Consider the following 288358-nt stretch of genomic DNA (forward strand, 5'->3'; position numbering starts at 1 on the left):
GTTGTTACTTTAAAGTAGGACAGAGTTGTGGGACAGAGTTGTCACCAGTCGTTTCAGAACACAAACACAGGCATGCGGCATCGCCACTACTTCCTGTGTCGGTCAGCTTTCTATTGTAAAAATAACCGATGACAAGAAGCTACAGTCTCAGTGATACCAAAAGCAAATCATCTCTCTGTGATAATGTTAGACAACTGTAACATAGGTATGTGAGAATGAGAAATATATGAAAAAAAGCCTAAAATAATGGACACCTCTTTGTTTCTATCCTCAAGATCAGACAGCATTGAGACATGATACGGTCTACAGCCATCTGCCTTGCAATTTAACCATGAATGAAAGCAGAAGAGTTAAATATATACTTAGTGAGCACAGTGGAGCTCATGGCTGAACTATCCAGGTCTTGTACTGCATCAGTTATGAGGGAGAACTGTACAGGGATGTTAGTTCACCTCAGCCATTATGACACAGATACAGAGATGTTATGTCTATCCAAGTCTATGGTCATGAGCCATCACCTTATACAATATCATTGCACCCTAGTGTCAAAACAATATATAGGCCTACAACACATACATGGCGCCTAGCTTCCTACGCATAAGGCTACTTTCTGTCCCTAACACCAAAAGTGAAAATGAAATAAATAAATATAAAAACAAAATATAAATGTTTTTATCAAACTGACACTAAATAAAAACTAGAAAAAAAGAGAAAAAAAACCTGAATAGAATTAAACACTCCTGATTTCTGTGTTGTGATGCACTAAATCAGACATTGTGTTTCTACAGTTTCCTGATTTCTGTGTTGTGTAGGGATGGGGAAAATAGATCAGACTACATGTAGCACTCTGAATGCTTACAAACATTCCATGTTCCACTATAGCAATTCTCATCTTCTCCCTCGTCATGAATGTTTTAGACACTGCACACTCTAGGCAAAATGTTCTCTTAAATGTGACTGAACAGAAGGATACACAAACACGAAACAAACACGCAACACTAGATTTCCTACCCGTGTAACAGATGTATAATGTACTCTCCATGCGTTGTGTTTTCACAAAAGAAATAACTTCGGCCAGTAGTCCCAGTTGAGGATCATTTATTTCTGCTGTTGTTAAATGGGAAACAGCACGTTAGTTGTGCAGGGCTTAACAGTGTTGATGGCTGTCGATGGCAAAATCCCTTGCATCACATTTTCATACTGGGCCAACAAAATACAAAAATACAATACAAAATATAACATGTGTAAATACCTGTTGTTAAATGGGAAACAGCACGTTAGTTGTGCAGGGCTTAACAGTGTTGATGGCTGTCGATGGCAAAATCTGTAGCATGAAGACAACTGTGTTAGCCGTGGCTTATGTGACCATGACATCGGTGTATGCTAGCTAACACAATTATTTACAGCAATCATATGCCAAAGTACATCCCAGAAAGCCGTTCAATCCCTAACAGGTACCATATACCCACACATGTATAAAATCAGTAACGTACAGCAAACTTGTACACATTGTAAAATAGAAAATAGAAAACAGTATTCAGAACGTGACCTACCCCTTGCATCACATTTTCATACTGGGAAGACCTGACGTTCGCGATCTCCCACTATCTGCAAGCGGGGCCAATCACAACACCCCTTATTGTCATCAGAGTTGAACTAACCAATAAGAATGCTTGAACATCAAATACACATTTACAATTAACTCAGTTTTTCACAATTCAATTTTTGTTTCATCAGACCAGAGAACATTTCTCCAAAAAGTATGATCTTTGTCCCCATGTGCAGTTGCAAACCATAGTCTGGCTTTTTTATGGCGGTTTTGGAGCAGTGGCTTCTTCCTTGCTGAGCGGCCTTTCAGGGTATGTCGATATAGGACTCGTTTTACTGTGGATATAGATACTTTTGTACCTGTTTCCTCCAGCATCTTCACAAGGTCCTTTGCTGTTGTTCTGGGATTGATTTGCACTTTTCGTGCCAAAGTACGTTCATCTCAAGGAAAGAGAACACGTCTCCTTCCTGAGCGGTATGACGGCTGCGTGGTCCCATGGTGTTTATACTTGAGTACTATTGTTTGGACAGATGAACGTGGTACCTTCAGGCGTTTGTAAATTGCTCCCAAGGATGAACCAGACTTGTGGAGGTCTACAATTTTTTTTCTGAGGTCTTGGCTGATTTCTTTTGATTTTCCCATGATGCCAAGCAGAGGCACTGCGTTTGAAGGTAGGCCTTGAAACACATCCACAGGTACACCTCCAATTGACTCAAATGATGTCAATTAGCCTATCAGAAGCTTCTAAAGCCATGACATCATTTTCTGGAATTTTCCAAGCTGTTTAAAGGCACAGTCAACTTAGTGTATGTAAACTTCTCCCTGAACTACCCACTGAAATTGTGATACAGTGAATTCTAAGTGAAATAATCTGTCTGTAAACAATTGTTGGAAAAATCACAAAGTAGATGTCCTAACCGACTTGCCAAAACTATAGTTCGTTAACAAGAAATTTGTGGAGTGGTTGAAAAATGAGTTTTAATGACTCCAACCTAAGTGTATGTAAACTTCTGACTTCAACTGTATCTGTTTTTCTTCTCCCAAGGCAAGGGAATAACAGTCTGCACATACCTTGTAGTGTATGAATGTCTGCTATCTCCCGATTTTCAAGTCTCTCAGGAGACTTTTTAGCTCTCCTCTCCTCCCCTTTCCTCTCCTCCCCGCCCCACAAAACTATAATAACCTTGTTGCACACATGTTGTTACACATCATTAAATATATTGATGCACAAATTACAGGCTACAATTAGCAACATAGAACTACATTTATTGAACATGAAATGTGTATCACATAATTGAAATATATAGGTCTATGTAAGCTTGATTATGAGTTGATTATTTGAACCAGCTGTGTAGTTGTGCTAGGGCAAAACACCAAAATGTCCACTCCTTGGGGTCCACAGGACCGTGTTTGGGAAACGATGCTATTGGTCCTTGGCAGAGTCAGCTGTTCAATCAAACAACTCAGGAAGAACCTGAAAGAAACGGTAGCTGGACAAGTGGGGAGTTCAATTCAAAATCAAATCAAATCAAATTTATTAGTCACATACACATGGTTAGCAGATGTTAATGCGAGTGTAGCGAAATGCTTGTGCTTCTAGTTCCGACAATGCAGTAATAACAACAAGTAATCTAACCTAACAATTCCGCAACTACTACCTTATACACGCAAGTGTAAAGGGATAAAGAATATGTACATAAAGATATATGAATGAGTGATGGTACAGACGGCATAGGCAAGGTGCAGTAGATGGTATAGAGTACGGTATATACCTATGAGATGAGTACTGTAGGGTATGTAAACATAAAGTGGCATAGTTTAAAGTGGCTAGTGGTCCATGTATTACATAAGATGGCAAGATGCAGTAGATGATATAGAGTACAGTATATACATATACATAAGAGATGTGTAATGTAGGGTATGTAAACATTATATTAGGTGGCATTGTTTAAAGTGGCTGGTGGTACATTTTTACATAATTTCCATCAATTCCCATTTTTAAGGTGGCTGGAGCTGAGTCAGTTTGTTGGCAGCGGCCGCTAAATGTTAGTGGTGGCTGTTTAACAGTCTGATGGCCTTGAGATAGAAGCTGTTTTTCAGTCTCTCGGTCCCTGCTTGGATGCACCTGTACTGACCTCGCCTTCTGGATGATAGCGGGGTGAACAGGTAGTGGCTTGGGTGGTTGTTGTCCTTGATGATCTTTATGGCCTTCCTGTGACATCGGGTGGTGTAGGTGTCCTGGAGGGCAGGTAGTTTGCCCCGGGTGATGCGTTCTGCCGACCTCACTACCCTCTGGAGAGCCTTACGGTTGTGTGCGGAGCAGTTGCCGTACCAGGCGGTGATACAGCCCGACAGGATGCTCTCGATTGTGCATCTGTAGAAGTTTGTGAGTGCTTTTGGTGACAAGCCGAATTTCTTCAGCCTCCTGAGGTTGAAGAGGCGCTGCTGCGCCTTCTTCACAACGCTGTCTGTGTGGGTGGACCAATTCAGTTTGTCCGTGATGTGTACACCGAGGAACTTAAAACTTTCCACCTTCTCCACTACTGACCCGTCGATGTGGATAGGGGGGAGCTCCCTCTGCTGTTTCCTGAAGTCCACAATCATCTCCTTTGTTTTGTTGACGTTGAGTGTGAGGTTATTTTCCTGACACCACACTCCGAGGGCCCTCACCTCCTCCCTGTAGGCCGTCTCGTCGTTGTTGGTAATCAAGCCTACCACTGTAGTGTCGTCCGCAAACTTGATGATTGAGTTGGAGGCGTGCATGGCCACGCAGTCGTGGGTGAACAGGGAGTACAGGAGAGGGCTCAGAACGCACCCTTGTGGGGCCCCAGTGTTGAGGATCAGCGGGGTGGAGATGTTGTTACCTACCCTCACCACCTGGGGGCGGCCCGTCAGGAAGTCCAGGACCCAGTTGCACAGGGCGGGGTCGAGGCCCAGGGTCTCGAGCTTGATGACGAGTTTGGAGGGTACTATGGTGTTGAATGCTGAGCTGTAGTCGATGAACAGCATTCTCACATAGGTATTCCTCTTGTCCAGATGGGTTAGGGCAGTGTGCAGTGTGGTTGCGATTGCGTCGTCTGTGGACCTATTGGGTCGGTAAGCAAATTGGAGTGGGTCTAGGGTGTCCGGTAGGGTGGAGGTGATATGGTCCTTGACTAGTCTCTCAAAGCACTTCATGATGACGGAAGTGAGTGCTACGGGGCGGTAGTCGTTTAGCTCAGTTACCTTAGCTTTCTTGGGAACAGGAACAATGGTGGCCCTCTTGAAGCATGTGGGAACAGCAGACTGGGCTAAGGATTGATTGAATATGTCCGTAAACACACCAGCCAGCTGGTCTGCGCATGCTCTGAGGACGCGGCTGGGAATGCCGTCTGGGCCTGCAGCCTTGCGAGGGTTAACACGTTTAAATGTTTTACTCACCTCGGCTGCAGTGAAGGAGAGCCCGCAGGTTTTGGTAGTGGGCCGTGTCAGTGGCACTGTATTATCCTCAAAGCGGGCAAAAAAGGTATTTAGCCTGTCTGGGAGCAAGACATCCTGATCCGCGACGGGGCTGCTTTTCTTTTTGTAATCCGTGATAGACTGTAGACCCTGCCACATACCCCTTGTGTCTGAGCTGTTGAATTGCGATTCAATTTTGTCTCTGTACTGGGACTTAGCCTGTTTGATAGCCTTGCGGAGAGAATAGCTACACTGTGTGTATTCGGTCATGTTTCCGGTCACCTTGCCCTGGTTAAAAGCAGTGGTTCGCGCTTTCAGTTTCACGCGAATGCTGCCGTTAATCCACGGTTTCTGGTTTGGGAATGTTTTAATCGTTGCTCTGGGTACGACATCGTCAATGCACTTCCTAATGAACTCGCTCACCGAATCTGCATATTCATCATTGTTGTTGTTGGACGCCGTGCGGAACATATTCCAATCCGCGTGATCAAAGCAGTCTTGAAGCGTGGATTCAGATTGGTCGGACCAGCGTTGAACAGACCTGAGCGCGGGAGCTTGTAGTTTTAATTTCTGTTTGTAGGCTGGAATCAACAAAATGGAGTCGTGGTCAGCTTTTCCGAAAGGAGGGCGGGGGAGGGCCTTATATGCGTCGCAGAAGTTAGTATAACAATGGTCCAGAGTTCTGCCAGCCCTGGTCGGACAATCGATGTGCTGATAGAATTTAGGGAGTTTTGTTTTTAGATTAGCCTTGTTAAAATCCCCAGCTACGATGAATGCAGCCTCAGGGTGTGTGGTTTCCAGTTTACAGAGAGTCAGATAGAGTTCGTTCAGGGCCATCGATGTGTCTGCTTGGGGGGGAATATATACGGCTGTGATTATGACCGAAGTGAATTCCCTTGGTAGATAATGCGGTCTACATTTGATTGTGAGGAGTTCTAGATCAGGTGAACAGAATGACTTTAGTTCCTGAGTGTTGTTATGATGGTCACACCACGTCTCGTTAATCATGAGGCATACCCCCCCGCCCCTCTTCTTACCAGAAAGATGTATGTTTCTGTCTGCGCGATGCGTGAAGAAACCAGCTGGCTGCACCGACTCCGTTAGCGTCTTTTCAGTTAGCCATGTTTCCGTGAAGCAGAGCACGTTGCAATCCCTGATGTCTCTCTCGAATGTTACCCGTGCTCGGATTTCATCGACCTTATTCTCAAGAGACTGGACATTGGCGAGTAGTATGCTAGGGAGTGGAGCGCGATGTGCTCGTCTCCGAAGCCTGACCAGGAGACCGCTACGTTTGCCCCTTTTTCGGCGTCGTGTAGCTTCGCCGGCTGGGATCAGGTCCATTGTATTGGGTGGAAGGCAAGACACTGGATCCGTTTCGGGAAAGTCATATTCCTGGTAGGAAGGGTGGTTAGTTGACGTTAATCGTATATTCAGTAGTTCCTCCCGGCTGTATGTAATGAAACTTAAGATCACCCGGGGTACCAATGTAAGAAATAACACATAGAAAAACAAAATACTGCATATTTTCCAAGGAACGCGAAGCGAGGCAGCCATCCTGTTCGGCGCCGGAAGTTGCAGTAGGGTCTAAAAGCAGTTGGTCAGTGGTAGAACAGAACAAGTGGGTTCATGGTTCTAGGTTGACTCAGAATGGACAGCTCTGTGGGAACAGTAGGAATATAATAAAAATATGGAGTTATATGTCAACTGGGCAGCACACACCATTTGTTACACAGAAAGCCAAGCCAATAGCACACGGTTGCTGTTCCTGATGACTCGCTAACTTCTTCCCTGTGTGTGAATAGATTGACAGGGTGTGTCAATGTGTGTGAATCAGTGAATGTATTGTTTGGGCACTTCAATATGCCATCATTATGTTGTTTTACATATTCATAAGCATGATCAAGTTGTCTCAGATTAACTTTTAATTAGTAATTTCATACTTCCTATTTTCTTTTCATAACAATTATAAGATTATCTTGACCATCATCATAACAACTGTGCATTTTTACACAATTAAAAAATGGCAGACGTTTTATGTGCCCCCAGCTAAATGTGTTTTATTGTTCACTTATTTGCGTTGTTTGTAACTTATTTTTTTACTTATTTTTGTACATTACTTATTTTTGTACATAATGCCGCTACCGTCTCTTATGACCGAAAATAACTTATAGACATCAGGACTGCAATTACTCACCATGGACTAGCAGAATCCTCTTTTTCCTTTCACGACTGACAATCCCGACGCGAAGGATACGCTGATTCCTCGGGAACAGGCCCCAATCCCCGTGATATGAGTGAAGAGGAGGCGGAGAAAGAGGGGCCGAAGGTCCGGCTGCCTTCTGAGAATTCGCAGGCGATCGAATAAACCCCCACTTTTCTCCATTCTGCTAGCAAACATGCAATCTTTGGATAATAAAATCGATGAGTTACACGGAAGATTAAACTACCAACGGGACATTAAAAACTGCCACATCTTATGCTTCACAGAGTCGACAACATCAACATACAGCTGGCTGGTTATACGATGTACCGGCAGGATAGAACTGCGGCGTCTGGTAAGACAAGGGGCGGTGGTCTATGTATTTTTGTAAACAACAGCTGGTGCACGATATCTAAGGAAGTTTCGAGCTATTGCTCGCCTGAGGTAGAGTTTCTCATGATAAACTGTAGACCACACTACCTACCGGGAGAGTTTTCATTTGTATTCTTTATAGCTGTTTACATACCACCACAGTCAGAGGCTAGCACTAAGACAGCATTTAATGAGCTGTATTCCGCCATAAGCAAACAAGAAAACGCTCACCCAGAGGCGGCGCTTCTAGTAGCCGGGGACTTAAATGCAGGGAAACTTAAATCCGTTTTTACCAAACCTCTATCAGCATGTTAAATGTGCAACCAGAGTAAAAAGAACTCTGGACCACCTATACTCCACACACAGAGACACATACAAAGCTCTCCCTTGCCCTCCATTTGACAGACCTGACCATAATTATATCTTCCTGATTCCTGCTTACAAGAAAAATTAAAGCTGGAAGCACCAGTGACTAGATCAATAAAAAAGTGGTCAGATGAAACAGATGTTAAGCTACAGGACTGTTTTGTTAGCACAGACTGGAATATGTTCCGGGTTTCCTCCGATGGCATTGAGGAGTACACCACATCAGTCATTGGCTTCATCAATAAGTCCATCGATGATGTCGACCCCACAGTGACCGTATGTACATACCCCAACCAGAAGCCATGGATTATAGGCAGCATCCGCACTGAGCTAAAGGCTAGAGCTGCCGCTTTCAAGGAGCGGGACTATAACCCGGGAAGCTTATAAGAAATCCCGCTATGCCCTCTGACGAACCATCAAACAGGCAAAGCGTACTACACCGGCTCTGACGCTCATCGGATGCGGCAGGGCTTGCAAACCATTACAGACTACAAGGGGAAGCACAGCCAAGAGCTGCCCAGTGACACGAGCCTACCAGACAAGCTAAACTACTTCTATGCTCGCTTCAAGGCAAATAACACTGAAACATGCATGAGAGCACCAGCTGTTCCGGAAGACTGTGTGATCACGCTCTCTGCAGCCGATGTAAGACCTTTAAACTAGTCAACATTCTCAAGGCCGCAGGGCCAGATGGATTACCAGGACGTGTACTGCGAGCATGCGCATATCAACTGGCAAGTGTCTCCACTGACATTGTCAACCTCTCCCTGTCCGAGTCTGTAATACCAACATGTTTTAAGCAGACCACCATAGTCCCTGTGCCCAAGAACACTAAGGTAACCTGCCTAAACTACTACCGACCCATAGCACTCACGTCTGTAGCCATGAAGTGCCTTGAAAGGCTGGTCATGGCTCACATCAACGTCATCATTCCAGAAACCAGAGACCCCCTCCAATTTGCATACCGCCCCAACAGATCCACAGATGATGCAATCTCCATTGCACTCCACACTGCCCTTTCCCACCTGGACAAAAGGAACACCTATGTGAGAATGCTATTCATTGACTACAGCTCAGCGTTCAACACCATAGTGCCCTCAAAGCTCATCAATAAGCTAAGAACCCTGGGACTAAACACCTCCCTCTGCAACTGGATCCTGGTCTTCCTGACGGGCCGCCCTCAGGTGGTACGGGTAGGTAACAACACATCCGCCACGCTGATCCTCAACACAGGGGCCCCTCAGGGGTGCGTGCTCAGGTCCCTCCTGTACTCCCTGTTCACTCATGACTGCACGGTCAGGCACGACTCCAACACCATCATTAAATTTGCTGATGACACAACAGTGGTAGGACTGATCACCAACAACGACGAAACAGCCTATAGGGAGGAGGTCAGAGACCTGGCCATGTGGTGCCAGGACAACAACCTCTCCCTCAACTCAAGACAAAGGAGATGATTGTGTACTACAGGAAAAAGAGGACCGAGTGCGCCCCCATTCTCATCAACAGGGCTGCAGTGGAGCAGGTTGAGAGCTTCAAGTTCCTTGGTGTCCACATCACCAACAAACTAACATGGTCCAAGCACACCAAAACAGTTGTGAAGAGGGCACGACAAAACCTATTCCCCCTCAGGAGACTGAAAAGATTTGGCATGGGTCCTGAGTTCCTCAATAGGTTCTACAGCTGCACCATCGAGAGCATCCTGACTGGTTGCATCGCTGCCTGGTATGGCAACTGCTTGGCCTCCAACCACAAGGCACTACAGCGGGTAGTGCGAACGGCCCAGTACATCACTGGGGCCAAGCTTCCTGCCATCCAGGCCCTATACCAGGCGGTGTCAGAGGAAGGCCCTAAAAATTGTCAAAGACTCCAGACACCCTAGACATAGACTGTTCTTCTCTCTCCAGACCAAATTCACGTAGACTTGTTAGATATATAACACATTTCTAAGAAGTGGAAGATATGTTCTATGTGTACCGTTTCTATGCTTCCCTTTCTTAAGTTTTGGTTTTGTACACCAGCTTCAAACAGATGAAAATACAATATTTTTGGTTATTGAAAATATATTTAGATGGTACAATTCTCTACACTATACGTGCTTGTTTTGTCACATAAACTGAAATTAGGCAAACTATTTGAATTTTATCAACCAGGAAATGGAGGAGCGATTTCAGCATAGTGCATCTTTAGCTGGTAACATAGCCCTTAAATCCAATGGTGCAACACAATACAGAGAGGTTGTTGAATTGATAGTAATCAGACACGGAATGCATGTATTGACTAGGAAAAAACATGTTAAGGATGTACCACAAATGACTTGGCTAGCTAGCAAGCAAGCCTTCATGGAGCAGAAAACAGCTATCTGAACCTATAATGTTTTTAAATCAGATATTTGCTACGTTTCCATCCAATTTGCGACAGATTTTCATGCAAATATTCTAACATCTGCATAAAATAATATGCGCATTTTCCCACCAGAAATGTGTTTCCATCGAACTGACTTATAGCAAACAAAAGTCTGTGCATGATGATGTTGTGTACATAAAAACAACGGTGAAATTCCCATGTATCAAATAAAAAATGGGTTTCATCGCATTTTCAACTCTACTGAGGGTTTAACGGAAGCCTCTCCTACATAATCCAGGTAGAATAAGGAATTCTCCAGGGCAGCTGTCTAAGCCCCTTGATTTTTTTTGTTTTTACTAACGACATGCCACTGGCTTTTGAGTAAAGCCAGTGTGTTTATGTATGCAGATGACTCAACACTACATGTCAGCTAGTACAGAAGCTGAAATGACTACAACACTTAACAAAGAGCTGCAGTTAGTTTCAGAGTTGGTGGCAAGGAATAAGTTAGCCCTATATATTTATGAAACTAGAAGCATTGTATTTGGGACAAATCATTCACTACAGAAGGATCCCCGCTCTTTTACATGATGGTTTTTCATGGGGGCGGGAGAAATAACGAGGAGGCAACTTGATTTAACTCTGATCGCTTTTATTAAAATGTTTACAGTGCGAACAGTGAAACAATGAAATAAATCATGCTGCAAGAGGTACTGGTTCCGGGCAAATAGGTGCCGGAACAAAATAAGTCAAATCTGAGAGGTGCCGGATCCTGTTCCAGCAGGAAATTAAACACTGACTGAAAGCATAAGCTACAGCTACAGTAGCCAGTACTGCAGTGCATGAAATGTGGTGAGTTGTTGACTCAAAGATAGAGAGAGATATTTCGTAGTATGTTTTTTTTCACTTTCACTTACTTAGCTAGCATTGAATGCACCTGGCTCAAACGGAAAGGGATGCTAATGCTAACTAGCTGGCTATGGCTATCCAACACTGGAACTCTTCCAAGTCAAGGTAAGCTTTTGGTTTTATCAATGTATTGCCACTGGGGCCTGCCGGTGTAACTGCTAAACTGCTTTCTGCTGACTGTACACTATACTGCATGATTGTAGCGGTTTTACTAACGCGTTACATGCTGACCACTCCACTCGCGTCGTGTGCATGAGCTTTGCAAAATAAATGTACACATACATGTTATTCAACCATTGCACCCAGATTGCTCATGCGTGTCAACAAGCAAGTCCCGCCTCTCCCATTTCCTCATTGGTTTTTAGGAGCATATACCCATGTGAGTGATTGAAAGATTAACTAAGGTCCACACTCCAGTCCAGTTGGTGGTGGTAATGCACCTTAAAGTTGGTTTCCAACCGCCATTTTAAGTCCAAAGAAGAAGAAGAAGCCTGAAGGAGGAGAGATTAATTCAGGGCTCGAAATGAAGATAGTTGATTCAACCTGCTTGTCCTGATCGCGCCTGGTGTGGGTGGACAAAATCAACATGCGTGACTTGGCGTATGCAGACGCACGCATGCGAGCGGTCTGGTCAGCATGTTAGTTCAAGTAGCTATGTTGACTATGAAGTTAGCTAATATGGTGACAACAATATAGGCTGTGTGTAGCAGTTAACGGTCAGGATATGAAGGTTTGGTTTGTAAAGTTTTTTTTGCCTGGTCACAGACAGCTGATGTGTTGTGCACTGAAGTAGATAGATGCAAGAAGAAATTGTATATACAACAAGCTGTTTGTGGCTGCTATGAAAGGGAAGTGTGCTTGCGTGTGATCAGGGGTGTATTCTTATTGTTCAGAAATGTGGTGGGTACTCTCTTCGTTCACTGGACTTTATCCTGCTAACTGTTCCAAATGTCCGAACTGAATTTGGTAAAAGGGCTTTTATGTACTCTGCGCCATCGTCTTGGAACGCCTAACAAAATACTTTTAAATTGGAAGAACTTGTCCCGATTGGTATTTTTAAATCACTGATGAATGATCTTGAGACTGATTCCCTGACCTGTCAATGTTTTTAATTGGCTGTTTTTGATTTTGTTATACTCTTGTGAATTCTATGGTTTTTACTAGATTACTTGTAGCTTTTCATGTTGTTTGTCTGTAATTTTTGTAATGACTTGGTGCTGCCTATCTTGGCCAGGACGCTCTTGAAAAACTGAGATTTTTAATCTCAATGAGCCCTTCCTAGTTAAATAAAGGTTTAATAATAATAATAAAAATTAATTGCGCTGATTCTGTTGAAAAACATTTCTTTAACAGAAGCAAACGGAACAAAACTCTTGTTTGCAACTACACACTAGATCAGCTAGATTCAGGCAAGAGTGTGCAAGGCGGTATTGAATGTGTCACTATCTGTCACATTGATTACTCAAAATTCTCTCGACCTGTTTACCTTCATTGTAAACTTTCATTCATAGGTTAGATTAACGCAACCTTATGATGGATAAAGGGACAATTTGAGTATTATGTAGTAGCCTAAACCTATTGATGTTACATTGAGCTGGGTGAATGGAATATGAATGACAGTCATCCAATATGATGTAATAGAACAAGGTGACCGCCACTGACACACAATGACTATTGCAGCTGGAAACGGCTGTTTTTAATGGAACCTGATTTTAGTTGGAACTCAACTCGTCTAAAGAAGGCCAGTTTTATTGCTTCTTTAATCAGGACAACAGTTTTCACCTGTGCTAACATAATTGCAAAAGGGTTTTCTAATGATCAATTAACCTTTTAAAATGATAAACTTGGATTAGCTAACACAACGTGCCATTGGAACACAGGAGTGATGGTTGCTGATAATGGGTCTCTGTACGCCAATGTAGATATTTCATTAACAACACCCGTTTCCAGCTACAATAGTCATTCACAACATTAACAATGTCTAAACTGTATTTCTGATTAATATAATGTTATTTTAATGAACGAAAAATTTGTTTTTCTTTCAAAAACAAGGACATTTCTAAGTGACCCCAAACTTTTGAACGGTAGTGTATGTTTAGATTTAATTTTGATTACTGTTACAAATGCAATTTGGGTTGTTAATTGGAATCGTTCTGACATTTCTTGATTACTTGTGTTGTTTTGTGTGATTATTTGTGTACTTGTTTGACATTTTACTGCATGCATTGTTAGGAGGTAGTAACATAAGCATTTCACTTCACCCACTATAACATCTTCTAAACTGTGTACGCGACCAGTAAACATTGATTTGATACACCACAATCAAAACATACGTCACACACGTATGCGTACACTCATACACGCACACGGAGAAAAACAACACGAAAATAAGTCATGGCAAGTGGTGTATTTATGAGCATGCATAAACAACCTAGGAAATACTGAACAAGACATTCCACTTTTTCAGAGTCCACATCTTACAAAGGCTATCAATCCATCTTCTTCATTTTGTAAATTAGACTGGATAAATTGACACACTGCATGAAAATATGACTTTTTTTATCATCCTTGTGCAAAACAAATCATGCTGACTTGCACAAATGCAATATTGTATCTATACATACAGGTCCAAACCAATTAAATATATTTTTTTGTGGCAGCAAAAAGGCTACGGCTTAAATAGTTTGGTTCCCAAGTCCACAACAAAAACAAACAACCAAAAGAGATTATCAGCAGAAGACCAATAAATGAAATATGTGAATGAAGGCATACAGTAGGTAAACTCTGCAAAAAAAGAAACATCCCTTTTTCAGGATCCTGTCTTTCAAAGATAATTCGTAAAAATCCAAATAACTTCACAGATCTTCATTGTAAAGGGTTTAAACACTGTTTCCCATGCTTGTTCAATGAACCATAAACAATTAATGAACATACACCTGTGGAACGGTCGTTAAGACACTAACAGCTTACAGACGGTAGCCAATTAAGGTCACAGTTATGAAAACTTAGGACACTAAAGAGGCCTTTCTACTGACTCTGAAAAACACCAAAAGAAAGATGCCCAGGGTCCCTCATCTGCGTGAATGTGCCTTGGGCATGCTGCAAGAAGGCATGAGGACTGCAGATGTGGCCAGGGCAATAAATTGCAATGTCCGTACTGTGAGACGCCTAAGACAGCGCTACAGGGAGACAGGACAGACAGCTGATCGTCCTCACAGTGGCAAACCACGTGACAACACCTGCACAGGATCGGTACATCCGAACATCACACATGCGGGACAGGTACAGGATGGCAACAACAACTGCCCGAGTTACACCAGGAACGCACAATCCCTCCATCAGTGCTCAGACTGTCCGCAATAGGCTGAAAGAGGCTGGACTGAGAGCTTGTAGGCTTGTTGTAAGGCAGGTCCTCACAAGACATCACCGGCAACAAAGTCGCCTATGGGCACAAACCCACCGTCGCTGGACCAAACAGGACTGGCAAAAAGTGTTCTTCACTGACGAGTCATGGTTTTGTCTCACCAGGGGTGATGGTCGGATTTGCGTTTATCGTCGAAGGAATGAGTGTTACACTGAGGCCTGTACTCTGGAGCGGGATCGATTTGGAGGTGGAGGGTTCATCATGGTCTGGGGCGGTGTGTTACAGTATCATCGGACTGAGCTTGTTGTGATTGGAGGAAATTTCAACGCAGTGCGTTGCGGGGAAAACATCCTCCTCCCTCATGTGGTACCCTTCCTGCAGGCTCATCCTGACATGACCCTCCAGCATGACAATGCCACCAGCCATACTGCTCGTTCTGTGCGTGATTTCCTGCAAGACAGGAATGTCAGTGTTCTGCCATGGCCAGCAAAGAGCCCGGATCTCAATCCCATTGAGCATGTCTGGGACCTGTCGGATTGGAGGGTGAGGGCTAGGGCCATTCCCCCCAGAAATGTCCGGAAACTTCCAGGTGCCTTGGTGGAAGAGTGGGGTAACATCTCATAGCAAGAACGGGCAAATCTGGTGCAGTCCATGAGGAGATGCACTGCAGTACTTAATGCATCTGGTGACCACACCAGATATTGACTGTTACTTTTGACCCCCCCCCTTTGTTCAGGGACACATTATTCCATTTCTGTTAGTCACATGTCTGTGGAACTTGTTCAGTTTATGTCTCAGTCGTTGAATCTTGTTATGTTCATACAAATATTTACACATGTTAAGTTTGCTGAAAATAAACGCAGTTGACAGTGAGAGGACGTTTCTTTTTTTGCTGAGTTTATAAAGATATCAGGTATAATACATATTTTGTACACTTCAGTGAACATTCATGACTTTACTCAGACTGCATAGGTTTACTCAGTGACTTTAACCCTCCAAAATACATTACATTTGGCTCACAAAGGCACAAACATAAGAGATATTGCATGCATGCATGCAATGCACACACACATGCATAAACACACACAGACACACAGAGACACAGAGACACACACACAATCACCCGCACATACCCACGTCACACACACACCCATACACACACAAACACAGTGTCAATGGTAAGCCCAGGCCTGATGGAGATGACTTCTCACAGATGTTGTTCAGTCAGTGAGGCATGAAATCAGCATCATTACCAAACCGACAGTGTCTGTTTGGTTAATGCTTATTGCTGCAGGGAAGGCAAACAATATGGAATACAAATACACATCTATGATGAAACTGCTAGCCTCAAACTAATCAAAACCTACTTTTGAAACTTATTTGGATAAGATAAATATTTAACCCAGTAGAAAAATCCCTGATCTAGACAACAATGATGCTATTTATTTTTTTACATAATAGCCCAATTCAATGACAGCAAAAATATATTCATTTGGAGTCCAGTCCTTCTCAACAATTGGTAGTTTTAACAATTGGTAGTTTCCAGCAGGAACATACAAACAACATAATTGAAAGGAAATCAAAGAGCTTTCTAACATCTCTTTTCTTAATCTGCAAATGGACCAATCATGTGTGGACACATTTCAAAACCTTTAGAAAACCATTTCATCACTTCAAAGTACTGGGCAATATTTTGATCAAGTACAATTAAAAACATTTCAAAAGACAAAAGGGGTAAAGGTTGACAGACAGGAGGAAAGAGGAACGGGGGAAAAGAGGAAAAGGATGCAGAAGAGAAAGAGGAAGGTGAGGAGTGGTGGAATAGGCAGAAAGAAAAGAAAGAAACTGACAGCAGTGAGAACCAATAACATTAGATATACGCCAGTGTGGGCTCTCAAGCATTATGATTAGTTCAGCGGAAGAGAAGAGGTGGTAGAGACATTATAGAAGTCTTTGTAAATATTAATAAATATCAACACTATCACATTTTCTTTCTTTGAGTCATCAATGATCAAAATGACTCCAAACGAGCACATTTACCTCCCTCAAATAACATTTACTGCAAATACTGTAAATGAGGTCAACCAGATAGGACCTAATTGTGTGTATAGAAGTTATTGTCATCACAGATAAAGCTTATATGTAGGTCTAACGCAGCCTTAGACAGTAGGCCCTGATCAGGAAAAACTCTCGTCAGGAAAAACTCCTGGCCTTACTTATATGGCTTCATAAAGCCAGGCTTTACAGCTTCAAACAGGCGTTGAGGGCCTTGATAGATAGCCCTCAATAGAAAGGGCTCCAGCTGAGGGTCCCTATAGAGATGAGGGTCTGACAGGCGCTGGACGACAGCCACACAGTCTCCACCAGGCTGAAGTGCAGCAGGCCAAGGGCGAAGCCACACGCCATGTCGGTCAGGTGGTGCCTACCCAGCAACACCCGGGACATGCCCACCAGGAAGGCCCAGAGCACCAGCAGGATGCGGAGTGGAACAGCCAGGACCAGGTGGGAAAGCAGGAACTTGGACACCATGGCGGCGCGACTGGCGTGGGCCGCCGGGAAGGAGTACACGTCCATGGCACAGTAGTCCAGGAAGCCCGGAGTCATCTCCCAGGGTCCTTTGCGTTTGATCAGCTTCTGGACACCGGCCACAGTCATGATGTCAAGTAGGAGGGCTGAGGAGGGAGGATTAAAAAAACCAATGTTGCATGAAAAAGCCCAATCAGATCAATTAACCATAGGGCAGTAAACCACAACACACAATATCAGTAGTCAAAAACCCATGGAGATCAATTACATTCTCAATCATGTAATATCTGTTACAGGGCTAAGCATCAGTGGTTAAGCAACTAGGCAGGCCAGGCAGTACCTCAGCAATGCCGCAGTGGATTTAACGAAGAGCCGAGAGTTTGTGGAACAGTAGCGCATCGCCTCACCCCCCCCTCTCTTCCCTGTATGTGATCAGAATGTATGAGCCTCTATGCTACAGCATCCCAATGGCAACATTATCAGGCTAGCAGCCCAGTTACTCTATAAATAGGTCTGGAAGCTAGCACAGGACTGGGAGAGTTCTTAGCTTATAGTTAGTTCAGCTTTGGCTTAATTTATGTGCACTGTCTGTGTAGTAATTTGATCTGAGGTGACTGTCGCTGAGAGTATTTGCAAGTGAAATACTGAGATAGAAACATTTTCCTCCTCAAACCCTTGTAATAAGACTGTAGTAAACTGGTAATAGATGTATAATAGACTTACTTAACCATGCTTGGGTGTGATATAGATACCTATGAATTATTTAAATATGTCTGACTTAATGCAGGTCTAAAGTTGATATTTTCAGTCATGTCTTCTGCAGACCTCTTTTTAGAAGCATCCAACCCTCTTCGTGCAGCCCAAAATATCCCCACAATCACCACCTTTCATTTTTGATTACCCAGCTACCACCCCACCCTGTGGAATCTGTCAGGACTCAGGATTACAACATTGATTATGCTGTCTTCTTCCTGTACACCCACACACACATAACCCCCTAGTTCTGGAGTAAAGTAAACTTTTAGCAATTAAAGAATTTACTGTGGTCACCGACATTAACATTACATAACATGGAATGGAAAGAAAGAACTGGGTTAAGGATGAAAAAGGAATGTGGGGGAAATTGAAAGAAGGCAAAGAGAAGAAAATGGACAGCATGGAAGTGAGTAGGTGGTACATTGGGGTCATTCTGGGACAGTGGGGACACAGCGCTGAGTCGCTTGGAAAGAAAGCAATTGGTACCAACTATAGGACCCAGCTCTGCTCCCTGACACAGCCCACCTCAGCACTACTGAAGGTAAGGAAGGAGAGCCATGGATTTCACCAGTCTAGAACGTTATGTACTGTATGATGCCCTTCAAAGCAAAAAGATGTGTATCTTTTCTAAAATCGAGCACACAGCCATGTAATCTCCATAGACAAATATTGGCAGTAGAATGGCCCGTACTGAAGAGCTCAGTGACTTTCAACGATGCCACCTTTCCAACAAGTCAATTCATAAAATTTCTGCCCTGCTAGAGCTGCCCTGGTCAACTATAAGTGCTGTTATTGTGAAGTGGAAATGTCTAGGATCAACAACGGCTCAGCCGTGAAGTGGTAGGTCTCACACACAAGCTCACAGAACAGAACCGCTGAGTGCTGAAGCGCATAATGTGTAAAAATCATCTGTCCATGGTTTCAACACTCACTACCGAGTTCCAAACTGCCTCTGGAAGCAACGTCAGCACAATAACTGTTCGTTGGCAGCTTCATGAAATGGGTTTCCATGGCCAATCAGCCGCACACAAGCCTAAGAGCACCATGTGCAATGCCAAGCATCGGCTGGAGTGGTCTAAAGCTCGCCGCCATTGGACTCTGGAGCAGTGGAAACGAGTTCTCTGGAGTGATGGATCATGCTTCACCATCTGGCAGTCCGACGGACAAATCTGGGTTTGGCGAGTGCCAGGAGAACGCTACCTGCCCCAATGCATAGTGCCAACTGTAGAGTTCGGGCGGAGGAGGAATAATGGTCCTGGGCTGTTTTTCATGGTTCGGGCTAGGCTCTTAGTTCCAATGAAGGGAAATCTTAACGCTACAGCCAGTTTTGGGAAGGCTCTTTGCTGTTTCAGTATGACAATGCCCCCTTACACAAAGCGAGGTCCATACAGAAATGGTTTGTCAAGGTTGGTGTGGAAGAACTTGACTGGTCTGCACAGAGCCCTGACCTCAACCCAATCGGACCTTTGGGATGAATAGGCCTAATCGGCCAATATCAGTGCCCTACCTCACTAATGCTCTTGTGGCTGAATGGAAGCAAGTCCCCACAGCAACGTTCCAACATTTAGTTTCAAGCCTTGCCAGAAGAGTGGAGGTTGTTATAGCAGCAAACTGGGGTCCAACTCCATATTAATGCCCATGATTTTGGAATGAGATGTTCAACGAGCAGGTGTCCACATAGTGTATCTGTCTATTTGACTGTGCCTGTCTATTCCTGGCAAAATTAAGTCAAAGAGAAGTGTTATTGAGAATTATACTGCCTTCACAGCTCGCCTTAATCAGGATGTTTGTTTAAACACAGTGGTTCCCTATCCCATCCTGGTTCACTATTAATGACCTGAACAATGCCCCAAACACAATATTCCAAAATGTCCCAAATTAAACAGATTATAGACTGAACACAATACAGCTTCAGTCCACAGATTTGCAATGTTTTTCTGAGTAATCCCGCCTAAACCAGGCATCAGGCACAGGAGTAAAAATAAAATCCCTCAGGGGGGACATGGTGAATTCACAGGTATGAACCAGCCAACATGGTGGGCCTACGATAGCAAAGGGGTGTGTAGTAGTACACATAGCTGAATGAGAATAATACACACACCTGTGGCAATCTGTTGGATGTGTGTGGGCCTATAGTACTTTTGAAGTATCACACGCACACACGCATGTACACACACACACACACACACACACACATGCACACACACACACACAATCACAATTTGTCACAGTGGCCCCAATTTGTTCTGAGAAATGCATAATTCACTCAAATCAATCTTGGGGATAGTCTGCTGCTCTCCTTCACAGAAGTGTGTAAAAATAACCACCTAAAATGAGTTCACCATCTAGGAGGATTCCATTAACGCTAGTTAGAGAAATCAGGGTCGTACTTTAGGTTGGCTATGTCACATTCGTTTGACTAAAGCAACTGTAGGGAAATAACCTATTGATCCTAAATCAAGGAAGTAAGTATCATAAAGTATTTATTACTTTCATAAGGTACTTTGGAAAATTATTCTACTGTAGCTTCTGTAGCAGCTGCCATAGTGGGGATAAGAAGTGCAAAGCAGTGTGTAGGCCTGTATCTTCATATAGGCCTATGCTTGACACTAATGATACTGACTTCACTGAGTCTTTCGATGTAGGCCTCTGGCTTGTTAAAATGTCTACTTATAGTTCTTCAGTCCAAAGTCAAATCATGATGTGTGGAGCCTTAAGCCTTGCACCTGTTCCCCAGGCCTGGTTCTGTGCTGGGTGATGGAGAGAGTAGAGACCATGGAGGGCTAGGATTTCATAATGACCTGCTTCTGATACTCTACCATGGAATGCTCTAAAATCACATTCTGGTGAACAATGACATCCTTTGGTGAGATGTTGTTAACAATGATGCTTTAAATATATTCTATATTGACATGGATTATATAAGCCTAATACAGGGCCTGGGTCCAGGGATAAGGAAGTAGAGGGAGATGTGATCATATCAGTAGGCTACACCAGGGCTTCCCAACTTTTTCCCCAGGCCCCCCTTTTTCACATTTGAAAAATGTCACACCCCCTTAGGAAAATGTGGTTGTTTTGAAGCTCAATTCCTGCAATTCTACATAGTTTAAAAAGACGCATTACATATTTTAGGTAGGCTATATAATTATAATTATAATCATAATAATATTAATAATTATCATTATTATAATTTTCCAAATGGTATTGCGCTACCAAATATAGTTTATTATGATCATTTATATGAAAACCCAATTGAATTATACATATTGTCTTTTACAGAAAGTAATTCATTCAATTGATAGTGACAGAGTCACATATTGTATAAGATTACTTTCTAAGCAAATGAGGGGGGGCGAGCCCCTTAGGTTGGGGACCCCAGGGCTACACCTATTAAAAATGCACTGATAGACACACTATAATAACCAAGCCATTAAAGAAGAGCTGAGTCATACATATAGCTTACAATTCAATAACATAATTATTACACAATGTGTTTTGGGTACAGAGTGAGGAGTGCATTTACCAAGTAATAGATTGACCAAGACCTCTTGTCCGGCCAGCGTATTACTCCTTGTCAGACACACGATAGTGCCAAAGATCCACGTGATGCCGTGCCCTGTAAGCGCGAGCAGGGTGATCATGGAACGAACGCTGCCCCAAGACGACGACGTGTAGGCGCAGACCCCCAGGCGCTTGGACAGACAAATGTCAATGGCGAGGAGGGAGCTCATCGCTATCCCTTTGAAGGAAGGGTTCAGTTGGATACAGTCCTCATCGGGCAGTTTCGCGGGCTCTTTCCGATCCTTGTTGGCACTGTCGGTAGGTTCCTGCGGGTCGCACGGTTGGCTTGCTTGGTGTTTGGGTTGGGCCGGTCGCCTTGCGGTGCCACGGGTCTCAGAGTTAACGCACCGGAGAGGCTGATTCAGGGACATGAACTCGGGTCTGCTCAGGACGTTGTTCCGATCCCGCGTCCTGGACCTAGAACTCGGAATTGCAGGCATTTTGGATTGGTCTCACTTTACAACGTTTCAGAAGGACAATTTCTCGTTTTACGCACGAAGGCTAAATGTCCAAAGCTAAGCCCTGTCGCCCTGTCCTTCCCCTCCTGTGGCCTTATCAGATATATTTAGCCGGTTGGAATGCGCGCTGCCCATGCTGCTGTGTTTAGCCTGCAACGGGATCCATGCAGGCTTGAAGAAGCTTGACTGGCATCTGCCTGGGCCAATCGAACGAGACACAATCTACAGCGAAAACAGAATGTCATCATCAGCTTTTAACATGTCATGAACTAAAATATACAATAATGAGCAACTAACATGGAATGGCATGGAGGTTTTGTCTTGATCCTGAACGGCAGGTGTGGTGGTGCAGTAGGCCTATCACAAACAGAAACTGAAGACACTGGTTTTATGCATAAATAGATGGGCCATACTGTACGTCTGTTATGCTCAAGGAGAAAGACAAATGGTATCATCTTACCAGGCCGAAGTATAGGAATGAGCTATCGTTCAGATCCCTTTCGCGCGCTGCACAACACTGGCACTTGGATTGGAATTTAGAGAATACGGAAAGAATTCTAACTAGACAGTGTCGAGTTAATTAAAGGCAATCAACAAATCCATAGTCATCTCGGCGAGCCAGGTAAAATAAATTCAATATTTAGAAAACAATGAGAGCTCTTAGGGCCGTGTCAGTCGTGGACATGACGTAGCCTACGCAACCGTGCTCATCACGGACACCCTCTTCGGGATGGGAGTTCTCCAAGGTTCTTAAATTGACAGCAACAGAGACACTCAGCACGAACCCATGGCACGTCTTCGTCAATTTGGCAAGGTCCAAAAATAGAAGAAAATAAACCGCAAATCAAGAAGCAATAACAAACATTAAATTATGAAAATTGACTTGATCAATTTCTTAAAAGGTTTCTTCTCAGGAGGACTGAGGAGCATACATAAGTGGGACTATTATCAGGCGAAAAGCAAGGCAACCAATTTAATTCAAAGTAGGCCTAAATGTATATTATTTTATTTTTATTAAATATTCACCACTGTATCTTTTATAATTAGACATGCAGCCAAATTGATGTGAGCTATAGCCTATAACATCGTCCAAAACGTCAATTAAATTAGGGCTATTCGCTTAACTTTGACATATAGAATTGGCCTATTATAGCCTATAATTATGTTCTATTTAATAAACGTAGCAATAAGCCATCACTACATTTCCCAGAATGCTTGCAGTGGCGAGGGGAAGTGTCGTCTCAAAGGTACTTAAATAAAGGAGCTGAAGCTCAAGCCGCTAGAATAGACCAATGCGGGAGGGCGAACCTGCTGTGGCCGCGATGGGACCAGCGCACAGAAATGACAGTCTGTCTTGGAATTGGGACTAAATTATACTCAAAGGACAGGGATCGAGGAAGGAGCCTGGTTGGGTTATCGGAGACATTCCATGTATTAAAATAGTTTTTTATTAGTTGATCTACAAGAAGATATGGATCCAAACGGAGAGGGGAAAGTTAACCTGGTTGCCTTTGAATATTTCCGGTGTTCATTGTAACCCACGATTAAATACATGTAAGTTGAAATGATACCACTACCGGACCTTGAAATTGAATGCAACGATAAAAGAGAAGGGAACCAACTGGGAAGATAACGGAATTACCACTCGAACCATGCGCGCACGCATCTAGGGCAGTCCTAAAAACTGTCTTGAGGGGACAATTCACAAAGACGGGCTTGCATTGGACAAAAGTGTGGTAAACCTCTATTTATAAAAATAAAATATATTTGGTTTATGCTACAACAGGCTTTTTGCAACGAGACTACATTTATATTTACATTTGAGTTATTTAGCAGACGCTCTTATCCAGAGCGACATGCAATGAGTGCATTCATCTTAAGATGGCTAGGTGGGACAACCACATATCACAGTCATAGTCAGTACATTTCTCCTCAATAAAGTAGCTATCAGCAAAGTCAGAGTTAGTAAGGGGGAGGGGAAAGCCCAGTGCGAGTGTTAGTTCAGGAAAGTCATATTTTCTAATTGTTTTATTTTAGGCTAAACGTCACTACCAATTTCATTTTGCATACCATGTCTACAATTTGCGGCGTTGTAAGGACCGCAATATTTATGATAGATTTATTCTTATCCCTCATATAGTCCCCGTGCATAGAGTTATTGTGGGATTGCACGCGGGCTGTGTATCTATTGTAGCGTGAACCTTAAGCAACATATTCTAGAGGGGTTATTTAATATTGTAAAGGAATACTTTTGATACATATGATTAAATTAATGTGCACGTGCTCCTCATGTAGTCCATTTTTATGTGGCATTGTGGCAAAGGGGGCCTATTATAGCCTACTGTGGTATTAAATGTCAACAGTTTATTGTTACATAATTAAGACGTTGTTCAACACAAGCCATTGCTGGCTGCAGTCCTCCTATCCACACCAAAACTACTTTTTTGGAATGAAAACCTTTCACCAGTGACAGAATGCTTAATTGAGGCAAAAGTTGATTTTACGCATGTTCAGAATGAAAATTGACATGAATAGGCAAAAAAAATAGTGGCGCTGAGCTCAGCCAATATGACGTCGAAATGCTATGTTAGCAGTTTTTGTAAATTATGCTTAGGTCACAATTATCAATAAAGTCTGCTTAATTAGACCACAAGGCACATGTGAGCAGTGGCTGTTGCACATATCCAACGGTCGCAAATTGCCAGTAATCGTGGTCGATCTCGCGCTGCTTGTGGAGGTGAGAGAGAGCACACAGCACACATCTGGAGGCATTTCTATTGATGGAGGAAGCTTCAAGACACGGAAAAGAAAGTTGCATCGGCTCTGTTTTGGTGATGTGATCTGATGGCCAATGAAAAGCAGAAAGCATGCTGATGTGAATTTAATCACAACTCCTCCATTATTGAGTAAATTATTACATTTTCCATCATAGTGTTGGAATACAGAACTGGTTGCAAAATGCATGGCTTTTATGAACATGTCAGCAAAGAGGTAGCCTAGTCATTCTCAACGGAGAACACTGGCCATTTGACAGTGCCACCCTTTTTCTTTTTTTTTTGTCTTTTTTGACTATTGAAAATGTGGATGCAATTGTGAATTTCTTGCTGTTTCCATGCGTCTTTCTCCTCCAGACCTCGGGACGTTGTTGTGGATTGTATTGCTATTTAATGCAATGGGCTGTATCCAGAGTATCAGGTGTAAGCCCAAGAGTTTCCGTGAAAGTATCATCGTTCTCGAGGTGAACTCCTCCATTGACTCCACGCCAACCAGCATCGACGAGTCATCCAGTGTGGTTCTGCGCTATCGGACACCGCACTTCCGAGCCTCTGCTCGGGTACTAGTGCCGCCCGTGGCCGGTAAAGAGACGTGGACCGTTGGCTGGATTCAAGCATGCAACCACATGGAGTTCTACAACAAATATGGAACCAAAGGGATGTGAGTATCAACCTAAACCCAACCCACATAACAAATTAAATTATTATCACATTTGATTAGACAAAGGCCGAATAAAAATAACTCAGAATTAAAATGGCAGACAATACCTGTCACCCGCAATCTACTTCATTATTCATGTTCACCTCTCAATGTCGCTGGGGCATTCGAAAAGTATTCAGACCCCTTTACTTTCCCCACATGTTTTTACATTACAGCCTTATTCTAAAATGGATTGAATAAAATGTTCCCTCATCTATCTTCACACAATATAAAATAAAGACAGAAATACCTTATTTACATAAGTATTCAGACCATTTGTTATGATACTCGAAATTCAGCTCAGGTGCATCCTGTTTACATTGATCATCTTTCAGATGTTTCTACAACTTGATTGGAGTCCACCTGTGGTAAATTCAATTTATTGGAAATTATTTGGAAAGGCACACACCTGTCTATATAAGGTCCCACAGTTGACAGTGCATGTCACAGCAAAAACCAAGCCATGAGGTCGAAGGAATTGTCCGTAGAGCTCCTAGACAGGATTGTGTCAAGGCACAGATCTGGGCAAGGGTACCAAAAATGTCTGCAGCATTGAAGGTCCCCAGGAACACAGTGGCCTCCATCATTCTTAAATGGAAGAAGTTTGGAACCACCCAAGACTCTTCCTAGAGCTGGCCGCCCGGCCAAACTGAGCAATCAGAGGAGAAGGGCCTTGGTCAGGGAGGTGACCAAGAACCTGATGGTCACTCTGACAGAGCTACAGAGTTCCTCTGTGGCAATGGGAGAACCTTCCAGAAGGACAACCATCTCTGCAGCACTCCACCAATCAGGCCTTTATGGTAGAGTGGCCAGACGGTAGCCACTCCTCAGTAAAAGGCACATGACAGCCCGCTTGGAGTTTGCCAAAAGGCACTTAAAGACTCTCAGACCATGAGAAACAAGATTCTCTGGTCTGATGAAACCAAGATTGAACTCTTTGGCCTGAATACCAAGCGTCACATCTGGAGGAAACCTGGCACTATCCCGGGTGAAGCATGGTGGGGGCAGCATCATGCTGTGGGGATGTTTTTCAGCGCCAGGGACTGGGAGACTAGTCAGGATTGAGGGAAAGATGAACGGAGCAGAGTACAGAGAAATCCTTGATGAAAAACTTCTCCAGAGCACATAGGACCTCGGACTGGGCCCAAGGTTCACCTTCCAACGGGACAACGACCTGAAGCACAAAGCCAAGACAACACAGGAGTGGCTTCGGGACAAGTCTCTGAATGTCCTTGAGTGGCCCAGCCAGAGCCCGGACTTGAACCCCATTGAACATCTCTGGAGAGACCTGAAAATAGCTGTGCAGCGACACTCCCCATCCAACCTGACAGAGTTTGAGAGGATCTGCAGGGAAGAATGGGAGAAACTCCCCAAATCCAGGTGTGCCAAGATTTTAGCGTCATACCTAAGAATACTTGAGGCTGTAAACACTGTCAAAGGTGCTTCAACAAAGTACTGAGTAAATGGTCTGAATACTTATGTAAATGTGATATTTATTTCATTTGCTTTGTCATTATGGGGTATTGTGTGTAGATTGATGAGGGAAAAAAACGATTTAATCCATTTTAGATTAAGGCTGTAATGTAACAACATGTTACAGGAAAAAATAAAGGGGTCTGAATACTTTCCGAACGCACTGTATTTTCAGATAGATTGGAGGTGTTAATTCTAGAACGTCAACAGTCTACTTTAGGCTTCCTCGTAGCTGGATCACTAAACCATGCGTCATGATGAGTTAGTGATAATTAGAACGAAGATGTACATTTTTATTCATACTGAAAATCCATCCTCTATTGCAGAATCAAATCAATTATTATACTGAACAAAAATATAAATGCATGTAAAGTGTTGGTCCCATGTTTCATGAGCTGAAATAAAAGATCTCAGAAAAGTTCCACATGCACAAAAAGCTTATTTCTCAGAAGTTTTGTTTACAAATTTCTTTACATTCCTGTTAGTGAGCATTTCTCCTTTGCCAAGATAATCCATCCACCTGACAGGTGTGGCATATTAAGAAGCTGATTAAACAGCATGATAACAGAGGTGTACCTTGTGCTGGTGACAATAAAAGGCCACTCTAAAATCTGCAGTTTCCCCTTATGTTTCAGCATAGTAATGCACGGCCCCATGTCACAAAGATCTGTACACAATTCCTGGAAGCTGAACATGTCCCAGTTCTTCCAGGGCCTGCATACTCACCAGCATGTCACCCATTGAGCATGTTTGGGATGCTCTGGAGCAACGTGTACGACAGCGTGTTCCAGTTCCCGCCAATATCCATCTACTTCACACAGCCATCGAAGAGGAGTGGGACAACATTCCACAGGCCACAATCACCAGCCTGATCAATTATATGCAAAGGAGATGTGACGCACTGCATGAGGCAAATGGTGGTCACACCGGATACTGACTGGTTTTCTGATCCACGCCCCTACTTTTTTTTTAAAGGTATCTGTGACCAACAGATGCATATCTGTAATCCCAGTCATGTAAAATCCTTAGATTAGGGCCTAATGAATTGATTTCAATTGACCGATTTCTTTATATGAACAGTAACTCAGTAAAACCTTTGAAATTGTTGCATGTTGGGTTTATATTTTTGTTCAGTATAATTTTGATTTACATTTGGTTGAGTTGTCAACTAATGTGAATTCAAAGTGAAATCAACAAAAAAGGTCACCATATCATTGGATTTAGGTTCAAAGTTGGTTAAAAAGAATACATAATTCTTATGTTGAATACTTTTTGCAAATGTGATTAGTTAACCACATTGATTCCAAGTTATTACATACATTTTTGGGGTTGAAATTACGTTGAAACACCGTTGACTCAACCAGTTTTTTCCCAGTGAGAAGGCTTTCACAAACACCGTTTGTAAAATGTATCAACTCAAGCTGGGTTTCATTGTGAGGTAGGCTACTGGAGTCAACAAAAACTGTATGGTATGAGAAATCAAATTATTCTCAAAATATTAGGAAATTAATTAAAGGCCAGACAATTCATTAAAATACCCCTTTCGTTCGGCTCGGTAACTGTTTACAGATGTCTGTGACTTATACAATGTTACACAAATTCAGTTTGTCCCACATCCTGTGGAGGCGACCACAAGTTGACGTATACCCAGAATGCTGAGGGTTTATCTTCACCCGTTACAGCATGGGATGTTTGGGTCTGCATGTCACAGATTACACACACCGTCCCAATACTGCGATCTCCTCCCCTACATTGCCTTCTCCCCTTGCCCTAGTCTGGCTATGTGTGTTTGTCTGTGCATGTTTGTCTCTGTGTGTGTGTGTGTTAATCTCTCGCTCTGGGCCTAAAGAGACACTGAATGGGAAAAACAATATTAATGCTGTGTGAGATTAGAGAGACATGTCCCTCTGCTCTGCAAACAAAACCTAATTTGAAGAGAGACTAGAGAGAGAAAAAGAGAAAGAGAGAGCGAGAGAGAGAGATGAAACAGGCATTAACAACCTCTCTCTTTCTCAGAGCAGCTATGACCTCAAAGCGACATATTTCTACTGATTTGAGGTATAAAGAATGCCCCGGTAGTCAGATTTGTAAATACAGTAGCATTTCCCCCTTATGCTTTTCTGTGTAGTATAGAGCCTATTCTCTGAACAAGAGAACCATGATTTCCCTGTAATACTTGTCGTTAGTCTTGACAAATGCCTTCATACATTTAAGCTCATTTCCATTATCATTCAGTGTGGCCCTTTTGACTGCAATCTCAGAGAAAGACAAAATGTACTTAGTAGCTTCTTAATAACCCAGAGTGTCATCCATGTTTGAGGAGATAGTTAAGATGCAGGACGTAAGCTCTCCCTCTATTGAGACTCCTGTTCTGAGTTCTGTCAATTACTGCGGTAAACTTCCAGGATGCTCTGGTCTAATTGGACAGAGTGACTCAGGATAATACTGTGGATGATTTCTCTGTCAGTTCAGGTGCGTGCCCTGGTTTCTGAATTTGCCAGACACCCAGTCTTACAGCTGCTGAATAGAGCAGCAGTAGTCTATTATTCACTTTTAGTGGTATAGGAGTGTTAGGTGTATAAACACAGTGATGTAATGCAACACGCACGCACGCACACAAACACACGCACGCACGCACACACGCACACACACACACAAGCATACAAGCACATACAGTGCCTTCAGAATGTATTCACACCACTTGACTTTTTCCACATTTTGTTGTGGTACAGCCTGAATTTAACTAGGCAAGTCAGTTAAGAACAAATTCCTATTTTCAATGACAGCCTAGGAACAGTGGGTTAACTGCCTTGTTCAGGGCAGAATGACAGATTTTTACCTTGTCAGCTCGGGGATTCAATCTTGCAACCTTCCGGTTACTAGATCCAACACTCTAACCACTAGGCTACCTGCTGCCCCCGGAAGCCTGTACAGAATAAAACATATTCCAAAACATGCATCCTGTTTGCAATAAGGCACTGAAGTAAAAATTAAAAAAATGTGGCAATTTTGTTTACTTCATGTCCTGAATACAAAGTTTTAAGTTTGGGTCAAATCCAACACAACACATCACTGAGTACCACTCTTCATATTTTCAAGCATGGTGGTGGCTGCATCATGTTATGTGTATGCTTGTCATTGGCAAGGACTAAGGAGTTTTTTAGGATAAAAATAAATGGAATAGAGATAAGCACAGGCAAAATCCTAGAGGAAAACCTAGTTCAGTCTGCTTTCCAAACAGACACTGGGAGACAAATTCACCTTTCAGCAGGACAATAACCTAAAACACAAGTCCAAATATACACTGGAGTTGCTCACCAAGACGACATTGAATGTTCCTGAGTGGCCTACTTACAGTTTTGACTTAAATCAGCTTGATAATCTATGGCAAGACTTGAAAATGGCTGTCTAGCAATGATGAACAACCAACTTGACAGAGTTTGAATAAAAATGTAATAATAATGTGCAAATATTGTACAATCCAGGTGCAAAGCTCTTAGAGACTTACCCAGAAAGACTCACAGCTGTAATCGCTGGCAAAGGTGATTCTAACATGTATTGATTGACTCAGGGATCTGAATACTTATGTAAATGAGATATTTCTGTATTTCATTTTCAATACATTTGCAAACATGTCTAAAAACATGTTTTTACTTTGTCATTATGGGGTATTGTGTGTAGATGGTTGAGAAAACAATTACGTTTAATCCATTTTGAATTGAGGCTGTAACACAACAAAATGTGGAGTAAGTTACGGGTTATGAATACTTTCTGAAGGCACTGTAGGTGGGCACCAGAGGAGGCTTGATAATGGCTGGAATGAAATTAATGGAACAGAGTCAAACATGTTGTTTCCATATGTTTGATGTGTTTGATACCGTTCCATTTATTCTATTCCAACCATTACAATGAGCCCGTCCTCCTATAGCTCCTTCCACCAGCCTCCACTGGTGGGCATGCATGCTGTATACATGCACACACACAGACCCCACACACTCTGGTAAGACTCAAGGGGGCTGTCCCAAGCAGTTTTTCCAGACTGTGCACACTGCACACTCGCATCGGCACAGAGACACAGGCTCAGACACATCACATCCACACGCCCACAACATCCAACAGACATACTCACACACCCACATTGTTTGAAGCCAAGTCAAGAAGCCAAGACCCTATCACACCCATTTATGTGTACACACACACGCAGACACGCATACAAAGGCTCAAAGATGCTATGATTGATTACCCTGAATTAGTCAGCTCGCCACCCATGTGTCTGAGTATCCCGTCTAAATAATCTCTCCCTTCCCTGTTTGGTAAAAGGAGATTGCAATAAAACCTCCTTTATACTAGCACAATTTAGATATACCGTTGAAGTCGGAAGTTTACATACACTTTAGCCAAATACATTTCAACTCAGTTTATCACAATTCCTGACATTTAATCCTAGTAAAAATTCTCTCAGGTCAGTTAGGATCACCACTTAATTTTAAGAATGTGAAATGTCAGAATAATAGTAGAGAGAATGATTTATTTCAACTTTTATTTCTTTCATCACATTCCCATTGGGTCAGAAGTTTACATACACTCAATTAGTATTTGGTAGCATTGCCTTTAAATTGTTTAACTTGGGTCAAACGTTTCGGGTAGCCTTCCACAAGCTTCCCACAATAAGTTGGGTGAATTTTGGCCCATTCCTCCTGACAGAGCTGGTGTAACTGAGTCAGGTTTGTAGGCCTCCTTGCTTGCACACGCTTTTTCAGTTCTGCCCACACATTTTCTATAGGATTGAGGTCAGGGCTTTGTGATGGTCACTCCAATACCTTGACTTTGTTGTCCTTAAGCCATTTTGAAAGTATGCTTGGGGTCATTGTCCACTTGGAAGACACATTTGCGACCAAGCTTTAACTTCCTGACTGATGTCTTGAGATGCTGCTTCAATATATCCACATAATTTTCCTCCTCATGATGCCATCTATTTTGTGAAGTGCACCAGACCCTCCTGCAGCAAAGCACCCCCACAACATGATGCTGCCACCCATTTGGTATGGTTGGGATGGTGTTCTTCAGCTTGCAAGCCTCCCCATTTTTCCTCCAAACATAATGATGGTCATTATGGCCAAACAGTTTTATATTTGTTTCATCAGACCAGAGGACATTTCTCCAAAAAGTATGATCTTCTTCCCCATGTGCATTTGCAAACCGTAGTCTGGCTTTTTTATGGTGGTTTTGGAGCAGTGGCTTCTTCCTTGCTAAGCGGCCTTTCAGGTTATGTTGATATAGGACTCGTTTTACTGTGGATATAGATACATTTGTACCTGTTTCCTCCAGCATCTTCACAAGGTCCTTTGCTGTTGTTCTGGGATTGATTTGCACTTTGCTCACCAAAGTACATTCATCTCTAGGAGACAGAACGTGTCTCCTTCTTGAGCAGTATGACGGCTGCGTGGTTCCATGGTGTTTATACTTGCGTACTATTGTTTGTACAGATGAACGTGGTACCTTCAGGCGTTTGGAAATTGCTCCCAAGGATGAACCAGACTTGTGGAGTTCTACAATTCTTTTTCTGAGGTCTTGGCTGATTTCTTTTGATTTTCCCATGATGTCAAGCAAAGAGGCACTGAGTTTGAAGGTAGGCCTTGAAATACATCCACAGGTACACCTCCAATTGACTCAAATTATGTCAATTAGCCTATCAGAATCTTCTAAAGCCATGACATAATTTTCAGGAATTTTCAAGCTGTTTAAAGGCACAGTCATCTTAGTGTATGTAAACTTCTGACCCACTGGAATTGTGATACAGTGAATTATAAGTGAAATAATCTGTCTGTAAACAATTGTTGGAAAAATGACTTGTGTCATTTACAAAGTAGATGTTCTAACCGACTTGCCAAAGCTATAGTTTGTTAACAAGAAATGTGTGGAGTGGTTGAAAAACAAGTTTTAATAACTCCAACCTAAGTGTATGTAAACTTCTGTGTCACTTTATAAGAGGGTAGAGCAAATTGTTGGTGTCTCTGCTTGTCATGTATCTAGTCCGTCACTCAACATCAAATGAAGCCACGCTCGCCACTACAGTTGATTGGCCGTTTAGTACGTTGGGTCCTTTCTACAGATGTAAGATCTTAATTTTTCTTCTGTAGCCAGTTTGCTACAGCAGGAAAATAATCCTGCAGCAACAGGAAATATTAATTATGTGGATTATAATTAATGGACATTTTGTAGTGCAAAATAATTAATGTACCATTTTTTTCACAAGGGCAAATCAGGTCTGACATTTCTACGTGGAAATTACAAACTTTAAAAGCCTTTTTAAAAGTCAAATACACTACAAGTTTGCATTTCCTGGAAAATTCTCAGCAACAATAGAGTGATCAAATTAAGATCCTACATCTGAAGGATCTATTTCAATAGAGCACCTCCCATGGTTTTGAACGAGAGTACTATACTGAAAATAGTATAGTATTGTAATGAAAATGCCATCAATAAAGAGTAGGTAGATCCTGTAGTATCATTAGACCTCCAATAGGGGGAGAGAGAAAAAGAGCATGATGAACACAAGGCAAATGTTCTTGCTCTTGGGCATGTTCTGTTCTCAAGAAACCATGTGTTATCAAGATAAAAATATGAGGAGAGTGCTTTGTTGCCATTGTCCGCAGTCGTTGGCCCTTCACAGTGGAATTGATGTAACAGTTTGGCTCCTGTCTGAGATATACAGTATTTATAGATGGAAAGATTGTTCAACTTGTTTTGGAGACAGATTGATAGAGGATATAGTGATTTGTAGCGACAAGAATGGACATGGATGAAACATAATCCTTGTTCTGTACAGACACACACACACACACAAAGAAAAACAATATTGGCCACTCACACCCACTCCCATAGACACACACACACACTAAAATGTATATTCTATTCTACTGAGCAATTAACTTTATGTTCGTATTCTTATCTTTTATTAGTTCTTATTGATGTTGCATTGTCGAGAAGGAACCTGCAAGTAAGCATTTAGTTCATCTGTCGGCCCCAACTCAGGCCCTGTGTGTAGTTAACCGACCATCTCTGCCCATTCATCGACATTTTACCTGTTGTTGTTGTCTTAGTTGATTAGCTGCTGTTGTCTTACCCGTTGTTGCCTTAGCTAGCTCTCCCAATCAACACCTGTGATTTTTTTATGCCTCGCTTTATGCCTCTTTCAAATGTCAATATGCCTTGTACACTGTTGTTTAGGATAGTTATTATTGTCTTAGTTTACTGCGGAGCCCCTAGTCCCACTCAACATGCCTCAGATACCTCCTTTGTCCCACCTCCCACACATGTGGTGACCTCACCCAGCATAACTAGTCCGTCCAGAGATGCAACTTCTCTTATCATCACTCGGTGCCTGGGTTTACCTCCACTGTACCCGCACCCCACCACACCTCTGTCTGTACATTATGCCCTGAATCTATTCTACCACGAGCATAAATCTGCTCCTTTTATTCTCTGTCCCCAACGCACTAGACGACCAGTTTTGATAGCCTTTAGCCGTACCCTCATCCTACTCCTCCTCTGTTCCTCGGGTGATGTGGAGGTTAACCCAGGCCCTGCGTGTCCCCAGGCACTCTCATTTTTTGACTTCTGTAACAGAAAAAGCCTTGGTTTCATGCATGTTAACATCAGAAGCCTCCTCCCTAAGTTTGTTTTTCTCACTGTTTTAGCACACTCCGCCAACCCTGATGTCCTTGCCGTGTCCGAATCCTGGCTTAGGAAGACCACCAAAAATTCAGAGATTTCCATACCCAACTACAACATTTTCCGTCAAGATAGAACTGCCAAAGGGGGATGAGTTGCAATCTACTCCAGAGATAGCCTGCAAAGTTCTGTCATACTTTCCAGGTCTATGCCCAAACAGTTCGAGTTTCTAATTTTAAAAATGAATCTCTCCAGAAATAAGTCTCTCACTGTTGCCGCCTGTTATTATAGACCCACTCAGCTCCCAGCTGTGCCCTGGACACCATATGTGAATTGATTGCCCCCATCTATCTTCAGAGTTCGTTCTGTTAGGTGACCTAAACTGGGATATGCTTAACACCCCGGCAGTCCTACAATCTAAGCTAGATGCCCTCAATGGCACACAAATTATCAAGGAACCCACCAGGTACAACCCTAAATCCGTTAACATGGGCAGCCTCATAGATATTATCCTGACCAACTTGCCATCTAAACACACCTCTGCTGTTTTCAATCAGGATTTCAGCGATCACTGCCTCATTGCCTGCATCCGCTATGGGTCCACGGTCAAACGACCACCCCTCATCAATGTCAAACGCTCCCTAAAACACTTCTGCGAGCAGGCCTTTCTAATCAACCTGGCCCAGGTATCCTGGAAGGATATTGACCTCATCCCGTCAGTCGAGGATGCCTGGTCGTTCTTTAAAAGTAATTTCCTCACCATCTTAAAACGCATGCCTCTTTCAAAAAATGTAGAACGAAGAACAGATATAGCCCTTGGTTCACTCCAGACCTGACTGCCCTCGACCAGCACAAAAACATCCTGTGGCGGACTGCACTAGCATCGAATAGTCCCCGCGATATGCAACTTTTCAGGGAAGTCAGGAACCAATACATGCAGTCAGTCAGGAAAGCAAAGGCTAGCTTTTTTAAACAGAAATGTGCATCCTGTAGCTCTAACTCCAAAAAGTTTTGGGACACTGTAAAGTCCATGGAGAATAAAAGCACCTCCTCCCAGCTGCCCACTGCACTGAGGCTAGGTAACACTGTCACCACCGATAAATCCACGATAATCGAGAATTTCAATAAGCATTTCTCTACGGCTGGCCATGCTTTCCTCCTGGCTACCCCAACCCCGGCCAACAGCTCCGCACCCCCCGCAGCTACTTGCCCAAGCCTCCCCAGCTTCTCCTTCACCCAAATCCAGATAACAGATGTTCTGAAAGAGCTGCAAAACCTGGACCCGTACAAATCAGCTGGGCTAGACAATCTGGACCCTCTCTTTCTAAAATTATCCGCCGCCATTGTTGCAACCCCTATTACCAGTCTGTTCAACCTCTCTTTCGTATTGTCCGAGATCCCTAAAGATTGGAAAGCTGCCTCGGTCATCCCCCTCTTCAAAGGGCCCGAACTGGTATAGACCTATATCCGTCCTGCCCTGCCTTTCTAAAGTCTTCGAAAGCCAAGTTAATAAACAGATCACTGACCATTTCGAATCCCACCGTACCTTCTCCGCTGTGCAATCCGGTTTCCGAGCTGGTCACGGGTGCACCTCAGCCACGCTCGAGGTACTAAACGATATCATAACCACCATCGATAAAAGACAGTACTGTGAAGCCGTATTCATTGACCTGGCCAAGGCTTTCGACTGTCAATCACTGTATTCTTATCGGCAGACTCAACAGCCTTGGTTTCTCAAATGACTGCCTCACCTGGTTCACCAACTACTTCTCAGACAGAGTTCAGTGTGTCAAATCGGAGGGCCTGTTGTCCAGACCTCTGGCAGTCTCTATGGGGGTACCACAGGGTTCAATTCTCGGGCCGACTCTTTTCTCTGTATATATCAACGATGTCGCTCTTGCTGGGGGTGATTCCCTGATCCACCTCTATGCAGACGACACCATTCTGTATACATCTGGCCCTTCTTTGGACACTGTGTTAAATAACCTCCAAACGAGCTTCAATGCCATACAACTCTCCTTCCGTGGCCTCCAACTGCTCTTTAAACGCTAGTAAAACCATTCGCTGCCCACACCCGCCCGCCCGACTATCACTACTCTGGACGATTCTGACTTAGAATATGTGGACAACTACAAATACCTAGGTGTCTAGCTAGACTGTAAACTCTCCTTCCAGACTCATATTAAACATCTCCAATCCAAAATTAAATCTAGAATCGGCTTCCTATTTCGCAACAAAGCCTCCTTCACTCACGCCGCCAAACATACCCTCGTAAAACTGACTATCCTACCGATCCTCGACTTCGGCGATGTCATTTACAAAATAGCTTCCAATACTCTACTCAGCAAACTGGATGCAGTCTATCACAGTGCCATCCGTTTTGCCACCAAAGCCCCTTATACCACCCACCACTGTGACCTGTATGCTCTAGTCAGCTGGCCCTCGCTACATATTCGTCGCCAGACCCACTGGCTCCAGGACATCTATAAGTCTATGCTAGGTAAAGCTCCGCCTTATCTCAGCTCACTGGTCACGATAACAACACCCACCCGTAGCACGCGCTCCAACAGGTATATCTCACTGGTCATCCCCAAAGCCAACACCTCCTTTGGCCGCCTTTCCTTCCAGTTCTCTGCTTCCAATGACTGGAATGAATTGCAAAAACGCTGAAGCTGGAGACTTATATTTCCCTCACTAACTTTAAACATCAGCTATCTGAGCAGCTAACCGATCGCTGCAGCTGTACATAGCCCATCTGTAAATAGCCCACCCAATCTACCTACCTCATCCCCATATTGTTTTTATTTACTTTTCTGCCCTTTTGCACACCAGTATTTCTACTTGCACATCATCATCTGCTCATCTATCACTCCAGTGTTAATTTGCAAAACTGTAATTACTTCGATTCTATGGCCTATTTATTGCCTTACCTCCTCACGCCATTTGCACACACTGTATATAGACTTTCTTTTTTTCCTATTGTGTTATTGACTGTATGCTTGTTTACTCCATGTGTAACTCTGTGTTGTTGTTTGTGTCGCACTGCTTTGCTTTATCTTGGCCAGGTCGCAGTTATAAATGAGAACATGTTCTCAACTAGCCTACCTGGTTAAATAAAGGGTAAATAAATAAAAAATAATTTAAAAAACAGTGTATACCATGTGTATACTGTACACAACTAATAAAACTTTCAACTGAAACACACACACTTTAACCTCCCCCTCCAACACACAGACTGGGGCTTACCTTTTACTATTATTATTATTCTAGAGATCATCATCTAGCTCCTTTGTGAATAAATGGCCATGCAGGCCTGTCATGTGTCTGGTGATCACTGTTATCTGTAGCAGTTCTGCTGATTCCTAAACTTCTTCCTGCCGAGGGGGAATCGATAGGCGGACGGTCCGGAGTGTTTTTCTGTCACCCACATTGTCACCCACTACGTCTCAATACTCCAAAGTGGCCTCCTTTCATAGTTTCCTTCGCTTAATTCACTCAGATCTGAAATAATAGTGGATGAGGTAAAGCAATCCTGATAGGCTTTGGATATATTGCTTTCACCTATCCTGTGTTGACAGATCAGTGGTCAGTGCAGAGGTGGTAAAGGAAATGAGAAAAGAAAGCCACGTAAGACTATTGAGATGCACCTATAGTGACTTACTACACAGGTTAGACAGACGGGAGGCTCTTAACAATGGGAACCTGTGGTGTGCTGTGATTGTGCTGCCCTGACCTGAATCGCAATAGCTACTGAGCTGATGTTTGTAGAGCAAACCCACACAGTGAGTCTGTTTGAGCCTCTCATGGACATAGATAGTCTCCTCCACTCTTCTTATGCTCCAGCCTTTATTTAACAGTGGGTAGGAGCCTATTACGATTGATATCTCTCTCAAACGATTCTAGGCAGGAAAGCACTAGCAACATGCAGAGAGATTCTCACTTGTAAAACAAGTCTCACCCTTTTGTTTCCACTTCCACGTTAAAGGATTTGTTCACCCAAATCAACAATTTCTTCCTGTTTTCACACCATAAAAGTGGTCTAAAATTGTGTTGGGTTGACAGTTCACATCACCTGTTGTGTAGATTTAGCTATATATTAGGATACTTATTCCCATATGAATGGGAGTGATTGGCATCATCTTTGATTTTGGCGTGAACTATCCCTTTAAGCTTCACTCTGTTTTCCCTTCCGGGTTAAATCTCACTGCCTGCTTTTCCACGTCCAGGTCGAGCTGGGAACTCCCTGACCTACGGGATGGCAAGATCCAGGCCATCAGCGACTCGGACGGCGTCAACTACCCGTGGTATGGCAACACCACGGAGACGTGCACCATCGTGGGTCCCACCAAGAAGGCCACCAAGTTCACGGTCAGCATGAATGACAACTTCTACCCCAGCGTTACATGGGGTGTGCCTGTGAGCGATAGCAACCTGCCGCAGCTCAGCAGCATCCGCCGCGACCAGAGCTTCACCACCTGGCTGGTGGCCATCAATCAGTCCGAGACCCTGGTGCTGCAGACCATCCGCTGGAGGATGCAGCTCCACGTGGAGGTGGACCCGGACAAGCCTCTGGGCCAGAGGGCCACGCTGCGTGAGCCTGTGGCCCAGGAGCAGCCCCACGTCCTGGGCAAGAACGAGCCCATCCCCCCCAATGCCATGGTCAAGCCCAACGCCAATGACGCTCAAGTGCTCATGTGGCGGCCAAAGACCGGGGACCCCATCGTGGTCATCCCGCCCAAATATTGAATGAACTTGGGGGGTTAAACACTCCTCCTCTTCTCCCACTCCTCTACCTACTCTCACTTTTCATTTTCTCTCTCTTTACCTACTTTTATTTTTTCTCCTTTTCTCCTTGCCTCAAGCTCCTTGCCTCTATTTGCCTCTCTGTTTCTCTCCTCTCCTCTTTTTTTTGTAAGAACTGAGCAAAAGAGGGAGAGAGGGAGAGAGAGAGAGTGAAACAAGGACAAGAGCAGTTTGGAGAAAGAGGACGTCCCCTATAAGTGGGAGCTGGAGCTGACTTTAAAAACTGGAGTGAACAAACTGCAACCATTCTACCTTCAAACGGGGTCGGGTTTCACTGTGCTAGATAAAGTCATTGCAAAAAAAATCTAAAATAAGAAACTTTGCTTTTTGGGATTGGGGTTTGGGGTTGGGAGGGATGGGGAGTGTGTGTGGGTTGAAAAAAATATAGTATTTATGTTCATATTTATGTACATGGTACATACATGTATACATGCACAAAGTTTGCGTATACCAGTTGAGTTTTTATTTATGGGCTGGGAGAGAGCATTTTTTGTGAATAAGCGCTATTTTGTGCTCCACATGAGTGATATGTGAATACGAACCGTATCGGGGTGACATATGTAGTTTTAGTACTTTTTTAAACATGAGAGTCATTCAATCCATGCTGCCTTAAGTTTAAATCGCTTTCCACTGCAAATGTTTAGCCTTAAACCAAGTGCAATGCAGTATTCCTTCACCTGTCCTCTCTCTTCTTCCATCCAGACTGTTGGTGCTGGTGTGTGTGGGTTTAGGAATGGAACAGTGGGTTGTGGACAATGGGTTATCAGGAACCAAATTGGGTCCTAAAACTGCTGGAACCCTTTTTCTACCACAGAACGAAAGAGAAAAGACATTCAAACAAACCCTTTCAAATAGTCAGTTAGGTCGTCATCTTATCATGCATGGCTGTGGAAAAGGTTTTCTGACAACATTCAATTCCATTGAGACTGATATTCAGCTGACTTTTAGAGTTGTCAACAACATCCCTTTACAGAAAGAAAACAGTATTTCATCATGTTATCTTTCATTTGCTTTATTACCACTCCCTCCATCTCAGAGCCCTGTTGCTGTACTCCTCCCTCCCTCTGCCTTTCTTCTCTCCTCTCTACAGATGTCGGAGGGGACAACCCTGCTAGCACCTAATCAATACTGTTATTACAGCAAGCAGCAGCCAGGGGAAATGACTTTCATAACAGGGGCAATAAAAAATCGGTCCTCCATGCGATGCTATGGGAGATAAATCATCTCGGCTTTAGGGTGCCTGTGTGTGAATCCACATGGTGCAGAGGTGGTTGCAGCGCACCGCCCTCCATCTCTGCTCTCTCTTTCTGTAGTCCCCCTTGCTCTCCTCGCACTCTCTCTCTCTTCTGATGTTCATCCCCATTCATCCTCTCTCACCCTGTCCCTACTTTCTCCTCTCTGATCCATCTTTCCCTCTCTGCTTCCCTTGATTGGTCTCTATTTCCTCCATCCATCCATCCCTCCACCCACCCTCCACCCTGTCCTCTGTCCTCTTTGCAGCAGTAGGCATGTGAGGCTCAGCCTGGCATATAGATTACCCACTTCTGGGGTTGCCACTACCAGTTGTTGCCCGCTGCAGAAATGTGGTGCTTTTTTTTCTCCTCTCACAGAGCCCCGGCTAGCTAAATACCTCCATAAACGTGACGATGCCCAGTCACTCGTTAATCTATGGGCAGGGCAGCTTTACCCAGAGCTGAAATCTCTCATGGAGGAGGGAGGGAGGGGGTGGGGGTTTAGAGGGATAGCTGGGGGATAGAATTTGGCATCAGGCTTTTTATCTCCTTATAATATCAACGACAACAAGAACAACAGCATCAGCAGTGTGAGCTAAAAAAAGGAACAGGGACTGATGTTTGAAGTGGTTAAGAAAACTGCATTTCTGCTTCTGTCACTGAAGGTATTGTTTTTTCATTAAGTTTATGCTAGTTATGATGTTGTGGTATTTTATTGATGCAAAGCTTCCTTGGTAGAGGAATAACATTTCCATCAAATGCCACCAACAACTGGGCAACATTGTTTGCTCGTTATTTCAACCTACCTTATCAACGTTATCACACTGCATCAACCTGGCTACCTGATTGAATTTGCCAAAAGTCATTGACATACACAGATTCTGTCTTGATATAACCAAATAGTGTCGACAGGTTTTTGTGGTTTGGTTTATTTCAAATTAAACTCAAATCTATTGACATCTCAACCAAATATCAACCGTAATTTGAAGTTTATCTGACATCTTTACCTGGTGAGAAAAGACAGAGCAGCCGGTCAGTAGCAGCTGAATAGAATGAAGAAAAACCAGGGCTCAGAAACCAGAGAGACTGATAGCCTGCTCTGGACTCAATCATCTGGGCCAGGAAGGAGGAGGGGTCTGGTGGGGAGAAGTGCTGTCATTAATAGATTGTCTGTGAAATACTGAGCACCCTTCAGATGCATTGTGCTGTGCCAAGGCTGGCTATAGTAATATATGAGGGCCTCTTGGGGCTAGAGGACAAAGGTCAGTGTTAGAAGGGGTGGGGGGTTGGGATTGAGGTGGAAGGGGTAATGGTGGTAGTCAGGGGTATGGGTGATAGAGTGACAAGGAGGTGGGGTGATGTCACAATCTGCACACTGCTGAGTGGTTTATTGGAAAGCCCAGCAGGGTTTGCTTGTCACCATGTATAAAACACCTTGACACATCAGTAGCTGGCTAGCTGTCCTTAGTCACGGCATGACCTAAATACTCTCATTGATCTGGCGCAGCTGTAGCTGTTGTTGAACTATGGCTCCGTCTGTTCACTCACACAGGGCACATCCTTGTCATAAGACAGCAGGGGCGGTCTCTCTTTGCATGCTATCTGATCATCACAGCATCACACTGGGACCGAGTGTTAACAGCATTTATCAGCAGAGCACGTGGCCCCCAGCAACACAAACACACACTAGAGAGAGGGAGGTAACGGGAAGGCGATTGCCTTTGTGTCTTCACTCTGACAGTGTTGTTATGTGCTACTGATGAGTCTATCATGTACAACTACTTCCTCAAAACACATTTCTAACTGAGTTCTGTTTTTAGAAATGGACAAATTGACATTTACGTAAACATTCATGAGATTACGATTCCATCATTGAACAAGTGAAATTCATGGACTTCATGTCTCCTTCTGGGGTTGTGCCACTGAGTAGCCTTCCATTCCTAAACCCACAGCTCTTAGTTCTGAGGGCGCCCACCTTTTCTATAGATCTTTATGTAAAAGAGTAATGTAAACTACAGGCCACCAACGCGTCATAGACCAGCAGAATAGGTTTCTCTTTTAGTTACAAATAACAAGCCCAAGCTCACTCTCAGGATCACCCATCGTTGTTTCCTATCCTTTACTAGTTTACCCCATATAAACAAAAGAGTTGTCCGTCTATCTTGCCATTCGCTCCCTGCAACTCTGACTAGGTTTTCAGTAGAGTAGCCTTATGGCTAACTGTAGCAGACTATACACAACTGGCTACAATGTATTTCAAATGTTGGGTGTTTTTGATATGTCTTCTGAAAAATCATCTAATATATTTTGCAGCACAAACAAAAATACAGTATTTTTTTTTTGTATTTGTCATTGACACTGATACTTGATACTTGAACATAGAACAGTACTGGCAAATATTTTAAACTGTGAAAATGCACAATGTTAAAAAAAAAAGAAAATGGAAAAAGTATTTTTCATGAATAAATAAGAATGTGCGAATGTTATCTGTTCCCTGTCACTTTTCTTCTAACGTGTGGATAGACCTGGCTTTCACCTCAGCAGTGTGATGGGTAAGTCGCTCTGGATAAGAGCGTCTGCTAAATGACTTAAATGTAATGTAAATGAAATATGCATCCTGTAACATATGGGGATTCTTTCTACAGAAGCACCTTGTCAAGATGCTTCACAAACACCACCAACACCTTAGCTTTTTTCAACTGTGATACCATGTCTGAATAATCACACTTTTAACACTGAGACTTTCTCCCTTCTTTATGAGGAAAAAGAGTTGGTGACACTTTATTTGAAGGTCTGCTTACAAACTGCTTATTAACCATAATCAATAGTTAATAATAACCATTAGTAAACTTTGGAATACATCATCTATGAACAAAAGTAAATACAGTAAATAAACCATTTATTGCAATCATATACAAATCACGAACAACAATCAATATACATGTATTTATGTGGTTAACAAATCATATTTACAGGCAGTTTATAAGCAGTTTATCGTCAAATAAAGTCATACTGAAAAAAAGGATGTGGTGCATTTCCTATCACCTTTTTTTACACTAAGGCTGACTTGTTTTGGAGCTTACGTGCATTAATTGAAATCCCTATTGAAGACCATAGGCGTTCATCCTTTCCCTCTGCTCTGGCCCTGCTAAGATGGACTTCCAAGGTGTTTGATCAGAAAGCCAGAGTCATAATGGGAAATTCTACCACTGTAAGTATTTGACTAATTCAACCTCAATCTAGTGTTACTGTATACGTTAGCTTTACTCACAACACTGGAGTACAATGTTTCAAATGTTGCAGATAGAAATGCAATGTATAGAGCTGACACAATTCCCTATTCTACAAGGTGGAGTCATTTCTGTTCTACGCAATACATTTCTATCTGTGTAACGTTGCGCCACCCTGAATAAGTGGGTGAATCAGTCTATTCAAAGTCACAAGGACCATGTCACGTGTCTGCTGGTTTCTGCCTCCTCTTACTGCTGAACTGCTGATGCAGAGCAAAACCAGGTGAGTAGACACCTCCATGACTTCAGTCAATCCATGGCTTTCATTCATTTACCTATAGTGTCAAGGGAAAGAACCCTGCATGCACCCCCTAGGGACAGGAGTTGGACACCTTGCTGTGCACAGCACACACATTGCTGAACATTACTTATATTGATCGTATCAGTTTTGATTATGTAAGTCGTGTACAAACCAGAGAGGGGTGGAAAGAGAGTGAAAGTATAGGGGAGGATTAGAGAGAGAGATGGTCGAAGAGAAAGAGAGATGGTCAAAGAGAGAGAGATGGTCAAAGAGAGAAAGAAAGAAAGAAAGAAAGAAAGAAAGTAAATCCGAGGCACTACATTTGCTATGATATTCTATGTTATGTTTCGTATGGTACGTATTAATTTGTGGATCTCCATAATCCATTTTGTATAATATGTTATGAATTACAATTCATATTATATTATTATATTAATTTGCTAAATGTACTATATGTAACAAATTTGCTAAATATATGACATGTTACGAATTCTAGCTAGGTGACTAGGTGGCTAATATTAGCTAGCTGTCTAACGTTAGCTAGACCAGGGGTTAGGGTTAGGGTTAAGTTTAGGAGTTACAGTACCAGTCAAAAGTTTGGACACACCTACTCATTCAAGGTTTTTTCTATATTTTTTCAATGTTCCTACATTGTAGAATAATAGTGAAGATATCAACACTATGAAATAACACATATGGAATCATGTCAAAACCAAAAAAGTTACAAATCAAAATATATTTTATATTTGAGATTCTTCAAAGTAGCCATCCTTTGCCTTGATGACAGCTTTGCACACTCTGAGCATTCTCTCAACCTGCTTCATGAGGTAGTCACCTGGAATGCATTTCAATTAACAAGTGTGCCTTGTTAAAAGTTAATTTCTTTCCTTCTAAATGAGTTTGAGCCAATCAGTTGTGTTGTGACAAGGTAGTGGTGGTATACAGAAGATAGGGCTATTTGGTAAAAGACCAAGTCCATATTGTGGCAAGAACAGCTCAAATAAGCAAAGAGACATAAATGTCAGTCAATCCGGAATATTTCAAGAACTTTTAAAGTTTCTTCAAGTGCAGTCGCAAATACCATCAAGCTCTTTGATGAAACTGGCTCTCATGAGGATCGCCACAGGAAAGGAAGGCCCAGAGTTACCTCTGCTGCAGAGGATAAATTCATTAGAGTAAACTGCACCTCAGATTGCAGCCCCAAAAATGATTCACAGAGTTCCAATCAAATCTCTTACTATTGGAATTCTCTGTATGAGTAGCTACAATTTTCCCATATACAGTTGAAGTCGGAAGTTTACATACACCTTAGCCAAATACATTTAAACTCAGTTTTTCACAATTCCTAACATTTAATCCTAGTAAAAATTCCATGTTTTAGGTCAGTTAGGATCACCACTTTATTTTAAGAATGTGAAATGTCAGAATAATAGTAGAGAGAATTACTTATTTCAGCTTTTATTTCTTTCATCACATTCCCAGTGGGTCAGAAGTTTACATACACTCAATTAGCATTTGGTAGCATTGCCTTTAAATTGTTTAACTTCGGTCAAACGTATCGGGTAGCTTTCCACAAGCTTCCCACAATAAGTTGGGTGAATTGGCCCATTCCTCCTGACAGAGCTGGTGTAACTGAGTCAGGTTTGTAGGCCTCCTTGCTTGAACATGCTTTTTCAGTTCTGCCCACACATTTTCTATAGGATTGAGGTCAGGGCTTTGTGATGGCCACTCCAATACCTTGACTTTGTTGTCCTTAAGCCATTTTGGCACAACTTTGGAAGTATGCTTGGGGTCATTGTCCATTTGGAAGACCCATTTGCGACCAAGCTTTAACTTCCTGACTGATGTCTTGAGATGCTGCTTCAATATATCCACATAATTTTCCTCCTCATGATGCCATCTATTTTGTGAAGTGCACCAGTCCCTCCTGCAGCAAAGCACCCCCACAATATGATGCTGCCACCCCCGTGCTTCATGGTTGGGATGGTGTTCTTCAGCTTGCAAGCGTCCCCCTTTTTCCACCAAACATAATGATGGTCATTATGGCCAAACAGTTCTATTTTGTTTCATCAGACCAGAGGACATTTCTCCAAAAAGTACGATCTTTGTCCCTATGTGCAGTTTTGGAGCAATGGCTTCTTCCTTGCTGAGCGGCCTTTCAGGCTATGTCGATATAGGACTCGTTTTACTGTGGATATAGATACTTTTGTACCTGTTTCCTCCAGCATCTTCACAAGGTCCTTTGCTGTTGTTCTGGGATTGATTTGTACTTTTTGCACCAAAGTACGTTCATCTCTAGGAGACAGAACGCGTCTCCTTCCTGAGCAGTATGACGGCTGCGTGGTCCCATGGTGTTTATACTTGCGTACTATTGTTTGTACAGATGAACGTGGTACCTTCAGGCGTTTGGAAATTACTCCCAAGGATGAACCAGACTTGTGGAGGTCTACAAATTTCTTCTGAGGTCTTGGCTGATTTCTTTTGATTTTCCCATGATGTCAAGCAAAGAGGCACTGAGTTTGAAGGTAGGCCTTGAAATACATCCACAGGTACACCGCCAATTGACTCAAATTATGTCAATTAGCCTATCAGAAGCTTCTAAAGCCATGACATAATTCTCTGGAATTCTCCAAGCTGTTTTAAGGCACAGTCAACTTAGTGTTTTTTGTGATACAGTGAATTCTAAGTGAAATAATACTTTTTGGGGAAAAATTACTTGTGTCATTGCCAAAACTATAGTTTGTTAACAAGAAATTTGTGGAGTGTTTGAAAAACACGTTTTAATGACTCCAACCTAAGTGTATGTAAACTTCCGACTTCAACTGTAGGAAGGTAATTGACCTCTCCTACAACACATAAAAGAGAGTCTCTAAAGTGGTCAAAAGAGATAATAATTTGGTGGGTGCTAATATTTGTCCTGTTTTTGGATATATATATATTTTTTTGCATATCCCAACTCCCCCTGAGACACCCTCAGAGAGTGGGGTCACGGCCAGGGTCCGCCATTATCAATTGCGACCCTGGAGCAATTCGAGTTAAGTGCCTTACTCAACTGACAATTTTGAACCTTGTCAGCTCTGGGATTCGAACTAATAACCTTTCAGTTACTGGTCCAACGGTCTAACCCCTAGGCTACATGCCACATGTAGGAGGTCGTGGGGCAGACTGTTTTAGACTGGGGAAAAAATCAAGCTTCTCAATTGTAAATATTTGAAGGAATGTCTCTATGGTAAGTCAAATATGACTTTTGAAATGTAAGTTCTTCAAATGAGCCCCTTTTCATTGTATAATTCCATTACTCAAAATAATTGTCCTGGGTAATTTGGGAACTCAGTCTGAGGAAGAGAAATCTCAAAGACACCCATATTGTTATTGACAGTGCTGATTTTGTGAAGAGACTTCAAGACCAATTCTTCAGTTAGAATTACCTAGAATGAGATCAGCAAGCAACATAAAACAGCTTACTTGATTGATTTCGACTTTCCTCGTGTGTGTGTGCATGTGTGAGAGAGTATCTCTGGCAGGCCTCCTTCAAGGAGCAATCAGCAGTCCAGAATGATTGAAATATGACATCAAGCAGACCAGCCTTGGGGCTTATGGTATTAGAGGGAGAGGTGACATTTAGATTGGATCCCAGGGCTGTTCCTCTGCGACATCTCGACGAATTATATGAAAGGGCAGGCAAATAGAATCACAGCCACTGCACTGTCAGCAAGTTTTCCCAAAAGTATGACTTCTGAATATTCAATGTTATATCGTTTTGCTGAAGCCATGTGTTCATGAATTATGAATTACATTTGTATGGAATAGCTCCTTTCACCAGCTTCATAACTTACTTATATGTTGTACATGTTTTATTGACATGTGCATATTTTCTACCCTCCTTCAATATAACTATACAGCATGAGTGATATAAAGGCATGTATGGTATAGTGTGTGAACATCAATGGGTTCAATCTGGGAGGGATGATCAGTCATTTCATCCAATGGCAGCTCTTTTCTCTCTTCATCAACTACCTTCTTTGAGCCATCAGTAGTAATTGATTGACAGCCCAGGTTGTGAGAATTCAATCCTTTCATCTCTGGGTGATGAAATAAATAACTGAAGTAGTAATGATGGATGTTCTTTGACTGATGCCGAGTCTATGTGACTGACTGACTGGCTGGTGCTTTTGATGCAGGGTTGGGACCAGGGGTGGGACCAGGGGTGGGAACAGGGGTGTGTGTGGTATTGTCCGCTGCTGTGAGCAGAATATCAACTCCTCCACTAAGGGAATAGACAATCTTTGTCTAATAATGAACATAAAGCAACACAAAATAAATGTACAAACAACTTGTTCCCACCATTTAACAAAACAAAAACAAGTATATAAATGGGTAGACAATATTGATTCTCAAAGGTTACAGTATCACAGTAAAGTGGAAGGCAGACAGACACAAGGCAAGATAAATAGCTGTTCCCCCCCACCTCTGTGTGTTGTCTGAAAGTCTAACTCCCCTTGGACTTGTAACACTGGGCCCTCAGCTTTCTGTCTGTCACAGTGCTGCCAGCGTGGTGTGGGGAATGAGAAGTGTCACGGAACATGGACTTCTATGTGTGTCAATCAAAGCCCACCGTGTGTCACCCATGGAGACAGAGGAGCGTTGGGATGGAACGGTCCGCTCCGTGGGTCACCAATCAGACGGCTGATACTGGCTTAGGCCATTCCACTGGGAGTGGGGTGAGGATGCACGTCACATGACAGACGAGTAGAGACTGACAGAGAGGAATAGATAGCCAGATAGACAAACAGGGGAGATACAACAGGGAGATATGACAGGGACTCTTCAACCTCGGCCTGTCCTCGAGAGCGCACAGTGTTCTACAGGAGCACCATCGAGAGCATACTGTCGTGCTGCATCACAGCCTGGTACAGCAACTTCACTGCCGCGGACCGCAAGGCTCTACAGGGGGTGGTACATTGGGTGCACACTGCCTGTCTTACAGGACACCTACAACACCAGTTGTCGCAGGAAGGCTAAGAAGATCATCAGGGACCTCAGCCACCCAAGCCACTGCCTGTTCTCGCTGCTTCCATCACTCAGGCGCAGTATAGCAGTATCATGGCTAAAACTAACAGACTGGCCAATAGCGTCTACCCCAGACCATCAGTCTGCTGAATAACCACCACTAGTCAGCTACCTGTCCTCCTCCTGCCCCTCCAGAAAAGTATGTGGACACCTTCTTGTCGAACATCTCATTCCAAAACCATGGGCATTAATATTGAGTTGGTCCCCCCCTTTGCTGTTACAAAAGCCTCCACTCTTCTGGGAAGGCTTTCCACTAGATGTTGGAACATTGCTGCGGGGACTTGCTTCCATTCAGCCACAAGAACATTAGTGAGGTCGGACACTGATGTTGGGCGATTAGGCCTGACTCGCAGTTGGTGTTCCAATTCATCCCAAAGGTGTTCGATGGGGTGAGGTCAGGCCTCTGTGCAGGCCAGTCAAATTCTTCCACGCCGATCTCGGAAGAAAAACATTTGTGCAGACCTCGCTTTGTGCACAGGGGCATTGTCATGCTGAAACAGGAAAGGGCCTTCCCCAAACTGTTACCATAAAATTGGAAGCACAGAATAGTCAAGAATGTCTTTGTATGGTGTAGTGTTAATATTTCCCTTCACTGGAACTAAGGGGCCTAGCCCGAACCATGAAAACAGCCCCAGACCATTATTCCTCCTCCAACAAACTTTACAGTTGGCACTATGCAGTCGGGCACGTAGCGTTCTCCTGGCATCCGTCAAACCCAGATTTGTCTGTCGGACTGCCAGATGGTGAAGCGTGATTCATCACTCCAGAAAATGCATTTCCACTGCTCCAGAGTCCAATGGCGGTGAGCTTTACACCACTCCAGCCGACGCTTGGCATTGCGCATGGTGATCTTAGGCTTGTGTGCGGCTGCTTGGCCATGGAAACCCATTTCATGAAGCTCCCAACGAACAGTTATTGTGCTGACGATGCTTCCAGAGTCAGTTTGGAACTCGGTAGTGAGGACAGATGATTTTTACGCGCTATACTCTTCAGCGGTCCCGTTCTGTGAGATTGTGTGGCCAACCACTTCGCGGCTGAGCCGTTGTTGCTCCTAGACGTTTCCCCTTCACAATAACAGCACTTACAGTTGACCGGGGTAGCTGTGGCCTAATTTTTTTTTTTACCTTTATTTAACTAGGCAAGTCAGTTAAGAACAAAATCTTATTGACAATGACGGCCTACCCTGGCCAAGCCTAACCCGGACGACGCTGGGCCAATTGTGCGCCACCCTATGGGACTCCCAATCACGGCCGGTTGTGACACAGCCTGGAATCTGTGACACAGCCTGGAAGGGTCTGTAATGACGCCTCTAGCACTGAGATGCAGTACCTTAGACCACTGCGTCACTTGAGAGCCCAATGACGGTGCCACGTTCAAAGTCACTGAGCCCTTCTACTACCAATGTTTGTCTATGGAGATTGCAAGGCTGTGCGTTAGATTTTGGCCACTCTACCATAAAGGCCTGATTGGTGGAGTGCTGCCGAGATGGTTGTCCTTCTGGAAGGTTCTCCAATCTCCATAGAGAAACTCTGCAGCTCTGTCAGAGTGACCATCAGGTTCTTGGTCATCTCCCTGACCAAGGCTCTCCCCCCGATTGCTCAGTTTGGCTGGGCGGCCACTCTAGGAAGAGTCACCCACCTATTTAAGAATGATGTAGGCCACTGTGTTCTTGGGGACCTTCAATGCCCCAGATCTGTACCTCGACACAATCCTGTCTCGGAGCTCTAAGGACAATTTCTTCGACCTCATGGCTTGGTTTTTGCTCTGACATGCACTGTCAACTGTGGGACCTTATATAGACAGGTATGTGCCTTTCCTAATCATGTCCATTCAATTTAATTTACCACAGGTGGACTCCAATCAAGTTGAAGAAACATCTCAAGAATGATCAATGGAAACAGGATGCATCTGAGCTCAATTTCGAGTCTCATAGCAAAGGGCCTGAATACTTATGTAAATAAGGTATTTGTTTTTACTTTTAGTTTCTATTATGCGGTATTGTGTGGAGATTAATGTAGAAAAACATTTATTCAATCAACTTTAGAATAAGGCTGTAAAGTAACAAAATGTGGAAAAAGTCAAGGGGTCTGAATACTTTCCAAATGCACTATATATGTTAAGATTTTACTATATTTACATATAAATTCATCCCCTTAAGAATGTCATAGCATATATTTTGTTTGAATTTGTAGTGCATCTTAGTACTGAATGTGTCTTTTCTTTGAGGGGATCTAGATTTGTCCCCAACTGCAGATTGCCCTGTCTGGATAGTTCAGTAAAATGCCCTCCTCAACCCCGTATACCAGAGGTACTCAACTACTATTTGAGAAGGTCCAGTCACACATATTTCCTAGATCGCAGAGGTCCGGATGATTATTATAATTTACCTGCGTAGTAACAAACCCCCAACTCGCACCCCATGCAACCCCAAACTGTTGAAACGGTTCCCAACCCGCTTGTTGGCAGAGAGAAAATACTGCCATTTTAAAGCTCAATCCCTGCAATTCTAACCATTTTGCCATGGAGCGGGAGAGAACAGTTTGATGTTTTAAAGCAAATTTCCTGCAATTCTATACATTTTTCCATGTCTTGTGTGTATTATGATACCTGAGTAACTCAACAAAATCAAATGGGGGCCCCCTCGGGGTCGAGGGCTCTGGGCATGTAATCTGGCCTTGAAAACTACAAACAATATTTAGAAAGCTGGTACGTCTAATTAACCCTTTAGCTAATATGGCCAGTAGTTGATCAACTGGCCATTTCTAAAAATAGCTCTCTAAGGTCTGTCAGTGAATGACATATCATGCGGAAAACTGCCGATGCACTACCAAATTTAGAAATTGAACCTTGTGCATTTTACTATTACGTCTCTCAAAAGCGGTAAGTTAAAAGTCTGTACTGACCTTGTTCTGGGGCCAGATCCGGACCGCGGTCCGCCAGTTGAGTATGGCTGCCGTATAACTCTATCTGGCCCTGCCAGCATTCCTCGCTTTCACATTCACAGCTATATTTATAAGGGTCAGCGCTTTATATACTGTAAACTGTGTGTAGCATGTGTGTGTCCTTGATGTCACAGCCTCATACACACACGCACATACAAACACACACACTCACCATATACTCTCTATTACACCAGGCTGCACACCTGTCCTTCTCTGTAATACTAAGTAATCACATTGCGACTTCCCTGTACTGTAGCTTTGGCACCAGCCACAAACTATTAATACCAGCCTGTGCTAATATTACGCTAGCAATAGCAGTGTGCTAGTACCCTGATCCCTGGAACAATGCTGTGTGTAGCAAGACACTGAGCCATGGATCTCTATGGTTCAGCCTCTCTGGCCCTATGGGGCTTATAGCTCCATCTCACTGCATCTCTACTGACTGGTTTGTAGAAATAAAAAAACAGAAATAACTTAGTTACATAAGTGTTCAGACCCTTTGCTCTGAGACTCGAAATTGAGCTCAGGTACATCCTGTTTCCATTGATCATCCTTGAGATGTTTCTACAATTTGATTGGAGTCCACCTGTGGTAAATTCAATTGATGGGACATGATTTGGAAAGGCACACACTAGTCTATATAAGGTCCCACAGTTGATAGTGTATGTTAGAGCATAAACCAAGGTTGAAGGAATTGTCCTCAGAGCTCCGAGACAGGATTGTGTCGAGGCACAGATTTGGGGAAGGATACCAAAAAATGTCTGCAGCATTGAAGGTCCCATGAACACATTGGCCTCCATCATTCTTAAATGGAAAAAGTTTGGAACCACCAAGACTCTTTCTAGAGCTAAGGGCCTTGATCAGGTAGGTGACCAAGAACCCGATGGTCACTCTGACAGAGCTCCAGAGTTCCTCTGTGGAGATTCCTCTGCAGCACTCCACCAATCAGGTCTTTATGGTAGAGTGGCCAGATAGAAGCCACTCCTTTGTAAAAGGCACGACAGCCCGCTTGGAGTTTGCCAAATGGCACCTAATTGACTCTCAGACCATAATAAACAAGATTCTCTGGTCTGATAAATCTAAGATTGAACTTTTCGGCCTGAATAAGCGTCACTTCTGGTGGAAACCTGGCACCATCCCTACGGTGAAGCACGGTGGTGGCAGCATCATGCTGTAGGGATGTTTTTCAGCGGCAGGGGCTGGGAGAATAGTCAGGATTGAGGGAAAGATGAACAGAGCAAAGTACAGAGAGATCCTTGACGAAAACCTGCTCAAGAGCGCTCAGGGCAAGATTGGCAAAAATAAATATCCAAATGTGGACCCCAAGTGTTTGAGATGCCACCAGAGTCCAGCGACTGAGGGACACGTTTGGTCATGCCAATCTTTGAGTGGCTTCTGGGACCCCATTTTTGAGGCACTCTCACATATGTGTAATACAACTGTTAGCCCCAACCCATTCACTGCCATTTTTGGGGTACTTCCCCCTAGACCCGAATGCTACAATGCATCAGGCGAATGCGACAGCATTTTGCGCCGCCTTGTCCTCATTCACTGGAAGTCTGCAAAGCCACCCTCCTTCATGCAGTGGGTTAAGGCGGTGATGTCATCTCTGCCTCTGGAGAAGGTTAGGTACACTGTGCTTGGGTGCCGACAAAAGTTAAACTTAACCTGGTCCCCATTAATACAATACGTGGAGAGCCTGTCTTTTACTTAGTGTAACTTGCATATTTTGGTAAGCAGTCATGTCTGTTCTAGTGGCCATTTGTGCTGATAATTATTTTTATTTTTATTGTTTCTGTCCTCATATTTGAGTGTGAATGAAATATAATCACAACTCTGCTATTGATGGATAAACTCCTACTCTGGTGTCATGGAAAGGTCAATAATGTGCTACCTTATCTGGAATTGGCAAGGGTCCAATGTATTTCAGCATCATCCCTTGCAATATGATGAAGGTACAGTAAAACATGATGGCTACAAAGATCAAATTAGAGTTTTATTAAGCTCTTTTACTGTGATTAAACAACACATTTTTAAAACAGACACTGTGGACAAAACTTTCATATCAAACATTTTTGTAGGCAAATAAAAAACATATTCTTTATTGTTGTCCAGGCCATCTTGGTCTGTGAAAGCACAGAAACATCAGTGTTAGACATGGCATGGCCGCACTGGCATCCATTATCAACTGTAGCAGGTTTGTTCTCAACTTGAAAACACACCATTTTGTTTCCTCCTGGATTAGGGGACCCCACTGGATCATCTGAAAGAAACAACTTTTTAGGGTATTCATGTTTAAACACAATGTCCTACTTGATAGGTTAATGTCCAAACAATGAATGTGGGGGACACCATTAACTGTAACACCAAACGAAAAGGGGGAGTTAAATCATTGGCTGAAATAAGAGGAAATTCACTCATCACTAAGCTAATACTTTATGATCACATGGGATTCAATCACAGGCTGAATTCACAGTAAGCCGTCTAAAACCAGGGCATATATAAACATACACACACAGTACTGTATTATCAGAGGGGAGAAAGAAGATGTTTTCATAGTAGCGAGAGTTTCCACTCTGTGCATAAATAACTAGTCCCCGCTAACAGAGCTAAGGCTGAAAGCCTCTAAAACAAGATTACTGTAGCCTTCAGTGGACACTAATGTTGAATCATTTCATTTACGATGTCCGCCACACTCCTCTCTCGACTGGGGTAAAATCGATACATCCATAGAGAAACAAACAGTACAGACTGAGATATGGAAAATTATTTCTCTGTCCTCAGGGAGTGGATTATGTATCTGTCAGATAACTGGCTGGCTGCTGTGATGTTCGTGTCGGACAGCATTGGCTGATTTCACTGGCACACTCTCGCACAGACGCCGATCAAATATGAAATGTTCGCATGTAATTACTGTAAAAACCCTAGAGGGCACAGAGACACTTACCGTCCAATCAGACAAGGCCATACAGACGAAGTAGGGACAACTATCTATCTATCACACACACTAAACAATATACGCACACAGATGCATACACACACACACACACACACACACAGAGTAGTACTTCAAAACCTCTGACCACGTGAAGGGAACTTTGACCAGGAACATTGGCTACATGCACTTGAGATGTTGTTGGGATAGATAGCACTGGGCAGCTGGGAGATTGGAGGTTAACCAGGTCAAACAGCCTCCATGGTCAGAATTACTCTACTGTATGGTAAACACACCCATCATCTAACTACACCTCTAATGCCAATGTATATTAGGCAATAGGAAAACAATGACAGAAGTTTATAGTGCAAATTTGCAAACCTCTCAATGATCTTACATATGAAGCCTCTGATGTGCTCCTGTTTGCTTGCATCTCATTGCACAATAAATAAGCTGCCAGCCACAGCGAGACTATGGTGATTACACTCTCCAAATCAGCCTCTAAAATGTCTGTTTACCTCTCTCCCGGTCTAATCTGGGTGGTGGGTCGTTTTTATCCCTGTCACCCCACCACTCTACCTCCACCTGGCACCCATACCTCTGTCACCCCCCCAAAAATAGTTTTTTGTTTGTTTTGAAGACAATCAAATCCAATTCTCCAGGGATGAACGGGTTGTAAAGCAAGTAAGTCCTTTCAGGGCTTATAGCTCTAAATACTATATAGAAGGTCTTTGGGTAAATTAACATAGGTTGACCACCCACACATCACTTCAGCATCTAACACTCAGCAGGTTGACTGCATTACAGTCTCAGACGGCTTGTAGACGAGCCAGTGAGTTGAAAAGGCCGGACCGATAAAGCAGCGAGAACAATGCCAATCATCCCTCCGTAAAAAGAGAGGTAGAGAGAAACAGAATGGTTCTTTTTATCTGGATTCCTCAAACAGCTGCCATCCCCACGAGTGTCTGTGTGACTGGCCTGCTCCCTCTGTCAGAGCGATGCACTGACGGCGAGAAAAGAGAGAGAAGACAGTGCTGCACTCTGGGAGTTGTCATTGTTGAGCACAACATGACACGGGAGTATGAATCAGTGCTGCACAGCTACAACACCAAGTAGACGGTCCTTGACGTGTTCAAATAAGTAAATTGCGGGAAGGAGAGAGGGTACTGTGCTGAAAACCTCTTCAGCTTAACCTCTTCAGCTACAAATCACAACAGTGCAGAGTTTTAGCTCCATGACAGCCTGCGTCGCAAAATCTATAATGCATTGCCAAGTGAGTCATCAAAACGTATCAGATATTCCACATATGTATACCTATGATTTACATTTCACACACGCACTGTGCCTCCCTGGACCGGGAAAACATACATCAGTATGAAGGACAAGCGGTAGAAAAACATCCAGAAGCCCAATACAAATGTAACTCCCTCTCTCTAGTCTTGCCCACCTCTAATACCACTGTTATCCATCTCTAATATTAGCTGCCCTGAACACAGTGTGTGTGACCAATCATATCATAGCGGGCTGGCGAGGAGAATTCCACTGTTACAGTGGGAAGCTAGGACTCTTGGTCACATGTTGTGAACCCAACATTCCCCAACCACTTCAGTGTCTGATTGGCAGGGCCAGCGGGCCTGCAACATTTCCATCCATCGCCAGGCACACCAGAAGGGACAGGGCGACAGTGACATTCTCCATGGCGGTGACCATTGATGGCAATCTGATGACAGCTACATGCCAAAGACCAGATGCCACTACACAAGACCAGCACCCCTCTATTCAATATACCCTCATTTCTGCAAATACCCTCATTCCTGTCTATTAATTAATAAGGGCCAGTGAATTCCTTGATGAAGGAGAGGGCTACAAAACCATACGCAGGCTGCTCCACGTCAAGGATGGTATGCTAATTAGCAGCTAGCAAAGCCCCCATCACTGTCTAAACATAGCCCAGAGCTTCCTTACCGTTCTCCATGCTGCGTTAAAATGATTACATTTATTACATTAACCGGCCTGCTAATGCCATAGACAAAACCCTTCAGCACCTCTTTTCTCTGGACTAATGACTCAAATACTCTTAATCAAAGGTTGACTCATTAAATACATCAACATTTAGTCCAGAGGTCTAATTGTTGGGCCTTTTAAACAGTAGGCTAATGGTAAATGAAATCTGTTTAATAAGCACACAGCCAGACACAAAGGCAAGAGGAAAATAGCCAGAGGCTGTCATCATTAAAACAACACAGGCGATCAATTAGTGCTCATCATCAGTAGGATGCCAAAAAAAGAAAGAGACTACATTAGATACAGATTTTAGAATTGCCAAGTTTATTTCCCATTTTCCATGTATAAAATATACACATTTATAGGAATAGGGGGTTCCAGCAGTATGGATTATAAAAAGCAGCATACATGTTTTCCTAATATTTCAGTTCATTGTATGCAATCAAGAGAGGATACTTTTATCAACGACCTGTCCAAGTCTTGCCTAGAGTCAGTTCCTGATTACAGTATTTTTTTTAAACTTTCTTTACCTAGAAAATACTTGAGTTTTGAGAAACAGAGGACATGATTCTTATCATAATTGCTAAAGGTTGGAAAATGTGATATCTTAAAACTTCAAATGAAAGCTTAGAACTTTTCCCTGTTTCAAAGTAAGTGCAAACAACAAGGCTACATTACTATTTTATAGAGCAAAACAAAGTTCAGATGGATGAACATAAATCTACACTAGAGTTACAGTCCACAGTGGATAACAGATATATACAAACAGTATTCTATGTCATATGAATACAGGTGTTATTCCAAGAAAGTTCATGACACGTTTATTATTGAATTATGCCCTTAGAGATGTTGCCTAGTGGTTGATAAAACTTAAATAATTACTGTCCTGATTTTAAAAAGTTGATACACAAAATGCCAATTAATTAATCCAACTACACATTACACATTTTAGTTGGCCACTGATGTACTTCACGTAAGCTTATAGCGATGGTCTGTAAGGTCAGTTCCATACAACTAGTTTTGGACTGTCATCTCAACCACCCCGCTTCCACCCCACCCTCTCCCTCCACCCTTCTCCATTTAAGAGACATCTACTCAGAGAGCTTGATTGCAGAGAGCAGTGTTGACTGGCCACACACAGCATGTGTGCACTTGCCAATGGGGGGGGGGGGGGGGGGGGGGTCTACAAAAACTAGCTTCTCCAACCCGAACTGGCTCCAAACATTTGAGAAGATCTGGAGGAGGAAAATGAAGACAAACCCCCCCAAAAAACATATACGGTATATAAAAAGAGGTTGCTGAAAATGGGAGTCTGGTTTGGAAGCTAGCTACCTTTGATGGTTTGGACTTTCCCCTTAGCCCCTGCCTGATCAATATGAGGGGTACTAGTGCTTTCTGACAGTACTGTGAGGGATGTATGTAAGTATTCTATACCAAGGTTATTATAGTTTTGAGATTTTCTATTTAAGTGATAATGCCCTCAAAGCCGGTGTTTGGTGGATTTATTAGCACGAGTGTTGTTAGGCTCTAAACACCAGGTTCGAGGGCATTATCACTTTTATACAACGGTTACCAACATATTCAAATAATGATTGACATATTTTCATTAAAAACGTTAGTCCCGACACAAATTGTTCAGAGGAGCTAGCCAACAACACAGCTAACACAATCACTTCAAATCTTGAAGCTGTAAAGACTGCAAAAATAAATGCCAGCTGATTCATGATTTCGAGTGACAGAAACGCTGCCTGCCTGTCTTGTCCCGACCTCCGACCCCTACACGTTCATTACTATGGGACAGCTGGAGATCGTATTTGAATATTGAAACAATGTTGCAAATGCCGGAGACACAAACAGCAAGGTTTACACAAATCTCCGCTGTTGAAACCGAAATGTTAGTCTAAAAGAAATGTGAGATAATGTCTAGATGCTTTTTATAGTGGAGATCAAGTTTATAACGTGCCTGGCTGGGCTGATGAGACAGTGGATTGCGCAGTCAGATGGAACAGAGTAAATAGGCATTTTAACGCCATAGATTTAGCCGGTGGTAAATTGTAGAATAGACACCGACTGGAATGCACTTTTAACCAACCAGCATTAGACCCACCCGATATATAATATTTTTTGTTCCTATTAGTTTTTAGATGTGTATTTGAAATTCAGTTAGTTTCAGGTAGATATCAGACTTGATTTACTAGTTTTTATTTAATTTGAGTTTTATACAATTATTTCTATTTCGTTTTTATATTATTTTAATTTTAGGGACAGAAACTAGCCTATGCGTGGCAGGCTAGGAGCCATTTATGTTCTTCTGACACCGAAACACAACCCAGCCGCACTGCTTCTTGACACAATGACCGCTTAACCCGGAAGCCAGCGGCACCAATGTGTCAGAGGAAACACTGTACACCTGGCGACCGTGTCAGCGTGCTTTGCACCCGGCCCACCACAAGAGTCGCTAGTGCACGACCGGACAAGAACATCCCTACCGGTCAAACCCTCCCCTAACCCGGACCACGCTGGGCCAATTGTGCGCCACCCATAAACAAAGCAGTCAGTCCTTTCTTGCTCCATTCGTAAACACACAGGGTTATTTTTCATGCCTCTTTCAGAATCTTCTTAACTTTCTGTGTTGCTGTATCCATTTGCAAAGCAATCAACCAGTTTACTCTAGCAGCGCCTTGAGTTTTACATTTGGGATCAAGTGTTTGGTTGAATTTTCTGAAAGGTGGCTCATCGCAGTCTCGTGGACTTGCCAGACTGGATTAATAAATTAACCAGTGCTTCTTCTCTTTTTATTTTTAACTCATTTGAATGAGGTTGCCATGTTTCTGCTCTTTTCACGCAAACTGCTCAAGTTGGTTGAGTTGGTTGTCCTGACGTGCAGCTACTAACAGCTGTTGGCTTTCTAACCTAGTCTTTAGCCTGAAATTCTATGTTGGTGCTGTTCAGATGAACTTTGAGGTTCGTTGGGGTTTTCCCTTTGATCTCTGTTCCACACAGGCTGCCATCTCACAACAATACAGTTGCTTTTGTCCTTTCCAGCAATATACTCCAAACAATCCTATACAGGGCCTTTACCTTTTGCTGCCGCCAATGTACAAGCCTATGGTTTATGTTCACGCTCACGCTCCGCACTCACCCTCGGATTTCTTCCGTTAGCTACCGATACACAAGCTAGGCCTATTTGAAACATTGCCATCTACTGGCAGCATTTAACTGCCAGATTGAACAACAACAAAAAACATTGGATTACAATTTAAAAAAACGTTGCAGTCAAAGATAAGTCTCAGGATAGTTCATCACTAAATTGTTTTTACAACTTTTGCTTTTATTTTTGTTTCAGTTTTAATTTATTATAATAACCTTGCTGTATACACACAAAATATAAGGAGGGAGTCCTGGACGGAACACATGTCCACACATACTACAGTAGAGGGAAGATGTAGCCGTAAATATATGGATGGAACAGAAAAGAATAGAGGGGGTTTAGAGAGGGGTGTAGAACTGAGAAGAGAGGGAGTTTAGAACTGAGGGAAGTGGAGAGAAGAAAAATATGGTATGGGACTAGGAGAAGAGAGAAAGAGAGGGAAGAGAGGAAAGAAGAAAGCAGGAATGATGAGATGGACTTCAGACATGAGATCTGTCCAGATAAAGTCAACACTGTTAAGCAGATACATGAAGAGTGGTATCAGTTTCTATGGGACGGAGGAGAGAATGAAATGTACTTAATTTAAGAAGTACATATAGCTGTAGTTGTTATGTACTATATGTTCTGTCTACATGAAAATGCTTTGCCGCTCATAAAAATCTATTCAGAATGATATTTAAGAACTTACTAAATAATATGCACCAAAGTCAAGTGACTCGAAAGGTCATGTTTACTTGTGTTGAAGTGTATTAATATAAACCTTGTTTCTTTAAACATACATTCTATTTTGAACAAATTAAACTATACTGAACGAAATATAAACGCAACATATAAAGTGTTGGTCCCATGAGCTGAACTAAAAGATCCCAGACATTTTCCATATGCACAAAAAGCTTATTTTGTGCACAAATTTGTTTACATCCCTTATAGTGAGCATTTCTCTTTTTCCAAGATAACCCATCCACCTGACAGGTGTGGCATATCAAGAAGCTGATTAAACATCATGATCATTACAGGGGTGTACCTTGTGCTGGGGACAATAAAAGGCCACTAAAATGTGCAGTTGTCACCATAGATGTCTCAAGGGAGCGTGCAATTAGCATGGAGATTACAGGAATGTCCACCAGAGCTGTTGCCAGATAATGAAATGTTAATTTCTCTACCATAAGCCGCCTCCAACATCATTTTAGAGAATTAGGCAGTACGTCCAACTGGTCTCACAACCGCAAACCATGTATAACCACACCAGCCCAGAACCTCCACATCCGGCTTCTTCAACTGCGGGATCATCTGAGACCAGCCACCCGGACAGCTGATGAAACTAAGGAGTATTTCTGTCTGTAATAAAGCTCTTTTGTGAGGGTAAAACTCATTCTGATTGGCTGCGCCCCTGCCCAGTCATGTGAAATCCATAGATTAGGGCCTAATGAATTCATTTTAATTGACTGATTTCCTTATATGTACTGTAATCATTGAAATTGTTGCATGTTGCGTTTATTTTTTTGTTCAGTATAAAACATACACAGATATCCCTTCTCAGAGCATGTTGGCACAGCATTTTGCTTTCATCAATAATAATAAATGGGGGGCGCTAGAGAGCGTGCTATGGAGTAGACGTGCATTGCTAGAGCTCCGCTCAATTTTGAAACAAATTAATATTTATCTTAACCTCTCACAACCTATAACTTCAAACAAATATGAAAAAAGGAAAAGGCAACAAAAAAGGGGGCGCTAAACAAGATAATTGGAATGAGATAGACAACGAACCAATTTCAACGTCGCCGACCCACGAGGAGCTAGCTGAAGAGGCTAGCTTCCAAGAGTTCCCCACAGAACCTACTCAAAGTGACATACTGGCTGCCATAAACGCACTAAGCAAGAAGGTGGACACAAGGTTGGCTGATATCTCAAAGAGTATTGGGACTTTGGCCGAAACTGTGAAGGCAACTAAGGGAAGGGTGCACGAGGTTGAGCAGACGACAATCGATCACGAGGCCAGGCTACAGGACATAGAGAAACAGTGCGCAACGTTCAAAAATGACAACAAAACCCTGAAGGCCCGACTGGAAATGCTCGAGTCGCATTCAAGACGCCAGAACATCCGAATATGTGGGATCCAGGAGGACACTGAGAAAGGGAAACCCACTGAATTTGTCTCGGAGCTGATACCGGCATTGCTGGGGAGTGAACACTTCAAAACGGCCATCCTGATCGACCGCGCACACAGAGCACAGGCAACGAAGCCGGCAAAGGGCGGGCCACCAAGGCCATTCATTGTAAGGCTGCACTATCCCCACACCAGGGATCTCATCCTCAAGCTGGCTAGTCAAAAGTTCCCCCTTAACTACAACGGAGCCAGGGTGTCTTTCTACCCAGATCTTACCTTGGAGGTGAGGAACCAACGGAAAGAGTATGATGAGGTACGCAACAAATGCAGGGCGGCCAACATCCGATATGGATTCCTCTTCCCAGCCCGGTTTAAGGTGACAGTCGAGGGATCAACACGTACGTTTGACAACGCAAAAGAGGCCGATCTGTTCTTGACAAGCAAGCTCCCCGGCTGAGGATACAGAACGGCTGTGCCAGCAGGCTAAATGGCCAAATACAGGCCAGGAATGTGTGTGAATTGAATTTCCGGCCTATGTCTTTTCGATCAGAAGATCAGAAATTGGGACTTATATGATAGGTGAGATGTTGTGGCTAATATAGCATTGTTTGGCATGTCATGTTTTAACGCCACTCACCCCCTAACGTGAGAGTTAAGTTAAGTGTTATTTAATATTAGTTTATATGCGGAGCATCTATAGACGACGAGTTAGTTCAAGCTTTATGTCTAGACACCCTAAGGTTTGTGTGTTAGTCAAGGAGCGCTTCGTTTGGGGAAGTCACTCAGTAAAGGGACGGGTGGAGGGACGGGAGGGGGGATGGGGTCTGTGTTTTATGTTCACGTTTATTAGTACAGGTGGCATGACAAGCTCCCGCACGGCGGGACGTTTTTCTTCAGGGTTTTGTTTGACAGCAGCAATTTGCTTTAAAATAAGAAATGCCACATAGTGACCGAGCACAGAGTAGACCAGGTGGAATAAAGATAGTCAGCTGGAACTGTAATGGATTAGGGCATGTCGTGAAACGAGCTAAGGTTTTTTCTCATCTTAAATCACTGGGTGCTGACATAGTGCTTCTTCAAGAAACTCATATTAAACGCTCCGCGCAGGCCAAGCTACGAGTCGGCTGGATCGGTCAGATATACCAGTCTAACTTTGATGCAAAAGCGAGAGGGGTAGCAATCCTGATAAGGAAAAACATTCCTTTTGTTTACTCAACCTCGATTTCAGATCCTAATGGTCGGTATATTATTGTGGCTGGTACACTGAATTCAAAACCAATAACCTTGGTCAATTTATATGGACCCAACTTCGATGATCCATTATTTTTTCAAAGGGTATTTAAGGCCATACCAAATATCTCGGATACAAGTGTTATTGTTGGAGGTGACTTTAACTGTACGTTAGATCCTCTTTTAGATAAACAGCTATCAAGGTCACTTCAACAATCAAATGCCAGTGTCTGTCTAAATACATTGATGACAAACCTTAACATTGTCGATATTTGGAGACTGACGCACCCAACAGACAGGGATTATTCTTTCTTTTCATCAGTTCATAAATCATATTCCAGAATTGACTATTTTTTGTTGGACTCCAAACTAATTTCAGCAGCTGAGTCGGTTACCTATCACCCCATTCTAATTACGGACCACTCTCCTCTGTCCATGGTGCTGAAACTCGACAATATGTCGACAGGTCGGCGATCGTGGCGCTTAGACGCATACCTGTTGAAAGATGAGGCTTTTTGTCAGTATTTGAAGGAGCAGATTGCCTTTTTCCTCAGTACTAACGACACGGGGGATGTTGACGACTCCACCCTTTGGGAATCTCTAAAGGCGGTGATTAGAGGTTACATTATTTCTTATACATCAGAGAGGAAGAAACGTGCCAATACTAGGCTGAGAGAAATTGAAAGAGAGTTAGGGGAACAGGAGAACGTTTTTAGGACAAATTCCTCGTATACAGTCCTTGAGAAGATCACAAAGTTAAAGTATGAATACAATACCATCCTTTCGAAACGGGTGGGCTCTTTACTTGCTAGAACGCAACAAAGTTATTTTGAACTGGGGGACAAACCACATAAATTATTAGCAAGACAGCTAAGGCAGGTACAAGCATCTAGAGCTATTCACAAAATAAAAGACAAGAAGGGTAAAATAGTAACAGATCCGCAGGACATTAATAAATGCTTTGCGCAGTTTTACTCAGAGCTATACCAATCAAAATGCGATGCTACTGATCCACAAACTATGGAACGCTTTCTCGCTGAATGTGAACTTCCTAAACTAGACAGGGGGGCAGCTGCCGCACTCGATGCAGGGATAACCTTAGATGAAATTAACACAGCGATAGCACAATTTCCAAACAGCAAGGCCCCTGGGCCCGATGGATATGTAATAGAATTCTATAAGAAGTACTGCGCTAGTCTATCTCCACTTATGCTGCGAATGTTTCAACAATCCAAAGAAAATACCAAACTCCCGCAAACACTGTATGAGGCTACAATAGCCCTGATCTTGAAAAAAGATAGAGATTCCATGGAGATGTCGTCGTATCGCCCCGTGTCGTTACTCCCCATAGAAAACAAGGTGTTGACAAAGATATTGGCAAACCGATTGAAAAAATATATTTCCGACATCATACACCCTGACCAGACAGGTTTTATCCCGGGCCGACATATATACTACAATTTGAGACGCCTTTTCAACGTAATGTATCATGATCATAAAGTTGAGGCAGTGGTAATAGCTCTTGATGCAGAGAAGGCGTTTGATCAGATTGAGTGGAAGTATATGATGTCGGTTCTGGAGCATTTCGGATTTGGAAAGGAATTTATTAATTGGATAAGAATTATTTATGCACACCCAATGGCGTCCGTTGTGACCAATCAGGAAATGTCGCAGTCATTCCGCCTGTTCAAGGGGTGCCGACAGGGGTGCCCTATTTCGCCTGCTCTCTTCGCTATAGCCATGGAACCCCTTGCTACTCGCATTCGGGCATGTGCCGATATAGCTTCTGTTAAAATAAAAGACACACAGCACAAAATTTCCCTATATGCAGACGATGTTCTTTTGTTTTTGTCTAAGCCTAAAACTTCTATTCCACCATTACTTAACTTGATAAACACATTCGGCTCCTTCTCTGGCTACAAGATAAACTGGCAAAAAAGTGAGTTGATGCCAATATCACGGCCTGTGGATATGCAATTTCTGCAATCTACCCCGTTTAGAACAGTGAGGGACAAGTTCACAAGCCTTGGCATTGTAGTGACAAGAGACCTTGACCAGCTATTGAAAGTGAATTGGGACATGAAAATATATCAGCTTAAACAAAATATAGATTTCTGGAAAACTCTGCCTATTTCCTTGGTTGGTCGTATAAACGCTATTAAAATGGTTGTCCTACCCAGGTTTCTTTACCTCTTCCAATGTCTACCCAATTTCATACCACAAAGCTATTTTAAGAAACTGGATTCAATAGTAACTCCATTTTTATGGGATAACAAGGCAGCCAGAATTTCAAAGAAGCATTTATGCAAGTACAAGATAGAGGGGGGCTTTGGCCTTCCTCACTTCAAACTGTATTATTGGGCTGCTAATCTGAACATTGTGTCTTTCTGGAGGGAAAGTTTACCTGCGATGAGACAGAAGGATATGCCTTCATGGCTTTTGATCGAGCAGGCCTCCTGTCAACGTTCCTCACTCCCTGCACTTGTTAATAGCCCATCATATGTGAAAAAACCCACTTATGACTCCAATCCAGTCATTTGTCATACGCTTAGGATCTGGAAACAGATTAGGGATTTTCTTAACATACCCACTGTTTACATAGACAGCCCGATTAGCCTGAATCATGCTTTCCACCCTGCATTGGATGATGTGGTGTTTTCACAGTGGAGGGAGAAGGGGCTCACAACAATTGGTAATTTATACATAGATGGTCAGTTAGCTTCATTTCAACAATTACAGGCAAAGTTCAACATGCCAACAACACATTTTTTCAGATACCTCCAAATCAGGAATTTCTTAAGGACACATATCCCACAGTATGGCATTAAGCCCAATAGTCCTACATTAGATAGCTTGATACTTGTCAAACCCCATTCAAAAGGGTCGGTCTCTAGACTGTATGATGTGCTACAGGCCCACATAGAGGTATCCACAGACACCATTAAAAGGGCTTGGGAACAAGAACTTGGTTCAGAAATCTCAAATGAGGACTGGATAGAAGCTCTCAGGAATATAAACCACAGTTCAGTGAATGCCAGACACAACCTTGTACAGTTTAAGGTGATACACAGGTTACACTACTCAAAAAGTAAAACTGCATAAAATATTCCCGGACACCTCACCACTGTGTGAGAGGTGCAAGCAGGATGAGGGGACGTTGACCCACTTATTCTGGACATGCCCTAAATTACATGCTTACTGGGCTCTCATTTTTGATTACTTATCTAAGGCCTTTGATAGAGTTCTAGCCCCAGACCCATTGATCGCTCTGTTTGGTACAGTTGATGGGAATAACCAGGAAGGGAAAGCTGTCTCTCTGTGTACTCTATTAGCCAAAAGGCTCATATTGCAATTTTGGAAATTGGAGACTGTACCTACCTTTGAAATGTGGTTACGGGATTTAGGGAATGTAATACATATGGAAAAGATTCGATACAACACCTCCAATAGAAGTCCATTGTTTTACAAAATATGGCAGCCGATACTGGATAAATGGTCTAGCCCCGCTTCATAACTGGGCTGACGATCTGCTGCTACTCTGTGCTGTACTCCACTCAATATTTATTTTTGGCTGAACTACACTGCTTGTAATGACTATATGCTGTCTTCTTATACATGTACCACCTAATAGGATTTTGTTTTATTTTGTGTATGTGTGAGTTAACTTTTGTTTTGTCCTCTAAACTGGCCATCCCATTCAACAGTACAATGAATGTCATTGTTTGTATTGCTGTCTTTTTTACTTTATTTTTATTGGAAAATAATAAACATATTATAAAAAAAAATAAATAATAATAAATGGGTATGATGAGAGGAAGAGGATGAAAGGGACAAAGAGGAGAGTGAGTGAGGAGAGTGGAGAAGGAAGAAGAGGAAGATGGGGGGGAGATGGAGGGAGCAAAATGGTGAGGAATAAGGAGGGGAGAGAAAGGAATAGAAGAAGACGAGAACAGGAAGAAGAGCAGGAGGGGGAGAAGGTGAAGCAGAACAGAGGGAGAAAGAGGGGCTTATCTAACAAAGCCCGGGCTGCGTCGTCACACTCTCCTGAGCACTTCAGATCGCATTCCACTAAAATGCACCTTGGGGGATACACAGCGGCTATGTGACACAGCAGCACAGGGAGAGGAGGAAGGGGAGGAAGAGGAGGAAAAGGAGAAAAATAAAAGAGGGTAGCGGGAGAGAGGGAGGAGGTAGAGTGTAGAGAGAGTGGTAGATGAGGTAGGGGAAAAGGAGAGCAATTAGGGGGTAGTGGGGGTGAGTGTCTGGGGTAAGGGTACAGAGATCAGTGGTTTGAGAGAGGAGAAGGGCAAAGGTTGAATAAGGTACAGGAGGGAGAAGAGAAAGGAGTGAGGGAGACTAGAGGGGGAGAAAAGAGTGGAGGGGGGATGGTGGGGAAGGAGGGATGATATAGTAGGAAAGCCAGCTGTGACTTCACGCTGCCCTTCACATTCTCAGAAGTGTGCTGTGGTCACACACTTTTCCTCCACATACTACTGCCAGAGACACACATGCGAGTGTGTGTGTAGGGAGGGTTCAAACACTTAGACAAATGTATACACTCAAGCAAAGATAGACACAGACACACTCTTATGTGAACACAACAAATGAGCGCACACTACCGAAACACGTACCCCCAACGATGAGTGATACTTACTGATTGGACCCAAAGCCACCAGCAGACCCAAAGCCTGCAAGAAAACCAACAAACACAATTAACCATGTACATGAAGATGTATCAGTGGAAACAATTTAAAACACCTCTGTAAAATGTAGACAATCAGAGAGAAAACTACTACTATTACCACTGTATTACCTCTGGTACAGAGCCAGTCAACCACATAAGACACAACACAAACCACAATAATATGACTTGTTCATGACCTAACGATCGAGTAAGATGGTAAAAGTGGTCTTCCCACCCTCCTCTTCCCGTGTTGAGAAAACTGGGCCATATACAAACATTATTCTGACAGAAAGTAGCTTGCGTGGCAGCATGCGGCCATAGCAGGTATTTGGGTTAATAGGAAGCCACTGGTGGGATTCCACCATCCCCACGGCTATCCTAGCATTAGCCTAGCACTGCATCTTGTGGCCCTGTTGTACTGCATAGCAGTACATAGCTGTGCAGATAGCATTAGCCACTAGGCTAACTGACTGCTATTTATCCAGCCACTAATGAGTTGAGCTAACCAGTGGCTCTGCTTCAGGGGAATATGGGAAGAGACTCATTGGCAGGACTTCAAACGAAGACTTGAGCTCTTGTTTATTTGTTCCTTGTTAGCGTGGCTGGGAGAGTGGGGAGGAGACTGCAGGGGCAGATAAGACTAAGCCGGGTGTTGGAGTAATTTCATATGCTTTGTACAGTTTTAGTCACTAGAAGAGGGAGGGAAGTGAACATGTCAATGAAGACTTGGGGTGCATCCTCTAGGGTGGCATCCTCTGCACTGATCTGAAAGAACTGAATGGGTGAGATAGTAGTACAAACCTCCTCCTCCCTGCTGTCCGAACGCAGAGAAGCCGCTGGGCTGAGGAGCTCCGAACCCTGACCCCTGCTGCTGCTGGGCCAGGTTACCAAAGGATGGCGCACTCTGGTTGGCCAGGGCACCAAACGACGGTGTGCTTTGTTGAGTGGAGGCAAAGCTGTGAGGGGAGAGAGAAACAAACGACTAAAAATAGATTCAGATTTAATACATCAAACAATAACCTAATAAAAATTCAGGAAGATGTGTTGCTTAGAATAACCATTGGTACAATTGATTTATTACATTATTGACAGACAAACTGGGAAATATGCTGGTCAGTTTACATCCACCCTATATACTACATCAGTCCTGAACCCCCTGACGCCATACAGAGGGAGGTCGAATTACTATGACCTGCGCTCCTCTCCTCCAGGTTACACACTGTCTAGTATAGTCACTGTAGCACACTGCCCCAGTCCCTCTACTCTGCTCACATTACCATTCTAACCCAGAGGACAGGTTTCTAAAATATGCAGAGAAACATCCTTGCCTGGAAAAATATCAGAGCCCATTACATCAAAGCATATTGCAATAATACTTTATTTGAATTACAATGGAATAAGTCGCTGCCGCTCCCACGGCGCTTCCCTTACTGATCTGGGATCTGTATGTGGAGGCTGGGACACTGTCAGGGAGCGGAGTGTGTTTTAATATTTTATTCAGTTTAAATGTGTAGTAGAACAGTCTAAATGAAAGCTAGATGTCTTCTGTGGCTCAGTTGGTAGAGCATGGCTCTTGCAACGGCAGGATAGCTGGTTTGATTCCCGGGACCACCCATATGCAGAATGTATGCACGCATGACTAAGTCGCTTTGGATAAAAGCATCTGATAAATGGCATATCTTATATTATTATATATTTCGTTCTGACATGGAGGCTTCAGTTGCCCTGAGTGAGATACAAGAGCAGCACCAGTCACACAGCTGTACCTTCAGGATTAGTTTTCGAGAGTCATCAAACATCACCAGAGACGAGGGACGGAGGAAGGGGAATGGACGTAGAATATAGCATGTGTGTGTGGCCGTTCAGAGAGGAGACAGAAAGAAAGAGGGGAAGATAACAGAAACAAGGGCAAAAAGATTGTGACATTAAAGAAGAGAGTGAGACAGAGTAATGACGAGAGAGGGGTAGAGAATAGTCCAGGCCACCACCAGCTCAGCTGCTCTGCTGGTTCTAATCTGAGAAGCAGACCCCTGGACCGAAATATAGGCTGACCTCTGACCTTAATACAGGAGCCAATCACTTGCCGGCCGGCCTGTCGGCCTTCTTTACCCGCTCTTGGGTCAATCCAGGACCAGACCCATCTTTAAGTACTAGGCTTGGGAGATATACTGTTTATACCGTATACAGGGTTATTTACAAACACCCCCGGTATGATTTCCAATACATCGCGGGGGCTTTGTGCAACGCCACTGCTTATTACTATAGATTGATTATAAATCTAAGAGGTGTCAGTCAAATAAATGATATCCAGCTCAGGGTTCCAGCTAAGCATTAGGTTTGCTAACTTGCCTACTGCCTAGATGTCAAAATCAAGCTTCTTGGTTACAGCAGGGACTTTTAATACCCTCCTGGATCAAGATCCCTTTCGCCTAAATTGTTTTGTGCGTCCCCACAAAAAATATATTTTTGTAAATAGCACCCCTTGTGTGTACTTCCGGTAATACCGTACACCCCGTTAGGGTACAGAAACGGTATGAAAATCTGGATATCGCCCAAGCCCACTCTGTATGGCTCCACTGCTAAATTGAGGAACCACTTCTAAAGATAGGGAGGGTGACATTTACTGGCTGTAGGGAGTCCTGAGGCGTTTTATCTTTGAACTATCTTTTAATAAATCTCTGCAGAGGTTTGGAAAACAACTAAACTAGGACCAGCATTCGTAAACAACTTCAATATTTATCTTTGTGAACAGGACGACGGGTGATGACAGGCGAAATAAAGAGCGGTAAAAATATTACCTCACGAGTCCTGACATTATGAAAAGAACAAGACTGAAAAAAACTGACTGAACTGAGGAAAGGAATGACTGAAAACACTAAGCCTGCTGCCATTTGACAGTCCCATGGGATTAAACCCTGACAAGACAGAACAGGAGAAAAATAAGAAAAACTGAGAAATGACTTCAGGGCAAGGCTAACTCGTCTTCCTGAAACCAACAGGACCTAAGTTCTCAACTTGCCTACCTGTTTAAATAAAGGTGAAATAAATAAAAAATAAAGTAGAGGGTGTAAAGTGTGTGTGTGTGCGTGTGAGTGAGAGTAGGGGGTGGTAGAGGATTGAGTGGTGGGGATTTAGGCAGTAATCACCTCCTGACAACTTGTGCCCAATACACGACCCCCAGGGGGGAAAGAGGGAGAGGATAGATAGAAGAGAGAAGGAAGGAACCAGCCCATTTTAAAATCATCTGTCAGTATGACCCCAGAGTGGGATTATCTGGGTGGAATAATCTATCTCTGCATGGCTCCGTGGTTTGGGTCTTGGCAGAGGTGCACAGCGCCCCAGCAGGCCTGCACGTGGGGTGGGGGGGGGAATAGGGAGCTGAGCGGTAGGGGATGGAGGAATAATCCCATTTTCTCCCATAATCTTACAATGAGGGTTGCAGTTAAACTCGGAATAGAGGTTGACTCAGCAGGGGGTCTGGGTGGTTAGAGCTGACTGAATCCCATCCCCTGATGAATTGTGTTTAAAACATACCAGCAATGCTTGCCCTAAACTATTGTGGACTTTTCTAAATTAAATTTCAAACTCATTGAAGGCAGACGAAGCACACAATGTGTGCCAGTAACCATATTCTCAAGTCATACCGTATAGAAAAACAGGACATTTCAGTACAATTTTATAAATGCTGACAGATAATTTGTTAATTCGACATGGTGGGAACTTTTTGTGTCGGAAAAATGTATTATGCGAGAAATGGTAGTGGAAATGCCTTAATGCGAAAATATTGATATAATAACCATCATATTGAAGTAAACTTGGAGTCACCCGATGACATGGTGTGTGGTCCTCCCACTACAAATCTGGAAACCATGCAGTTTATTACACTACAGACAAAATAAGTTGATGAACGTTACAGAGTGGTGAAAGTGCAAATTGATGAGCTTCATGCTCCTCTCCAATAGGCAGACTCAGGGTCTTATTCTGGTGACATGATGATCGATGCTTGAATGCAATTAAATTATCCATAATAATGTCACCATGTAGACTACCCGCACTGCATCTGCGAGCTGTTGGGTAAAGCGCACATACCAAGACCAGAGGAGGCACATTTGCTATTTAACGCAACAGCTGTGACAAAACTATCGGTTGAAAATGAAATGTAAACACATTGAACTTTAGATTTTTACTCAGTACAGTGCCTTCAGAAAGTATTCATACCCTTTGACTTTTTCCAAATGCTATTGTGTTACAGCCTGAATTTAAAAAATTGCTAAATTGAGATTGTGTCAATGGCCTACAAACAATACCCCATGTCAAAATGTAATTATATTGAGACATTTTTACTAATTAATTATAAATAAAAATCTGAAATGTCTTGAGTCAATAAGTATTCAACCCCATTGTTATGGTAAGACTTTGCTTAACAAGTCACATAATACATTGCATGGACTCACTGTGTGCAAGACAATGTTTCTAAAACTGGTTGTTTGGATCCTGGATGCTGATTGGATGAGCAGCATTCCAAGCTGTGCTGCTGCCTGCTAACAGTACCATCTAAAACATTATCACTGCGCCGCCATGAGAATATCATGTTAATGTTGCCGTCTAAATCATCTCAACTCGCACATAATTTCCCCTCGCTTCAAGCCTAGCATTTAGTTTGGTACAGCGGGGGTTAATATAAGCCTTGCTGTCTGTCTGTCCGACCTGGAAACAATGTTTCACTTTCTAATTTTGATCTCTGTAGTACCGTACATACATGTAGTACCGTATAAAACATTCGGAACACCTGCTCTTTCCATGGCATAGACTGACCAAGTGAATCCAGGTGAAAGCTATGATCCCTTATTGATGTCACTTGTTAAATTCACTTCAATCAGTGTAGATGAAGGGGAGGAGACAAGTTAAAGAAGGATTTTTAAGCCATGACACAATTGGGATATGGATTGTGTAAATGTGCCTTTCAGAGGGTGAATGGGCAAGACAAAAGATTTGTGCATTTGAATGGAGTACGGTAATAGGTGCCAGGAGTACCCGTATGAGTGTCAAGAACTACAACACTGCTGGGAACTTCACGCTCAACAGTTTCCCGTGTGTATCATGAATGATCCACCACCCAAAGGACATGCAGACAACTGTGGGAAGGAAGCATTGGAGTCAACACGGGCCAGCATCCCTGTGGAACGCTTTCGGCACCTTGTAGAGTCCATGCCCTGACAAATTGAGGATGTTCTGAGAGCAAAAGGGGGTGCAACTCAATATTAGGAAGGTGTTCCTAATGTTTTGTACACCCCGTGTAGCGTGAACAGTGCCCAGATGAGAACTTTTTCTGAGCCAAGTCGAAATCACGCATCAACATCATTATCATGGACATATCCAAGTAAATGTCAATGTAAAAAAAGCTAAATGAAACCAAAATGCAGCTAGTGTACTGTCATTCCAAGTTTAATGTTTGATGTGACTGAGTTAGCTGAAGTTGGCTAGCTAGCTAGCTAGCTAGCAAGCAAGCAAGCGAAAAGAACGTTATCCAGACTGCATAGCAATCATTTTGCTTAGAACGGATGACAAGGCCTTTTTGCATAGCAACTATGCAAAAGTAATTAACTGGGTGTCACGCCCTGACCGTAGAGCCTTTTTATTCTCTATTTTGGTTAGGTCGGGGTGTGACTAGGGTGGGTAATCTAGGTTGTTTATTTCTATGTTGGCCTGGTATGGTTCCCAATCAGAGGCAGCTGTTAATCGTTGTCTCTGATTGGGGATCATATTTAGGCAGCCATTTCCCCACTATGTTTTGTGGGATCTTGTTTATGTGTAGTTGCCTGTGAGAACTTCAGTTTCTTCACGTTTTGGTCGTTCTTTATTGTTTTTGTGCGTTTCATTCATTAAACACGTGGAACCCATATTACGCTGCACTTTGGTCCGTATGTTATTACGATGATCGTGACACTGGGTCGTGTCCGTAGCAACATGACCAAAAGAACTAACAACCAGATTTCGTCCAAAACTACTATACAGCTTCTGGTCAAAGAATGAAATTGTATGAATTTACTTATCAAAATAATATTTTAATACGTTGGTAACAGTTTTATAAAAGCAATAAGTAAATGGGTTTCTTATCGCGTCGAACAACGCCATATACCTGTGACTATATTCATGCTACATCACTGCCTTTTGTGCCTTATTTCTTAACATGACTTTAGAATGACAACCTCATCTCTGTATCTCACACATTGCAATTATCTGTAAGGTCCCTCAGTCAAGCAGTGAATTCCCAAGACAGATTCAACCACAAAGACCAGGGAGGTTTTCCAATGCCTCGCAAAGGGCACCTATTGGTAGATAAAAAAAAAAAAAAAAGAAGCAAACATGGAATACCCCTTTGAGCATAGTGAAGTTATTACACTTTGGATGGTGTATCAATGGATCAACATTGTAGAAACTCCACAATACTAACATAAATGACAGTGAAAAGGAAGCCTGTACAGAGTAAAAAAAAAAAAAAAAAAAGAAGCAAACATGGAATACCCCTTTGAGCATAGTGAAGTTATTACACTTTGGATGGTGTATCAATGGATCAACATTGTAGAAACTCCACAATACTAACATAAATGACAGTGAAAAGGAAGCCTGTACAGAGTAAAAAATATTCGAAAACATGCATCCTGTTTGCAATAAGTCACTAAAGTAAAACTGAAAAAAACAAAAAAAATGTTTACTTCATATTCTGAATACAATGCGTTATGTTTGGGTAAATCCAACACATCACGGAGTACCACTCTTCATATTTTCAATCATGGTGGTGGCTGCATCATGTTATGGGTATGCTTGTCATCGGCAAGGATTAGGATGTTTTTTGGGATAAAAAGAAATGAAATAGAGCTAAGCACAAGCAAAACCCTATAGGAAAACCAACAGACACTGGGAGATTAATTAATCTTTCAGCAGGACAATAACCTAAAACACAAGGCCAAATATAGACTGGAGTTGCTTACCAAGACGACATTGAATGTTAATGAGTGGCCTAGTTACAGTTTTGACTTAAATCTGCTTGAATATCTATGGCAAGACTTGAAAATGTCTATCTAGCAATGATCAAGAACTCATTTAACAGAGATTAAAGAATTTTTTAAAGAATAATGTGCAAATATTGTACAATCCAGTTGTGCAAAGACCTTAGAGACATACCCAGAAAGACTCACAGCTGTAATCGCTGCCAAAGGTGATTCTAACATGTATTTTCGACTCTGGGGGTTGAATACTTACATACTCAAGAAAGTGTTTTATTCCCCCCCCCCCCACTTTGAGATTAATATTTTGTGTAGATTGTTGACAAAAAAGACAATTCAAACCATTTTAATACCACCTTGTAAAACAATTTTGAAAAAGTCAAGTGGGGTATATACTTTCTGAAGGCACTGTACATAACTTAAGCAAAAAAGTACCTTGTGTGCACTACATCATCACGCACTGACTTTTATCCACAATAAGTCCGTTTGGTGGAAACACCACTGGTAGGAAAATACACATATATTCTTTATGCTAATGTTTTAATATTCACATGAAAATCTGTCACCAACTGGATGGAAACCTGGCTAGTGTAGCTGAGCAGGGCTTAGGGTGTTATGCGCAAGTTGAGAAATGAGGTCGGGGGTTAGCATGTTATTGCTTATTTACCATGGAATGTTGGTGACAAGCTCCATGTGTGAATATGAAAACACTGTCTGGGATGTGTCATCGTGCTGTCAGCTGGAACGTGAGGTGTTGCATAACTAGCCCCTCAGGTGGCTGAAACCCTTGCCCATAATGCTTTTCTTTTATTAGTCAACCTTTTTAATATACATGACAACCAACCCAGACAATATCACATACACAGCAATAAATGCATAAAAACATTTAAAGACATTCTGAAGCCTCTATGGTCAGTATTATCAAGAATATTCAGCTATTCTACACTGTAATTTCAGAACAAGTAGAAAAAGTCTTCACTCTTCATATCCAATACATGTCTAACAGGGGTGTCTCTCTTACCCGAATCCTCCCACGTTGGCGGCTGCCGTTCCCTCTCCAAACACCTTGCTGGCTGAGGAGCCCATGGGACTGCTAAAAGAGGGTGCCGAGCCAAACGCTGCTGCCCCCCCAAAAGCCGGGGAGCCCCCAAAAGCAGGGGGGCTACCGAACACAGGGGCACTCCCAAAACCACCTGTAGGGGTACAGAGAGAGGGGTGTGTGAGGAAGGGTCAGGTGGTAGACTTTGCATTTGAAAAAATACGTGTGAGAGGGATGGTTACATGAATACACTTGACATGTGTATGAGCAATATTGTTGTATTGGTTGAGACGGGGGACGGAAGAATGTCTCAGGGGACACTAACCATACATAATAGCAAAGGCTTCAAAAATAGAGGCACCGTTTATTACCTTATTCCTACATTTTGAGCCATGTGTAAGTCACACCTGGTGATGCCTTAAAACTAAAATCACCCCAACATGATTAATAATGTTGTGTTGTATTATCATCTGCTCTACAACACTCCATATCTGTTCAGGGACAATTGCTCTCACACACACATAGCATAAGGGCTAGGAGGGCTTGACGGGAATTGATTGCCAACCACACTCTCTCTGGGGCTGAGAGAGGAGGAGGAGTTAAAGAGAGGGGAGCACTGAAATTACAGCCTGGCTACGAGACGAGCACGGCCCAGTGAATAATTGATTGAGCTAATGTAATAGGATTACATTCCTTGGAGCGGCACCGAAAACCCCCAGGTCCGTATTCACAAAGCCTCTCAGAGTAGGAGTGCTGATCTAGGATCAGTTATGAATTAGAGGGGGGACCTGATCCTAGAACAGCACTCCTACTCTGAGAGGCTTTGTGAATATGGGCCCAAGAGTTTAGGGGTAGATGCCTATGATAAAGCTAGGAGAGGTGATGTCCTTTGGCAGTGCCAGATAGCTAGCTGAGTAAAATGCCAAGACAAAACTGCAGTCGTAATAACTTTTGGGGAACGCTATGACTTTCTATTTGCTAAGACATGCTATAATTTTAGCTAGCTTGAGGAAATATTAGAACTGTGTTGACAAAATGTATGCTATAACTGCTCTGGCCAAATAGACACCAAGACTAGCTATGAAAGACGCAGCATTGCGGAATGTAGCCTGACCGTGTTCCACTAGTGCTGTACTGGCAGAAAGAGATAAGGTGACTCTCACTGTAGCTCAGATGATAAAGGAGGACAGAGTGAGTCTCTCCTTGGGGAGCTAGAGCTGGGGGCAGCTGAGGTTGCAGGGAGTGGAGCCACCCCCACCGCATTGCTGGGGAGGAAGTGATGCGTGTGTGGAGTGTTCATCCATCAGCACCTGCCCCACTCTCTGACCCTCACATGACACTGAGCCACCCACCGCACCAACAGACAGAGGAAGACAGGACGACATCAGAGAAGGAGCCAAGAATGTAAAGGGCCGTTACTATCACAGTCAAAAAGACCAGAGGGGCTAGTGATGGGGAATGTGTTCAAAGAGGGTAGGTATTGCAGAATAAAGTACAACTACCCTATTGTACCACCTTGTATTGTGTACGTTAGGCCGGCAGGTGTGATATTACCCTGTAATAACACCTTGCAATAATTTCGCAATCGAAAGATGCTTGCTTGAAAAAGTTATAATCGACATACAAAATATATCACTTTGAAGAGTAAGACAGGCTATTGAGACCCAAAGTTTAACAACAGATGGGTTATTTGTGACATCATTGGACAACACTTTTGAAAATAACCATGGACAAAAAGTCTGTAGTTGACAGAGCTGTGTGACTATTGTTACTTATTTTGGGTTGAGGGTGTAGCCTACCTGTCTGTTTGGCAGGGGTGGAGAAGGAGCCGAACCCCTGAGCGGCCACGCTCCCGCCTCCCGTGCTAAAGGTCCCACTGGCCGTCTGCTCCCCCCCTCCGAATGTTGATGCTGGAGAGCCAAAGCCAAAGGTTTTGGCCCCGCTGTTCCCAAACAGGGTGGGTCCTCCTGTAGGACAGACAGAGGTTAAAAGTGGAGTTACAGCAGTGGATTTATAGCAGTATAGGATGTAGACTGAAATTGGTGCCGTGCAAATGTTTTGTGCCGGTCCTGTTCATATTTACAGTGCATTCGGAAAGTATTCAGACCCCTTGACTTTGTCTACATTTTGTTACGTTACAGCCATATTCGAAAATGTATTAAATATTTGTTTTCCTCAGTAATCCAGACACAAAACCCCATAATGACAAAGCGAAAACAGTTTAAAAAATTTAGAAAATATATTACAAATAAAATACAGAAATACCTTATGTAAGTATTCAGACCCTTTGCTATGAGACTCGAAATTGAGCTCAGGTGCATCATGTTTCCGTTGATCATCCTTGAGATGTTTCTACAACTTCATTGGAGTCCACCTGTGGTAAATTCAATTGATTGGACATGATTTGGAAATATCTCACAGTTGACCGTGCATGTCAGAGCAAAAACCAAGCCATGAGGTCAAAGGAATTGTCCGTAGAGCTCCAAGACAGGATTGTGTCGAGGCACAGATCTGGGAAAGGGTACCAAAAGATTTCTGCAGAACACAGTGGCCCGACCAAACTGAGCAATCGGGGGAGAAGGGCCTTGGTCAGGGAAGGGACCAAGAGCCCGATGGTCACTCTGACAGAGCTCCAGAGTTCCTCTGTGGAGATGGGAGAAACTTCCAGAAGGACAACCATCTCTGCATTACTCCACCAATCAGGCCTTTATGGTAGAGTGGCCAGACAGAAGCCATTCCTCAGTAAAAAGGTACATGACAGCCCTCTTGGAGTTTGCCAAAAGGGACCTAAAGGACTCAAACCATGAGAAACAATATTCTCTGATCTGATGAAACCAAGTTTGAACTCTGGCCTGAATGCAAAGCATCACGTCAAAAAAACCTGGCACCATCCCTACAGTGAAGCATGGTGGTGGCAGCATCATGCTGTGAGGATTTTATTCAGTGGCAGGGACTGGGAGACTAGTGAAGAAGGGAAAAAAGATGGAGGGAAAGATGAACGGAGCAAAGTACAGAGATACACTTGAGTAAGACATACTCCAGAACACTCAGTACCTCAGACTGGGGCGAAGGTTCACCTTCCAACAGGATAACAACCCTAAGTACACAGCCAAGACAACACATGAATGGCTTCGGGACAAGTCTTTGAATGTCCTTGAGGGGTCCAGCCAGAGCCCGGACTTGAACCTCTGAAAATAGCTGTGCTCATCCAACCTGACAGAGCTTGAGAGGATCTGCAGAGAAGAATGGGAGAAACTCCACAAATACAAGTGTGCCAAGCTTGTAGTGTCATACCCAAGAAGACTCTAGGCTGTAACCGCTGCCAAAAGTGCTACAGCAAAGTACTGAGTAAAGGGTCTGAATATTTATGTAAATGTGATATTTCATTAATAAAAATAAAAAAATGTACTTGCAGAAATGTCTAAAAAACAGTTTTTGCTTCGTCATGGGGTAGTGTGTGTAGATTGATGAGGGAAAAAACTATTGAATCAATTTTAGAATAAGGCTGAAACATTAAAAAGTGTGTGAAAAGTCTGAATACTTCCTAAATGAACTTCAGGTATAGGAACTCTGCAATTGTTGATCTAATATTCTATAACAAATGCAGGAACTCAGAGAGGTCTGGAACTCTTTGTTAATGGTCTAACTAATTTACCGCATGGCGATGTTACCATGGAAAGTCGAAACTACCGCACATGCAAACCTGCTGATTAGAAGGTCCTGTGTAGATTGTATTTTCAAATTATCAAATGTTTTCACACTGTAACAGTTCGCTTCATCCTCTGTTGTACAATATGATATATAACAAAGAACAAACTGAATTTTGACGCAACTGGGCCTTTAAAATCGTCGTAAAAGGATCCCAAAAGATTTCCAGACAGGGCGCCACTGAGCTAAGCTTCTCACCTAAGTAATGGTATGGGAAACCCGAAACAAGTTCTCGAATTGGCTATTGGTCCCCTCCAAGAGGATGAGAGCGAGGACAAGAGAGATGTAGCAAACCTGAACAATCCTCTATTGCATGGGTAGGGCACCTAAATACAGCAATTTTTATCGGAACGAATGGTCGGGGGCCCCTAATTTTATTGTATGCTGCAAATTGACCACAACTAATCAAATCAAATTATTTGTCGCAATACACCAAATACAACAGGTAGACATTACAGTGAAATGCTTACTTTACAAGCCCTTAACCAACAATGCAGTTTAATATTATTTTTTAAATAAGAAAGTAACAAATAATTAAAAACCAGCAGTAAAATAACAACAGCAAGGCTATATACAGGGGGCACCGGTAAAGAATCAATGTGCGGGGGCACAGGTTAGTCGAGGTAATATGTACATGTAGGTAGAGTTATTAAAGTGACTATGCATAGATAATAACAAAGAGTAGCAGCAGCGTAAAAAGGGGGGGGGGGGGGGGGTAATGCAAATAGTCTGGGAAGCCATTTGATTAGATGTTCAGGAGTCTTATGGCTTGGGGGTAGAAGCCTCTTGGATCTAGATTTGGTGCTCCGGTACCGCTTGCCATGCGGTATTAGAGAGCACAGTCTATGACTAGTGTGGCTGGAGCCTGACAATTTTTCTTCCTCTGACACCGCCTAGTATAAAGGACATGGATGGCAGGAAGCTTGGCCCCAGTGATGTACTAGGCCGTAGGCACTACCCTCCGTAGCGCCTTGCGGTCAGATGCCGAGCAGTTGCCATACTAGGCAATGATGCAACCAGTCAGGACACTCTCGATGGTGCAGCTGTAGAACCTTTTGAGGACCTGAGGACCCATGCCAAAGCTTTTCAGTCTCCTGAGGGAGAATAGGTTTTGTCGTGCCCTCTTCACGACTGTCTTGGCCAGGTCACTGGGCCTATAGGCTGTCTTGTTGTTGTCGGTGATCAGGCCTACCACTGTCATGTCATCGGCAAACTTAATGGTGGTGTTGGAGTCATGCAGTCAGGGGACTGAGCACACACCTCTGAGGGGCCCTCGTGTTGAGGATCAGCGTGGCAGATGTGTTGTTACCTACCCTTACTACCTGGGGGCAGCCCGACAGGAAGTCCAGGATCCTGTTGCAGAGGGAGGTGTTATGTCCAAGGGTCCTTAGCTTAGTGATGAGCTTTGAAGGCTCTATGGTGTTGAACGCTGAGCTGTAGTCAATGAATAGCATTCTCACATAAGTGTTCCTTTTGTCCAGGTGGGAAAGGGTAGTGTGGAGTGCAATAGTCAGGGATGCAAACTGCCGAGGGCCCAAAAAGGTGACACTTGTTTTGAGGGGCACTGAAACGTGCAAAAACCCCTGCTAGGGGGAAATGCAGGTTTTAACTAATTCAAATCAAAGTTTGTCACGTGCGCTGAATACAACAGGTGTAGACCTTACAGTGAAATGCTTACTTACAGGTCCTAACCAACAGCGCAATTTGTAAGTAAAAAAATAGGTATTAGGTGAACAATAGATAATAGATAAAAAACAGTAAAAAGACAGTGACAAATAACAGTAGCGAGGCTATATACAGTAACGAGGCTATATACAGGCACCGGTTAGTCGGGCTAATTGAGGTAGTATGTACATGTAGGTATGGTAAATGTGACTATGCATATATGATAGAGAGAGAGTAGCAGTAGCGTAAAAGAGGGGTTGGCGGGTGGTGCGACAATGCAGATAGTCCGGGTAGCCAATGTGTGAATTAAACAACAAAGAATATGATCTACATGATCAGTCTCTGTGTGTAAAATAAAAAGTGCTTCATGTGAACCAAACTCACGGCTAAAAAATTTAAAGAAAGCAATCTAATGTTATTTGTTGCCTAGACTTTACTGCAAATGACACTCAAGTCTTGAGAAAAAAAACAATACACTAATATTGCAGTTAGACATGACAACCTTTATAATAGAATGCTTGTGACCACACACATAAATATTGCACTTGGGAAAAAAACATCTTAAAGTAGAAATAGAATGAAACAAATCAGGCATTCTGTTTTTCCTATATTATAGTGGCCACTCTAGTAGACATCGATCAAGTGCACAAGGCTACATGTGTGCAAAAATAACATTCACAGAGTAAAAATAAGTATAATCCTGTCAAATTCAACACAACAAAAACAATATATTTGGGCTACACAGCACATTATTACATAGTACACTTTCTGCCTGTGGACATGTGTTCTACAATGTGCCAGCAACAGTTAGAAAGAGGGAAAGTGTGTGGTGTTCCTTTCACCTCTATAGTGGCATCCAGCTTAAGCCAGGCCCAGCTCCAGCTACACTTGATCCCTGAACCCACTTTGTTAACAAGCAACGACTTATTTTCACCTAATTCTCTCATTCTAAAAATTAACCACATACTGTAGAGGGAAACATTAGTTAACATATAGTGGTTAGTTCGTTAGCTAGTTATTTCACACAGATTGCCAGGGTCCAGTAAGCAACTAACGGGTTATAACTTGAAGAACAGCAAGGATTCGTATACCAGTTAATACTATAGCGAATTGGTTAGGTTACTAATGTTAGCTCATCTGATGTTGTAAAGTTAGCTAGCGTTTGCTGTCTGACTTTATTAGCAAGCTAATTTTCACACCATAAACTCAATTATTTGATCAGATAAGTTGGCTAATGATGCTCAACATTTCTCTGGCTAGCTTACGGAGAATTCGATCCAGCTAGCAAGATACTGAACAATGCTAATACTTGTTCCACCACACTTTCTCCCTCACCTCAAACTTTCCAAATGCCAGTAGTTTTTCGGTTACAGCTCATGAAGTACACTTCATCCCCTTCTCACCCTCGTCTCCGTGGTCAGGCTTCTCACCTAACGTTACCTCTTCATTATCGTTCAGGGAACGCGCTACTGTAAATGGCAAGTTGACTTTCTAGAGCGCACACTGATGCTGTAACTAGTAAATTGGTTGTCTCTTCTTTCTTCAGTCGCGTGCTGCGCTGCATTATATTGATATGTAAACGACTGGCTGAGCCTTGGATACAGCCAGTATTGCTCCAAACGCGCATCACTCGTTCGCTTAGAGCCAGTAGTGTGATCCAAACCGGATCATCGGATCTACACGAATCACGTAGGTCACCTATTTTGGATTCAAAACTGCAAATTTCGCTAAAGGTGACAAGTTTGCAACCCTGAATAACAGCTTATCATGAGATACTCTACTTCAGGCGAGCAAAACCTTGAGACTTCCTTAGATATCGTGCACCAGCTGTTGTTTACAAATATACATAGACCCGCACCCCTTGTCTTAGCAGAGACTGCTGTTCTATCCTGCCGATACAATGTAAAAACCGCCAGCTGTATGTTATTTATGTCGTCGTTCAGCTACGACTCGGTGAAACAAACATAAGATAGTTTTTAATGTCCCGTTGGTAGTTTAATCTTGCTCGTAGGTCATCGATTTTATTTTCCAATGATTTCACGTTGGCCAATAGAACGGATGGTAGGGAGGGTTTACTCGCTCGACCTCCACCCCATTTTTCTCAGTCTTCTCTTCACGCAAATGACGGAGATTTGGGCCTGTTCCCTCACGTCGGACTCGTAAAAGGAAAAAGCTTCTAGCAGTTCTTGGTGAGTAATTGCTGTTCTGATGTCCAGAAGTGATTTTTGGTAGCAGCAACATTATGTACAAAATAAGTAAACAAATAAGTTATAAAGTGGCTCAGTGACTCGTGTTTGCATCTCAATGTGAAAAAAACGGTTTGCATGTTCTTCACAAAGAGGGCAACAGATGCTACTGAGCCAGATGTCTATGTGTCAGGGGAGAAGCTCCAGGTGGTATCTGATTTTAAGTACCTTGGCATCATACTTGATTCCAATCTCTCTTTTAAAAAGCATGTGAAAAAGGTAATTCAAATAACCAAATTCAACCTAGCTAATTTCTGATTTATACGAAATTGTTTGACTACAGAGGTAGCAAAACTGTACTTCAAATCTATAATACTCCCCCACTTAACATACTGCTTGACTAGTTGGGCCCAAGCTTGCTGTACAACATTAAAACCTATTCAGTCTGTCTACAAACAGGCTCTCAAAGTGCTTGATAGGAAGCCCAATAGCCATCATCACTGTTACATCCTCAGAAAGCATGAGCTCCTGAGTTGGGAAAATCTTGTGCAATACACCGACGCATGTCTTCTATTCAAGATCCTAAATGGTCTGGCTCCCCCTCCACTCAGTATTTTTGTTAAACAGAAAACCCAAACATATGGCAGCAGATCCACAAGGTCTGCCATGAGAGGTGACTGTATAGTTCCCTTAAGGTAAAGCACCTTTAGTAAATCCGCTTTCTCTGTGAGAGCTTCCCATGTCTGGAATACACTGCCATCAGGCACACATAACTGCACCACATATCACACATTCACAAAATGCATGAAGACATGGCTAAAGGTCAATCAGATTTGTGAACATAATCCCTAGCTGTGTATTGCCGCGTTCCATGTTGTCTGTTGTCTGTAGCTTGTGAGGTGTGGAAACACTTTGTTGCTTTTATGAATTTTGTCTTGCAGCTTTTTGTTCTATGTTGCTCTGTCTGTATGCTATGTCTTGCTTGTCCTATGTTGCTCGGCGTGTGCTCACTGCTCAATGATTGTCTATATTGTAATAGTTTTTAATAACCTGCCCAGGGACTGCGGTTGAAAATTAGCCGGCTGGCTAAAACCGGCACTTTTACTGAAACGTTGATTAATGTGCACTGTCCCTGTAAAACATAAATAAATAAACAATGCAAAAAACAAAACAAAATAACAGCTGGTTAGGAGCACGTAAAATGTCAGCCACCCTCTCTGGCGCCATTCTACTAAGCCCCAAAATAGATTGTATTTGAAAATAATCATTTCATACCTTGATTACATTCAGACATGATCAAGTGTCTTTTTGTGTGTGAATACTTGGGAACAGACTTCCTAAATTAAACACATTTTAGCTGAATTTTACTTTAAAAAACAAAAACTAAAATAACAATCAAATAAAAAAAACTGTGGGGCCAAAAAAAATGAACATTCGTGAGCCGGTTTAGGCCCGCAGGCCTCCTATTGCAAATCCTTGCTCTATAGTCTACTGAGCTTGAAGAGGACGGCATTTTACAGAATTTCCAGCCACGAGTCCTCACTCACTGATCACAATTTCAAAATTCAATCATGCAAGGAAAATCTAAACTTCTCTCCCTCCACGTTCATTAGATATTCATCTCCAGAACGATGTGGTGGAATATCGTTTCCGGGGGTGTCATGACAGCAACACACTTTACAGTTAACCCAGGTCTCCCTCAGTCTTTTTATCTTTACAGCGTGTTTCACTTTTAATTGGCTGGGAACGTCAGTCTCTTCATCTGACCTGGCTTTTATACATCTCTCCAGTGGTATAAAAAAAGAGAGGAAAGATTAAATGGGTCTTGAAACATTAATTTCCTGCAATTCTAAAGACTTTGCCATTGGGCAGAGAATAATTAGCAGCTTTATAACAAACTTCATGCAATTCTACACATTTTTCCATAGGGTGTAAAGAAATGTTTGCAGTTCTTAATTTGATATCTGAGTGAGAGTAACTAACAAAATCAATGGGTCGGTAATTAGACCGATTTTGCCTTGATGACAGCTTTGCACACTTGGCATTCTCACAACAAGCGTCATGAGGTAGTCACCTGGAATGGATTTCAATTAACAGGTGTGCCTTGTTAAAAGTTCATTTGTTGAATTTCTTTCCTTCTTAATGCGTTTGAGCCAATCAGTTGTGTTCTGACAAGGTAGGGGTAGTATACAGAAGATATCCCTATTTGGTTAAAGACCAAGTCCATATTATGGCAAGAACAGCTCAAATAAGCAAAGAGAAACGACATTCCAGTCTCTCTTTTTTATACCACTGGAGAGACGTATAAGGATTCTATCGTTAAATGCTCTCTGGGCTTTTAGCAAGGTGGTAGTGAGAGTCCGCTGGTGACAGACTGGAAATGGCCTTTCGCGTTCATAGAGGAGGCTATTTTCTAAGGGCCATTTTCATACTTTTCCAAGGCTGAGTGTTTTTGCACAATGCATTGACCATATGGTAATACTGCTCATGGCAAGTACTTCACTACATTTAAGGTGTAAATGACACAGAACACTGCAATCTCATTGGAGATTCTGCACCAGGTGGAACATTTCCAAACATCTCATCCACTTTCAGCAATTTAGCACTTTCACGCTCCAACAATTTACAAGATAGTAACTTGAAGGCAACCAATGTGAGAGAAAATAAAAGAAACACCTTTCAAATCAAAATGGATTCTCAAAGAGTTGGGTGATTACATGGACAAGTTACATGACTGACTGACTATGATGCCAATCAATAACTGGGTGCAGGAGAAGACATCTTTGTGCATTAAGGAGCTTGATCAGCAATATCAGATAAAGGGTTTCACTTTTCATCACTAACAGGCAGAAGGAAGAAATGGATATGTGACTGCCACAGTAGCTGAATGGTACTAGGTGTGTGTGGAAGACATTGGGACGGACACTTGATGTATTACGCAGCATGGCACAATGCCTACTGTACGTTAAGAGCTACTCAAGGAAAATACTAATTTGCAGTGCTCTTCCCAAAGGTGAGTGTCGAAGAACTAATGGAATTTAGGAATTTGACTAAAAGCTAAAATGGTCTAAATGCATGTCATGCAGCGCACTGAGAAAATAAACATGGGTGAAGACATGGTTGAAACAATGTGGGTTGGGATATATGTTCAGGGAAAATGTCCAAGAAGGCAACACATGAGAAATGTCATTCTCTGGCTCTCACAAGAATCAAAGCTTTGGGCATGCAAGGGATATACTATCCTATCAAATAGTCCCCTTGAAATGGGTCATACATATTCAGATAGCCATAATCAGAATTCTGCCCCATTTCAATTTGGAACAAAAGAGGGCATAGTAGAATAGTATGGGGGCGGCTCAAATGCATATCAAGGTGGATATTTCTACTCATCTAGCCTACATGTATAGTACCACTGTGATATATAGGTTGAAGGAAAAATAGACTCATGTTTTCATTGACACTGTTTAACGGAAATTAATCACGTACCACCACAAGGTCGGGAAAATATGAACATATTTGCATTAATCTACAGAACAAACATGGATGATTAGATGCTGTTTGTGTACATTAGAATAAGAAAACATGCAGATAGTTTTACATAGCAAATAGGCTTCTATGCCAGTCAGTCTGTTGAGCAGTAACATGACCAGGAGCTATAGAGGATGGTGCAGACTCGTGTTGTGTCACAGATAGGACAACACATACGCTGTCAGTGCCTCCGGCATCAACAGGTTAAATCACTGCTCTATGCGAGACTGTGTTCATAAACAAAATTGATTATATTGGCTACTTCCCTACATTTCACATGAAAATATTTACCTTGATAATATTTGTGCTCTTATCAAAACTCTGGTGATTCTCATTGTATTGCTTGCTGGTATGAAACGAAGCGGCAATAAAAGTGAGTATATCAGTCGACTTTATCATCCGGTCAATCAAAGGGTCTCTTGCTAATGATAACTGTCCTAAAATTGCACAGGAAGTTTAATTATAAGATGAGTCATCCTTTCTGCTACAACTTCTCCACTCCTATGGGTCTTCTCACCTGTCTGGTTGGGCTGACTGAAGCCCCCGGTGGCGGCGGTCGTGCCGAAGGGGTTCTTGTTGGCGGCGTCCTCACTGGGTTTTCCCCCCAGGCCACTGAAGAAGCCTCCCCCTGCCTGCTGGGAGCCTGCTACCGTGGCAGAGCTAGACCCAAACAGACCCCCACCACTGGATGGTTGCTGCAGGGGAGAAGGGAGGGCGGCACAGTCACAACAAGGTCATAATGATCATAATTGGTTATGCAGTAGTTAGTGCATGGGCCTCTCGGCTGAGTTCTTACCCAAATGCAATAATACATATACCGTGTATGTGAGTGGTGTGGTCGCATTTGAAGAGGGATATTTGGGGGTCTTCTAATGAAGTGTTACATATCGAATGGTAGGAAGGTTTTATATTTTGCACACATAGTAAAATGTGAATGTTACCTGTCCAAAGACACTCCCACCACTGGGCTGTTGACCAAACACTGAGGTAGTGGAGGAGCTTCCGAAAGCTGGGAGCGAAGACAGAAAATAATAATTAGATATACACTGAGTGAACAAAACATTAGGAACACCTTCCTAATATTGTGTTTCATCCTCTTTTGCCCTCAGAACAGCCTCAATTAGTCGGGGAATGGAATCTCCAAGGTGTTGAAATAGTTCCACAGAGATACTGGCCCATGTTGACGCAAATGCTTCCCACAGTTGTGTCAAGTTGTGTCCTTTGGGTGTTGGACTATTCTTGATAAACACGGGAAACTGTTGATTGTGAAAAACCCAGAAGCTTTGCAGTTCTTGACACACTCAAACTGGTGTGCCTGGCACCTAGTGCCATACGCCGGTCAAAGATTTAAATATTTTGTCTTGCCCATTCACCCTCAATGGCACACATACACAATCCATGTCTCAAGGTTTAAAAATCCTTCTTTAACCGGTCTCCTTCTCCTCATCTACACTGATTTGAAGTGGATTTAACATGTGACATCAATGAGGGATCATAGCTTTCGCCTGATCAGTCCGTCATGGAAAGTGTTCCTAATGTCTTGTACTCTGTGTATTTTGCAGGCTATGCACTTCTCCAATAAATCCATGCACAACATCACAAATTACGCTTGGGATGTGCAGTCTTAAGGTTAGCGATGATGACAGTGGTAGGAAGTAAGAAATGTGGGTGTGTGTACACTGCTAGTGCAGTCATTTTATGGCTGGTCTCGTTCCAATAGCATTAGACTAAGGCGACAGAGAACCCTTTTCCTCACAGGTTATTGATGACTGAGGGGGGTAGACAATGGAGCAGAAAGAGACAAATTCCCACCCTCTCCACTAGGGTTGCACATTTTGGGGAATATTCAGAGGTGGAAACTTTCCGTAGGAATTAACGGAAATATATGCAAATTAATATTAATACCATTTAAATTTACCATTTGCATTGGATATATCTACCATGTCATATGGAGACAGAAATATAAACCTTTTACCTTATCATAAGCAGACAATTGCAAATGATTAAATCCTTCCAATAGAAATAAAAACAACTATTTAGTTACGAATTGAACTTTAATTAAATGAGTCGACTCTCCACATTGGATGATTTCACTGAACAACAAAAGGGAATATTGAATAATCCCCAATGATCCATCACATCTCCCAAAAACATTTTCAACATACATCTGTAAAATTATAGTCTAGAAACTAAAGCTTTGGTTGTCTTCCTCTCAGGCTTTCATGTGTTCTCCCTGGACCTCATCAATGTCCACCTTTTGAACATCAGACTCTGAAGCCTCATCTTCACTGTCACTTTCCAACCTTGTTGAGGATGGCTCGTTGTTAGGCTCAAAACGCCTCAAATTTGCCCGGATGGCCAGGTCAGCCTATTGCGTGCTTTGTTGTGTGTGTTCCCAAACAAGGACCAGTTGCGCTCTGAGGCGGCTGATGTTGGTGGGATTTGGAGGATGGAGGCAACAGGGGAAAGAGCCTCCGATGCAAAGTCCCTTCCACCAGGTGGCTGATGAGATATGTTGGCACAACTGCCATATTGCATCTCCATCCCAAAGCCTTTGCTTGGAAATGTACTTCGCCAGACTGCCAAGAACCTTGCCCTCATCCAGGCCACGGAAGCGAGACATGGTAGTGATGACACTATAGGCCTTGTTGATCTCTGCACCAGACAGGATGCTCTTGCCAGCATACTTGGGGTCCAACATGCACGTTGGGCCTCAAGCAGAAGTCTTCAAGACTTTTGATGTATTTCAGAACTGTAATTTCCTCTTCTTGGAGCAACAGTGAAGTGGGCAGGGCAGTACGGATTTATTCTCTTACATCTGCAAGCAGAATCTGAACATCAGACAGGATGGCAGTGTCTCCCTCAATCCGTGCAATGGCTACTGCTATAGGTTTCAGGCTGCTTACCACTCTCTCCCAAAATACATCATCCAGGAGGATCCTCTTGATGGGGCTGTCCATATCGGCAGACTGTGATATGGCCATTTCTTGGAGAGACTCCTTCCCCTCCAGGAGACTGTCATACATGACAACACAACCCCAACGGGTATTGCTGGGCAGCTTCAATGTGGTGCTCTTATTCTTCTCACTATACCAGATTGCTGGTATAACTTGATGAACCTTCACATACCTAACCATTTCCTTGGCTCTCTTGTAGAGTGTATCCATTGTTCTCAGTTCCATGATGTCCTTGAGGAGCAGATTCAATGCATGAGCAGCACAGCCAATGGGTGTGATGTGAGGGTAGGAATCCTCCACTTAAGACCAAGCAGCCTTCATGTTCGCAGCATTGTCTTAACAGTGCAAATACTTTCTGTGGTCCAAGGTCATTGATGACTGCCTTCACCTCATCTGCAATATAGAGACCGGTGTGTCTGTTGTCCTTTGTGCCTGTGCTCTTGTAGAATATTGGTTGAGGGGTGGCGATTATGTTGTTAATTATTCCTTGCCCACGAACATTCAACCACCCATCACAGATGATTGCAATACAGTCTGCTTTCTCTATGGTTTTCTTGACCTTCACTTTAACTCTGTTGAGCTCTGCATCCAGCAAATGAGTAGATAAAGCATGTCTGGTTGGAGGGGTGTATGCTGGGCGAAGAACATTCAGAAATCTCTTCCAATACACATTGCCTGTGAGCATCAGAGGTGAACCAGTTGCATACACAGCTCGAGCAAGACATTCATCAGCATTTCTCTGACTACGTTCATCCATTGAGTCAAAAAAACTTCTGATTCCAGGAGGACCATGATCTGTTGCTATCGATAAGGTGTCTGATTAATCATTTTCACCTTGAATAGAAGTAGAGGGACTTTTGTCAGAGGTTGCTTGTTGTGAGCGCTGAGGGAACTTTATGCACTTGGCCAGATGATTCTGCATCTTTGTTGCATTCTTCACATATGATTTGGCACAGTATTTGCAAATGTACACAGCATTTCCTTCTATATTAGCTGCAGTGAAATGTCTCCACACATCAGATAGTGCTTGTGGCATTTTCCTGTAAAGACTAGAAAAAAAATAGTTTAAAAAATCAAATACAATTTCATGTACAGATAAATAGTTAAGCAGTTAAATTAAACAACTCCTTAGTAAGATAAATATTTTAAAATGAAACATGTATGGAAACAGGTGAATTAACACTCCTCAGTTAGCAGGCTCAAGCAAGCTAAAACCCACATGGTAGCAAAAACTAACTAGCAGAAATTGTTAACAAGTTAGAAATTATTTAAACACACTTTGTTGCAGGCGACTATTTACTAGTTAACAAAAAATCATGTATGCCATTAAAATATATTCACCCCACCCGGTATTGTAATCAAACCTTACCAGAAAGCATGTAGTCCTTGGCTCAGACAGTGTAGTAGCGTGGGCTCAAAAGCATCTCATTAGTGTGCAAGATCTTGAGAATCTGTATATGTGATGGAAGAGTGCACTGCACATGTGATGGAAGAATGCACTGTGCATGCAGAGGGTTACAATTCCATTGAATTCGGGATAGTTTAACCAAAATATGCCACAAGACCTAGAATTGCCTGATGTGTATCCCACAAAAAAGGTTCACTGTTATAAGCTAACTTTTTGATGAATTTAAGTAAAAATTCCAGAAACTTACCAGAAAGTTTCTAACCCTTTGCAACCCTACTCTCTACTTATATTTCTGACAATGCCCCTGGGTACACTGGAAATGTATGAAGTGTGATCAGCCTTCTGACAAACTCTAGATGGATGGAACTTTTGTGTGTGCGGCAAAGCGTGTGCTGTGTGTGAGAAAGCCAGCCACACTACCCAGCGGATCCCAGGATATCTCCCAACATCCCTGGGCCTCTATTCATTCCCTGTTTAAAATTGGCATCTTTTAGAAAGCTGGCTGTACGACTGTCCATAAAATCCCTCACGCCCAGAGTCAATTCCCCCATAATAATCCATCGGAAAATGTTGTCTTTTCAGCGTATGGGGACAGCCCTACAAATGAATGCTGTGACTGCCTTTAGCCTGGGCCCGGGAACTTGACAATGGAACTCACCCATCTCTGAAATTACAAAACTAATTCAAGACACCCACCCACAACATTGCGTGTGGCTTGAATTAGTCCATCTGTGGTGTTTTTTTTTTTTTTTTTAAACAGGCAGATGCGTAAAATAAATGCGACTCTGTATACACATTTTCTAAAAAGTAACACTCATTGTCAATGGGGCATTAATAGTTTATGAATGAGCGTTCATAGGCACAGTTTGAAAACGTGCTCCAAAATAAAAACTTAACAGTCCGTTGGCAAGTTCACATACTGTATCTACACTGACAATATGCTGACTGAAATAACTCACCAGCCATGAAGGGGACAGACATAATACATGGGAATGAAGAACGCACATCCAGACTCAATAGGAATTCTAGGGCCATTTACAGTGTGACATGTTGCTTTACTGGCGTGGCTAGTTGGCTATTGTAGATCGAACACAGCCTGCTGTCACCTCAGGCCCACACAAAGACATTTAGAAACAGACAGACTATGACCCTGGCTATTAACACTCCCTTAGATATCACTCAGCGTCTCTCTACATAATGAATTCATAAAAATCACCCCTTGGGAAACACTGCAAAGTATCTCTGATTTCCTCAAAAATGGAGCATTCTTATTGGACAAGTTCAGGTGGGTAAGCCTACTCCTCTGTAGTAGATTCCACAGTCTGGTCTTTGGCTATGTCTTACTCAATCAAGCTCTGTTAAGTGTGACAAGGACCAGGCCTGCTCTGATGCAGGGTAATGTAATTCATGTTGAACATTCAATAGGCTCTGCAGTGCAGACAAATGACCGTCTGACCCAGGGCTGCTCTCCTCACTGCATCGATTGCCTTGCTTAAACAGTAAAAACTGACAAAGGCACTGACAGCACACACATGTGCACCAGTGAGCACACACACCTTAGTTCAATTAACCCCCAACACAACCTCCTCCTTTACAGATAAATAGGAACATATTTTCTCTTCACCTCATGACTTCCAGACCGTGTGACCCTGATTCCTCCAAACAATATCAACACAATGCATGCGTCAGGCACAACTTCCTCTAGGTAGATCTGATTATGTCCAGTTAGCCGGAACAATTATGGGGGATTAAATGTTAAGAGCTTTGTATAGATAAAAGGAAAAAGTAATCACATTATGGAATGTAAGCCTCTCTCTACTATTTGCGATGTAGGCCTATGGCCAGACAGATACAATGAGGTAAAACAGAATTAACCTATCTGGTTGGGAACACTTAGCCCTTGGACAGACACAGTGAACTTGGTCCTGTAACTGCGGAGTTGTACCACATAGAGATCAGCTGTCTCTCCTCGCAGCCAACCCAGCCTGTTGCCACGGGGGAGAATTCAGAGAATCCCTGGGAATGGGGAAACTCTCTCAGCCCAACACCCCAATTTACTCACCCACTGCCACTCCTTAGCCTACACCGCCGACAACATTCACAGTTCACACCCTCTCCTTTTACCCACCCAACAGTCTCCAACCCAAAGCCACCCCACATATCCCATCACTCCCCCCCCCCCCCATCTGACTGACTCCAGTAACCCAGAGAGGCCAGCCAGCTGCTGGTCTGTCTGGGACACACTAACCTCTGACCTGGGTTACTTTCCCTAGCAGTCAAACCCACACTTTGACAGCCCACTTCTGCTTAATTAAAAAGGTTCAGTATATAATCTCTTCAAAACACATTACAAGGGCTTGGTTCATTTCATCATCATTATGGCACTTGGTTGGTGATAGAGTATTTTTTTATTTTAAGGGGTGGATCAGCTTAATAATGCGGAAAGATTGTTGCTTCCATCAATGTAATTGTCTGCATCATTTCCAATCCACCATATATATTTTTGGGGTAAATATATATATATATATATACAGTGGGGAGAACAAGTATTTGATACACTGCCGATTTTGCAGGTTTTCCTACTTACAAAGCATGTAGAGGTCTGTAATTTTTATCATAGGTACACTTCAACTGTGAGAGACGGAATTTAAAACAAAAATCCAGAAAATCACATTGTATGATTTTTAAGTAATTAATTCGCATTTTATTGCATGACATAAGTATTTGATCACCTACCAACCAGTAAGAATTCCGGCTCTCACAGACCTGTTAGTTTTTCTTTAAGAAGCCCTCCTGTTCTCCACTCATTACCTGTATTAACTGCACCTGTTTGAACTCGTTACCTGTATAAAAGACACCTGTCCACACACTCAATCAAACAGACTCCAACCTCTCCGCAATGGCCAAGACCAGAGAGCTGTGTAAGGACATCAGGGCTAAAATTGTAGACCTGCACAAGGCTGGGATGGGCTACAGGACAATAGGCAAGCAGCTTGGTGAGAAGGCAACAACTGTCGGCGCAATTATTAGAAAATGGAAGAAGTTCAAGATGACGGTCAATCACCCTCGGTCTGGGGCTCCATGCAAGATCTCACCTCGTGGGGCATCAATGATCACGAGGAAGGTGAGGGATCAGCCCAGAACTACACGGCAGGACCTGGTCAATGACCTGAAGAGAGCTGGGACCACAGTCTCAAAGAAAACCATTAGTAACACACTACGCCGTCATGGATTAAAATCCTGCAGCGCACGCAAGGTCCCCCTGCTCAAGCCAGTGCATGTCCAGGCCCGTCTGAAGTTTGCCAATGACCATCTGGATGATCCAGAGGAGGAATTGGAGAAGGTCATGTGTTCTGATGAGACAAAAATAGAGCTTTTTGGTCTAAACTCCACTCGCCGTGTTTGGAGGAAGAAGAAGGATTAGTACAACCCCAAGAACACCATTCTAACCGTGAAGCTTGGAGGTGGAAACATCATTCTTTGGGGATGCTTTTCTGCAAAGGGGACAGGATGACTGCACCGTATTGAGGGGAGGATGGATGGGGCCATGCATCGCGAGATCTTGGCCAACAACCTCCTTCCCTCAGTAAGAGCATTGAAGATAGGTCGTGGCTTGGTCTTCCAGCATGACAACGACCCGAAACACACAGCCAGGGCAACTAAGGAGTGGCTCCGTAAGAAGCATCTCAAGGTCCTGGAGTGGCCTAGCCAGTCTCCAGATCTGAACCCAATAGAAAATCTTTGGAGGGAGCTGAAAGTCCGTATTGCCCAGCGACAGCCCCGAAACCTGAAGGATCTGGAGAAGGTCTGTATGGAGGAGTGGGCCAAAATCCCTGCTGCAGTGTGTGCAAACCTGGTCAAGAACTACAGGAAACGTATGATCTCTGTAATTGCAAACAAAGGTTTCTGTACCAAATATTAAGTTCTGCTTTTCTGATGTATCAAATACTTATGTCATGCAATAAAATGCGAATTAATTACTTAAAAATCATACAATGTGATTTTCTGGATTTTTGTTTTAAATTCCGTCTCTCACAGTTGAAGTGTACCTATGATAAAAATTACAGACCTCTACATGCTTTGTAAGTAGGAAAACCTGCAAAATCGGCAGTGTATCAAATACTTGTTCTCCCCACTGTATATATATATATATCCATGTACATACACCTATATAGATATACATACTTTTTTTTTGAATATACCTTTATTATTCCCCGCAAACCCTACCACCCTTCACCCAATTGGAGTAAACTAATAAACACTAACACTTAGGCTTCTACCTTCAGTTTATACATCTTATTACACATTTTACAGACACAATCTATTTTACAATAGATATATTTTGTTTGTTTTTAGTCCTTCCTCTATTTCTGATGTCCATCCAGTTTGATTTCTATTTGTAACTGTGCTATTTCACAACATTTCTGAACCTATATACATTTTACAGACCCCGTATGTTTTACATTGGTTATCTTGTTATTACCGTAGTCCCACCCTTTAGCTCAAGTCAACCCCTCCCATCTATTTCTCAACACCATCCATTTTGGATTTCTATTTGCCATATATTTTTCAACTGTGCTGTGATGCTTCACAAAAGTACTGAACTTTCTATTCTCATAGCTTCTACAGATTGTAAATTAAAAATATATATTTTTGCTAAAATAATGATTTTATTATTGATTGACTATGGCTTTTCAGATCACCCAGTATTGCCATCTGCAGCGTTAGTTCTAGGCAAATGTTGCAATTCTTCAGCCATTCCTGGACATGTGACCAAAAACGAGCTACGTATGGACAGTACCAAAATAAATGATCTAATGACTCTGCCTCCTCACAGCAAAATCTGCAGAGCTGGGAAGATTGTATCCCCCATATATATAACATTATATTGGTTGCAAGAATATTGTATAGTAATATAAATTAAAAAATTAGAAGTTATGAATCTGGCGTTGTTTTGCGCATCAATTCATAAACCATGTGCCATGGAATGTGTACATCGAAAATTACTGGTGGTAGTGTAATTTGCATGTAGCCTAATCAACCTTATCATACTGGGGGTTACAGTGTCAAGGTAGAACCAACTTGCCCCTATATGTACAGATTGGGAATCAGCTAACCACCATCCCAACCCTAACCACATCTGTACCAGGTGAAACACAAAACTGAACCTAGACCTGTGTTTAGTGCCAACTTCCTCCAACATAGTAGTTTACAGAGTCCCTATTTTTATTTATATTGGATCCCCTCTTCCTGGGGTCCAGCAAAATTGAGGCAGTTATATACAATAAACCACCATTACATTTGTCAACACATTAAGTGTGTGCCACTACTCTACTACCACATATCCACAACACAAAATCCATGTGTACGTGTGTGTACAGTAAATATGTTATCATGTGTGTGTCTGTACCTATGACCCATGGACATACGGAGCAGGATGGCCTGCCAGTACAAGCAGATCCTAACAGGCCCAGATGGATGGACTGGATGAGGCTGCATCAGAGAGTAGAGGGCTCCTCTCCTAGCTGCATTATCCTAATGGCCGTGATAAACGCCTTTCCTAATGATGCTGTTCAGTCCCAGAAGGAAAACATTAATTTAAACACTTTGGCAGCAGCTCTGACTGTCAAGGATGCCCCATTGTTTATTTCCCTACCTATGCTATGCTTGTATAGGTGAACAAACCATTGCTAAAATTATAGTAGTCTAGTAGTCCTAAATATGGAATTGAGAGTATTTGTCAAAATCAACTAGAATCTGGTAATCCAATCCTGAAGCATTCAAGGTATTGTCTGATCTCTAAACAAATTGTAAATCCAGTCTAGAAGAGATAGAATGGCAGCTTGAGATGCCATCTGTGTAAATACTAGACTGGCTTAAAACAACCTCATACAGTGTCATGGTGATGTCCAAGGGACGGGCCATGTTCCAATAAGACTCTGTCTGCCACTTAGAAAATCCACTACATTGGTGATGAATTCTAGGATGGAACCAGTATAAGTGCCTTTTCACACACACTCACCTGCAGTCTGTCCAAAGCTGAAACCAGTGGAAGATGTAGTGGTGGTGTTGCTTCCAAACACAGAGCCTTGTCCAAACCCAGCACTCTGCTGCCCGAAGGCTGGGGTGGCGCTCGGCTGCCCAAACAGGCCTGTGCCCGTACTGCTGGCCGTACTGGCGCTGGGGGTGCCAAAGGAAAAGCCGCTTGCATTGCTGACACTGAGGGCTCCAAACAAACCACCTCCACTAGCAGCGGTACTGGCAACTGCAGCAGGGGAGGCCGCTGCAGGCTGTCCAAATCCGGGGTTGGCCCCAAATGCAGACTGGCCAAAACCGAAGCCACCGGCTACATTAGCAGCAGGCTGGCCAAACCCGCCTACTGTCTGTCCGAATACGGGTTTCCCGAAGCCAGCTGCTGCGCCTGTAGCAGGGGGAGCCCCGAAGCCGGTGGAACCAAAGCCGCCGGCAGCCGCTGAGGCTGGAGCGGGCTGCCCAAATACAGAGTTGGAGTTGGTAGGGGTAGTGGAGGCGGGGGCTGCAGTGTTGATGACCGGGATGAGACTAGTGACCGCTATAGTTGTGCTAACTGCGGTGATGGCCGGTGGCTGGGTGAAGATGGAGCCAGGTTTGTCCGAGCTGGGGGCCGGGTAGGCTAGTGGTGGGGCCTCCGGGGTGGGTATGATTGCGGGTGGTGAGGCCTCAGGGGCAGGCATGGACTCATGGACAGGATCTGGGGTGGTGCTTGGGGCTGCCTGGGCTGGTGGGGTGATGGAGGCAGGGGGGAAAGAGGTGGTAGAGGTGGCGGGGGGAGCTGGGGGCGTTGGGGCTTTTTCAGGGATGGTAGGGGTGACTGAGGACTCTGGGGAGGTAGTAACCTCAGGCTCAGCGATAGGGGGGCTGATGGAGGGGCTGGGCTGTGAGGAAGCAGGCTCTAGGGGCGGAGTGGGGTCTGCCGGGGGGGTGGGGGTTTTGGAGTGCTCCTTCTCCAGGGTGGTTGAGGGGGAAGAGAGGGGTGCTGCTAGGAGGCTGTTGAAGGAGGTGGCTGCTGACGTGGAGAACACAGGCTTAGTGACAGATAGGGCGGCAGGTTCGGGAGGCTTAAATGCAGCCTTGGATAAGTCTGTCAGGGTAGAATCCGCTTCACCAAATGCAGCCTCGGCTAGCTTCCCTTGCTGGAGGGCCGACCCAAAACTAAACTGGGCTGCCCCCGCGCCTAACCCTAGCGCCCCTCCGTTGTCCGGCTGCCCAAAGCTAAACGCGGCCGCTGAGGGCTTCTCTTCGTCCCCCTGGCCCACACGTAGACCTGAGAAACTCCCCAGGGTCTCTCCTCCTACCACCTTGGGGGCCTGGGGCTCGACTCTGAGGGTGGGGGTGATGGAGGTGGGCCTCACAGGCTCGCCTGACATGCTGGGAAGAGGGGTGGGGGAGCCGTTGGCCACCAGTGCGGGGGAGGTGGATTTGGGGGTGAAGGAGAAGGGTTCCTCCCCGGCAGAAGAGCCAAACATCATCTTGCCTGTGCCGCCGCCAGCGCTGCTGAAGGAGAATTTACTCACGTCCTTTACTGGGAAGAGAGAAATGAACAGCAGATTTACAAACTATGCCAGACAACTCTTTCGACTAATGGATTTAATAGATTACTTCATTGATATGGCATTCAACAAACTATAACACTGACTTTACTGTCTACTAAAACTGATGTGGCATATATGGCTGTGCATGAGCGAGAGAGGTACCTGGTGGAGCTCCTTGGGACGCAGAGGAGAAACTGAAGCCCCCGGCAGACCTGCACAAAAGCATCATATAGTATGAGAAAACACAGTCAGCCATTGGTCTATTTCTTTTATTCAACTTCCCTGTTTTCTAATCAAGGTCTGATATGAAGTGTCCCTCTTTGACCCCTGACCCCAGAGACTCACGCTGCGATGAAGGAGAAGGCTTTGCTGCTCTGCTCCCCCAGTGACGGGGCTGAGCTGGAGGGGGGCAGGGAGACTAGGGCGTCAGCTTTAGGGGGTCCGCCTGGGAGAGAAGGAGGCATTAAATTAAGCATGATAATTAGGTTCAGTACACCTTTTTATACTAAGAGCTAATCAAATATGTAACGTACGGAATGTAATCAAATGGATGTAATGTATGAATGGTTCACTCAGATATTTTGTAGATTTCTAGTATATAAAAACCCTGGGAAAAATACATCAACTCTAGGTGGAAGGTGTTTCCCAGCATGTTTTGATGTGATGAGCATCTAAAACATCTCATCTTTACAGTGTGTACTTACCAAACACAAAACCCTGGGGGGAAGCTGAGCAGACACTCTCAGCGGACACCTTCAGTATGCCTTGAGTAGAATTCTGACAAGAAGAACAACAGAAGGACAGTTTAAACGTCTCTCTTTGCCAAGGCTTCAAAAATAACTACTAACAAAGAGGGTGAAAATAAGGTAAAAAATAGCCCCCAAAAATGAAAAATCCATGTTATTTTAGAGAACCCCAAAATCTACTTTCATGTTTAACATAAATAAAAGCAAAATGTAATTTAGTTAATCTCACTACTCAGACTTCGGATACTGTTTATCACAAAACAGTGTTTTAGTGTTAACATATTCTGTGTTTTTTCTGTGAGTGTATCGGTGTGTAGGCAATGCGTCATGAGTGCTTGGGTCATCCCATAAACTTGAACCTTGTTCGGAATGGGGTGTGATATGTGTGAGAGTTCCCCTGTATGATTCAGTTCCCACCCAGTTGCCACTTGTATCAATCCACCGCTGGGACATGGGAGGAACCTGGGGCATTTCACAGCCCTGTGCACTCTAACCCATAACAACGCAGCCCAGCCAACTACACTGGAACTCCAGTAACTACACAGAGTTGCTGAGTTCTTAGAAATGGGGTGTAGGAGAGATATTCTGCCACTGATAGCACACAGATGAAACTCCTTGGTATTTATGAATAAACAATAACTTTCTATTGAACTTCCATTTGCCTCCGGTTGTAGCTGAATATCTCTTGCACATGTATTCAGTTGGTTCCGACTGCAAGTTGGTGACGTTTTACCTTGACTTGACTTTCTTAGAGCAGGGAGAAATGAGGCCTCTGGCTAGTAATACCCAGACAGCTGGCTTAAAGGTATGGAGTGTGATGTAGTTCACAGGATTTGACAGCTGGGAGGATGCCATGCGGGCTGCTGATACTCACTCGTTTGGCCTGGTTGGTGTTGGCCACCGTCGCCAAAACCTGCTGAACAACCTGACCGACCGGGGCTGGGACTGAGGAGCTGAGGGAGGGAGAAAGAGGAAATAAAAATAACTGTGCGCAACGACTTGGATTCAAAGCATACATCACATTTTAAATACAGCCTAATTTCTCATCTCCTCCACTTCATCAGGAATTGCTTTCCGAAAGTTAACGAATGCAAGTCAGTGATGAGGAGACATGCACATACTTACAACTGAGGTGTGATTGCCATTCACGCAACAAGTGATTAATTGGGGTGTGTGAGTGTGTGCGTCAGCGCTTTACATCAGCCTATAATTTACTGCCCCATCTGCAAACACGCTGCATAACCCAAGGATAGTCTCATCCCAGACAAAAGCCAAGGCCATGTACGATATCTACAGTAGTGAATAGAATACAGAAGACATAGAACAATAGACCTGCACTGCTTTACTAATTATTCTTCAACATCAACCACTGCCACGGACAGACTATAGACAACTGAACCAAAACCATACTGGCGTGGATGGACACAATACAGGCCCAGTGTTGTGTCTGAGGGACTGACTGGCTGGGGAACGCATCTCTAAAATAAGCCACCTATCAGACTGTCTGGCTGTGGTGGACTCGTTATTGTGAGCAAGGCTAATTTGGAAAATGGCCCCAGGGAGAATCCTGCCAAAATATTCAACCGCATCACAATAGAGGAGCGAGGCCTTGGAGAGAGAGGACCATCAATTTCATCCTCTCAGAGACACAGGGGGAGGGAGCAGAGGGTTAGAGAACAAGCGAGAGGGTGAGATAGGGAGGCAAAGACATTGGAAGAGGGCAGAGAAGGAAAGAGAGCATGGCAGACAGTGACCGATTGGGAGAGAGGCATGGGAGAACTAAAGATGAAGAGGGAGGGAGATAGAGGACAGAGAGGGAGCTGTTTGTGAGAGAGGTGATAAAAGAGAGGGAGATTGGGGCAGTGAGTGCCGTGGGGGATGGCGAGAGAGATGCACTCAGATTGCTAGCCTCTGCCGGCAGTGAATCAGATGCGATGGAGGCAGTGACCTGATAAAGCCGTCTAGCTGGAGTCTGTTTCTCTCGGCTCAGGCCCACATACACAAACCAGGGCTGATTGCTCTCGTCTCATGTGATGGACTCACCTCCAATAAGCTATGACTCCACATCAGAGAACTGCTGTACTAGGGACATCAACCTGACTAGGGACATAGTGGATCTTCTCTCTGGTAAAGTGACTGTGTGTTTCCTATGAGGTAGGTAGTGGTGATGAGTATGTATGTGTATAGATGCATAATATTTGGGTTAAGTGTGTGTTTAGTGGTTCTTTCAATGTGGGTGTCTGTCTGGTGGTTCTTGTTGTGTGTGTGTGTGGCTAGTTCTGGATGAGGGGGCACAGAGCAGGTGGCAGAGCTGGGGATGATTACTCCGCTCATCAGCAACTCTACTCACGGCCGTCTCAGTGCTGCATCAGTATGAGCACCGCATCACCACAGGGCCTTGGGCAGCCCGCATCGATCAATACGCACACGCACAGACACACACACACACACAAAAGGAATGTGTGTGTTGAAGAAATGGCCTAAGCACTAAACAAAAGAAGAAACAGGCACACTGAACAGACCTGACAGATAAGAGGTGATCAAAAAGCTAATGGGAAGTGCTACAGATCCTAGATCTTCCACTACAGATGTAAGCCGCTAAGGCCAGTGAGTTAGCAGACAGAGGAGGATGTGTAGTGTAAAGTAACGGCTGAACCTGTGACAGGTTTAATCAAAAGTTGATGAGTTTGAACTGTGAGGTACCAATGCTGTCATCTTGAGCCCCTACTTACTCAAGCATGCCCAAGTCAGGCCAAGAATGGCCACTGAAATCACATTGACAACAGGGCCCCCCCCAGGGAGAAAGAGGTAGTGCAGGCTCTCCCCATCAGCCAGTACTGTGCAGGAACCGGAGTAGCCTACATAACAGTAGTAGTAGTCAACAAACAGTGAAGCAAGCTATACATTTTAGAACTACTCAAACACAACAGAGCTCCACACACTGCAGGAATTGGAAAGGTGTAAGCAAAATGGTTTTCAATTTGAACACCCCATTTTGCTTATACCCATCTTTTTCTTTCAGATCTGCAAAGGCGGGGGCTAGGAGTTGTTTAGGAACAGGGCCAAGTTCTCTTTGCTACAACATTTCCATAGTTACAAACATGTCCGTTTGGTGAGCGGTGTCTGTGTGTTGACCACTCCCCTTGTGCAGTGTGGACCTATCGCCTTGGGTCAGCAACACACACTGTCAATTATTCAGTGTCTCTCCATCAAAGTTGCAGGCCTTACCCATGCATTAACTCAGAGAGATGGGAGAGAGCTCTGCTGTTGTCTGCTGTTTCCTAGGTACTAGAGGTCAAGCACAAACACACTCGCACACACACTCGCACATACACTCGCACACACACACACGCACTGTAACCTGGCACCAACAGACATTTAGAAGCACTGCCATGTATCAGTCTAGGTTTACAACTTGGCCGGCTTTATCACTGCCAGGCAGGCTAGGCCAGGCACCAGTGACCACCCACTCCAGTGCAATGTTCCTGCTGCTAACACACTATAACTCTATCACACAGCCACTGAAGCCTAGAAATGTAAAGACCACCCACGGATAAAATGAAATGAATTAATTGAAGTAAATCTTAATAGGAAGGATGCTACAGCTGGCTATATGCTTTGAGGTGTTCTGCTCTGTTTAAGTCATGTTGTGTGTGTGTGTGTGTGTGTGTGTGTGTGTGTGTGTAAAAGGGCATTAGATGACAGATGTGACACGAAAGAGAGAGACAGGGAAAGAATGGGAGAGCGGAGGACAGAAAAGACAGAGGAGTGAGAGAGAGAAGTTGTGTGAGAGAAAACCCTATACTGCTGCGGCTGTGTTTTCCCCCATACACCAAATCCCATTCTCCGCCCGGATGTTGGCAGTTGGCATCTGGCTGGCAGCAGCGCCTCTGATAATCTATACTGTCCCCCCAGTTCCACACCATGGCTGGGGCAGGACAACACTACTGCAGTGAAGACAGGACAGGCTGGGGATATGGGATTAGTAAATGGCTGTTCCTGCATATAACTCGTCTGAGAAGTAATCAGACCGGTTGCTATGGGTGACTATTAGCTATGGGTGATTTAATGTGATGCCATGGGGAAAAATAAGGTACCAGGGTGAGACTAAGAGAGAAAGAGGATCTCCCTAGATAAGGATGATGGGTAAAGTGCATTTCACACTCAAATGTAAGAATAACAACTATTCAAAACTCTATTAAGCAAGGAAGGTCCTCTGAATAAACTGACATTTGATGCAGTCAAACAATTTAATTCCCAAATACCAGATATTATCTACAAAGAGCAGAACGTGTGCATTTATCTCTTATCTGCACTTAAGCATAAAATGAACTTTCCTTTCCCCCCAAGAACATTTATTATAAAAACAGAAACTGCTGACGGTACCAATTAAAGAGCCCCTCTCCCTCCAGTCTGACTGTGACATTGGGGACGATGACATTCTCCCTCTGTCACTTTATGGGAACAGGAATACAGGGCTGTACCTGCTGCCAACATCTGTCCATCCTGGCGCCCCTTAGTCACTCTGGAATTGACATGACATGCACAGCTGTCATCAACAGCCCTTTTATCACCAATGGCAGTGACTATTTAGTGCTACATAGTTAAATAGTTAACTAAATAGCTACCTGGACTATCTGCATCGACTGTTTTTCCACTAACTCTTGACTCATCACATACGCTGCTGTTTCTGTTTATTATCTATCCTGTTGCCTAGTCACTTTATTCCTACCTACAGTAGGTACATATCTACTTCAATTACCTCGTACCCCTGCACATCCACTCAGTACTGGTACCTCGTGTATATAACCAAGTTATCGTTACTCATTGTGTATTTTTTCCCTTGTGTTATATCATTTGTAAAATAATTCTCTCTGCATCGTTGGGAACCACTCACACTGTACACTGACGTACAGTATGCAGCCCCACACACACAACCACACAAATAGCATAGGCTAGTGCTGAAGTGGGCTCTCGTCCCTCAGGACGTAAACTCACCCACACACACACTTTATAACATAGTCCATTGCCCATGTGTGTGCCCATCCCCCACACACATGGACCCTTCATGCCGCACCAGTCTAGTTCTGTCACTGTCTGTACAGCACACCCGCTCACACTGTTCTTTCTATTGCGCTTATTTGTGTGTGTAGCTGTCTCTTTCTGCATCAGCGAGTCATTGTAAATGTGCCTCGCCAAGCTAAAATAGCGATAACCCCTCTCTCCCTCCATAGAGTAATGTGGCACTCAGCAGAACCTCATTTTAAAGCTTTGCCTATCAGAAGACCCTGCATGGTTCAAACTCAAATACAGTATATACTGTACACCTTACGCTTATTAGACTACAGAGACTTTGTATTTCCGTGACTTTTTAAAATATATTTTTTAAAAGAGACAGTCATTGTGGCAGACCCTGAGGGGCTCAATGAGGGTCACAGCACTGTCAGCAGACCCTAACACTGCAGCACACAGAAGTTTTTAAATTAGACAAACAAAAACAAACAAGAAAGCTGCTGTGTACAGTAGTTATGTGGACGGTAGGTTATAGATATTAGATAGGACCCACTCAGCTCGTTCCTAATGAAATGTATTCACTGTCTACACATTTCTTATCTACATAATAGTTTGTTTAATTTAATGTCCTTTCTACTTTTTGGGAATTGTAATCAGAAAAGGTGCCAAGCATTCTTGAGCGTAGGCCCAAGGTGACGCCCTGATGAAGAGGGATAGTAATATTGATGATGATGAAGGATTACCTGATCACAGTGGAGACAGGCAGTGGCGATCCTCTGTCATTGAGCTCCTGTACGTTGACCACCTGGGGAACAGTCTTCAGGGTGGACTCTGTCAGAGAGCCACTGACTGCTGGTTGACCACAAAGAAACGTCAATGACAATTTGTCATTACAACTGACATTTGGACAACCAGACGCACATATTTTGTCACCTTTTCATTCAATCAATTCGAATCATACCGGTCATGTTATTTTGGGCTACCAACAGACTGATGTACACTATATTCAGACGAGTAGTCTCAATTGATGAAAACTTTAAAAGTACTGTTTAATCAATACATTTAATTATTACATTAATTTATTTAAACTATTGTCAACCATTATTCTGCATAGTAAAGTCAAGAGGCTGTCAGTTCACCTCTGATCCTGAGGTCTTTGTCTCCCCCTGGTGTCTGAGTATGAACATAGCATTGAGTTTTACTGTTCAAAGTGAACCGACAGTGAGCAGAATAGAAGCTCTACCGGTCTCTTAATCTGAGTGTCTTCAAACTGTTTTAAATGTAGTGAGATTAACAATAAAAGTTTCTTCCTAGCTTGTTCTTTTTTTAAACTAGAAAGTTATACTGTTATGGTAACATAGCCTAACATGGTCACCCAACACAGAAACAGATCCCCCCCATGTCCTTTGCAGAGCAAAAAAAAAAAAAAGTCAATCGATTTCATACTGTCTCAAGGCAACGTTGTATGTTGTTACAGTGACGGAAAAACGGTCACAAATGCAATGTACTTCCCATTAACTGCAACCCGCCTACCTGGTTTCTGATTGGCCATTTGTCTGAGGAAAGCGGCTTTCGCAGCAGCCTGTTGGGCAGGAAGCGGAACGGGCGTGGCCTTCTCAGTAGGCGGGGCTCCGTGCTTCACCGTCTTAGTGGCTAGTGCCGTGCTGTCGGCACCTCCCATGTTGATCTTATTGGTTGGAACTAGAGAATAATTTGATGACTTACTGTACTACAGAATAGCTCTCTTAAAACCACATAGTACAGCACTTTGACATAAGGTTGGCTGTCCTCTCTGTGTCCTGAAGGTTGATACTAGAGGGTAAAACATACAATATAAATGACATACTACTACACAACAGCAAAGTTGTATTACCTGTTGTTCTCCGACAAACCTGGTTAAATAAAAGTCAAATAAGCTCAATAGTTTCCTACCTGGGCTCATGATGGGGCTGAGGCCCAGGCCTTGGCGCACCTTGCTGAAGGGAGTGGACTGGATGGCCCCAAACCCCGGGGCTATGGAGGGGGTGCGTACCACCGTGGGGTGGCGGGGCATAGAGAGGGGGAGCATGGGGAGGGGGGCAGGCTCAGGCTCTGGTTCTTCCTCCGCAAAATAATGGGAGTAGTCTGGGTCCAGGGCCTGAGACAGGGAGGAGGTGGAGCTCACATCGTCCAGGTCCGCGTAGTATTTGGGAGAGAGGAAGGCCGAGCGGGACAGGTTGGCTGGGGGAAAGATAGAGAACAATCAGGAGGGGTAAACACCACACGTTACTTATACTTCACTGCTCAGTACTGGTCACTGTGTTCTGTGTGTTGGTGTTGGGAATACCTGGAGCGGTGGAGCGGACTGGTGGTGTCTGCCTCTTGGAGAGAAAGTTACGCAGCTGAGACTGCTTCATCGGAGACATTTTGGCTGCAGAAGTTGAAGGAGTCAAATTACATTTACATCACTCAAGCACAATAGTTAACACAGTGAGACACGTGTTGGAAAATGTAAGTATTTTGCCTGGCGATTTCGAGGTGGTCTTGGGAATGGTCTCCAGACTGGCTTTCAGGAGTGCATCCCTCAAACTCTCCAGCTCGTTGTCCAAACTAGTAAACACAGAGGTAATTCATAAGTGACCATTGATTTTTAAACCACTATGCATTAAAAAAAAAAACACTACTTTGCAACACACATACCCCAGTGAAAAATTTGACATAAAAAATAAATAAAAATACTTACTGCCTCTGAACAGATCCTCATGCTACAATAAATCTTCCCACTGTATTTCAGGTATACACCCTTGTACATACCCCTGTTCAGTGGGGGTGGTAGCAGCAGGCTGGCAGGGCTGGCTGGGGGCAGGAGTGCTCCAGGCTGCAGTCTTGTTGTAGAGCCGCAGGGCATGGAGGTCTTTGACCAGTGTGTCCAGTCTCTGCTTCTGCTGGTTGATGATGTCCAGGTTGTTGGCCAAGGCTGTGAATAGAGCCTCCCTCTCTGGGACAATCATGTGTCTGGGAGAGACAGAGGAGTACCACAGAGGAAACTGGTTAGAAAGGAAACATACAATGACAATTGACATAGGAAGTGAAAGAGAATTCTCACTCACTTCTGTTTCTTCTTCTTCTCCAGATGTTTCTCCCACTCCAGGTCCAACACGTCGTTAACATCCTCCACAGCAAACTTTACATACTGGTACAGCCTGCGAATCTCCTGGTCATGGGGAGAAAACCCCAAAATAAATGACCGTCCTACAAAAAGTCTTCTACACGGTGAATTATTTTCAATAGTGTTCTGCTTTTGCCATTTCTACCACATCCACCCTGAGGAATGATAGATGTTCGATATACACATCTAACCATCCATTCCTTATCTATCCAGAGGCTTACCTTGAGTTGGTCTTCACTGCGTGGGTCCAGTGGTTTCTTGTACAGCAGCTGCAGGTAGCCACGGTGTCTGTTGAGCTCACTCTGGGCCTTTGCGTCCTCCGCCCCGGCAAAGCCCTCCAGCATGGTGGTCTTCAGAGTGCTGATGTCCCCATGGAGAGACTGGGGAGAACAAGCACACATACACATGGTAAGAGCCTATGAGGTCTAGGTGGTTGTACTTAAGTTGAAATGGCTCATTTTGTTGTCATAGACCTGGCAACACCAGGGGGTGTGAGTTCATGGGCCACGTGAATGCAACTGATTACTTAGAATTTGACACAACTGGGTACAATGGCAACTACACAGAGCTTCATATTCTGACTCATGCAGGCCTTATCTCTGAAATAATCACATCTAATCAAATGAAATTAAATCCGTACTGTACCTCAGTGGTGTCTTTGATCTCCAGGATGAAGACGTGGAGGTCCTCAGACTCCTTCCTCAGCTCCTTCATCTCCTCTGTGGTGCCCACTCTGAAGTCTGCCTTGTGGCTGCGTGCCTTCAGGTCATCCAACTCCTTCTGGAAGTGGGCGATCTGAGAGGAACACAACCAGCATGAAGCTACCATGGTTCATCCATATGGGTCTTTCTATAAACTCGTGTACATGTGAGGATTTCCTACACTGGACAACTTCTTACAGCTGTTGATAATCTGCCATTTTATTTTTTATCGATGGCAATTTGAATGCACAAAGATACTGTGACGAGATCCTGAAGCCCATTGTCGTGCCATTCATCTGCCACAATCACCTCATGTTTCAGCATGATAATGCACAGCCCCATGTCGCAAAGATCTGTACACAATTCCTGGATGCTGAAAATGTTCCAGTTCTTTCATGGCCTGCATACTCACCAGACATGTCACCCATTGAGCTCGTTTGGGATGCTCTGGATCGATGTGTATGACATTGTGTTCTAGTTCCTGCCAATATCAAGCAACTTAGTACAGCCATTGAAGAGGAGTTGGACAACATTACACAGGGCACAATCAACTGCCTAATAAAGTATATTTGAAGAAGAGGTGTCGTGCTGCATGAAGCAAATGGTGGTCACACCTGGTATTGACTGGTTTTCTGATCCATACCCATAGGTTACGGTTTCTGTGGCCAACAGATGGATATCTACAGTGCATTTCCTTAAGAGTATTCAGACCCCTTCCCCTTTTCCACATTTTGTTGCATTACAGCCTTATTCTAAAATGGATTAAATAAAACATGTCCTCAATCTACATACAATAGCCCATAATGAGAAAGCTAAAACAGGTTTTTAGAAATGTTTGCACATTTATGAAAAATAATAGAAACACCTTATATAAGTATTCAGACCCTTTGCTATGAGATGTGAAACTGATCTCAGGTGCATCCTGTTTCCATTGATCATCCTTGAGATGTTTCCACAACTTTATTGGAGTCCACTTGTGGTAAATTCAATTGACTGGACATGATTTGTAAAGACACACACGTCTATATAAGGACCCACAGTTGACAGTGCACGTCAGAGCAAAAACCAAGCCATGAGGTCAAAGGACTTGTACGTAGAGCTCCAAGACAGAATTGTACCGAGGCAAAAATCTGGGCAAGGGTACCAAAACCTTTCTGCAGCATTGAAGATCCCCAAGAACAGTGGCCTCCATCATTCTTATATGGAAGGAGTTTGGAACCACCAAGACTCTCCCTAGAGCTGGCCGCCCAGCCAAACTGAGCAATCAGGGGAGAAGGGTCTTGGTCAGGGAGGTGACCAAGAACCTCTGACAGAGCTCCAGAGTTCCTCTATGGAGATGGGAGATCTGTCCAGAAGGACAACCATCTCTGAGCACTCCACCATTCAGGCCTTTATGGTAGAGTGGCCAAACGGAAGCCACTCCTCAGTAAAAGGCAAATGACAGCCTGCTTGGAGCTTGCCAAAAGGCACCTAAAGGACTCTCAGACCATAAGAAACAAGATTCTCTGGTCTGATGAAACCAAAATAGAACTCTTTGGCCAGGCATCACGTCTGGCGGAAACCTGGCACCATCCATACTGTGAAGCATGTTGGTGACAGCATCATGCTCTGGGAAAGTTTTTCAGTGGCAGGGGCTAGGAGACTAGTCAGGATCGAGGGAAAGACAAATGGAGCATAGTACAGAGAGAACCTTGATGAAAACCTGCTCCAGAGTGCTCAGGACCTCAGACAAGAGGTCAGGACAACGACCCTAAACAGCCAAGACAACGCAGTAGTGGCTTCGGGACAAGTCTCTGAATGTCCTTGAGTGGCCCAGCTAGAGCCTGGACTTGAACACGATTGAACATCTCTGGAGAGACCTGAATATAACTGTGCAGCGACGCTCCCCATCCAACCTGACAGAGCTTGAGGGGATCTGCAGAAAACAATGAGAGAAACTCCCCAAATACAGGTGTGCTGTAATTGCTGCCAATGGTGCTTCAACAAAGTACTGAGTAAAAGGGTCTGAATACTTATGTAAATGTCATATAAATGTGCTAATATTTCAAAAAAACGTTTTTCTTTATAGGGTATTGTGTGTAGATTGATGAAAGAAAAAAACCTATTAAATACATTTTATAATAAGGCTGTAATGTAACAAATGTGGAAAAAGTCAATGGTCTGAATACTTTCCAAATGCACTGTATATTCCCAGTCCATAGATTGAAATAAATAAATTAGGCCTATTTACTGATTTCCTTATATGAACTGTAACTCAGTAAAATCTTAGAAATTGTTGCATGTTGCGTTTACATATTTTCTTTCAGTGTATTTAGTGAAGTCGACATTATTTTCACAGATTTCGTAATGTAATAATAATTTGAATATCAACGCATTGGTAAGGCCTACCCTTTGCATACCTTTTTTTTTGGGGGGGGGGGGGGCGTTCTATATTAGGCCATACGTACAATTATATAAATTATACAATTGTATAACATTGAGGTCCTTGAAAATATTAATTAAGAGCTTGAAAAAAAAAAAAAAAACGAATCGCTAAAAGTCTGTATGAACCCTGCTTAAAGGATGTATAGTCCTAGGCCCATGTTGTAAAAGTGGAATTATGGGCCAATTTGCAAACATATTCCCCCAAGTACACAAGTGGAACTGCCTAAAAAAAAAAGTTTTGTTGTCATTTCAAAGCATTTTGAAATGTTTATACCAACGTCACCCATTAGACCCATTATTTATAGCAAGACCCATATAGTGTAAATTGGTTGGAGCATGGTGCTGGGTTCGATTCCTTTGTGGGTTAACTCCACTGAATGTGTGTGGTTATGATAATAAATAGGATTCATAGTAATTAAGTAGCAGTAGTTTGAGAGAAATACTACTGGATGAATCTGTTACCTCCTCCAGTATTCCAGCCATGACTGGGTCTGAGTCCTTCCTCTGCTGCAGCTGCCTTTCAAGGGCATTCACACTCAGCGCTACCTAGAGGACGGCAAACAGACAGTTGACTCTAGACACTGCATTTGTCTCTACTATTATGACCTGAACTACAAGAAATTGATTGTTGGTCTAATATCTTATTTATTTGAAAAGACAGATTATGTTTTAGTACCTGTGGAGTGGGTGCACTTGTCTGGGTGGCTGGGGAAGATTTCTGTACAACCGTGGGGGGTGTACTGGTTTTGACTGGGCGGACTGTGCCTGAAACAGAAAGACAGAATGGATATCAACAATATCACAAACCAAAACAATAAAGATGCTAATGTTGAAAAAATAAGTACAGTGCCTTCAGAAATGATTCATACCCCTTGACTTTTCACCACATGCTGTTATGTTACAGCCTGAACTCAAAATAGATTCAAATAGATTTATTTAATCTCACCCACCACACACAATACCCCATAATGTCAAAGTGAAAACATGTCACATTTTTGGGGTGCAAATGTACAGTTGAAGTCGGAAGTTTACATACACCTTAGCCAAATACATTTAAACTCAGGTTTTCACAATTCCTGACATTTAATGTATGTAAATATTCCCTGTTTTAGGTCAGTTAGGATCACCACTTTATTTTAAGATTGTGAAATATCAGAATAATAGTAGAGAGAATTATTTATTTCAGCTTTTATTTCTTTCATCACATTCCCAGTGGGTCAGAAGTTTACATACACTCAATAGGTATTTTGTAGCATTGCCTTCAAATTGTTTAACTTGGGTCAAACGTTTCGGGTAGCCTTCCACAAGCTTCCCACAATAAGTTGGGTGAATGTTGGTCCATTCCTCCTGACAGAGCTGGTGTAACTGAGTCAGGTTTGTAGGCATTCTTGCTCGCACACGCTTTTTCAGTTCTGCCCACAAATTTGATGGGATTGAGGTCAGGGCTTTATGATGGCCACTCCAATACCTTGACTTTAGTAGCCTTAAGCCATTTTGCCACAACTTTGGAAGTATGCTTGGGGTCATTGTCCATTTGGAAGACCCATTTGCGACCAAGCTTTAACTTCCTGACTGATGTCTTGACATTTTGCTTCAATATATCCACATAATTTCTCTTCCTCATGATGCCATCTATTTTGTGAAGTGCACCAGTCCCTCCTGCAGCAAAGCACCCCCACAGCATGATGCTGTCACCCCCCGTGCTTCATGGCTGAGAGGGTGTTCTTCGGCTTGCAAGCATCCCCCTTTTTCCTCCAAACATAACGATGGTCATTATGGCCAAACAGTTCTATTTTTGTTTCATCAGAACAGAGGACATTTCTCCCAAAAGTACGATCTTTGTCCCCATGTGCAGTTGCAAACTGTAGAGTCAGGCTTTTTTATGGCGATTTTGGAGCAGTGGCTTCTTCCTTGCTGAGCGGCCTTTCGTTATGTCGATATAGGACTCGTTTTACTGTGGATATACAGTGGGGAGAACAAGTATTTGAAACACTGCAGATTTTGCAGGTTTTCCTACTTACAAAGCATGTAGAGGTCTGTAATTTTTATCATAGGTACACTTCAACTGTGAGAGACGGAATCTAAAACAAAAATCCAGAAAATCACATTGTATGATTTTTAAGTAATTAATTAGCATTTTATTGCATGACATAAGTATTTGATCACCTACCAACCAGTAATACTCATACAAACTATTGACTCAGGGGTGTGAATACGTATGTAAATTACATTTTCAATAAATTTGCTAACATTTCTAAAAACATGTTTTCACTTTGTCATTATGGGGTATTGTGTGTATATGGGTGAAAACATGTTTATACTTTAATCAATTTTAAATTCAGGCTGTAACAAAATATGGAATAAGTCAAGGGGTATGAATACTTTCTGAAGGCACTGTACAGCTGTATGAATTATGCTGTATAAACAAAGCTTATTATTCTCCTTACCTGGCATGGCTGCAGACTTGGTGACTATGGGCAGAGGAGCGGAATGGCTGCTGGGCTCAGAGAAGGCAGCTTTGGGTGTGGAGTTGAAGGAGAAGGGCTGGGAGGCTGGAGCTGCAGCAGGGGTCTCTACTGTCAGGAATCTGAGAGACAGAAACATAAGCATATCTAGCTAAGCCAGCCAACAAATATCTAAGTCAGGGATGGGCAACTTTGATGGGGGTAGGGACCATAAAACACAGAACTCATCATGAGGGGCCGGTAGTGGCTCGTGGGTCTGCGTACCCACATCCAGACGCTGCACTTGATGAATTTAATTTGCTTCCTCCAATTATTGATAAACATACACCTGTTAAGAAACTGACTGATAGATCTGTTAAAGCTTCATGGGTTGATGAGGAATTGAAAAACTATGGTTGAAAGAGATGGGGCAAAAGGAGCGGATAATAAGTCTGGCTGCACATCTGACTGGGTGACTTACTGCAAATTGAGAAAAGATGTGACTAAACTCAACAAAAAGAAGAAGAAACTGTATTATGAAGCCAAGATCAATGATATAAAGAATAATAAAAAAACTTCAGTACTTTAAATGAAATGATGGGCAGAAAGACAAATTTAACTCCATCTTTCATGAAATCAGGCCCATATAAAAAAACATTTGATGTTGGCAATTAATTTAATGATTATTTCATTGGCAAAGTGGGCAAATTAACAGTGAGCCATCGTATTCACGCATAAAAAAAACAAGCATTACAAGTTTGAATTATGTAAAGTTAGTGTGGGAGGTGGGAAAATTATTGTTATCGATCAATAATGACAAACCTCCTGGCGTTGACAACTTAGATGGAAGGCTACTGAGGATGGTAGCTGACTCTATATCCACTCCTATCTGTCATATCTTTAATCTGAGCCTAGAGGAAAGCCTTCGGCCTCAGGCCTGGAGGGAAGCCAAAGTAATTCCGCTACACAAGAGTGGTAAAGGGGCCTTTACTGGTTCTAACAGCAGACCTATAAGTTTGCTGCCAGCTCTTAGCAAACTCTTGGAAAAAATGGTGTTTGACCAAATACAATGCTATTTCTCTGTAAACAAATGAAGAGATGTTCAGTATGCTTATAAAGAAGGGCACTCAACATGTGCTGCACTGACACAAATGGCAGATGTTTTGTTGAAAGAAATTGATAATAAGATTGTGGGAGCTGTACTGTTAGATTTCAGTGCAGCCTTTGATATTGTTGACCATAACCTGTTGTTGAAAAAAAAACTTGTGTTTTATGGCTTTTCAACCTCTGCCATATCCTGGATTCAGAGCTATCTACAAAATATAACTCAAAGGGTTTACTTTAATGGAAACTTCTCTAATGTAAACATGTAAAGTGTGGTGTACTGCAGGGCAGCTCTCCAGGCCCTACTATTTTCTATTTTTACCAATGACCTGCCACTGGCATTAAAACAACATGTGTGTGTCCATGTACGCTGATGTTCATCCATATACACATCAGAAATCACAGCTAATGAAGTAATTGAAACCCTGCAGTCTGTTTTGGAATGGGTGGCCAGTAATGAACTGGTCTTGAACATCTCTAAAACTAAGAGCATTGTATTTGGTACAAATCATTCCCTAAGTTCTAGACCTCAGCTGAATCTGGTAATGAACGGTTTGGCTGTTGAACAAGTTGAGACTAAATTACTTGCCATTACCTTAAATTGTAAACTGTCATGGTCAAAACATATAGATTCAATGGTTGTAAAAATGGGGAGAGGTATGTCCGTAATAAAAAGAGATGCTCTGCTTTTTTGACACCATACTCCAAAAAGCAAGTTCTGCAGACTCTAGTTTTGTTTTTTCTTGATTATTGTCCAGTCATGTGGTCAAATGCTGCAAGGAAAGGCGTAGTTAAGCTCCAGCTGGCCCAGAACAGAGCGGCACATCTTGCTCTTCATTGTAATCAGAGGGCTGATATAAATACTATGCATGCCAGTCTCTCTTGGCTAAGAGTTGAGGAGAGACTGACTGCATCACTTATTTTAATAAGAAACATTAAATGTGATGCAAATCCCAAATTGTTTGCATAGTCTACTTACAAACAGCTCTGACACACACACTTACCCCACCAGACATGCCACCAGGGGTCTTTTCACAGTCCCCAAATCCAGAACAAATTCAAGAAAGCGTACATATTATAGAGCAATTATTGCATGGAACTCCATTCCATCTTATACTGCCCAAATAAACAGCAAACCTTGTTTCAAAAACAGATAAAGCAACACCTCACAACGCCTCTCCCCTATTTGACCTAGATAGTTTGTGTGTATGTATTGATATGTAGGCTGTGTAAAGTGCCTTTACACTTTTTTTAATGTAGTTCTGTCCTTGAGCTGTTCTTGTGTATTAATGTTTTGTATTATGTCATGCTTCATGTTTTTAGTGGACCACAGGAAGAGTAGCTGCTCCTTTTGCAACAGCTAATGTGGATCCTAATAAAATACCAAATATAGCCCACCCATCACCTAACGAGCAAAACATTTCTGACACTCCTCATGACATCAAAGAGGGAAAAAAGTATATTTGAAAGATTTTTTGCGATGGGGCGGAGAGAAGATTTAGCAATTTGATAACTCATTTCATGCAATTCTACACATTTTGCCATAGGGTGGAGGCAAATGTTTGCAGTTTTTAATATGATAACTGATGATCAATGGGCCCCACCCCAGTCGGTAATTAATCCATGCTTACTACAAGTTTAGATAGCGGGCCGCTAGACTAACTTAACAATAAAATAAAAAATAAATAAATGTTTTTTGTTTTTTTTGCTGACATGGGCTAATTAAGTTACTGCTGATGCACAAACAAATTTCAAAACTGCACCTTGTGTATTCTATTACTCGAACTCTCAACAGTAAGTTGAGACCCTAACGGAGTCGTTTTTAATTGAGTTGAAATTGGTCTGCAGGCCTACAAAAGGGGGGCCGTCAGTTGCCCATACCTGATCTAAGTGAAATGTAAACAGTCAAAGTTATTCAGGTACTTATATCAACCTCTCACCTGTCATTGAGGTTCATCTTCACAGCGGGAGGGGTTGGCTCGGGGGTGCCTCGGAGCACCATGATGGGGGAGGCGGTGGCCAGGCGCTGGGGGGTGGGCTTTGGAGTGGGGGCCGGAACTGGAGCCATTTCCACCACTGGAAGTTTGGGGGCACTGACGGAGAAGGCCGAAGCTGCGGCTGGGGTCTCTGTCAGGGGCTTGGAGGAGAAGGAGAAGCTACCAGAGGTTCCCAAGGCTGGGCTCGCGCTGAAGGCCGTAGAGCCCCCCAGAAAGAAGGCGGGGGGAGCAGTGGAAGAGGGGGGCATGGAGAACGAGAAGCCGGAGGAGGCTGGAGCTGGGGCTGCGGTGAACAGTGAAACAGAGGCAGGGGAGGAGGTAGGTGGAGGAGGGTTTGGTGTGGTGGCCAATGGGAGGCGGAGCGGAGGGAACGCCGCCGGGGCTGATGGGAGAGAGGAGGTTGGGTAAGGGGGCGGGGGAGCTGCAGATCCTGCAATGCAGAGAGGAGAGCTGCTTTTAGTGGATCCTATCACCACACTATTATAAATACTTTACAGTATGATAGTAGTATAGGTATTGGAAGTTTCATAAGACAAATGTATTCAGTAAGATAGAAAAAAAAATACACGATTTGTAAATATGAAAAAGCTGAAGAGGTCCTCCAGACCTGCAGGGGGCAGTCTCTCTCCGTCCAGGGCCAGGCTGGTGGGGGCAGCGACCAGCTGCTTGACCCCAGGGTTGAAGTTGAGCAGTGAAAAGGGGCACAGCACTCCGTCTGTAGACAGCAGCAACAGAGTGGGCGCCGGGGGCAAAGTCTTCTCATCTGCTGTAGTGATATAGCGGGGAAAAGAGACATCAAGTACAGTATAACTAACTAAGTATAACTATTGGTAGCCAGAGAGAAACAAACAGGCATACACACACTAACTGAAACAAAAAGGCAAACACCCAGCCAGACAGACACACACTAAAGCTCATGGAAGATGCACGCCCACACACAAGTACACAGGACATTAACAAAAGCCGAGACAAGTACAAGGACAGAGCATATGAATTGCTATATTGCTGTGAGACGTGAGAGACCTTGAGTTCTTAGTAAGAAACAAAGCCCCGAGCACTTGGAGAAAAACCAGCACTAAAGCCAGTGTGATGAGACAAATAATGAGTCTGCTTGCCTGAGACTGCTCTCTAGAGAGAGAACAACAGTTTGGAAAGCTCAAGGTAAACCTCATCAGCATTCTCAGACATGCTTGTCTGGTTCTGTTGTTTGTTGATGTTCTCTCATTCGTCCGAGTCATTGTAATGAACGTGGGCCTCCCCCTCTCTCTTTCTATCCAATACAGCCTAGGTCTCTCGAGACATCGAGGGAATACAATCATTTAAAAATGCTACTCAAATTGATAGTTTGGTTTGCTGGAGTCTTAAGTGGGGAGCCCAGACAGCAACATCAGTGGTGCTACATGACTGTTTGACTGACTGTAGATACCAGTAGATACCGAGACAGTAGCTTATCACTATTCATCTGACAGCTGCCAAAAAGAACGTGTCAACCAGAGTCGCATACCAAATGCTACTGACTGACACTGAGGAGCGGAACATTGCAGTGTATTGGTAGAAATGTTAAAATTTGTATTTTTCCATATATACACAAACCCTATGTGCTTTAATAAAATCAACTATACAATGCATTCGGAAAGCATTCAGAAAGCACTTTTTCCACATTTTGTTACATTTACAGCCTTATTCTAAAATTGGTTAAAAAAAATAATTCTCATCAATCTACACACAATACCCCATAATGACAAAGCGTAAACAGGTTTAGAAATGTTTACAAATTTAATTTTTTTTAAAAACAGAAATACTATATTTACATAAATATTCAGACCCTTTGCTATGAGACTCAAAATTGAGAACAGTTGTTTCCATTGATCATCCTTGAGATGTTTCTACAAATTGATTGGAGTCCACCTGTGGTAAATTCAATTGACTGGACATGATTTGGAAAGGCACACACCTGTCTATATAAGGTCCCCCAGTTGACAGTGCACGTCAGAGCAAAAACCAAGCCATGAGGTTGAAGGAATTGTCTGTAGAGCTTCGAGACAGGTTTGTGTCGAGGTACAGATCTGGGGAAGGGTACCAAAAAATGTCTCCAATATTGAAGGTCCCCAAGAACACAGTGGCCTCCATCATTCTTAAAATGAAAGACTCTTCCTAGAGCTGGCCACCTGGCCAAACTGAACAATCGGGGGAGAAGGGCCTTGGTCAGGGAAGTGACCAAGAACCTGATGGTCACTGACAAAGCTCCAAAGTTCCTCTGTGGGGATGGGAGAACTGTCCAGAAGGACAACCATCCCTGCAGCATTGCACCAATCAGGCCTTTATGGTAGAGTGGCCAGACGGAAGCCACTCCTCAGTAAAAGGCACATGACAGCCTGCTTGGAGTTTGCCAAAAGGCACCTAAAGGACTCTGACCACGAGAAACAAGATTCTCTTGAACTCTGACCTGAATGCCAAGCATCACATCTGGAAGAAACCTGGCACCATCCCTACAGTGAAGCATGGTGGTGACAGCATCATGCTGTGGGGATGTTTTTCAATGGCAGGGACTTGGAGACTAGTCAGGATCGAGGGAAAGATCAATGGAGCAAAGTACAGAGAGATCCTTGATGAAAACCTTCTCCAGACCGCTCAGGACCTTAGACTGGGACGAAGGTTCCCTTCCAACAGGACAACGACCCTAATCACACAGACAAGACAACGCAGGAGTAACTTCGGGACAAGTCTCTGAATTCCAGAGCCCAGACTTGAACCTGATCAAACATCTCTGGAGACCTGAAAATAGCTGTGCAGCGACACTCCCCATTCAAACTGACAGAGCTTGAGAGGATCTGCAGAGAAGAATGGGAGAAACTCATCAAATACAGGTGTACCAAGCTTGTAGCGTCATACCCAAGAAGACTCGAGGCTGTGATCACTGCCAAAGGTGCTTCAACAAAGTACTGAGTAAAGGGTCTGAATACTTATGTAAATGTGATCTGTTTTTCACTTTTAATACATTTGCAAACATTTCTAAAAACCTGCTTTTGCTTCGTCATTTCGGGGTATTATGTGTAGATTGATGAGGGAAATACAACAATTGAATCCATTTTAGAAGAAGGCTGTACACATTTCACATAAAAATTTGAAAAAAGTCAGGTGGTCTGAATATTTTCTGAATGCACTGTACATTATGAGCTCTACAAACGTGTCCACTACTACAATCAGAACGGTAAACTACTGTAGTAGTATTAGTAATAATAATAATAATAATAATAATAATAATACACTGAGTATACCAAACATCAGGAATTCATTCCTAATATTGAGTTGCAGCCCGCCTTTTGCCCTCAGAACAGCCTCAATTCATCGAGGTATGGAATATACAAGGTGTCGAAAGTGTTCCACAGGGATGCTGGCCCATATTGACTCCAATGCTTCCCACAGTTGTGTCAAGTTGGCTGGATGTCCCTTGGGTGGTGGAGCATTGTGGATACACACGGGTAACTGTTGAGCGTGAAAAACCCAGCTGTGGTACAGTTCTTGACACAAACCGGTACGCCTGGCACCTACTATCATACCCCGTTCAAAAGGCACTTAAATATTTTGTCTTCCCCACTCACCATCTGAATGGCACATATACACAATCCATGTCTCAATTGTCTTAAGGCTTAAAAATCCTTCCTTAGCCTGTCTATTCCCCTTCATCTACACTGATTGAAGAGGATTGAACAGGTTACATCAATAAGGGATCATAGCTTTCACCAGGATTCACCTGGTCAGTTTGTCATGGAAAGAGCAGGTGTCCTTAATGTTATGTATACTCCGTATATATTGAATGCATGAAGAGAAATTACCATAACCAAACAAACATTGGAGATTAGAAATGATGGGAAATAACGGTAAATGTAGGCTACTACTGGTGATATATGTAATGGGGAATTGATAGAGACTAACCATCACAAGAGTACTCCACTATAACTTGTCCTGCCATGGTTGTAGGGCTGTCCCAGACTAAAATAAAGCTCTTGGTCTGTCTAGAAGGCCAGCATCCTGGAGTCGCCTCTTCACTGTTGACGTTGAGACTGGTGTTTTGCGGGTACTAGTTAATGAAGCTGCCAGTTGAGGACTTGTGAGGCGTCTGTTTCTCAAACTAGACACTCTAATTTTTTGCTTTTCTTTCAAAAACAAGGACATTTCTAAGTGACCCCAAACTTTAGAACGGTAGTGTATATGGACGACGAAGATACATGAACGGTAGTGTATATGGATGATGATATGAACGGTAGTGTATATGGATGATGATATGAACGGTAGTGTATATGGATGATGATATACGAACGGTAGTGTATATGGATGATGATATGAACGGTAGTGTATATGGATGATGATATGAACGGTAGTGTATATGGATGATGATATGAACGGTAGTGTATATGGATGATGATACGAACGGTAGTGTATATGGATGATGATACGAACGGTAGTGTATATGGATGATGATATACGAACGGTAGTGTATATGGATGATGATATATGAACGGTAGTGTATATGGACGACGACGATACATGAACGGTAGTGTATATGGACGACGACGATACATGAACGGTAGTGTATATGGACGACGACGATACATGAACGGTAGTGTACATGGACGACGACGATACATGAACGGTAGTGTACATGGACGACGACGATACATGAACGGTAGTGTATATGGACGACGACGATACATGAACGGTAGTGTATATGGACGACGACGATACATGAACGGTAGTGTATATGGACGACGACGATACATGAACGGTAGTGTATATGGATGACGACGATACATGAACGGTAGTGTATATGGATGATGATATACGAACGGTAGTGTATATGGATGACGATACATGAACGGTAGTGTATATGGACGACGACGATACATGAACGGTAGTGTATATGGACGACGACGATACATGAACGGTAGTGTATATGGACGACGACGATACATGAACGGTAGTGTATATGGATGATGATATACGAACGGTAGTGTATATGGATGATGATATACGAACGGTAGTGTATATGGATGACGACGATACATGAACGGTAGTGTATATGGACGACGACGATACATGAACGGTAGTGTATATGGATGACGACGATACATGAACGGTAGTGTATATGGACGACGACGATACATGAACGGTAGTGTATATGGATGACGACGATACATGAACGGTAGTGTATATGGATGATGATACATGAACGGTAGTGTATATGGACGACGACGATACATGAACGGTAGTGTATATGGACGACGACGATACATGAACGGTAGTGTATATGGACGACGACGATACATGAACGGTAGTGTATATGGACGACGACGATACATGAACGGTAGTGTATATGGATGATGATATACGAACGGTAGTGTATATGGATGATGATATACGAACGGTAGTGTATATGGATGACGACGATACATGAACGGTAGTGTATATGGACGACGACGATACATGAACGGTAGTGTATATGGACGACGACGATACATGAACGGTAGTGTATATGGATGATGATACATGAACGGTAGTGTATATGGATGATGATATATGAACGGTAGTGTATATGGATGACGACGATACATGAACGGTAGTGTATATGGATGATGATATACGAACGGTAGTGTATATGGATGATGATATACGAACGGTAGTGTATATGGATGATGATATACGAACGGTAGTGTATATGGATGACGACGATACATGAACGGTAGTGTATATGGACGACGACGATACATGAACGGTAGTGTATATGGATGACGACGATACATGAACGTTAGTGTATATGGATGACGACGATACATGAACGGTAGTGTATATGGATGACGACGATACATGAACGTTAGTGTATATGGATGACGACGATACATGAACGGTAGTGTATATGGATGATGATACATGAACGGTAGTGTATATGGATGATGATATATGAACGGTAGTGTATATGGATGACGACGATACATGAACGGTAGTGTATATGGATGATGATATACGAACGGTAGTGTATATGGATGATGATATACGAACGGTAGTGTATATGGATGACGACGATACATGAACGGTAGTGTATATGGACGACGACGATACATGAACGGTAGTGTATATGGACGACGACGATACATGAACGTTAGTGTATATGGATGACGACGATACATGAACGGTAGTGTATATGGATGATGATATACGAACGGTAGTGTATATGGATGATGATATACGAACGGTAGTGTATATGGATGACGACGATACATGAACGGTAGTGTATATGGACGACGACGATACATGAACGGTAGTGTATATGGATGACGACGATACATGAACGTTAGTGTATATGGATGACGACGATACATGAACGGTAGTGTATATGGATGACGACGATACATGAACGTTAGTGTATATGGATGACGACGATACATGAACGGTAGTGTATATGGATGATGATACATGAACGGTAGTGTATATGGATGATGATATATGAACGGTAGTGTATATGGATGACGACGATACATGAACGGTAGTGTATATGGATGATGATATACGAACGGTAGTGTATATGGATGATGATATACGAACGGTAGTGTATATGGATGACGACGATACATGAACGGTAGTGTATATGGACGACGACGATACATGAACGGTAGTGTATATGGATGACGACGATACATGAACGGTAGTGTATATGGACGACGACGATACATGAACGGTAGTGTATATGGACGACGACGATACATGAACGGTAGTGTACATGGACGACGACGATACATGAACGGTAGTGTACATGGACGACGACGATACATGAACGGTAGTGTATATGGACGACGACGATACATGAACGGTAGTGTATATGGACGACGACGATACATGAACGGTAGTGTATATGGACGACGACGATACATGAACGGTAGTGTATATGGACGACGACGATACATGAACGGTAGTGTATATGGATGATGATACATGAACGGTAGTGTATATGGATGATGATATATGAACGGTAGTGTATATGGATGACGACGATACATGAACGGTAGTGTATATGGATGATGATATACGAACGGTAGTGTATATGGATGATGATATACGAACGGTAGTGTATATGGATGATGATATACGAACGGTAGTGTATATGGATGACGACGATACATGAACGGTAGTGTATATGGACGACGACGATACATGAACGGTAGTGTATATGGATGACGACGATACATGAACGTTAGTGTATATGGATGACGACGATACATGAACGGTAGTGTATATGGATGACGACGATACATGAACGTTAGTGTATATGGATGACGACGATACATGAACGGTAGTGTATATGGATGATGATACATGAACGGTAGTGTATATGGATGATGATATATGAACGGTAGTGTATATGGATGACGACGATACATGAACGGTAGTGTATATGGATGATGATATACGAACGGTAGTGTATATGGATGATGATATACGAACGGTAGTGTATATGGATGACGACGATACATGAACGGTAGTGTATATGGACGACGACGATACATGAACGGTAGTGTATATGGACGACGACGATACATGAACGTTAGTGTATATGGATGACGACGATACATGAACGTTAGTGTATATGGATGATGATATACGAACGGTAGTGTATATGGATGATGATATACGAACGGTAGTGTATATGGATGACGACGATACATGAACGGTAGTGTATATGGACGACGACGATACATGAACGGTAGTGTATATGGACGACGACGATACATGAACGTTAGTGTATATGGATGACGACGATACATGAACGGTAGTGTATATGGATGACGACGATACATGAACGTTAGTGTATATGGATGACGACGATACATGAACGGTAGTGTATATGGATGATGATACATGAACGGTAGTGTATATGGATGATGATATATGAACGGTAGTGTATATGGATGACGACGATACATGAACGGTAGTGTATATGGATGATGATATACGAACGGTAGTGTATATGGATGATGATATACGAACGGTAGTGTATATGGATGACGACGATACATGAACGGTAGTGTATATGGACGACGACGATACATGAACGGTAGTGTATATGGATGACGACGATACATGAACGGTAGTGTATATGGACGACGACGATACATGAACGGTAGTGTATATGGACGACGACGATACATGAACGGTAGTGTACATGGACGACGACGATACATGAACGGTAGTGTACATGGACGACGACGATACATGAACGGTAGTGTATATGGACGATGACGATACATGAACGGTAGTGTATATGGACGACGACGATACATGAACGGTAGTGTATATGGACGACGACGATACATGAACGGTAGTGTATATGGATGACGACGATACATGAACGGTAGTGTATATGGATGATGATATACGAACGGTAGTGTATATGGACGACGACGATACATGAACGGTAGTGTATATGGATGATGATATACGAACGGTAGTGTATATGGATGATGATATACGAACGGTAGTGTATATGGATGACGACGATACATGAACGGTAGTGTATATGGACGACGACGATACATGAACGGTAGTGTATATGGATGACGACGATACATGAACGGTAGTGTATATGGACGACGACGATACATGAACGGTAGTGTATATGGACGACGACGATACATGAACGGTAGTGTACATGGACGACGACGATACATGAACGGTAGTGTACATGGACGACGACGATACATGAACGGTAGTGTATATGGACGACGACGATACATGAACGGTAGTGTATATGGACGACGACGATACATGAACGGTAGTGTATATGGACGACGACGATACATGAACGGTAGTGTATATGGATGACGACGATACATGAACGGTAGTGTATATGGATGATGATATACGAACGGTAGTGTATATGGACGACGACGATACATGAACGGTAGTGTATATGGACGACGACGATACATGAACGGTAGTGTATATGGACGACGACGATACATGAACGGTAGTGTATATGGACGACGACGATACATGAACGGTAGTGTATATGGACGACGACGATACATGAACGGTAGTGTATATGGATGACGACGATACATGAACGGTAGTGTATATGGATGATGATATACGAACGGTAGTGTATATGGACGACGACGATACATGAACGGTAGTGTATATGGACGACGACGATACATGAACGGTAGTGTATATGGACGACGACGATACATGAACGGTAGTGTATATGGACGACGACGATACATGAACGGTAGTGTATATGGATGATGATATACGAACGGTAGTGTATATGGATGATGATATACGAACGGTAGTGTATATGGACGACGACGATACATGAACGGTAGTGTATATGGACGACGACGATACATGAACGGTAGTGTATATGGATGACGACGATACATGAACGGTAGTGTATATGGACGACGACGATACATGAACGGTAGTGTATATGGATGACGACGATACATGAACGGTAGTGTATATGGATGATGATACATGAACGGTAGTGTATATGGACGACGACGATACATGAACGGTAGTGTATATGGACGACGACGATACATGAACGGTAGTGTATATGGACGACGACGATACATGAACGGTAGTGTATATGGACGACGACGATACATGAACGGTAGTGTATATGGATGATGATATACGAACGGTAGTGTATATGGATGATGATATACGAACGGTAGTGTATATGGATGACGACGATACATGAACGGTAGTGTATATGGACGACGACGATACATGAACGGTAGTGTATATGGACGACGACGATACATGAACGGTAGTGTATATGGACGACGACGATACATGAACGGTAGTGTATATGGATGATGATACATGAACGGTAGTGTATATGGATGATGATATATGAACGGTAGTGTATATGGATGACGACGATACATGAACGGTAGTGTATATGGATGATGATATACGAACGGTAGTGTATATGGATGATGATATACGAATGGTAGTGTATATGGATGACGACGATACATGAACGGTAGTGTATATGGACGACGACGATACATGAACGGTAGTGTATATGGATGACGACGATACATGAACGTTAGTGTATATGGATGACGACGATACATGAACGGTAGTGTATATGGATGACGACGATACATGAACGTTAGTGTATATGGATGACGACGATACATGAACGGTAGTGTATATGGATGATGATACATGAACGTTAGTGTATATGGATGACGACGATACATGAACGGTAGTGTATATGGATGATGATACATGAACGGTAGTGTATATGGATGATGATATACGAACGGTAGTGTATATGGATGATGATATACGAACGGTAGTGTATATGGATGACGACGATACATGAACGGTAGTGTATATGGACGACGACGATACATGAACGGTAGTGTATATGGACGACGACGATACATGAACGGTAGTGTATATGGACGACGACGATACATGAACGGTAGTGTATATGGATGACGACGATACATGAACGGTAGTGTATATGGACGACGACGATACATGAACGGTAGTGTATATGGATGACGACGATACATGAACGGTAGTGTATATGGATGATGATACATGAACGGTAGTGTATATGGACGACGACGATACATGAACGGTAGTGTATATGGACGACGACGATACATGAACGGTAGTGTATATGGACGACGACGATACATGAACGGTAGTGTATATGGACGACGACGATACATGAACGGTAGTGTATATGGATGATGATATACGAACGGTAGTGTATATGGATGATGATATACGAACGGTAGTGTATATGGATGACGACGATACATGAACGGTAGTGTATATGGACGACGACGATACATAAACGGTAGTGTATATGGACGACGACGATACATGAACGGTAGTGTATATGGACGACGACGATACATGAACGGTAGTGTATATGGATGATGATACATGAACGGTAGTGTATATGGATGATGATATATGAACGGTAGTGTATATGGATGACGACGATACATGAACGGTAGTGTATATGGATGATGATATACGAACGGTAGTGTATATGGATGATGATATACGAACGGTAGTGTATATGGATGATGATATACGAACGGTAGTGTATATGGATGACGACGATACATGAACGGTAGTGTATATGGACGACGACGATACATGAACGGTAGTGTATATGGATGACGACGATACATGAACGTTAGTGTATATGGATGACGACGATACATGAACGGTAGTGTATATGGATGACGACGATACATGAACGTTAGTGTGTATGGATGACGACGATACATGAACGGTAGTGTATATGGATGATGATACATGAACGGTAGTGTATATGGATGATGATATATGAACGGTAGTGTATATGGATGACGACGATACATGAACGGTAGTGTATATGGATGATGATATACGAACGGTAGTGTATATGGATGATGATATACGAACGGTAGTGTATATGGACGACGACGATACATGAACGGTAGTGTATATGGACGACGACGATACATGAACGGTAGTGTATATGGACGACGACGATACATGAACGTTAGTGTATATGGATGACGACGATACATGAACGGTAGTGTATATGGATGATGATATACGAACGGTAGTGTATATGGATGATGATATACGAACGGTAGTGTATATGGATGACGACGATACATGAACGGTAGTGTATATGGACGACGACGATACATGAACGGTAGTGTATATGGATGACGACGATACATGAACGTTAGTGTATATGGATGACGACGATACATGAACGGTAGTGTATATGGATGACGACGATACATGAACGGTAGTGTATATGGATGATGATATATGAACGGTAGTGTATATGGATGACGATATATGAACGGTAGTGTATATGGATGACGATATATGAACGGTAGTGTATATGGATATATGAACGGTAGTGTATATGGATGATATATGAACGGTAGTGTATATGGATATATGAACGGTAGTGTATATGGATGGATATATGAACGGTAGTGTATATGGACGACGACGATACATGAACGGTAGTGTATATGGATGACGACGATACATGAACGGTAGTGTATATGGATGATGATATATGAACGGTAGTGTATATGGATGATGATATATGAACGGTAGTGTATATGGATGATGATATATGAACGGTAGTGTACAGTGGGGAGAACAAGTATTTGATACACTGCCGATTTTGCAGGTTTTCCTACTTACAAAGCATGTAGAGGTCTGTAATTTTTATCATAGGTACACTTCAACTGTGAGAGACGGAATCTAAAACAAAAATCCAGAAAATCACATTGTATGATTTTTAAATAATTAATTAGCATTTTATTACATGACATAAGTATTTGATCACCTACCAACCAGTAAGAATTCCGGCTCTCACAGACCTGTTAGTTTTTCTTTAAGAAGCCCTCCTGTTCTCCACTCATTACCTGTATTAACTGCACCTGTTTGAACTCGTTACCTGTATAAAAGACACCTGTCCACACACAATCAAACAGATTCCAACCTCTCCACAATGGCCAAGACCAGAGAGCTGTGTAAGGACATCAGGGATAAAATTGTAGACCTGCACAAGGCTGGGATGGGCTACAGGACAATAGGCAAGCAGCTTGGTGAGAAGGAAACAACTGTTGGCGCAATTATTAGAAAATGGAAGAAGTTCAAGATGACGGTCAATCACCCTCGGTCTGGGGCTCCATGCAAGATTTCACCTCGTGGGGCATCAATGATCATGAGGAAGGTGAGGGATCAGCCCAGAACTACACGGCAGGACCTGGTCAATGACCTGAAGAGAGCTGGGACCACAGTCTCAAAGAAAACCATTAGTAACACACTACGCCGTCATGGATTAAAATCCTGCAGCGCACGCAAGGTCCCCCTGCTTAAGCCAGTGCATGTCCAGGCCTGTCTGAAGTTTGCCAATGACCATCTGGATGATCCAGAGGAGGAATGGGAGAAGGTCATGTGGTCTGATGAGACAAAAATAGAGCTTTTTGGTCTAACTCCACTCGCCGTGTTTGGAGGAAGAAGAAGTATGAGTACAACCCCAAGAACACCATCCCAACCGTGAAGCATGGAGGTGGAAACATCATTCTTTGGGGATGCTTTTCTGCAAAGGGGACAGGACGACTGCACCGTATTGAGGGGAGGATGGATGGGGCCATGTATCGCGAGATCTTGGCCAACAACCTCCTTCCCTCAGTAAGAGCATTGAAGATGGGTCGTGGCTGGGTCTTCCAGCATGACAACGACACGAAGCACACAGCCATGGCAACTAAGGAGTGGCTCCGTAAGAAGCATCTCAAGGTCCTGGAGTGGCCTAGCCAGTCTCCAGACCTGAACCCAATAGAAAATCTTTGGAGGGAGCTGAAAGTCCGTATTGCCCAGCGACAGCCCCGAAACCTGAAGGATCTGGAGAAGATCTGTAGGGAGGAGTGGGCCAAAATCCCTGCTGCAGTGTGTGCAAACCTAGTCAAGAACTACAGGAAACGTATGATCTCTGTAATTGCAAACAATGGTTTCTGTACCAAATATTAAGTTCTGCTTTTCTGATGTATCAAATACTTATGTCATGCAATAAAATGCAAATTAATTACTTAAAAATCATACAATGTGATTTTCTGGATTTTTGTTTTAGATTCCGTCTCTCATAGTTGAAGTGTACCTATGATAATAATTACAGACCTCTACATGCTTTGTAAGTAGGAAAACCTGCAAAATCGGCAGTGTATCAAATACTTGTTCTCCCCACTGTATATGGATGATGATATATGAACGGTAGTGTATATGGATGATGATATATGAACGGTAGTGTATATGGATGATGATATGAACGGTAGTGTATATGGATGATGATATGAACGGTAGTGTATATGGATGATGATATGAACGGTAGTGTATATGGATGATGATATATGAACGGTCGTGTATATGGATGATGATATATGAACGGTAGTGTATATGGATGATGATATATGAACGGTAGTGTATATGGATGATGATATATGAACGGTAGTGTATATGGATGATGATATATGAACAGTAGTGTATATGGATGATGATATATGAACGGTAGTGTATATGGATGATGATATATGAACAGTAGTGTATATGGATGATATATGAACGGTGGTGTATATGGATGATGATGATATAAATCCAGGCACATTTAACGGTTAGGCGATTGATTATAGACCTAATTAATTTGCCGTTTCCTCTCTCCTCACTTTTCTTAAACAATTAAGACAAGGGCTGTTCTCATCTCCTAACTCTGTTGCCTCCGCCGCATTGTTCTCAACACCAATATGCTGGTTAAATGTGCTATTATGCACATTGCAACATGGTCTAGTAAAAGGTGCCAATTCAAGAGCACCGATGTGTTTCAGCACCGCAGACAGCGACCACTATCCAACGCGGGAGAAAGCACATCTGTTTTAAAATAATATTATTTGTATTTGTGTTGCACCATTGTTCTTACATATTATAACAATATACAATTTCAGTAGCACATGTCTTAGACTGATGGACTGGGCCATCCCCACGGCTTCCACAATGGATCAGTCCACTCAGACAGGTGTCTTGCATTTTTTTTGTGCTACTGCTCGAGTAAAGAAATCTTGGTCGACCATCAGCCTATCGACCAAACAATCGACCAGTCGACGAAATGGGGTCAGCCCTTCATTGTTGACAAACATATCAGCTGATTCCAAATGGTTCACCAGCTTCCTTTGCTTGACCCTTCCTGCCTACTCCACACTCTTAGATCTGAATGAAATGGTAACAATATGGCAAAGTCCATTCATTCAGCAAGGGGAGAATTACAAATCCATCAAGGAGAAAGTGACCCGTTTGGAATGGGGTCAGAAGAATGTGGAAAGCTGGAAGGGGAGAGAGCAGCAACCACTCACTGATGTGGATCTCCTGCTGGCTGGTGTAGTCAATGGCCAGCCCCAGGGGCAGCGTGTCGTCGTTATTCTGAGAGACAGGCAGCTCTCCCCTGCTGGCGTCCTCCAGCAGCCACAGCTCCCAGTTGGTCTGAACAACACAAAAGCACATTGCACAGAGGTTACATGACAAAATAGACACTCAGGGGCTCAATTGATCAATATCAGTTGGGCTTTGATTAGGGCTTTACTACTCCATAATAATTTATCAGAAGATGCTGAGGTGAGGTCTTGTCCAATGGATGAGACTAAGTTCTGCACAAAGATATCTGAAATCTACATCGACCTTGAACTGCTTTAGTTTCTAAGGCCCAGAGTGAGAATCAAGCCAATGCTGATTGACAAATATTACCTTATCTTCTTGCTTGGCGATGACACTGACTTCAATGGAGGCTGCTGATGCGGCAAGAACAACATTCCTGAAAGAAGAAAAAATAACAATGAGCATAAGTGATTCACCAACCTCACAGCTGTTCCTCGAACATTGAAGTTGAGAGCCAGAGGGAAATGGAACAGAGCTTATACCAACTGAGTTTGCATACAAAAGCCACTTTCTACAAACAAGAAAAAAAAAAAAATATCTGCAGACTGGCAGGGCAGAATACAGAGTGAGGAGTGTCTCACCAGTCCTCTATGTGGCTGAGGAAGTAGTGGTGCTGTCTCTCTGTGCAGGTGCCGTACACCGGGTCGTTGAAGTTCAGGTACCTCTCCTCCCTCTTCTCTGTCTTTGTCTGACATATCAACATGTTAATTGTCAAAATGGTTTCAGTAATAATGAAAAAGGCAAACCCATAAACTATCATTTAGGAGAGAAAACATTTCAGTCACTGAGTGAAATGACCCTATTAGTATTAGAACAATGAACAATTTACACTGCAAAATGATCTCATCATCATCATTCAGATGCATGACAGACCATTGGTACTACTCACAGGGAGGGAGATCACCACCAGTTCAGGAGGTGTTTCCGGACAGCCGTCGGCTGCTGCATATGCCACAGCAAACACAAACGTACTCAGCCACTGCACATCCAGCACTGACAGAGAAAGGACAACACAAAGAAAACATATAATTGAGATTAAGGTTATCAGGCAGGAAAATAAAGGCACTGAAATGTTCAATTTCAGGATTATTGCTTCAGGCCAGCCTGATCTGTGTCTAGTTTACCTTTGACAGGGTTGTCAGAGCTGTAGAAGCTTGGGCAGGGGATCACTTTCTTCTCCTGAAGCCCCTGTTCAGGAGAGCAGAGTTAGACCAGGGCATAATCATTATAAAGCACCGGAACGGCGCAAATGGAATGGCATCAAACACCTGGAAACCATGCGTTTGATGTATTTAATACCATTCCACTAATTCAGCTCCAGTTATTGCCCTGAGCCTGTCCTCCCCAATTAAGGTGCCACCAACCTCCTGTGGGCAAAATACATCAAACACACCAGACTTCACAGGAATAATAAGTGTGTCTAACGTTGTTGATTTTATTTGGATCTCTTTTAGTCCCCATTTGGACTAATCTTCCAAGAGTCCTTAAACATGAAAATACAATTTATAATACGAACACATTTCCACATATAACACACTATTACAAACATACATAATATACTAACATAATGACCCAATAATGACTCAATCTAAAAAAAATATTGATTCTTCATCTACTATAGTCCCACAACATTTCTATGTATTATATATAAATTGTTTTAAAATAATGTTTACATTTATATATTGAAAGGTTTCTGGTTTGCTCAGTTAATTTATTCCATTTCTTTATTGCTCTAAATCGAAATGTTCTTTTGCCTATTTCTCTTTTCTGTCTGGACAACGCATAGATAGTGGACAATCTATTCCTAGTATTTACGGAATGTCTGTCTCTTACCAACTGAATACCGTTGTGAATAGAACTTGGCCGTTTTAAATTATGTATATTATGAAATAAAATAAGCATGTTCCTTTCAATTATCTTATCGATTGATGACCAACCAAGAACATTGCGCATGACTGCAACAGAAGAACCATATCTCCACCTTAAAACAATCCTTGCTGCTTCGTTCTGTGCATTCTGCAGCCTCCTAACTTCACTTGAAATACATTTCCCCAGACCACAGAACAGTAGTTCACCTGACTCTCAATTAATGCTTGTGTTATTTGCTGAAGAATTTTTCCTGGTAAATATTTAGCTATCCTTCTGATTATGCATGCTGTTTTAATGCTTTTCTTTTTTTACATAGATTAGTTATTTGAGACGACCATGATAAGCAGTTGTCTAGCTGCATTCCCAATAGTTTGGTTTCTGCCACTTCTTCAATTTGTACTCCTCCCATACTTAATTGTATCCCATGCTGTTTTGGCCTTTTCCTAGTGGAACAGACCAACATAACTTTGGTTGTCTTGGTGTTTAAAACAAGTTTGTTTTGGCAAACCCACTCCCTAAAATTCTCAAATCTCCTTGTAAAGCTTGCTGTACCTGTTGAACCGATTGTCTTGCTGCATAAATTGTCGTATCATCTGCAAATATAGTAGCTTGAGTTTCAGCTAAGGCATAGGGAAGGTCATTGGTATATATTAAATAGAGAAGTGGCCCAAGGCAGCTGCCCTGCGGTATTCCACAGTTTAACACATGAGGGGAAGAAAATGAACCATTGATATAGGTGGACTGTTTCCTGTCAGTTAGATATGACTGTACCCAATTCAATGCTACCTCCTTAAAACCATAATGCATTAATTTTGTCAAAATTATTTCATGATCCACTAAATCAAATGCTGCACTGAAATCTAAAAATAGTACACCCACAAACTTGCCATTATCCATAGCATTGAGCCACTGGTCAGTCATGTCAACCAATGCAGTGGTAGTGGAATGGTTTTTGCAAAAAGCATGCTGATTGGCTGTAATCAGATCATTCTTTTCCATGTACTCCCATATTTGTCTACACAGACACAGTTTCGCATGCTTCCATACATTTGCAAACATCCCCTTTTCCAGTGACCAATTAAATATGTATCTCAGTGGAACTGCAATCTGGGGAGCAGCACAGCGAAACAAAAAATTGTCCATAAGACCATAACCTGTAGATTTAACATCAGGTAATGACTTCAATAGGTTTAACACCTCCTCCACTGACACTGTTTGCAGACTAAAAGAATAGATCTTGTTGCTCATAATATGATCATCAATCCATTGGACAATAGCTTGTTTGGAAGAATGTATGTTTACATTGTTGCTCAGTAAATAAATTTTCTTAATTTACTGAGTTAAAAATCAGCAAAATGATTGGCAATTGTCGTAGCTGAATCAGAATTAGTTAGGTAACATAGAAAAATAAGATGTTTTATTTACTTTCATAATATGCTTATGTGACTTGTCATTAGAAATGTCTCTTTTTGGACTATACTGTCGGCAGTTGCATTTTCCTTTCTTCTCTAGGGAAAAGTCACTTGGGGCCCAGAAAGGGGAAAGGTCAGGCTTGTCTTTTACATGTCTGGTAATATGCAGAATATCAGAAAGGGAGAAGTCAGGTTTGAACATTGTCTTCATATTTGAATGTGTCTGTAACTATTCCTAAACCATGTGAAGGGCTCCACCTTGCCTGTACTCCAGTCACTCCCTCCTTTTCCCATTGGGGGGAGGAGTATGGCAGTGTCTGGAACCATTGTATTACCCCTCTGATGTTGAACTTATCTTTCATAGTATTTGACCTAGAGGCTCACTCCCCTCAGGGTGCTTGTCCAGGGGTGGGTTGTATTTGAGATGGGAGTATCTAGAATTGACAATTGATATATGCCATTGGATGAGGTAATGTTTTGGTACTATGAAGTACCAAGAACGAGAAGTAGAACCTCGTCTAAGAGACCAAACTGAACGATAATTTATAGCTAATGCTATCTGGCTATGGGATACTCCTCTCTCAAGTAAAAGGCCCTTTGAGAAGTCCCTGAGATCTGTGGTTCGTCATGTGAGTTGAGAGGGGTGTATCTTGGCTATAAAAGATACTAAGTATTCTTTTGTAAGGACTCTCAGAGAATTAATTTATAGACACTGAATTGATCTGAGAGTCAAAGGGCTATGGTGAAGCTCATATAATTAAAGATGGACTTTAAAATATAACTGACTTGTGTGTGGTTTGTAAACTCTCCTCATTTATTAATAGAGGAAATTATCACGACACAATATCAACTGGTTTTGTTATTATTCTCCCGTCAACCTCCACACTAGATGGGCACGTTGAGATGTACCAAGTAAGCCCTTAACTGTGTTCCATACCTTTTTAGAATCATTTTTACAATCAATAAAAGCATTGTTGTAAAATATTTTCTCTCTCTTTCGATTCAATATAACTGCATAATTATGTAATGTTCTAAAATTCTGTTCATCAATTTCTAATTTTGACTTGGCTGCTAAGACTTTTGCCATATTTCTTTGAGAAAAAGCCTCACCCAGTTCATCATCAATCCATGGAGATGGACGAGCACCAACTGTACTCTTTCTTATAGGGGCATGATGGTCCATTACCTCAGTGAGCAAATAAATAAAACATTCTGTAGCGTGTTTTAAATCATCCTCGGGATAAATCAGCTCCCAGGGTACAGCAGCCAAATCATTTAGAAATAGCTCATGATTAAATGTTTTAAAATTTCTCTTAACCACAATCCTAGGCGGTTCCTTTGGAACCTTGGTGTTCATGGTTATGGTCACAATATTATGGTCTGTCCAGCCCACTGGCATTGATCTTGCTTTTAAGCATTGCAATGGTATATTACAGACAATCAGATCAATGTATGTGTCTGATCTAGTAGTATCATTAACCATTTGTTTCAAACCACAGTTCTTGGCATATCTCATCAATTTTGTTCTATTCAAATTATTGTGATGCTTCCAATTTATATTAAAATCACCCAAGATAAATACATCTCTGTTGCTATCTGTGGCCTGGTCAAACCCAGTGCATAAGTTATCCAGATAGGACACCTTAGAGCTAGGAGGTCTTGTTAATGTATTATACTGAGAGTTGTTGGTACAGACTTACTGGAGTATACTGACTGACTGTTGCATTCATTTTTCCTGCTGCTACTTGCTTTCCTTTGGGACTCCAGCATACTGTATTAAGGGAGAAGATGACAGAAAGCGAAAACAAATTGTATAAAATTCCAATTACATGAAAAATGTATTCCTCAAAGTGATTACACACTATGTCACACTTACCACAGGTGATGCCCGTTGTGGCGGGTAGCTGGGCCTGCACTGTGACGCTGTCTGTGACGTCCAGCACCATCATGCTGCCGTCAGACAGACAGGTGGCCAGCATGGACACCTGCACCGGGTTCCATTTGAGGTCCTGCACAATAATGCCCAGGCCGGCTCTCGGTTGCAGAGTCGCAAATGGCAACTTCTGCGGTCGGGCCTGGAGAGAGGGGGCAGCCATGGAAGTGAGGGGATTAGGTGTGTGGGAAAAATATGGAACTGAAGAAGTTGGGGTGACTAGTCTTGGTGTGCTTTCAATTGATATCAAAGCATGGACTCTGAACTCTGTTTCACCATGACAAAACCGTACCACTCCATTAGCAGTGGGGGGGTTGTTATGAGAGTTAATCACCTTGTTGATGAAGGTGCGGACGTCGTAGAAGGCCAGTGACAGGCCTGATGCTTCTGACATGCCACTGACTGACAGGGTGAGCTCATCACTGCTGAGTCCCAGGTTGTGCACAGGCAACTCCACATGAACATCAGCTAAGGCTGCTATCCCCTCAACTGAGAAAGAGGAGTAAGATTGAAAGAAAAAGGTAAAGTCAAGTTACATTGGCCAAGGCACGCCATAACTGTCATTGCTTAGGAAAACTATATGAGACAGAATGACCAATGTACAGAAAATCTTACCTATTTCATTGGAGTTTCCATCAATTTTGTCTGAAGCTAGGATGTCCCCCGTGAGGTACACCTTGATCTTTCTGTCTAGTCCGACAAATGTCAGTCCAAATTTGTTGGAGATGGCGAGCAGACTTGATCTATCCTTCGGCAGGTCATCAGGTGAATCAAAGACACGGGTTTTCTTCATTTGCCGGAACTGAAATTCCTGCATAAAATAGAATACTTCATGACTGTGATGGCACTGAATTTAGTCTCATGTAGGCTACTCGTTTAACCCTTGTGTAATCTTAACATTCTGTATACTCCCCTTGTCCTAAGGGTAAAAAAATGACCCGCCTTCACTAAACCCCTCAAATAAAGCATTTTAACTGAATGTTAAACCCCAAATCTATTTTGCATGAAGAAACAATTCACAAACTTTGTGAATATCTGGGTTTTCCCACTTCACAATGCAGAAAGTCTGCATTTAAATCAGTGGACACCACTCGATTTTATTACAATACACCTGTCATAATTGTTTTCTTTAGTAAAGTAGAGGATTATTATTATTATTGCTAAAGGTACTGCATAGGTGTAAACCTACATTTTTAAGCAAGAGATAGCACTAGTATGGCCTAAGAAAGTAGCAGAAATGTGCAGAAAGTAGTTTTGAATGCATTTTATTGAAGGGAAACAATAACAGTCTTGAACTTTTTTGGCAAAATAGTAATATATTCTTATATACTGTACAATGACGAATTCAACTACAAAATACCAGTCTTCTCCCATTTTTTAACCATTGCCCCCAGCCACAAAGTGCATAAAAAACAACAATAAATAAGATAGATACAAAACAGAAACGTGAATAAATCAATCAACTAATTAGCACATGTAGGACAGTATGCAAGTGTGTGTGCATGGACTTTGCAGATGTATTTCTCACATGTGTAGCACATAGTATTTGTTTTACAGTCCTTCTTTGGGGGGCAGAATTGGCATCTCCTCCTCTTGCCTGCCCCAGCCTCAGGTGGATCAGGACAAGATTCAGCTCCCTGAAGAGCTTTCACAAGCGCTGCAGAGGCTGCTGTGCGGAGGAGGTGCTCCCTTCTTTGAATGTGTGGGGTTACAAGCGCCTTTCCCATCTGCTCCAGGAACACTCTCCTTTTGTTACGCTTATCAGGCATTCAGGTAGGGTTGATCTTGCTCCATATCACGAAGGCATTGTATGAGGACACATCAATGATGTTATGGAAGATGACCAGGGGCCAGCGGGCAGTTATCCTGCTGCAGCTGTAAGTTCAATCACCTTGTCCATGCCTCCTTTGTTGTGGTTGTAGTCCAGGATGATGGCTGGCTTCCTGTCCTCACGATCACTGATCTCAGCCATTTTGTGCAGTGTGCTCAGAAGGACCACATTCTTGTTCCTCTTTGGGAGGTAAGAAATTAGAGTGGTGGTGGGGTAAAGGCAAACTTTGATGAGATGGCCTCTCTCCCCCTTGTTGCGAGGAGTGTAGGGGAGAGCTCAGGCTGATCTTTCTAACTGTGCCAACCATGGTGATCTTCCTCTTCAGGAGCTGCTGGCTGAGTTCATAAGAGTTGAAGAAATTGTCACACGTGACATTGTGCCCCCTCAGTCCATCGGTCACATCAAGCACAACCCGCATCCCCTGGTTCTTCTCCAGGCCTCCACTGGTCGGCTTCTCTGTGTAGACTTGCATCTTCCAAGCGTAGATGGATTGTGCGTCACAGGCCACCCATATCTTGATGCGATACTTTGCTTCCTTGCAGGGCATATACTGCCGGAAAGGACAGTGACCTTTTGACAAGAGATTACTATCAGTAATTAGTATCAGTGTCACAGAAAACAATCACATAAATCAATGATATTACAGCTATACATAATAAAATTAAATGTGAAAATCACTTACATTACAGATATGAAAATAAAAATGTACCTCTGAATGGAACCAGTTGCTCATCCACTGTTACTTCAGGCCCGGGGCTGTAGAGGTCTGGCAGACGCTCCACCCACTTCTCCCAGACCTCTCTTTTGGCCGCCAGTTTGTCTCTCACACGTCTTTCAGGTCTTGACTCACGGTTATCAAATCGCAGTACTCATGAGAAAGTGTTAAAGACTTTCAGTGGCACATTTTTTTTTTTTGCCCTTCCACTCTCTGCATTCCAGAGACTACATGTAGCCTTGCCTCGGGACATATACACACCCGCTAAGACTAGCAGCCTTATGTAGGCATGCAGGTCAATCTCATCCATCCTTTTCCAGTTGTCTCCATATTTACGGAAACCCTCCAAATTTGTAATCTCCAGGAAAATTTTTTTCGATGGCTTGTGTGATGAACATGTAGAGGCGATGTCCTGGGCATGGGCAACTGCATGTCTTGTGGGCCCTGGGGTCATCCTTATGACATTTTGTGCTGCCATCCTGCCCTGGTTGTCATATGGTGACAAGGACCATGTTATTTTGCTTTTCATTGACAAAAACGTCTCTTTCAGCTTGGGGGATTTCTTCATCGGAAGATGATGCATCGTGCTCTGGGTTGTATTCTTCCCCATCTTCTTCTTCAGATACCACCTGCTCATCTAAATCATTGTTCTCTTGTTCTTCCTGGACATCTGAAAAAAATCTGATCTACGACTTGTTGGGCACTGAATTGTGCACTCATTGCTTCAGCAAAGAGACAACTGGGGGGACTGTCATCAGAAGCACCTTTATAGCCTCTGACTGCATTCCCCATTAGTAAACAATGCTTAAGTAAAAATACCAACAACAACAAAAATTAAGTAGTACTTGAAAGTATCTGTACTTACCTTCACTACATTCCAAAGAAAATACTGTACCTTTAACTCCATACATTTTTACTGACACCTAAAAGTACTCGTTACATTTTGAATGCTTAGCAGGACAGGAAAATGGTCCAATTCACGCACTTGTCAAGAGAACATCCCTGGTCATCTACTGCCTCTGATCTGGAGGATTCACTAAACACAAATGCTTCGTTTGTAAATTATGTCTGAGTGCTGAAGTGTGCCCCAGGCTATCCGTAAATAAACAAATGGTGCCGGCCTCCCAGGTGGTGCAGTGGTCTAAGACACTGCATCGCAGTGCTAGCTGTGCCACCAGAGATTCTAGGTTCGAGCCCAGGCTCTGTCACAGCCGGCCGCAACCGGGAGGCCCATGGGGCGACGCACAATTGGCCCAGCGTCGCCCGGGTTAGGGAGGGTTTGGCCGGCAGGGATATCCTTGTCTCATCGCGCACTCGCGACTCCTGTGGCTCTTGACCTTCGCCTCTCCCGAGTCAGTACGGGAGTTGCAGCGATGAGACAAGACTGTAACTACTACCAATTGGATACCACGAAATTGGGGAGAAAAAAGGGGGGTAAAAAAAAGAGAGACAATGGTGCCATCTGGTTTGCTTAATAAGGAATTTGAAATTATTTAAACTTTTACTTCTGATACTTAAGTACATTTGATGAATTACATTTACTTTTGATACATAAGTATATTTAAAACCAAATACTTTTAAACTTTTACTCAAGTACTATTTTAATGGGTGACTTTCACTTGAGTAATTTTCTTTCTTTGCTTTTACTCAAGTATGACAATTGGGTACTTTTTCCACCACTGCAATATAGTGCAGGAAATGAAGAAATGAAGAAGTGCTGAAATTGGTTTTGGTTGAAGTTGAATTGAACAGTATAAAACAATCAGAATGGAGCAAGACTCATTGAAATCACCTAGAATGTATATGTTGCCACCCTAGGATCACTCACTACTCAAAGCAAATGTAGAACTTGTATTATTCAAAAACTTAAAATACCGTCATACCATCCATTTTATTTTATTTTTTAAATACCGTGATATAATATTTTGGCCATATCGCCCAGCCCTACCCTGGTGGTGTACAGCTTTAATGGAAATATGAACAAAGGCGATGTTTCACTTTTTCTAATGTTGGGGTCACTCTAGGAAAAGTTAAAAAAATATCATTTAGGTTTTTTTTTCTTCATCTGTTAAACATAGGTCATTTTTTACCCTTAAGACAACACAAGGGTTAAGATCTGTAAAGCCCATTTTGACTATGTTAACAACAAGATATTGTTGACAGGACGAGGTGGATTTGGAAATAAATTACGTTGGGAAAGCTAGCAGCTGAATGAATGCCTCCTAGAATAAATGCTACTAATAGCAAAAACAAGATTAATTTAGGTAGAGCACAATAGCATTCATAAATGGATGTATCTAACTAGCTAGTTTGTAGGTAGCTAATTAGCTGACATAGCTAGTTACTGTTGAAGAAAGTCAGTGTTAGACACTCAAATGTATACAGCTAGCTAGCTATACACTGTTGTTAATCCATACATCGTTTAGTTGGTTGATGTTCATGACTTTGTTGTTAGCTAGTTGAGTCTGGCTTAGCTAGCCATCTTTGACTAAAATATAGGATAACTACTAGCTAGTAACATTATGGGAATTGGGCAGTAAGAAACAGACAATAACGTACTTCAGTTGGAAGGTTATCCCCAGATCGCTATCTAGCGAACTAACTAACTAGCATAAACACTAGCTGGTTGACAGACAAACTACCTGCTGCGCAAATAAGATAGCTAGCAAGCTAATGCTACAAGCTAGTAAACTTGCTAGCTACGTAGATACAATAGTTTGCCTACCTTCATTTCCCTTTCGGGAGGAGAGTCAGGGTCTTCACTCATTTTGAAATTAACAGCAGATATAATTATTTTAGCTACAACAGAACTTTACGAAATATACACGGGCTGGTTCTAGCCTTTCTTTTCCACATGAAACGAAATCATACCGCGCTCGAATTTTGCGAAATATAATAAGGAAGTGACGCACAAAATTAATCTGCAAGGCAGAATAATCCATCCCAGAGCGATTGGCTTGCTTGTTCAATTCAGACGAGAGAAATCGGCCTAAGACTCACATGTGACGTGACGTCAATTATTTCAAATTTGGAAGTGTAAATCAATGATCCAACATGAAATTATCTCAAAAGGCCTTGGCAGTCAGTTTACTGGGGAAAGGTGACTTGAAGTGCTACATACACCACGAGCGGGACAGCACAACATTACTGTCAATCATAAACCCTAGAGCCGATGGAAAGATGGCGGAATCGGATGATGAAGTGGATAAGTGGATTCTGAATACAATGGCTGTAGAATCAAGGAGAATTGGAGTATTATCCAAAGGAATAGAAAACGAAGCAAAGTAGTGTACAGTGATGAGAATGATCCTTCGTATCTAGTACGGTATCATAATGAGGAGCAGCTGAGCAGAGTACCAATCTTAAAGAAACCATTTGAGTTTCAAACGGGCGGAGAGAGTGCTGGGTAAAGTGAAGGCTGTGAGGATCACGAGAGGTGGGCTTGTTTGGATTTTTTTGTGCTTCTGCGGATCAGAAGGAACGTGCATTGTGTCTTAACCGATTTGATAAGTTTGACGTGTCGCGTGTGTCAGGCTACCCCTCAAGGGGGTTATATCTGACGTCTCGTGGGAAGTCAATTTTGAAGAGATGAAAAATGTTCCTGGAGTGATTGAAGCATGTCGGATGAATTGTGTGTTGAATGGTGAAAAAGTGAATTATCTATCTGTTCTTTTGTTTTTTGATATGGAGTCTCTCCCGAGTGGCGCAGCGGTCTAAGGCATTGCATCTCAGTGCTAGAGGCGTCACTACAGACCCTGGTTTGAGTCCAGGCTGTATCACAACCGGCCGTGATTGGGAGTCCCATAGGGCGCCGCACAATTGGCCCAGCGTCGTCTGGGTTAGGGTTTGGCTGGGTTAGACTGTCATTGTAAATAAGAATTTGTTTTTAACTGACTTGCCTAGTTAAATATAGGTTATAAAAATACTCAAGTACAGTTAGGGTATATTAACTACAGAGTCAGAGCATTTATCCCAAGACCAATGCAGTGTGATCATTGTAAAGCTTTTGGTCATGTATCAAGTGTTTGCAGAAGGGAGAAGCCAAGATGTCCAAGTTGTGGAAAATATCATATTATGTGTTATAAAAGTGATGAATATGTGACATGTTGCAATTGTGGTGGGAACCATGAAGCCACTTCTTTCAAATGCACCACAAGGGTGAAAGAGAATGAGGTGGCCAAAGTCAGGGTTGTACAGAGCATTTCATATGCAGCAGCTGGGTTGGATTGGGAGTTTGAATGGTGCACCAGAAGAGTCCATGGTGGTGGATAAGCCTACACTACAGGCTGCAGGGATTGCCTTTCACCAGCAGGATCCTGACATTTGAAAGGTTAAGAAGGTGGACTTTGTGGCCTTTATAGCTATGGTAATTAATGGCACTGCCAAGGGGGAGAGAAGGTCCAGGAAGATAGAAATCATAGTGGATGCGGCGGAGCGGTTCCTGGGGCTGAAAGATTTCTCAGCATAGGAGTTACATGGAATATTGGAATAAGCCATACCACCCTCTCGGGTCCTAGAGCCTGAGAAGGGAGATATGGAGAATTAAAAGAAGGAAGAAGTGGGAGTTTTGGTAATGTTGGTGGCGGCAATACACCTTTTTGGGTTGTAGTCCGCCATAAAACTCATAGAAGAAGAAGAAGAAGAAGAAGAAATGATCTCAAGCGAAGTTGGCATCGCTGTGAGAGGGACTGTTTTCTCGCTTGTCCAACCAACTTTGGGGGTTAGGTTATTAACAGTCTAATATTGGCTATCAATGTAGCAAGAAACTAACTATAACTTGTTTTAGCTACAAAAGAAAATCTAACGGCACTCAAAATTAATGATGTATTATGCAAGGATTCCATTACAATATCAACATTGGTCATTTCCTTTTATGAAGGTTTTACAACACAATTTCAGGAAGATGGAAGATGGTTGTGAAAGCTACATTTGCCATATTCAGATTTATGTCCTTGAAATTGAGGATGATTTACACTCAGGTCGCAATTCACCTGTGTCAATTGAAGAAACCCAAGAATATATTTAATAATTGGCTACAAAGGGATATTTCTATACTTGGGAGAGTGCTTCTGTCCAAGGCAGAGGGACTGTCTCACTTTGTATACCCCTCATGATCTTTATTTGTAAATAATCTGGAAAAATAAGTCTCAAACTAAAAAAGTCAGTCCTCTCAAATAAAAGATCTGAAGGAGGTCTGGAAGTGTTGGATTTTGTTCACATAAATAACACTTTCAAGATCAATTGGTTGAAAATATGTTTGAATCAATTTGTTAGTTCATTCCAAACAATGTTTAATAAATTGGGAGGTCTTCAATTTTTACTGAAAAGTAATTACATTCCTGAAAGATTACCCGCTAAATTGGCTAGGTTTCACCAACAAGCTTTAGTGTCCTGGAAAATGTGTTTCCCGGCATATTGACTTTGTTCTTGATGTTTTTCAACAACAGGGGTAATATTCTTGCATATAAACAATTTATAACATTGAATGGGTTTCCAATACCTTTCAGAGAGTTTATTTCTGTGATCAAAGCCATTCCCAGTGGTCTAACTACACGAATGAAAACTCATCTTAGCTTTGGTGATGATCACAGAGCTTATCCAGAACTCAGTTTGGAAGGCGTGGGCGTACTTGAGAAATCTTGTAGCAAATACATAAGACACATTTTCCATTCACAGAATCAATTTACGCCTAGAGGAAAACATTTCTGGAACATGCTTATTCCTGACATTTTCTGGAAAAAAGCTTTCTTGATGCAACAAATTTAAGGAAGTGCGCTTTAAGATTCTACATAAGATATAACCTTGTAATTCTTTTTCCAAATTTGTTGATATTGATGATATCTGTGTTTTCTGTGAAAATCTGACTCACGTGTTCTATGAATGTAAATCTGTGATAGATTTTTGGAAAAACCTTGCAGAATACTTATTTACCTTTCTGAACACTACACATGTTTTTTATTGTTGTTGCCAAATACTTTATACCTAAACAATGATTCCAGAATTCTATACCAAATATTTTTTATTGAATTTAACAATTTTGTAAAGACTTACCCAGAGTGAATAACAAAAATAATAACATATTCCTGAATAATTATAATGAGATTTTTTCTGAGTGAATACAATTGCACTGGAATTATCATATTTAAAAAATGTAATATATATTTATATATATGTATGTATTTAGTATATTGTTTGATGCAGGGATGTAAGTTGTTGATAATTTTGTATAATGAATAAAAAATAATCTGTGGTCCAAACCAGACAGGAGCTTCTGATGGAGCAAACCAACCTTGAGTCTGTAAGAGCAAGAAAAACAATCCACAAATAGTGGTAGAATGATGGAAGTTACAGATAAAATACTGTTAGTGTCACACCCTGATCTGTTTCACCTGTCCTTGTGATTGTCTCCATTCCCTCCAGGTGTCCCCTTGTTTTCCCTGTGTTTCCTGTCTCTCTGTGCCAGTTCATCTTGTATGTCCAAGTCAACCAGCATGTTTTTCCCTTGCTCCTTCCTTTTCTATTCTCTTTTTTAGTCCTCCCGGTTTTGACCCTTGCCTGTTTCTGGACTGAAAGGTGAAAGGTGAATTCATCTCCCAGTGTCTGATGGAAAGCAGACTGAATCAAGTTTTCCTCTAGTGTTCTACCTGTGCTTAGCTCTCTTCCGTTACTTTTTTATCCTTAAACTCCCCTAGTCCTTAACAATTACAAGCATACTCATAACATGATGCAGCCACCACTATGCTTGAAAATATGAGGATATGTTTGTGGAAAATCCAATAAAACATAACACTTTGTATTCAGGACAAAAAATGAATTGCTTTGCCAAGTCTTTTGTAATATTACTTTAGTGCCTTGTTGCAAACACTATACATGTTTTGGAATATTTGTATTCTGTACAAGCTTCCTTATTTTCACTCTATCAATTAGGTTAGTATTATGGAGTAATTACAATGTTGTTGATTTACCCTCCGTTTTCTCCTATCACAGCCATTAAACTCTAACTGTTTTAACATCACCATTGGCCTCATGGTATAATCACTGAGCGGTTTCCTTCCTCCGGCAACCCTCCCCTAACCCGGACGATGCTGGGCCAATGTGCGCCGCCCTATGGGACTCCCGATCACGGCCGGTTGTGACACAGCCTGGGAATCAACCAGTGTCTGTAGTGATGCCTCTAGCACTGGCAATGCAGTGCCTTAGACCGCTGCGCCACTCGGGAGGCCAGGATTTCTGTATCTTTGTAGTGACTGACTCTATTGATACACCATCAAAATTGTCATTAAAAACGGCACTATGCTCAAAGGGTTATTCGATGTCTGCTTTTATTTTTTTTATCCATCTACCAATAGTTGCATTTCTTTGTGAGGCATTGGAAAACCTCCTTGGTCTTTGTGGTTGAACCTGTGTTTGAAATTCACTGCTCGACTAAGGGACCTTACAGATAATTGTATGTGTTGTATGCTAGCTTCCCTACACTGGCTTCCTGTTAAGACAAGGGCTGATTTCAAGGTTTTACTGTTAACCTATAAAGCGTTACATGGGCTTGCTCCTACCTATCTTTCCGAGTTGGTCCTGCCGTACATACCAATACGTACGCTACGGTCACAAGACGCAGGCCTCCTAATTGTCCCTAGAATTTCTAAGCAAACAGCGGGAGGCAGGGCTTTCTCCTATAGATCTCCATTTTTATGGAACAGTCTGCCTACCCATGTGAGAGACGCAGACTCGGTCTCAACCTTTAAGTCTTTACTGAAGACTTATCTCTTCAGTAGGTCATATGGTTGAGTGTAGTCTGGCCCAGGAGTGTGAAGGTGAACGGAAAGGCTCTGGAGCAACGAACCGCCCTTGCTGTCTCTGCCAGGCCGGTTCCCCTCTCTCCACTGGGATTCTCTGCCTCTAACCCTGTTACAGGGGCTGAGTCACTGGCTTGCTGGTGCTCTTTCATGCCGTCCCTAGGAGGGGTGCGTCACTTGAGTGGGTTGAGTTACTGACGTGATCTTCCTGTCTGGGTTGGCGCCCCCCCTTGGTTTGTGCTGTGGTGGAGACCTTTGTGGGTTATACTCGGCCTTGTCTCCGGATTGTAATGTTGGTGGTTGAGGATTTCCCTCTAGTGGTGCGGGGGCTGTGCTTTGGCAAAGTGGGTGGGGTTATATCCTTCCTGTTTGGCCCTGTCCGGGGGTTTCTTCGGATGGGGCCACAGTGTCTCCTGACCGCTCCTGTCTCAGCCTCCAGTATTTATGCTGCAGTAGTTTATGTGTCGGGGGGCTAGGGTCAGTTGGTTACCTGGAGTACTTCTCCTGTCTTATCCAGTGTCCTGTGTGAATTTAAGTATGCTCTCTCTAATTCTTTCGTTCTCTCTTTCTCTCTGAGAACCTGAGCCCTAGGACCATATGTCAGGACTACCGGGCATGATGACACCTTGCTGTCCCCAGTCCGCCTGGCCTTGCTGCTATTCCAGTTTCAACTGTTCTGCCTGCGGTTACGGAACCCCTACCTGTCCCAGACCTGCTGTTTTCAACTCTTAATGATCGGCTATGAAAAGCCAACTGAGATTTATTCCTGATTATTATTTGACCATGCTTGTCATTTATGAACATTTTGAAAATCTTGGCGCTCTCTAATTTTCTCCTTCTCTCTTTCTTTCTCTCGGAGGACCTGAGCCCTAGGACCATACGTCGGGACTACCGGCCGTGGTGACTCCTTGCTGTCCCCAGTCCGCCTGGCCTTGCTGCTATTCCAGTTTCAACTGTTCTGCCTGCGGTTATGGAACCCCTACCTGTCCCAGACCTGCTGTTTTCAACTCTTAATGATCGGCTATGAAAAGCCAACTGAGATTTATTCCTGATTATTATTTGACCATGCTTGTCATTTATGAACATTTTGAAAATCTTGGCTCTCTCTAATTTTCTCCTTCTCTCTTTCTTTCTCTCGGAGGACCTGGGCCCTAGGACCATGCGTCGGGACTGCCGCCCGTGGTGACTCCTTGCTGTCCCCAGTCCGCCTGGCCTTGCTGCTATTCCAGTTTCAGCTGTTCTGCCTGCGGTTATGGAACCGCCACCTGTCCCAGACCTGTTGTTTTTCAACTCTTGATGATCGGCTATGAAAAGCCAACTGAAAATTATTCATGATTATTATTTGACCATGCTTGTCACTTATGAACATTTTTGAACATCTTGGCATAGTTCTGTTATAATCTCCACCCGGCACAGCCAGAAGAGGACTGGCCACCCCTCATAGCCTGGTTCCTCTCTAGGTTTCTTCCTAGGTTTTGGCCTTTCTAGGGAGTTTTTCCTAGCCACCGTGCTTCTACACCTGCATTACTAGCTGTTTGGGGTTTTAGGCTGGGTGTCTGTACAGCACTTCGAGATATTAGCTGATGTACGAAGGGCTATATAAAATAAAATTGATTGATTGATATTTGTTTCCAGAGTTTTCTGAACACTGTATTGGACTACCATGCCAATTGCTCTATTCATGTTGATACCAGTTCAACAAGGACTGGTCATGTTGAAGTGGCCAGTTTAAAGAATAATAATAATGACAAACAGGGAATATAAAACAAGAAGACTGGAATATATGTTGAAGTAAGGAGTTTTATTAGAAGGCAGACTTCAAAGTATTGCATTTGAAAGAAATCAATTTACTCGTGAACTACACAATGTCAACCTCAACTAAAACTGGCGGTGGAAGGAAAAAACATATTTGGAATGGAGATTTGTTTATTCTTTATGCAACATCAAAAGTAGCATCTTGTGTTTCTCTTGTATATATTATTGATGCTTGAGTCAGAAGGCGCATATACATTTTAATCATTATCTTTTCAAATATAAAGCAGTCACAGAGTTCCACCCCCATTAAAACCACTCCCATTCTCCTGTCCCATTTTGACAGGTTCCAGCTTAATGGAACTCAATCTCTCAGACATCGACAAATGTCAAAAGTCACTTCCCACTGGGGACAAGCATCAATTTAATGTCTATTCCACAATGGTTCAACCTAATTTCATTGAAATGATGTGGAAACAACGTTGATTCAAGCAGTGTATGCCCTGTGGGTTGTCATAAAGGCCTAGATTTGTCAAGTAAGCGAAGTTACCCCAAAGTGCTGCTCTAGGATAAACTTAAACCATCCTCTTTCTGACCATGACATTTAGGAGTAAAAAACACAGCAGGTCCTGGATCAATCAGGTTCTCAGTCAAATCTACAGTAGCTGAGAGAGGTGCACCGAGAACATGCAGTTGCCTAGGCAACCCTGAGGGCCAGGGTTGCCACAGGTCTCCGTTCTGGAGTAGGTAGCTCACATGGACCAATAGCAAAGCTGGAAGCAACAAGGCAGGAATTAGCAGGAGCCCAGCTATTGATGACACATCTCCCATAGTGCAGGTGGGTCTTCCCTGTTCTGATTGTCAGCGCTCTAAGAACATGGCTTTAAAGGTTGCTCCCAGAGACTTAAGACTGTCCTCCAACCTTCACTCTTACATTTTGAAAGATTTTTTTATTTTATTATTTCTAAAGTGCTGGCATTATGTTCAAAGACAAACAAACAAACTTAGTGCAGTTATTTTCCGAGTCTGTCTATAGGTTCACATGCACATCCATTACAGTAGTCAGTCTTACGATACCTCAAGCCTTACTGTAGTTATTACAATTTCTGTAAGCTGGGTGGGTTTATGCAAATGGTCAATAGGGGGTTTTGTATCGGTAGACAAAATGCACTCAAATATGGTCTTCTTCTTTGTCCTAGGCTCAGAGCTGACCATAGCAAAGAGCCTGATATACCTTTGGAATGAATTGCATGGTGTGTCTGGATCATAGACTTTAGTTACGTAGGACTAATTTAATGGGCGTCTCAATGTTTCAGTATGCATTATATTACAGTCATTGAACAAAGACCTGTTGTTATTTCGTCACTGATCCTAAGAAGAAACACACAGGGATTTCCTGATGGATTTCGTCATATCGGCAATCCATACGAAAGGACCTGTAGTTAGTGTAGAACCTCTCCTTCCATGACCACCACACTAGAGGAATGAGCACTGTATAAGTGGGTTCTGTAGGAATTGGGTAACCAAATGGCACACAAAGCAGTTGGTACGGGGAACACTTAACAGCTCAGTGTAGGCTATTGTGTGCAGACCTTCCACAGCGCGTTGTCAAATTGGTGGACCTCAGCACCCACTCGCTACAATCCCACAATCGTTCCTGCTCATTGTGTTCATACAGTTTTGTTGGACAAGTTGGACTAAAATGCAGTTTCAGATTAGGCCTCTATTTGAAGAAATAGCAAAGTGCTACACTAAGTAAACATTGTAAACTAGAACATTATATTATGCTACATACATATGGGACAGCATTCTTTTCAGCCACCACAAACAGAGCTCACTCTCTAGGTTAGCCACAACATTCTCTGAGTTTCACTCAGTTTTCTAGCGCAGCATCATTTCATTTCTAACTTCGACACCACAAAAAGTGGGGTTAAGTTGTTTTTTTGTTGTGTGGCTTGGAAAGATTTAGGTACAACAGATGCAGTAAGGAAGGAAGTGAATCAGATATAAACAGGTTGAAGCATTAAACAAAGACAATGTATAAAAACAAGGGTTCCTATGGGTAAAGTTTGTACTACTGTAGCCTACTCCATGGCTCATTTGAAGCCTTTCCAGTCTGGTCATTCATGGTGATAACTGTTGAGTGTGTGATATATATTTCAGATTGATCAAGTCTACATGTTATTCAGGTGGTTTTGAAATAACAAAGTGACACCAATAACTAAATATTCTGCTACTCAGGCAGTATAAATCACTACTGACAAGAAGTGGAGTAAACTTAGTCGTTATTTGATCAAGTAGCATGAAACTAACAAAGGTTTCGAATCTACTGTGTATGTGATAATATGCCACTATTCTAGCCTGTCAGAATCGCTAGACCTATAGAAGCATGCCAATGCAAAACGTCACAGTATAGTGTTTCTCGTGTTAACACATATTGTGCTGCAATTCAAGAAGGCAAATGGATTGGAGCTAAAGTCCAGAATATGGAGCGATTTCAGTGTCAACAGAAATTTTGTGTGAATTCCATACTTTTGTATTTGTATTAGGATATTTACATTTAATATTTTTGAATTTGTAATGCACAAATTGAATCATTGAATTCATAAATTGAACTTGTATTTCAAGATTTGAAACTGAATTGAATGAATATTGCGTTCCGTTTTAAATTCTATTTCAATTGAATTGAATATTAAAATTCAATATTTATACATTCAGTTTCAATATGGTAGATATTGCATTAATTGTATGTGAATCAATTTGACAAAGTAGCATTTCAAGTTTCATACATTCAAATGAGCCGGTTCCTGAAAGCTAAGACAGTTTGGAACATGGACGTGCCTTCTGTTCACCTCTATAATGATCACAGGCTGCGCAGGACACGTAAAAAGGGAGTGTCACAAAAAACACAATTTGGCCCCCATAAGAATATAGTAGAATAGCCCCGGTCATAGCCCTTCTAAGGATAGCCTTCCACTCTCTATTTAATATTGCTCTTGTGAGTGAAAGGGTTCGAACCAGATCTCCTGCATGTCACAAGACTGTGTTAGCCCATTTAACTAAAGCCTAGAAATTTGAATACATTTTGATTTGATTATAGGTATAAATTCAAGAAGTTCATGTAAAGGACGACTCGCTGCTTGCTTAAAGGAAAACTCCACCCAAAATATTTAGTTAATTTTTTTTGTCCACTGTTGATACAATCCCAAAATGTTTTGCATGTCAGCAGTCAGCTTTACAAGATATAGGATTTTCAAAAAGCAAAGTGTCACTTGCCATATGTCTTTTGCGTCATATGATGCATTTTGCGTCATATGATGCATTTTGCATCATCATGATGATGTGGCAAGTGACACTTTACTTCTTGAAAGTCCAATATCTTGAAAACTTAACAGCTGACATGCAAAACAATTTGGGACTGTATTAATGAAAAAAAATACAAAAATAACGTTCTTAGGTGGATTTTTCCTTTAACGTTACTGCTTCCCAATGATTCAGCACATACTGAGACTCGAACTCAGGTTACTCATGAAATGAGCCTGTTTGGTGGTTCATGCTCATTTGATGAGCCACCTTGCCTGAGACCTAAAGATGTGTTAGTTTGACATGTCTGAGTTTGTGTTAGACGTGTGAGTTTCAAGTCTCTGGCAAGGATAGTCATTACAAGAGTAACATGTGATTTACTGGGTTGACTGTGTTAGCCTGCTGAGCTAAAGCCTAGACATTGGTTCTGTGACTTGGAAGGGTCTCTTCAAGGAGGAGGTCAAAGGGGGGTGAAGTGTAAGACAGGTGGTTCGATGACCACGCTCGCATGATGAGTAACTTGTCTGAGACCTGAAAAGTTGCATTGTCTGGCGCATAGGAGCCCTGGGTTAGAACCCCATCAGTCAAACTAACACGTCTTCAGGTCTCAGGCAAGGTTGCTCATCACATGCATGGATCACCAAACCAACTCTGCTGCACTCTCATTAAATGGGGTGGACAGATCCTTCTGCTTCTGTTTGCCACAGAATGTGTTGTGCAGTAGGCCTGATTTCGAACCCAGTTAGCTATATTGGTGCCGTGATCTCTGAGTATGAGGTCAAAGGGGGGTGAAATGTAACTGAGGTGGTTCGATGAACCACGCTCTTTTGATGAGTAACCTTGCTGAACACATTAAGACTTGTGTTAGCTTCCTGAACTCATCCCTTTGAGCTTTAGCTTAGAGTGCTAACACAGTCTTGTGACATGCACGAGAGCTGGTTCTAACCCAGTCAGTCACAAGAACAATAATAAATAGGGAGTGGAAAGGCTATCCTTAGAAGGGCTATGACAGGGCTATTCTACTATATTCTTATGGGGACCAAATAGCATTTTTTTGTGACACTCCCTTCTAATGTGTCCTGTGCACCTGTGATCATCATAGACGGGAACAGAAGACATGTCCATGTTCCAGAGCATCTTAGCTTCCTGGAATGAGGTTATAATAGCTTATAGCCAAAACGGCTGAGACAAATTCATAGGAAGAAAATTGGCTTTAGAAACCGCCAGAAGCTTTGGTTTACCACAGAGAGCATCTGTTCTCCTATACCTCTCCTGGCTGGCAAAGTACAAGGATGTTGTCTGTAGTTTTGAATCTACATTTAGAGAACTTAATTTGAAAACTAAATCGGAATTCATCTGAGAAATTGAATATTTGAAACTTTGATGAACTTGAAATTATAGTTTGTAAACTTTATAAACAGACAATAAATGCAATATCTACCATATTGAAACTGAATGAATTTAAAAACATTTTTTAAACTGAATGCAATATTCATTCAATTCAGTTTCAAATCATGAAATACAAGTTCAATTTATGCATTTGTGCATTACAAATTCAAAAATATTAAATTCAAATGTAATATCCTAATACGGATAAAAAATGCTGGAATTCAAATACAATTTCTGTTGACACTGAAATCGCTCCATACCAGAGTCTTAATATTTGTATTATTTGCTTACAGGAGCACACAGTAAAGGGGTAATTTTCTAAGAAAAAGCAAGTCCCCTCCCACATTCTAACCTCGCCTGCCAATGTATTCTGGGAAAACAAAGCCTATTTATCGTCAGCACTTATTTTACCTTAGCATTCAGAACTGTACATAAAAAACAATACCTGGCTCTCCATTCTGTCATCATGACTCTAATAAAGCTAGTTTAATTATTTGTCGAAGTCCCAAAACAAACAGATGATTAAGCACAATACACTCTTCCCTGCAGTCTCGATTAAGGCACTGATCCCCGCCCCTTCTTCAGAACAGGACACGTATCAACACTTCCCATCACAGGGAAACCCCCTACCTGATGACAGTATTGCACTGGAACGCCATTTCACTTCCCCTTAGAGCCAGTAGTGGTTGCACATGCAAATCGACCAAAGGAGAAAGCAGTTATTACCTATATTACAGGCTTGGTATTCAGACCGTCTATCTGTCCTATCTTATTAATGAGTTGCAACAAGCAGGTTTAATTATAGATGAGATAAAGAACAAGGAACATAATTGGTTTCTTGTTGGGGATGTAGATAGAATAAGTGAATAACCTATCAATAGGCCAACAAACATGGCAAGTTTGACTGTATATTTGGGTATTCACCGACATCGGCAGACATCTTCACAATCCTTCTTTATTGAAATCACACAGCAGCTCCAGTGCACTTAAGACGGAAAGTCAGTCACCCTTTCTTTCAAATAACTTCATGTTATTCCATTCTCCGGCCCACTTTATATGAGCAGATACAACACTGTACAAGCTGCTAGAAAATAATTGTATCTTGTGGCACCAAGATCCTGTACTTTAATGTACAGTACTGTTCCTATGCTCTACCAAGGCTAGAAACCAGCTGAAGCAGTGCTACAGTTTACATTCACCCACAGTCTCAAACAACCATTCACTCATCCCCCTTCCTTGCAGGTCACATTTCTCCAACAATACTCTTGTAAACGTATTTTTTCTCATTTCCTAGCTAGTGCAATTATACATCTGGGCTCCTTATTACAGAAACAGCACCACACTAAAGCTTACCCAAAATAACCATACGACAGGATCATATATATATATTAAACACAACACAACTGGCCCAATCTTGAAAATGGCACATATAGTAAAGCATTGGAAAGAGGAAATGTGATCTTGTTTGTTCTCTCTTGTTTCATTGTTATGTTATCCCAAGCATGCCAGCGTTTTGAAAGTTGGCCCAGTGTAAGCTGAAGTCGAATGACATTGGGGACAAAAATAGATTTGTTTCTGAAACCAGATCAATCTTGTTTTTTAGTAAATATAGATGTTTCCAGAACAATAATATCTAACAAACATGATGTGCTTTCCCATCATGCAATTATAAAACAACAAAAAAAGGCTGTTCATTCAAATTACTGTTTTGGGAGTTGATGAAACCTCATGTTTTTAACCAGGTTTTAGATTAAGTACACATTCATAAACTATAACATACATACAGTGTGGGTGTCTGATAGGCCTATCAATATGTTACCCCAAGCAACCCTTCCATTTAGAATCCCTACTTGTGGCAAAAATGAACAGCTAGAACAGACTAAATATATAAAAATAAAAAGTGCGACAAAACAAGTAAATGCCGCTGTGCAACATTTTGTCTCTCATCTCCCTAACTGTCGTCGTCAGCATGACCGGCCGTCCAAGTCCACTAACCTCAAACCTTCCAAGATAAGGGGGCAAATGTCAGTTACTTCTTTAGAACAGTCATATCTCAGCAGCTCCATAAGTTTACCATCAATCCCTCCCTATAACCTCTTCAAATAAGCCAGCAGAAATGTCTCATATTAGTTTCATTCAATAATTTACAACAACAAAAATTGTCGGAGGATGAAAGGAAGCTGTAGGCTGGGTGCTGTAGTCTTAGTGCCAATCCTTTCTTTCCAGCATGTCTCTAGCATGCCTCCACCCCAGGCCAAGGCCAAACCCAGGTTACACTAATCTGAGTCAAACGTAGGCCAAACGCATGACTCCGAAGAGAAACACGTATACTAGTCTCTCCTATTAATGATCTATCTTCAGGCAACTGCTGATTGTTTTCTGTATGCAGATTCATAAATGGCTCTGTTTTTGTTGTTGTTGTTGAGTCTCTGTATTCATTTTGCATGCAAGCTTTGTGTTAGTGCATGTTTGTGTCTCTGGCATTGTGATATTGTGTGTTTCTTTGTAAAGGTATGCTAAATGATGCAAACACTGTTAAGCTGGTTGGTCAGTGTCTCAGATGCATCTGTACTGTATCAGATGTTAAAATCACAAGGTGTGTGGGAACAGTGTGTGTATATACGTGAGTTTATCCGCCAAAAGTCACAGGCATTGCATTGACTGGCTAATAGAAGAAATCATCTTGTATAAGGATGATCCATAGACAAAAAAGCCCTTCATATTTCCAGATCACTTGTTCAATCAGTTGGAAAACCACAACCCTTAAGCAACAGGATGAGAGGTTAAAAGTTTCTCTTCTCTGTCACAAAATCACATGCTTGGTTTTACCCCACATGCAATTGTTCAACTGATTTGTTGCTCTGTATGTTGAGATGAGATGATATGATTTCTTCCAAGAATTTGTGTGGCACTTAAAGAAGGAATATGGTCATTTGTATTAAATACACTGATCCATGTTGTTCCTGTAGAGAACTGTATGTTCAGTCTCTCACACAGCCAGTGCAGTGTAAGCTGCTTCAGCGTTACTGAGGTTATTTTCAGAACCCATTCTGCTTTCCTTTGAAAAACGCAATACAGGTTAAATAATAATGTATTAATTATTATTATATCTGTAACCCAAGTATGCCTAGTAGTTTAGGTCTACTGTTTACCCTAGGATTACTATGTTTATGTTTTAACCATTTATTTAAGATAATCACAATGGAGATATGTTTTCAAACTTTTTTGTGTCAAACTTGATGATTTTAAATGCATTATCCACATGTGTGGTTGTATTGTGTTTTAAATGATCAAATACATCTATCTATCTATTCCAAGAAAGAGGGCTATAATTTTACAGTCTTATCTGATCCATTCCATAGATGTACAGTAAACTGTTACGTAGCAAGTTCTACTACTATGCAGGAATGATAACACAACAGCGTTACTTTGTTGAGTTTTCTACAATGGGGTCTTGAAGATGAACCAGAACACAAAAAAGAATCTGGAGAAATAGTAAAGTAATGTTTTTCCATGTTTAAATGAGAGATTTCTTATATTCGCTAAGTCATTCTGCTTGTTCCCCAGCAATGCCTGTGTCTGTTCAGCATAAAAAATCTTGTACTTCTTGTACTCCCTGCCCTGCTAAAGAATACACTGCAGTGTGTGTGTGTTTGTTCATTGCACAGTACTGTAAGTTCTGCAAGCGTGGCTTCTCGTGCTGAGAGGTTCCCTTTGGAGAGCGTGGAGGAGGACAAGAGATGGAGGAGAAAAGAAATAGCAAGCGATAGACAAAGTGTGGCGGATCGGAGACAGTAGTCAGGGGATGTTCACTGCCCGTTCACTATCAGGCCCTCTCAAAACTCCTCCCCTTCCTGTCCCGGGGCCATGTCACCCCGCTCTCCGGCCTCGCCTCCCGGCATCATCGTTCCCTCCACACCATCCAACCCCATCTCCTCCTCCTCCTCCTGCTGCTCATCCCCCCCTGCCTGGGAACCAACGATCTCCGCGTCCACGTCCTCCCCTATAGCCACCCCCGATCCCGGGCTGCCCATGTCCAACAGGGCGTGAGTCCTGAGCGGGTCCTTGAGTTCCGGGTACAGCCTCTGGTCCAGGGAAAGGCTAGAGGGGGTCAGGGATTTGAAGTCGGTTTCGAAGGGGAGCACCACCCCGGGTCCGGCGGCTCCCAGGGCCAGGCCCAGACCAACGCCAGCGGCCACCCCCACACCGGCCCGGTAGACCTCCATGCCGTCGGGTAGCATGGACTTGATCTTGGGCAGCCAGCGTTTGCGGACGCGCCGCGCATTGGTGCACATGTCGGCGGCAATCACGTTCATCTCACTCTCCTTGAAGTTGGGCGCAAAGTTCTGACAGTAGACTAGAGAGAGAGAGGGGGGGGGGGGGGGGTTGGAAGACATTCAGCTTTGAAAATCAGTAGCCGTTTTGCCTTCAATTAGAAAATATATCATTTTTTTAAACCTTCAATGAGCAGTTGTGCTTAAACTTTTGACTGGAACTGTATATGCATATATGCATGTATATGATTGTTGTTTTATTTGAATAAAACAAATATTACACTTAAACAAGTGATGTTAAAATGTACTTGAACTTCCATGAATTCACGCCTCTTCAGTCATAATCTCATAAACCATCTACAATAGTTTGACTCTTAAACAATAATCATTTAACAGAGGCTGCCATCCCCATGAACCATTATCCTCCATTCTAAACAAACAGATATTTCACAATGTAAGATCAACATTTGACCAGCGCCAGACTCACGTTTGACAGCATTTAGCACACGGCTGTCCAGAGGTTTCCTACTGGGGTCACTGGTAGAGGAACGGATGCCAGTTCCACAGCTGTTAGCCAGGGTGTTCCTGCAGGCACACAGAGCCAACACCAGAGGGTAGCGGTAACACCAAACCCATAGGATTACATGTCTCAACACGACTGACTGTGCTGCACTCCAAACCATAGATTTATGCTGACTTGAGAATATACATTCATACATATATATTACACTTTGAAAGCAAGGAATGTAAATGTAAGTTGGATATGTGGATGGATTTTGAGTATGAATATGACCCCACATGAAACAGATCATTATAAATCTATACTGATAAGGTTAACATCTTCTGAATCTGAGTCACACCTAAAACATGTATATAATGTCATTATTAATCAATACCTTTAGACTAGCTTTGACTTACCTGTCGAAGAAGGTGGCGAGCAGGCGACGCAGTAGGACTTTGTGTTTGATGCCAGCACACAGGTGACAGTTCATCAGCTGGCCCCGTGTCATGAACACAGATGTACCTTGGGTGGTATGATAGAGAGCTCCCTGAGTGAAATAGGTTTCCCTATCACTACTCCATTACCCTGTGTTTCTATCACTACTCCATTACCCTGTGTTTCTATCACTACTCCATTACCCTGTGTTTCTATCACTACTCCATTACCCTGTGTTTCTATCACTAATCCATTACCCTGTGTTTCTATCACTACTCCATTACCCTGTGTTTCTATCACTACTCCATTACCCTGTGTTTCTATCACTAATCCATTACCCTGTTTCTATCACTACTCCATTACCCTGTTTCTATCACTACTCCATTACCCTGTGTTTCTATCGCTACTTTACAACCCAACTCTGCCAGCCTCTCATTTCTTTCATGAAACATTTATGCTGTAAAAGTACTCTATCACCCTGACAGTGCTATTTCACTCCATCACTTATGTGACAACTCTTATGAATACGATTTCCAAAGTATTTATAGCAAATGGAAAATCAACTTGAACTTGAACATTTCATACAGCATTTGATCTAATCTCTACCTGACTAGGTATCCTCCTTTCCATTCCTTTTACCTCAACCCTTTATCCAAAGACCAACAGGGACCTTGCACATTTAACCACTATTCATCAATCTCCCTCTACTCTCCTGCAGCATACCTCCCACCAGCTCCAGTTTCTCCCCCGGGTCTCCTTCAGTGTAGAGCTTGGGGTGGCAGCGGTATCCGATCTGGCTGATGAGGCTGGCGGGCAGGGCCACCAGGTCCCTACGGACCAGCACACAGGAGCGGTTCTCCAGGGACAGGGGCATGGCTGCCATCTCTGGCTTGTCCTGGACTGGAGAGGGACAGGTGAGGAGAGGGTTAAATCTGTAGTGTAGGAATTCATAGGGAAGAGTTATGGATAGAACTATAAACCCTTTCTATAGAGAGGGAGGCGTTCACCCTACGTGAAATACAGAGAGACAGAATGACAAAGAGAATGAGAGTCACACACATACACACACTACTATCTAGTCGTGAGGGTGTTTAATAAATTCTAAGTTCCAGATAAGCAATGTGCTGTATCATCATCTTGAGGGACACAGGAGAGAGAGTTACTGGTTTCAAACTTTGGATTCCCTCCCAAAAACTTCCCATTAACCTCAAGATACTGTACATACAAACACTTACACCAGACACGTCCACACACACCAGATGTGCTCTCACACACACACACGTTTCTTCTTCTATCCTTGTGGGGACCAAACAATTGATTCCATGTAACGGCTGTCAATGTCGTTCTCCTCCTCAGACGAGGAGGAGCATGGATCGGACCAAGATGCGGATTGGTAAGTATTCATGATTTAATGGCAAACCAACAAACACTACAAATTAACAAAACAACAAACGTGACTAACCTGAAACAGTCCTGTGTGGCCCAAACGCTGACACAGGAACAAACACCCACAAAACACAAGTGAAACCCAGGCTGCCTTAGTATGATTCTCAATCAGGGACAACGATTGACAGCTGTCTCTGATTGAGAATCATACCAGGCCGAACACAAAATCCCAACATAGAAATACAAACATAGACAACCCACCCAACTCACGCCCTGACCAACTAAAATGAATACAAAACAAAGGAAAACAGGTCAGGAACGTGACAGAACCCCCCCCTTAAGGTGCGAACTCCGGGCGCACCAGCACAAAGTCTAGGGGAGGGTCTGGGTGGGCGTCTGTCCACGGTGGCGGCTCTGGCGCTGGTCGTGGTCCCCACCCCACCATAGTCCACCCCCGCTTCCGTGGCCTCCTCCCAATGTCCACCCTCCATGTCAATCCCACTATACTAAAGAGCAGTAGCAGACTGAGGGGTAGCACCTGACTGAGGGACAGCACCGGACTGAGGGGCGGATCCTGGCTGGCTGGCTCTGGCGGATCCTGGCTGGCTGGCTCTGGCGGATCCTGGCTGGCTGGCTCTGGCGGATCCTGGCTGGCGGAAGGCTCTGGCGGATCCTGGCTGGCGGAAGGCTCTGGCGGATCCTGGCTGGCGGAAGGCTCTGGCGGATCCTGGCTGGCGGAAGGCTCTGGCGGATCCTGGCTGGCGGAAGGCTCTGGCGGATCCTGGCTGGCGGAAGGCTCTGGCGGTACCTGGCTGGCGGAAGGCTCTGGCGGATCCTGGCTGGACGGCTCTGGCTGGTCCTGGCTGGACGGCTCTGGCTGGTCCTGGCTGGACGGCTCTGGCTGGTCCTGGCTGGACGGCTCTGGCTGGTCCTGGCTGGACGGCTCTGGACGCTCATGACTGGCTGACGGCTCTGGCAGATCCTGTCTGGTTGGCGGCTCTGGCAGATCCTGTCTGGTTGGCGGCTCTGGCAGATCCTGTCTGGTTGGCGGCCCTGGCAGATCCTGTCTGGTTGGCGGCCCTGGCAGATCCTGACTGACGAATGGCTCTAGCGGCTCCTGACTGACGAACGGCTCTGACGGCTCGGGACAGACGGGCGGCTCTAACGGCTCGGGACAGACGGATGGCTCAGACGGCGCTGGGGAGACGGATGGCTCAGATGGCGCTGGGGAGACGAATGGCTCAGATGGCGCTGGGGAGACGGATGGCTCAGATGGCGCTGGGGAGACGGATGGCTCCGATGGCGCTTGGCAGACGGCCAGCTCTGACGGCGTTGGGCAGACGGGCAGTTCAGGCGGCGCTGGGCAGACGGGCAGTTCAGGCACCGCTGGGCAGACGGCAGACTCTGGCCGGCTGAGACGCACTATAGGCCTGGTGCGTGGTATAGGCACTGGCTGCGCTGGAGAGGAGGAAAGCTCTGACAGCGCTGGACAGGTGGAAGCAGCTGGAGAGAGAACCCGGAGAGACAGCCTGGTGCGGGGGGCTGCCACCGGTGGACTGGTACTTGGAGGTGGCACCGGGTATACCGGACCGTGAAGGAGGACACGTGCTCTTGAGCACCGAGCCTGCCCAACCTTACCAGGTTGAATGGTGCCCGTAGCCCTGCCAGTGCGGCGAGGTGGAATAGCCCGCACTGGGCTATGCTGGCGAACCGGGGACACCATCTGTAAGGCTGGTGCCATGTATGCCGGCCCGAGGAGACGCACTGGTGGCCAGATGCGTTGGGCCGGCTTCATGACATCCGGCTCGATGCCCAACTTAGCCCTACCAGTGCGGCGAGGTGGAATAGCCCGCACTGGGCTAAGCACGCGTACTGGGGACACCGTGCGCTTTACCGCATAACACGGTGTCTGACCAGTACGACGCCCTCTCACTCCACGGTAAGCACGGGGAGTTGGCTCAGGTATCCTACCCGGCTTTGCCACACTCCTCGTGTTCCCCCCCCCAATACATTTTTGGGTCTGACTCTCGGGCTCCCAACCGCGTCGCCGCGCTGCCTCCTCATACCAGCGCCTCTCTGCCTTCGCTGCCTCCAGCTCCGCCTTGGGACGGCGATATTCCCCTGGCTGAGTCCAGGGTCCTTTGCCGTCCAGGATCTCCTCCCATGTCCATTCCTCTTCTCTCCATTGCTTTTGTTCTTGCCGTCCTTCTCCAATCCGCTTGGTCCTGGTTTGGTGGGTGTTTCTGTAACGGCTGTCAATGTCGTTCTCCTCCTCAGACGAGGAGGAGCATGGATCGGACCAAGATGCGGATTGGTAAGTATTCATGATTTAATGGCAAACCAACAAACACTACAAATTAACAAAACAACAAACGTGACTAACCTGAAACAGTCCTGTGTGGCCCAAACGCTGACACAGGAACAAACACCCACAAAACACAAGTGAAACCCAGGCTGCCTTAGTATGATTCTCAATCAGGGACAACGATTGACAGCTGTCTCTGATTGAGAATCATACCAGGCCGAACACAAAATCCCAACATAGAAATACAAACATAGACAACCCACCCAACTCACGCCCTGACCAACTAAAATGAATACAAAACAAAGGAAAACAGGTCAGGAACGTGACATTCCAGTTCAAAATCATATTTTCCCCAACCCCTAACCCTAACCTTAACCCCAACCCTAGTTCTAACCCTAACCCTAACCTTAACCTTAACCCCTAGCCCTAACCTTAACCCCAACCCTAGTTCTAACCCTAACCCTAACCCTAACCTTAACCCCTAACCCTAACCCTAACCTTAACCCCAACCCTAGTTCTAACCCTAACCCTAACCTTAACCTTAACCCTAACCTTAACCCTAACCTTAACCCCAAACCTAACCCTAACCCCTAACCCTAACCTTAACCCCAACCCTAATTCTAACCCTAATTGTAACTCGAACCCTAAACCTAAGCCTAAAATAGCAATTTTCCTTATGGGGGCCAGCAAAATGTCCCCACTTGTCTGAGTTGTACTTCTGGTCCCCACAAGGATAGTAAAAACACACACGCTCATGCGCATGCGCACCCGCATGCACACGCACACGCACACACACACACACACACACACACACACACACACACACACACACACACCACTCTCAAATATCCCACAATGTCACCCTGGGGTGCTCTGACTGATTGCAGATAGAATGCTGAAACTTTAGACTTGGACAAACCTGTCCAATAGCAATGCCTTGAGCAGCAACAAATATGAAGCACTGCAGTAGGGACAGTGAACTGTGTGTGTGCATTAGAGTTGTGATAAAGAAGCTGTTGTTGGTCACGATGTACAGTGAAATGTATAACTTCATACAGCGTTCCCAAATGCCTATATAAAGTCCCATAAGCAGTGGCAACCTGTCATTCAGTGCCTGTTTTGAGCCCCACATTTTTAGCAACACAATTTTTCCATTAATATGTGTCACATATCAGTTTGCAATCAATGTAAAAAAAAATATCAAATACATTTCATTGAGTTAATATACCCTCCATACAAACATGGTATTTTTTATGCTTTCTTGAGTAAGGCAGCTCCAAAATGCAGGGGTTTCAGCCTAGCTCAGTGCTTTCTGTGGTGTTGAGGCAGCCAGCGGAAAATACGGAGCGTGGGGTTGGTAATGTTCTCTAGTTGCGGCGTGATTGGCTCAGTGTTCTGTCACTCATGATGACACTGCGTCACTGCCAAATCTAAGGGTAGAGCTCGAAAATTCAAGTCCCTTGGGTGCTGCCATAGAGTTACATTAGAAGTGCCCATCCAAGAAGGCTCAAGATCATTGGCCACAGATAAAATCAAGTTATATATACAGTAGCTTTGTTTGGACTGATCATGTCAACATCATACATTCAAATTCTTAGCTAGCAGTCATCATCATGAATCAAGTCAAATCTACTGGCAAATCCTTTTTTATCCTTGTCATATGAAGAGAAATAATGGAAAGAAATTCTAGATAAAACAATGCTCTTCGGCCATTGGACATAAACATTACACAACCAGTTCTAAATCGCAAATTCAACTATGAAAGCAATCACTGGCCTGCAATTCAGTGGGGTGGGTGTATGGTCCCAATTCTGGGTTTAAGGGTCTCTTTTCCAAGCTTAAAATGATAAACATTCAACATTAGCCATACTGTCAATCCAGCATGATTTCTGCCTCTCTCAAAACAACTGTTTACTCGGAACTGGGAAATCAGACTTAAGTGAGTTCAAGACAGCTGGGAACTCGGGAAAAAACGAGCTCCAACTGGGAAAATAAGTTTGGAACGGTCATCCAACTCGGAATTGTAAGTCGGGAACTCAGGCCTCTTTCTAGAGCTACGACCTGAAGATCACTGACATCATCATGATTCTACCTTGTACCCCCCCAGAGTTCCCAGTTGTCTTGAAAGCCCCATAAATCCAGAGAATGCCAGACTTTGATGACAAAGTTTGATGACAAAATTAGTCCACGAAGGACTGTCGCGCCACCTTCCTGTTCCAAGTGAGCCCAGCACAACAAGGTAAGTCCAAAAATGTCTTGTATGCTGCTGCATAAATTATGTAATATGCCAGGGAGATATGTATACTGTAGATAAGAAAGTAATACCAAGTGTATGTTGTGTAGTAAGCTGTCAGTAGCCCATGTGCCTCACCCTAATAATTTGGTCTATTTTCCCTTCTTAATTTTGCCTACTGTTCTGACTTGGTGGTGCACATGTAGCCTATAACCTGTTTTAGAGAAATGTTATCATTGAATATTGTAAGAGCTTTCATTGTCTGCTTATATGCCCCCTTTATTTATTCTACGGTTCTGACTTGGTGTAAAGGGAGAACACTGTAAGAACGGCCCATGTTCTGAATTCTGTAGCTGTACATTCAAAAGTGCTGAACAAATAGTTAAATATTGACTACGTTCGTCCTAACTCGCTCATTAATGTCTTAATCGAAATTACAGATTGCCTCTTATCTGCTTGTTGTCCCCTTATGCCATAGTTTGTACATCTCAATTGTCAGTAGAAACCACATTTGTTTAAGCAAGTCAGCCATATCAGCTATGTTTTTTTTTAAAGGCAGTAAATGTGGCTGAACTGTTTCGCTGCCAAACAAGGCTCAGCTGATAGCCAGGTGAAACAGTTGTAAGGTGTTGGGACTCTGCTGTTGGGACAGCTTTATGTAGGCCCTAGCAGTTTGTGGGCACCGTTTGTCACCGTTATAGTGCAATTAATCTATTGTTTAGTGTTGTGTAGTGGCTTTGCTGGCATGCATCCCCCAACATTGTTTTTTGTTTTCCCCACCAAGATTTACATGCTAAAATCACCACTGACTATAAGCATGACATGATGCAATGCTAATGTTAAGCAGGCCTAAATTATGTATATCATTTATGACATGCTATGAGATGCATTATATGAAACCCATTTTATGAAGCCACATGTGACATTATTTATGACACATCCGTTCATGATTTTGTAAGAACAATGTATAGGACAGCCTACAAAACTGGCACGCTTGGATATCAAATGTGTTACCTGATACAAGAGTACTAACCTGATCCATTCTCCAGCTCACATGCAACATTTAGTAATACGTTTCTTAAATATTGCCCCCAAAACCATTTTTCTACATGGCTGTTTTTTTCTGTATAATATGCAACATATTCTTTGATTCTTACATTTCAAAATGAAAGGAATATTGCTTCATTTGATTCATGAAGTGAGATATTGCAAGGGAACCTTCGCTTTGACATCAAAGGATATTCTCATGCTAAGAGGTTATCAGAGAATTGGGCAGCACTTTATGTGATGCAGTCCTGGAAAGTATTTTCTAGAAAACCACAATTTTTAGCATGTAGTTCTAAGGTAAATACCAGGTAAAAGATATACAGTAACAGACAACTGCATTATCAAGCAACAGTTGATACTTACTTCCGTATGGGTTAGCTGAGCGCCCATAGATCTGACTGTAGGCCTCTTCCGTGATCCCGTCGTACGGCTCTTCCTCAAACTCCTCATCCTCGTTCTGGTAGGAGGTGGGGCTGTCTGTGGTGGGCAGGCTGGAGGCCCCAGGACTGGACCTCTCTCCCCCGGCCACTGGGTAGGGCTGCATCCCCGGGAAGATGGTGGTCCCGACCGACCCTGTGTAAAACAACGAGCTCCCCCTGGAGAGCCGCCCCCCTAGCTCAGATGAAGAGGACCCTCTCTTATGATGACTCAGGCTGGGCAACCCCAGTGGGGTCGGATCGCATCCCTCCAGTTTGATCTTCCGTGTGGGCAGCACCAGGGAGGGGGACCAGCCCTGCGGCCCCAGGATGGAGGTCCCTGCCCCAGCCAGGGTGTTGTTGCTGGGACTCTGGGGCTCTGAGCCTGGTTGCTGCTCCTCCATAGCGGCCGTTTGGGAGTCGCAGTGGGGCGAGTTGGCCTTGAACATCAGGTCCATGCCCCGCTCCACAATATGCTGGATCTGAAGATACCCGGCGGTGTACATCACCACCAGCTGCTCGCTGGCTGCCATGGTCAGCTTGCCCGTGTAGCAGAAGGATAATATCAGCTGGAAGCAGGCGGGAGTCACCGATGAGGGCAGCTCGAACTGGCTCTTGGATGAGCCGCTGAACAAGTCTCGGAAGTAGAGGCTGCTGGCGGCTAGTACAGCCCGGTGGGCCTTAAAGGGCTGGCCTTTAACCAGGATGGAGACATCACAATACTGGCCCAGCAGGCGCTGCTCGTTGAGGGAGCCCAGCACGGTGCTGCCGAAGCTGGGGATCTCCACGTGGAGCAGCTGGGACATGGTGGCGGAGGAAGAGGAGGAGGAAGAGAGGCTTTAAAGAGTCACCACAGACAAGATCAGTGAGAGGGACATCTGTAGAAGGAAAGGGATGGATTAGACAAATTGGAAAAGTTGAGAAGAAAGGAGGATACAGTTCAGTGTGTGAGAGACAGACAGCAAAAAGAGAGGTGAGACAGACAAGTGAAAGTGATGTGTGAAAGAGAGGCTAGAGTGGGGTGGGGTGAGAGAAAGAAAGAGTGAAGTGTGAGAGAGATCAGGAAAAGAAAGGTGAGAGAAGAGTGTGTGAACAAAGAGAGAGAGAAAAGAATGTGGGAAATAGACAGAAAGAGAAAAAGGCAGAGGAAGCTATTTAAACACATGAACATCAATTCATTTGAATGAGGGCATTGTAAAATACCAATTTTAGTTAAGATGGCTTGATTTCACAGAACTATAAAAAGCTGAAATTCTTAAAATAATGCTAAAAAAATCTAATTTTCTGTAAAGTATGAAATAATTAAATGATGTCATCATTTGGCAGACCTCGCTGAAAACATAGAAACTGCAGAAATATTGTATAAAAAAATGAATGAATAAATAATGTTCCGTTAATATGCAAAGTAAGAATTCAAAGTAGTAGAATTCAGTGATAAAAGGAAGTCAATATAACCAGTGTAATGATATAATTGACACATATTATTCAGACTCGTAAGTGTGATCCCTTCACTTTGACTGTATAAACTAAACTGTAGCCAGCAAGGAAACACATGCATAATCCCTGGAAACACATAACTTCGGAGACACAAATAAATATAACTTTGATAGCTCCCTTTACAATAACAACCAGTTACAGGAATACAAGCTCCCCAGATGTATTTGCATATGCTCCTTCATTCCATGAACCTTATCTTTGTGTTTTGCTTCCCCACTCACTCGCCAGTTTCATTATTGAGCAATGCTGCAGAAAGGTTTCCAGGAATACAAACTGAAAAGTGTCATCCCTCTCTCCTGACTCCGCAGACACACGCACATCCCTCTCTTCTCTTCTCCTCTTTCTCGCACACACATGGATGGACACACATAGATACACACACACACACACACACACGCACACACGCACACACGCACACACGCACACACACACACACACACACACACACACACACACACACACACACACACACACACACACACACACACACACACACACATCCCATCCATCGCAGACAGCTCTGACCTGTACATCCCAATCCTCAGGAAAGGAGAGTGGACACACCATGAAGCTTTCACGCGCCAGCACCAGAAAAGAAAGCAGGAGGAGAGAGAAAAAAGCACTCTGTTGCTCTCTCTTATTCTCAAAGCCTCACTCTCTGACTTTATCTTGCTCTCTGCCTCACTTAGAGCTCGGAGCTTTTCTCCCTCCCTCGGTTTTCATTCTCTCTCTCAAAGCTTTTCTCCGTCCCTCCGTTTTCTCTCCCTGTCAAAGCTTTTCTCCCTCGCTCTTTTCTTTCTCACTCTCCTTTTACTCTCCCTCTCTCTCACCTTCTCCCTCTCCCAGGGCTGAATTCAACAAGTGCTGCTGCAGCTGGAGAGAGCGCATCAATGATGAAAGGAGTGGGAGGCTCTCTGTGTGCAATCAATGCAGCATCTATACATATGTCATAGGGAGAGGGAGGGATGGAGCGGGAAAAAAAAACAGGGTAGAGTTACAGACAAACAGAGACGGAGACTGGGTGGAGGGGGGTGGGGGGAGTTGAGACAGAGGGAACGTCGCAAAGAAAGGCAATTGCGTTGTAGCAACTTCAGCTCCTATCTGAACCTAAGCAATTGCCAAAAAATAGAAAACGTCATAAAAATAGCAAGTTAATAAAATGAGAGTTGAATGAGAAAAAAGGAAGGAGAGAAAAGGAGTTAATTATATGTCTGAAATGTGCAGTTGAAAGTAGCCCTGTCATTCACCCTGAAATCTCCAGTTTGATGCAAGAACATATTGAGAATGTGACTCATACTTAAACAGCTCATACCACTACTGATTCTGAATGACGGAAAAGATTAAACTTGCTAGCGTTTGTGCAAGTATCACATTGGGAGTGTCTGTTAAAACTCTGTGACTGTCTCTTGGGGGATTTTAAACATGAGTGAGTGAGTTCTCCAAGTGAGATGTCACTGAGTTCACTATGTTAGCTTGTTCAGGTAGACAGCTCCCTCTGTTGTCTGGTTGCATTTTTGGACAGGCACTGAGCAGGTCTCCCGGACTGCTGTTTGTCGGTGGATTAAAGCGGGAAAAAGGACCCCAGACGTCATTGAGTGTGACAGAGGAAAGCCCAGGGAAACGTTAGACAGCAGCTTACTGTACAGAGAGTGTCTCTGCTAAGGACTGTGAAGGAAGCTGTGAACATAAAACAACCATGACACAGATTTTCAGATTGACACACGTAAGAGAGAGAGAGACTGAGAGAGGGAGAGATGAAAGGGAAAACTGAGTGAGAGGGATAGAGAGAGGGAAAGAGGGAGAGTGTAGTGTGTGGGCAACATGAAGTGTGTGTGTGTGTGCCAATCCTTTTTCCCCTCTTAACATTTGGCATATTATGAAAACTTGTAGATTCACTGGTAATTTACTCACTGCTTAGCAATGTAAACAACACCAGCTAGAATACACTTGTTATTCTTGTCATGTGGTATTTCCTCTCTCTCTCGGCCTCTCTCTCTCCCTCTCTCTCTCCCCTCCCTCTCTCCCTCTCTCTCCCTCTCTCTCTCTCCCTCCCTCCCTCCAGCCAGACAACAACCCAGCCTGCCAAATGTAATGCAAATAGAGATATCCAAACTGGGCAAACTTCTCACTTCACATCCCCACAGGGAAAGACATCACCCCCTTTCTCTTCCCCCCTTCCTCTCTTCATATCACGGCACTTTCCCTCTGAGCTGCTGTCTTTCTGCCAATTAATGCACACAGGGCTGCAATGCAGTGAGTCCCACGCGCGCCACAGCACAGAGAGAAGTGAAGCATGCTGGGTATAGAGTCTACAGACATGCATGTACGTGCCAGCCTGGGCAGAGAGGGGGAGGGGGATCCAGAAATATGTTGAGTCAGGCAGATGGGAGGACACAGCACTGCGCACAGCACACCAGCTCTGAAACAGCCCACTAAATTTAGACTTTGTACATCTCTGATAACAAATATAAAGAAATGAACTCCGTCAACCGGCTGTCTATGTCTGGCTAATCTTGGTTAAATCAACCGGCTGTCTATGTCTGGCTAATCTTGGTTAAATCAACCGGCTGTCTATTTCTGGTTAATCTTGGTTAAATCAACCGGCTGTCTATGTCTGGCTAATCTTGGTTAAATCAACCGGCTGTCTATTTCTGGCTAATCTTGGTTAAATCAACCGGCTGTCTATTTCTGGCTAATCTTGGTTAAATCAACCGGCTGTCTATGTCTGGTTAATCTTGGTTAAATCAACCGGCTGTCTATGTCTGGCTAATCTTGGTTAAATCAACCGGCTGTCTATTTCTGGCTAATCTTGGTTAAATCAACCGGCTGTCTATTTCTGGTTAATCTTGGTTAAATCAACCGGCTGTCTATTTCTGGTTAATCTTGGTTAAATCAACCGGCTGTCTATGTCTGGCTAATCTTGGTTAAATCAACCGGCTGTCTATTTCTGGTTAATCTTGGTTAAATCAACCGGTTGTCTATGTCTGGCTAATCTTGGTTAAATCAACCGGCTGTCTGTCTGGCTAATCTTGGTTAAATCAACCGGCTGTCTGTCTGGCTAATCTTGGTTAAATCAACCGGCTGTCTGTCTGGCTAATATTGGTTAAATCAACCGGCTGTCTGTCTGGCTAATCTTGGTTAAATCAACCGGCTGTCTGTCTGGCTAATATTGGTTAAATCAACTGGCTGTCTATGTCTGGCTAATCTTGGTTAAATCAACCGGCTGTCTGTCTGGCTAATATTGGTTAAATCAACCGGCTGTCTGTCTGGCTAATCTTGGTTAAATCAACCGGCTGTCTGTCTGGCTAATCTTGGTTAAATCAACTGGCTGTCTATGTCTGGCTAATCTTGGTTAAATCAACCGGCTGTCTGTCTGGCTAATCTTGGTTAACCCAGAACTAAAATCTCATGTAATTTAGTCAGATTTATGTTTACGTGGTCTGTCCACGAGAGATTAATGTTTGGCTGTCGTGTGCTCTGTGTGTGTCTGCTTGTGTCTGTGAAGTTGAGAGAGGGAGCGTGATAGAGATAAATATATATATACTGTATATTTCAATATATATATTTGAGAGAGAGAGAGAAACAAATAGAGTACTTGTGTCAGAGTGTGTGTGTGTGTGTGTGTGTTTGTGTGTGAGCAAGTGTGTGTGTCCACGCCCGTGCGCTGCTGTACGTCAAAGCCTCATTGACAGCTCCCTCTCTCTTTTTTTTTTACTAGGTGTGTTTTTATAATCATGTCTTTATGTGTCACTGTGAGTTATGAGTAGTCTGTGTAGTTTATGGAACGGGAGAATTGAATGCTGTTACTGCTCCTACCAACGGTATTGGAATGTGTTAATCAGGGCTGCACTCTGGTTGCTGGTGCTGATTATTTGTAATAGCAGGCTGGAGTATTTTAATATGCAATGCAGGCTTATAGACCAGATGGTATAGGTCAACCCTACTCCCTACTCTCCACACACACAACACTGAAATTATACAAGTTTAGAGAATATGCACAAAGTGACAATATAACACAAAACATGTTTTAAAGCACAGCAGCACTTTTCAATGTTTGTAATGGGAGCTATTGTTTAAACCTGTGATGATTCTATGTCCCTTTGATGAGTCCATTCAAATTCTATACAATATTAAACTGAGGCAATATATGCTAAAAGCTTTCCAGTGCAAAGTCTATAGCCACTGCTATAACGGTGAGGCTATACAATCTCAATATGAACAATCCATCTCTATAAATATTCAGATACTGCAGTTGTTCTCATGTCTAAAGTGTAACAGACAACAGATTCCATCCACGTTGTTGAGACGGCCGACTCCCTGGCAACAGTTCTACCAATCGGGACGGACTGACAGAGCGTCTGCCACGGCTCTCGTTGATGCATTGAGAGAAGAGAGAGAAGAGAGAGAAGAGAGAAAGAGAGAGATGTCTGAGTGCTTATAGCTGCTTATAACGCAACATCAGGCTTTGCTTGACTTCTCCCCTGGGATAAGTTGTCTATACAAAGTCAATGTCAGATCATTTTTGTTTGTCGTTGGAATCGGCTTATGAATCACCGGCTTATGTAATATGGATATAGTGATTTATTTGTTGGCGATATGATATTGTCTAGATTTTTTTTCTAATCTGAAGCAGTGCACTTAGACTAAAACTCTGGATGGAAGGTTTTGTCTAACATTGTTAGCCAAGTTCCAAGTTTTTTAGCTGTCTCCATGATCTCGTTGTAATCACAATGGGAACATATACAGCACAACATACAGTGTAAACGTATAGTGCATAATACATATTTATCATACAATGCATCATCCACATATTTCTTACCTCGTCTGGTGCATATGCTTATTGCAGTAACTAACTACCGTCAATTCCCTCAACCTAAACACTAACATTTCAACCACCCTCCACTTGAGTCCCTCTACACAGGTTTCTGACAGTGTACTCCTGTAGTGGTACCTGTCTCTATCCCTCAGTAGCAGAGATGAGGGGGTAGACTCAGAAGAGGGACTGCCAGTGAGTTCTAGGCAGGCAGACTGGTGTTAGACTAATGGACTCCAAGTGGGCGTAGGAGGTAAACAAACAAACAGTCACAGCAGCTGCGTCAGCCCCACTGACAATGACAGCAGGACATCAGGGCTTTTAGAAATACAGCATGAGAAAGAGGGGGAGAGAGAGAGTGAGAGCGAGAGAGGCACAGTGAGGAATGTGACAGATATTAGATGCAAACTGTAGTAGGCTATATGCATATCGAAATTGGAAAGTGAGCGAGAGAGTGAGAAAAATGTATTATATAATAAACACATACAAATTCCAATTGGCTACACTTAAACTCTTTAACACCATCCTCAGCTCTGGCATCTTCCCCAATATTTGGAGCCAAGAACTGATCACCCCAATCCAGAAAAATGGAGACAAATTTGACCCCAATAACTACTGTGGAATCTGCTTCAACAGCAACCTCAAGTAAATCCTCTGCATTATCATTAACAGCAGACTCCTATATTTCCTCAGTGAAAACAACATCCTGAGCAAATGACAAATTGGCTTTTAGACCACGTATTCACCCTGTACACCATACCTGACAAACAAATAAACCAAACCCAAAATTATTCTCATGCTTTGTTGATTTCAAAAAAGCTTTTGACTCAATTTGGCATGAGGGTCTGCTATATTAATTGATGGAAAGTGGAGTTGGGGGCAAAACATACGACATTATAAAATCCATGTACACAAACAAGAAGTGTTTCTGTTAAAATTGGTAAAAAAACACACAGATTTCATTCCCCAGGGGTGAGACAGGGATGCAGCTTGAGCCCCACCCTTTTCAACATATATATCAATACAGCAGCACCTAGCTCGTCTGCACAGATTCTGTTAGACCTGGCCTCTGACAGTGAATCTCATTAAGACAAAAAAAAATATGTTCCAAAAAAAGGTCCATTTGCCAGGACCACAAATACAAATTCCATCTAGATACCGTTGCCCTAGAGCACACAAAAAACGATATCTACCTCTGCCTTTCACAAAGCTGTGAATGATCTGAGTGACAAGGTCAGAAGGGCCTTCTACGCCATCAAAAGAAACATACATTTCAACATCTCATTTAGGATCTGGCTAAAAATACTTGAATCAGTTATATAACCCATTGCCCTCTACGGTTCTGAGGTCTGGGGTCCACTCACCAACTAAAAATTCACAAAATGGAACAAACACCAAATTGAGACTCTGCATGCAGAATTCTGCAAAAACACCCTCCATGTACAACGTAAAACACCAAATAATGCATGCAGAGCAGAATTAGGACGATACCCACAAATAATCTAAATGCAGAAAAGAGCTGTTACATGCTACAACCTCCTAAAAGGAAGCGATTCCCAAACCTTCATCACCTACAGAGAGATGAACCCACAGAAACGTCGGCACAGCAATCTGGTCCCTGAGCTCTGTTCACAAACACAAACAGGACAGCAACACAATTACACCCAACCAAATCATGAGAAAACAGAACAATTATTACTTGACACATAGGAAAGAAATAACAAAAAACAAAGCAAACTGGAATACTATTTGGCCCTTAACAGAGAGTAACCAGTACTTATCTGTCTATTTATTTTCCCTTTTGTACTTCAACTATTTGCACATTTTTACAACACTGTACATAGCCAGTAATCTAACATTTGAAATGTCTCTATTCTTTTGAAACTTTACTGTTGTGTATAATGTTTAAAGTTAATTTCTGATTAATACATTTATTTAACTTTTGTTAATTATCTATTCCACTTGCTTTGGCAATGTAAACATGTTCCCATGCCAATAAATCCCTTTGAATAAAGCCCTTTTAGCGAGAGAGAGAGAGAGAGAGAGAGAGAGAGAGAGAGAGAGAGAGAGAGAGAGAGAGAGAGAGAGAGAGAGAGAGAGAGAGAGAGAGAGAGAGAGAGAAAAGGCATTAGAGTGTGGGCTATGCCACTGCTTATAACTAGCTATAAGTTAAGTATAACTATAAGAAATCTGAGACATGTCAAATAAATTATATCCAGCTATGCATTTTGTTTGCTTACTTGCTAGCTAAGTGGCTAGATGTCAAAATCAAGCTTCTTGGTTACAGCACAGACATTAAATTCCCTTCCGGTAATACTGTATACCTCGGTATGAAATGGTATGACGGTATGAAAATCTGGATACCTCCCAACCCTAGTGTGTGTGCATGTGTGTGTTGTGTGTGTGTGTGTGTGGAGTCACTGTGATGTAAGTGTGCACTTAATACTTGTGTGTGTGTTAGAGAAAGATGCAAGTCAGCATTTCACAATACCGTTTACAATACCGTTTATTCTGTGCATGTGACCAATAAACTACCATCTAGAAGGCGGAGACAGTAGAGATGCATCAAAGCTGGGGCCGAGAGACTGAAAAACAGCTTCTATCTCCAGTTACGTAACGAGGTAACGAGTGGAGGACAGAGGAGCCTCTTAAAGAAGAAGTTACAGGTCTGTGAGAGCCAGAAATCTTGCTTGTTTGTAGGTGACCAAATACTTATTTTCCACCATAATTTGCAAATAAATTCATTAAAAATCCTACCATGTGATTTTCAGGATTTTTTTTTCTCATTTTGTCTGTCATAGTTGAAGTGTACCTATGATGAAAATTACAGGTCTCTCTCATCTTTTTAAGTGGGAGAACTTGCACAATTGGTGGCTGACTAAATACTTTTTTGCCCCACTGTATATAGCAAGCCACGGCCACCTGATTCACTGTCTGTTGTAGTGATCAATTTTCATGAATGGGGTGGTGTACCTAATAAAATGACCACTGAGTGTATATATATTTACATTCTGGACACTGACATTGCTTGTTCTGATATTTCTAAATGTATTCATTTAATTTCTTAATGCGATAACATCAGCAAAATATGTGTAAACGACCAATAAAAATGAATGGAACTAGTCAATCCTAATAACAGCTACAGTAAGATGACAGTCACATAGAGTATATGTCATATACCCTGTGAGAATCCGGTGTAACAATCAACACAACAGATATGTACATGATTCTTTGGCCAAATACACAGGGCATTCATTGAGAGACCTTCAAAGGAAGTATCTGTATTATAAGATCCATATTCATACATCATCAAAGATGGCTTATGTATTCTTAGGGTTCAATTCAATCCGTATCGTGGAATATCCGTGTTCTAGCTTGAATTAAATTTAAAGGCAATGTTCCCGCGTTCGAGGAGACTGCATTCATGGTAAACGCTGCATACAGTATGTCGGCTCAATTGTAAATGACCATTAAAATGTAATGCGGAACTTCTGCGATATGGATTGAAACCAGCTCTTAGTGATCATAAAACTGCAGTAACAATACGATGTAGCAACAGTATCCCCTAATATCAATCTAGCCAGGGACACAAAGTCTGCTGTAAGCATTGGATCAATCACAGCAATCAAAGGAGTAGTGCTGTAACACGGCTCCCTTCACTGCTTGCTCTCCTGGCTCGTCCTCTAGAAATATTCCATGCAAATGTGTCATTGTCATTTACATGCATACTGCCAATGGTGTGACCTTGTGATTCAGGACAGTAGGGTCATCAACAGACCCAGGCAGGCAGAATGTCACTGTCTCATACAGGGATGTAGTTTCCGCTCAGTCTGAGGTAATGGGGGGGGGGTGTATGCATGTGTGTGTGTGTGTGTGTGTGTGTGCGTGAGTGTATGTGTGTATGTGTGTGAGAGAGGTGGTGAGAAAGTGTAGCATGTGCATGAGAGTGAGTGTGTGTGAGTTTGAAAGAGAGAGGGAGAGAGAGTGTTAATTTGTGCTTGAGAGTGAGTGTGTGTGAGTTTGAAAGAGAGAGGGAGAGAGAGTGTTGGCTTGTGCTTGAGAGTGAGTGTGTGTGAGTTTGAAAGAAAGAGGGAGAGAGAGTGTTGGCTTGTGCTTGAGAATGAGTGTGTGTGCATTTGAAAGAGAGAGAGAGACTGTTGGCTTGTGCTTGAGAGTGAGTGTGTGTGAGCTTGAAAGAGAGAGGGGGAGAGAGTGTTGGCTTGTGTGTGTAATATATGACACACAGAGAGCGACAAGTGTAGACGTGTGTGTGTGTGTGTGTGTGTGTGTGTGTGTGTGTGTGTGTGTGTGTGTGTGTGTGTGTGTGTGTGTGTGTGTGTGTGTGTGTGTGTGTGTGTGTGTGTGTGTGTGTGTGTGTGTGTGTGTGTGTGTGTGTGCATGCGTGTGTGGAGGACAGAGCTCGGTACACTATCCTCTGCAGTGTTCCTGTGCCATTGAGTCACCTGTTTTTAAGAGCGGACCTCCCTGATTCTATATGAGTCAGAAGAAGAGAGGGTAGAGAGAAAGGGAAAGAGTGAGAAACGAGATTTGAAACACAGAGCTACAGTACATGGTATGTGCAGGGAAAGTGAGAGAGAGAGAGAGAGAGAGAGAGAGAGAGAGAGAGAGAGAGAGAGAGAGAGAGAGAGAGAGAGAGAGAGAGAGAGAGAGAGAGAGAGAGAGAGAGAGAGAGAGAGAGAGAGAGAGAGAGAGAGAGAAAGAGAGAGAGAGAGAGAGGGAGGCACAGTGAGGAATGTGAAAATCAGAGAAACTGTAGTAGGCTATATGCATATCAAAATTGGAAAATAAAACAGTAAAAGAAATACTAGTCAGTGAATTATATCATGTGACGCATGTCTGACATCAGTGGGGCAACATGGCTGCTGAAGCACCGAGTGAAAGGAGGACATATCATTCAGCATCACCGGTCACTGTCAGTGCACTCCCGTCACACCAAAACTTACACAACACCCTCAGTATACTTCTGAACTGGGGCACAGAGAAACGGTTACAGGGAAACGACTATATTGAATTCCACATCCAGCAAGGTCTATCATATAACCTACAGAACTTCCATGATAAGGAGTTGGCACACTTCTGCTGTACTTTGCTGTGGGTCTGTCCATCTAAAAATAGTTGTATTGCTTCCACTTGCTTTCCACGGACACACACATACACACACAAGCACGCCGCTTTCCACGAGCACATAGATCGATATGTAGGCACTATTGCGTATTTTCCAGAACATGTGTGGCCATTATACATTTCAGAGGGGCCAGCAAGAATATCGCACTCTACATGTGCTCTGGGTCATTAGACACCATTAGACATGCACCTGTCTGGGGAGTGGACATGACTGTTTATTTCTGTACTAGTGCTTTAGCCTAATATTTACTGTTGCTGTGGTTACGCCTATTGGAACTTTTCCAGAACATGTGTGTTCATTTCTGAGGAGTTAGCAGGATGACATTTCTGATTGTTTTTGTACCATTGCTATAGCCTAATGTTTACGGTTGCTATGGTTATGTCTATGACCTACATTCATGCACCTGTCTTAGGAGAGAACATGGATCTAATGTTTCCATGCCCTAATATGAAACAAAACTAAAATTAGTGCAAGGCAAAAAGGATAACGGTGGCCAAATGCCAGAGGGGATGAATCATAAAGAGGAGTTACTATGTGTGTGACGTAAGGATATAACCTGTATAAAGAGTGTGTGCCAAGACTGGAAAGGGAGTTGTTTTCATGAAACAGCTCGGCTTTTATTATATTGTAATAAAAGTCTATTTGAACTCACAGGCTCCGGTATTTGAGAAATATTATTGACTGAATATTTCCACGACAGCACACAAGCGCATGCACACACGCACACACGTACACATACACACAGAATTTCACGTCAGCGGACTACCAGACTTGGCTAGGTACTGTAGCAGTTACACCCCTCCATACTCCACATATACGTGTACTCAAATTACATGTCCCCTTAAATAACCTGTATTACTGGACACCCCTGGCCAGTCCAATCATAGGAGGTGTCTTTTCCTATAGACTTGGAGAAGGTTGCCTAAACACTATGCAAATAAACAGCATAGACAAACAATGAACTGGACATGTTTTTACATTAGATTTCCTTATATTTACATGGGATCGACCTCGAGTGAGCTTAGTTAAGGTAAGGAGGGAGATTCACGGGTTTTGCGTAATTTGGCCAGATGCTTGATGCTTATGCAGTCTGTCCAAGAGAGATTAGTCTCCATGTTACATGGTAGGATTCATATAAAGAGAATTGGTTGTGGCAGCACTTTTAAATCTCTCAAAAAGTGTAGAATCACTGTTTTAACTCAAATACAATGTAGCAGTAGCATATTGTAGTAATAAATACACTGAACAAAAATATAAAACACAACATGCAACAATTTTGAAGATTGACTTCCTTCAATGAACTCAGTACAGTCAATTGAAATAAATATATTAGGCCCTAATCTATGGATTTCACATGACTAGGAATACAGATATGCATCTGTTGGTCACAGATACTTTCAAATAAAAGGTAGGGGCGTGGATCAGAAAACTAGTCAGTATCTGGTGTGACCACCATTTGTCTCATGCAGCACGACACATCTCCTTCACATAGAGTTGATTAGGCTGTTGATTGTGGCCTGTGGAATGTTGTCCCACTCCTCTTCAATGGCTGTGCGAAGTTGCAGGATATTGGCGGGAACTGGAACATGATGTTGTACACGTCGATCCAGAGTATCCAAAACATGCTCAATGGGTCTGGTGAGTATGCAGGCCATGGAAGAACTGGGACATTTTCAGCTTCCAGGAATTGTGTACAGATCCTTGCGACATGGGGCCGTGCATTATCATGCTGAAATGTGAGGTGATGGCAGCGGATGAATGGCACAACAATAGGCCTCAGGATCTCATCACAGTATCTCTGTGCATTAAAATTGCCATCGATATAATGCAATTGTGTTTGTTGTCTGTAGCTTATGCCTGCCTATACCATAACTCCATCGCCACCATGAGGCATTCCGTTCACAATGTTGACATTAGCAAACCGTTCGCCCACACAATGCCATACATGCTGTCTGCCATCTGCCCGATACAGTTGAAACCGGGATTCATCCGTGAAGAGCACACTTCTCCAGGATGCCAGTGGCCATCGAAGGTGAGCATTTGCCCACTGAAGTCTGTTACGACGCCGAACTGCAGTCAGGTCAAAGGTGAGAACGACAAGCACGCAGATGAGCTTCCCTGAGATGGTTTCTGACAGTTTGTGCAGAAATTATCAGCTGTCTGGGTGGCTGGTCTCAGACGATCCCGCAGGTGAAGAAGCCGGATGTGGAGGTCCTGGGCTGGCTTGGATACACGTGGACTGCGATTGTGAGGCCGGTTGGACGTAATGCCAAATTCTCTAAAATGACTTTGGAGGCGGCTTATGGTAGAGAAATTAACATTCAATTCTCTGGCAACAGCTCAGGTGGACATTCCTGCAGTCAGCATGCCAATTGCGCCCTCTCTCAAAACTTGAGACATCTGTGGCATTGTGTTGTGTGACAATACTACACATTTTAGAGTGGCCTTTTATTGTCTCCAGCACAAGGTGCACCTGTGTAATGATCATGCTGTTTAATCAGCTTGTTGATATGCCATACCTGTCAGGTGGATGGATTATGTAAGCAAAGGACAAACGTTCACTAACAGGGATGTAAACAAAATTGTGCACCAAATTTTAGCTAAACAAGTTTTTTGTGCATCTGGAAAATTATATTTTATTTCAGCTCATGAAACATGGGACCAACACTTTACATGTTCCGTTTATATTTTTGTTCAGTGTATACTACTTCTAAAGTGTTACTGCACATTTCATTTATATTTCTATAACATGTTTCCTATCCTAATGACGCTACACACAAACTGTAAAAAGCCAACCAATTGCTTAATCAGTGTTATTCTGTGAGTTGACCGGACTTATGAATTTGAACTAATGTGTTAAAGTTTGTTAACTCAACAAACTCTGCTCGAAGTGAGCTGAATTTGAACAAGCTTGTTGAGTAAAATTACAAATTCATTCTGAAAACCACTGAAAACCACACCCATCCTTATCATATTTCCCAGCATGCTCTATTACAGGTTGATTTTCAGAAGTGTTTATTTCAATACATGTGTTTTTGCATGTATATTCATTAGTTGATTCATCTTATGCTACACAAAAATAAATAATAATCATTTTTCGAAATCCAGCACAGTCAAGACATCATTTAAAAAAATCCAGCAACACAATGACCATGACAGGATCATTCGGAGCATCAGATAATGCTATGCTAATTTGCAGTGGTATAAGGGGGCTGTGTAGCAGAGACTGTGGCCGACTCAGATTCCAGGCTTTTCCACTGCCCTGCACTGGCAGTCCACCAAGCTCCCTGGCACAGATTGAACATACAGAGTACATACAGGGCAGGACTCCAGAGAGAGGGTTACTGGTGCTAACTCCTGCTGAGGTCTGACTTCTCACAGAGGTTTGATTTAGGTTAAGCATTCGCTCTTCAGAGAAATGCGTTTGTTACAATGTCATAATAATATCATGACTGTGAGGGTCCAACTGCAAAAATAACTTCTACATATAAAGGCTTTATACACTGTATCATACTTGAAGTCTTCATAAGAACGACATAGATGGTTCACAAATCATCTATAAGGTTATATCATACTTTACAAAGGGTGTATGACGGGTGACATAAGAGCTCCCTATGTAGGGAGCATTGCCTAATGTGACATAACCCACTATATCAATTCCTCCCAAAAGCTGTGCTTTAAAATAAATGCTAATTAAGCAGGGCTCAAAACTGCGACCAAAACACTCGCATTTGCGACCGTTGGACTTGGCAGTGCGACACTAATTTGTTAGTGATCGCGAGGGTGCCAGTGAAAAAAATGTAGCTGGTCACGTTATTTTTTTGTTCACAATTAAATTTTTTTATTATCATGATTTAACAGTAATGTGCAATTGACCAAAAATAAACCATATGAAAGTATCTGCCTGCCCCTATTTTATTGTCGGACTACTGTGCACATGGAGAAGAGAAAGATGCATCCTAATAAGCACAAGCTTATGACTGTTGCTCAAAATGCAATTGCGGGAAAAATACAGTTTTCAAAGCAACTACGGTTGTCCTAGTTACAGAAAGTTACAGCTTTCTGTGAGTATATCATTTATTTTGCACCTGTATTGACAAATAAATATTGAGTTCATGGCATCACTTTACGACCAGAGTAGGCTATGGATATGGTTTTGTTGAACCTGCGGAGCGCGCCATTTGCGGTGAATAGCCCTACATCAAGTAGCCTATATAGGCCTAGGCTTGGAAATGTTTTGTAGCACATTACATTTACTGAAAGATTAATCAATTAGCCTACATGGCTATCTAGCAACATGATCATATTTAGAGTTAGCAATCTAGTGTTTTGCGTTCCCACTTCCTCAGGTGGTGAATAATATAGCCTAGTGCCCTAGGTCAATATGCAAAGATATAAAGAGAAAGCATGCATGACTCCAATGCATTTACAAACTGCCAGTGAGAAAAAAAGTTACCGTTGAACCCTTTGTAAATCTATCCAAATCAATGTAAGAACAAAAGGGCATGCTATTTTAAAAGATGTCTAGTCATTATTTGCCTGGTTCTGTATAGAATGCAGGTACATTATGCGACCCAGGTCAGGCCACTATCGTTGCGCAGTGGCGAATAATTGGTGCGACCAAATCATGTGCTGGGGCCATCAACTGAAAAAGTTAGTCTAGAGCCCTGTTAAGATGCAATTGCTGATATTACATGTGAGATTACACATGACATTATGTGCCCTATAAACTTGGTGCTTACCTCGTGCTCTGGCCTGGAGCAGGGCAGGTGTAACAGTCATGTGAGGCCTACAGTGTGCTTTATGCTAAACTAAGGCTATAACAGCTAACAGTAAACTGGCCAAGTAAAATAAAGGCCTAGACCAGGGGTCCCCAATTACATTCAGCCGTGGGCCGATTACTCCTTGAGCGAATGGTCGGGGGGCCGGAACATAGTTCTAAATATTTGTACACTAAAAAATGACTGCAAGAATCCCAAACAGATAATAGTTTTTGACAAAAACAGAATAATTTCAAACCTTGATTACATTGGGATACGATCACATATGCCTCTCTATTTATGCGTGGGAATACTTGGGAACAGATTGGGACATCCCTCCCCTAACCCTAACCCTAACCCTAACCCCTACCCTAACCATAACCCTTACTTAACCTAACCACTTAACCATTTTTGTTCATTTTCAAAATTAAATTGTTATCTTTTTGTATTGTTATGATTGCATGGGGACAACTGGAGTGAATGGGCTGCTTATTCTTCAACATTATTTGATGCTGTGTGTGACTGCTGTCGCCTTTCTGTCAGCCGTGTCTAAGTGTTTGACCAAAACTGTCTCTTCTTCAGCGCCACGGAGTGGACAGGTATTATGATCGCTGTCCTTTCAGCCCCATGAGCCTGACACCTTTGATGTGTCACTTGTTGTCGCTATTCTTAGGCTACCATAGGTTGTTTAAAAAGTGTGGTTTCTGTTTTGCTGGTCGCATTATTTTATGCTGTGTGTCAAATGTTTTGTCGGTGCCAGTTCTGTCTCTGTGTGATTCATTCATAATGTAATCAAAAAGCATTGCTCTTCCTCCATTAGGAATAGAATGGTCCAACTACAGTGGATAAAATGTTGGCCGCATTAACTGATGTTATGTTTTCTGTTCTTTCTAGATTTCTTTGTTTGACACAACATATTGGAAAATGTCTGGTCCCTCTGAAGGGGGTCCTATAGTCACAGTTCCCCACTGGCGTATACTATATAAAGCATTTATAAGTTGTACTTCGTTTTAAGGGGGACTAAGATACTGTGCGGAGTGAATAACATGATAATTGAGATATCTTAGCATGCAATTGAGCCATCAGAAAAAGACGAGGTCAATTAAAATGCTGTCAAGACCACACAACCTCAAGACCCATTTGGTGATCGCTGGAGAGATGACTCCCATTGTATTGTGTTCCGCCTTAGAACAAATGAATTTACATTTCACCTCAAGGTCTATGGACAGATAGGCTACACAAAAGTAATACCATTGACAGAGTGCTTCTGTATAGCCAAGTCTTATAGGTAATGTAGGGAACACTTAATTTCGAAGGTCTGCAATACGTTTTATACATATTACTATAGTTTGTTCAAAACCTATGTAAATTAATTTACTATGACAAGTCCTCATAATAAATGATTAATATGTAGTGTATTGTATGTATTCACAAATTCTAATGATACTGTACATGAACAATGATTTAATGATTACACAACTATTTATGGTCTACAAACTATTTACTGATGGTTTTATAAGTGGTTTACAAGTAAACCTTTAGGAAAAGTGCAAATAGATTCTACTGGTTTCTTTTCAGCCAAACCAAGACAAATCTACTCGAGTTTTAGTATACATTGTAAAGGGAAACTGGACTCGTGATGCTATCAAAATGTCATTCGAATTCCATAATCATCCCACCCCCCAGTACTTCTCTTCATTTGCTGTAATGTCTATGTGCTGTCATTCATAGTGAAACACTTGGAACAGTAAAAGGCACACTCTGCCGCTCTCTCATTCTCCTCCTCTAACACATGCGCACACAGACGCACACACAAACTGGCGTGACATCCATGCCATGTGATCTTGCCAGGCGTTATGCCAAAGGCCAACCATGTCACTTACCAGAAATCTCACACAGAGAGAAAGAGAGAGTAAGAGAGCGAGTGTGTGTAAGAGTGAAAGAGAGAAGGAGAGAGAGAAAGGGAGGGAGGGAGAGAAAATAGCTTTTAGTTTTGCAAGAGCTACTTGTCAAACCTCTCCACATGGAACACTGAAAAAGCATATGAAGCATTATGACATTTCTCTGTTATCGTCAATGTTCTTGAGGCAGTAGGTTCCAAGTAAAAAGGAGCACATTAGTTAGTTCTTATGTTAAATTAATATGGAGAGCATGTTTACTGCCCATTGTCTCAGTTCTTGGAAGACTTCCTCTAAAGCACAGAATGAGCCAAAGCAATCAAATCAGTTACCTTTCAAGAATCTTAATAGCCCTCTCTCTCTCTCTCTCTCGCTTTCAGTGAATGTGTAGGTTAATAGTTTGTCAGTTTGTATGTGTGTGTGAGAGGGTTGTGTGTGTGTTTGTGTGTGTGTGTGTGTGTGTGTGTGTGTGTGTGTGTGTGTGTGTGTGTGTGTGTGTGTGTGTGTGTGTGTGTGTGTGTGTGTGTGTGTGTGTGTGCGCATGAGTTTATGTATATTGTACAGTAGGTGAACAGTTAAGAAAACACACTTATCTTCTCTACTTTTCTTTTCAACCTTCCTGGTACAAGGAATTACACTGCTAGGGCTTTCTGAGGAAAACTGAAGAAAACATATATAAATATTAAGCACACCTTCCTAATATTGAGATGTACACCCTTTTGCCTTCGGAACAGCTTCGATTCGTCGGGGCATGGACTCTACAAGGTGTTGAAAGCATTCCACAGGGATGCTGGCCCGTGTTGACTCCAATACTTCTCACAGTTGTGTCAAGTTGGCTGATCTCCTTCGGGTGGTGGACCATTGATGTTACATACGGGAAATTGTTGAGTGTGAAAAACCTAGCAGTGTTGCAGTTCTTGACACAAATTGGTGCGCCTGGCACCTACTACCATACCCCGTTCAAAGGCACCTAAATCTTTAGTCTTGCCCATTCACCATCTGAATGGCACACAATCCATGTCTCAGTTGTCTCAAGGCTTAAAAATCCTTCTTTAACCTGTCTCCTCCCCTTCTTCTACACTGATTGAAGTGGATTTAACATGTGACATCAACAAGGGATCACTGCTTTCACCTGGATTCACCTGGTTAGTCTATGTCATAGAAAGACACCGTGTTCCTAATGTTTTATACACTCTTCTGTTTACCACCCCTACCTTGTCACAACGCAACTGATTGGCTCATTAAGGAAAGAAATTCCACAAATGTACTTTTTACAAGTCACACCTGTTAATTCAAATTCATTCCAGGTGACTACCTCGTGAAGCTGGTTGAGAGAATGCTAAGAGTGTGCAATTGAAATGCATTTATTTAGAATTCAAGGCACACTTAAACAGCATGGCTACCACAGTATTCTGCAGCGATACACCATCCCATCTGGTTTGCGCTTAGTCGGACCATCATTTGTTTTTCAACAAGACATTGGCCCAAAACACACCTCCAGGCTGTGTAAGGGTTATTTGACCAACAAGGAGAGTAATGGAGTGCTGCATCAGATGACCTGGCCTCCACAATCAGCCGACCTCAACCCAATTGAGATGGTTTGGGATGAGTTGGACCGCAGAGTGAAGGAAAAGCAGCCAACAAGTGCTCAGCATATGTGGGAACTCCTTCAAGACTGTTGTAAAAGCATTCCAGGTGACGCTGGTTGAGAGAATGCCAAGTGTGCAAAGCTGTCATCAAGGCAAAGGGTGGCTACTTTGAAGACTTTTTTAAAACACTTTTGTGGTTACTACATTATTCCATATGTGTTATTTCATAGTTTTGATGTCTTCACTATTATTCTACAATGTAGAAAATAATCAAAATAAAGAAAAACCTTGAATGAGTAGGTGTGTCCAAACCTTTGACTGGTACTGTATATATCTGACAAACAATCCACTGTTGACCAAACAAGAACCAATGCCATGCTACACCATCTACAGTTTAATTTAATCTTCCATCCAATATGTCAACATTAGTTCATATAATGCAACATACAATTTCGCTAGTTAGGCTCTATTGGTAGGACAACCCATACTGTAGCTAAGGCCAGACACAATCTGAGAAGGCAGAATGTCCTTAAGCCCTTTAGAAATTACTTGAAATGAACAATATAATCAACATATCAAATCAAACACTGCTACTCCAAATGTACTGTATTGGTAACAGAATAACTACAAATTAATTGACTAGATATTCTCAGAATTCTTGAAAGATGGTGAACAACATCTCTACAGATTCTGTCTCACCATACCAGATAAACATCTATCAAACTTTATTTTCAGTCCATTTCACACAATAATCCCAAGACACATATTAAACGGGGAAAAAGTGGGGAAAATGGAAATAAAAAAAGTTTTGAAAACATACCAATAACTAAACACACACACGTCAAACAGAATCAGGCAGCACAGTATGACAGAACCCACTTCACATCTAAATGACAGGAACTGTGTACTGGACTCAGTTGACCTCATGATGGGATCTGTGACAACACTGCTGGCCCAGAGCAACCGTACATACATACAGTAAAGATGATGAGGAAATAATGTATGTCTGCCCTGTATCACGTACCATGCACACTGCCATCCCATTGCCTCATCATCATCTTTAGATGGCCTCACAGAAAGAAGCCAGATGAACACTGGGAAGGGCCTTTTTACACAGAGCATTTGTAGTGTAGTCACTCCCTCCCTCTCGTCAAGTGCACTAGTTAAACCAAGGAGCCAAAGAGACAGAAATCAAGGCGTTCTTTTTCAAATATTGGTTGTCAAATTAATAACATTTACTCCCACATACTATAAGTGAAATATTTTCTCGCACTCCAAGCACCAAGACATAACTATAAGGTTGAATATTCACAGTACAGTAGCTACAGTAGAACAAAAATATGTACTGGTAGATCAACATAGTGGGTGGGTCCTACAATGCTGGATAATAAACACAGAGGTGGAAGGTAACAGTAAACCTAAACATTTCCTTTACAGTTGATCGCCCCTATGATAAAGAGTCCATACTGTTCAGCCAAGCGTCTGATGAAGGGTAAAGCCAGTTGAGCGAACCCTACAACCTCTCTCTCTCCCTCTTTCTCTACCCTTTCTCCCCATGTACGTGTCTCTAACTGTGTCTCTCGCTCTCTCTCTTCTCACCGCCCCCCTTTGCCCCCTGTGGAATGTTTCGTAGTGTGGAGCCTATGGAGGAAGGGCATCCCAGGACACAGCATACACAAATACAGCTGTTGGGCGCCATCACAGCGTTTGGCAGCCGTCCAACTCAAAGATGGGCGACGGTAAAGGCCTCGGGTTGAGAAAAAAAAGAACACTCTTTCCATGTATGTTGTTGTTAAACATTAAAGATAAGAACTTGGCAGTACACCTCGTGGCCCTCACTGACTTCCCAGCAATAAAGCAAAGAACTATGAAAGAGGTGTCATCGTGTGGAGTCTATAGACAGGCAGGCACGTACAGACCTACACACAAACATACACTGAGCCTTTAGGTTTAGATTGAGATCATAAGCAGAGTGTTGGGAGTCTCTCTGTCTGTATATCTTTCTCTTGTTTGGTATGACAGCTGAGATGGATTTCATAGTGTTGAGAGCTGTGTGTGAAAGGCAAACCTGTATGCTTGGAGTGCTGGATGTCAGCCATGTTAGTTAAAGCTACACACACACACACAAGAAGCAAATGAGGCCAACCTCTAACCCGACACCGCCCATTCCACCTCATATTGATGAAAACAACTGCCGAGACCCTAACATCTTGGAAAGATAAAATAGAGGGGCCATCTTGCAATGTACTGGTCTAAGGGTTATGATTAATATCTAAACTAGAAACACTAAACAACAGAAAGTGTGTGTGTGTGTGCCTGCGTGCGTGCGTATGTGTGTGTGTGTGTGTGAGAGAGAGAGAGAGAGACAAAAATAGAGAAAGACAGCAAGAGAGAGAGAGAGAGAGAGAGAGAAAGCAAGAGAGAGTAAGAGAGCAGGAAATGAAGAAATTGCCACGAGCTACATGCAAGGCCCAAACAATACAGTAGGCATTGTGTATAGTCACATGTCAGGGGTTTCATGGGATGCAGACAGTAACACAGAAGTCAGACCTCAGGTCATGGAGAAGCACTGATCCAGTATGTTACTGTCAGAGTAAATGGTTGTAAATCAGGGACTCTGTCAAAATTCTGTAATTTTTAGCCAACAAACAGCAAGGATGTAGCCTATTGATTCCATCGAATCAATAATGGACTATATAAACTGTACTATGCATTTATTCACAAACAACATAATTTATAAGTATCCTATGGAGACACGTGAATAAGGCAGGCACATTCAAACGAGTACAGACCCATAATACAGTATTAGACAGAATTACAAGAAAACATCCTGGATACATTTATAAGCACTTCTCTAAACTGAAATCTTTATAGTCTACTCCTAATGCTTTGACAGGTATAGATTGATTTTCTGTACACTATGACTTAACATGTTAAGTTAGCACTGAGGACATAAAAGTACTAATATAGATAAGGTGGTTGAAGTCTATATTAATAGCACACAATATGCCGGTCTGATTTCAGTGAGTTACTGTAGCCTCTCTCATTTGGATACCATAACTTTAAGATCCACAGCTATGAATAGGCTACATGGTATGCACCATATGTGTGGGTCTATGGTTAGGCGGCTACATGTGTGGTATAATGCCTATAGCCTACAGGGGTGCGTTTTTGGTTGAACTTGATAATGACGCAATGACCGATATCATTTCACTTTCGCCACTCATCCTGTTTGAAACATTGCAGGATATCTGGTTGTCTAATAAAAAGTGTTACATTTCATACAGTTAATTGGCAAAGTATCATAACATTTCAAAACATCTGCACAAATTCCTCTAGTCTACTTGAGGGTTATGTTTTTCGGAAATTCTGTTGCATTAAATCAACATCATGGTTCTAACAAAACCTCAAAATCTACGAAATTGTTATTCTACAAAACTATTAAAGTGAAATATCTGTTTAGCCTATGTCAATGTCGCTATGTCATCCGATAATTAATGTAGGCTATCAAACGATGGATATGAAAGATGGGTAGGTTAACTCTACATTACGAGGAAATAAAACATGGCAAACACATATGCGTTAAATAAACACTATAGGCGTGTATATCAAACCAAGATGAAGGCGAATGTTTACCCGGTATGTCGGTCCTCCATAAAAGGGTACAGTCAGTAGTCGGCACAGCGTTATTTCTTCAGATGTAAAGTTTGCAGGGTCCGTGGCCGTCTGTAGCACAGGCAGGCCCCGAGTTCACCTCGTTTGCTAGCTCCAAGGACTGTATCGCTCGCTCTCCTATCTTGAACGATCGCCCCCCATCTCTCTCTTTCTTTGCGTGCCTCTAGTCCTTGTGCATGGTGTGAATTCCGATCACATGGACGCTATATGAATTGTGCGCAGACTGACATCATTATACATGTGATATACTTTCATTAAACAGCCTAGGCGTCTAGAGGCTACTGTATAGTCTTTCAGATGTTACTGTACTTTATTGTAAATACAATAAACAGTTGCCATACTGGGCATGTGGTAGGCTTACTCACCGTTTAGTTGACACCTTTACATGAACTCGATACACTCTGATGAGTCTTAAATGCGTATTTCCAAACCAAATTGTATTCATATGACAGAATTCAGGACAAAGGAAGCAGCTATACTTGACCAAGTGAATTGTTTTACTCTATGAAGGGTGCGCTCTGGAGTGCATTTACATGCACGGTTAACTCACGTGGCCTATGCGACGACTGTTGCATGACGTGCATGTGTGTAGCTCATAACTTTGGGGACCAACTGCGGGCTACATAACATGACCTCAAGTCAACTGTCCCCTAACTACTGTATCCGTTTTACTGTAGTGAATCCATATACCACCCCCTAATGTCTGAAAACAAAATTGATTTACATTCACTGACATGCCTCAGTCTATCCATGACTACAGTATATACTGTATTTCCATAAAATCTGATATATTTAATGTTTGTAAGCCATGCCCTTAAGCCTTAACTAACTGTGCTTTTCGAAACCAAAAGCAGTTGATCTTAACTATGTCTGATTGATAATTAAAATGAGGCAGTAAATAGTCCCACAAATCATTAAACATATTTGAATGTGTGCATATCAACACTGAGGGTGCAGTGTATACTATGCCCACTGGTTATATACAGTCATTGGTAATGGTTCAAATGTCACTGTCATTATTACTGTATACATTTTAGAATGTATCCTAATGTATAGTATATCCTTATACAAGTCAATATTGTAAAATAACTATTACAACACAATAGGGAAATGTGTCTATACACTACCAGTCAAAGGTTTTAGAACACCTACTCATTCAAGGGTTTTTCTTAATTTTTACTATTTTCTACATTGTAGAATAATAGTGAGTACATCAATACTATGAAATAACACTTATGGAATCAAAGTGGCCACCCTTTAACAAGAGTATGCAAAGCTGTCATGAACTTATCCTCTGCAGCAAAGGTAACTCTGGGTATTCCTTTCTTGTGGCGGTCCTCATGAGAGCCAGTTTCATCATAGCGCTTGATGGTTTTTGCGAGTGCATGACTGCACTTGAAGAAACTTCAAAAGTTCTTGAAATTTTCCGGATTGACTGACCTTCATGTCTTAAAGTAATGATGGACTGTCATTTCGCTTTGCTTATTTGAGCTGTTCCTGCCATAAAATGGGCTTGGTCTTTCACCAAATAGGGCTATCTTCTGTATACCAACCCTATCTTGTCACAACACAACTGATTGGCTCAAATGCATTATGAAGGAAAGAAATTCCACAAATGAACTTAACAAGGCACACCTGTTAATTGAAATGCATTCCAGGTGACTACCTCATGAAGCTGGTTGAGAAAATGCCAAGAGTGTGCAAAGCTGTCGTCAAGGCAAAGGGTTGCTACTTTTAAGAATCTCAAATATAAAATATATTTAGATTTGTTTTAACACTTTTTTTTTTATTCCATGTGTATTTCATAGTTTTGATGTCTTCACTATTATTCTACAATGTAGAAAAGAGTAAAAATAAAGAAAAACCCTTGAATGAGTTGGTGTGGAGCTGGGTTCATCCAAAGTGTTGGGCATGTCCCAAATCATTCAAATGGTTTTCTTAACTCATTTCCTTAATATTGAGCGCTGATCTGAAACAGACTGACTAGAGAAAGCAGTACAGTGGAAACTCAGCTCTCTTACCGTTTAAGTACTGAAACAGAAGCTGTGACTATAACTAGTGCTCCGTTTGTAACCAAGTGGGAAGTGGGAATTTACAACATACTACTGGAGAAATATCCACTTGAATGGCCTCTAACTGGTAATTACTAGTGGGAAACTCGTCCATCATCCTGAGCTCACACCTCTGACGTCACTTACCTCGGAAATTACCTGGATAACAGAATATTCTGCAGTTAAATGCAACAAAAACATTGCTTTTTATAAATTATCTGTTAATATGGTTTTGAACACTATAATTTGTTTACAAGCATGATAACTGCACTTTTAGTTTATGGTTTACAGTTTGTTGGCCATTAGCCAATCGGCGTTTCTGAACAAGTTCAAAGCATGTGAATGCATCCAACTGCTATTTACGACTTCACAACTGGTTGATTCACACCTCCCACTTGGTTACGAATGCAGCATTGGGCACGGACCTTCTCCTGGACAGGCCCTAGGGTTGCAGGAAAGGGAACAAGGAAAAGACAATAATTAAGGAGAAATTAAGCAGGATCTTGGTACTTAAAATGAACAATGAGACACAGTTATGGTCACTGATAGATAAACGTTATGAATAGGTTTTCATTCAATAATTTCAGCCTGTCCTTATCAGATCAGTCCTAGTGTAGGAAAGAAGATGAGGAAAGGAGGCTATATAAGGCCATTGGGACACAGCCATGGCCATTGTTATGGTTGGCAGAGACCGAAGGTGTCTGGCTGTGATTGGCTACTGTGTTCTCAGGGAGGCAGAACAGAGCGCTGTCTCTGTGAGAGGGATTCTGGGACCATGTGAGGAACTATATTTTGATATTATGAGCACTTCACCCAAAGCCACTCACAATAACTAACTTGCATTACAGACTCGATGACACAGCCCCAGCAACAGGCCATGTCCATGGCAGATATTATTAGCATCAATAAGACAATATGTACACAGACTTATCCATATATTTTACAGCACGATACATTAGCTTTTTTTTTCCTCAACAGAGTATGTATAAAATAATAATGTTAGCTACAAAAATAATGTCTGTCACCTGGGGAGTCAATTTAAACACATATACTGAATATATCCTTTATTTTTAGAATTCAACATTGTCACTTGTTTTCCTCCAGTCATACAAGACAGCATGTTTTTTTCCTGCTAGGGTGTTAAGGGGCATACTATCCCTCATGCGCCAAACTAAAGTAAGGCTTATTATTACAGAAGTCTTAGTGATATGGTATATATGGTATATACGCACCCACATTTTGCAGGCAAATAGCACCAAGGCGTGTCACTCAGGGATTCTTGAAAGTCAGGACAATCCTTGCCGGCAGGGAAACTTTATTTTTTATAGTTTTATAGTTTATAAAGGGGAATTTAAAATAAAATATTTTCAATATTACACATTTCCATATCGGCTCTGTAACTGGAAATTCCCTTGTCCGGAGCAAAGGATCCCAAATTGAAACTCTCAAAAAAAAAAAAAGCCAATAATTAATGTTAACTGAAAAATGATCTTATGTAGTTTCTTGCAATAGCCCTTTGAGATTAAAGAGTATTTCTCTCAAAAACTGTAATTCCTAAAAAATGTGTCCGGCGATGTTGTGAACTCCGTCACGTTTAAAATCCTAAATGAATCAGGAATGAGCTCCACCATAAGGACCCTATATTCATGTCCATATTACATGTAGTGCAACAAGACCACTCATGGTCTGTAAAGTTATCTACTTTTGATAGATTTAAACAAACATTGAAATCACCATGGTGACAAGTTCACAACCATAAACTCCATCTGCCTGATAGGATGTTAATTTTGGAACAAATATATATTTTTATTTACTAGGCAAGTCAGTTAAGAACAAATTCTGCTTTACAATGACGGCCTACACCGGCCAAACTTGGACGACACTAGGCCAATTGTGCGCCGCCCAATACAATCCCAATCACGTCCGGTTGTGATACAGCCTGGATACGTTAGATTAAAGTAGATTTTAGAGTCATAAAGCAACTCTGGAAGAACAATTTTGCTACTTTGTATAGCACTTTAATGAAGACGAAAAAATAGTTTTTTGTCAACTCCGTAAAACATCAACTCGGTCAGATTTTTGTCTAACATCAACTCCGTCAGAGTGCTGAAAGATCTGATAGAATGGTTATATTACTATTGGGGGTTTTCAAAGAAAACATTTTTGTACATTTTACAAATGTTTGTATTGAAGCAAAAATGTCTGTTTTGAGTATTTGTTGTCAACTCCGTCAGTGGCTTGTCAACTCCGTCAGTGGCTTGTCAACTCCGTCAGTGTCTTGTCAACTCCGTCAGTGGCTTGTCAACTCCGTCAATGATGGCCAGTCCTTTTAAAATCGATTTGTGTTAATATTCTGAAAAAATACCACTGTTCTGCAACACATGCTTCAACTATTGACACATAGACACTAGACCTAAGGGACCTTTTTTTGTTTGCTTTATAAACGTTGTTTTATGTTTTAAATCAGGAAAAACATGCCAAAATGCTAACGAAATTAGCCCTGAAGAATTATATAGCGCTATAAAACAAAACAAAAAGAAGTTTGGAGATTAGATTATTCAAATATGTAATAATACCAGTGTTAGAATGAAACAAGCAAAGCCTTTAAACACTTGTTGGACAATACATGTAAAAATGAAATGCCTTTTATGGTGTCTGACGGAGTTTACATAAATCCAGTTAGTTGCATTATTTTTTTTTTTTTACAGAATTAGGTTGTTTCTTTACATGGTTTGATAGCTAATACTAATATACACTACATGACCAAAAGTATGTGGATACCTGCTCAATGAAAATCTAATTCCAAAATCATGGGCATTCATATGGAGTGGTTTCCCCTTTGCTGCTGTAACAGCCTCCACTCTTCTGGGAAGGCTTTCTACTAGATGTTGGAACATTACTGGGGACTTGCTTTCAGTCAGACACAAGAGCATTATGAGGCCGGGCACTGATGTTGGGCGATTGGGCATGGCTCGCAGTCTGCGTCCCAATTCATCCCAAAGGTGTTTTATAGGGTTGAGGTCAGGGCTCTGTGCAGGTTCTTTCACACCAATCTCGACAAACCTTTTCTGTATGAACCTCGCTTTGTGCACGGGGGCACTGCCATGCTGAAACAGGAAAGGGCCTTCCCCAAACTGTTGCCACAAAGTTGGAAGCACAGAATAGTCTAGAATGTCATTGTATGCTGTAGTGTTAAGAAGTCCCTTCACTAGAACTAACGTGTCTAGCCCAAACCATGAAAAATAGCCCCAGAACATCATTCCTCCTCCAACAAACTTTACAGTTGGCACGATTGGGGCAGGTAGCGTTCTCCTGGCATCCGCCAAACCCAGATTCGTCCGTTGGACTACCAGATGGTGAAGCGGGATTCATCACTCCAGAGAACGCATTTCCACTGCTCCAGAGTCCAATGGCGGCGAGCTTTACACCACGCCAGCCGACGCTTGTCATTGCACATGGTGGTCTTAGGCTTGTGTGTGGCTGCTCGGCAATGGAAACCCATTTCATGAAGCTCCCAACTAACAGTTTTTGTGCTGAAGTTGCTTCCAGAGGCAGTTTGGAACTCAGTAGCGAGTGTTGCAACCGAGTACAGATGATTTGTTACGCGCTTCAGCAATCCCGTTCTGTGAGCTTGTGTAGCCTACCATTTCGTGGCTAAGTCCTAGACGTTTCCACTTCACAATAACAGCACTTACAGTTGACCGGGGCAGCTCTAGCACGGCAGAAATTTTACGAATTGACTTGTTGGAAATGTGGCATCCTATGATGGTGCCACGTTGAAAGTAACTGAGCTCTTCAGTAAGGCCATTCTACTGCCAATGTTTGTGTATGGAGATTGCATGGCTGTGTGCTTGGTTTTATACAACTGTCAGCAAAGGGTGATCCTGAAATAACCAAATCCACTAATTTGAAGGGCTGTTCACATACTTTTCTGTGTGTGTATGTGTGTGAAAAAAAGTATGATTGTCTGGTCTTTCAAGAATCCCTACACTATATCATCTGTCCACCTTTTATTCCTGGACATCCTCACGCCTTCATCACAACTGCTGCTGTGTGTAGTGTTTTGGTACAAAATGGCTGCTGTGAGTCACTCAGGTGGATGTCTGACATTGGCATAAAACATTGATCCATGGTCTGTTGTCACCAGACGCTACATGTCAACAAACACCAAGAAGCACCAGCCCAGGCCTCCCACCAGGAACATTGTGACCTGCATACTGTAGATGAACAGGTTGTTGAGCACCCCAAAGTCAAAGCGCCGGTGTCCTAGCAACAGCAGGATCACGGACAGCTTGTACTGCAGCCGCAGGAAAACGCGGGCGCTCACGTACTGCAGGCAGAAGAGAGCAGACAGCGACACCCAGAGGAGGGAGGTCAGAAGGCTGCAGCCGAAGTAGAGCAGGAAGCGCAGGAAGCCGTACATGCAGCGCGAGCGCAGGTACAGGTCAAAGTTGTTGTACTTGCTGCGCACAAGCTGGGTGGTGCGCGCCGGCCCGCAGGCCGAGTGCATGCAGGTGGTGTGGGGGCCATGGAAGCTGCGCACTCGCCGAGGGATAGGGATCACAGGCATGAGTGAGTGAATTGAGGTCTAGGTTTCTGTGGGGAGTCCCAGCAACAGGCCTCGTCCTCTGCTTCAGGGGTGGTGAAGGTTAGCATCATTGGCTGGCTTTTAGCGCTTAGCATGGGACCACAGGCATGGAATGTAGGTCTCTGATTAGGCCTGTTTGGTGTATGTTGCTACGTGCATCCAAAAGGCAACAGGGCTCTGTAAAGAGGGAACAACATATTTACAAATACACATGGACAAGGAGCTCTCCATCTCTCACACACACACACACACACACACACACACACACACACACACACACACACACACACACACACACACACACACACACACACACACACACACACACACCTCTATTATGGATGTAACCTAGACTTGGTCACTAGGCCTAATGTGCTCAAATTGTACACACCGTTCGTTGAGAAAATGGACATTGAGTTTTCTTGAAAGATGTCGTGAACACTGAATTCTCAGCAATCGATTCGATGCTGCATGACTTTCTCAAACGTCTTCCTATTCACCACAATGGTAGTGGTGCGCTCTGAAACGACTGATGCAAGTCAACATGTTATAGCTCGTTGCACAAAGATATATACCAAAGTAACAAACTGAGTAGTTGCAGCAATTCCCTCGGATACATCGTTCCATTGATATAAATGGCTATACTTGCTAATGTAACTCAACAGCGGCGGTAGGGTGTTGCTCTGACAACCGGTGAATACGTCCTGTCGTAAAATATTTGTCATTCTTCTCAAGACAAAATCTGAAATTTAAAGGAGAAGAGCTCTAATTATTTGGGATTTTACTGTAGCCAATAGAGTACCACAGTATGAGTCATAATACCTAGCAGTCAAATAGGAAATGGTTCCAATCGTTTTTCCCGTAGGGAATTTAAGAAACACATAAAATATGCTCTGTGTTTCGTGTACGCTTACCCTGGTGTGACCTTTTGATAACCGTGTAAATCTCTCTAGGACAAGGTGACTTTTATCAATATATTTAACTGCAAAAAATGAAATGTTTAATTAGCTGCTAATGGGGCTATCATAAAGAACTGCAAATACCATGGTGATCTGGACAAGACTGACAAATCGAGGCAATGGTAAGTATCTCTGGATGAACTATCTAATGTTAGCTAAATGTAGTAATGAATAACTTGGGAACATTTCTTTAAATTGACAAATTAGTTAGCAACATTTAGCTAAATTGCCATAAATGTTTAATGCTTTTCGACCTGTCCCCAAATGAATATAGTTGGTTCAGAGTTTGTTTTGATGTTTCAACCTACATGTCCTGATCGCGTCTGGTCTGGGTGAACAAAATCAACATACGTGTGATGGCACACGCGGTCGCACGCAAGCAAGTGGTCTGGTCAGCATGCAAGCCTACACGAAACACAGCACTTATTTTAAGTGTTTCTAAAATCCGCTATGGGAAAAATGTATGGTGTAAAAACGGTTGGAACCATTTCTCTGTTTGACCGCTATGTTTTATGGGTATTATGACACCTCCACTGTGGGTCTCTATTAAAAATGTTCTTGGTTCTCTTACCTGTATTTGCAACGAATTCTACAACACCAAACAACTGTAAATTATGAACAGGAAAAAAAAACATTGTGATGAATAAACATGTTATTGTGAGAAATGGGCACGCCAGGCTACCTCCCCAAAGTTACATTTGTTTTAAACTTGACAGGCTAATAATTTTCATGAATGTGTGAAAACTAAAGAAATCAAGCCAAACTGTAATATGATTTTGAAATTAGTATTTGAGAGAGATTGGAGGTAAAATACATGGCCACCTCATGTGATAGCCTCACAGACAAAGATTACCCCCAATCTGTCATTGGAATAGTGGGAGACAGCGAACTGATAGTGTCACTCAAACATAAAAGGCCTAAACTCTAGGTTTGGTCATAGCCAGCCCATTGCAGTCATTCCTAAAACATGTAGGCCTAGTAAGTGTGTTTTGAAACCTTAAAATGTATCAAATTGATACCTAAATATGTTTCATAAATGATAGCCTACTTCAAGGCTGTCAAACACATTCCATGTAGGGCCTAGTGTATGCTGGTTTTTCCTTTCAATTAAGACCTAGACCACCAGGTGAGGAGAGTTTCTTACTAATTAGTGACCTTAATTCATGAATCAAGTAGAATGGAGGAGCTAAAACTTGCAGACACTTGGCCCTCCATGGAATGAATTTGACACATTTGGCCTACTTTAAAGTTTATCTAAAAAATAACTTATGGCTTACGATCAGTAACCATAAGTTCTACATAGCCATAAGATCCTCAAAGACAATACAGTATTTCAATGCACTGAGACACATTTAGGAAGCATTGCACCTTCTGACGTCACTAGGTCCTGGAGGGGGGCACGTGTCACCCCGGTAAACTTGCTCTAACCTCTCTATAACTTTTCCAGCAGATCAAGCAACCTTCATTGGGCAGATTTACGAGGTGGTCGAATGATTACATCCTGGCCATTTGTCAACCAGCCAGACGGCCAGGGGAGAGACAAGGCAGCCGCAGATAAATCATAAACAGAAGCGTTTTTAAAGAGTTTATTACAGTCGTTAATGGTGCGCCGGATCACTTTGTGCAGGATTTAAAGGTATATTATGCAAAATCAGAAACACTAACCTTATAATACTTGATCAAACATGCATAAAGCTGTCGCCAGGGCTGAATAAATTCTCCCAATTAACTTGCTTCCAGATTGTGATTGCTTTTACTAATTAAATCAACAGTGTAATAATTTGAGTGTGGCTGATCTGATGTCTGATTTGGGAAAACAGATATAAGGACTTCTGCTGAGACCTCTGGTGAGGATGATTAAAAACAGGAAGGCATCTCTTCCATCCATAACAAAATGCTTTATTTCTCTACATGTCCCATTGTCGCCCAACTGAGCAGCTTTGTAGGGAGGTCTCTACTAATCATATTAGGTTATCACCACATTGTCACGTGGTCACATCACAACCAACCTTCTCACAGCTTATTTGCAACGTTGTGACAATGTCATGCAGCCTATTAGTAACAAAACCATGTCAACTGTACAAATGAAGAGAAGTGCCATGAAAGATTGTAAGAAAGAGACCTAGTGCCTCAGATTTGTAGGCTAGGCCTAATGGATGGCACTGGCGACTAGAAGGTGTATGTAGCCCAGCTCAGTTGGTAGAGCATAATGCTTGCAACGTCAATATAGTGTGGGTTCAATTCCTGGGACCACCCATATGTACACACATGACTGTAAGTCACTTTGGATAAAAGCAGCTGCTTTTATATAATATATTTTAATATATTAAATTGGTGGTGGAGTGGAAGGAGGGAGTCGCGGCACCAGGAATCCAAGTTTAGTTAATTTTTTTCTTGTAGGACTCCAAAGAGAAAAAGGCAAAAGTCTTGCAGGAACTTTAGTAAATTAATAAAGTATTTGCACAAAAAGAAAATCTAAGTAAACGGCTGGTTTAAATAATGACAATTATAACCTTGCAGTAGGCCTACAATAAGCCTGCATTCACTTGGACACATTCACATGCTTTGAACTTGTTCAGAAATGCTGATTGGTTAATGGCAAACAAGCTGCATCAGCCATAAACTAAAAGTACAGCTATCATGCTCGCAAACAAATTATAGTGTTCAAAAACCATATTAATAAATAGCTTTTTATAGATAATGTTTTGTTGTTGCATTTAACTGACGAAAATACTGTTATCCTTTAGTAGGTGACGTAAGAGGTCAGCATGTGGAAGAAATCGGAGCTCAGGGATGATAGACAAGTTGCCCACTAGTTCGAGGGGCGTTCAAGTGGATTTTTCCCAGCCGTATGTGGTAAATACCACCTTCTCACTTGGTTATGAACACAGGGGAACACTGGCCTGTTGGCTCTGTAGTCAAACTACTTCAACAATAATCAGATTCTGAATCTGTCTTCTTCTATGGTATTATGGCGGTCTGCAAGCAAGCGTTAATAATAATTTCTAACATTTCTATAGTGTTTTTCATAGAATCTCAAAGCGTTTCAAGGGCAAAAAAACTAACAAACAAGCAATATATCATGACAGGTCAACCAATAGATGCCAATTCTTTTAAAGCTGCATCCTCAGAAGATAGAGAGGGTCATTGCTTGAGTTTGTCATCTTCACTAGGAACACTCTGTCTCAGCACTGCTGTATTCCTCTCTCTCCCATTCCTCTCACGCGTCAGGCAACTCCTCAAATTATGTTCTTAGAAGATTAGGAATTGGCAGACAGGTGAAACAAAAAAGCTGGTACTGTGTCCAGATTCATTTTTCAAACAAAAACATTAGCCAGCTAGCTAGCTAGCCAATCCAAAAAGTGTTAACCTGTCTGTCAATCTGTTAGAGGTGCATGCCACCACCTACTGTACGGGTGGTAAACTATAGAAAAAATATCCATTGTAGGAAAAAAGGGGGAAAGACCAACATAATACAAAAGACAAAAATAGACATGTAAAAAAAAGAATCCCACTCCTTCAGTCACATCCCTACACAGGCTCAGGGGCCTGTGATGCCAGAACATCCTTTGACAGGATTTCTTGCAATGCCTTGGCTGTAAACTCACTGAGTCCCAAAAAGCGTTCTGCTGCACTCACAATAATTAACATTTTCTCAGATTTCTTCTTTGTTTGTGCTGTGCAGTTTATGATCATTGCAATTAATGCTACAAAGTCCATATTTTTCACATGTAACATATCAGGTTCCCTTGATTGCCGAGCAACATTCCCGGGTGCAGTCTTATTTACCATTGCATCTTCAACGACACTCGCTCCTTCCACTCTTCTCACCGCCTCCAGGTAGGAGACACGCTGGACATCCCTTATTTTTGCTACCTCGGCCTTCTTCATCCTAACAGGGCAATCCAGGTGCTCAGGTGCATGTTCGCCACCACAGTTGCAGCATATAACTTCAGCTGGCATACAATATTCTTCCTGTCTGCATACACTTGATACATGCCCAAATCCTTTGCATTTATAACACTGGAGGGGCTTGTGTACAAAAGCTCTTACAAGTTACAGTGTCTCATAAAGCCTAGCTTTAAATGAGAAAGGAGAGACTCGTCAAAAAACAACAATATGGATGAAGTGGATTTCCTTACTCAATCCACCATACAGGTCAGTTGACTTGCACCAATCACTTCACCTACTTCCTCAGGTATATAATCTGCATCCACATCATGCGCAACCCCAGAAATAACCCTCTTGACAGGCACCCTGCTTCGGAAATCCATACACAACATTACATCAAATATTATTGGGCTCCCGAGTGGCGCAGTGGTCTAAGGCACTGCATCTCAGCGCTAGAGGCGTCACTATAGACCCTGGTTTGATTCCAGGCTGTATCACAACTGGCCGTGATTGGGAGTCCCGTAGGGCGGCGCACAATTGGCCCAGCGTCGTCCGTGTTAGGGTTTGGCCAGGGTAGGTCGTCATTGTAAATAAGAATTTGTTCTTAACTGACTTGCCTAGTTAAATAAAGGTAAAATTAAATATACATAAAAAAAATGCTTCTTCTGTTCCGCAGACACATCAAAAGATCTGAATATGACCAGCTCTTGTGACTCTCACTGACGCCACCTCACTCCTCGTGACTTCAAATGGAACCCCCGGGTAACATTGATCCAAAACCCTTACTCCGACTATCATCTAATCTAGGGATTTCTTAGTTTCATCACAACTTTACTTATTTTGTTTCCTTTCTTTTTCATGACTGTAGCTGGCTCATTCTCACTCTCTGTACTCTCATCTTCACCCGACCCACAATCAGTTTCAAACAGAACATCCGTTTTCTGCCATCTTCCCTCTCCACTTCTCGTCTACTTCTGCCACAATGAATCTGTGTCCATGCCAGATAGTTGCTTAAGTATCCCTGCCGATACCTGGAAGTTACCAAAGCAGTGGTGGAAAAAGTACCTAATTGTTATACTTGAATAAAAATAAAGATACCTTAATAGAAAATGACTGAAGTAAAATACTACTTGAGTAAAAGTGTAAAAGTATTTGGTTTCAAATATGCTTAAGTATCAAAAGTAAAAGTATAAATAATTTCACATTTCTTATATTCAATAAATCAGACCAATTTTTTTTACGGATAGCCAGGGGCACACTCCAACACAATAATTTACAAACAAAGCATTTGTGTTTAGTGAGTCCGCCAGATCAGAGGCAGTAGGGATAAACAGGGATGTTCTCTTGATAAGTGTGTGAATTGGACCATTTTCCTGTCCTGCTAAATGTAGGGATTATTTGTAAGGAAATGTAATGTAAGGAGTACTTCTGTGTGTCAGAGAAAATGTATGGAGTAAAAAGTACATTATTTTATTTCAGAATGTAGTGGAGTAAAAGTAAAAATTGTCAAAAATATAAATAGTAAACTAAAGTACAGATACCCAAAAAATACCATTCCGTCTCCAAGGACAGAGTAGCAGCTGCGCAGAAGAAATATGCTAAATTAGCTGCGCCCCTACGCCTGAGTACCCCAACAGTTCCCTTTATTCACCAATCACCACTCTGTCCTGGAGAGAAAAACTTAGATGACAAGATGCAAGTTAATGGTAGCCTAATGTTAGAAAAAATAAATGAATGTATTACAAACAGGAATAAATATCAAGAGTTGCTAACTGTTTAATGAACTAAACTTCTACAAATAAGCAAAATAAACAATGCCGCAGGCGCTAACCCGTTGCTGCAGCTACCGATAATTTGGACAGCTGTGGGTTTCTCCACAAAGTATGAAAGTAAAGAAGAGAACAACTATTTTTTAGGTCTACATTTCTAGTAGGCTACTTTTATCTGATGCATCAGGGGTGTATTCACTAAGAACCAAACAAACCAAACGGAAGCCAACAGAAGCAAACAGAACGAAACGGGGAGGGATCTACCTGAATTTGTCCAATAAAAACAAATGTTTGCAACTATTTGCTATGGTCTTGATCTAAACGAATACACCCCAGATTTAGGCCTAAGAGAGCGACAAAGGCATGCTGTAAAATCAATGTGACTGCTCTTCTACTGAAACTATATGTAAGCAACATTGGGTCTGGACATTTATAGTCCTAACAGCTAGGCATTGTCTCATCAAAAAGCTATGGCCAACTAGGTTCATACAGATAATTTAGCAAGTGTTGTGGTCACATGTTGGCATTTACACATTCTATGAAGATAATCTTATGTGGAGAGTATAGATAGAGTAATGGAATAGTTCACCCCCATACACCACCTACAAACTTTATAGCCTGAAGGCCTGCTGCATTTGCTTAGTCTGACATTGCCCTGTAGCTGTACCTACAGTATACCAGTTTAGCCTGCCTGAAGGCCCTTAACATGTTCATTCTAAGGCCTTGTGTGATACATCTACATCGTGGGTTGTGTATTGTGCAGTATGGGTTGTTGATTTTCTGCTCTTTTCCCCATAGGAGGAGCACACACCTGGAAAAAGAGAAATAACACCCTGTCTGTGTGTACTTTCACCACTAGAGAGAGCTATTTGTCCAGGTTTTCTGTCCACTGATCTCTTTCAGTGAGTAGAATGTGACGTTGATGTGCAGTGAGAGACTTATGGTGAGCTCCACTTTCTTATTTTTATACGAATGGACATTATAACTCACTGCTTCTATGTGTAGCATATTTCACATTTCGCTTTCTGGTCTGTTTTTGGAATAACATAACTTATTTAATTAGCCTACAATTAAAACATTCCTATCCATGCACACACTAACTTACAGACACACACTAATTCACGTACAAACGAATGCACCCACACATACTTGGGTCAATGGTAAAGAGTTCTTCTAAGGTCATGGCAGCAAACTGCCTTCGTTCATGTTAGAGGGCAAATTTGAACAATGTCCAGTTTATACAGTAGTAACAACATCTCCTTTGATAATTGATCAGATTCAGCAACCATTAGAGTTTCTACCTCTTTAAGGCAAACAGTACTAAAATGGTGCCAAGAGTTGATGTCCTCTCCTTCTACAGCAACTTCATTTAGCTGTGGAAGTCCAGTGGCCACACTGTTATCAAGAAAAAGGACTTCCATAAACCAGTGTCGGTGATTTGGGTTTCCCAAGCTCCTCATACGGAGGTGTTCTGATCCTAGACATTAATTATCGAATTATTAGAGCGTCACATTTTGTTCCCTGTTCTCTGCTGGCTACTGCCTCTTTCCAAAGTTATAGGCCTCCATCTACTGCGTTTTCTTTGGGATTGAAGTTGTTCACATTCACAACACTCCGATTTCAACCCCGAATCACATACAAATACGTTTATATTTATATTGCTGATATCTTTACTTTTCCTGATGCGAAGTTTGCAGTTGTGTGAAAGGCCTGAGAATATGGCCTTGTACGTTGAGCACTGTTGGCCTAAATCTGCAGCAAAATCCCAGCGGAATTTCCCAATACATCGCTGTCCAGCCCCAGAGTGACCACATGCATAAGATTAAAGGGTTAAGATGTCAGAATCCTCTTAGAAAGCCCAAATACACTTGGGGTAAATCAATTAATTAATTAACTAAGTAGAGGTCAAAGCCAATAGTTGAGGAAAGACAAATTAAATCAATTAGGATGGCCTAATTAGAAGAGAGACTTTAATTAGAGGAAGTTTAATTAAAAGTGTGTTTGGGGATGTGGTGCTATGAGCTAGTTGCTCCCTCTAGATGCATCTCCCTCTAAAGAACCATGAGGCCATCTACTGTTCTGTGTATAGGTGTATTGGCTGTCTCCTTAGAAACCTGGGTGTGGTCTTAAGTGGAATTTGTATTTGTGTTTTCAGTTTTTGTCAAATTGTTTTGAGTTTTGTGTTGAGTTTGCTTTGTTAGTTTGTTATAGTGTAAAGATGTGAAGAGAGTGTGTGTGTCTCAGGGGTTGGAACTGAAATATTTTTTTCTAAACAGAACCACTATTTGTTTAGAAAATAAAGTTCTGACCAGTTCAAACTAAAAAAAAAAGTACTGGTTTATATCGTTCCTTTCTGTTCCTTTTTGAACCTGTGAAATCAGCCATTTTTTTCAATGACTTCACAAATCAGTGTGGATAGAACAAGCTACACTACACAAAAATAAAAACCATTTCTAACATTTTACTGAGTTACAGTTCATATAAGCAAATCAGTCAATTTAAATAAATACAATTTTTAGGCCCTAATCTATGGATTTCACATGACTGGGAATATAAATATGTATCTGTTGGTCACAGATACCTTAAAAAAAGTAGGGGCGTGGATCAGATAACCAGTCAGTATCTGGTGTGACCACCATTTGTCTCATGCAGCACGACACATCTAATTTGCATAGAGTTGATCAGGCTGTTGATTGTGGCCTGTGGAATGTTGTCCCACTCCTCTTCCATGGCTGTGCGAAGTTGCTGGATATTGGAGGGAACTGGAACATGCTATTGTACATGTCGATCCAGAGCATCCCAAACATGCTCAATGGGTGGCGTCTGGTGAGTATGTAGGCCGTGGAAGAACTGGGACATTTTCAGCTTCCAGGAATTGTGTACAGATCCTTGCGAAATGGGGCCGTGCATTATCATGCTGAAACATGAGGTGATGGCTGTGGATGAATGGCATGACAATAGGCCTCAGGATCTCGTCACGGTATCATTGTGGATTCAAATTGACATCGATAAAATGCAATTGTGTTTGTTATCTGTAGCTTATGCCTGCCCATACCATAATCCCACTGCCACTATGGGGCGCTCTGTTCACAATATTGACATCAGCAAATCTCTCGCCCACATGACGCCATCTGCCCGGTACAGTTGAAACCGGGATTCATCTGTGAAGAGCACAATTCTCCAGCATGCCAGTGGCCATCGAAGGTGAGCATTTGCCCACTGAAGTTGGTTATGACGACAAACTGCAGTCAGGTCAATGAGGAAATCGAGCATGCAGATGAGCTTCCCTGTGATGGTTTCTGACAGTTTGTGCAAAGATTCTTTGGTTGTACAAACCCACAGTTTCATCAGCTGTCCGGGTGGCTGGTCTCAGTTGATCCCGCAGGTGAAGACGCCAGATGGGGGGTCCTTGGTTGACTTGGTTACACGTGGTCTGCGGTTGTGAGGCCGGTTGGACGTACCGACAAATTCTCTAAAATGAGAATTGAGGCGGCTTATGGTAGAAATATGAACATTAAATTCTCTGGCAATAGCTCTGGTGGACATTCCTGCAGTCAGCATGCCAATTGCACGCTCCCTCACAACTTAAGACATCTGTGGCATTGTGTTGTGTGACAAAACTGCACATTTTAGAGTAGCCTTTTGTCTCCAGCACAAAGTGCACCTGTGTAATGATCATGCCGTGTAAATCAGCTTCTTGACATGCTACTCCTGTCAGGTTGATGGATTATCTTGGCAACGGAGAAATTCTCACTAACATGGTTGTAAACAAACATTTTTGAGAAATAAGCTTTTTGTGCATATGGAACATTTCTGGGATCTTTTATTTCAGCTCATGAGACATTGGACCAACACATTAGATGTTGCATTTATATTTTTGTTCAGTATAGTTGTTCACATGTGTGATGGACAGACAAGTATAGCCTATGGCGCAAGATGTGACTGAAATGTTGTATTTGGGGAGAGAGCAAAAGAAGGTTGGAGATGAGGCTTGAAGCACTGGGCATCTTGTTATGACATGCATTATCTGAATTAGGTCCACAGAATTATACCTTGGAGGAGTGGCTTCTATGGAGGAACTTTGAATGTCCTTTGAGCTAGCTAGCTAAGAAGCTTGTGTGTGCAGAGTGGCACCAGAATAAAAAACACGTCTTACCGTTTTGTAGTGAATAAATCCATAGTGAGGGCTTTGCAGAGTGATGTGTGTGTGTGTGTGTGTTTGTGTGTGTGTGTGTGTGTGTGTGTGTGTGTGTGTGTGTGTGTGTGTGTGTGTGTGTGTGTGTGTGTGTGTGTGTGTGTGTGTGTGTGTGTGTGTGTGTGTGTGTGTGTGTGTGGGGGGAACAATTAGTTTGGGCAAAAAAACAAATTAATTTACCATTTGTTTAAACAAAAAAAACGTAATTTCCCTTTGAAAGATTTAATGTTGCCTCCTTTCCTCTACTATCCCACAATCTTGGCTGGTGGTTGTCCATGGAATTAGGAGCTGGGAATAGGTTAAAAACACACTGATCTTTTTTTGTTGTTGCAGGAATTTGAATTGCTCTTCCGTGTGTAGCTCTGCCTACCCATGACATATTGGATTTTTTGGGGACACAATCAGGAATATCTTGATATTATAGAGCACTGAGTCCTAAATCCAGCATGCCTGTCCCTCACCAATTATTACGCTCTCTCTCACTCTTTCTCTCACTCACTCAATCACTCACTCAATCACTCACACACTCACAACACCATCTGTTGTCATTAAAACCTGCATGGCACTACTGGAAATAAGACTCTCTGTTCTCATCTCCAGATGTTATTCATTGCTATTATATCAGCCAATCTTTTTAAATGCTGCATGTTTTTTTTTAGCATATAATGGAGCTGTGTAGCTTAAATGAAAAATGTACACTATGTGAAATTGTTTTCATGTGTGATCAAATTGAAATTTTGGCAATTTTCAGAACAGTGTTATAGCACCAAAAAAGTTATGCAATAAGTAATATGTGTTTAGGGGTAAATACATTATTCATGATTGAATTAATTCCTTTTTCCTGCAAATATCCTGTGTAATTGATTAATGAGAAATAATACATTGTAGGCCTACTTGCTTTATTTTTCTACCCACTTTTCATTTGAGTAGAAAACAAGATAGATGTCAAGTTGTTAAAAGAAAATCTATCTTTTCTTAGTTTTTTTGGACAAGAACAGCCTTGGTTTGGGGCGAACGGGTGCAGAGACACAACCCCTCCCTCCTCTCCTCTCTGACTCCTCTCTCCATTTCTGTCCCCTTGGATCAACCAGATTGGGCCTGGTGTTAATCCCTGGCATAAGGGGGCTTGGCTAGATTAGAAGCTGATGTGGTAACATCTGTATGGCGGCTGGATTAGCAGGGAGAGGGCCTGGGGGGAGCAGGGGTGTGTCTGTGTGGATGTTGGGGCTATGATGTGACAGGAAGGGGGGGGCTTGAGCCCAAGATATCCTGGATTTCCTAGGATGTCAATTATATTGGGGATGTCTATATCGTCAGGAATTACAGCCTGGATCTATTTCTGTATTCATTCAACAACCTGCTTGGCAGTTCAGATGGTCAAAGTGTGTGTGTGTGTGTGTGTGTGTGTGTGTGTGTGTGTGTGTGTGTGTGTGTGTGTGTGTGTGTGTGTGTGTGTGTGTGTGTGTGTGTGTGTGTGTGTGTGTGTGTGTGTATAGGGGGTGGGGGGTGGGGGGTGGGGGGCAGCTGGATATCTTTGACATTTGACCCTGTTGAGCTTGACATGTCAATAATTGTTATAATACTTTCAGTATTGTAACGCAATAATCAATAAATATATTTATGCATATTTAAAATGGGGGTGCAATGTATTGTATTTTGCAGGTTCGGTTTTTGTATGAAAATAGTAATGAAAGTGGTATGAAAGTGACAGAGTAAATGACTGCCCTTGCATGCAATTTTATTAAAATTCATACATCTTTATTTGGGCTTTTAAATAATCATAGTTTTACTATATTGAATCTGAAGAAAAACAAAATGACGCAAAACATATTTCTAAGCTATGATGGATCCCTGTGAGTCTTTGTTTATTAAGAGAAAGATCTCTGTACAGTCTATGGATTGTTATTGAGGTACCTCAAGGTACCTTCAGAATGTCATTGTTAATTATTTTGAAAAACTTTTTTTTACCTTAATTTCACCTGGTATGGTAACCTGTATTCACCTACATTAGTAGGTAACGGAGAACATAAAAAAAATATTGTTCTTCAAAATATTAGTTCAAAAGATGATCAATGTGTACCACATCCAGACTTTTTGTTTGCTTAATCCAGTCCCACAATAATAGTCTGGACATAATCACTAGCCCCCACTCTCAGAACACAATCCAATTTACATACAAAATACACCATTTGAAGTAGGACCATTTGCTAAGAACACAATATCCACAATTGATTAATTAGAAACTGCTGGTTTATACTGAGACCACACCGCAGGCGCTAGTGTAGCATTTAGCACATATTCATATTTTCTAGATAATATACAGAGCCATTCATATCTCAGGATGATTTAGAAGCCAGGGGGGACATGGGGATTAGACTTTGGCTGCCGTTGTAGGTTTGCATCCACAAGACCTGATTTACGTTGCGGAGCAGATGGCAGAGAAATTGCTCTGTTTGGAAAAGATGTGCAATTTATTGCTGTTGACATAGTCTGTATAGCCGGAGAAGGCTCTCTTGGCATGCAGCAACACAGACACACAGTTGGTGGAGAGAGAGAAAGGTTTTTTGTTTTGGTGCGTGTGATGATGAGTAAAGCCAGCTTTGGGACCATTAGGTGGATGTCAGCGAAGAAGGATGGGGGGGACGAGGGAAGAGACATTCGTGAGAGAGTGGTGAGGAGGCTGTGGGTGGGTGGTGCGTTGCAGTTGTGTGTGAGTGTCTGCAGTGGGGCTGATGCACCACACACGCATATTCACATACATGTGGGCACACACACACACACACACACACACACACACACACACACACACACACACACACACACACACACACACACACACACACACACACACACACACACACACACACACACACACACACACACACACATAACCTGCGCAGCTGTCCCACACTGGACTGCTTAAGTCCCTCTGACACGTCGCCTGCCAGGCTGGAGGGCTCAGGAAGAGAAGACAGATCAGTAAACTTAGTGTGCAGCTTACAGTGGCTAATCCTCCTCCCAAGCCTCCAGCCTGCAGCCACACAGCTCCTCCTCCACCACCACCTCCCCTAACCCAGATCACTGGGATTTACAGTACACCCTACCAGCCTTATTCCACCACTCGCCAACTAGTGCTCCCTCCACATCCCGCAGGCAGGAGATGACCTGTGGAGTGGAGGCCTTTCAAGTCCTGGTGTCAACTTCATGCTGGTCCTGTGGGTCCTTGTTTTCCTCATATAAAGGGCTGGAATCCAACCCAACCTGCACTGCAGATATATGATTGTTTTTGCATTGTGAAAGTGATGCTTTTGTGTTGTTTGTTTTTTAGACAATACTCAGTATCTGTGCCCAACATGAAACTGCACAGTTTCCATATATGGCTCTGTTCGGCTGCCGCTATGGAGGCACAATTTTCCAACGCACGTTAGTTTGCAACTTTGTCATGTAAAAACTGTCACACTGGCATTTTCCCAGCCTAACGCCAGATTCTGCAATTTACCTGTCAAAATCATCTCGCATGCGCTGAGGTGGGAGGGATGGCTATATTTGAGGTGTGTCCATTTTGCACTTGCTTTTAAGGACAATTTCATGCAGCACAAATAGGATATTTTAAGACTCACAAAATGACATGGATTTTCAGAGCGGAAGCGCAGCCTAACCATCCATGACACACAGTGCCCATGGAGGTTTTTGCCCTCATGCTTTTTCATTATTCACAATTCACATACCTGCATTTCGCTTGTTCAAGCAAGCTATCCATTCCCATTTTCAAACAGTGCCCTTCATCTGATTACCAAAGACCTGCTCATCCAAACTATAATAAAATATAAATATAAACTACAGTCCTCTTATAATGCCGTATAAACATCAGATTATTTTGAGAATCTGCCTCGCATATAGGCAACAACACAATTGACAGGAGCCTAGTATTTTGTATAGATGTGCGAATGTTATGTATAAAGACATTTAGACCATGGAACGAGAAGTGATTTATGATATCATGCTTCTAACCCGATCCTATTTAGAAATATTGTTGTTAGTTTAAAAAACAGTAACTTTTTCATTTAATTTTATTAAAAAACCCAACGTATTAAAAAGATTGACCATCCATGGGTTTATGGTAAGAACGTACATGGCTCGAATGCAATTACATTTTGTCTGTTATTTCTGGAGAAGGGAAAATATGATCTGTAAGACGGTTCCATGATGTTTGTAAAACATTATATTTGCAAGCAGTATAATGGTGAGTGGACATTCCCCCTTTTTCTTTATATTGGATCTTTATCCAGTTCCTGTGAGAAGTTTGGACGTACGTAAAACCCTCCATTGTCTACAGTTGAAGTCGGAAGTTTACATACACCTTAGCCAAATACATTTAAATTCCTGACATTTCATCCTAATAAAAATTCCCTGTCTTAGGTCAGTTACAGTGAGGGAAAAAAGTATTTGATCCCCTGCTGATTTTGTACGTTTGCCCACTGACAAAGAAATGATCAGTCTATAATTTTAATGGTAGGTTTATTTGAACAGTGAGAGACAGAATATCAACAAAAAAATCCAGAAAAACGCATGTCAAAAATGTTATGAATTGATTTGCATTTTAATGAGGGAAATAAGTATTTGACCCCTCTGCAAAACATGACTTAGTACTTGGTGGCAAAACCCTTGTTGGCAATCACAGAGGTCAGACGTTTCTTGTAGTTGGCCACCAGGTTTGCACACATCTCAGGAGGGATTTTGTCCCACTCCTCTTTGCAGATCTTCTTCAAGTCATTAAGGTTTTGAGGCTGACGTTTGGCAACTCGAACCTTCAGCTCCCTCCACAGATTTTCTATGGGATTAAGGTCTGGATACTGGCTAGGCCACTCCAGGACCTTAATGTGCTTCTTCTTGAGCCACTCCTTTGTTGCCTTGGCCGTGTGTTTTGGGTCATTGTCATGCTGGAATACCCATCCACGACCCATTTTCAATACCCTGGCTGAGGGAAGGAGGTTTTCACCCAAGATTTGACGGTACATGGCCCCGTCCATCGTCCCTTTGATGCGGTGAAGTTGTCCTGTCCCTTTAGCAGAAAAACACCCCCAAAGCATAATGTTTCCACCTCCATGTTTGACGGTGGGGATGGTTTCTTGGGGTCATAGGCAGCATTCCTCCTCCTCCAAACACTGCAAGTTGGGTTGATGCCAAAGAACTCCATTTTGGTCTCATCTGACCACAACACGTTCACCCAGTTGTCCTCTGAATCATTCAGATGTTCATTGGCAAACTTCAGACGGGCCTGTATATGTGCTTTCTTGAGCAGGGGGACCTTGCGGGCGCTGCAGGATTTCAGTCCTTCACGGCATAGTGTGTTACCAATTGTTTTCTTGATGACTATGGTCCCAGCTGCCTTGAGATCATTGACAAGATCCTCCTGTGTAGTTCTGGGCTGATTCCTCACCGTTCTCATGATCATTGCAACTTCACGAGGTGAGATCTTGCATGGAGCCCCAGGCTGAGGGAGATTGACAGGTCTTTTGTGTTTCTTCCATTTGCGAATAATCACAGAAACTGTTGTCACCTTCTCACCAAGCTGCTTGGCGATGGTCTTGTAGCCCATTCCAGCATTGTGTAGGTCTACAATCTTGTCCCTGACATCCTTGGAGAGCTCTTTGGTCTTGGCCATGGTGGAGAGTTTGGAATCTGATTGATTGATTGCTTCTGTGGACAGGTATCTTTTATACAGGTAAGAAACTGAGATTAGGAGCACTCCCTTTAAGAGTGTGCTCCTAATCTCCGTTCGTTACCTGTATGAAAGACACCTGGGAGCCAGAAATCTTTTTGATTGAGAAGGGGTCAAATACTTATTTCCCTCATTAAAATGCAAATCAATTTATAACATTTTTGACATGCATTCTTCTGGATATTTTTGTTGTTATTCTGTCTCTCACTGTTCAAATAAACCTACCATTAAAATTATAGACTGATAATATCTTTGTCAGTGGGCAAACGTACAAAATCAGCAGGGGATCAAATACTTTTTTCCCTCACTGTAGGATCACCACTTTATTTTAAGAATGTGAAATGTCAGAATAATAGTAGAGAGAACGATTTATTTCTGTACAGCACTTCGAGATATTAGCTGATGTACGAAGGGCTATATAAAATAAACTTGATTTGATTTGATTTGAGCTTTTATTTATTTCATCACATTCCCAGTGGGTCAGAAGTTTACATACACTCAATCAGTATTTGGTAGCATTGGCTTTAAATTGTTCAACTTGGATCTAACATTTCGGGTAGCCTTCCACAAGCTTCCCACAATAAGTTGGGTGAATTTTGGCCCATTCCTCCTGACAGAGGTGATGTAACTGAGTCAGGTCTCCTTGCTCGCACATGCTTTTTCAGTTCTGCCCACAAACCTTCTATAGGATTGAGGTCAATGCTTTGTAATGGCCACTCCAATACCTTGACTTTGTTTTCCGTAAGCCATTTTGCCACAACTTTGGAAGTATGCTTGGGGTCATTGTCCATTTGGATGACCCATTTGTGACCAAGCTTTATATATTCACATAATTTTCCTCCCTCATGATGCCATCTATTTTGTGAAGTGCACCAGTCAGCAAAGCACCCCCACAGCATGATGCTGCCACCCCAGTGCTTCACGGTTGGGATGGTGTTCTTCGGCTTGCAAGCCTCCCCCTTTTTCCTCCAAACATAACGATGGTCGTTATGGCCAAACAGTTCTATTTGTGTTTCATCAGACCAGAGGACATTTCTCCAAAAAGTACCATCTTTGTCCCCATGTGCAGTTGCAAACCGTAGTCTGTCTTTTTTATGGCGGTTTTGGAGCAGTGGCTTCTTCCTTGCTGAGCGGCCTTTTAGTTTATGTCAATATAGGACTCGTTTTACTGTGGATATAGATACTTTTGTACCTGTTTCCTCCAGCATCTTCACAAGGTCCTTTGCTGTTGTTCTGGGATTGATTTTCACTTTTCGCACCAAAGTACGATAATCTCTAGGAGTCGGAATAAGTCTCCTTCCTGAGCGGTATGGCGTCTGCGAAGTCCCATGGTGTTTATGCATGTGTACTATTGTTTGTACAGATGAACGTGGTACCTTCAGGCGTTTGGAAATTGCTCCTGGGGATGAACCAGACTTGTAGCGGTCTACAATTTTTTCTGAGGTCTTGGCTGATTTCTTTTGATTTTCCCATGATGTCAAGCCAAGAGGCACTGAGTTTGAAGGTAGGCATTGAAAAACATCCACAGGTACACCTCCTATTGACTCAAATGATGTCAATTAGCCCATCAGAAGCTTCTAAAGCCATGACATCATTTTCTGGAATTTTCCAAGCTGTTTAAAGGCACAGTCAACTTAGTGTATGTAAACTTCTGATCCACTGGAATTGTGATACAGTGAGTTGTAAGTGAAATAATCTGTAAACAATTGTTGAAAAATACTTGTGTCATGCATAATGTAGATGTCCTAACCGACTTGCCAAAACTATAGTTTGTTAACAAGAAATTTGTGGAGTGGTTGAAAAACAAGTTTTAATGACTCCAACCTAAGTGTATGTAAACTTCTGACTTCAACTGTATGTTGCCCTATCTGTATTATATGCCCACTGGGAGCAATTATGGTGTCTGTCTGTAACTATATTTAGACATAGCCTATTTAAATCAAGTTGTTGTTTTGAACTAGGCTATAACGGACTAACAATCAAAATGGAGTTGATGACAACGGTATACATAAAAGACCGTAAATACACAACCTGAAGCAACCACATATTTAGCAATGGAGCATGTTCTGATCGGCCAGTGAGGGGCCAAGTCTTGACACACCAACAACTTGTTTATACTTCCACATGCTGCTCCTACCAGGTGACGAGGATCTGTGTCTGCACCACGTACCTTCACTACTGGTGTCCCCCAGTGCTCGGCTCTAGGCTCTCTCCTCTTCTCTCTATACACCAAGTCACTCAGCTCCGTCATATCCTCACATGGTCTCTCCTATCATTGCTATGCGGATGACACTCAACTACTTTTCTCCTTCCCCCTTCTGACACCCAGATGGTGACACGCATCTCTGCGTGCCTGACAGATATCTCAGCTTGGATTTCGGCCCACTACCTCAAGCTCAACTTCGACAAGACAGAGCTGCTCTTCCTCCAGGGAAGGCCTGCCCGCTCAAAGACCTCTCCATCACGATTGATAACTCCACAGTGTTGCCCTCCCAGAGTGAAAATTAATCTTGGGGTGACCCTGGACAACACCCTGTCATTCTCTGCAAACAACAAAGCAGTGACTAGTTCCTGCAGGTGCAGACCTTAATCCAGGCACTTGTTGTCTCCCGTCTGGACTACTGCAACTCGCTGTTGGCTGGGCTCCCTGCTTGTGCCATCAAACCATTGAAACTTATCCAGAATGCTGCAGCCTGCCTGGTTTCAACCTTCCCATGTCACCTCGCTCCTCTGCACACTCCACTGGCTTCCAGTCAAAGCTTGCATCCGCTACAAGACCATGGTGCTTTTTCATTATGCCCCCACACCAACCTTCAGGCTATGCTCAAACCCAACACCTCAACCCGAGCACTCCGCTCTGTCACTTCTGGTCTTTTGTCCCTCCCACCCCTACGAGAGGGCAGCTCCCGCTCAACCCAGTCCAAGCTCTTCTTTGTCCTGGCACTTCAATGGTGGAACCAGTTTCCCCCTGAAGCTAGGACAGCAGAGTCCCTGCCCGTCTTCCGAAAGCACCTGAAACCCTACCTCTTCAAAGAGTATCTTTAAAATTTAAATCAATAAATTAGCATAGGGGGGTGGAACAGGGCTGCAACCACCAAAAACTTGGTCTGTCTACCCTACCTGTACTCACCTGCACTGTCTACCCTACCTGTACTCACCTGCACTGTCTACCCTACCTGCACTCACCTGCACTGTCTACCCTACCTGTACTCACCTGCACTGTCTACCCTACCTGTACTCACCTGCACTGTCTACCCTACCAGTACTCACCTGCTCTGTCTACCCTACCAGTACTCACCTGCACTGTCTACCCTACCTGTACTCACCTGCACTGTCTACCCTACCTGTACTCACCTGCACTGTCTACCCTACCTGTACTCACCTGCACTGTCTACCCTACCTGTACTCACCTGCACTGTCTACCCTACCTGCACTCACCTGCACTGTCTACCCTACCTGTACTCACCTGCTCTGTCTACCCTACCAGTACTCACCTGCTCTGTCTACCCTACCAGTACTCACCTGCTCTGTCTACCCTACCAGTACTCATCTGCACTGTCTACCCTACCTGTACTCACCTGCACTGTCTACCCTACCTGTACTCACCTGCACTGTCTACCCTACCTGTACTCACCTGCACTGTCTACCCTACCTGCACTCACCTGCACTGTCTACCCTACCTGTACTCACCTGCTCGGTCTACCCTACCAGTACTCACCTGCTCTGTCTACCCTACCAGTACTCACCTGCTCTGTCTAACCTACCTGTACTCACCTGCACTGTTTACCCTACCTGTACTCACCTGCACTGTCTACGCTACCTGCACTCACCTGCACTGTCTACCCTACCTGTACTCACCTGCTCTGTCTACCCGACCTGCACTCACCTGCTCTGTCTACCCTACCTGCACTCACCTGCACTGTCTACCCTACCTGTACTCACCTGCACTGTCTACCCTACCAGTACTCACCTGCACTGTCTACCCTACCTGTACTCACCTGCACTGTCTACCCTACCTGTACTCACCTGCACTGTCTACCCTACCTGTACTCACCTGCACTGTCTACCCTACCTGTACTCACCTGCACTGTCTACCCTACCTGTACTCACCTGCTCTGTCTACCCTACCAGTACTCACCTGCTCTGTCTACCCTACCAGTACTCACCTGCTCTGTCTACCCTACCTGTACTCACCTGCACTGTTTACCCTACCTGTACTCACCTGCACTGTCTACGCTACCTGCACTCACCTGCACTGTCTACCCTACCTGTACTCACCTGCTCTGTCTACCCTACCTGCACTCACCTGCTCTGTCTACCCTACCTGCACTCACCTGCACTGTCTACCCTACCTGTACTCACCTGCACTGTCTACCCTACCTGTACTCACCTGCTCTGTCTGTTCTACCTGCACTCACCTGCTTTGTCTACCCTACCTGTACTCACCTGCTCTGTCTACCCTACCTGTACTCACTTGCTCTGTCTACCCTACCTGCACTCACCTGCACTGTCTACCCTACCTGCACTCACCTGCACTGTCTACCCTACCTGTACTCATCTGCTCTGTCTACCCTACCTGCACTCACCTGCACTGTCTATCCTACCTGTACTCACTTTCTCTGTCTACCCTACCTGTACTCACCTTCACTGTCTACCCTACCTGCACTGTCTACCCTACCTGTACTCACCTGCACTGTCTACCCTACCTGCACTCACCTGCTCTGTCTACCCTACCTGTACTCACCTGCTCTGTTTACACTACCTGCACTGTCTACCCGACCTGTACTCACCTGTACTGTCTACCCTACCTGCACTGTTTACCCTACCTGTACTCACCTGCACTGTCTACCCTACCTGCACTCACCTGCTCTGTTTACACTACCTGCACTGTCTAGCCGACCTGTACTCACCTGCACTGTCTACCCTACCTGTACTCACCTGCACTGTCTACCCTACCTGCACTCACCTGCTCTGTCTACCCTACCTGCACTCACCTGCACTGTCTACCCTACCTGCACTCACCTGCACTGTCTACCCTACCTGTACTCACCTTCTCTGGTTACCCTACCTGTACTCACCTGCTCTGTCTACCCTACCTGTACTCACCTGCTCTGTCTACCCTACCTGCACTCACCTGCACTGTCTACCCTACCTGTACTCACTTTCTATGTCTACCTTACCTGCACTCACCTGCACTGTCTACCCTACCTGTAGTCACCTGCTCTGTCTACCCTACCTGTACTCACCTGCCCTGTCTACCCTACCTGTACTCACCTGCCCTGTCTAACCTACCTGTACTCAACTGCACTGTCTACCCTACCTGCACCTACCTGCACTGTCTACCCTACCTGTACTCACCTGCACTGTGTACCCTACCTGTACTCACCTGCACTGTCTACCCTACCTGTACTCACCTGCACTGTCTACCCTACCTGTACTCACCTGCTCTGTCTACCCTACCAGTACTCACCTGCTCTGTCTACCCTACCAGTACTCACCTGCTCTGTCTACCCTACCTGTACTCACCTGCACTGTTTACCCTACCTGTACTCACCTGCACTGTCTACGCTACCTGCACTCACCTGCACTGTCTACCCTACCTGTACTCACCTGCTCTGTCTACCCTACCTGCACTCACCTGCTCTGTCTACCCTACCTGCACTCACCTGCACTGTCTACCCTACCTGTACTCACCTGCACTGTCTACCCTACCTGTACTCACCTGCTCTGTCTGTTCTACCTGCACTCACCTGCTTTGTCTACCCTACCTGTACTCACCTGCTCTGTCTACCCTACCTGTACTCACCTGCTCTGTCTACCCTACCTGCACTCACCTGCTCTGTCTACCATACCTGCACTCACCTGCACTGTCTACCCTATCTGTACTCACTTTCTCTGTCTACCCTACCTGCACTCACCTGCACTGTCTACCCTACCTGCACTCACCTGCACTGTCTACCCTACCTGCACTCACCTGCACTGTCTACCCTACCTGTACTCACCTGCTCTGTCTACCCTACCTGCACTCACCTGCACTGTCTATCCTACCTGTACTCACTTTCTCTGTCTACCCTACCTGTACTCACCTTCACTGTCTACCCTACCTGCACTGTCTACCCTACCTGTACTCACCTGCACTGTCTACCCTACCTGCACTCACCTGCTCTGTCTACCCTACCTGTACTCACCTGCTCTGTTTACACTACCTGCACTGTCTACCCGACCTGTACTCACCTGTACTGTCTACCCTACCTTCACTGTTTACCCTACCTGTACTCACCTGCACTGTCTACCCTACCTGCACTCACCTGCTCTGTTTACACTACCTGCACTGTCTAGCCGACCTGTACTCACCTGCACTGTCTACCCTACCTGTACTCACCTGCACTGTCTACCCTACCTGCACTCACCTGCTCTGTCTACCCTACCTGCACTCACCTGCACTGTCTACCCTACCTGCACTCACCTGCACTGTCTACCCTACCTGTACTCACCTTCTCTGGTTACCCTACCTGTACTCACCTGCTCTGTCTACCCTACCTGTACTCACCTGCTCTGTCTACCCTACCTGCACTCACCTGCACTGTCTACCCTACCTGTACTCACTTTCTCTGTCTACCTTACCTGCACTCACCTGCACTGTCTACCCTACCTGTAGTCACCTGCTCTGTCTACCCTACCTGTACTCACCTGCCCTGTCTACCCTACCTGTACTCACCTGCCCTGTCTAACCTACCTGTACTCAACTGCACTGTCTACCCTACCTGCACCTACCTGCACTGTCTACCCTACCTGTACTCACCTGCACTGTGTACCCTACCTGCACTCACCTGCACTGTCTACCCTACCTGCACTCACCTGCACTGTCTACCCTACCTGCACTCACCTGCACTGTCTACCCTACCTGTACTCACCTGCACTGTCTACCCTACCTGCACTCACCTGCACTGTCAACCCTACCTGTACTCAACTGCTCTGTCTACCCTACCTGTACTCACCTGCTCTGTCTACCCTACCTGCACTCACCTGCACTGTCTACCCTACCTGTACTCACTTCCTCTGTCTACCCTACCTGCACTCACCTGCACTCTCTACCCTACCTGTACTCACCTGCACTTTCTACCCTACATGTACTCACCTGCACTGTCTACCCTACCTGCACTCACCTGCACTGTCAACCCTACCTGTACTCAACTGCTCTGTCTACCCTACCTGTACTCACCTGCTCTGTCTACCCTACCTGCACTCACCTGCACTGTCTACCCTACCTGTACTCACTTCCTCTGTCTACCCTACCTGCACTCACCTGCACTCTCTACCCTACCTGTACTCACCTGCACTTTCTACCCTACATGTACTCACCTGCACTGTTTACCCTACCTGTACTCACCTCCACTGTACACCCTACCTGCACTCACCTGCACTGTCTACCCTACTGGCACTCACCTTCACTGTCTACCCTACTGGCACTCACCTGCACTGTCTACCCTACTGGCACTCACCTGCACTGTCTACCCTACCTGTACTCACCTGCTCTGTCTACCCTACCTGTACTCACCTGCTCTGTCGACCCTACCTGCACTCACCTGCACTGTCTACCCTACCTGTACTCACTTCCTCTGTCTACCCTACCTGCACTCACCTGCACTCTCTACCCTACCTGTACTCATCTGCACTATCTACTCTACCTGTGCTCTACCTGCTCTTTCTACTCTACCTGCACTCACCTGCACTGTCTACCCTACATGCACTCACCTGCACTTTCTACCCTACATGTACTCACCTGCACTGTTTACCCTACCTGTACTCACCGCCACTGTCCACCCTACCTGCACTCACCTGCACTCTCTACCCTACCTGTACTCATCTGCACTATCTACTCTACCTGTGCTCTACCTGCTCTTTCTACTCTACCTGCACTCACCTGCACTGTCTACCCTACTGGCACTCACCTGCACTGTCTACCCTACTGGCACTCACCTGCACTGTCTACCCTACCTGTACTCACCTCCACTGTCTACCCTACTGGCACTCACCTGCACTGTCTACCCTACCTGTACTCACCTGCACTGTCTACCCTACCTGCACTGTCTACCCTACCTGTACTCTACCTGCTCTGTCTACCCTACCTGCACTCATCTGCACGGTCTACCCTACCTGTACTCACCTGCACTGTCTACCCTACCTGTACTCACCTGCACTGTCAACCCTACCTGTACTCACCTGCACTGTCTATCCTGCCTGTACTCACCTGCACTGTCTACCCTACATGTACTCACCTGCACTGTCTAGACTGCCTCATTAATTACTGTTGTTGTCATGTTCTGTTGCATAATTCAACAAGTGTGTCAATAGCAGTATACCCCCGGATAAAAAATCAACACGTTTATCAACAGTAGATTACTCCTATCTATACATACTTTACATTGTTTGCGATGTCAGACATAATATCACTATAACCCGAATGTTAAGTTTCGGGAAGTTGCTTTTAGTCAGCGCATCTAATTTGTAAACATTTCAAACTGTATTACATTCCAACTGTATGAAAGACAATGTATTCCACTGAGCCCATTTCAGCCATTACCGGGGTGTGTTTGACAGGCCATTAGAAACATTTCCACGGTCGTAACGTCAACCCGGAAAAAACAACAGCCACAAGCAAGAGTATGAAAGAGTCGCAGGTAAAATGAAAGCAATCAATCCAGCGAGATTTAAGCAGAGGAAGAGGGAGAGAGAGGCCTAACTCTGTCTCCCTCCAGCAGGTGGCGTTTCTTTTCTGTTTCGCCCACCAGCAGGGAGTTCTTGTCAAATTTGTAAAATAGAAACATTTATGGCATATTTGCTATGTGAGGTTTACTTGATCGAATATAAGTTTCGTAATGCTTAAGTTGTTACGAGTGTACTGATATAAGTAGGACGTGACATCTCGGCAACTTTGAGAAAAAACATCGGAGTTGTCTCGAGATGGCTATGCATATTCATGGAATGAGGCTAGTAGCATAGCATCTCCCTCCATTGAATACAGGTGGTTGACGTCAACAACCCTCATCGAATATTCTGAAAAGGATTACAATAATGAGATGTATCCACCAATCCAAAGAAAGGGTACGAGGGAGCTAGACAGCCCGCCGTGCCGCTATGTGGACAACGACTCCCATTGTTAGGGCGAAGAGACATATATCTTGACAGTATATCCATAATATTTTATTTAACTGACAAGTGGATTTTGCACCCCTTAAACACAGGAAATAGATGGCTGTAAAAGTCAGATCCTCATGTGGGCGGGGCATGCACGTTGCTAGTGAAAATAACGAACTGCTGCTACTGTTCTACTATCTGTCACTTTATTCCTAGTTATACGTACATACCTACCTCAATTACCTCGTACCCCTGAACATTGACTTGGTACTGGTACCCCTTGTATATATAAGTTATCATTACTCATTGTGTATCTATTACTACTTTTATTATTACGTGTTTTACTTTTCTATTATTTCTCTATTTTCTTTCTCTCTGCGTTGTTGGGAAGGGCCCGTAAGTAAGCATTTCACTGTTAGTCCACACCTGTTGTTTATGAAGCATGTGACAAATAAATGTTTATTTTATTTGAATAGCAAAAATATTTCTGACACACCCCGAACCTATAATGATACCGACAGCACTAAGATTTACCATTGCGTTTGGTTTGTTCAAATTAGAGCCTATAGTTTCTAATCAATGTGCTGTAATACTGGCTGCCTTGCCACAGTCCCAAGTCCTCACATGTCCATTCTCCAGCCCATCCAATTCCCTTAGTTTTATGGTAATTTATTCATGCAGAAATCTATTGATCTATATGAGATGGTCTGGATGGAATATGGTTATTTCAAGGTTTTATGGCACACCTTATGATACACAAGTGGTTATTGGGATTCACCCTCAAATCTCACTGTCTTGGCCTAGAAGTTTGCTTTGAACTGACACTTCTCCTTCCTTTGCAGTGTAGACACTAGTGAAAGCCCATATGGTTTAACTAGTCTTTGGCTGCATTATTATACAGTGATCGACGGCAGGGGCTGTTAATTTTAACTGCCATGCATAGAGGGAGAGAGGTCAGCACTAATGAGACTGCCTCAATGAAGCAAAGCGCCAATACAGGCAGTTAAAGTGGAGACGGGTTAGAGACCCAGGATGTGAGATCACAGGGTAGGGTGAGAGGTGTGTGTGTGTGTGTGTGTTTGTGTGTGTGTGTGTGTGTGTGTGTCTGTGGCTGTGTGTGAGTGTATGTATGGTAAGGGAGGGTCACTGAGGTCTAGCCCGGACCTTCACACCACCATTAGCCTGATTGGCCAAAGAGGTCAACAGGGGTCAATCAAGGGGTCAACCACATTGTTGATTGGGTGATCCGCCCCATTGCAGTAGTGCACGGAAGGTCGGTCCTTTAGTTCCTTTAGCTCCCTTAGCCTGAGTTATTTGCCAAGACCGGGCTACATTAACACAGAAAAATCTATCAGGTCACTTATTGTGATTTACGCCTGGGCTACTGAGCCCCACAAGCCTCTTGACCAACTCAAGTGAACATTTGAAATGCATGTAGATTTATGTCTTAGTTACTTGACTGTAGTTAGACATGGGGGAGTGTTTTGATATCTGAACAATGCATGTTTTTGATGATAGTTGACTGCCTCTAAAAAGAAGATGAATTAAATAGTTGTTTGTCAAAAAATGGTAAGTGACAATTTATAACCTCTAGCTTTGTCAAATCTGTCATTAGTTTTCTAAAATCTGCATAATGTTAGATTCTAATAGAATGAACCCAGTTTCACCCAGTAAACCCTGTTGTCAATCTTCCTTACACCCTAACCAAGCTCAGAAGTTCACCCATGAATAATAAAGTAATCAAACCCACATGAGATATGAACCAAAACATGACCTGGCTAGATATAGAAAGCATTGGTTTTCGAACAGAGCAACGAAATCCATCACCCATGCTATGGGATCTATTTTCATCAGGGTCCATTAAAGTTACAGCAGGTACAAAAGTATCGCGACTCGGATACCACTCTTCCTTTAACCCGTTCAAACCGGATCTCCTACAGCCACCGTCAAAAAAAATAAACTCCACACTCCTCTATGACTAAGGGACATGAAGTCAGAGGTCAGCAGGTTAAGCGTGGGGAAATGGCCTAACGGGTGACCTAACCCTGTGGTTACATCATCCTGAATGGAAGGATGAAGGGATGAGGGGACAAATGAGTGGAAGATGAGGGGAATGGAGACTGGTCTTTCTCTCTCTTCCTTTTTTTTCTCATTCTGTCTCATTCTCATTTCATGCTTTACTCATCTCTCTTTCTCCTTCACTCTTTATAACACTTATCCCTCTGCCTACAGTATAACTCCTTTCCCTCCCTCTTCTCCCTTCCTCCCTTACTATCTTGCTCCCTTTCCAGCACCTGACTGCGATTTTACCACTTCTCCCACCTCCTCCTCTCCTCCTCCCCCTCCCTCGTTTCAGACGTCAGCGCGGGGCTCTAAGTATCTGATTGATCACTCTCCGTGGTCATATTTCTCCACTCCGTGGCAGGAGATTACCGACGGCAATTTGTGTTTATGGGATTCCCGAAATTCGCTTAACAACTGGCCTCTTATTAAAAGGTCAGGCTGCGAGGTGGGAGGGAGATGTTTTCCCCTCCTGTTTTCTCTCTGTTTCTCTATGTCTCTGTCTGTCATTCCAGTCTGCAGATAGATATGGCTCATAAATGGGAGGATTGGTTCTGTCTGACCTCCAGAGTTAGGGCAGGGAAGATACCAACCACAGGGGCAGTCTGTGAGGATAGGTCCTTCTGCAGGTGAACCACCTGTGAGTGTGTTTCATCAGTGGCTTATTGGAGACATTTTCTCAAGTCATAAATTCTTTAGGACTTTGACTGGGGCTAGCTGAAAAACTATAACCTCCAGAACCTGTAAATTGTACGCTGAAGCTATGCATGCTTCATGTTAATGTACAGTAGCATCTGGAACACCTGTCTTGTGGTATAGTAATGCCACTCTGTATTTATACAGTAATCTAATCCCAGTAATTGGAGGAAAGATTTCTAATGCATTCAGGTATATGAGAAAACAAATATTGTAAGTGTATACAAATAAAACCAAAATCAGGATAAAGATATTATTCCTGGTTTTCGCTGTGTTTAAAATGGCTGCAGGTCTGGTTTCAGGCTTCACACGTGGTGCCGGCAGGTTGGCAGGTTTGCGGTTACCTCAGCTCCTCTAATATTAATCACTCCCCTTATTATCTCCTTCTGGGCTCCCTTTACACAGGCAGGGGCGAGGTGCTCTTTAACACACACACACACACACACACACACACACACACACACACACACACACACACACACACACACACACACACACACACACACACACACACACACACACACACACACACACACACACACACACACACACACACACACACACACACACACACACACACACACACACACACACACACACACACACACACACCCTGTCCAGCCCCACAAGTGTGTGTGAACCGAGGAAGATGGACAGGCCGAAGATGAAATATTTATAAAAGCACAGCACAGATAAAGAAGAGTGTGTGGAGTTATACCCTGACATGCACAGTGAAACCCCTTGATGGTGTGTGCGCTCAGTGTCAGTGTCTCTGATGCATAGCTGTACAGTGTTCAAATAAGCATTTCCTTGGTTTCTCCAATGTACAGTAGAGCTAAAACAGCATCTCCACGGTATGGCTGTGGGCTTGCAGCTGAGCTCTTGTGGCTTAGTGGGCCTGTAGCTAGTTTTGTCCCAGTCAGCTTGATACAAAGAGCGTTTAGCCGTTCCTGAATAATCCAGACGGCCAGAGTGAGCCACCGGCCGGCAGATGGGGATCTGGGATTGGTTGAAACAGGAGAGCAGAGGGACACCTGAGGAGGGACACAGGAGAGACCCGGGGACTGGCTGGTCCTTGGGTGTGGTTGCCCAGCGTGTCACCAGATCCCATGCATCCCCCTTCTGCTTCCCCTGCCTTCCTCTCTTCCTCTCCCAGGACCACTGTAAGGAAGAGAGAGACAGAGGATCGTGACTGGGTTAAATGCCCCCATCCACCTGGCTATGTGAACAGTGTCTGGTTGCAGTTGGTCGTCTTGGGATGCTTGTTGTGCCAACTGTGTGGTCGTGGTCTTTTACATGTGTATACGTATTGAAGACTTGGTGGTGTTTTTTGTGTTATTAAAGTACCAAAAGGGTACTCAACATGTCTCAGGTATATTGTGTATTATGGTTTGTAACTTATTCTGAGGTGCATTACTTCCCATTTTTGGATGAAAACTATTTTTGAGGACTATTAATGACAATGCAAGGTTGTTCTCTGCATCTTTTAAGTGTGTTTCCCACCAAACGGACCATGTGTTCTAAGCTGTCAAGCCATCACATTTACTGTATCCGCTATAGCCTGACTGCAACAACCCACCCGCGCTGAAGGCACAGCCCAGCTCAGTAACTTATCCCCATGTCCCTAACCTTTCTGTGCAGGAGGGGTATCCATCATCTTAAAGTGCGATCCATTCCAGCCCAACTTCAGTCGGTGGAAAGGCCTTAGCCAGCGTGTGTGTGGGTACAACTTATGAGCTGTCACTGCAAAGTGCAGAGCCTTGCTGGAAAATGACGACCAGCGAATGACTGACACTGACATTGCAGCTAGAATAAGTGTATGCGTTTGTGCGTGCATGTGTGAAGGCCACGTGCTCGCTTTTCTCTCTTTCTCCTCTTTTACATTTCCCCCTCCCCTCCTCTCTCATCCCTCCTTGCGATGCTGTGCACAAAAGTCCCACTTATCACAGAGACTGCTTAATCAGTGTCACCTCCTGAACTTCCACTGAACTGGGGCAAGGGAGGGCAGCAACACACCCACTGCTACCTGCTCTCACAGTCTCACGTCAGAATTAGACTTTCATCCAGGTTTCTCAAACGTGAAATTTCTAAGTTGTTCCAAATGTCAAGTGTTTTAAGGTTAAGTTTAGACATTAACTCAAAATTCTTAAGGTTAGGCATTAACTCCAAATGGTTAAGGTTTGGGATAGTATAACAAAACTATAAAAACAACTTTCTATCGCTGGATTTGAACTTGCAACCTTTCTAATCAGAGCCCATCTCCCATCCCCCATCCACAACACCAGCAAAACTGAAACCTACTTGAGGGTAACAGTTCTCACTGTTGCCGCTAGTGGCTGTTTTCCACGTCTTCTCCCGACGTCCTCAGACATGGATGGATGTTGAATACTGACTTGTATCACGGGTGGCTGCACACTGGGCTAGGAAGGGCAGCAACGTTCACACTGAACTGGGGCTAGTGAGGGCAGCAACATTCATACTGAACTGGGGCTAGGAAGGGCAGCAACGTTCACACTGAACTGGGGCTAGTGAGGGCAGCAACGTTCACACTGAACTGGGGCTAAATCAAATCAAATCAAATCAAGTTTATTTTATATAGCCCTTCGTACATCAGCTAATATCTCGAAGTGCTGTACAGAAACCCAGCCTAAAACCCCAAACAGCAAGCAATGCAGGTGTAGAAGCACGGTGGCTAGGAAAAACTCCCTAGAAAGGCCAAAACCTAGGAAGAAACCTAGAGAGGAACCAGGCTATGAGGGGTGGCCAGTCCTCTTCTGGCTGTGCCGGGTGGAGATTATAACAGAACTATGCCAAGATGTTCAAAATATTCATAAGTGACAAGCATGGTCAAATAATAATCATGAATAATTTTCAGTTGGCTTTTCATAGCCGATCATTAAGAGTTGAAAATAGCAGGTCTGGGACAGGTGGCGGTTCCATAACCGCAGGCAGAACAGTTGAAACTGGAATAGCAGCAAGGCCAGGTGGACTGGGGGCAGCAACATTCATACTGAACTGGGTCTAGGAAGGGCAGCAACGTTCACACTGAACTGGGGCTAGTGAGGGCAGCAACATTCACACTGAACTGGGGCTAGTGAGGGCAGCAACGTTCACACTGAACTGGGGCTAGTGAGGGCAGCAACGTTCACACTCAACTGGGGCTAGTGAGGGCAGCAACGTTCACACTGAACTGGGGCTAGTGAGGACAGCAACATTCACACTGAACTAGGGCTAGTGAGGGCAGCAACGTTCACACTCAACTGGGGCTAGTGAGGGCAGCAACGTTCACACTGAACTGGGGCTAGTGAGGGCAGCAACGTTCACACTGAACTGGGGCTAGGAAGGGCAGCAACATTCACACTGAACTGGGGCTAGTGAGGGCAGCAACGTTCACACTGAACTGGGGCTAGGAAGGGCAGCAACATTCACACTGAACTGGGGCTAGTGAGGGCAGCAACGTTCATACTGAACTGGGGCTAGTGAGGGCAGCAACGTTCATACTGAACTGGGGCTAGTGAGGGCAGCAACGTTCACACTGAACTGGGGCTAGTGAGGGCAGCAACGTTCATACTGAACTGGGGCTAGGAAGGGCAGCAACATTCACACTGAACTGGGGCTAGGAAGGGCAGCAACATTCACACTGAACTGGGGCTAGTGAGGGCAGCAACGTTCATACTGAACTGGGGCTAGGAAGGGCAGCAACGTTCACACTGAACTGGGGCTAGTGAGGGCAGCAACGTTCATACTGAACTGGGGCTAGGAAGGGCAGCAACGTTCACACTGAACTGGGGCTAGTGAGGGCAGCAACGTTCACACTGAACTGGGGCTAGGAAGGGCAGCAACGTTCACACTGAACAGGGGCTAGTGAGGACAGCAACGTTCACACTGAACTGGGGCTAGTGAGGGCAGCAACGTTCACACTGAACTGGGGCTAGTGAGGGCCGCAACGTTCACACTGAACTGGGGCAAGTGAGGGCAGCAACGTTCACACTGAACTGGGGCTAGTGAGGGCAGCAACGTTCACACTGAACTGGGGCTAGTGAGGGCAGCAATGTTCACACTGAACTGGGGCTAGTGAGGGCAGCAACGTTCACACTGAACTGGGGCTAGTGAGGGCAGCAACGTTCACACTGAACTGGGGCTAGGAAGGGCAGCAACGTTCATACTGAACTGGGGCTAGGAAGGGCAGAAACGTTCATACTGAACTGGGGCTAGTGAGGGCCGCAACATTCACACTGAACTGGGGCTAGGAAGGGCAGCAACGTTCATACTGAACTGGGGCTAGTGAGGGCAGCAACAATCCCACTGAACTGGGGCTAGTGAGGGCAGCAACGTTCACACTGAACTTGGGCTAGTGAGGGCAGCAACGTTCACACTGAACTGGGGCTAGGTAGGGCAGCAACGTTCACACTGAACTGGGGCTAGTGAGGGCAGCAACGTTCACACTGAACTGGGGCTAGTGAGGGCAGCAACGTTCACACTGAACTGGGGCTAGTGAGGGCAGCAACGTTCACACTGAACTGGGGCTAGTGAGGGCAGCAACGTTCACACTGAACTGGGGCTAGTGAGGGCAGCAACGTTCACACTGAACTCGGGCTAGTGAGGGCAGCAACGTTCACACTGAACTGGGGCTAGTGAGGGCAGCAACGTTCACACTGAACTGGGGCTAGTGAGGGCAAGAACGTTCACACTGAACTGGGGCTAGTGAGGGCAGCAACGTTCACACTGAACTGGGGCTAGTGAGGGCAGCAACGTTCACACTGAACTGGGGCTAGTGAGGGCAGCAACGTTCACACTGAACTGGGGCTAGTGAGGGCAGCAACGTTCACACTGAACTGGGGCTAGTGAGGCCAGCAACGTTCACACTGAACTGGGGCTAGTGAGGGCAGCAACATTCACACTGAACTGGGGCAAGTGAGGGCAGCAAAGTTCACACTGAACTGGGGCTAGTGAGGGCCGCAAAGTTCACACTGAACTGGGGCTAGTGAGGGCCGCAACGTTCACACTGAACTGGGGCAAGTGAGGGCAGCAACGTTCACACTGAACTGGGGCTAGTGAGGGCAGCAACGTTCACACTGAACTGTGGCTAGTGAGGGCAGCAACATTCATACTGAACTGGGGCTAGTGAGGGCCGCAACGTTCGCACTGAACTGGGGCTAGTGAGGGCCGCAACGTTCACACTGAACTGGGGCTAGTGAGGGCAGCAACGTTCACACTGAACTGGGGCTAGTGAGGGCAGCAACACTCCCACTGAACTGGGGCTAGTGAGGGCAGCAACATTCACACTGAACTGGGGCTAGTGAGGGCAGCAACGTTCACACTGAACTGGGGCTAGTGAGGGCAGCAACACTCCCACTGAACTGGGGCTAGTGAGGGCAGCAACATTCACACTGAACTGAGGCTAGTGAGGGCAGAAACGTTCACACTGAACTGGGGCTAGTGAGGGCAGCAACATTCACACTGAACTGGGACTAGTGAGGACAGCAACGTTCACACTGAACTGGGGCTAGTGAGGGCAGCAACGTTCACACTGAACTGGGGCTAGTGAGGGCAGCAACGTTCATACTGAACTGGGGCTAGGAAGGGCAGCAACGTTCATACTGAACTGGGGCTAGTGAGGGCAGCAACGTTCATACTGAACTGGGGCTAGTGAGGGCAGCAACGTTCATACTGAACTGGGGCTAGGAAGGGCAGCAACGTTCACACTGAACTGGGGCTAGTGAGGGCAGCAACATTCATACTGAACTGGGGCTAGTGAGGGCAGAAACGTTCACACTGAACTAGGGCTCAAACTCCTCAACATTCATGTATCAGATCCTGGGTGCGCTCCAAGGAACTATGTTGTTACCTTTCTTTTGTTTAGTTTCAGATAAATTAACAAATATACAGTTGAAGTCGGAAGTTTACATACACTTGTTGGAGTCATTAAAACTAGTTTTTCAACCACTCCACAAATTTCTTGTTAACAAACTATAGTTTTGGCAAGTCGGTTAGGACATCTACTTTTTGCATGACACAAGTATTTTTTCCAATAATTGTTTACAGACAGATTATTTCACTTATAATTCACTGTATCTCAATTCCAGTGGGTCAGAAGATTACATACACTAAATTGACTGTGCATTTAAACAGCTTGGAAAATTCCAGAAAATGATGTCATTGCTTTAGAAGCTTCTGATAGGCTAATTGACATCATTTCAGTCAATTGGAGGTGTACCTGTGGATGTATTTCAAGGCCTACCTTCAAACTCAGTGCCTCTTCCCTTGACATCATGGGGAAATCAAAAGAAATCAGCCAAGACCTCAGAAGAAAAATTGTAGACCTCCACAAGTCTGGTTCATCCTTGGGAGCAATTTCCAAATGCCTGAAGGTACCACGTTCATCTGTACAAACAATAGTACGCAAGTTTAAACACCATGGGACTGCGCAGATGTCATACCGCTCAGGAAGGAGACGCGTTCTGTCTCCTAGAGATGAACGTACTTTGGTGAGCAAAGTGCAAATCAATCCCAGAACAACAGCAAAGGACCTTGTGAAGATGCTGGAGGAAACAGATATAAAAGTATCTATATCCACAGTAAAATGAGTCCTATATTGTTATTTTTGGAGGAAAAAGGTGGAGGCTTGCAAGCCGAAGAACACCATCCCAACCGTGAAGCACTGGGGTGGCAGCATCATGTTGTGGCGGTGCTTTGCTGCAGGAGGGACTGGTACACTTCACAAAATAGATGGCATCATGAGGAACAAAAATGATGTGGATATATTGAAGCAACATCTCAAGACATCAGTCAGGAAGTTAAAGCTTGGTCACAAATGGGTCTTCCAAATGGACAATGACACCAAGCATACTTCTAAAGTTGTGGCAAAATGGCTTAAGGACAACAAAGTCAAGGTATTGGAGTGGCCATCACAAAGCCCTGACCTTGTGGGCAGAAATTTGTGGGCAGAACTGAAAAAGTGTGTGCAAGCAAGGAGGCCTGCAAACCTTACTCAGTTACACCAGCTCTGTCAGGAGGAATGGGCCACAAACTTATTGTGGGAAGCTTGTGGAAGGCTACCCGAAACGTTTGACCCAAGTTAAACAATTTAAAGGCAATGCTACCAAATACCAATTGAGTGTATGTAAACTTGTCACCCAATGGGAATGTGATGAAAGAAATAAAAGCTGAAATCAATAATTCTCTCTACTATTACTCTGAGATTTCACATTCTTAAAATAAACTGGTGATCCTAACTGACCTAAGACAGGGAATTTTTACTAGGTTGAAATGTCAGGAATTGTGAAAAACTGAGTTTAAATGTATTTGGCTGAGGTGTATGTAAACTTCCGACTTCAACTGTAATTCCTATCTTGACTAGCGTTTATCCTGCCATCACCTGTGGAAAGAGAGGAGAACCTCTTTAAGCTACTGATGCGTCTATCTTTGCTTCTTAGTGCCTTCTTGTTCCGCCCTTTTCCTTTCTGCTTTTCTCTATTTTCTGCCTTTTCCCTGTTATTCCCCTGTTCATGATTCCGCCCGACTCAGCCCCCTCAGAACCACGTGATCCCCCTACGCCTCCTCTCCCCCCTTCACCCCCTCCCCTTCACCCATCCCTCTTCCCATCAGCACCAGGGGCTGATGAATGCATGGCCTCCTATTGATCGCGATGGGTGATGGATGATGGGCCTGAGATGAGTGATGGGGTGCAGTGGAAGGTGCCGATAAGGGAGCTGTGAGGGGGCGGGGCCTCCCCCGCCGAGCTTAATGCCACGAGACTGGGGGCCACGACCGCTGTGGAAACCGCTCTGCCCCGCCCCTTAACCCCCCCACCCTCACACACATGCACACTCATCCGTTTGCGTTTCTTCCCACACATCATCCTCATTTCTTCCTCCACTCTTTCTCTTTCAGCTCTGTGCTATCTGGATCTATTGTGGAGGGAAGGGTGCGAGGGGGAGGTGGGAAGAGGTGGAACATGGTGTGGGTGAGGGGGGGTGAAGAGTAGGGGGGAGGGAGGGGGATAGTGGAGTGGTGGGCTCACGAAAAGATGATGGATGATGAGGCAGGGGGGGAAGACTGCTTCTCCGCTCCAAATTGATATCCAAGCAAATGTTTTAGTCTGCTGTGAAAAATGGTGCCGCAACTCTCATCTCTACTACCCCTCCTCCTCCCTCTCTTCTCTCCTCTTACTCCTCTCTCTTCCCCCTCTCCTCTCCTTTCCTGCTCCCCCTTCCCTCTTTAGCCTTCCCTGACTGCAGTGAATCAAATGCAGCAATCCATTCCCGGCCCTTGCTTCTCCCTCTTGCGTTCCGATAGTGCCAGATCATTGCTCTGGCTTCCCGACTTTCTGCAGCCATTCCTCACCTGCTTTTATTTCCTTGTCGTCATGGAAACCTACCCGGATTATTGCCCAGCGCTCTTCGTTCCTCATCCTCTCCCCATGTAGCCGTCTTGATGTATCATTTACAGACAAATACCTTGCAAAGCATGCTATCAATTGCGGGCAGAGAGGTGGCTATTGAGGGCCAGACCAGAGTAATGCTAAAAGGCCACTTGGGGATAGAGTTGTTAATTTGCAATGTTTTCTATTTCCCTACTAATAGTGGCAGATGAACGGAAAGTTTGGTTGAACTTTTCAAAGCTTTATAAGGGTACATATTTTAGGTGATCGACATTTCTTGTGGTTTGAAGGTTGCTTCATTAAAATCATGTAGTCCGTCAGTTGTTTGACTGTAGGTAGGTTTTGGGCTAGATTGGCATGGAGAGGCCTGATGCTTCCACCTCTTGACATCAGGGATCAGGGAAGAGAGGGGGAGGGAGAGAGAAAGCAAAAGAGGATAAAAATACAGTGAGCTCCAAAAGTATTGGGATATTGACACATTTTTTGTTGTTTTGGCTCTGTACTCTAGCACTTTAGATTTGAAATGATACAAATGAATGGTAAATAATGTATTGTGTCCTTTTGGAGACACTTTTATTGTAAGTAAGAATATGTTTCTAAACACCTCTACATTCATATGGATGCTACCATGATTACGGATAGTCCTGAATGAATCGTCCAATTCGCATACCGCCCCAACAGAGCCACAGATGACGCAATCTCAATCGCACTGCACACTGCCCTTTAACCTGGACATAATGACCACCTATGTGAGAATGCTGTTCATTGACTTTAACACCATAGTGCCCACGAAGCTCATCACTAAGCTAAGGACCCTGGGACTAAACACCTCCCTCTGCAACTGGATCCTGGACTTCCTGACGGGCTGCCCCCAGGTGGTAAGTGTAGGCAACAACACGTCTCCCACGCTGATCCTCAACGCTGGGGCCCCTCAGGGGTGTGTACATAGCCCCTCCTGAACTCCCTGTTCACCCACGACTGCGTGGCAAACACGACTCCAACATCATCATCATTACGTTTGCTGATGACACAACAGTGGTAGGCCTGATTATCGACAATGATGAGACAGCCTATAGGGAGAAGGTCAGAGAACTGGCAGTGTGGTGCCAGGACAACAACCTCTCCCTCAATGTGAGCAAGACAAAGGAGATGATTGTGGACTACAGGAAAAGGCGGGCCGAACAGGCCCCCATTAACATTGACGGGGCTGTAGAGGAGCGGGTTGAGAGCTTCAAGTTCTTTGGTGTCCACATCAGCAACGAACTATCATGGTCCAAACACACCAAGACAGTTGTGAAGAGGGCACGACAAAACCTTTTCCCTCTCAGGAGACTGAAAAGATTTGGCATGAGTCCCCAGGTCCTCAAAAAGTTCTACAGCTGCACCATCGAGAGCATCCTGACCGGTTGCATCACCGCCTGGTATGGCAACTGCTTGGCATCTGACTATAAGGTGCTACAGAGGGTAGTGCGTACAGCCCAGTACATCACTGGGGCCAAGCTTCCTGCCATCCAGGACCTATATAATAGGTGGTGTCAGAGGAAAGCCCACACAATTGTCAGAGACTCCAGTCACCCAAGTCCTAGACTGTTTTCTTTGCTACCGCACGGCAAGCGGTACCGGAGCGCCAAGTCTTGGACCAAAAGGCTCCTTAGCTGCTTCTACCCCCAAATCACAAGACTGCTGAACAATTAATCAAATGGCCACTGGACAATTTACGTTGACCACCCCCACCCTCCCCACTCCATTTCTATTGGGCACTGCTGCTACTCGCTGTTTATTATCTATGCATAGTCACTTCACCCCACCTACATGTTCAAATGACCTCAACTAACCTGTACCCCCGCACACTGACTCGGTACCGGTATCCCCTGTATATAGCCTCGTTATTATTATTTTATTGTGTAACTTTTTATTATTTTTTACTTTAGTTTATTTGGTAAATATTTTCTTAACTCTTCTTGAACTCCACTGTTGGTTACGGGCTTGTAAGTAAGCATTTCACGGTAAGGTCTACACTTGTTGTATTCGGCGCATGTGACAAATAAAGTTTGATTCGAATAATGATGAGAGAGAAAGTATTACAATAACAGGGGAGGTTAGCATTTGTTTGGGGGGGATGATATTTATGCCTCTGTAACTTTCTGACTCATCATTATAGTATATATTATTTACAATACACAATACATTATTTAACATTCATTTCTATTGGGCACAAAATAATCTGAAACACAACCAAAACAAACAGCAAATGCATCCAACAAATTTGTAGAGTCACAAGCTTGATGTATTCATTGCATGCTATGAATATGAGACCAAATACAAAACTTTTGACTACTTTAATACTCATATAAGTGAATTTGTCCCAATAATTTTGGTCCCCTAAAATGGGGGGACTTTGTACAATAAGTGCTGTAATTTCTAAACGGTTCACCCGATATGGATGAAAATACCCTAAAATGAAAGGCTACAGTCTGCACTTTAACCTCATAGTCATTGTATAATTTCAAATCAAAACATTTGTTACTGTCCCAACACTTTTGGAGCTCACTGTAGAGCGAGAGAGAGGGATGAGCTCAGTGCAGTGCTTCAGGAGGGAACCATCTGCAGGAGAGATTCAGGGTTAGATTAGGAGAGAGGCTCCAGCGCCAGGATTACGAGTGCGAGACAGCAACAACACGATTAGGAGACAATCCAGCTGCCTGGAACAAGCTCTGCCACCCATCCACCCGGGAACACGCACACTCGCATGCACACACACACTCTCACACACACACATACACACACACACACACACACACACACACCAGTGGTGTGTGTGTCTGTGGCATCAGCAGCAGTGTGGCCATGGTCCATGGGTCACATCTGGGTGATAAATATTTATTAATAAGCAGAGACGTCATAAAACAACCTCATAATGCCTCACCTTCATTATTATAAAACTGAGATGACGTGCTAATTGTTATTTATATCTTGGACTTTGTCCTTATAATAGGATTATCGAACGTTCATTGTTCTACATTATATATTAGTGTAAAGACTATCAGAGACAGGGTCAAATGAATGAACGTAGTAAAATCCACATTTATAATAATGTTAAACAACTTGCAAATACAAATTGGTCGCCTTGTGAAATATGTCAAGTGTAAACAGTATAGTTTTATGCATCTTAATGCATGATCAGATATGGAGGCAGGGCACCAGTTGTGCCAGGGCACCAGATGTACTGTAACCATAATCCCAGTTCACCCACTGGGCAGCCCACTGAAGTAAGGGACCAGACAGGAACAGGATGCCACCATGCTACTCCCATAAAACAAATCTTCCTGACATCTGGGCCTCAGCCTTTCTCCTGACTTCAGACAGATGTTAGCCTCTGATGCTGCATCTTTCTTTAAGCTCAGCCTCGTAGGGTGCATAAAGACTTTACTGTTCTTTACTAAGGTTTCCCATGAGGTTTACCATGCTTTATACTCCAGCAACCTATAGGGTCAAGGTCAAAAGGGTACAGGAGGGATTTAAAATAAACGGTGACATTTGGTGTCAGCGGTTGACCCCTTTTTACTGCTTCCAGAAGGTTCCTTAAAGACATGGGTGGATGCAAAGTACAGTAGGTGGATGTGTTCTAGGTCTTTGTGTTTTCTCTGCTGTTGTTTAGTGTTTATATGCTGTGTGTAATATGTACAGGTATTATAGAGAATTAGGGCAGATGTAGCAGAGGTCGGATAGTCGTAGCTAGCTTAGCTTGGTGCAGTGACGTCACCGTCCCTAAGTAATGGTTGCCCCGAAGTGAATAGTTTTCACGTTTTAATCTTTAGGGGTACTGTTGATTGACTTTGGAATATGCAGTGCTTGTATTGAATATAAGGTTTGGTACATACATAGTACACAAAGTTGATTGTTTTAACCTATCACGTATAAAATACCATAATGAAAACAGAATGACCTTCCCCAAAATCAAACATTTTAACATTGGTAAAAAAAAGTATTAGATCCGTATCCCTCCCTTCAGCAACTTTTTCAGCCCCTACCAGATTTACAGTTGGGGTTCAAATCCCTTGTTATACCCAGTCTCAGTGGATTTATAGAGTTTTGTCCAGTCTGTTTGGTTGGCCACCACATTAAAAATTAAAGGGATGATTTGTTGAGCTGAACTTAGGGGTAAATTATCACCATAAATCTTGCTTATGTAATTAATAACGAATGCAACCATCCAGGACTGTAACGGCTGTCGTCCTCTTCTTCCTCTGAAGAGGTGTATCAAGGATCGGACCAATACGCAGCGTGGTAGGTGTCCATGTTTTAATAAGCAAAACTGAACATGAACACAAATACGTGAACAAACCGAAACAGTCCCATGTGGCACAAACACTGACACAGGAAACAATCACCCACAAAATACCCAAAGAACATGGCTGCCTAAATATGGTTCCCAATCAGAGACAACGATAAACACCTGCCTCTAATTGAGACCCAATCTAGGCAACCATAGACTTACATAAACACCTAGAATGAACACAACCCCATCAATCTACAAAAAAAACCCTAGACAGTACAAACACCCTAGACGAGACAAAAACACACAAACCACCCTCGTCACACCCTGACCTAACCAAAAATATAAAGAAAACAAAGAATACTCAGGTCAGGGCGTGACAAGGACACACACACACACACATACACACACATTCAGATGCAGTTTTTATCCGTTTTGGCCATGTTGTGGTGCTCATTGTTATGAATTGCGGAAATGTGGGTGGAACTATCAATATATATTTTTTGTGTGTGAAATACACTGCTCAAAAAAATAAAGGGAACACTTAAACAACACAATGTAACTCCAAGTCAATCACACTTCTGTGAAATCAAACTGTCCACTTAGGAAGCAACACTGATTGACAATAAATTTCACATGCTGTTGTGCAAATGGAATTGACAAAAGGTGGAAATTATAGGCAATTAGCAAGACACCCCCAATAAAGGAGTGGTTCTGCAGGTGGTGACCACAGACCACTTCTCAGTTCCTATGCTTCCTGGCTGATGTTTTGGTCACTTTTGAATGCTGGCGGTGCTTTCACTCTAGTGGTAGCATGAGACGGAGTCTACAACCCACACAAGTGGCTCAGGTAGTGCAGCTCATCCAGGATGGCACATCAATGCGAGCTGTGGCAAGAAGGTTTGCTGTGTCTGTCAGCGTAGTGTCCAGAGCATGGAGGCGCTACCAGGAGACAGGCCAGTACATCAGGAGACGTGGAGGAGGCCGTAGGAGGACAACAACCCAGCAGCAGGACCGCTACCTCCGCCTTTGTGCAAGGAGGAGCACTGCCAGAGCCCTGCAAAATGACCTCCAGTAGGCCACAAATGTGCATGTGTCAGCATATGGTCTCACAATGGGTCTGAGGATCTCATCTCGGTACCTAATGGCAGTCAGGCTACCTCTGGCGAGCACATGGAGGGCTGTGAGGCCCCACAAAGAAATGCCACCCCACACCATGACTGACCCACCGCCAAACCGGTCATGCTGGAGGATGTTGCAGGCAGCAGAACGTTCTGCACGGCGTCTCCAGACTCTGTCACGTTTGTCACATGTGCTCATGTGCTCAGTGTGAACCTGCTTTCATCTGTGAAGAGCACAGGGCGCCAGTGGCGAATTTGCCAATCTTGGTGTTCTCTGGCAAATGCCAAACGTCCTGCACGGTGTTGGGCTGTAAGCACAACCCCCACCTGTGGACGTCGGGCCCTCATACCACCCTCATGGAGTCTGTTTCTGACTGTTTGAGCAGACACATGCACATTTGTGGCCTGCTGGAGGTCATTTTGCAGGGCTCTGGCAGTGCTCCCCCTTGCACAAAGGCGGAGGTAGCGGTCCTGCTGCTGGGTTGTTGCCCTCCTACGGCCTCCTCCACGTCTCCTGATGTACTGGCCTGTCTCCTGGTAGCGCCTCCATGCTCTGGACACTACGCTGACAGACACAGCAAACCTTCTTGCCACAGCTCGCATTGATGTGCCATCCTGGATGAGCTGCACTACCTGAGCCACTTGTGTGGGTTGTAGACTCCGTCTCATGCTACCACTAGAGTGAAAGCACCGCCAGCATTCAAAAGTGACCAAAACATCAGCCAGGAAGCATAGGAACTGAGAAGTGGTCTGTGGTCACCACCTGCAGAACCACTCCTTTATTGGGGGTGTCTTGCTAATTGCCTATAATTTCCACCTTTTGTCTATTCCATTTGCACAACAGCATGTGAAATTTATTGTCAATCAGTGTTGCTTCCTAAGTGGACAGTTTGATTTCACAGAAGTGTGATTGACTTGGAGTTACATTGTGTTGTTTAAGTGTTCCCTTTATTTTTTTGAGCAGTGTAGTTAATTAAAGGGATACTTCAGGATACTTCGGGATTTTGGAAATCTACTTCCCCAGAGTCCGATGAACTCATGGATTCCATTTTTATGTCTCTGCATTCAGTATGAAGGAAGTTAGAGGTAGTTTCGGGAGCCAATGATAACTAGCGTTAGTGTAATGACTGGAAGTCTATGGTATATATTAGCATGCTAACAGTTACCATAGACTTCCAGTCATTGCGCTAACGCTAGTTAGCAATTGAGCTAATGCTACTATAGTTAACAACTTCCTTCAAACTGCACACTGAGATATACAGCAGTGGAGGCTCCTCAGAGGAGGAAGGGGAGGACCATCCTTCTCAGAGAATTTCATAAAAAAATATATTTTTATACTTTTCAAAAGTTATCCTTTTTAGATAAAACTATACTGAATATATTCACATCACCAAATAATTTATTAAAACACACTGTTTTGCAATGAAGTTCTTCAGTAGCCTCAACAGCACTCTGTAGGATAGCACAAAGGTGTATCTGGAGGACAGCAAGCTTCCGTCCTCCTCTGCGTACATTGACTTCAATATAAAACCCAGGAGGCTCATGGTACTCGCCCCCTTCCATAGATTTACACAGTAATTATGACAACTTCCGAAGGATGTCCTCCAACGTATCAGAGCTCTTGCAACATGAACTGACATGTTGCCCACCCAATCAAAGGATCAGATAATGGATCTAGTACTGAAAGCATAAGCTACAGATAGCTAGCACTGCAGTGCATAAAATGTGGTGAGTAGTTGACTCACAGAAAGACAATAGTTAAACAGTTTTGAACAAATGTATTTCTTCCAAAAACGAAGGAGACGCAAGAGAGAGAGATTGTAATTTGTTTCATTTACTTAACTAGCAAATGCAGCTAGCTAGTTTAGCCTACACAAAAAGAGGGATGCTATGTTAGCTTGCTGGCTATGACTATCCAACACAACACTGGAGCTCTTCCAAGTCAAGGTAAGCATATGGATTTACTAATTTATTGCCACCGGGGCCTGCCGGTAAGTGCTAAACTGCTTACTGACTGTACACTGTACCGTTACTGCATGATAGTTGCGGGTTTACTAACGCAGTAGTTCTATTAGCTATGATGTTACTTTAGCTAATATGGTGACAACGATGTAGGCTGTGTGTAGCGGTTATGATATGGTTTGGTTTGGAAAGGTTTAGCCGCCTGGTCACATACAGCTGATGTGTTGTGCATTGAAGTCCACAAGTGAAGAGAAAAGCTGAGAGGAGGAGAGCGCATAGATTCGAGAAGGAACACAACGTGGCTGTTTTTGCAGTACATGTGATCAGGGATGTATTCATTCCTTCAATTCTGTTTAAAAACGTTTCTTAAACGGAAGAAAATGAAACGAAACAGTGATAAACATACCTGAATTCGTCCAATAGAAACTCTCGTTTGCAAGTGTTGGACTAATGATTACACACTAGATCAGCTAGATGGAGGCAAGAGTGCGCAAAGCAGTATTGAAAGTGTCACTGTCTCTCCATCTGTCACTGTATGTCACCTCAAATCTTTCTCTCGACCTGTGCACACACGTTATAAACTTGAATTCATTGGCTAGGTTGTAGCAACTTCATGATGTGTATGAGGAAAATCTGAGTATCATGTAGTAGCCTAAACCTATCGCTGTTACATTGAACTGGGTGAATGGAATATGAATGACAGTCATCCAATATGCTGTAATAAAGGCCATGCTCATAAAAAAACGAAAAAACATCCTCCCTCATCTTAAACGGCACTGACCGCCACTGATATACAGTAAAAATGGTATCCACGACTTCATCTGCCTCTGGGGAAGTAAATAAAGCGCTGAATTTTCACGTTATGAGGTTGGAATAATACTGTGAAATTGTGAAAATTATGATAATGCCCTTTCCAACAAGCTCTCACAGTCTCATGTCAGAATTAGATGTTCATCCATGTTTTTAAAACGTCAAATTTTAAAGTTGTTCCAAATGTCACATTTCTAAGTGTTTAAGGTTGAGTTTAGGCATTAACTCTGAATTCTTACGGTTAGGCATTAACCCTGAATGGTTAAGGTAAGGGTTAAGATTTGGGATAGGCTTAAAGCTAAAATATCAAAAAACAACTTTCTATCGCTGGATTTGAACATACAACCTGACTCTTTGGCCCTTTGGAACCAGAGGCAGATGCTTACGCTCATCCATCATCCCCACCACAATGCTTCAGCAAAATCTAAGCCTACTTGAAATTTCTGCCTGTTTTGGTGGGATGGAGTTCAAATCAAATAAATTTTTTGTGTTCCTAACGCCAACAGAGCAGTAGTATCTAACAATTCACAACAATACACAAATCTAAAAGTAAAAGAATGGAATTAAGAAATATATACAAATTAGGATGAACAATGTCGGAGTGGCATTGACTAAAAGACAGTAGAATAGAATACAGTATATACATATGAGATGAGTAAAGCAGTATGTAAACATTATTAAAGTGACTAGTGCTCCATTATTAAAGTGGCCAGAGTTTTGGCCAAATCGGTTAATTGGTGAATAGAGTTCCAAACCTCTCTGCCAATAACAGCTAGTTTTCAGTTTCCCCCTCCACATTCAGACCACTCCCAGACAGTCTTATCAAAATTCTTGCTTGAGAAATTGCTGTTAAAACTAAGAAGCTATTTTTGTTTCTTTTTGAACAGTTTAATTGAAAACGATCTTAATGGTTTCCAAGAAATTATTTGATATTGAGATAAAAAAAAAAAAAAAAGGCTGCATTGGACCTTTAAAGCCAGACTCAGTAAGTCCCAAATACAATATATATTTTTATTGTTTAATATATCTCAAAATGGATATATGAAAGCTTAATTTGCCATTTGGGTCACTTCAAAGTGATACAAAATACGTTTTCACGAGATATCAGTACAGCAGCTTTATTTACAAATTGCAGGTCCGATTTCTCTAGATAATTATGACGCATTTTTGTCACGTTTTTATCTGTTGCTCTGATGCATCCACTACTAAAGCAACACATCAACAATACAAATAGGCCTCTCTATATCCCTCTCATTATAAACAAGACTCATTATAAATGATAGTTGAGTGGTACAGAATAAAAGTGTAATTTAGCTGACAAATGCGTGTGGTAACGGTTTATATATTGGCTCCTGGCTGTCAGTCAGTCTGTCTACACCTTTTTAGGATGTAGTCTGCTATAAAACCCACAGAAGAAGTCCGTCTGTCTGTCAGCCGATGATGCATAGCAGAGGTTTTTTGAAAACACCCGCGGATCTGTAACAAAGTTGCTCTGATGTTGCTAGCTTGATTTACTGAATAAAACTGGAAACTGGAATTGTGAGCGATTTACATTCAATAAGACAGGGATTCCTCACTCACGACTAGTTCCAGGATCATGCTGCTGTGGACACTGCCAATAATAATCACGAAAGCCTGAGCTAGCTGGTAAGTGAAACTACAGTACAGTAGTTACACAGCAAACTAGCGAGATAATTTAGCTGGCTAGCAAACAGCTGTCGATATATTAAAGCATTGCTAAATGTGCAAGTTGGTGGTGTAGCCTACTATAGTAAAACCAAACATTTGTGCACTTACTTGCAAACTTTGCTGGAGTTGTTAGCTGGCTAATTGTTTTCCTCTTGGGTGTTTTGTTTACTATTGCAACCTTTTGATGACTTATTTATTTGATAATTCAACATAGGCTACCTAGTTGCTAAGGGTCGACTTTTCCAGACAAGTTTTTGCACTGCAAGACTAAGATTGAGCAGATAACAGCACTACTGCATTATATTGTTGTCTAGCTATGTACATTTTAATGTCATTTTACTGCTATTACGTTCGTGGCTGACTTGTTATTATATAATACAGCAGCCTTATGCTTGTTGTAACTCGAAGAGTTGTCATGTTATGAGAGTGAGATAATGGAGGCTACTGTAGATGAAATGGATAGGTGTTATGCAATAAGAAAGGAGACACCATCAACCGGTGGTAAAATAATAGCTGGAAGGGGTTCTGCTTATCGTTGCTCAAATCCTCCCTGACACACACTCCCGCACACAGTCTCTCTCTCTCTCTCTCTCTCTCTCTCTCTCTCTCTCTCTCTCGCACGCACGCACGCACGCACGCACACACACACACACACACACAAATGCAGTGATCCTCTCAATTCCCCTATTGTACATCTGAAATCTACCACCAGCCTGGCAGACATTGCCTGCAGGGCATATCTCTCTTCACAATGGCCCATGTCTGCCTGTAGCTAAAGAAAACCAGTTGATCTATCCATCCCCAGGGTCATCTAGGGTAGTCCCAGCCTCAGACACAATCTCCAAATCATCCGCTGCTGAAATCTATGCTGCTGTAAAGTAAGGGATTACACTGGTACTGGTTATAGGAGATCCCTCAGTACTTACTCCCTGCTCTTATATTCAGAGATGGAACTGAAATCTTTGGGAGGAGAAGATTCTTCAAAACACATGTTCATAGATGGGATTACGTATGTGGCTAAGTTATGTCATGTGTAGTTCTTTAAGTTTTCTTCTTATACTCATCTGTGTATTGCTTTTCTGGACGTCATATCTTATCCTGGGCATATCTTCTTTGTAGACATAGGTACAATATAAATATGCCATTTAGCAGACGCTTTTATCCAAATTGACTTACAGTTATTCGTGTATACATTTTACATATGGTGGTCCCAGGAATTGAACCCACTATCCTGCCGTTGCAAGCACCATGCTCTACAAACTGAGCCAAATAGGACTACATGAGTACTCAAAAGTCAACTTCAGACTTGTCACTCACAGGGACCTATTGTGCCAACCCTTCTACAGATAATATAGATGATACAGTTTGATTGGCGAATTAAATGACAACTCCTCCTTCAAGTCCGCCTCATCGATTCCCACCGCCTCCCTGACCCCCTTTTTAAAGGTGAGGCAGAAGCTCACTCTGATAAATGGCCTAGGATTGATTTGTATTTAATTAACAATTTGCCCGAGACGTTTGAAAACTCTCTCCCTCTCTCGCTGTGTTATTGGCCTGGTCTCTGAGGGTTGGCGAGGCATGGACGGGGAGGAGAGGGGATGCATGGGTAATTTATGGTGTGATCGATAAGTCCTGGTCTAACATCCAAGGGCTGGGATAAGAGGGCCGGGAGGACTGTCATGGTCTACACACTGAAGGGAGTATGAATGGAGAGATGAGAGAGGGAGAGGAAAAGGGATGGAGGGCATGTATATTTGGGATGAAGAAAGTGCACATTAAAATGGAACAGGAAGAGGTACACAGGAAGGTTCACTAGGGGAAAGAGGAGAGGTGGGAGAAAGAACGAATTGTGTGAATGGAGGATAGGGAGAGTTTGAGGAAGGTAAAGGGGGAGGGAGAAAGTGAGGAATGAAGAAAAGAGCCTTTCTGATGGTGTGAGAGGCAGGGAGAGGGATGAGTGGGAGACAGAGAAAGAGGGAATTTACATCAGAGGAAGCGGGAGAGACCAGATGAGGATGGTGGGAGAGGAAACGAGAAGAGAAGAATAAATTATGAATGGGACTGGGAGAAAAAGAGAGTTGAGAGAATAATACTGTTGTAATCTAGGAAACCATATGCTTACCAAATATCATGATTATCAGCATACACAGCACAAGAGAGCCTACATCACTCACACTGCCATTGAAGACAAGTCAGGTGACTGCAAAGCATGTAGACCTGGCTATCTGATAACACTCTAAAATCAATGACTACTTGTGTATCCAGTCTAGCAAGTTCATCTCTGAGAGACTGAGAACCATTTGTGTTCAATCCAAATACAAAGATGTCAACAAGCTAGCATAGTTGAAGTATGCATACATATTTATCTACTATATGATTTATCTGCCATCATCCCTCCTGTTATACAGTGTTATTCTATGACGTCCCCAATAGGGGGCAATAGTGGGTTTGGGTACCAGTATCCCCATCCCAGTACTGCACTCCTCCAGAGAGTGTCCTCTGTGCAAAGATGGATGGCACAACCGTCTCTCTCCAAATGGACAAACTAAACACCTTTAGGGGCCAACCTGTACAAACCTATATATCGCCTGCTGCGCGCTGTAAAATGAACGTCTCATTATGGTAAAATCTCCTTAAGAGAGAAGAGACGCCTGTAAAATTAATGCACTTCAAGACACAGACACACAGTGACATATCCTCCATCGAAGAGGCCCATAACAGGTTTACGCACACGTCGAGTAATAAGGCGAACCGTTTATGCGGCAGAACTTGGGCCAAGGTGAGAACAAAAACATTAGTCATAGGCAGCACTCACCCCGTAGATCGCCGGTCGCTGGTTCCTGACCCATTTTGCGGATGCGGCCTTCAAATGGGGCCCTGAGCAGGCACGGTTTGGGACGACACCGCACCTTTTACTACCAGCCCATAAAAGTGTTTTATATCATATCTTGTAATGTAGCACATTAAGGTTGCTGTTGTTCTTGCAAGGTCATTTTTCCTCCCTTCCTCCCTCCCTCGAACAAACCCCCCTGTCGTCTTGCTGGATGGGACATACTTAGAATGCTGTGACACTGTGATGTTATTACTTATAAAGAGATGAGCATGGAGAAAATATACACACGTATGAATAACTATGAGGACTATCTATAGTATCAGACGCAGATGTCCTGTGTTGAACAGCCACATAGTAGCCATTGGTTAGTGGGCCTGTGTGTGTGTGTGTGCTTATGTCTTTGGTTTTACTTCTAGCTAACCTCCACCATTCGAGTTTAGCTAAGGATTAGCTCTCTATCCACAGTAGACCTAGTTCTCCTACCTTTTTATAAGGATTAGCACTCTATCCACAGTAGACCTAGTTCTCCTACCTTTTTTTTATAAGGATTAGCACTCTATCCACAGTAGACCTAGTTCTCCTACCTTTTTTTATAAGGATTAGCACTCTATCCACAGTAGACCTAGTTCTCCTACCTTTTTCTATAAGGATTAGCACTCTATCCACAGTAGACCTAGTTATCCTACCTTTTTTTATAAGGATTAGCACTCTATCCACAGTAGACCTAGTTCTCCTACCTTTTTTTTTATAAGGATTAGCACTCTATCCACAATAGACCTAGTTCTCCTACCTTTTTTTATAAGGATTAGCACTCTATCCACAGTAGACCTAGTTCTCCTACCTTTTTTTATAAGGATTAGCACTCTATCCACAGTAGACCTAGTTCTCCTACCTTTTTTATAAGGATTAGCACTCTATCCACAGTAGACCTAGTTCTCCTACCTTTTTATAAGGATTAGCACTCTATCCACAGTAGACCTAGTTCTCCTACCTTTTTTATAAGGATTAGCACTCTATCCACAGTAGACCTAGTTCTCCTACCTTTTTTATTCATAGCTTTTCATAATTCATATTTCTGCTTTTCTCTCGTCTTCATACTTTTTATTATTCCTCTCTTAAATATTAAGTCCCAGGGTTTTTCTCCTAATCCCGTCAGTCAATCCAGTCCCCCACCCCTCCGTTCTGTCGAGCAGTAATAAAAGAAATACATAATCCAGTGTTGAAAAATATGAGATTTGCTTGTTGGAATGCAGCGGCGCACATTGGATTACGGGTGGCCTTGGCCTGGTCTGGCTTGTCTGGTGAGGCTGTGGGCAGGGGGTTTACCATTATTTATGACTGCCCGGATCTGAGACGATGGGACTGGAAAACCGGACGTTTTTTTCTCCCTTTTTTCCCTCCTTTTTATTTTTACTGCGCCACACTCATTTCTTTAATACCTTCTAAAATGTAAATCCGTAGCAGACACATACATCCCGGACAATGCGCCCGATATGAATTTTATGTAAAACGTACCCATAACTCTAGCCCATGATGGAACATATGACTCCTTGAAATTTCATTAAGTAAAAGGGTTGCGTGTTTGTGGGAGAGAGTGGGAGGGGGTGGGGGTTGTTGGGAAGACAGAGGGAGGTCTTATTAGCAAAGGTTTGTGTATGCATGCATGTTTGTGGGGGGGATTGTGTCTGCATGCGACTGTGCATGTGCGTGTGTGTCTGTGTGTTTGTGTGTCTGTGTGTCAAGAATGAAGTAAGGAGGGGGATAGCATCAAGATCAGTGAAATACAAAGAGGACCATCATATTAACTAAAGGGGAGAGCCTTTTACCAACATTAGAATAATCCAAGCAGGGGTAGTAGCCTAGCATGGGGGGTTCGGCTTAGATTTAACATGCACTTATGCAGGTGACCAATCTGAATACAGGACTGAATAAATAAGGACAATCTCAATAATTATAATATTTTAAGAAAAGCAGAAAGGGGACTGAGTGACCTTGGTCTGATCCTCAATCAACCTTAATAATAAAACACACGGGGTGGAATGTATACTCCTGTGTGTTAGGCTGTGGGCTGTACTGTACCAACTGTATCTAATGTTAAATTGTGACAATCCATGCATCTACTGTATCTGGTCATCTACACTGAAAATGTCTATGTCTGCAAACATTTGTTGTTCATGTTCAGTGTCTTATTGATACCCACTGCTCAGTCATGTGATTCCCCATGTAAGGTTGAAAGCCATAAGTTACTCCATGAAGGTGTATGTGCATATGTGTGTGTATAGCACTGTGCGTGTGTATCAATGTGAGAGAGTGTATACTGTGTGTTTTATACAGTATGTGTGTTGCTGTGAGCATGTGAACATGTGTGTATGTCTCTGTGTGTGTCTGACACCATGTTGGGGTTGTTGCCTCTCATTCTATTAGTAGACGAGTGGGACTGTGCCTCTCTGGCTCCCCCTCTCCCTCCAAGGCCCTGCATGCATTTGACTTAAAGCTGCTGTTTGATGATGTCCACTGAGCCGTCCATTGGGCCATCTGCCCTTTTGAACTTGGAAGTGGCCCAGAAGAATTAGTCTTTGAAAGGCTGCTTGGATTGGAAGATCAAATAGCCTCTTCAGTCCAGTGACAGACAGGTCCACTGTCACCACACAGAGTAGAATAGGAACTCATCTGGCCCACAAACACATATAAGTCCTGAAATAGTTTAGTTTGGTGTTCTGGCCCAGACTATTTATATATAGATTTCCGAACTGAGCTTGAAACTATTTTAATTACCTTTTGAAATGATCCCAATCCACTTTTGGAATTCACATTTTTGCTACATGTTATATGAATATTAGTGAGAGGTGTAAAAATGTCAAGATCATAAGACAATATGCAGCATGTAGGATTCAAGGATTTGTCTTGTATAAATACTGTAAATGTTGGAATGTGCACAGGATAGTGGACATAATTGAATGCAGAATATGAAGTAAAGATATGGGCAGACACACACACACACACACACACACACACACACACACACACACACACACACACACACACACACACACACACACACACACACACACAACACACACACACACCCCTATTCTATTAATAAGGAGGCTGCCAATCCATAATGTGGAAATCATGCTCCAGCGGGCGAGGAGGGTGTGTGTATGTGTGATGGTGGTGGGGGGGCGGCAAGGAGCCCAGACACTCCAGTCTATTGGATTGAGATTCATTCGCTATTTAAGGGTCAGAGATCGGGCCATGGGCGCTGTGGAGCCTCTCTGATCAATACCAACGCCACACACCCTGCCTGATCTGGGCATTTCGTCACCGTAAATCCACTGCTTGCTTTTTCTCCTCCTCCTCCGCCTGCTCTTTTTTTCTCTAAACTCAGTCATTTAAAAGAAGAGATGGAGTCAACCGGGACCATTTTGTAAGATCTCAATACATCAACAAATCAATTCAAATCAAGTCGCATGCGCCCGAATACAACAGGTGTAGACCTTACAGTGAAATACTTACATATGAGCCTCTAACCGAAATAAAAGTAACAAGTAATTAAAGAGCAGCAGTAAAATAACAATAGCGAGACTATATACAGGGGGCTACCGGTACAGGATCAATGTGCGGGCGCACCGGTGAGTTGAGGTAATATGTACATGTGGGTAGAGTTATTAAAGTGACTATGCATAGATGATAACAACAGAGAGTAGCAGCAGTGTAAAAGAGGGGAAGGGGGGCAATGCAAATAGTCTGGGTAGTCATTTGATTAGGTTTTCAGGAGTCTTATGGCTTGGGGGTAGAAGCTGTTTAGAAGCCTCTTAGACCTGGACTTGGCGCTCCGGTACCGCTTGCCGTGCGGCAGCAGAGAGAACAGTCAACGACTAGGGTGGCTGGAGTCTTTGACAATTTTTAGGGCCTTCCTCCGACACCGCCTTGTATAGAGGTCCTGGATGGCAGGGACCTTGGCCCCAGTGATGTACTGGGCCATTCACACTACCCTTTGTAGTGCCTTGCGGTCGGAGGCCGAGCAGTTGCCATACCAGGCGGTGATGCAACCGGTCATGATGCTCTCGATGGTGCTGCTGTAGAACCTTTTGAGGATCTGAGGACCCATGCCAAATCTTTTCAGTCTCCTGAGGGGGAATAGGTTTTGTTGTGCCCTCTTCACGACTGTCTTGGTGTGCTTGGACCATGTTAGTTTATTGGTGATGTGGACACCAAGGAACTTGAAGCTCTCAACCTGCTCCACTGCAGCCCTGTCGATGAGAATGGGGGCGTGCTCGGTCCTCTTTTTCCTGTAGTCAACAATCATCTTCTTTGTCTTGATCACCTTGAGGGAGAGGTTGTTGTCCTGGCACCACACGGCCAGGTCTCTGACCTCCCTATAGGCTGTCTCGTCGTTGTTGGTGATCAGGCCTACCACTGTTGTGTCATCGGCAAATTTCATGATGGTGTTGGAGTCTTGCCTGGCCGTGCAGTCATGAGTGAACAGGGAGTACAGGAGGGGGCTGAGTACGCACCCCTGAGGGCCCCCTGTGTTGAGAATCAGTGTGGCGGATGTGTTGTTACCTACCCTTACCACCTGGGGTCGGCCCGTCAGGAAGTCCAGGATCCAGTTGCAGAGGGAGGTGTTTAGTCCCAGGGTCCTTAGCTTATTGATGAGCTTTGAGGGCACTATGGTGTTGAACACTGAGCTGTAGTCAATGAATAGCATTCTCACATAGGTGTTCCTTTTGTCCAGGTGGGGAAAGGGCAGTGTGGAGTGCAATGGAGATTGCATCATCTGTGGATCTGTTGTGGCGGCATGCAAATTTGAGTGGATCTAGGGTTTCTGGGATAATGGTGTTGATGTGAGCCATGACCAGCCTTTCAAAGCACGTCATGGCTACAGACATGAGTGCTACGGGTTGGTAGTCATTTAGGCAAGTTACCTTAGTGTTCTTGGGCACAGGCACTATAGTGGTCTGCTTAAAACATGTTGTTATTACAGACTCGGACAGGGAGAGATTGAAAATGTCAGTAAAGACACTTGCCAGTTGGTCAGCGCATGCTCGCAGTACACGTCCTGGTAATCCGACTGTGAATGTTAACCTGTTTAAAGGTCTTACTCACATCGGCTGCGGAGAGCGTGATCACACGGTCTTATGGAACAGCTGGTGCTCTGATGCATGTTTCAGTGCCATTTCCCTCGAAGTGAGCATAGAAGTAGTTTAGCTCGTCTGGTAGGCTCGTGTCACTGGGAAGCTCTCGGCTGTGCTTCCCTTTGTAGTCTGTAAGGGTTTGCAAGCCCTGCCACATCCGTCGAGCGTCAGAGATGGTGTAGTACGATTCGATCTTAGTCCTGTATTGATGCTTTACCTGTTTGATGGTTCGTCGGAGAGCATAGCGGGATTTCTTATAAGCTCTCGGGCTAGAGTCCTGCTCCTTGAAAGCGGCAGCTCTAGCCTTTAGCTCAGTGCGGATGTTGCCTGTAATCCATCGCTTCTGGTTGGGGTATGTACGTACTGTCACTGTGGGGACGATGTCATCGATGCACTTATTGATGAAGCTGTGATAGCAAAACAGTCCTGTAGCTTAACATCTGCTTCATCTGACCACTTTTTTATTTCTCTAGTCACTGGTGCTTCCTGCTTTAATTTTTGCTTGTAAGCAGGAATCGGGAGGATAGGATTATAGTCAGATTTGCCAAATGGAAGGCGAGGGAGAGCTTTGTATGCGTCTCTGTGTGTAGAGTAAAGGTGGCCCAGAGTTTTTTCCCCCTCTGGTTGCACATTTAACATGCTGATAGAAATTTGGGAAAAACGGATTTAAGTTTCCCTACATTAAAGTCCCCAGCTACTAGGAGCACCACCTCTGGGTGAGCATTTTTTTGTTTGCTTATGGCGGAATACAGCTCATTCAATGCTGTCTTAGTGCCAGTCTCTGACTGTGGTGGTATGTAAAAAGTTACGAAAAATACAGATGAAAACTCTCTAGGTAGATAATGTGGTCTACAGCTTATCATGAGATATTCCTCCTCAGGCGAGCAATAGCTCGAGACTTCCTTAGATATCGTGCACTAGCTGTTATTTACAAAAATACTTAGCCTGGCGCCCCTTGTCTTACCAGACGCCGTTGTTCTATCCTGCCGGTACAGCGTATAACCAGCCAGCTGTATGTTGATAGTGTCGTCATTCAGCCACGACTCCGTGAAGCATAAGATATTGCAGTTTTGAATGTCCCGTTGGTAGTTTAATCTTGCGTCATCTATTTTCTTCTCCCAAGATTGCACGTTTGCTAGAAGAATGGAAGGAAGTGTGGGCTTATTCGATTGCCTACGAATTCTCAGAAGGCAGCCCGCCCTTTGGCCCCTTTTTCTCCGCATCCTCTTCATGTAAATCAAGGGGATCTGGGCCTGTTCCTGAGAAAGCAGTATATCGTTCGCATCGGGCTCGTCAGACTCGTTAAAGGAGAAGAAGTGTTCTGCCAGTCCGTGGTGAGTAATCACAGTCCTTATGTCCAGAGGTTCTTTTCGGTCATAAGAGATGGTAGCTGCAACATTATGTACAAAAATAAGTCACAAAAAACGCAAAAAACACAATCCGTTAGGGACCCGTAAAACGTCTGCCTTCTTCTCCGGCGTCATCTTTCACCCATTCAATATATCTGAGGACAGCTGTTGAATGTTGGATGGCCAGTGCTGGGCTTATCTTGGAGCAACAAGATCTCATAGTTTCCCTTCGAAATTCGAAGTATTATGGATGAACGTCTATTTTTTCCGCATTCATTCTGCGTGGCTACAGGGTTAAAACAGAAACCACTCAAAGGTTAACAGTTTAAGCATTAATTCTGAGTGGTTAAGGTTAGGGCTATGGTTTGGGGAAAGCTTTGCAAAACTACCGACCTCATACCATTAAGTATCATCAAGAATTCTCACGGCTTGCTAGAGCATTGTGAACTGCCGTAGTGCAGTGTTTTGAGCAGCGTTTTTCTATTTTTGTGTCGGCGCCGAGGAAGGCCTTCAAAAAGTATTCATACCCCTTGACTTATTCCACATTTTATTAAGTTACAGCCTGAATAAAAAATGTATTCAATTGTTTTGTTTTTCTCTCACCCATAATGACAAAGTGAAAACATGTTTTAAAAAATCTTTCCAAATGTATTGAAAATGAAATACAGAAATACCTCATTTACTTAAGTATTCACACCCCTGAGTCAATACTTTGTAGAAGCACCTTTGGCAGCACTTACAGCTGTCAGTCTTTCTGGGTAAGTCTCTAAGAGCATTCCACACCTGGATTGTGCAACATTTACCCATTATTCTTTTTAAAATTCTTCAAGCTCTGTCAATATGGTTGTTGATCATTGATAGACAACCATTTTCAGGTCTTGCCATAGATTTTCAAATAGACAGTATTTAATTTAAGTCAAAACTCGGCCACTCAGAAACATTCACTGTCTTCTTGGTAAGGAACTCCTGTGTAGATTTGGCCTTGTGTTTTAGGTTATTTTCCTGCTGAAAGGTAAATTCATCTCCCAGTGTCTGGTGGAAAGCAGACTGAACCAGGTTTTCCTCTAGGATTTTGCCTGTGCTTTGCTCCATTCCGTTTATCTTTTATCCTGGAAAACTCTCCAGTCCTTTTTTACCCATCCACCAATAGGTTCCCTTCTTTGTGAGGCATTGGACTACTCGACTGAGGGAGCTCACAGATAATTGTATGTGTGGGGTACAGAGATGAGGTAGTCATTAAAAAATAATTTAAAACCCTATTGCACACAGAGTGAGTCCCTGGAACTTACGTGACTTGTTAAAGGGAAATGTCCAAAATGTTTGACTTCATAGTCATCATCTCAGGGAAACCACCCAACATCGATTTTTGTGAAAATTGCACATTTTTATGTTTTGTAGTAAAAATATTGAGGAAGATGAGTGCTTCCAATGACGACATTGGATTGCATCGTGTAATTTTAACCAATTATGAGTTGGCATGCTAATTGCCTACTAATTGATTGATGATGTCATTGGAAACACTTATCTTACTCTATATTATTTACTACAAAACATATGTAACAGTATAGCTTCCGTCCCTCTCCTCGCCTCGAACCAGGGACCCTCTGCACACATCAACAACTGACACCCACGAAGCATCGTTACCCATCGCGCCACAAAAGCCACGGCCCTTGCAGAGCAAGGGGAACAACTACTTCAAGGTCCTCAGAGCGAGTGACGTCACCAATTGAAACGCTATTAGCATGCACCACCGCTAACTAGCTAGCCATTTCACATCGGTTACACTCACCCCCCCTTTTGACCTCCTCCTTTTCAACCAGTGATCCGGGTCAACAGCACAGCTTTCATCCGTCCCCTCGCCCCGACCCGACCCGGGCTCGAACCAGGGACCCTCTGCACATAGACAACAGTCACCCACGAAGCATCGTTACCCATCGCTCCACAAAAGCCGTTGCAGAGCAAGGGGAACAACTACTTCAAGGTCCTCAGAGCGAGTGACGTCACCGATTGAAACCACCGCTAACTAGCTTGCCATTTCACATCGGTTACACATAGCAACGTGCCATTTTCGCATATGTTGATGTTGGGGTGGTGTGGAAGATGATGAATAGGAAGTTGAACATTTAAAACATTTGAAAAAGTTTTTATTCCTGAACTTATTTAGGCTTGGGGTTGAATACTTATTGACTCGAGACATTTCGTGTCTCGTGCTTCTACACCTGCATTGCTTGCTGTTTGGGGGTTTAGGCTGGGTTTCTGTACAGCACTTTGAGATATCAGCTGATGTAAGAAGGGCTATATAAATAAATTAGATTTTATTTTTATTTCAGCTTTTCATTTTTTATTAATTAGAAAAAATTAAGAAAAACATAATACCCCATATTGTCAAAGGGGAATTATGTGTGTAGGCCAGTGACAAAAAAATCTAAATTTAATCAGTTTAAAATTCAGGCTGTAACAAAATAACATTTTGAAAAAGTCAACATGTGAGAATACTTTCTGAAGGCACTGTACTGTATAAAACTTAATTAGGACATTTTCAAACGTCTGAAATCGAAGTTTATTTCTTGTGATCAGGCTGCTTGGAGACCTTGCCTTGGAACGTTTGAGCTTGAAGGAAACCTGTGATTTTATTCCTATTACATTTACTTATTTTCATTCTTGACACCAGATTATCATTGTATATATTTTGACATGTGGATACATATGGTATCCTCAAAAATATCTGACTGTGTGTTTTGAATTAGGAGATGTTGGTTGCTTCTCTCAAACCCTTCTCTTACTCTTAGGATCAGCGGTGTGTTTTTGTCCCCTTCACATGAATATATATCTCTATCTCTGTAGTGGCTTCCCCCTCGCCCTCTCTTTGGCCGCACGCACGCACGCACGCACGCACGCACGCACGCACGCACACACACCTTCCTCATTGTCCTTCACACACCCTTCAGCTCCTCCTCATTTCCATACGGAATGCAAACAAGGTGTCCCCGCCACCACGCTCCCCCCTACCTCTCCTCCTCTACATGCTCCCTCCCTCCATCCCTCCTTCCCTCCCTCCTTCCTTCCCTTCATCCCCCCATCTTCAGGCTGACAGTGGCAGGCATCAGACAGTACAGGTTTCCTCTGACTGCTTGCCTGTCTGCCTGCCTGACCTGATATATTGTAGTAGGATGAGATTTCGATGAACACCAAGGTCTGAGATGACGCATTTATTCAATCCACTCACTTATTAGGGATATAAATTATTTGGATTGGGACTGAACCTTGAGCCTTGAACCCTTACCCTGAAAGAGAATGTATATGTTTTAAAAAAAAATCTCTACTACCCCTCTATCTTCATCCCTTGCTCCCTGGCCTGGCGTGCATGCCGCTGATCCATTAGGCGGATGAGATGGACACCGTCACTCTGCATATGCAATATTCACAGACACAATTTCAATATGGCGAGAAAATAAAATATTTTCTTCTCCACGCACCGTTCCTGGACAAGTGGGTTAATATGGGACTATTTATGGTGCTGTGTTTATGGGGTGAATGACCTTTTCTAGAAGTCCCAAATATAGGAGAAGAGGGGGTGGGGGGGAATTGAAGTAACGTAACACCTCTAAGGGGAACATTTATGGTCTGTGACAGGATGAACACAAACAATGGTGTCCCACTGCTCCCTATGTGTTAAGTTTCAAAGTGTCAAGTGAGAAGTTTTACTTGGGACTTGGGGCTTTACAGATATTAATTTCACCACGAGGATAACGGCCTGTTGAAATATGCATATGTCCTTAGAGATATAACATCCTATTGTTATGAAAGGTCAGGCTCGTTTTTTACTTTCAGTATGTTGTATTATCAGAGAGGGGGGGATGATAGTCATAGTTACACGTCATGTCCCGTAAGGCCACATAAACCTCTCTCTGTACCTTTTCAGATATTAATTTTGTTCCCTAAAGCTGAAAATCTTCCTCTTTGCCCCCTGATCCTCCACGGAACAAAATTATTAAATCATAGAGAGCATGATGAGATTGCTGCTCTGTTATTAATCTTCAATAAATACATCTTGACCCAGGGATTAACTCCGCCCCCTCCTCCTCCATCCTCCCCCCATTTCTCTAGAGATAATGCAATCTGATCATGCTGACATGAATTATGAAAAAACAATGGATTGGGGGAACAAATGTTCCAACCTGGATTGAGTGTTGGGACTAGTGGTGTCTTTGAAGCCTTGGTATGTCTGTCATACTTCTGCTCTGGAGAAAATGTCATCAAGGGAATACTAGTACTTTGGCGTCTTTGACTTGTGTGGGTGTTGATACACTATTAATAGCACTTTTATTGCATACATTTTTTTCGGGCAAAACCCCAAATAGAAACAACAGTCAAGGATGCTAGTGAAATGGAATAAGACAACATTTTGCATGACGTAATTACTCTAAGGTTTAAAAAAAAAAAAAGGAAAATTGTTTACCAGATACGTTGTAGATACAGGTAGTTGCAAAATCTACCAAACGTTTATTCTGTTTTCTTACAATTCTGAAAATGTATACATACAGTATTACTCCTCCAGAAACTATTCAAATCTCAATGAATTCAAATAGCATTCGGAAATGATCAGCCACCTCGCCATGTCGCCTATGTATCCATCTAGCATGTTAATGATGTCCCCCTGTCTCCTCTAGCCTAATGAGAGAAGACCTGGGCCCTGCCTGCTGCCACTGGCCTCATCGATTACCTGTCCCCCCGCCACAACATGCTACTAATGAATATTCTGCAAGTTGGAAACACAGACAATGGCTTTGCTGAAAAAACTGTTTGCTTATGTTCACTAGTCAAGCTCTGACGACTGTGATGGAATATACTGTAAATGGATTATGAACATGTATTTTGTTGCTCGGCTTGAGTATCTATACAAATGTCAGTGGTGTGGTATTCCACTTACATTCCACTCTAGCCAAGATATGTGGTTATAACTGCCAAAACTCATTGAATGGAAACTTGAAAATGAAATATAAAACATATATTCCTGTTTCTAGAACAAGCTGTTAGCTGTATAAACGAGGTCTTATGAATTTCTTAGCCAAACATTAGGTGACTAATTCCAGGTTTGGAGTAAGGTTTTTGGATAAAATTGATTGAATATGTTTTTGAAATAAACTGTAAACTCATTGTAAAATGTACAGAAGGCCTGGTGATGTTATGCTCAGAAATATTATTTGAACTATTTAACTTCTAAAAAAAATTATATGTGAAAAATTACGAGAATTGGATCACACAAAAGAGGCCTGGGGGGTAGAGACCTAATCCTTCACAATGCATAAGAGATGGACAATAACCATTCTCAGAATAACAGATTCACGTAATCTTGTTTTCATTTCAATGCTGGCACCTATCCTCACTGTCTTCCAGGATAACACTGAAACTGGCCTCTTAGGAGAGGGAGGGTTGGGTTATGGTGGAATGGGGGGCTGAAAAATAAGAGTCTTAAACCGCTTTAACACTCCCAAGCCCTGTAAAGCCATATTTAAATTAAATACTAATGAGCGTACACAGGGGTGTCAGCTGAGCCCATGCCCCTTGGGCCCCACCCCAGCACCCCAACTTGCTTTCTCTGCCTCGGAGGACACATGCGTGGGCAGGAGTGCTCAGACCTCCCCTTCCCTCCTCCCCTCCTCTTCTCCGGAGCAACAATCCCACTAAGTGATTTATCACCTCCTTCAGTCAGATATCAGGCTGATACTAGGCTTGGAAGACCTCTTTTGTTCCTGGACTGAGACATTCTACCACCCACCAAAGATGTGCTGCTGCTCACTTATACCAAACAATGTGATTCCCCTGTTGTCAACATGTCGCTGCTTCAGTCCCTCTGCTACAGGGGGAATGTGTAATCTATGCAGATCAATATACTGTCAGCTGTGTGCTGGGTGACGTGCTCTCTTTTTCTCTTTCTCTCTCTCTTTTTCTCCCTCACCTCCTTTTTTTCTGCATATACTGTATCTCCCTTTTTCCTGCCCCCATTTTCCTCTCTCGTCTCTCTTCAACCATTCCTCTCCCTCCCCTCTCCCTCCCTGTACTGTCACAGAGTGGTGGCTGGTGAGGAATAGCCTCTGCCGAGGGGTGGTAATTGAAAAGTGTGGTGGATGGAGGGCGGCTGTTGGGCCCATCTGTGTCTGCTGTGGGGTCTGGGCCAGACAGGGCCCCCCTGGGAGCTGTTAACACCTCATAGATGCCAGAGCCCCCCAGGGACCCGAAGAGCAGCACTGGGGCCTTAATGAGAAAGCCGTTCCGGTGGCATGCATTGAAACACGTCCCCTTATCTTGGCTATCTTTTGAAAATTACTATGGATTAACAGACTTATTTCCTAAAAGCTGTCAATACTAAATATCATATTAAGGTGCAAGACATTATTAATTGTGTGACAAGAAATAACTAACAAGTCTATTTTGCTTCAGTGGCTAGAATTTGTCCGTTCACAATTCAACTGTGGGAACATGGCAGCTCTCAACACTAGACAACAGAAAGAGCTGGCCAGTACTATACGAGAGGTTGTTCATAAGATTTTTTTTTTAAACATATTTTTGGGGCAAATTACCCCAAACATTGCACACCACACGGGTCAACTCCGCAACAGATCTCGCTGTATGATTGTAAGGATCCACAGCGTTGAAGTCAAGCTTGCAGTGAAATCCGGGGGTCTGACCTATGCAGGGAAGAGGATCAGCATTTACCCAGACCTGCGTGCCGAACTGCTGAAGCAGGGAGACCTACAACGAGGTGAGACCCAGCTAGGCAAGCTAAACCTGAGATGCAGCTTCATCCACCTGGCAAAACTCATCTTGATCTTCCAGAATATAACACACACGTTTTCCACTACCAGGGAGGCTCAAGACTTCCTGGAGAAGCACATCAAACCCAACACACAAGGGGACAAGCCGACAGATGGATCCCCATGACTAGCTCATTATTCAGGTATGCTATCCATGCACAATCAAACAGCCTAGCCTATGGCTATGATGTTACCCTCAGCATAAGGCAATGATGAGGACATCACCTCATGTTTGGGTACAAGCAACAATATGACTATTATTGCTGAGCATTGAACTTTTTATAATTATATTGCCTATGGTCCAAGACATTTACACAGTGATGACGCCACACCAATAAATAAACGATGGACAATATATGGAGGTGTCATACATACTGGGACTGCTTTCTTGTGTGGCTACAGCGCATTGAATCCATTTGGGCTAAATATGGCAATGTAAGTTGGTTGGTGGTGGTGGTGGTGGGCGGGGGGGGGGGGGGGGGGGGGGGTCTTCTAGGTGGGGAGTGACCAATGGGTGGGCTTCCCTGCAGGTCCTGCTTTTTATTTTACATACATGGGCTAATCAACATTAAAGTCAACAATTACATTTTAGAAAAACAATGACAACACAAGCTATTCTCTCATGGATTTCAAAGGCCTTAATAGTCCTATCCAATGTTCCAGCTGTCTTGATATTCTAGCAAGAAACCATATTGATATAGCAATGCTCCAAGAAACACACCTCCTCCAAAACTACGCACATAAAATAGAAAACCATTTGTACAAACTGGCTGCTTGTTCATCAGCCCCAAACAAAACTAAAGGGGCAATCCTAATGATACATAATAAACCAAAAAAATCACCATCCTTGGTAAAAGTAAAGGCGAAGACCAAGAAGGCAGAATCACTTTCCTTAAATGTATCCATAATGGAAAAGAAATTGCCTTTGTTAATGTGTATACTTCAAATTCATATGATCCTAAGTTTTTAATTCTCTGAACAGCATATTGTTAGAATTAACTGAATTCCATCTGGTTATTGGGACAGACATGAAGCCTTTCTGGACATGTGGGACAAATCTAATTACACCAACTACTATCCATAGGCAATTAAGGCTCTCCAACATATACTCTCTGATTACAACCATATTGATGCCTGGCGAGCTCATAACCCTAAAGCAAAAGAGTACACTTTCTATTCAAAGAGGCACAAACATCCTCCCGATTCGATTTCCTACTATTATCTACTCCTCTATTTTCTTTAATCAAGAAAATAGAGGAGTAGATAATAGTAGGAAATCGATTTGACATGTGAGCCTATCTGATCATCATGCTTACTACTGCCAGTTAAACATTCCAGAATTTTCTAAAAGAGCCATAAAAGGGAGCTTTAATATTTTCTTACTATAAAATCCTATTTTCTGAGAACAATTTTAAACTGAATTGAATGCATTCATAGGGATGAACAAACATTCAGTTGATGACCCCCAGATTTTATGGGATGCCACCTGTCTTTCTAAAAAATAATGCAACTGCATTTGCATGGGGGAAGATATAAGAATTGGAAATGTTAACTGTGTTAGAGCGTTCTCAACAAATACTCTTTCAGACCAGGTATATTCAGACCGGGTAGCTATTACTCTTTCAGACCAGGTATATTCAGACCGGGTAGCTATTACTCTTTCAGACCAGGTATATTCAGACCGGGTAGCTATTACTCTTTCAGACCAGGTATATTCAGACCGGGTAGCTATTACTCTTTCAGACCAGGTATATTCAGACCGGGTAGCTATTACTCTTTCAGACCAGGTATATTCAGACCGGGTAGCTATTACTCTTTCAGACCAGGTATATTCAGACCGGGTAGCTATTACTCTTTCAGACCAGGTATATTCAGACCGGGTAGCTATTACTCTTTCAGACCAGGTATATTCAGACCGGGTAGCTATTACTCTTTCAGACCAGGTATATTCAGACCGGGTAGCTATTACTCTTTCAGACCAGGTATATTCAGACCGGGTAGCTATTACTCTTTCCAAAGTCAACACATAATTTATTGATAAGACAGAGAGCAGAATTTGCCATCCATCAAGTTAGACTCAACAATTACTTATTTGGCAATCGTCTTAGTTGTTCAGTGGCCAACAAGCTATGCAGTAATGATCAATTAGCTGATATAACAATTATTGAATCTGAAACAAGGGAATACTATCACAACCAAAAATAATCAATCAAAGATTCTCCAGCTTCTATAAAGAACTGTACACCTTTGATTGTAAATCCACACCAAGGCAGACTAAGTCCTTTCTAGAAGAATTAAGAACTCCTCTTTCAACAAGGAAGCCACCTTGCTGGTAGCCCATATCTCTCTCAAAAACTCAAAAAGGCATTGGCTAGCATTACTAAAGGCAACTCACCTGGATGGGATGGTATTCCTTCTGGTATTCCTCCTATTTAAAATATTGAATCCAATTAGGTCCACTATTGCTCGAAATTATTAACACAGCCGTTCACAATGGTTCATTTGGGAGAGATGTGAATACAGCACTAATTTTGCTTTTATAGAAAAAAGGTGAGGATGACACCCAGTGTTCTCACTATTAAACTGTTTTCCAAAATGTTGTCATCCCGTCTTGAGACTTAAACCAATTGGTCCATACAGACCAAAGCAGGTTTGTTAAAAAACATTTATCATCGGATAACCTCTGTCGACTATTACATATGCTTCAACAGAAACAACATCTCCTTGGGCTGTATTGTCTCTCGATGCAGAAAGACTAGAATGGTCATATCTCTGGTCTGTCTTGGAACATATAGGAATTGGCTCCAATTTCATTCATATGAATAAAATGCTATATGCCAATCCCTCAGTCATAGTTTATAAGAGGCAATATCTGCTCTATTCAGAATTTTTTAAACCTTTTTATTTAACTAGGCAAGTCAGTAAAGAACAAATTCTTATTTACAATGACAGCCTAGGAACAGTGGGTTTAACTGCCTTGTTCAGGGGCAGAATGACAGATTTTTAACTTGCCAGCTCAGCTTGTAGAATCACTAGAAGAAGCAGACAAGGCGATCCAATTTTGACTTAGCTATTTTTATTTTTATTTGTCTATGGAACCCCTGGCCCAGGCAATTCATCAATAGAAGGAAATAACACAAATATCCGTCAAATCTACTGAGCATTTTATCTCATTATAAGTAGACAATATTTTACTATATCTAGACAATATAGCTCAATTGCCCCCAAATGTATTGAAGATCATAGATAAATTCAGCTTCATCTCAAGTTATAAAATGTATCTAACCAAATCAGCCCTACTGCCTCTCAAGACCCTGATAGAGGACTCCATCTCTACTCATGAAATGTGAAATATCAGAATAATAGTAGAAAGAATGATTTATTTCAGCTTTTATTTCTTTCATCACATTCCTTCTGGGTCAGAAGTTTACATTCACTCAGTTAGTATTTGGTTGCATTGCCTTTAAATTGTTTATCTTGGGTCAAACGTTTCGGGTAGCCTTCCACAAGCTTCCCACAATAATTTGGGGGAATTTTGGCCCATTCCTCCTGACAGAGCTGGTGTAACTGACTCAGGTTTGTAGGCCTCCTTGCTCGCACACGCTTTTTCAGTTCTGCCCATACATTTTCTATAGGATTGAGGTCAAGGCCATGTGATGGCCACTCCAATACCTTGACTTTGTTGTCCTTAAGCCATTTTGGCACAACTTTGGAAGTATGCTTGGGGTCATTGTCCATTTGGAAGACCCATTTGCGACTAAGCTTTAACTTCCTGACTGATGTCTTCATTTTGTGAAGTGCACCAGTCCTTCCTGCAGCAAAGCAACATGATGCTGCCACCCCAGTGCTTCACGGTTGGGATGGTGTTCTTCGGCTTGCAAGCCTCCCCCTTTTCCCTTCAAACATAACGATGGTCATTATGGCCAAACAGTTCTATTTGTGTTTCATCAGACCAAAGGATATTTCTCCAAAAAGTACGATCTTTGTCCCCATGTGTATTTGCAAACCGTAGTCTGGATTTTTTTATGGCAGTTTTGGAGCAATGGCTTCTTCTTTACTGAGCAGCCTTTCAGGTTATGTCGATATAGGACTCGTTTTACTGTGAATATAGATACCTTTGTACCTGTTTCCTCCAGCATCTTCACAAGGTCCTTTGCTGTTGTTCTGGGATTGATTTGCACTTTTCGCACCGAAGTATGTTCATCTCTAGGAGACAGAACGTGTATCCTTCCTGAGCGGTATGACGGCTGCGTGGTCCCATGGTGTTTATACTTGCATACTATTGTTTGTATAGATGAACGTGGTACCTTCAGGTGTTTGGAAATTGCTCCCAAGGATAAACCAGACTTGTGGAGGTCTACAATTTTTTTCTGAGGTCTTGTCTGTTTTCTTTTGATTTTCCCATGATGTCAAGCACTGAGGCACTGAGTTTGAAGGTAGGCCTTGAAATACAGACTGATGAGCAACCCCAGTTGAATGGAGACATGTTGACTGGCTGGGGTTGGGGGAATGGGTTGGGAGGTTGAGGGTGGAGGCCCACTTCTCTTTTGTTTTCTTTTCCTGTTTATACTGAATTTATTATTACTTAAACTCTGTATGTATTCCTTACAGTTTGAGTGGCAGCCTACAGGTACATGTTATGTAAACTTATAATTTTAAATCGATATACCTGTAAACCCCCCCCCCCCAACAAAAAATAACAAAACATTTTTTTTTTAAAGAAAGCAGGTGATTATCCCACCTTGGAAAATAGACATATGCCATTATAAATTGTGATGACAACTCTGAGGAGCTACTCTGTCAACTGCAGAATGCAGCCACAGGGTTATGAGCTATGTGTAGTGGCAATATGTTGTAATGTTGTAATGAGTGCACCAGTATGATACAAGTTCACTCCTGATAGGTAGTTAGTAAATCTCAGTCAAATAATGATAAAATAAAAACAATATGTTAACAGTTTACATTACACAAGCCTTATCAAGACAAGAATAACCTGTTATTATCCTGTAACAAGCTAGTAAGTACATGGAATAATGCTCCACATTTTCTTGGAAAACCATTTTAACAATGTGTTCTAACTTTTGTTATTTAACTAGGCAAGTCAATTAAGAACAAATCCTTATTTACAGTGACAGCCTACCCTGGACGAATTTTGGCGCTGCACTATGGGACTCCCAATCACAGTCAGATGTGCGTCAGCCTGGATTTGAACCAGGAACTGTAGTGACATCTCTTGCACTGAGATGCAGTGCCTTAGACCGCTGCGCCACTCAGGAGCCCAAGTGTTATATACATGCATTCACTAACATGCTTGTTGCATGTTAATTATTTACGTTGTTCACTTATAGTTGCCCTGGTATCCTGTGTAATATATGATGTGCTTCCCAGTGATCTGACATCAATGAAAAATGGCCGACATCTGAGTGCCAGCTTGAGGACGAGGGATCAGATGATACATAGCTTACACATTTGCAATATGAATGGTCCTGAATGTATTTCAGTCAACCATTCTAGACAGATTAACAAATATTGCATTCCAGTAAAAGTATGAAATGAAGAGATAATTATGCTGAGAGCGGATGATTGAGAGGCACGCCCGTAATGGATTTGATTAAAGTCGTCAGTAAAAACATGCTAATGGGGTTGTTGATTAGTTGGATCACTCTAACGATGCTGTGAACATTAATCTGCAGTATAAACAAAAGTGTTGATGCTGTATTCACAGTTTTTACACGTTTGTGTGTGCACGTGTCTGTGTGTGCACGTGTGTATTTGGCATGAACATGCCAGAATGTTAGAGCATGCATGTAAGATACTGTGCATCACTTACAAATTATTTTCATTTGCAATCATTTGATCATCATGATGAGGAACAAAACTTCATCCAAACATCCAAACTCGGCAAAACTGTATTTTCTAAAACTACAATATGCTTTAAAATTATGATGCCGGCAAAATTGTTAAGTAGCAACATTCCTGTCAAACTGTCAAACCACTTTCAAACCATTTCTCGAAACCAAAACTCGTAACCCAGGTTCTCTGATAATATGAGTGAGATGTTTCACATATGGGGTATTCGCTCCAGGCGGATCACTAACGAAGGACCAATCACACAACGTTTGTCGGAGAAAGACAGGTAGAATGGCAAATGAGGTGAGCCCCTCCTTTTTTACAAGGTGCTACTCGCCCATCATCTGGTCATTCTCAAGCGTGCCTCTATTCCTTGCGCTCTTACGAGCAGGGAAATGTGGTGATACATCTCACTCATATTATCACAGAACCGGGGTTTACGAAAGTAAGTAACGTGTGCTTAGCTATGAGGCTTTTGTATTCGCTAGCTAGTGTTCACCCATAGGGCTTATAGCTTTGCTAGTGTTCACCCAGAGGGCTTATTGCCAGAGGGCTTACAGCCTTGGCGAGAAACTAGCCAAGTTAGCTTAAGCCTTGCAGCGTGAGCTAACCAAGTCTTGATAGTTAGCCGTAAACTAGCTAGTGTTCGCCTCATGGGCTAATAGCCTAGCTAGTAAGCACAAAGCTAGCCGGAGAAAGAGCGTGCTTTCTTGGTCTCTCAACTAACAAAATAGTTTTTTTCGACCTTCGAGCTGTGAAGCTAGGGCAGTCGGTCAGTCTAGTCAACACAACACAAGAGAACGTGTGCTGAACTAAATGAGAGAGGAGAGCTTGCAAATTTACCTTTCCAGGTGGAACATTTAGCTAGCCGAAGGGAACCGTGTGGGGGCAGGGTTCGACTTCTGGTTAGTATCTCCCACAACTGTGGAGCCGTAAGGCTATACCAGTCTGTCTAGTTAACACAAACGAGTGAACACAGGTTAAACTAAACAAGAAAAGCTAGGAATGTGGTTTGCTTGCTTTCCAGCGAGCTAGCCAAGTTAGCTTAAGCCTTGTAGCATGGGCTAACAAAGTCTCGAAAGCTAGCCGTGTGAAGCTAGCTACCACAGGAGACTGAGAGGTAGAAAACAACTTCTACTCTAAGCAAAACTTTCCTTTTGGTCAGTACTCAACACTATTGTCAGGAGCAGAGAGAGGTCCTACGTTCGGCAGCTTCAGGAGCCGTAGTGATTCTTCCGCAAGGAAGAGAGGCGAGAATGACCAGAGGACGGGTGAGTTGTGCATTATGAAGAGGGAAGGGCTCACCTCATTAGCCACACGACCTGTCTGTCTCTGATAGACGTTGTGTGATTGGTTCTTTGTTAGTGATCCACCTGGAGCGAATCCCCCATACAGTATGTGATACATTGAAACTAGTATTTGAAAGAGATATTCAGTATATCCTTGAAGCCTGTGATTACACCTCTACCATACGCCGGCACAGCACCATAACCTATCTCAGCAGTCTCCCCCTCCTCAACCAACCACTAAACCACTGCATCTGTGCTGCTACAGGACCACAGAGACACCACCACCACACCACAGGATCCTATTTTGGGTTAATTGATTGTTTAGTTATATCAGCGCCTGGGGTAATCCTCTGAGCCCCTCATCACCTCCTCCCTTTCCTTCCTCCCCCTCTCCCTCCAACCTTCCTCCTCCCTACCCAATGCAACATGACTGGCTGGTGGCCCTCCCCCTTACGGTGCATACTCCCACCCACCCCAGAGCTGCTCCATTAGGCCTGAATTGTTGTTGTGACGTGTGGGGCCCAGGGGAGGTGTTACTGTCAGGCCAGATTTACTCCCAGCCATCTGACACGAGGTGGCTTCTCGCTGGGGGCGTGGAGGGAAGGAGAGAGAGGAGAAAGCTAGCAGCCAGGCCTCAAGCTGCCTATGGCAGGGATAGCTCAATGCAACAGCCTGAATCAACAGTATAATGCAACAACCTATTATAGCAACAGAAAAATACAAGAGCCTAAAGCAACAGTCCAATATAACAGTAGGCTAAAGTGCAACAGTCTATAGCAAAAAAACAATGTAACAGCCAAGAAACAGCTGACATCAAAGTCAAACTGACATTATATCCTAAAACCACTGACTGTGACTGACATTTTTGCTACTGAATATCTTGTCAAAAAAAATTGGGGGTGAAATTAAGAATTACTATATAAGTGTGTGGATGTCAGTTGTATTTAATTTAGGTTTTTTACATTGTCAGTTTTTATTTATTTGTGCATATCTGCATTGTGGATTATATATCTTTACTCTACTTTATTACGTTTATTTTTACAGGGACAGTGCACATTAATCAGCATTTCTGTTGCCGATTTTAGCCAGCCGACACGACAAATTTTCATCCGCGGTCCTTGGGCAGGTTATTAAAAACACTTAAAATGACATACAGACAGACAATAAGCACATAAAGAACAACATATGACAAGCAACACTAATCAATGCAGACAGACAGAGCAATAACACAAAAAGCAAGCAAACAAAATAGAAAATAACAAAATAGAAAAAAACAAAATGTCTGACAGGCAACATGGAAAACGGCTATACACAGCTAGAGAATGTGTTCACACACCTGATTGTTCTTATCTGTCGCATATCTGGTTGAGTAATCTTCAATCACAGGCTCCTACTGCCAACAGCAATTTAGACCTCCTGGGAAGTGGTCTACAGGATCCAGCTATTGTCTGCTGAAGAATATGTGCCAGTCACCTGTCATGTCAAACATGGAACACAGACACATACACATCGAGGCCTTGAACCGTACAATTAATGATTATACCCTAATTACTTACAACGTACACCTGATATCATCACACATTCACTGTCCTCAAAAGATAACACACATTTGTCTAATTCCTTTCTCACCATTTCCTCCATCCACTTAAAACTACCCAGCTACATTCAAACCTCCACAATCACTTATACATACAAAGCCACTGGGGAAACTCAAGTTAATCTGAAAGAGTGGAGGGGATAATCTCAGTTGTTTACATTAAGAGTTCATCCTGAGGTCATCCTGATCGCACCTTTTTTCTCTCTCAGGGTTCCTCACACCTGTCGAGGGAGGGGAGGGAAGGGAAGGGGCTGCGACATGTTAAACCAGGAAGCTGGTAGGATTTAGAGAGTCTGTTGTGGAGGCTTCAGACTTCCTGATGTGTTGTGTTCCTCTGTCTCATTGACAAATCCTCCTGGCTCAGCCCAAATGGAAACTGCCCAGTAAACTGACCATGGCAGGGATCGAGGGAGATTAGTGCTGCCTTTGACACTTCACTCTCACCCGCACTGACTTTGCAGGGCACCCTGGGATAGGGTTACGCACCTGTCGCCTTAGTACAGCAATACTGACAGCCGCCACTCAGGTGGAAGGATTCGATTTTAAGTCGAAGTGTTATGTCCTTGTTCTGGCAACCTGAGAACAAGAGCCAGCAGTCCAACCCTAAAATGAAAAAGTTACGGACCTGTATCAAAAATCTAAAATACCTGTGTGAAAAAATTATATTATAAGGCCATTTTTATTTTGGAACTTGGTATGTGTCTGTCAAAACACGCACAATTCACAGTCTGAGAAACTTTCTTCAGCCAGTGTTTCTAAAAGCATCAATCTTCCAACACCTGGATTTGTTTTTGTTGTTAGAGTAATTATAGTAAGTGCTTGGGTTAAATCTGACAATCCACAGTTATTCAAACACAGCGCCTATTGTTAATCAGTGGTCTTGGTATTCTACTCTCATATCAGGGTGAGGGTGGGGTGGATCCTCATGTTGCTTTGTTGCCATAGGTAGATACTTTTTGTAAGACTAGGGAGGTGTGTCTTTTAGACAAACCTCTGTTTTTGCGGAGTTTGTGGAGATGTTTTTTTTTTTTTTTCACAAATATTTAGGATTTTTTAGGTTATAAAGCTATAGTTAACTAAAGTCCAGAGTTGTTCATAGTCAGGTCTCCTGGTTCTATAGAATCCAGATTTTTCCAATTATGCCTGTTCATTTGCATTGTCAGTACTGTAGTTCCTGTTGGAACTGCATATTGCTGGAAGATGGTGAAAGGATCCATCTATAAAGAATGTGCAGATTGATGGTCTTTGTCAGAGTGAGGATTGTTTAAATGTACCGTCTGTGATGCTATTCCCAGATGAAACTGCAATGCAAGTCTTTCTGTCACTGGTAGAAAAAATTGAAAGACATTGACGGTCACTTACACAGTCCGAGCACACACACACACACATGCGCGCTCCAAGCACACACGCACGCACACACGCATGCACACACTACACACTGTTTAATCTATTTAATTGAACCTGACTTTGAATAAGTAAACAAATTAGGAAATTCACAAGAGGCATTCGATCCCTCATAAGCTAATGGATTGAAGATTTCTATCCCGTAGGGGCATTTGGGCAAACAAGGCACGGTTATCTCCAAATCGACATGTTGACTCTCAGTCTGCATCAAATTTCTGCACTAAAGAGCCGTTGAACTCTTGATACAGCTTTGGTAATTAGCCAGACGGCCAATCTGCAGATTCAACCATGTCTCTGGATTGCTCCGGTTCCCCTACGTTATCTGTATTCTGATGTAAGATCAATGTGATTAATACTTCAGGAAAATTAGGGATGATATCGAAGATTAGCCACCACCCCAATTACCCTAGCTTCTGTCAGTGTTTTGAGGAATTAAGATGTGTATATACTGTATAGAAAAACTACATTTTTTGTTATGTCTAACGTCACACCCTGATCTGTTTCACCTGTCTTGTGCTTGTCTCCACCCCCCACCAGGTGTCTCCCATTTCTCCCCATTATCTCCTGTGTATTTATACCTGTGTTTTCTGTTTGTCTGTTGCCAGTTCATCGAATCCTACCAGCATGTTCCCGTGTTTCCTGTGTTCTAGTTTTAGTTTTTCCTAGTCGTCCCAGTTCTGAACTTTCTGCCTGTCCTGATCCTGATCCTGCCTGCCGTCCTGTACCTGCCTGACTCTGATTTGTATTACGGCTCTTTGCCTGCCTTGACTTACCTTTTGCCTGCCCCTTGTACTGTTGTAAACTCTGAGACTCGTACTATCTGCCTTCTGTGTCTGCATCTGGGTTTTAGCCTGAGCCTTGATAAATAGAAGAGAAGCCAAGACAAAGTCCATAGTCAACATAATTAAGATCTGATACAAGAGTCAGTGGTCAGTTTGGATTTAGCTGACAAATTTATTAAAGACCTGTATCACTTAATCATCATCAGAGAGAATAAATAAGACATAAAACATCTTCCACATAAACAAACACGTACACCAGCCTGGGTTTCAGCATGCCCAGGTAATTTCAATAGAATGAAACAAACAAGATACATCTGAGAACACACAAATGCATAGAAGTAACTGGACCTCTAGTTATCGGTGGGAGGCGACATCTACAACTTGTTTAGATCCATAGCCGTCAATGTACAAAGTCCTAATATCTGTGGTATTCATGTTGTCGAAGGGGTTGTATAAAAATAAATTCTCCACAATGATAAACCATAATATACATAGACATTTGGCAACAACCAGACACATAAAAACTCTGACTTGAACCAAAACCTGCATCAGTACACTTTTTTTTTTTAAACAGAGAGAAGAATAAGGTGGAAAGCATTGGAGTCTATTAAAATCGAATAGGGCAAAAGTCTGAATTTGCTAAGTTGTCACAACGATATCACAGCTGGAAATTGTGTGTATCTGTGAGCTTCCTCTGGTGTAATATTGATGACACCATAGGGATCAAAAGCATGATGGTGGAAAGTCGCTGTACACATAGTTCAATGGTGGAGGGCTGTTTGATGAGTGCTGTGAAGACTTCAGGCTGAGAGATGGAGTATGTCTGTCTGACCGTTAAAAGTTCAGATTGTAGAAGTGAGGTGCTTTCCTTTCAGAACCTACTCTTGACGATATTTGAGCAACATATCAACACTTCGTCAGTAGCTAAATGATCATTCAGAACAGGCCAGTACTCCATTTTTCTCAGTCTTGTTATCTTTAAGGAATGGTGTGTGAGTTCCAAGTGCTACCATTCATATTTTCCTTTCAGTCCACTCAGATCAGGAGAAATGTAAAATATTAATTGACAGTTCATTGACAGAGAGAGAGTGATCCAAGGAGGGTGAAAGACAGCAACCATCTGACCCGATCTATCTGTTTCACAGGTCTTGCGTGACTGTCTCTTTCCAGTTTTTGACACCCGCAGGAGAAGACACAGAAAAAACACCTTTGAGTCCTTAGACCACGTTGACCAATCAACCCAGCTCATCAAAACTGTCCGTGGTCCACTTCATCCAACCAGGAAGCTGGACTCGCTGGGAAGTCTGGGTAGCCCCCACTGCTGCCAGTGGACAGATCCGAGCTGGGGCCGTTAGTGCCCCCCAACACTCCTCTCATGCCTGGGTTCAGCCCCGGGGCCCCGCCTTGGGTCATGATGGACAGGCCGGAGTCAGGGTAGACCAGGCTGGAGATGAGGGGCTGGTGCCTGGGCAGTGCCTGAAGCGAACCTGGGGACTGGGGTAGGCCGTAGGGGCTGCTGGAGCGGATGTCACGGTACTGGTCCTGAGAGGGGACGACTCCATGCTCCAGGGGGAAGGGGCCGTGGCTGCCCCCCATGGCTGGAGACGACTCGCTCAGGCCGCTGTAGATGCCATTGGAGTGACTGAGCTCCGACATGGGTGGCTCGTCTGGAACAAAAGGGAGGACACTTGGTCAGGGTGTGGCATTATAGAAGCCTTATGGAATATAGTGCTGATATTATTAGTTTGATTCTGGTCATTCATATAAAATTAGATTTATAAGATTTTCCCTCATTGGAATTATTTGGGTTTCATTCACATTTGAGTGGGTATAAACCAAAATGTGTGGTTTACAAATGTGCTATGTCCATTTCCACTATGCACTTCAGGGGCTAATAAATCATATAAAAAGAGTTGGTATTATAATTGTGATAATAACAAATTTTTTATCATCTCTCATAATTCCTCAAACAGGAACTTAAAGGCGCCCTCTGTATCCCATTCCCTTTAATTTGATTATTGTGAATACATCATCTCAGATATGTCTGTCTGTTTGTTTTCTCATCCTACCTGTAAAGGAGACCTCAGCGTCGCTGTCCATGCCCTCCTCCTGGATACTGTCCTTGTCTGATTTGGAACTGCCTCGCGACCTCTTCATGTTGCGGAAGTACTGTCCCCACCTCTGTCTGCCTGCATCCTTCTTCAGCCTCTTCTCTTTTGCTCGCCTGTTCTGAAACCAGACCTGGAGGACAGAGGTGTTGTATGGTTAGGTACATATGTTTTGTTCAATTTATTTTAGGTATACAATTGGGGAGTTGGGAATTTCCTGTTGAAGGCAGCTCCTCCAATAAATATCATATTTTTCTAAGTAGAAGCCTTTTCCTACAATAAAATAAAATAAAATGTATTTATATAGCCCTGCTTACATCAGCTGATATCTCAAAGTGCTGTACAGAAACCCAGCCTAAAACCCCAAACAGCAAGCAATGCAGGTGTAGAAGCACGGTGGAATTATGAGTAAAGTGAAACTGATTTCTTAAAATGAGAAATCTATAATGTACTGTTACATTTGCAGAGGACACAAGTAGTCCGTTTTATAACATTATCAAATGTTTTATCTTTTGAACTGAATGTTTCATTCATAGCCTATTGTAGGACATGCAAAATGGCATTCCTAACCACCCCAGACATCATTTTTCTCTATTCTTTCTTCAGTGCATCTTCTATGCTTTTAAGTGGTCAGGTACATTAAAATTAAAACAAAATAATTTTCAAGGACTTGTCTGGGGACTGGGCCATGTCTTCTTTAACGCAAGTGGGAGATTGAAACAGTGGGACAGAACACTAATCTCGGGATCACCATGACCTGTACAAGATTTATCACACGCTTAATTAACTTCATGACAGCTATAAGTTGTCCTTAACCCTGAGAGCAGACAAGTTACCATGCGTGTTACCCTCTCACTGGGATTTAATACCTGGAGTTGATGTTAATTATTTAAATCTCACGTTGTCCACGTTCTAAATTGTAGCTGTAAATTTGTGTGATAAAATTGGAAACATTTGTATTTTTATTTTTAAGAGACAGTTATGATTGACAAACCATTCAATGTAAGCACATATTTGTTTAAATCTACATCATGCAAAGCATAATTGAATTAAAACAGTTAAAAATGTTCTACTTTCTACCCCATATTTAGGAAAGGTCTATATTCATTAATGATATGGAGCCAAAGTGAACCCTCTTCACCCCCATTTCCCCTTCAGTGAATAATGAAGCATAGTGGCTTCCTACCTACTTTAAGTGTCCTTGCAAATAAAACGATATATACAGAATGACTAATTGACCATAGTCATCCACAGTAGGGCTCTTTCACAGACAATATGCGAGGCTCTCAGCGTTGTTAACGAGCTCCCTCTTACTATTCTGACTTTCAAGTGTGTAGACTTTTTTTTTTACTCCATCTCACTGTAAATTCTAACCATCAAACCCCAACTCTTCTGTACCTGGGAAGCCATTTCAAGCACTATTTCAAAAGGAAACCCATGCATGACCTTAGATAATAATACAATAAGGACGCTAATGAAATGGTCTATAATGGAGGGGAATGGATAGTTACCTGAACAACCCGCATATCTAGGCCAGTTTCTGACGATAGCTGTTCTCGTACGTGGCGGGCCGGTTTGGGAGAGTTGTTGTAAGCGTTTTTCAGGGTCTCGAGCTGTTTCGCGGTGATGGTCGTTCGTGGCCTTTTCGCTGTTGAGTCAGCTTCTAAAAAGAAAATACAAGACACACAATGTAAGCCATAACGTAAACAAAAATGCACCCCAATACTTTATGCTAATAGGCCTAATATTCGATTCAAAGCTGTATCTAAATATTGATAGATATTCAGTTAGATCCACCGAAAATTGTAAGCCTGTTAAAAATAGCTTTTTGCGTGCCCAAAAAATGTATATATAAAGAAATATATATCTGGAAATATAATTTACAGTGCAATGCTTATTAAACAAATGATTGAATTATTTTAATTAGATTATTCAGCATCCTTTGCGAGTTAGAGGTTGTAATTAAACTATTAATGAGTCGGATTACTCGTACATTTGATGATTTGTTATTATGTGCGTAATTGATCCCAAATATATGCTAACTCATAATAAATAAATAGTATACAGACAAAAAAAAATGCGAGACCATCCTCCAATGCCCAAGTAATGGCGCCCTTTCATTAACAAAATAAACGTGTGTTTGTCTATGAAAACTCACGTTAACTCAATGTGTAAATCAGCAGTAGATACACAACACAGTCACATTCAATTCGCGCATGCTGGGGTGAGATACAGGCAGTAAATTCCGACAAACAGATGGGGCAGATAACACTTGAGTAATACATTAACTATTCACAAAGAAAATACCCAGCGTAGATGTCTTTTTGTTTATACAGAGCTTCTGTGAGAGGTCAGTTGTAATTCATTTTTCATTCAATAAATATGCATTACATAAAATAAGTTATTTTAATCCGAGGCTTTAAAATAACCAGCGCTTTTAACACCCTTGAAACAAAACTAATATGTTGTGCCGATGAGGCTGAATTTAATCTTCTTAGTCACTGTCGGTCTGCTAATAAAATAAAACAAAATTAACTACGTTTTCTCTCTTCAATGCAATTGGACAGGCTTTAGGCCTATCTATACATAGGCTATTGCTATCTATTGGGACGCGGGCTACGACGCAACTAGCGCAGATGGGTCAAGTGTTTATGGGTGACCTCATAGTCTTGGAGATCAAGTTCACAGCTCCAAACAATACATAACGTATTGGGTGATGCGGTGATTGATAACATATTATAGGCATACTCCCTTTTAACGTTGTAGTTTAGCAGACAGAATGAAATGAAGATGTGGGCCTTGTAGGATTTCCACATTCTTGGATATCGCTAAAATATCAACGACTGTTGATGCATGCGTAATTAGGCGTTAGAATCTAGGAACTCTGATCTTGGGGACCCTAAATCGGTGTGATAAGGTATTTATTTCATTTTATTTAACCTTGATTTAACTAGGCAAGTCAGTTAAGAACAAATTATTATTTACAATGACGGCCTACCCCGGCCAGACCTGGACGACGCTGGGCCAATTGTGCGCCACCCTATGGGACTCCCAATCACGGCCGGATGTGATACAGCCTGAATTCGAACCAGGCACTGTAGTGACGGCTCTTGCACTGAGATGCCGTGCCTTAGAACACTGCGCCATACAGCGATCTCTCACCTCGCTGTTTGGCGGTCTCGTAGTCAGCCTTGCACACGAGCCTGCTGTCCTCCATCAGGTAGTACTCGTCACCTGTCGCGAGCTGCCTCTTGCACACGATGCACGCGAAGCAGTGCAGGTGGTATACGAAATCCTGTGCCCTTCTCACCACCTGCGTTGGAGGAATACCTTGCTGACACGCGGCGCATTTGGTCCCAAATCTCCTTTTTGGAAATAAGAAGGTTATCATCAATAAATTGACAAGAGTTTAATCACGTTCATAACCTGTGAATCTATAAAATAGTTTGGCTTGTTTTCAATTAACTATTAGGCTACCTACACACCAGCAATATTTTCAATAATTTGTCGTTCATAAAATAATATGTATTTCATGGGACGGCCTATTTCTTGCACTCACTTAAAAAAGTCTTCTTTGCAGTAAACGCTATCTCCTCGGCTGAAGCACTTGTCCGCTAGTTGGGATTGGCAGTCGCTGCATTTCAGGCACTTGCTGTGCCAATGGCGGTCCAGCACTTTGAGGATGAAGCGGTCCACGATGTGTTGATTACAGCCAGCGCATACAGGAATTTCTGTAGAAGACAGGATAACCATGAAGCCATCTTGAATTTAAACACTGCTTAAGAAATCATGTTACACCGAGACAAATTATACTGTGATCAAATTATTTTACGACACAAAATAGCAATTCATACAATTGTCAAATGTAGACATTTGTTATTGCATTTGATTTAGAATAGGCTTATTTGGGATAATATCTAAATAAGGACACTAATTCGATACAAATTATCAAAAAAATTGTGATAAATCATACTTCATATTCTGCATATTATAAATAGGTATATTATTTATACATGAATCATATATTTATGCCATTTGTTTTTCAGTTGATACTACTAAAACCTCAGATATAGAAATTCGCATCGAAAGTGATGAGTAAATAGAAATCAATGGAAAAACACCAAAGGCAGTCTATTTCAGGGCAAATATGAGACCATTTTGTCACTGAGCTAGTATCTAGAATATTGTATATTTTTATTTTCATCGATGTATATTGATTATCATGTAATTGAGAATTGCTATAATGCAATTAAAAAGTTGTAGGCCTAATAAACAAATCTGGTTGAATGAAAAGCATAGTTGAAACCATCACCAAAAGGCAGATTTCGAAGAGTGCTTTTAAAGGAAAATTCAACACAAAAACGATATTTGGTATTTGTTTCATTAGTCCATTGTTGATATAGTCCCGAAATGTTTTGCTTGTCAGCAATCAAGTTGACTAGATATATAACTTTCAAAATACAGAATTACAGCCAGTATGATGCATTTTGCATGGGCTGTATTTCTGTATTTTGAAAGTTATATACCTTTAAAACTTGATTTCTGACAAGTAAAACATTTTGGGACTATCAACAATGAACAAATGAAACAAATATAGTTTTGTGTGGAGTTTTCCATTAAGTTGACTAAGGTGTTGTGGACTCTATCAATAAATGTAGGGACATAATTATTTCAATAGTCTCAGATGTAAATACACTGCTGCCTATATATTACAGCCATTCATTCGTTTGTCAGCACCATCATCATCATCTTCATCATTGTCGTCGTCATCATCACTATCGTCATTTTTTTCACAACCCATAAATTCGAGTAAAGGCCTGTTTTTTTGTATGATTATCAAAACCTGGCAACATCCGTTAACATTTTCCAAGTGTGGGTGCCAGATGCAATACAAAAGAACAGCGAAAATCCAACTAATAGCATAAAATATTACAAAGACCACAGCCAACACATATTGACTGTTGACTGATTGAGTTATCATGCTGAAACCATGACGTTTGATCTGCAGAATGAATGAAGAAGACATAGGCCTATAAAAAAGCCCCCTTCTACTATCACTCCTCGAAAAAGCGCATTCCATTAATTAAAACACTTACTTTGCATGGTAACCAACTGATCCAAGTCCCCCAGACCATCTATAAACAACAGTGGATACCGAAAAACTCTCTCTCTAAGCCTTTCCCTCTCTCACCGTTTCCCTTACTGATTCAACATACACAGTATGTATGTATGTATGTATGTATGTATGTATGTATGTATGTATGTATGTATGTATGTATGTATGTATGTATGTATGTATGTATGTATCTCTTCTCTCGTTCCTGCAACCATGCATGGGCTATCCTATCCTCGTGTTTGAGGTTACCCACTGGGCAAACACTGGTTGCATCAACGTTGTTTCCACCTTATTTCAATAAAATGTACGTTGCACTAAAGTGGAATAGACGTTGAATTTACGTCTGTGCCCAGTGGGTACAACAGGCGCATGGGTCCCTCTCTCTTTAAAACACTGGTCCATTGTTTCCCATTTAATAATAAAAAGGGAAGAAAAAACAAGCCTTCTGTATCGACACAGCCAATCCCCATGTCCAAGCTCAGACGCCCAATCAACGCAGTTTGAGGTTTTACTTTACATCTGGTTTCCAAATCATGCAGAAGCAGGCCCGCTTCGCAGAGTGGGCAAGGAGGGTTTCATCCATGTAAACGAGACCACAGCAACATTTGATCGAAGGTTCGGACATTGAATATGTTGCCAATGTTCCTGCATTCAAATTGTCAAAACACCATCCAAGCCTTTCCCACTATAACGCATGAAATTACGCTGAAAGTGCACACTTGAGTGGATGAGGTGAAATGTGTTTCGATGTCATCAAATGTAGCTTCAGTCACATACCTAATTGCTACACGTTGTGTGTTAACATGAGTTTATTGACAATTTAGATATGCTGATGATACCGTGCACATTAGGCTACTAGAAATGGTTTCGGTGTTGGGATGATGAAGCCGACCGTCCATATGGCCAAATTTGCATAATTGTATTTTGACTAATTTACACATGACATTTGACAATATCCCTCTGATACCCAATCGTTCCGACGTACAGTTTACAGATAATAGTAAGCCAATGTCTTCATCAAGTTCAGGATTTGCTCTAATTCATATAATTAACTGAACATCTTTTTTTATTTTTTTATTTTACCGTTATTTTACCAGGTAAGTTGACTGAGAACACGTTCTCATTTGCAGCAACGACCTGGGGAATAGTTACAGGGGAGAGGAGGGGGATGAATGAGCCAATTGTAAACTGGGGATTATTAGGTGACCGTGATGGTTGAGGGCCAGATTGGGAATTTAGCCAGGACACCGGGGTTAACACCCCTACTCTTACAATAAGTGCCATGGGATCTTTAATGACCTCAGAGAGTCAGGACACCCGTTTAACGTCCCATCCGAAAGACGGCACCCTACACAGAGCAGTGTCCCCAATCACTGCCCTGGGGCATTGGGATCTTTGTTTAGACCAGAGGAAAGAGTGCCTCCTACTGGCCCTCCAACACCACTTCCAGCAGCACCTGGTCTCCCATCCAGGGACTGACCAGGACCAACCCTGCTTAGCTTCAGAAGCAAGCCAGCAGTGGTATGCAGGGTGGTATGCATCAATAGACATAATGTGACAATTTGCAGGCCATTGAACTTTTAGGAATAATCCACTCAAACATACCCGCATGGCCAACTTTTAAGCATGTCTTCATCAAGACGATACACGAAAACAAAATGGCCATCTTTCAGCAAACAAATAACTTTTCATTGCAACTTATTATCAAACTATCAACAAACACGTATCGAGTGAGATGCATCACTGGCAACTTAAATGAGGCTTGAAATGTTAGCACTTTGATTTATTCAAGTCGAACCACGTTTCATTCGTCTATGGAATCGCATTCCTATTGTTAATTTGTGGGCAATTTATGAAAAATGTATGGAACATTGTTTTCTGGGACCAAGAGCAAGCAACGCACAACAGCGAGGGAGCCACGTCACCAACAGGTGCATCAAACTCATTATTAATTCAATAGGTTCTGTAAAACTAGAATACAACGGTCTAGTCTCACGCCACAATCCAGCGATTTGATCACCTTATAAAAATATTACCAGTATAGATATACGCCCATGAAAGCCAATTCAATCCCTAGAAATTGCAGTAATATTGATAGAAACCTCGTTAAAACAAATACGTTTGTCCCATTTAGGGCAGGTTGTTACATAGTTGTTACAACCCACACCATCCTAAATAAAGAATTCACACTTATCTTTCAACATTTAAGACAATAATGTCTACAATGTGTATTTTTAAACAGTTTACTAAATCCTTAACCCTCATTATGCAATGAATGGAAAAATTGCGACAAGATTAAAACTGCATAAAAGTGTAAAAAATTGCTTTGGAGCAAACAGATAAGACATGTTATTTCGTAGATTCGCCGTCTTTAGCCTTAATCCTTCGCCATACAGATTTAGCCATAACCCATTGTAATACAGGGGACAGGAGCGAAAAGTGGAAAAAACTGAAAAGGTTAGTGTCCACTGTTTCGGCTAACCTCTGACTAGTCTAAAACTGATAGTGTATGAGCGAATTATGCATGCAAGATAAGCGTTCATTTGTAACATATCCATGTAGGAAATATAAGCATTTCATTTTATTATAAAAATGTTCAGAAATACAAAAGAGGAGACTATTCGAACAAAGTTAGATTGTGTTCTTCATACAGTATGAGATACACGAAGGTGTTGGAATGAAATAAAACAACATCCCGTATTCTGACAAGTATAAACAGCGACAACAAAGTACTGATTAAATATCTGACCATTGTAATGTGCCTAATCAATATCAAATTAGATTAAAACACAAATTGAATCATGCGTTGCCCTGTTGTATACCTTTACGTAATTCCTCGCTCTGGGCCAGCAAGGCAAACAGCATCTCCGTGTTATTCGGTGCTCCATTTGGAGAGTTCTGTTCATTATGTCCATCCATTGCTCATGTTCTCCTCACACGATAACGAAAAACGACTGTATTGCTGTGTTCTAGCTGCGCACCTATCACTCACAACACCATATTATGCAGTATATCAAGAGAAGAATACCACAATTCCACGCACGGTGTGACTGCATACGCTTGAGTTTGCTGTATCCCAGTGTGATGTGCACTGCGCAGGATTACGACGCGTGGTTACCCTAGCGACTGGCCTGTTAAAGCAGGGAGATAGATTATCATCAACGATCAGAAACTTGGAAACGGTGCGGGTACCAAGTGCTCTTCGGAGGGAGGAAAAATGGAACAAGATAACATTTGACTATGGTTTCGGCCATGTGTGTTTAGTTGATGCATAGGCTATGCTATTAAATGCCATTTTATTGCAAGAAGCTCCTATTTGACCTTCATTTACACTAACAGATTTTGCATGATCTTATGAAAATACATTTTCACAGCACGAAAAGTAGCCTAAGTGTTTTTAAATGGAACTTTGCACGCACGTTTCTCTAAAACAGTGTGTAGGCCTATTTCAAATCGAATCCCGGCCATAATATAGCCGAAGCTACACAAATAATCAAACGCAAACGAAAATGGAACCTGGCACATATTTTTTTATTTATTAATTAAGTCCTGAAACGGTTGAGTTCGAAAATTCATTAAGTTAAATAAGTTAAAGTTAAGTTAAATAAAGTGACATTCCAAATATTTGCCTGTAATGGACAGTTTATGTTATGGATACGCAACACAGGGCCTGCTATCGAAGATTCAAATAGGCCTGTACATCATTTTATATAGGTAGCTATTGTACAATTTATTTTGGCTTTGATTGTTGGATTTCTGTGGTTGATGTGCAGTTGACAAGGCAGAATGCAACTCTAATATTTGTAAAACATTCCACCATAACATAGGCCTAGGTACTTATTACAGTATAGTATAGTTTTAAATATGTTTAATTCGTTTTTTACCTTTTCTAAAATGCACAATAATAGAACGACGTGAGGTGACCCCTATTTACAAAAAAAAAAAAAGATCGAATACTAGGAGGCATATGTCACAAGAACCATTAGCCTACATAGGAACATAATAGGATCCCATTTAATAATAAATAGCTTGATGAAATTAACACTTTTCGTTTGAAACATCTGGATCAGATGACAAATATTCCTTTACCAACGTTACTGTTATATTTGACAGGTATGATTTAATTACATGGACTAATTTATATTGGATATTTTGGATGTTTCACATATTATATCAACCATCGCACTCATGGTATCTTATTAACTCAAAAACAAAAGAGAACATCTCCTTAACTTGACGTTGTATTGGGGTCACGGTAGATAACACTACATTCGTAATAAAACCAAATCTACAATTTCCATCACGTAACGAGAACGTATAAACCTGGCGCGCGATTGACACACGCGTGCGCGCGCACACACACAGCATATTGTAGAACTATAGCCTATGCTGACTTCACAAAGACAACTGTTTACTTAGGGGAGAGATTGGCCGTTCAATAACATGTTGATCGAGGCAACACCACGATGAATTTTATCGACACTGATCTCAGGCGCAAAAGGGCGCCTTGGGAAATCACGAGTAGTGCCATGGCTTCGTGGACCCCTGATGAATCTAAAATCAATGCCCCATTTGCCAGTATTTTCTGAGTATATGAAATACATTTTGGTGAAAGGTGTGGGATGCTTCAGTGCTCCCTCTTACATTTCAGCTATATTTTTATGTGCTATTGATCGCTCCCTTTTGAGGGGCGAGGAGACAGTAATGGGGTAAGATGAGAAATGCTCTATGATCAACAAAACAGAAAAGTGATCCGTGAGAAAGAGGCGGACATGGGCTAGTGGTTTCGTAAAGAGATCGTTATTGCTTTTATTTCTAAAACCATTGCTAATCTATTGGTTTTTGATTTGGCCATGGAATAGCCCACTTACAAGCCTTATTCCTTTCCCCGATACGTAAGGCAACACAATATATCTTGTGGCATGGAAATACTTTATTAGATTCATAATTTACAAAAATGAAGTAAGACTACCATTGCTACAAAGATGCTGCAAATTTTCGAACAATAATTTGTGCCTGGGATGAGAAGGCTATATTAATAACACCTCACATAATGAGTAGCCTAAAGGCCTAGATGTAATGGAATAATTCACAAACCACATGCCTACTGGTCTACATGGTTTACAGTGTGTTCAAATAAACAAAGTTATGCCAGACCTCAGGTGCCGCACCTGTCGAAGGGAACCTGACACTTGTTAAGCATTCTGCACAGGCTGTTGACTAGGGAGGGCGGGGGGCGGCCTGTGTGCAGCCGAGCTGTCGCCTTGTTGCGTACACAAGTGGTTGGTGCAAAAGCGCTCTGGTGGTCTCGTGACAGCCAAGAGAGATGGTGTGAAATAACAGCACACGCATAACATCTGTTCTTATGATTTCCAACAATGCAGCTCATTACGTATTCATAACGTCTCCCGCACGCAGGGAAACATAAATTAAAGCTTTAATGTCCCACCTCGAAACAGTATGAATACCCTGTTAAATTGTATTCAACTGGACACACATTTAAGTGCTATTCGCCCTATTCGCCAATATGATGAAATACATTCCATTCGATGTGTAGCCTATCAATTTTTCTCTTTTCACAACTTCTCCCGTCTTGAAATGGAAAGCACAGCTCACTGTAACTCTTCTTTCAGCATATAATGGTGATATGTCAAACTCTTATTTCAGAAGTTTAACTGATGATGATAGGGTGTGCTGTGAGATACAATGGGCTATTTCATGCATGTTTGGATCCTGTCGGTAAAACTTTGAGCTGCAGGCGGAGCCCCCGCTGTGCTGATTTGCTGTATAGCTAGATATTTCATAGCTAATTATGAGCCATTAACAGATTACAGGGGACTAAACGGCGTCAAATAGACTCGATGGTAGGCTGGCTACATTTCCATATAAAGTTAATTTAAAATCTCGATTAGAAGTGCAAATGACTCCAAACAAACAAGAACGCCGGCTTCTTACCTTGACCTGCACTGTATCGGGAGAAATTCACGGGATTTTGACAACTTGATCCAGGATGTTCAAGCAACATTCTGAGCAGTGATGCTTTTCAGCTCAGATGAACATACAATCAATCGGAGGTTGAGATAGGCCTATACAGAGGAAAGGAAAGCAAGATGCGCGCCTGCTGAGCTTAGGCTAATGATAAGTGATTATTAGGAAAAAATTAAAACAAAAACGCATGATCCTATTTCTTTATCCTTTGAGAGTCACAAAAATAACGTGGTTGTAAGAGGCTAAAGTACGCCTGTCGACCTGGTCTCTCTGCGTCGGTCACCCTGCAAGGAAACTTTGAGAATGCAGCAACTTGCTGTTTGATTCCGTGTGTTGGTCGAGAGGAGATAGAGAGAGTGGGTGGGGATAATGCCTGACCATTACCAGCGTCAGCTGACCTCAGGATGGGACGAGTGTTCGTTTTTAACGTAACAAAAGTAACAGCTGGAGTCGAGATGCCGGGTGTGGCGCGTGGAGGACTATGCCCTGTCCACGGTGCTGAAAAGGGGAGTTTCTGTATGTGCGCGAGGCAGGAGGCGTGTGTTGCGTGTAACCCCCCCACCTCCACTCCACTGTCTTCAACCCTCCTCTCCTCCTCCCTTCCCTCCTTATCCATTTAGAGGTACACGTGTCCATCTTTCATCGTACACAATAGGGTAATGGGCGATTCGTCGGGACATTGTTGTCATGCGTTTTTATTCTCGTGCCCGTCTTTTGTTCGGCCAAGAATAGACCAACAAAGACAAGTGGATGGAGCGTCATTGTTTGTCCCCCACGATGAAAACGGGAGGGGACTATGGAACTGTCTCCTTCAGTTTGTTTGTACGTTAGTCACACGCGATATCTCAGTCTCAGACAGCACTGTGCCAATTTTAACGGAACTTGGGTGAATGATACGTCTTGCCAAAGAGTTCCGGCATGTACAAAATGTAAGGCGGGAGCTATAGTAATTAACTGAAATGTGGTAAAGCGTCAGCATGCATGCATCATTCGTGGGGGAGGACATGTTTACGGTTGGCTAGTTCCATTTTGCCGTTGTGTTTTTATTTAGACTGTTCATGCTATCTGTGGCGGGCTACCAGCATCTATTCTCCTTATTATGCCCTGAAGAGGACGCCAATGGTAATCCAACACTAGTTAGCAAATTCTGACATTTCCATACAGATTTTTGACAAGGGCGTTTCGTTTGAATCTGATTGTAATAGCGTACAGGCCTACATATTTTTTTTTAGGAGTTCCACAGCATTTCTGAAGGATTGTTGAAAATTGTATTTTTATTCTAGCCTAATAGGATATTTCTTATTCAAGCCTAATAGAATAGCAATTCTAACTAATTTCAATAATGACAAAAGCTTTGTTTCATGGAAACTTTTTTTACAATCACTAAAACTTGTGTGATGACAGTTTCAGAATTTAATAAAATGTTTTACAAATGTGAATAATTTGGAGATTCTTTGTCTTTCTTTCTTTCTTTCTTTCTTTCTTTCTTTCTTTCTTTCTTTCTTTCTTTCTTTCTTTCTTACTTTCTATCTCTAATTCCTCCCTCTCTCTCTAAAACTCGCTGCAATAGTTTAGTCTGACATAGTGGTGACGTTGTCCTACAGCTTTGATTTCAGCCGTGCAGCATGCTTACTCACCAGTGGGTCTAAGCCAATTACTTAATTACTTAATTCATTAGGCTATTCCTTACAGGGCAATTATAAACTTAAAAAACATCACATAATATCATAAGCCTCCCCATTCATCCAAGGTCATTATCGATCTATCATCTCATCTCTTCACCCATGAACCATCCACCCTCTAAGTCTGGCTGTAAATATAGCTTTTCTTACTGTATATACTTTTTCTATAGGATAAACGCGCTTGTTTTTATCGCTCCAGACGAGTTTTTGTGTTCCGCACTAATCCCCGGTCAACAAGTCAGTCTAATGTCTTTATGGAGATTTAAGAAGAAACGGCAGTAAATCTGGAAGGAGCCATATACTGTAACTAGGATCCGAAAGCAATTTCTGCCTCAAAGGAGCTCATAGGAAAACAACACAACAACAGAGAAGAACCTTCATGCATTACTGTTTACCTTCTCTTTTTCTCTGCCTGACTTTTAGATACCTGAATGTGTTTTTTGTTTTTATTCAATGATTTTTACAATAGGCCTGCTGTGGGGTCACACTTCAAGTTAGATTGAAGCACTAGTCACCTGTAGGATAAAACCATGCCCTATGCCTGACACTGCTCATCAGAGGGCCATATCCGGAACAAGGTCTCTGTCTGCAATTCCTCTCTGTTAGAAGAAAATAAGCAGAAATCAGGACTACTGTGTAGCCTGCTGAATTATGCAGCTGATGATGATTGCAACAATGTAATAACAAAAACATCTATGATAGCAACAACAACAATAATAAGAATAATAATGAAGGTTTTAGTTTTCATAATAATCCTGAAATGAAATGAGCTTTTTAATAGTGATGTTTTAATAGTCTTTGTGCAGTGTGTACAGTATAGCTATTATCTACTCTGTATCTCTGTAAGATTACATATACTGTAATGTTGGACCACTCTATACTTTTCTGTTGTAAAAGTAGAAAACAGTGCCAGCGGCTTCCTTGGTCTTGGTCTTAGCCCCCACATAAGGCCCCAGACATGATTTCATTAAAGGGGCCACCTTAAAAGGATGATGCTCTTATTCCACCACTCTGTGCACTGGGGAGTATCATTACAGGAGATTGGTAAAGTGTTAATGCACCTGGGACCCACTTGAGAGAGCGCCCGCAATCAGGTTTTAATGGTCCTCCACCAAAGGCTCCAGCGTTTACACCCCTACATACGCCTGCCCTCAAAGTCTAGAGGTCTGGCCTGGCTGACTGTCGGGGGATACATGGGCGATATGGAGACATGACACACGCCCGTCTTCTGAAAGCATGAGAGTCTCTCAAAGACTCTCTCATCTTCCATCTCAGTGTTTGGTGTGTGATGTTTCCCAAACAGATCAGTCCTCTGTATCACCCTCAAGTACTGTTGAGCCAATTGGGTTTGGAGAGTTGGTTTTGGATGTACTTGGATTGAAGCAACCCCAAAAGCCAGAGTGTATTTGGATGAGTTTGTCTTATTATAAGAACACAGTGTCCCATTAAAACTACCCTCCTAGGGCCAATTGTAACATGTCGGGTCCCTATTGTATCAGCAATGTGAATGGATTGATATGTGGAGTTAAAACAGATAATAATATGTCTTTTGGATCTGTAACTCTCTAGCAGAGGAACCCACTTGTCATGAGAAATGTCTCCCTTGAGGTACAGTATGTCTTACAAGTCTATCTCAGAATTTACATGAAGAATTGTACATGATGACATATGTTTTCATGGAAGCAAATTAATTCCAAAACAAATACAAATAAAACAATTATATAAATCAAGCACCCCCCCCCCCCCCCAAAAAAAAACGAAATTAAATACAGGTAGTACGTTTGGTTTATTCACATTTTGAATACCACTCTTCAAACTGCAGCATTGTGAAGGTTTATTTTACCTCTAGGCCTACGTCTGGCCTGTCAGGATGGAATACGATGTAAAAATATAACTGCTCAAGCATGGCGCACTCACCACAAATCAGTTTAACAATCTGTAACGATGACTTGCAAGTATTGAAAGGTAAATATGAAATATGATGATTTCTCATTTCTTCTCGCACTAATGTATGTGTGTTGCTAAATGTTGCTTGCATGATTAATTTGAGCGGGGAGAAAAGTTTTATACATTCCGTAAATCTTCCTCTCTCCCCCTGTCAATACCAAGCAGTGAACTTCTTTGCATATGCAACCGGCTTATTACGCCATGGTAATATTGATTGCGGAGCTATTCTGAATTTATGGCTCACTCAAACTTGATATATAAAGCAATACATAATAACAAAGTGTAAGTGGTGGGGAAAATGTCACATTCAGCCAACTGCACTTGGGAAGGCACAAACACTACACAAAAATTGAAACACAAATGCTTTGTTTGTAAATTATGTCTAAGTGTTGGAGTGTGTCCCTGGCTATCCGTAAATAACAAATATTTGCTTAATATAAGGAATTTGAAACGATGTATACTTGTACTTTTGATACTTAAGTATATTTAAAACCAAGTACTTTTAGACTTTTACTCAAGTAGTATTTTACTGGGTGATTTTCACTTTTACTTGAGTCATTTTCTATTAAGGTATCTTTACTTTTACTCAAGTATGACAATTGGGTAGTATTTCCATCACTGCTCACCCCCGCCACATGACTAGGTGCGCCTATGCCACCCCTCTGACACCAGGTCTCGATTGTGTGCCTGTCATGATCAATCATGTCCTCCAATGGCTGGCCTTGTGCGGGAGGGAGGGCACCAATCACACGCCTCATTACCTTGGCTTGGTTACCCGGAGCCCTAGTGGTCACTCTAGTGGTCCCGGGACACTCAGCCTGTTGAGCCTGTTGCTGTCGGAGGCGTTTGGCCTTCACGGAGAGAGAATTTGTTTCATTAATTCATTGTTGATATAGACCCAAAACTTGACTGCTGACATGCAAAACATTTTGGGCCTATATCAACAATGGACCATTGAAACAAATACCAAAAGATAGCTTTTGGGTGGAGGTTTCCTTTAACATAAGACCACATTTCTGTTCTTGACTTTGCAATGATCACTATTACCACAAGAGCTCCTAAGGTCAAGTTTACAGAAGCAGCTCGAGAGAATAAATAAACTTGCTGGTATCAGCAGAAACAGCCCAAGTTTAGCTCTAAATAGGAGCAAAAACATTTTCAGATGCAGCAACTGTATTTTGCGGAGTCAGCTTAACTGGGCTATATTGGCAGCCGGGTCCACACACACGGTGCCACTAAATGCCTGAAGTCAGACTATTGAGGGGTAGAGTGAATCATCTGTGGAAAAGCTAGTCCATTTCACAGCTGCAACACTCTCTAGGGAAACACTGTAATGTATTGC

At 42.9% G+C, this 288358-nt stretch overlaps 6 protein-coding genes and 2 long non-coding RNA genes across 27 annotated transcripts; 3 read left to right on the top strand and 5 right to left on the bottom strand.

The window, feature by feature from the left end:
- Positions 1-13572: 13572 nt before the first annotated feature.
- LOC139543982 (inactive phospholipid phosphatase 7-like) lies at positions 13573-22523 on the bottom strand. Its single transcript, XM_071350601.1, has 3 exons — positions 22306-22523; positions 21350-22067; positions 13573-17216 (listed from the first exon to the last, which is right to left on the bottom strand). The coding sequence occupies exons 2-3, from the start codon at positions 21825-21827 to the stop codon at positions 16828-16830; spliced, it is 867 nt and encodes a 288-aa protein (XP_071206702.1). The 5' UTR covers positions 21828-22067; positions 22306-22523; the 3' UTR covers positions 13573-16827.
- Positions 21539-42987, top strand: fam78ab (family with sequence similarity 78 member Ab). Of its 6 annotated transcripts, none has more exons than XM_071350606.1 (3): positions 21539-21645; positions 24977-25280; positions 38693-42987. In XM_071350606.1, the coding sequence occupies exons 2-3, from the start codon at positions 25018-25020 to the stop codon at positions 39210-39212; spliced, it is 783 nt and encodes a 260-aa protein (XP_071206707.1). In that variant the 5' UTR covers positions 21539-21645; positions 24977-25017; the 3' UTR covers positions 39213-42987. The 6 variants fall into 6 exon arrangements, with proteins under 6 accessions (XP_071206707.1, XP_071206704.1, XP_071206705.1 ...); XM_071350603.1 differs by lacking the exon at positions 21539-21645 and adding an exon at positions 22823-23581; XM_071350604.1 differs by lacking the exon at positions 21539-21645 and adding an exon at positions 22823-23576.
- Positions 42988-54027: 11040 nt separating this feature from the next.
- nup214 (nucleoporin 214) lies at positions 54028-142493 on the bottom strand. Of its 8 annotated transcripts, none has more exons than XR_011668782.1 (37): positions 142320-142491; positions 137664-137859; positions 137383-137537; positions 136992-137190; positions 136816-136886; positions 132959-133022; positions 132724-132827; positions 132416-132522; positions 132144-132210; positions 131756-131882; positions 117409-117567; positions 116745-117231; positions 113704-113843; positions 111933-112021; positions 111719-111802; positions 108777-108926; positions 108353-108511; positions 108073-108176; positions 107777-107977; positions 107487-107572; positions 107310-107393; positions 106916-107203; positions 106517-106684; positions 105727-105835; positions 100845-100923; positions 99929-100001; positions 99570-99669; positions 99387-99436; positions 97676-99214; positions 88230-88297; positions 87806-87983; positions 78001-78168; positions 76184-76355; positions 68957-69111; positions 68103-68159; positions 54267-54307; positions 54028-54170 (listed from the first exon to the last, which is right to left on the bottom strand). XR_011668782.1 is itself a non-coding variant. In XM_071350611.1 (37 exons), exons 1-36 carry the CDS (start codon positions 142359-142361, stop codon positions 54304-54306), a joined length of 6060 nt encoding a protein of 2019 aa, XP_071206712.1. In that variant the 5' UTR covers positions 142362-142491; the 3' UTR covers positions 54028-54170; positions 54267-54303. The 8 variants fall into 8 exon arrangements, 5 of the variants coding, with proteins under 5 accessions (XP_071206712.1, XP_071206710.1, XP_071206709.1 ...); XM_071350611.1 differs by having other exon boundaries at positions 68126-68159; XM_071350609.1 differs by lacking the exon at positions 54267-54307 and having other exon boundaries at positions 68126-68159; positions 117409-117564.
- A 12-nt stretch (positions 142494-142505) lies between these two features.
- Positions 142506-149719, top strand: LOC139543987 (uncharacterized). Its single transcript, XR_011668786.1, has 2 exons — positions 142506-143030; positions 147965-149719. It is a non-coding gene; the product is annotated as an uncharacterized lncRNA (long non-coding RNA).
- On the bottom strand, positions 149170-190308 carry LOC139543985 (nucleus accumbens-associated protein 2-like). 5 transcript variants are annotated; one of them, XM_071350616.1, is made up of 7 exons: positions 189769-189905; positions 168757-168862; positions 166377-167307; positions 159766-159942; positions 159024-159129; positions 158593-158690; positions 149170-158188 (listed from the first exon to the last, which is right to left on the bottom strand). In XM_071350616.1, the coding sequence occupies exons 3-7, from the start codon at positions 167233-167235 to the stop codon at positions 157668-157670; spliced, it is 1761 nt and encodes a 586-aa protein (XP_071206717.1). In that variant the 5' UTR covers positions 167236-167307; positions 168757-168862; positions 189769-189905; the 3' UTR covers positions 149170-157667. The 5 variants fall into 5 exon arrangements, with proteins under 5 accessions (XP_071206717.1, XP_071206718.1, XP_071206715.1 ...); XM_071350617.1 differs by lacking the exons at positions 168757-168862; positions 189769-189905 and adding an exon at positions 190173-190308; XM_071350614.1 differs by lacking the exon at positions 168757-168862 and having other exon boundaries at positions 189769-189906.
- Positions 186512-197162, bottom strand: LOC139543986 (transmembrane protein 250-like). Of its 2 annotated transcripts, XR_011668785.1 has the most exons (4): positions 196838-197162; positions 194640-196623; positions 190173-192300; positions 186512-190010 (listed from the first exon to the last, which is right to left on the bottom strand). XR_011668785.1 is itself a non-coding variant. In XM_071350620.1 (2 exons), exon 2 carries the CDS (start codon positions 196426-196428, stop codon positions 196009-196011), a length of 420 nt encoding a protein of 139 aa, XP_071206721.1. In that variant the 5' UTR covers positions 196429-196623; positions 196838-197162; the 3' UTR covers positions 192908-196008. The 2 variants fall into 2 exon arrangements, 1 of the variants encoding a protein (XP_071206721.1); XM_071350620.1 differs by lacking the exons at positions 186512-190010; positions 190173-192300 and having other exon boundaries at positions 192908-196623.
- Positions 197163-197280: 118 nt separating this feature from the next.
- On the top strand, positions 197281-204098 carry LOC139543988 (uncharacterized). The gene is made up of 3 exons (XR_011668787.1): positions 197281-197527; positions 201973-202058; positions 203864-204098. It is a non-coding gene; the product is annotated as an uncharacterized lncRNA (long non-coding RNA).
- Positions 204099-270315: 66217 nt separating this feature from the next.
- Positions 270316-283908, bottom strand: LOC139543989 (LIM/homeobox protein Lhx3). 3 transcript variants are annotated; one of them, XM_071350623.1, is made up of 6 exons: positions 283355-283908; positions 275843-276014; positions 275446-275648; positions 273795-273946; positions 272245-272416; positions 270316-271842 (listed from the first exon to the last, which is right to left on the bottom strand). In XM_071350623.1, exons 1-6 carry the CDS (start codon positions 283422-283424, stop codon positions 271424-271426), a joined length of 1188 nt encoding a protein of 395 aa, XP_071206724.1. In that variant the 5' UTR covers positions 283425-283908; the 3' UTR covers positions 270316-271423. The 3 variants fall into 3 exon arrangements, with proteins under 3 accessions (XP_071206724.1, XP_071206723.1, XP_071206722.1); XM_071350622.1 differs by lacking the exon at positions 283355-283908 and adding an exon at positions 280222-282369 and having other exon boundaries at positions 275446-275645; XM_071350621.1 differs by lacking the exon at positions 283355-283908 and adding an exon at positions 280222-282367.
- Positions 283909-288358: the final 4450 nt, after the last annotated feature.

The sequence above is a fragment of the Salvelinus alpinus genome, chromosome 18, assembly GCF_045679555.1.
Source record: "Salvelinus alpinus chromosome 18, SLU_Salpinus.1, whole genome shotgun sequence".
NCBI classification, from domain to species: Eukaryota; Metazoa; Chordata; class Actinopteri; order Salmoniformes; family Salmonidae; genus Salvelinus; species Salvelinus alpinus.

Bases quoted from the DNA above. Each gene is read 5' to 3' on its own strand.
- LOC139543982 (XM_071350601.1), bottom strand. From the start codon at position 21,827: ATGCCTGCAATTCCGAGTTCTAGGTCCAGGACGCGGGATCGGAACAAC. The intron at 17,217-21,349 runs GTAAATGCACTC...CTCCCTCCTCAG, and splicing joins CTTGGTCAATCTATTACTTG to CCCTCCTACTTGACATCATG.
- fam78ab (XM_071350602.1), top strand. From the start codon at position 24,958: ATGCGTCTTTCTCCTCCAGACCTCGGGACGTTGTTGTGGATTGTATTG. The intron at 25,281-38,692 runs GTGAGTATCAAC...TTCCACGTCCAG, and splicing joins AAATATGGAACCAAAGGGAT to GTCGAGCTGGGAACTCCCTG.
- nup214 (XM_071350608.1), bottom strand. From the start codon at position 142,361: ATGAGTGAAGACCCTGACTCTCCTCCCGAAAGGGAAATGAAG. The intron at 136,887-136,991 runs GTAAGTGTGACA...CCCTTAATACAG, and splicing joins CACAACGGGCATCACCTGTG to TATGCTGGAGTCCCAAAGGA. The intron at 99,437-99,569 runs GTGAGTCTCTGG...GCTTTTGTGCAG, and splicing joins GCCTTCTCCTTCATCGCAGC to GTCTGCCGGGGGCTTCAGTT.
- LOC139543985 (XM_071350617.1), bottom strand. From the start codon at position 167,235: ATGTCCCAGCTGCTCCACGTGGAGATCCCCAGCTTCGGCAGCACCGTG. The intron at 158,691-159,023 runs GTAAGTCAAAGC...GTGTGCCTGCAG, and splicing joins CTCGCCACCTTCTTCGACAG to GAACACCCTGGCTAACAGCT. The intron at 158,189-158,592 runs GTGAGTCTGGCG...CTCTCTCTCTAG, and splicing joins TGTGCTAAATGCTGTCAAAC to TCTACTGTCAGAACTTTGCG.
- LOC139543986 (XM_071350620.1), bottom strand. From the start codon at position 196,428: ATGCCTGTGATCCCTATCCCTCGGCGAGTGCGCAGCTTCCATGGCCCC.
- LOC139543989 (XM_071350621.1), bottom strand. From the start codon at position 280,318: ATGGATGGACATAATGAACAGAACTCTCCAAATGGAGCACCGAATAAC. The intron at 275,649-275,842 runs GTGAGTGCAAGA...ATTTCCAAAAAG, and splicing joins TGCAAAGAAGACTTTTTTAA to GAGATTTGGGACCAAATGCG. The intron at 273,947-275,445 runs GTGAGAGATCGC...TTTTCTTTTTAG, and splicing joins CGAGACCGCCAAACAGCGAG to AAGCTGACTCAACAGCGAAA.